General features: G+C 40.9%; 4 protein-coding genes, 1 long non-coding RNA gene and 1 pseudogene across 12 annotated transcripts in view; 5 read left to right on the forward strand and 1 right to left on the reverse strand.

The window, feature by feature from the left end:
- Positions 1-17,900: 17,900 nt before the first annotated feature.
- LOC120238077 lies at positions 17,901-18,315 on the forward strand (annotated as a pseudogene).
- A 31,175-nt stretch (positions 18,316-49,490) lies between these two features.
- LOC120238103 (basic proline-rich protein-like) lies at positions 49,491-51,749 on the forward strand. Its single transcript, XM_039241699.1, has 2 exons — positions 49,491-49,580; positions 50,940-51,749. The coding sequence occupies exons 1-2, from the start codon at positions 49,491-49,493 to the stop codon at positions 51,747-51,749; spliced, it is 900 nt and encodes a 299-aa protein (XP_039097630.1).
- Positions 51,750-52,146: 397 nt separating this feature from the next.
- Positions 52,147-214,644, forward strand: IGF2BP2 (insulin like growth factor 2 mRNA binding protein 2). Of its 4 annotated transcripts, none has more exons than XM_039241723.1 (16): positions 52,147-52,383; positions 54,003-54,063; positions 169,260-169,308; positions 170,891-170,942; positions 174,958-175,021; positions 177,710-177,982; positions 179,789-179,923; positions 189,723-189,845; positions 190,191-190,326; positions 192,655-192,783; positions 202,885-202,953; positions 203,855-203,971; positions 207,793-207,867; positions 209,247-209,378; positions 211,035-211,148; positions 213,788-214,644. In XM_039241723.1, exons 1-16 carry the CDS (start codon positions 52,206-52,208, stop codon positions 213,920-213,922), a joined length of 1,842 nt encoding a protein of 613 aa, XP_039097654.1. In that variant the 5' UTR covers positions 52,147-52,205; the 3' UTR covers positions 213,923-214,644. The 4 variants fall into 4 exon arrangements, with proteins under 4 accessions (XP_039097654.1, XP_039097655.1, XP_039097656.1 ...); XM_039241724.1 differs by having other exon boundaries at positions 212,779-213,880; XM_039241725.1 differs by lacking the exon at positions 192,655-192,783.
- Positions 214,645-227,268: 12,624 nt separating this feature from the next.
- Positions 227,269-262,739, reverse strand: SENP2 (SUMO specific peptidase 2). 3 transcript variants are annotated; one of them, XM_039241691.1, is made up of 17 exons: positions 262,478-262,738; positions 260,425-260,480; positions 255,204-255,337; positions 254,533-254,599; positions 252,167-252,257; positions 248,152-248,320; positions 246,289-246,392; positions 244,640-244,734; positions 244,160-244,211; positions 243,074-243,140; positions 240,992-241,168; positions 239,641-239,772; positions 236,876-237,079; positions 235,416-235,495; positions 232,499-232,583; positions 230,364-230,459; positions 227,269-228,581 (listed from the first exon to the last, which is right to left on the reverse strand). In XM_039241691.1, exons 1-17 carry the CDS (start codon positions 262,576-262,578, stop codon positions 228,519-228,521), a joined length of 1,773 nt encoding a protein of 590 aa, XP_039097622.1. In that variant the 5' UTR covers positions 262,579-262,738; the 3' UTR covers positions 227,269-228,518. The 3 variants fall into 3 exon arrangements, with proteins under 3 accessions (XP_039097622.1, XP_039097625.1, XP_039097624.1); XM_039241694.1 differs by lacking the exon at positions 262,478-262,738 and adding an exon at positions 262,242-262,458; XM_039241693.1 differs by lacking the exon at positions 240,992-241,168 and having other exon boundaries at positions 262,478-262,739.
- LOC120238098 lies at positions 252,529-265,273 on the forward strand. Its single transcript, XR_005530139.1, has 3 exons — positions 252,529-252,585; positions 263,177-263,337; positions 264,818-265,273. It is a non-coding gene; the product is annotated as an uncharacterized LOC120238098 (long non-coding RNA).
- Positions 265,274-272,731: 7,458 nt separating this feature from the next.
- LIPH (lipase H) overlaps positions 272,732-281,818 on the forward strand; it is a 49,056-nt gene continuing 39,969 nt past the window's right edge. For all 3 annotated transcript variants that reach the window (XM_039241651.1, XM_039241652.1, XM_039241653.1), the window contains exon 1: positions 272,732-272,866. In XM_039241651.1, the coding sequence (XP_039097582.1) occupies positions 272,818-272,866 (49 nt within the window). In that variant the 5' untranslated portion in view covers positions 272,732-272,817. The remainder of the gene's footprint in view (positions 272,867-281,818) is intronic.

Below are 281,818 nucleotides of genomic sequence, written 5' to 3' on the forward strand. Positions count from 1 at the left end.
AAGACCTTAGTGGTCTTTGATAACTTTCCTGCTATTTGGTGATATAGACTGCTTCAGACATGGAATCAGCTATTTCTTCAAGGAATGCTAGTTCCTTTTAGTGGGAATACTATTTTACGATCACAATTTGGTTACCAGCATGCTCATTTTTTTTTCTTAGTTTATTTATTGAGAGAGAGAGAGTGCATGAGAGTGGGGAAGGGGTAGAGAGGGAGAGAGAGAATGCTTGGCTCAGTGGTATCAGCATGGGGCCTGATGTGGGGCTCGAACTCATGACCGTGAGATCACAACCTGAGCCCAAATCAAGAGTCAGACGCTTAACAGACTGAGCCACCCAGGCACCCTCTGCATGCTCATTTTTACTTATTGATTTCAGGCCTTTGAAATGAACAGAATACTTTTTTTCTAAGATAAATTCATCATGAGTGTATAATAACACTTCTAATTTAGAGTGTATACTTAATGTATATCTTATATCTGTATTTTCTTTTTCCCATACTGAAAATGCTGGTTTTCAGTGACACTGGGAATGATACTAGAGTATCACATAATTACTCATTTTCTTCAACCCACAATACACATTCAACAGTCTCAGAATAACAATATTAAGACTAGTACCAACAACATGATTGCCATGAACAGTTTAAAATTCTTTAAGCAATTTTATCCTTAGCAATAAGGATAAGGGATAAACCATCAAATTACTGTTTTAAACTTACTGAGGGGCACCTGGGTGGCTCAGTCGGTTAAGCATCTGACTTCAGCTTAGGTCATGATCTCCTGGATCATGGGTTCAAGCCCCATATCAGTCTCTGTGCTGACCACTAGCTCAGAGCCTGAAGCCTGTTTCAGATTGTGTCTCCCTCTCTCTCTGACCCTCCCCTGCTCACGCTCTCTCTCTCTCTCAGAAATAAATAAAACATTTAAAAAAACCTTACTTGACACAGGTCCCTTCTTTGTGTCTTTGCCACTAACCTGATTTACAGTTTGGTTCATTTATTTTGCTTATAACTTTTTAAAAAAGTTTATTTATTTATTTTTGAAAGAGAGTATAAGCAAGGCAGGGAGAGAGAGAGAGAGGATCTGAAGTGGGCTCTACACTGGGAGCTGAGAGCCTGACATGGGGCTCAAACTCAAGAACTGGTAGATCATGACCTGAGCTGAAGGCAGACGCTTAACTCACTGAGCCACAAAGATGCCCCTTGTTTTTAATTTTTAAGAGACTGTTTTTAAATCTTTTGTTTTTTATAATTATATGAAATGTTTACATAGCTAAGTAAAATCTACAAACAACTCTGGCATCTTTTCCTCCCCTCTTCACTCTATTCCTCCTTCTACAGATACTCTTTCAAAAAATGTTATGGCTTCTCTTTCCATATCTTTTGAAATATAAGCAGTTCTTTTACATAGTTTTTACTAGGAGATCCATTTTATTTGCTCTCTTCCTTTATTTTTCTCTCAAGATATTTTTTAGGATTCAGGACTACCCCCCAGACAATCCACCTTGAATTCCCCAACACAGAAAGAGAACCTGACTGGGAGAAGAATTCTTAGAAAATAAGGATGTCGAGCCAGAAGGGATGGGTTGGGGGATCAGGGGAGAAAGCAGCCCTACTCAGCTCTCAGCACCTTGTGTATGGCCAGTGAAGTGGAAGGGTAGCTAGAGGCACTTTTCTCACAAATGCCCCATCTTCCCCTGACAGACAGTTAACTGGAGGTTCTGCTAGATGGCCTGGTTTTGTGTTTTGTTGCTTTCCTCTGAAGATCTGGCTATTTGCAAAAACAAAATACCAGGTTTGTGGAGAAATCTGAGAAACAACAGTTTTGGTTTCCTAGTTGGTGGGAAATAAGGAACACTGATTGTCCTCCTAAACCTGACCCACTAACTGTCCAAGACCTACTCTGGGCTCTATTTGTACAGTGGTTCCACTGACTGACAGGGGGCAGTTTCCATACGTGGGTGGAAGAGTCTACGGTGTTTGCTAGAATGGACAAAAACTTAACTGTGTGGTCTCAGCTCTGAGGACCTATAAATAGGCCAGACACTACAGATTATCTGAAGGACTACTACCCCAGATTCCAGCCCTTAAACCCATGACACACAGTCACATTAACCTTAACCTTCAGGTTCCTACAGGCCCCTCAGGGCATGTCTGCTCCTATCTTCTCACCTTTCTTGCTCTGCCCAGCCCTTGAAGATACCCTGCCATGCTGTACTCAAAACTGGCTCCACCGATCCTATACAGTGTATCTAAGTATGAGCGAGGTACTAGATTCCCGATGATACCAATTCTACCACCTGGTCTCTTGTGAAGGCCACGGTCTGCAGGACAGCCAGGGGAACCGGACTACTGCCCTAAGCCCTTTGCCATCTCTAGGAATTCTGAAAGGAACATTTCTGAAAGTAACAGTCTCTTCAGGGTCAGCAAGGCTCTAGATTTCAAAATATCAGAAATACAAAAAATAAAAAGCATGTCTAATATATCCCATGAGCCAATGCTCAGAACTCTGCTTACGCATATACTTATTTATTGACATGACATCTTCTACTGGTCTATTAGAAAAAAAATTTTTAAGACTATTTTTAAAATTTTTAATGTTTATTTTTGAGAGAGATAGAGTGCATGTGCACACAAGCGTGGGAGCAGTGGGGGCGGCGGGGAGGACAGAGGATCCAAAGCAGGCTCTGCACAGACAGCAGAAAGCCCTATGTGGGCCTCGAATTCATGAACCAGGAGATCATGACCAGAACAGAAGTCAGACACTTAACCAATTGAGCCACCCAGACACCCTGAAAATTTTTTTAAATATAATTAATTTGTCTTAATATCTTCAGTACTTAGCACAGTGCATTCTTGCCCATTATAAGCAGCCAGAAATACATAGTTAAGACGGAGAGAAGCAGAGGATGACAAGAAGGCAACAGTGGTTGCTCTAGGATTCTCCTCCTTCTGTCTACATGTACATGTGAGGCCCTTCTGGGTTCTATCCTGGGCCATTTTCTCTTCTCACTGTACACTGTCTCCTGACACAAGTTTAATTATGACCATGGATCCCATTGTCCCAATAAATAGATAACTCCTTTCCCTGAATCCTTAACTCAGGTTCATATATCCTGGAAGCCATAAGACTTCTTTCCTTGGACGTCTCCCTGGCATTTAAAACTCAACATGTTCAAACTAAATGACACACTTCTTCCACAAACCAGCTCCCCCTCCCACACTGTGTTTCAGTTTGTGTCACCCTCATTCTCCTCCATGTTTTACCTGGAGATATGAAGAGCATCCTTGACTCTCTCTCCCCGACCTCCCTTATCCCATCAGTCACTTAGTCTTACTGACTCTATCTTCTAGATATAGAGTGAATGGGTCTGTTCACCATCTCTCCTACTGGCCTGCACAAGACACCATCCTCTCTTATCTGCAAAAACCTCCTAACTGGCTTGTCTTCAGCCTTCTCTATAATATAGACATACATTCATTTAAATCACAGTCAGGGCTTATTTGAACTTGTATCAGTCTTGTGCTCGCTTCAGCAGCACATATACTAAACTTGTATCAGTCTTAAATTTTTTAACAACTTTTGAAAAATTTTTATTTTTGAGAGAGAGAGAACACAAGTGGACAGGAATAGAGAGAGACAGAAAGATAGAGGATCTGAAGTAGGTGCTGTCCTGACAGCAGTGAGACCAAATCAGAGCTTGAACTCACCAACCATGAAATCGTGACCCAAGCCGAAGTTGGACACTCAACCAATTGAACCACCCAGGTATCCCAAAGTCTTACTTTTTTTTTAAATTAATATTTTTAGGGGCACTTGGGTGGCTCAGTCGGTTAAGCATTTGACTCTTGGTTTGAGCTCAGGTCATGATCTTGGGGTTTTTGTGGGGTTGAGTCCCGTGTCAGGCTCTGAGCTTGCAGCATGGAGTCTGCTTGAGATTCTCTCTCTTTCCCCCTCTCTCTGACCTCCCCCACTCACACTGTCTCTCTCAAAATAAATAAATTTCATTGATGTGTTTTTTGGATTCTATATTGTTTATTTCTGCCCTAATCAAGTTTAAAAATATTAATATTTTTACTGTTTTTAGAATGCTCAGTTCTAAACACAGAAAAGTCTATAGTTGTCTTTTTCTTTATGTAACTCTGTGATTATTGACTTGTTTCAATGAGCATGTATTCCTATTGCATTTGAAAGGAAAATAGGATAAGCTATATTAAATGGGGGAAAGCTCACATGAAAAAGAGGCTGAAATCAAATTACCAGAGAAAAGGAGAATGTTATTATGAAAGCCAAGGCAAGAGAGAGGTTCAAAGAGTGGTGGTTACAATGTCAAGTGCTGCAGAGAGCATTCAAGTTGGATGACATCTCAAAAGCACCATAGAATTCACCAACTGTGAAGTCTTTAGTGGCCATGGCAAGTTCCGTTAAGATGGAACGGTAGACACAGAAGCAACTGCAGTGGGCTGTCATGAAGAGGTAGAGACAATGAAATCTGTCTGTGAAGGGTAGGAGAAAGATATGGTGGTAGCTAGTGAATAACAACTTTGGCAGAGAATATTTTTAGGGGTAGGAGAGGTGAATGGTTTAATGAAGAGACTTGTAACTCCCAGAATGCTTAAAGAAATAAATGGGCAAGACTGGTGTCTTACTGTCCCTATATAAAGCTTTAAACCTTGTGAAAGAAGGACTTCTTCCACTTCACCAGCTACAAGGATGACATAATGACATGGGTGACAAGAATACTGATGTCAAGAGGCTGCAAACAGCCAGGCCATCAGAGCACGGGGTAGTAAGAAGTATACAAGACTATCTGGGTATCAAGCCTGTAGCCAGAGCAGAGAACACTTCTTCAAGTGGGAAGGTGGGTGTCTCTAGCTTCAGGAAATCTAGGCTTAAGGAATTAAAAAAAAAACAAAAAACCTTTAATTGTCAATTTTCATGGATAGTCTGTCCTCTTTTGATTGTGTACCTATCAACTGTGACTTACAGTAAGAAATTCATTTTTACATTGTGACCTAATACAAATATACATAAGAAGCAAAAATTTCACAAATGAATATACGTTCCTGCTATGTATAATAAATGGTAGGGGCACCTGGGCAGGTAGTTGGTTAAGTGTCTGACTCTTAATCTCATGTTTCATGAGATAGCCCTGCACTGAGCTCTGCACTGACTGCACAGAGCCTATTGGAACTCTCTCCTGTGTGTGCACGTGCACTCTTTCTCTGTTTCTCTCAAAATAAATAAACTTTAAAAAATATAAATAAAAATATCACAAAGTTTGTGTTAAATAAAATACAATATAAAAGCACCAAATAAATAATATAAAAACAAAAATTAGGAAAGACTGCAATTTGAAAAATGTGAGTCTTGTTTCTAAGTTCATACAACCTGCTCAGTACTTTTCATAAGGACAACCAACAAACTGGTTACAAGCAGTTCCAATATTCAAATAAAATTTAAAAAAAATTTAAATTTATTTTGAGAGAGACTGAGATCAGAGTCAGAGGGAGAAAGAGAGAATCTCAAGCAGGCTCCATGCTGTCAGCACAGAGCCTGACGTGAGGTTCGAAATCACAAACCATGAAATGGTGACCTGAGCCAAAACTGGAAATCAGATGCTTAACTGCCTGAGCCATCCAGTCACCCCTGAATAAAACATTTTTAGCAATTTCTATCAAAATAACACTAACATTCTTCACAGAGCTAGAACAAACAATCCTAAAACTTGTATGGAGCCAGAAAAGACCCCAAATAGCCAAAGCAATCTTGAAAAAGAAAAACAAAGCTGGAGGTACCACAATCCTGGACTTCAAGCTTTATTACAAAGCTATAGTCAGTAAGACAGTATGGTACTGGCACAAAAACAGACACTCAAATCAATGGAACAGAATAGAGAACCCAGAAATGGACCCACAAATGTATGGCCAACTAATCTTTGATAAAGTAGGAAAGATAACCAATGGAATAAATACAGTATCTTCAGCATGATGCTGGGAAAACTGGACAGCGACATGCAGAAGAATGAATCTGGACCACTTTCTTACACCATACACAAAAATAAACTCAAAATGGATGAAAGGCCTAAATGTAAGACAAGAAGCCATCAAAATCCTCAAGGAGAAAGCAGGCAAAAACCTCTTTGACCTGAGTCACAGCAACTTCTTACTCAACATGTCTCTGGAAGCAAAGGAAACAAAAGCAAAAATGAAGTATTGGGAACCTCATCAAAATAAAAACCTTCTGCACAGTGAAGGAAACAATCAGCAAAACTAAAAAGCAACTGAAGGAATGGAGAAGATATTTGCAAGTGACATATCAGATAAAGGGTTAGTATCCAAAATCTATAAAGAACTTACCAAGCTCAACACCCAAAAAACAAATAATTCAGTGAGGAAATGGGCAAAAAACATGAACAGACACTTCTCCAGAGAAGACATCCAGATGGCCAACCGACGCATGAAAAAATACTCAACATCACTGACCATCAAAACCATAATGAGATACCACCTCACGACTGTCAGAATAGCCAACATTAACAACTCAGGCAACCACAGATATTGGCAAGGCTGTGGAGATAAAGGAACCCTTTTGCACTGCTGGTGGGAATGCAAAGTGGTGCGGCCACTCTGGAAAACAGTATGGAAGTTCATCAAAAAATGAAAAATAGAACTACCCTACAACCCAGAAATTGCACTACTAGGTATTTATCCAAGGGATACAGGTGTGCTGTTTCGGAGGGGCATGTGCGTCCGAATGTTTATAGCAGCACTATAAACAATAGCCAAAGTATGGAAAGAACCCAAATGTCCACTGATGGATAAATGGATAAAGAAAATGTGGCGTCTTGTGTATATTTATATGTATATGTAAATATATATTTATATATTATATAAAATGTATATATTATATAAATGTATGTATATGTGTGTATATACCCATACATAAAATGGAGTATTACTTGGCAGTCAAAAAGAATGAAATCTTGCCATTTGCAACTACATGGATGGAACTAGAGGGTATTATGCTAAGCAAAATTAGTCAAAGAAAGACAAATATCATAGGACTTCACTCATTTAAGGACTTTAAGATACAAAAACAGATGAACATAAGAGAAAAGAGGCAAAAAATATAAAAGCTGGGAGGGAGGCAAAACATGAGAGACTTAAATATGGAGAACAAACAGAGGGTTACTGGAGGGGTTATGGGCTAAATCTACTCTTGAAACCATTGTTGCACTATATGCTAACTTGGATGTAAATTAAAAAACTAAAAAAAAAGAACTCAGTAGAAAATAACTAATTATATCAACACATTCAAGGCAGCATGAAGGGTTAATACAAAGGTGTATATATAAGATAACCTGTGAAGAGAAAAGTGCCACCCTGCTTAGGCTGACATCTTGAGAAATCTCCCATAGAATAGTAGTTCCCATTTTGGGGTGGGTTGGAGGAAGTAGTATGGAAGACGATAGGGAATCTTTGCATTGAAGGGCAAAGGCTGGAAAAAATACATTCAATATTATAACATTATTTGATAAATGAGGAAGTGAAAAAGTATGGTTCTGACAATGCAGACTGCATAAAGTAAATACAAAATCACTCCAGATGACAGATGTTCAGACGTAGTGGATAGAGTCTGCATATAAGCAATTCTCAAAGAGGAATAATCAGAGTCTCAGAGGAAGTTTGGCATGAAATGCAGACATACATATGTATGCATATATCAGTCAAGGGTATGGTTTTTAAATTTTTAAAAAACTTTTATGTCTTTATTTTATTTTGAGAGACAGAGACAGAGCGAGCGGTAGAAGGGCAGAGAAAGAAGGAGACACAGAATCTGAAGCAGGCTCCAGGCTCTGAGCTGTCAGCACAGAGCCCAACACGGGGATCGAACCCACAGACTGAGATCATGACCTGAGCCGAAGTTGGACACTTAACCGACTGAGCCACCCAGGCATCCCATGCTTTTTAATTTTTTAATGTTTATTGATTTTTGAGAGAGAGAGCGCGCGCGCAAGCGAGTGAGCGAGCATGAGCAGGGCGACACCCAGGCTCCCCAAGGGTATTTTTTTCTTTTAAATCAAGAAACTTCACTAAAAAACATAGTGACTAAGCCTTGGATAATGAGTAGAAATTAGCTGGGTGGACAATAGCACTGCTAGGAATTTACCCAAGGGATACAGGAGTGCTGAGGCATAGGAGCACATGGACCCCAATGTTCATAGCAGCACTCTCAACAATAGCCAAAACGTGGAAAGAGCCTAAGTGTCCATCAACGGACGAATGGATCAAGAAGATGTGGTTTATCTATACAATGGAATACTCCATGGCAATGAGAAAGAATGAAATCTGGCCATGTGTAGCAACATGGATGGACCTTGAGGGTGTTATGCTGAGTGAAATAAGTCAGGCAGAGAAGGACAAATATATGTTTGCACGTATAGGAGGATTAGGAGGAACTTAACGGAGGACCATGGGGGAGAAGAAAGGGGGAAATAGTGGGGGAAAGGGAGAGAGGCAAACCATGGGAGACTCTTGAATGCTGAGAACAAACTGAGGACTGATGGGTGTGGGGGGGAGGGGGGAGATGGGCATGGAGGAGGGCACTTGTGGGGATGAGCACTGGNAAAAAAAAAAAAAAAGATTAATTGATGATATAAAAAAAAAGAAATTAGCTGGGTGGAGAAGAGAAGAAAAGAAAATTCAGGGTAACAGGAGCAGCCCTCACAGCCGGTCTGTCTGGTGTGTGACAGAGCTGGGCTGGCTGGAGGAATGCAGGTGCTGTTACATGGCTGTGGGGAGGGGCAGATGAGCACAGAGCAGTCGCAGAGGCCAAATCTTGAATCACTCGTATGTTCTCCAGGGGGAATACTGAAGGCAACTGCGAGTCACTGAAGGATTCAGTGGGAGAAAGTAACAAAGGAAGATTTGCTTTTCTAATAGTACACATAAATTTACTTCTGCAGTTATGATTTCTTCTCTGAGCTCTCTGATAGTAGTAAGTGGGAGTTTATCAACCGTGGCCTGATTCTTAGCTGGTAGTGAATGGTGCTTCTGCCCTGGTAGACGCCCTCTTTTTCGTGTTTTCTCTTTCTGTCAGAGATTTCAAGCCTTATGGACTGCACAGATGGACCCAGAAAGGTATGCTGTTTTGAAGCAGATCTTAATAAATTGTTACCTTTGAACTGTCACTATTTTGGTTATTACTGTCTATTGTGTATGTGTCTGTGTGTGAGTTTATCTAGGAAGTTTCCAGTGCTGAGTTTACTGGGAGGTAGCAGGAGGAAGTGAAAAGCATAGTGCCCGTACCTTGCCCTGCATGACTTGGAGTAAGTCACAGCCTCTCTGAGCTTCAGCTTCTTCACCTGAAACATAGAACAAACAATAATCACCCTGTAAACCTGCGGTGGGGATTAGAGAAAATGTTTGCCAAGTGCCTGAAACATAGGTGTTCAATGATGGTAACCTCGGCAGATGCGGTCAGTGCCCTCCTGTATGCCCTCAGCACTCACTGTTCCCATATAACTAACAACTTCTCACTACAAGCACCTGTGACTGCCTGCAGGCTTTCTCTAGTCACAGAAGTGTGATCAACCTTAGCTTGGGGTAGGCTACAAATGCCAAGGAATTAATGCCCCCAGAAGCAGCCCTTTCCACCAATGACCAATAGGAGTTTCTAGATTAAAACTCCTTTCTTGTTCTCTCAGTGAAACAAACTGAAGCTTATTCTACTATTGTCCCAGGGGTCTCCAATGGACTGTGAGTTAGTCGTCACCAGTTGTACTTCTCATTAAAGAGCACTGTATTGGCTTCTTTCCCTTCCCAGCTTCACTTCTCTATGCCCTACTGGCGATCACCTCCCAAATAAATTCCTTGCACTCAAATCCTTGTCCCATGGTTTGCTTCTGGGGAACCCAGCTCAGGACAGTGACTATTGTTCATTCATTCCAAAATTTAGTACAGAAATGTGTTAGGCACTGTTTTTTATTACTGCTCCATCCTCCTGTACAACCTTACATCTGGGATTTCTTGTCTCTTACATTTTAAAAATTATCAAAAAACCAAAGGAAAAATGCAAGGAAAACTCTTTTCCATAATCTCAGCAACTTAACACAAAAGCTATTTCTAGGGGCGCCTGGGTGGCTTAGTCGGTTAAGCGTCCGACTTTCGCTTAGGTCATGATCTCGCAGTTCGTGGGTTCGAGCCCCGCATCAGGCTCTGTGCTGACTGTCAGCTCAGAGCATGGAGCCTATTTCAGAGTCTGTGTCTCCCTCTCTCTCTGACCCTCCCCTGCTCACACTGTCTCTCTCTCTCTCTCCCCTAGAAATAAAAAAAATATTAAAAAAAAAAAAAGCTATTTCTATGTCTTCCTATTCCCTTCTGTTCTTTATCCATGCATGCACATATTTCACAGTTGCAATTGTAGGTACAATCCAGAATTCCATGGGTTTTTTTTTTCCACTTAGTTTCCTACCATACTCATTTTCCCTAGCCTTTATAATTAGCACTTTAAGGGCTGTGTTATATTCTGTTACTCTACTTAAGGACACTGGGATGGTAAATTTTATGTGTCAACTTGACTGAGCCATGGCATAGCCAGATAATATTTGATCAAACATTATTCTGAATGTTAATGTGTTTAGCTGAGATGAACATTTCAACTGGTAGACTAAATAAAGCAGATTGCCCTTTCTAGTGTGGGTGGGCCTCATGTAATCTGTTGAAGGCCTGCATAGAAAAAGAGTGTACCTTAAGTAAGAAAATTCTTTCTGTCTGCCTGCTTTTGAATTAGGACATCAGTTTTTTATTTCCTCAGACTCAAACTAAAGTAACAGCTCTTCCTGGGTCTCCAGCATGTCAAGTCCCTCTGCATATCTTGGGACTTACTGGCCTCCATGATTGCATGAGCCAATTCCTTATAATAAATCTTTAAAAAAATTTTTAATGTTTATTTATATTTGAGAGAGACAGAGACAGAACATGAGTGGAGGAGGGGCAGAGAGAGAAGGAGATACAGAATCTGAAGCAGGCTCCAGGCTCTGAGCTGTCAGCACTCATGAACTGTGAGATCATGACCTGAGCCAAGGCTGGATGCTTAACCGACTGAGCCACCCAGGTGCCCCATAATAAATCTTTTTATACACACATACACACTATTGGTTTTGTTTCTCTGGAAAATCCTAATACAGACATATAAGCTGCTTTTCATTTATTCCAATTATGGCTAGCACTGCACATAAAGTCTTTACATTCATAATCTGTTTTTAATTTTATTTTGTTTTTATTTTTTTAATGTTTATTTATTTTTGAGAGAAACAGAGCATGAGCAGAGGAGGGACAAAGAGAGAGGGAGACACAGAATAGGAAACAGGCTCGAGGCCCTGAGCTATCAGCACAGAGCCTGACATAGGGCTCGAACTTATGAACTGTGAGATCGTGACCTGAGCTGAAGTCGGGTGCTTAACTGCCTGAGCCACCCAGGTGCCCCAAATTTTATTTTAAATAAGTAGTATGTCAATACCATACAAACTGAAAATACTTTCCTTCCTCCACAATGAAGCTCACTATTACAAATTTTTTGTACATCCTTTAGGAAGTAGACTATGCTTGTATCACACAACTGACAACATGCTACCCATACTATCCTGTGCTTTTTCCATTTAATGATACATACAACTTGGTCATCTTTCATACCAACATGCACTGTCTCAGTACTTCTGACAGGCTTACTCCCTCAGCTCCCCTTGCTGCTGTATTTTGTGACAGCACCTCCTCAGCATAGGGACTCCCTCTCAGGCAGATAAAAGACTGTCCACCTTCTCTACTAATTCATTTAGTCCCTCTTTTATTAACTTGACAAATGTTTACTGAACATTTACTATGAACTGAAGACTTTGCCAGGCCATGCCATAGAATGGTGAGCAGAATAGGCCATACATATCCCTACCCTTGTGAAGTTCAGTTTAGGGACACAGAATAATGAGCTAGAAATTTTAGAGAAGTCAGGTGAGTGAAGTGATAAAGGATGTTGGGGTGGGGGGAGGGCAGTGGATGACACAGAAGGGAAAACCTTGCCCAGAAGGGCTTTCTGAAGTGTCACCTTGCTGAGACCTGAAAAATGAAGCGTAAGCCAGGGGAAAGGACTGTGTGAAAGATGTCCCTTGCAGGAGAGGACAGACAGGAGAGGGAGAACGGAGGGAAGTAGAGACAGCTTAATATGGGGAAAGCTTAATGGGCTGGAGAGATGAGGCCAGAAAGGCTGGCAGGAGCCAGGCCATGGAAGCCTCATGGACTTTGTCCTGGGGGCACTGAGGGTCTGCTTTTTGTTAATTCCTTCAGTTTGATGTTTTCTGTCATTTAAATATTTTAATACTTTTAACCTATTAAATTTTTCGCTATATACACTACACTATTGTTCAGTGATTGTTCTAGAGTTTACAGTAGGCATCCTTAACATATGCAGCTTAATTTAAAGCTTATGTTATATCACTTTATGTAAAAGGTAGAACCTTAAAACTACATTGGTCCATTTACCTACCCACTCCCATTATCCTTCATGCAACACCTGCTATACATATTGCTTCTGTATACTTTATAAATCCCACCAAAAAAGTTAAAATTTTGTTTTAAACAGTCTTATTTTTTTAACAGTTAAAAGGGGGACACCTGGGTGGATCAGTCGGTTAAGCGTCCGACTTTGGATCAGGTCATGACTCACGTTTCATGGGTTCGAGCCCCACGTTGGGCTCTGTGCTGACAGCTAGCTCAGAGCCTGGAGCCTGCTTCAGATTCTGTATCTCCTTCTCTCTCTGACCCTCCTCTGCTCAAGCTCGCTCTCTCTCAGAAATACATAAAACATTTAAAAAAATTTAAACAGTTAAAAGGGAGAAAACAGTCTTCTATATTTATCTAGATATTTACCATTTTTATGTTCTTCATTCCTTACTAAAGATGAGTATCCATCTTAGTATCATTTCCCTTTTGCCTGAAAATGTCATTTAGCATTTCTTATAGTAGAGCCCTAGTAAAAAATTGTTTTATTTTTAATGGCAAAAAATATCTTTTTATTTGCACATTGAAGGACATTTTTGCTGGGAATATAATTCTGGGTTGACAATATTCTCTAGCATTTAAAAAATGGTGTTAACTGTGAGCAATTATACATCAACAAATTGGATAACCAAAAAGAAATGGATAAATTCTGAGACACATAACATCTTCCAAAACTGAATTAGAAAGAAAGAAAATCTCAACAGACCAATTACTAGTAATGAAACTGAATCGGTAATCAAAAAATTCCCAACAAACAAAACTCCAGGACCAGATGGATTCACAGAATTCTACCAAACATTTAAAGAGCTAATATCCATTATCCTCAAAGGATTCCAAAAACAGAAGATGAAAGAAAGCTCCCAAATACATTCTATGAGGTTAGCATTACTCTGATACCCAAACCAGACAAAGACACCATAAATAAAAGGAAACCACAGGCCAATATCCCTGATGAACATACATATAAAAACCCTCAACATAATAGCAGCAAATCAACATTCAACAACACATTAAAAAGATCATTCGCCACAATCAAGTGGGATTTATCCCTAGGGTGAAAGTATGATTCAACATTCACAAATCATTCAATGTGATGATATACCACATTAACAAAATGAAAGGTTAAAATCATATGAACATCTCAATGGATGCAGAAAAAGCGTTTGACAAAATTCAATATTTGTTTATGATAAAACCTCTCAACAAAGTGAGCATAGAGGAAACATACCTTACCATAATAAAAGCCATATATGACAAGCCCATAGCTAACATCATACTTAATGGTGGAAAACTGATAGCTCTTTCTGTAAGATCAGGAACAAGGATGTCCATTCTCAACATTTTCATTCAAGATAGCACTGGAAGTCCTAGCCACAGCAATTAGGCAAGAAAAAGAAATAAAAGTCATCTAAATTGGCAAGAAGTAAAATTGTCTCTATTTGCAGATGACGTTGGATGATTCTATATCTAGAAAACCCTAACTATCTCACCAAAAACTGTTAGAATAAGTGGATTCAGCAAAGTTACAGAATATAAAATCAATATACAAAAATCTGTTCCATTCCTATCAGAAAGAGAATTTTTAAAAGTCTCAATTACAGTTGGATCAAAAAGAATATCCAGAAATAAATATAATGAAGGAGATGAAAGACTAAAAAATATATATCTATGTTTCAGCATACAGAAAACTATAAAACACTCAAGAAAGAAACTGAAGACACACATAAATGGAAAGATATATGTGCTCATGGATTACAAGAATATTGTTAAAATGTACATAGTATCCAATGCAATCTACAGATTCAAGGCAATCCCTATAAAAATTCCAATGGTACTTTTCACAAAAATAGAACAAACAATCCTAAAGTTTATAGGGAACAAAAGACCCAAAATAGCCATTGCAGTCTTGAGAAAGAACAAAACTTGAAGTATCACATTGCTGATTTCAAATTATATTACAACTCTGTAGTAATCAACACAGTGCGGTATTGGCATAAAAACAGACACATATATCAGTGGAACAGAAGAGACTCAGAAATAGACCTATGCATATACGGTCAATTAATTTATCACAAAGGCACCAAAAATATACAATGGAGAAAGTATAATCTCTTCAGTAAAGGGTGTTGGAAAAGCTGGACAGCCATATGCAAAGCAGTGAAACTGAACCCCTCTCTTACACCATATTCAAAAATCAACTAAAATGGATTAAGTAATTATACATAACACCTGGAAACACAAAACTAAAAGAAAAAATGAGGGTAACCTCCTTAAAAATGGTCTTGGTGATGATTTTTACAATTTGACACCAAAAGCAAATATTTGCAACAAAGCAAAAAATAAACAAGTGGGACTACATCAAACTGAAAAGCTTCTGTAAAGATCAACAAAATGAAAGACAACCTACAGAAAAGGAGAAACTATTTGCAAATCATACCTTTGATAAGGGGTCAATATCCAAAATATATTTAAAAACTCATACAACTTAATAACCACTACTGCACAACAAAAGATATGGAGACCATGCAGAGAACAGGCAAAAGTTATGAAGGCATGGTAAGGAAGGGAACCTCCCCTACCACCCCAATATGCTACAAACTGCAGAGGGGAGGGAGAGTACAGAGGGAACATAAGCAGATTCATCTGTCCTGGGGCATGGAAGAAGAGATACAGTTTATTATTTATCTTTAAATTTTATTTTGGAGAGAGAATGCATGAGTGGGGGAGAGGGGTGGAGGGAGGGAGGGAGGAAGAGAGAGAAAGAGAATCTCAAGCAGGCTCCACACTAAGCGTAGAGCCCAACATGGGGCTCGATCCCATGATCCTGAGATCCTTAGAAATCAAGTTGGATGCTCAACTGGCTTACACCTCCTGGCTGCCCTTTTAAATTGCCACTTTTCTGGGATACCTGGGTGGCTCACTCTGTTGAGTGTCTGACTCTTGATTTCAGCTCAGGTCATGATCCCAATGTTGTGGGATCAAGCCCCACATTGGACTCCATGCTAAGTGTCAAGCCTGCTTGTGATTCTCTCTCTCTTTCCTTCCATCCCTCTCCTCCACTCACACATTCTCCTTTAAAAAAAAAAAAAAAAGAAAAAAAAAAAAAAGGCCACTATAATATAAAGGAACCAGCCTTAGAATGCTGCCAAATAGCAAGGAAGCTGCTGGAACTCTCTCCAGGTCAGAGGCACTGGTGAATGCCACAGTTTACACTCCCTTCCACCGTGATAGCACAGATGAGAGAACTGTGTAGGTGTCATAGCATGCCTGCTGCCTCAGTGAGCGCTGGACCCCTGGTTCACATCAGCCCTGGGTGCTCTGGGGTCAGGAAAAAAAAAAAAAAGCTGTGGGGGGGAAAAAGCAGCTGGAATATAAAAGATCCAGCCCTAGAACCCTGCAAAGCGACAGGAAAACTGCTGGAACTCTCTCAGGGTCAGAAGGGATGGCTAATGCCACAGTTTATGTTCCTTCTCCACTTTGATAGTATGGACAGGAGTAGGGTCCAGGTACCTCAGCCAGCCTATCACCCTCAGTGGGCCCTGGGCCCCTGGCCAAAACCAACCCCCGCCATCCCACTGAGGCCTCCCCAGCATAGAACACACTGGGACACCTCTGGTCAGCTTTTACAACAGCCATCGTGACACAATGACACAGGCACAAAGCACCCCAAAACACTCTAGGCCCATACTACTTTGACTTCAGATGGCTTGCTAGGACATCCCAGACACAGAGTGCTCTGAAAACCCTGGCTCATTCCTGCCTAGGCTCCAGCCACCCTACCAGGGCACCCTTTGTGCACAGAGCCCTGGGGCACTCTCACTTGTGTCTACTTCAGCTTCAGCTGTCCTCGCAGGACATCCTCTGTATAGAGCACCTGGGGACCTCCTGGTCCATGTCCCACTTTGACTTCAGCCACCCCACACATACATAGAGAGCCAAGGGACAGCCTGGCTTGCACCCATTTCACCTTTAGATATCCTGCCAGAGTGTCCTCTGCACAGAGAGCCAAGGGACTGCACAAGCCCACACCCACTTCAGCCTTAGCTGTTCTGCTAGGGTGCCCTCTGTAGAGAGAACCTCAGGACCCCCTGGCTTGCAACACTTCAGCTTCAACTATCAGAGTTGAAGAATACAATAACTGAAATGAAAAATCCACTAGAAGGAATCTATAGTATATTAGATACAGAAAAATGGACCAGAGATCTGGAAGACAGCATAATGGAAATCATCCACACTGAACAATAAAAGCAAGAAATAACTTTAAGAAATTAGGATAGGTTAATGGAATCTATTGGACAACATCAAATGAACAAATATTTGCATTTAGGGATCTCACAAGGAGAAGAGAGAGAGGGAGGCAGAAAACTTATTTGAAGAAATAATAGTTGACAAGTTCCCTAACCTGAGGAAGGAAATAGTAACCCTTTTACAGGAAGCAAAGAGAGTTGCAAACAAGATAAACCCAAATATGTTAACACCATAACACATAATAATTAAAATATCAAAAGTCCAGGATAAAGAGAATTTTAAAGACAGCAAAGGAGAAGAAGTTACATACAAGGGAAACTCCATAAGGCTATCAGCTAATTTTTCACCAGAAACTCTGCAGGCCAGAAGGAAGTGGCATGGTATACTCAAAGTGCTGAAAGAAAGAAAAGAAAAAAAAACTACAACCAAATATACTCTACTTGACAAAGTTATCATTCAGAATTGAAGGAGAGATAATGACTTTTCCAGACAAACAAATTAAAAGAAGCTCATTAACACTAAACCAGCCTTGCAAGAAGAGTTCTTTCAGTGGAAAAGAAAAGGCCATAAATAGGAATAAAGATATTGTTAACAAAAAGATGTAAAATATGACAACATATAAATAAGACATGGTAGACATGGGAGTAAAAAAGCAGTTTTTTTAGAATGTGTTAAAACTTAAGTGACTGCCAACTTAATATAGAATGCTATATACTTAAAATGTTATATATGAATCTCATGGCAACCACAAGCCCAAAATCGACAATAGATATACACAAGATAAAGAGAAAGAAATGCAAGCTTAACACTACAGAAAGCTATCAATCACAAGGAAAGAGAACAAGAAAGGAACAAAGAAGAACTACAAAACAACCAGAAAATAATTAACAAAATGTCAATAAGTACATACTTATCAACAATTATTTTAAGTGTAAATGGCTTAAATGTTCTAATCAAAAGACACAGGGTGGTGGAATGGATTTAAAAAAAAAACAATATATATGCTGCCTACAAGAGACTCACAGCTGTGAGCCCACCGCTGGCCTGTGGCCCCCTCTGTCACTATCGCTGGGAGGTCTAAGTTCCAAGGCTGCAACCATGGACTATTGTTGGCAGGAAGGGAAGGATCTAATCATATTTGTAACCAAAGAAGAAGAAACTCCAAGCAAAGCAGAGCTGGTGACCCCACTAATCTGTATGAGGAGCATGGATTGATCTGGCCAAATGGAGATATCAACTGGAACTCCCTGTGTCTTGGTGGAATGGCCAGTGGTCCAGTAGGAAACAGTTCAAGTCAGCTTTTTCCTGCTTCTACCACAGCACAGAGGATGTCAAGGGGTCAGACTGTGTAGACCAGTTCCAGGTCATGCAGGAATGCACGCAGAAATACCCCAACCTCTATTCCCAGGAGGGCAAGGAAGAAGTGGAGGAGAAAGAGAAGTCAGCAGAACATTTAGAAGAGACAGCTCCCACTGAGGCCACTGCAACCAAAGAAGAGGAGGGGTCAAGCTAATAAAGGCCATAAGGCACTGGGTTCCAGTCCTGCTTCAGAGTGACATGAATCTTTTACAAAATGCCTTTTGGTCATTCTCTGAGAAACTGTCTATCCATCTGTTGTTTTGTGCATTATAATATACAAAATATTATGATGATCAGGGGTCTTGGTCCTTTGACATATACACTGGTAAAAAATCTATGTGTGTCTCACATAAACCTATTAGCAAATGTCACTGTCACTTTTGAATTCTCTTCTCAAAGTATCCTGAATTTTGCCACTTTGAAATAATGTGTTCACTATGCTCAGCAACCAAAAATCATTATCTGCGGGTATCTTGTGAGTGGGCTGATTTATTCTGATTGAATATATTAGATTTTATACCTCTTTAGGAAATGAAATACAAACAAGAACATCTTCCTTTAAAAATGCTTGAGTGGGGCCATTCCTAATACAAGAGGCCAAGTGATCAGATACTTATTTCTCAAGAACCACCATGACTTTGAATATATGAGGAGGTACTATATTTCATTTCTGATGCATTTTGGTTTCCATTTTTACCTTGAGTTCCAGGTTTTTTATGTTTGGAAACTGGAGCTCTGGGCCCTCTGATTCACAATCTCTTTCTAAGTAAAAAGAAAAGCTGTTTTGGTTTGTTGTTGTTATTCTAAAAGCCCTAGTTTGGAGCCTGTATTCCCAATGGCTCTGTGTCAGCCTGCTCAAATGCAATGTCCTTGAGAGATGGGGACCTAATTGTTAGTAAAACGGCAGCCAAGAGAAGAAACAATGTGAATTAAGTAGTCAATTAAAAGGAAAACATGATTTAAAAAGAGAGAGAGACTTAACTCCAGATGTAAAGACACCTATAGACTGAAAGTGAAGAACAGAAAAAGATAGTCCATGTAAATGAAAGGGAAAAAAGAGCCAGGGTAGCAACACTTATCATTATGTGATGATAATGGGATTAATCCAACAAGAGAACATAACAATTGTAAATATCTATGTACCCAAAAGGGAAACACCTAAATACATAAAGCAAATATTAATTAACAGACATAAAGGGGGTGCCTGGGTGTCTCAGTCGGTTAAGCTTCCGACTTCAGCTCAGGTCATGATCTCACAGTTTGTGGGTTCAAGGCCCATGTCAGGCTCTGTGCTGACAGCTCAGAGCCTGGAGCCTGCTTCGGAGTCTGTTTCCCTCTCTCTCTCTCTCCCTCCCCTGCTCATGCTCTGTCTCGCTCTGTCTCTCAAAAATAAATAAACATTTAAAAATAAAAAAAATAAAGGGAGAAATTGATGGTAATACAGTAATAATGGGGAAGTTTAACATCCTACCTACATCAATGAATAGGTCATCCAGGCAGAAAATGAAGAAATATTATCTTAGAACAACACATCAGACCAGATGGACTTTACAGATATACACAGAACAGTCCATCCAAAAACAACATAATGCACAGTCTTTTCAAGTGCACATAAAACATTCTCCAGCATAGATCGCATCAGGCCACAAAACAAGTCTTTTTTTTTTTTTTTTTTAATGTTTTATTTATTTCTAGGAGAGAGAAAGAGAGACAGCGTGAGCAGGGGAGGGTCAGAGAGAGAGGGAGTCACAGACTGAAACAGGCTCCAGGCTCTGAGCTGACAGTCAGCACAGAGCCCGACGCGGGGCTCAAACCCACGAACCGCGAGATCATGACCTCAGCGAAAGTCGGACGCTTAACCGACTAAGCCACCCAGGCGCCCCAAAACAAGTCTTAATAGATTTAAGAAGACTGAAATTATATCATGCATCTTTCCCAACCACAAAGGTATGAAACTAGAAATCAATCATAGGAAAAAAATTTTAAAAACACAAACATGTGATGGCTAAACAATATGCTACTAACTAATGGGTAAATGAAGAAATCAGAGAGGAAATTTAAAAAATACATGGAGACAAATGAAAATGAAAACACAGTGGTCCAAAATCTTTGGAACACTGTGAAAGTGGTTATAAGGCAGAAATTTATATTGATACAGCCTACTCCAAGAAACAAGAAAAATCTCAGATCAACACTCCAGCCTCATAGCTAAAGGAACTAGAAAAAGAATGAACAAAACCCATGGTTAGTAGAAGAGGAAAAAAAAAAAAAAAAAGATTAGACCAGAAATAAATAAAATAGAGATTAACAAAATAGAAAGGATCAATGAAACCAAGAGCTGGTTCTTTGAAAAGATAAACAAAAGTGAATAAACTTTTAGCCAGATTTATCAAGAAAAAAGAGGGAAGATCCAAATAAATAAAATCAGAAATGAATAAGAACCAACACTACAGAAATACAAAGGACTACAAGAGACCCCTATGAAAAATTATATGCCAACAAATTGGGCAACCTAGAAAAAAATATGGACAAATACCTAGAAACAAACAATTCTTCTAAAACTGAATCAAAAAGAAATCTGAACAGACCAATTACTAGTAATGAAATTGAATCAGTAATAAAAACATTCCCAACAAACAAAAACCCAGGACCAGATGGATCCACAAATGAATTTTTACCAAACATTTAAAGAAAAGCTAATATCTATTCTCCTCAAAGGATTCCAAAACAATAGATGAAAGAAAGCTCCCAAAATATATTCTATGAGGCTAGCATTACCCCAATACCAAAACCAGACAAAGACACTACAATAAAAGGAAACTACAGGCCAATATCCCTATGAATATACATGTAAAACTCCTTAACAAAGTATTAGCAAACCACATTCAACAATGCATGAAAAGGATCATTTACCATAATCAAGTAGAATTTATTCTGGGGATGCAAGGATGTTTCAATATTTACAAATCAATAAATGTGATATATCACATGAAATGAAAATATAAAATGAAACATAAAAATCATATGACCATCTCAATAGATGAAGAAAAAGCACTGGACACAATTCAACATCTGCATATGATAAAAACTCTCAACAAAGTGGGTTTAGATGGAACATATCTCAATATAATAAAGGCCACAACTAACATCATAGCGGTGAAAAACTGAGAGCTTTTCCTCTAAGATCAGAAACAAGACAAAGGTGGTGATTTTCCTTTTATTTAATATAGTACTAGAAGTTCTAGCCACAGCAATCAGATAAGAAAAAGAAATAAAATGCATCCAAATTGGTAAGGAAAAAGTAAAACTCTATTCGCAAATGACATGATGTTGTATGAAGAAAACCCTTAGACTACACCAAAAAAAAAAAAAAAAAGAAAAAAGAAAGAAAAACCTATTAGAAGTAACAAATGAATTCAGTAAAGTTTCAGGATACAAAATACAGAGAAATCAGATGCATTTCTATACACTAATAATGAAGTAGCAGAAAGAGAAATTTAAAAAACAATCTCACTTAAAATTGTACTGAAAAGAATAAAATCTGTAAGAATAAACTTAACTGAGGAGGTGAAAACTCTGGAAAGTCTACGATACTGATGAAAGAAACTGAAAACAACAAAAAGAAATGGAAAGATAGTCCATGCTCATGGACTGGAAGAATATTGTTAATAATAAACTGGAGGTATCACATTCCCAGATTTCAAGATATACTACAAAGCTGTAGTAATTAAAACAGCACAGTGCTGACACAAAAAGAGAGACAAAGATCAACAGAACAAAGTAGAGAGCACAGAAATAAACCCATACTTGTATGATCAATTAATCTACGACAAAGGAGGCAAGAATTAAAAAAAGACAGTCTCTTCAATATGTGGTACTTGGAAAACTGGTCAACTACATGCAAAAGAATGAAACTGGACCACTTTCTTACACCATACACAAAAATAAACTCAAAATGGATTGAAGACCCAAATATGACACCTGAAACCAAAAAACTTCCAGATGAAAACATAGGTAGTAATTTCTTTCACATTGGCTTTAGCAACAGTTTTCTAGATATGTCTTCTCAGGCAAGAGAAATAAAAACAAAACTAAACTTCTGGGACTGCATCAAAAAAATTTAAAGCTTTTTATTTCTTTTTTTTTTTTTTTAATTTTTTTTTTAATGTTTTATTTATTTCTAGGAGAGAGAGACAGCGTGAGCAGGGGAGGGTCAGAGAGAGAGGGAGTNTTTTTTTTTTAATGTTTTATTTATTTCTAGGAGAGAGAGACAGCGTGAGCAGGGGAGGGTCAGAGAGAGAGGGAGTCACAGACCGAAACAGGCTCCAGGCTCCGAGCTGGCAGTCAGCACAGGGCCCGACGCGGGGCTCGAACCCACGAACCGCGAGATCATGACCTAAGCGAAAGTCGGACGCTTAACCGACTAAGCCACCCAGGCGCCCCTAAAGCTTTTTATTTTATTTCTTAAGTAGCTCTATGCCCAAAGTGAAACTCCAACTTAAAACCCCAAGATCAAGAGTCACACACTCTACCTAAACTGAGCCAACCAGATGCCCTGGGACAATACCAAAATCAAAAGCTTTTGCACAGTGAAGGGCTAATATGGACCTAATATACAAAATACATAAATAACTTATACAACTCAGCAGCCCCCCTCCCCGAGAATAATAATACCCCAATTTAAAAAATGGGCAGAAGACATTTGTAGCAACATGGATGGAACTTGAGGGTGTTATGCTGAGTGAAATAAGTCAGGCAGAGAAAGACAGATACCGTATGTTTGCACGTATAGGTGGATTAGGAGGAAGCTAATGGAGGACCATGAGGGAGAAAGAGGGGAAAAATAGTTGGGGAGAGGGAGGGAGGCAAACCATGAGAGACTCTTGAATGCTGAGAACAAACTGAGGGCTGATGGAGGTGGGGGGGAAGGGAAGGGGGGTGATGGGCATGGGGGAGGGCACTTGTTGGGATGAGCACTAGGTGTTACATGGAAACTGACTTGACAATAAACTATTTAAGAAAAATAAATAAATAAAAATGGGCAGAAGACATGAACAGAGATTTCTCCAAAGAAGAACTATAGATGGTCAACAGACACATGAAAAGATGCTCCACATTGCTGATTATGAGGGAAATGGAAATCAAAACTACAATGAGATATCACCTTATACCTATCAGAGTGGCTAAAATAAAAAACACAAGGAACACCAAGTGTTGGTGAGGATGTGGAGAAAAAGGAACCCTTGTGCACTGTTTGTGGGAATGTAAGTTGGTGATGCTACTATGCAAAATAGTATGGGGATTCCTCAAAATATTAAAAATAGAAATACCATATGATCCAGTAATTCAACTATTGCATATTTACCCAAAGAAAAGGAAAACACTAATTCAAAACAGGGGGACATCTGGATGGCTCAGTTCGTTAGCATTCGATTTTTTATTTTGGCTCAAGTCATGGTCTCACAGTTGTGAGATGGAGCTCCACATCAGGCTCTGTGCTGGGCATGGAGCCTGTTTAAGAATGAAATCTGGCCATTTGTAGCAACATGGATGAAACTTGAGGGTGTTATGCTGAGCGAAATAAGTCAGGCAGAGAAGGACAGATACCATATGTTTGTATATATAGGTGGATTAGGAGGAAGCTAACGGAGGACCATGAGGGAGAAGAAAGGGAAAAATAGTTGGGGAGAGGGAGGGAGGCAAACCATGAGAGACTCTTGAATGCTGAGAACAAACTGAGGGCTGATGGGGGTGGGGGTGAGGGGAGGGGAGTGATGGGCATGGAGGAGGGCACTTGTGGGAATGAGCACTGGGTGTTATATGGGAACCAACTTGACAATAAACTATTTAAAAAAAGAAAAGANGGGGGTTATATGGAAACCGACTTGACAATAAACTATTTAAGAAAAATAAGAATTTAATCTTTCTCCCTCTCCCTCTGCCCCTTCCCTCCTCTTAAAAAAAGGGAAACAAACAAACAACAAATGATATATGCACTGCTACATTTAGTGCAGCTTTACTTACAATAGCCAAGATATGGAAGCAACCTAAGTGCCCATCCATAGATGGATGAATAAAGAAGACCTCATATACACATACAATAGAATATTACTGAGCCATAAAAAAGAATGAAGTCCTGCCATTTGCAACAACATGGATAGATTTAGAGGGTATTATGCTAAGTGAAATAAGTCAGACACAAAAAGACAAATATCATATGATTTCACTTACACATGGAACCTAAAAAACAAAACAAAGAAACAAAAAGCAGAAAAAAACTGTAAGTACAGAAAACTGATGTTTGCCAGGAGGAAGGGAGTGGGGGAATGGGCAAAATGGGTGAAGGGGAGTGGTATATATAGGCTTCCAATTATGGAATGAATAAGTCATGGGTATGAAAGGTAAAGTATACGTAACATAGTCAATGATATTATAATAGTGTTGTATGGTGACAGATAATAGCTACACTTATAGAGAGTAGAGCATAATGTAAAGACCTCTTAAATTACTATGCTGTATGCCTGAAACTAATGTAACACTGTGTATCAACTATACTTGAATAAAAAAGTGTAAAGCTCCAAAACTACATAAAACAACAGGCAGAGGCCCAAATAAAATCACTAATGAAAGAGGAGAAATAACAACCAATACCACAGAAATACAAACAAGTGTAGCAGAATGTTATGAAAACCTACATGCCAACAAGTGGACAACTTAGAAAAAATGGATAAATTTCTAGAAACCTATAACTTAACCAAAACTAAGGCAGGAAGAAATACAAAATTTGAACAGATTAATTATCAGCAATGAAATTCAATCAGTAATCAAAAAAACCTCCCAATAAGGAAAAGTCCAGGATCAGACAGCTACATGGGTGAATTCTACAAACATTTAAAGAAGAGTAAATACCTATTTTTCTCAAACTATTCCAAAACACAGAAGAGGAAGGAAAGTTTCCACATTCATTCTATGAGGCCAGTATCACCCTGATACTAAAACCAAATTAAAACACTACAAAAAAAGAAAGAACTACAGGCCAAGATCTCTTATGAATATAGATGCAAAAATCCTCAACAAAATATTAGCAACCTGAATCCAACAATATGTTAAAAAATAATTTACCACAATCAAGTGGGACTTTATTCCTGGGATGTAAGAGCGGTTCAACATTCGCAAAACAATCAAGGTAATACATCATATCAATAAGAGAAAGGGTAAAAGCCACATGATCATTTCAACAGATGCAGAAAAAGCATTCAATGAAGTACAACATCTATTCATGATAAAAACACTTAACAAAGTAGGTTTAGAGGGAATATACCTCAACATAATAAAGTCATAATATGAAAAACACACAGCCAACATCATCAAAAACTGAGAGCTTATTCCCTAATGTCTGGAACAAGAAAAAGATTTCCAGTCTCACCACTTTTATTAAATACAGTACTAGAAGTCCTAGCCACAGCAATTAGACAACACAAAGAAAAAAGTATACAGATTGGTAAGGAAGAAGTAAAATTCTCACTATTTGCAGATAACATGATACTGTAAATAGAAAACCCTAACTACTCTACCAAAAAACTATTTGAACTGATAAATGAATTCAGTAAAGTCACAAGATACAAAATTTACATACAGAATCTGTTGCATTCCTATATACTAATAATGAGGCAGCAGAAAGTGAAATTAAGAAAACAGGGGCCCCTGGGTGGCTCAGTCCGTTAAGCATCCGACTTTGGCTCAGATCATGATCTCATGGTTTGTGAGTTCAAGCCCCATGCTGGCCTCTGTGCTGACAGCTCAGAGCCTGGAGCCTCCTTCAGATTCTGTGTCTCCCTCTCTCTCTGCCCCTCCCATGCTCATGTTCTGTCTTTCTCTGTCTTTCAATAATAAAAACATTTAAAAAAATTTTTTTAAAGAAAAAGAAAACAATCACATTTAGAACTGTACCCAAAACAACAAAATATCTAGGAAGAAACGTAGCCAAAGAAGTGAAAGGCTTGTACCCTGAAAACTATAAAACACTGATGAAAGAAATTCAATACAATGCAAAGAACAACAATGTTGGAGGAACAAATCTTGTTAAAATGTCTATAATATCCTGGGTGCCTGGCTAGCTCAATCAGTAGAGTGCAACTCTTGATTTCAGAGTTTTAAGTTCAAGGCCCACCTTGGCTGTAGAGATCACTTCAAAATACAATCTCTAAAAAATATAAAATTAAAAGTCTGTACTACCCAAAGCAATCTACAGATTTAATGCAATCCCTATCAAAATACCATCATCAGTTTTTATAGAACTAGAACAATCCCAAAATTTGTATGGAACCACAAAGGACCTCAAATAGCCAAAGCAATCTTGAAATAGAAAAAAAAAAAAAAACACACAAAAAACAAAAACAACCCTAGAGGTATCACAATTTCAGATTTCAAGTTATATTACAAAGCAGTAGTATGTAAAACAGTATGATACTGGCACAAATATACACACATAAATTAATGGAATAAAATAGAAAACCCAGAAATAAACCATAAGTATATGGTCAATTGGTCTTTGACAAAGGAAAAATGAATATATAATGGGATAAAGACAGCCTCTTCAACAAATGATGTTGAGAAAACTGGACAGCTACACGCAAAAGAATGAAACAACCACTTTCTTTCACCATACACAAAAATAAACTCCAAATAGATTAAAGACCTAAATGTGAGACCTGAAACCATAAAAATCCTTGAAGGGAGCACAAGCAATAATTTCTCTGACACTGGCTGTAGCAACATTTTTTCTAAATATATCTCCTGAGGCAAGGGAAATAAAACCAAAAATAAACCTATTGGGACTACATCAAAATAAAAAGTTTCTACACAATGAAGAAAACAATCAACAAAATAAAATGGTAACCTACTGAATGGGAGAAGACATTTGCAAATGCCATATCCAGTAAAGGGTTAATATCCAAAATATATAAAGAACTGCCTCAACTTAACACCTAAAAAAAAGTATCCAATTTAAAAATGGGCTAAAAAGATAAAAAAAAAAATAAACAAACAAAAATCAACCAAAAAAAAAAAAATGGGCTAAAGACATGAAAAGAGATTTCTCCAAAAAAGACATACAGATAGTGAACAGACACATGAAAAGATTCTCAGCATCACTCATCATCAGGGAAAAGCAAATCAAATGAGATTTGATATCATCTGATATCACCTCACACTTGTGAAAATGGCTAAAATAAAAAACACAAGAAATAAATGGTGAGGATATGGAGAAAAAGGAACCTTCTTGCACTGTTGGTGGGATGCAAACTCATCCAGTCACTACAGAACAGGGTATGGTAGTTACTCAGATAATTAAAAATAGAAGTGCCCTATGAACCAGTAATTGCACTACTGGATGGATACTTACCCCTGCAATACAAAAACAGTAATTCAAAGGGATACACGCACCCCTATGTTTACTGCATTATTTATAATAGCCAAACTATAAGAGCAGCCCAAGTGTCCATCAACAGATAAATGGATAAAGAAGATGTGAGATATATAAATATATACGCACACACACGTTTATATAGATATATATTTATGTATATATTATGTATATATATTTATGTATATATATAAATACATATAAAATATATATGCGTGTATATAAATATATACATATAAATATGTATTTATATATATAAATATATACGCACACACGTTTATAAATATATATATATATATAAAGAGAGAGAGATAGGGTGAAGAGAGGGGGCAGAAAGAGAAAGAGAGAGAGAGAAACACACACACTGGAATATTATTCAGCCATAACAAGAATGATATCTTGCCATTTGTGACATTATGGATAGAACTAGATAGTATAATGCTAAGTGCAATAAGCCAGAGAAAGACAAATACCATATGATTTAACTCATAAGTGGAATTTAATAAACAAATGAGCAAAGGGGAAAAAAAACAGAGAGACAAACCAAGAAACAGACTCTTAACTGTAGAGAACAAACTGATAGTTACTACATGGGAGATGGATGGTGGGATGGCCGAAATATGTGATAGGCATTAAAGAGCACACTTATGATGGGGTGGGAAAAACAGAGGAACTTAATAGACATTTTTTTCCAAAGAAGACATATTAAATGGCCAACAGGTACATGAAACGGTGCTCAGTATCACTAATCATGAGGGAAATGTAAATCATAACCACAATGAGATATCATATCACAGTTAACAAAAAAAACCCAAGAAATAACAGGTTTTGGCAAGGATATGGAGAAAAAAGGTAACCCTTGAGTACTATTGGTGGGACTGTAAATTGGTGCATATATTATAGAAAACAGTATGGGGGCTTTTCAAAAAATTAATAATAGAGCTACCATATGATCTAGCAAATCCACTACTGAGTTTTTATGGGAAGTAAATGAAAACACTATCTCAAACTGTATCTACACTCCTATGCTCACTGCAGCATTACTATAGTAGCCAAAATATGGAAGCAACCTAAATGTCCACTGATGGATAAAGAAAATATGGTGTGTGTGTGTATACATATCTGTATACGTGTGTGTATAAAAAAGAAGGAAATCTTGCCATTTGCAATAACATGGATACACCTTGAGGGCATTACGCTAAGTGAAATGAGTCAGAGAAATACTGCATGATCTTACTTTTACGTGGAATTAAAAACCCCCCCACCCCCGCCCCCCAACAACCTCACAGATACAAAGAAGATTGGTGATTGCCAGAGGCAGAGGGTGGAGGGTGGGCTAAAGGGTGAGAATGGTCAAAAAGGTACAAAAAAAGTTTTACTATCTCCAAGTTTTACTAAAAGTCAGCAGCTCACTGCAGCAATGTTCCTCTGCATGTAATGTTTTCATGGTTTTCCCTTTATTGTTTTTCAGAAGTTTGACTATAGTGTTTGTAAGCGTGGTTTCTTTATACTTCCCCTGCCTGTATTTCACTGACTTTAATTTGCAAATGTCTACCTTTTACCAAATACAGGAAAATTTTATCTATTATTTACTAAGGTGGGTTTTTTGTTTTTTGTTTTTTGTTTTTTTAATCCTCACTCTGCCTTTCCTTTGATAACACATATCCTGGATATTTTATATTCTCCCACAAGTCTTGTAGGCTTTCTTCTTTCTTTTTCCACCCTTTTTCTTTGTTCTTCAGATTGCATCATTTCAACTTCACTGGATCTTTCCCTCTGCCATCTAAAATTTGCTGATAAATCCATCCAGTTAACTTTTCATTTCAGATTTTGTATGCTTCAGTTTTAGAATTTCCATTTAGTACTTTTTGTTATAGTTCGCATGCATCTCATGTTTTCCTTCATCAGGAGCATATTTTTCTTTACTCCTTTGAACATGGTTATAACAACTTTTTGTTGTTGCTGTTGTTATAGTAACTTTTAAATCCTTATCTGCTTATTTCAGCATTTGGTCACCACTGGTCTCTGTTGATTATCTTTTCTCCTGAGAATGGGTCACATTTTCCTGTACCTTCAAATGTTCTTTCAAATGTATTCCCCTGCTCACGGTCTCTCTCTCTCTCTCTCTCTCTCAAAAAAAATTTTTTTTTAATTTTTTAAAAAAGGATAAATTTTCAGGAGTGGGACTTGTGGGGAAAAAAAGGTATAAAACCTTATATTTTATTTAAAATGTCATTACTACCCAAAGCAATCTACACATTCAATGCAATCCCAATAAAAATTGCACCAGCATTCTTCTCGAAACTAGAACTATTCTAAACTTTGTATGGAACCACAAAATACCCTGAATAGCCAAAGTAATATTGAAGAAGAAAACCAAAATGGGAGGCATCACAATCCCAGACTTTAGCCTCTACTACAAAGCTGTCATCATCAAGACAGTATGGTACTGGCACAAAAACAGACACATAGACCAACGGAATAGAATACTCAGAATTGGACCCACAAACGTACGGCCATCTAATCTTTGACAAAGCGGGAAAGAGTATCCAATGGAAAAAAGACAGCCTCTTTAACAGATTATGCTGGGAGAACTGGACAGCAACATGCAGAAGAATGAAACTAGATCATTTTCTCATACCATACACAAAAAATAAACTCAAAATGGATAAAGGACCTGAATGTGAGACAGGAAACCATCAAAACCCTAGAAGAGAAAGCCGGAAACAACCTCCTTGACCTCAACTGCAGCGATTTCTTACTTGACACATCCCCAAAGGCAAGGGAATCAAGAGCAAAAATAAACTATTGGAACTTCATCGAGATAAAAAGCTTCTGCATGGCAAAGGAATCAACCAACAAAACTAATAGGCAACTGACAGAATGGGAAAAGATAGTTGCAAATGACATATCAGATAAAGGGCCAGTATCCAAAATCTATAAGGAACTCCCCAAACTCCACACCCGAAAAACAAATAATCTAGTGAAGAAATGGGCACAAGACGTGAACAGGCACTTCTCCAAAGAGGACATCCAGATGGCCAACAGACACATAAATGATGCTCAGCGTCCCTCATCATCAGGGAAATACAAATCAAAACCACACTGAGATACCAACTCACGCCAGTCAGAGTGGCTAAAATGAGCAAATCAGAGAACTCTAGATGCTGGCGAGGATGTGGAGAAACGGGCACCCTCCTACACTGTTGGTGGGAATGTAAATTGGTGAAGCCCCTCTGGAAAACGCTGTGGAGGTTCCACAAAAAATTAACAATAGAACTCCCCTAAGACCAGCAATAGCACTGCTAGAAATTTACTCAAGGGATAAAGGAGTGCTGACGCATAGGAGCACATGTACCCCAATGTTCATAGCAGCACTCTCAACGATAGCCAAACCATGGAAAGAGCCTAAGTGTCCATCAATGGACGAACGGATCAAGAAGATGTGGTTTATCTATACAATGGAATACCACATGGCAATGAGAAAGAATGAAATCTGGCCATGTGTAGCAACATGGATGGAACTTAAGGGTGTAATGCTGAGCGAAATAAGTCAGGCAGAGGACAGATACCATATGTTTGCATGTATAGGTGGATTAGGAGAAACTTAACAGAGAACCATGGGGGAGAAGAAGGGGGAAAATAGTGGGGGAGAGGGAGGGAGACAAACCATGAGAGGCTCTTGAATGCTGAGAACAAACTGAGGGCTGATGGGGGTGGGGGGAGAGGGAAGGGAGATCATGCGCATGGAGGAGGGCACTTGTTGGAATGAGCACTGGGTGTTATATGGAAACCAACTTGACAATAAACTAAAGGAAAAATAAAACAATGAACTAAGGGAAAAAATGTGTTTGCTCATACTTAACAGACATTTCTTATTTTTTTTAACATTTATTTTATGTTTGAGAGACAGAAAGAGATAGGGCACAAATAGCGGAAGGACAGGGAGAGAGGGAGACAGAATCTGAAGCAGGTCCCAGGCTCTGAGCTGTCAGCACAGAGTCCGACAAGGGACTCGAACCACAAACCGTGAGATCGTGACCTGAGCTGAAGTTGGACGTTTAACTGACTGAGCCACCCAGGTGCCCCTAGACATTTCTTATTGAATAATAAATATTTAGAGAAACTCACTTAGGTTTTTTATTTTACTGTTTTGATGGAAATTAAAAAAAATTTTTTTTTAATGTTCTATTTATTTCTCAGAGAGAGACAGCATGAGCAGGGGAGGGTCAGAGACAGAGGGAGATACAGAATCTGAAACAGGCTCCAGGCTCTGAGCTAGCTGTCAGCACAGAGCCTGATGCAGGGCTTGAACCCACAAACCATGAGATCATGACCTGAGCCAAAGCCGTACGCTTAACCGACTGAGCCACCCAGGTGCCCCAATGGAAAATTTTTAAAAAATATGAATGGGACCATAAATGTGGTACCAGTGGTTAGAATTAAAGGGTATAGTACACAGACTGAATCATAGTTTTCTAAAACTCACATAAGATGCCCACAGTGACCTGGTTTCAGGATTTTCCAACTCTACCATCAAAGGGTATTGAACCTAGAACCTTCTATCCTTTAGATTCATACATTTGCTGTGGCCTCATGATGGGGAGAATGTATTTCGATGACCTAACAGGACTTCCTGTTGAACTCTGAAGACCAGCCTATTTAGTCTCTGTTTGTTACTGTTCACACTTACTCTGGGCCTGGCCCACAACAACTGCCTTTCCCAACCCTAGAACTTGAGAGATTTGGGGTCTGTGCTCCTTTTCTCTCCACATGCATTTCTCTCTCTTTGGAGAGACTAGCTCTCATAGCAAGTAATAAGGCAGTCTGCCTTACATAAAAGGCCTTGCTATCCCTTTCCCAGATGGTAAGAACTTGTAGACCCTACATTTTATAACGAAGTTTGGACATGTATTGACATATCAAGAGATTCAGTTTTATTACATAATACAAACATCTTTATGATTCATATCTGCCATAATAAATCCATATAAAATATAATAATCTCTAACTGAATTAACTTAAAACTGTGATCATTTATTTTTTACTATGTATCTTCAAGGGCACCTGGGTGGCTCAGTTAAGTATCCAGTTTCCGCTCAGGCCATGATTTCATGGTTCGTCATTTTGAGCCCTGCATCGGGCTCTCTACTGTCCATGCAGAGCCCACTTTGAATCCTGTCTCCCTCCTGCTCTGCCCCTTCCCCTCTCTCTCAAAAATAAATAAGCAGTAAAAAAAAATATATATATATATTTAAAAAACGATATATCTGAATTCAGACTAGCTGAGATTTAAGCTTATGCTGCAGCCTGGGTCTATGTTTGCTCCATATATTTCTCACTCCCTTTGAACCAGAGGTTGCTTGATTGTTCTCATGGCAAAAGGCAGGAGTATAAGAAAAAAGGCTCGAATGTGCTAGTCCATTTTAAGCCTTCCTTTTCATTACTTCATCCTTAACCCACTGGCCAAAGCAAGTCACATGGTCAAGCCTTATATTAAAGTACACAGAATCCATTCTATCCATTATGAGGCCACAACAAGGGTGTGAATGTAAAATACTCCTACAGGGCAGTGAATAATTAGGACCAATTATTCAATCCACCACACTTATGGTATCACATTTGTATTTATTTTCCACATTTTAAAAATGTTTATTTATTTGAGAGAGAGGGAAATAGAGAATCTTGAGCAGACACCATGCAGCTGGCACAGAGCCCATGCAGGGCTCAATCTCACTAATTGTGAGATCACTACTTGAGCCAAGATCAACAGTCAGATGCTTAACTGACTGAACTACCCAGGTACCCCTTCCATGTGGTTTCTGAATTTTTTTTAAATTTATTTTGAGAGAGAGAGGAGGGGGGAGGGGCAGAGAAAGGGAAAGAGCATCCCAAGCAGCTCCAACCTGTCAGCACTGAGCTGTATGTGGGGCTCGATCCCACAAACCATGAGATCATGACCTGAGCCAAAATTAAGAGTTGAATGATTAACTGATTGAGTCATCCAGGTGCCCCTCCACATGGCTTTTTTAATTTAAAGAACATTCAGCAGCCGTTAGAACATGGTCTTCATAGTCAAGTAGACTTGGGTTTGAATCTTTACTCCAGCATTTTGCTACCTATGAGAACTTGGGGCAAATACCCTCATTTCTCTGAACCATGGTTCCACAAGAACCATCCATAACCCTATTAATTTAAACCCTAAAATATTTTGGCATGTTTATTTTTTCTAAGCATATATTATTTTCCCCCACAAATATGTAATAATATATTTTAAAAAATTGGTAACTTCAAAACAGCATTCTCCAGACAGTAAAAATGTTTGGGAAGAATGATTTTTTTTCCTGCTCCCCTCTCCAATTCTTATCTTGTTAAGATCCTAGTGGTGGGGCACCTGGGTGGCTCAGTCAGTTAAGCGTCCGACTTCGGCTCAGGTCATGATCTCACGGTTTGTGGGTTCCAGCCCTGCGTCGGGCTCTGTGCTGACAGCTCAGAGCCTGGAGCCTGTCTTCAGATTCTGTGTCTCCCTCTGTCTCTGACCCTCCCCTGCTCATGCTGTCTCTCTCTCTCTCAGAAATAAATTTTAAAACATTAAAAAAATTATAAGATCCTAGTGGTGAGGGTGGGGGTGTGTCTCACGCTGTGTTCATGACAGATCACAAGGAAACCTCCATAAAAATATGGACTATGAAGGGCCTCAGACTTGCAAAGATTGAACTCCTGGAACTGGGCTTCAGTTCCCCACTCCTACCTTTAGGATGGTCTGATTTTCATAGTCGATGGAGGAAATTAAATTCCTAAAGGAACCCAAGCCACTCTTTTCTAGCCTGGAAATTCTGGATACTCTGAGTGGTTATCAAAATATTTTAAATTGCCTGCCAGGTTCAGGAAGAAACATAGTTTTTAACTGCTGCATAATTTTTATCATATGGATGTGAATTTATTTTCCTTTTGCTGGGCATTTGGGTTGCTTCCAATCTGTCCCTATCTCAAGTAAATCATGTTGCAATAAACATATTATACATAAATCTTTGACCATATTTCTAATTATTTCCAGTGGAAAGATTCCTAGAAGTGTGATCACTGAACTAAAGGATATAAACATTTTGAAGGCTCTTGTTAAGCACTATTTTGCCAAACTGCTTGACTAAAAGGTTATACCAAATCACTCTTCACACTAGCATAATCTTTACATAGTGTTGTTAGTGCTTTAAGATGGAACTCCAAAGGGATTATTTTCACTTAGGGTGAGAATGTGAAACTGTCACAGAACAGAATCAAATGTGGCACATTTAAATATAAATTTCTTTTAACAACTGAAGTTGGAAGCAATAAAATCTGTGGATATAAAAATCTGAATGACAAATGGAAGAGAGGAGTAGGAAATGAACCAGAACCTATGTCAATACACTTCTAAGAAAAAGAGGAAAAGAAACAAAACAACAAAATGAGTCCAGCTAGAAAATAACTTCAGGACAATACAGACGGGCCTCAAACAGCTGAAAGGGAAAATGATGTAAGGGGAAAATGCCTTGTGTTCTAATCAAACTACTGGTGTTCAGAGGGTGATCTGAGGTATTAATACTGATGCGAGGAGAGGGAAAGCACTGAAGATGAAGTGGGTAGTAGTATTCAGAGCGCAGCCTGCAGATTCCCCAACATCAGGGCAACCCAAATGTTCCTTGGGCTTTGCTCATGTCTAGATCGTGTCTAGCCCCACTGTGCCCATCCAAAGTCTGCAACCCCACCAAGCCTTCCACTGATTCCCAAGAGCATGTATCTTGGAGGGCCCCTCTGCCTCCCAGCTCTGGCTTTTCTGAGACCATCTCTGTTCTCCAAAATGTCCATATGGTTCCCAGCTCCTGCCACTTTTCAGCAAGCTGCCACTCACACAGAACATTAGTGCATTTAAGTCTATGAAGATGGTGGGGGGGGTGGGGGGGTTGGGGGAAGGGTCACACTGCCCATTATGCCACAAAGTACTTAAAATTACATTTCAGGCTGTCTGGTTCATAAACGTCCTTTTGATCATTCCCTACTGGTCTCTCCTTGGCTTTTACTGCATGCAGGGCCCTTATTCCCACAATAGTCAACCCCTCCCCTCTCCTCACTCCCCCACCCTGTAGGGAGCACCTTCTCCTCACCCTGACCCCCAAGAAAAATTAATTTCCTGCTTCTGTAAATGCAGCCTTCTGGCCCTTTTTGGTTGCCTGAGCCCTAGCCAGCCCTTATGCCCTAGGGGCTTATCGTGGTATTTCCTGAAACTAAGACAGCTACTTTGCCAAGAATTCTGCTAATAGATCTTACCGCTGAAAGACACTCCCAGAAGATGATTAGAGTCAGGACTCTGCCTTCTGCAGGTAACCGAGACTCAGATTAAATGAGCTGTCCCAAATTCCTAAGAGCGAAATGGTCAGGATTAGACTCCAGGCCTTCTGTTTCTAAAGCTGCATCCTTTCCATGTCAAGTTTATCATGTGATGGTGGCCACTGTTTGGCTTCTGAGTTTAATAAACGTACTTAAAGAGCCTTCAGTCTCTCACCAAAGGTAGCATCTCTCCCATCATCTTTGTGCATTTGTTTCTGGCAGGAGTAACTGAGTTGGACAATTCAAAAGTCTCTACTGCTGGATTCAAAAAGTCTGACAACTGCTTACTTGAATACTATCATAGACCCTGAAGATACAGTAATCATCCACTTCTACCTCAACCTCTTCCCTTCTCTCGGAAAAGGCAGCCAGACCTTTAAGCCTCAGATGAAAGGCTTAAATAGAGTTGGGTATAATGCTAGTTTTGAAATTTAATATTTCCCACTGACTTCCATGATCAATTTGATGATGCCTTACCACAGAAAAAAATATTTTGCTTGTAAGAGAAACATTTAAGATCACAGTGAGATTTAATAAACTAGTCTTTAAAAAAAAAGAATCAAGAGAACCACAATGCATAGTCACTCTACTGAACCAAAATCAAATCGATATTTTATGAAGTTGCATCAACCCTCCCTCTCTGACTGGAGCACAGTGAAAAGATGTTCACTGGTGTCCTGCCTGACTTTTACATGTAGTCTTTAGGTCTAGGGTGAGCCCAGGATACATTTCCTTAGAGGCAGAGGTTAGCGATTTATTTATTTCACTGACCTGGTGAGGGCTGCTAATAGGTCTATGTTAGGTGTTCTTTTTAAAATAGCAACAACCATAAAAAAAATGTCTATAAGTAGCTACATGTGTGTTATTTAAAACTGTCCATCTAAGCAATAGCAAAGTTCTCACAAAAAAACCCAATTTTAATTTTGGCATAGTACTTAGCTGTTCTTTTTGATAGTAATTAGCTAATCAGATCATCTGCTTCTGAAGATCACTTCTGGGGTGACTACTAAAAGTGTCTTTCAAATAAAGCAGCATTTTTTAAAAAAGATACCCAGGAAGGTATATATCCAATTTGTCTAAAATGGGAAAAAGTTTCAAAGTAAATGTTTAAAAATTATCTGGGATATAAAAATAGCTCCCATTAAAACTAGAACTTAGGGTCACCTGGGTGGCTCAGGTCATGATCCCCAGGGAGTGAGATCGAGCCCTGCAGGCAGGTGCAGAACCTGCTTGGGATCCTCTCTCTCTCCCTCTCTCTCTACCCTTCCCCTGCTCGTGCTCACTCTCTCTCTCAAAATAAATAAACTTAAAAAAAAAAAAAAAAAACACTAGAGGGGCACCTGGGTGGCTCAGTCAGTTAAGCATCCAACTTCAGCTCAGGTCATGATCCCACACGTTGTCAGTTCAAGCCTGGCATCGGGTTCTCTGCTGTCAGCACAGAGCCCACTTGGGATTCTCTGTCTCCCTCTATCTCTGTCTCTCCCTGCACATGCACATACATGTAGTCTCCCCACCTCGTGCTCAAAAATAAACATTTAAAATTTTTTTTAAAAAACTAGAATTTAGTCTACTCATTCTAATATCAATGGTTATTGATTCTACTCATTCTAATATCAATGGTTATTGATTCTTAGTATTTAGAAAAGAGAATCTCAAAAACCAATTATGAGACATGGTATCAAGGATTATTTAGTTGAATACAGTAATAGGTTCAGCCATGCTTCCTCCTTCCTCTTCTCAGAAACACTGTGATAACCAGAGATAGTTTCCCTGGCTTTGAACAAAATTATACGAGGTAGTACTATATTGTGTCTTCTCTATCAACATGACCAGGAAATGCCAACAATGCAGGACATCTAGAAATTTTGCTTAGGTTTATTCTATTTTATTTATTTATTTTTTTAGAGAGAGTAAGCAAGCAAGGAGGGAGGGAGAAAGAATCCCAACCAGGCTCTATGCTAAGCATGGAGCCTAACACAGGGCTTGATCCCACAACCATGGGATCATGACCTGACCTGAAATCAAGAGTTGGATGTTCAACCTCCTGAGCCACCCAGGCACCCCACCTATGTTTATTTAAAGCTTTTTAAAAATTTCTTTATTTTTGAGAGTCAAGGAGAGACAGAGCATGAACAGCGTAGGGGCAGAGAGAAAGAGAAACACAGATTCTGAAGCAGGCTCCAGGCTCTGAGCTGTCAGCACAGAGTCCAGCTTGGGGACTGAACCCACAAACCGTGAAATCATGACCTGAGCTGAAGTCAGATGTTTGACTGAGCCAAACGGATGCCCCTTCTTAGGTTTATTTTATTTTTAAACATTTTTTAATGTTTTATTTCTGAGAGAGAGCGCGCACTTGCGCGAGAGAGAGACAGTGTGAGCAAGGAAGGGTCCAAGAGAGAGAGGGAGACACAGAATCTGAAACAGGCTCCAGGCTCTGAGCTGGCTGTCACCACAGAGCCCGATGTGGGGCTCGAATCCACCAACCATGAGATCATGACCTGAGCTGAAGTCAGATGCTTAACCGACTGAGCCACCCAGGCGCCCCTCTTACGTTTAAAGTCATGTATAAGTCCAATACTTCATTTGGGCAAAACTGCTAATTAACAACTCTGGTTTGGGGATAACAAGTCTATTTCTTCCTCTGACATGTTCCCCTGTCTCCAACCCCCTTTCTTTTTGGGTGTATTGGTTAGAGAAAAAGTTAAATCTACATTCACAAAAATTACTGAGTACCATCTCTAACCTGGCACAGATGTTTCAAAAACATGAGATAAACTGTAGTGTCCAGGGAGGAGGGCCATAGCCAAGAGGGTTGTGAATAATGGTGACCAATCCTACTGCTGTAGGTTACCTGCTGGTTTTGTTTAGCTCAAGTTTTTGCCTTTCTAGATCTAATGGCCATCCCTTGTCCCAGATCTGACTCACAGACAGTTTCATTTCACGCTGCTGAAGCCAGATCACAGTAAGAATCAGGTTCAGTTCTAGGTGTCACAGACTTGTATATGCAAAGGTGGGTGATGGAGTGAAGAATGGACCCTGGTTCATGTCGGGGACACTGAAGGATGGGATATTTGAAAGCACTGGAGGCCATGATGATTGATAACACTAAAGGGCCTGGAGGAAGCTGTTCTCTGTAGCTCCACAAAGCATTACCGCAAAGAATAATGCCTTGCCTCACCTTCCTGAGCCTCGGATTCTTCATTTATAACATAAGCTGGTGGGCTGGAAGATCTTGCTCTAAATGGTGTTGAGTCTATAATTAGCTGGGAAACTGATTTCAGCCCAACTCAAGGAAAATCTTTCTTCCAATCAACCAACGTTCCAGTAACAGGCAGCTCCAGGAGGTGGTGTACACCAGTTGGTGTGGACAGAGTTGGGAAAACCATCTATCAGGAAGCCTATGGCAGGATCTCCTGCATCCTCTGAGAAGATGGACTAGATTACTGCTAAAATCCTTTCCAACTTTGTCCTATTTCAAATAGTTGCCAGCAGAGCAACTCCCACGGTAGTCATGCTAAAGTGCTCAAAGTCAAGAACCTCAGGAGGAAGAGGGAAAGCAAAACAGTCTGTGTAGTAAGACAGTAATATCCTCATCTGAGTGACAGGCCTGGTGCCAGGTACTTGATAAATAGCAGTTCTATACGGTAAGTATTGTTCTCCTTTTACAAAATGGAATTGAGGCTCAGAGAGGCTAAGAAACCTTATTAAGGTCACACAGTGAGTAAGTGAAAGTTAGGGAATTCAATTCTAGGTCTACTGACTTTGATACAGCACTTTCCACAACGCTTTCCTATCTTGAAGGATCAGTATACAATGGGAGGAGGCAGAGAACATAGAGAAGGCATAGAATACCAAGGAGGCCAAATGCAGTATAAATTAGAAACCATGAATTACAGACCAAACTTCCATGGTCTGTAGGCAGGGAGAGGGTGTTTACTTACATGCTGAGTTTGAGAAGCCACTGTACCAATAATGAACATCCAATCATAAAACAAGAGGCTTCTGGTGTTTCTGCTGACATGACCGTTTTAGACTGAATGTTTGTCTCTCTTCCAGAAAATCTGCCAGATTCCCTCACTGGGACTATCCCCAATCTCTTCAGGCATTTACTTACCACTTTCCAACCTTTATTATAATTACTTGACTCATGTTCCCTTAGACCATAGATTCACTGACTAAAGTTGTTTTTACTGTTATTTTATCATTTTTACTATATGCTGTACATCTATATACTTAAATGCATTATACCACTGCTTAGGTATCTTCCATGTGCCCCTCCAAATCCACTCCTCACCCTTCTTTGCCCTATTGTGGGCTAGAAGCTGCCACTTACAAATGGCACTAATGGGTTCCCTTGCCCTCTGCCTTCTGCTTTGGTTCAGCCATTAGAGGAGCACAGGCAAGAGTGGGAGAAGAGTAAGAGAGGACACTTATTTCCTCAGCTCCCAACCGGTCAAGTCGCAATAAGCAATGGCCATGCCCTACCCAAGTCTGAGGTTTCTACTATGAAGTCTGCCTCTCCTGCAGCTCTTGTGAGTCCATTAAATTGTCCCTCCCTCCCATCACTCTTAAGGCTGAGCTCCCTGTTGCTGCTTGTGGCAGGGTGCTTTACCAGCCCTTGCTTATACCACCTAACCCCACCCAACACTTCTCAATAGTGCTTTATTAGATTTTCAATCACTCTGATTGAGAGTGTCATGTTTCTTACCAGGATCCTAACTAAAACATATACTACAAGCCGAAGGAAAGAAGGAAGAAAGGATGGAAAGAAAAAAGGATTCTCACTCTCATAGCTCTTTCCTTTGGTAATTATCTATGTATTTGTCACTAATTTGCTTGTATCATTCCTTGATTTATCAATTTTGGCCATTATCTATTAGGTGGATTTCCCATTGAGGTCAATGACACTTAACTCTTCTACATCTCCCTCTTTCTAATACAGTTAGAAACCAATGTCTTTTGTTAGCTGAGACTGGTGAATGAAAAAGACAGCTTCTGTTCTTAGATAGAATGACTATAGATACAGGTCAAAAAGATATCTATTATTCCTAAGTTAATTTATAACATAATGCAATCTCAGAAAATACCAACTTTTTATGGAGCTTGACAAGCTAGTACTAAACTTCAAATAGAAAAACAAACATGCAGGGGTGGCTGGCTGGTTCAGTTGGTAGAGCACGTGACTGTTAATCTCAGGGTTGTTGAGTTTGAGCCCCACATTGGGCATGGAGCCTACTTATAATAAAAAGTAATAATTACCAAAAAAATTAAAGGAAAAGGAAGCATGCAAAAGTAGCAGGAATATACTTAAAAACATTTTTTTATTGAGACTCTTGAATACTGAGAACAAATTGAGGGCTGAGAGGGGTGGGGGAGGGGAGGAGGGCACTTATGGGGATGAGCACTGGGTGTTATATGGAAACCAACTTGACAATAAACTATGAAAGAAAAAAATATTTTTTAATGTCTATTTTGAGAGAGAGAGAGAGTGTGCACGCGAGAGAGCAAGCACAGGCGAGAGGCAGAGAGGGAAGGAGACACAGAATCTAAAGGAGGCACTCCTCAGACACTCAACCAGCTGAGCCACCCAGGCACCCCAGGAAAATACTTTTAAAAAGAAAAACAAATGAACAAAAGGACAAAAGAAAAGAAAAAGCCACAAGGAGGACTCAGTACACTGGACATGAAAACATACTATAAAGCCTTTCTAACTAAACAGTGTGGTATGGGCAAATGAACAGACCAGTAGAAAAGAAAATCCAGACATAGAACCAAGTACCTATGAAACTTTAGTATGTGATAAAGTTGACATCTCAGAATACCCAGGTAAAAGGTTTTTTTTTTTTTTTTTAATACAGAATACTGGAACTAGTTAGCTAATTGGGAAAAAAGGGTAAAATTAGATCCATACCTCATACCATACATAAGAACAAATTCTAAATGGATCTAAATATAAAAATGAAGCCACTTTTAAAAAATGAATGAATGCCTCTTTAACTTGGGTGTAGAGGAAAGCTCTGTAACTACAACTCAACATCAAATGGGATGAAAGAAAACACTGATAGACTCCATAAAAGCAAAAAATTTTGCATGGGGAAAAACACCATAAACAAAGTCCAAGATGATTAAAATCTGGGAGAAAATATTTGCAACATGCATCACAGATAGAGTGCTTCTATTTCTCATATTTACGTAACACATAAAAATTGAGGAGAGGGGCACCTCGGTGGCTCAGTCAGTTAAGCATGTGACTCTTGGATTTCAGCTCAGGTCATGATCTCACCATCCATGGGCTCGAGCCCTGAAGCGGGTTCAGTGCACAGCCTGCTTGGGATTCTCTCTCCGCCCCTAACCCGCTGACCCTCTTTCTTTCTTTCAAAAATAAAATAAACATTACAATTTTTTAGAAATTTTGAAGAGAAACGTAGATCAAAACCTAACAGAGGAATGGACAAAAGACATGAACAGAAAATACACCTCCCCCAAAAAAGGGGGGAAATGAAGGTGATTCTTAAACATATGAAAAGTTCCTTCTCACTCATAAGAGAAATACAAATTAAAACTACACTGAGATACCATTTCTCACCTATCAGACTGGCAAAAAATAAAAATTATAATCATACACCTTGCTGGCAGGCTGTAGAGGAATGGGTACTTTTATACACTGCTGATGAGAATGCAAATTGGCATAACCTTTATGGAGAGGAATTTCATAGCATATATTTAAAACACTCATATGCATATCATCTTTTGACCTAGTAATCCCACTAAGAATTACCCTGAAGATAAACATTCAACAACACAAAAATACATATGTAAAGGTTATTATTCATAGCATCATTGTTTGTAAAATTCAAAAATACTGGAAAACCATTGACATGCACATATATTTGGCATACAAGTACTAAACAGGTGTTATAAAAAAGAATGAGAAAGATCTCTATGAACTGGTATGGAGTGACTTCCAGGATAAATTGTTAAGTGAAGAAATCAAAGTGCAAAAGTGTATCTGCAGTATGCCATCTTTTTTATTGGAAAAAGGGGGAATAAAAAAAATACATGTATATGTTCTTTTGTGCAGAAAGAAACACAGGAAAGATAAACCTGAGGTTATTAAGATTAGTTACTCTCAAGAAACAAACTCTCAACTATAGAGAACAAACTGATGGTTACCAGTAAGGGATGGGTGAGGGGTTAAATAGGTGATGGGGATTAAGGTGTGCACTTGTTGTGACAAGCACCAGATGATATACAGAAGTGAATCACTATATTGTATATCTGAAACTAATATAACACTGTATGTTAACTATACTGGAATTAAAATAAAAGCTTAAAAAAAAAAGATGTTACTGTCAGGGGTTGGGTGGGAATGGGTTGGAATAGAATAGATGTAATGAAAATAATCTAATTACACCTTCTGTGTTTTGGAACCATGTTAATGTTTTATATCCTCAAAGCAACAAAAAAGAGAAAAATAAAATTAACAATGATGGGGAGGGTAACTAAAATGCGCAAAACAAAGGAACCAACCAAATTTCAAATGAATAAAATAACCTACACTGAAGGATGAAATAAGACACAAGTAACTTCTGAACACTCTAACTGGACTGTATACTCTCAGGCTAAACACAAAAGAATTCTAAACTAATATTGGATAACAGGAGCCAGTTAGTAGTGGACATTTTTTTTTTTCATGAAGGCATTGGTTAGCAATTCTATGTATTCTAGGATTGAGCAAATAATAATAAATAATGTGAGCGAGTTTTCTCACTGTTGAGAATTACAAATATGAAAAGTGGGAGAGAAGAGAAAATGAACCCTATAGTGTTTCACTGGAATCAGAAGTATTAGTATGAACTCATGATTTTTAATATAATAATAGATTGGTCAATATAGACAAGTATAGATCTGTACATGTATACAGTTATATAATCTATCTCCTAGCCTTTTGGTCGAGAGGGTCTAGAATCAACAATATTTCAGTAGCAATTAGCATATCCAGCATGCATATCTTTGTTTCTAAATACTGTTCTTTGTTCCCAGGTAAACAGCTGATTATAGAACTGAGGCAGAGAAAGTACAAACCAGGAACAAAGTCAGAAGTTTACACAAGTCAGCTTGAAGGGCTTTACTAGCTAAAAGCAGGACAATCTGAAAAGAATACTTAACGACAGTAAAAGTTTATAACACTTTGAATAAAATATGAATCCACATTGACATATTAAATGGGGGACAAGGGAAACCTCTTCCTTATAGTAGCCAGCTAATACAGAAGGAATGATGAAATTAGCATCACCATTTGGCAACCATAATAATAATTAGTCTAGGCAAGAATCAACAATAGATACTAAATCTAGTGGTTGAAATTTTGAGGAATAACAGAGTATTGACGGTTTCAAGGTATCTCCCTGAGAGTAACACTATAATAGAGAAACCTGGTACACACTACTTTCAGCAAATAAGCAAAATTTTATCACCAAAGTTAGTAATGGGACAAATCAGCATCATATGCCTACTGATACAATGTACAATAATCACTTCTGTAATTCCTTCAAGAAATCTAGAACTAAAATCTAACCATGAGGAAACATCAGACAAACTCAAACTGAGGGGCATTTCAAATAAGTAAGCTTTTTAAAAAATCAGTAATGTGAAAGTCATGAAAAACAAAGGACCAAGGAACTGTCCAGAATGAAGGAAGTAGAGAAAACAGTGAAATGCAACAAATGATTTGGAATTTTCTTTTGCTCGAACAATTATGATAGACACAACTGGTGAAGTCTGAATAAGGTTTGTAGATTAGATAAGCATTGTTTATTTCTGTTTATTTTTGACAATTATACTGGGGTTATGTAAAGACTGCTCTTTTTCTTAAAGCAGATATAAACTGAAGTGTTGAAACAAAAAGGGACATCATGTCTGCAGTTTACTTTCAAAAGTTTCAAACAGAGATAAGGATAAAACAAATGTGATAAAATGTTGACACTGGGGGAATCTGGGCAAACGATATAAAGGACATCTCTGTACTATTCTTGCAGCCTTCCTGCAAGTCCAACAGTAAATATATGTGTTACGTATGCTTATAAATTTACATATGTATATATAAACGTATAAAGTTTTTACATATGTATAAACTAAAACAACTCTTTTTAAAAAAATGTAGATTCCTGAGCCCCAGCTCTGAAATTCTGGGTTCAGTAGTTCTAGTGGTGAATCTTGGGAATCTGTATTTTTAAAGTTTTTCTAGTGATTATGATGCTTAATCTGGTTTAAGAATCATCCCCTGCCAGAGAGTATAAAAATTTTGCCACTGAAGAGGTAAAAAAGAATACCCATTTATCTACCATCCAGTTTTCAAAACAAAAACAAAACCCAGTTACAATGGAAATTCCATGTATACCTGGCTATCTACTCATTTTTTTCCCCTTCTTAGAGATAATCATCCCAATTGAAGTTTGTCATTCCCAGGCATGTTTTCATACATTTATGCCATATAAGTATGCTCATATCAGCAATAGAATCGTGTTGCGTGTTTTCAAACTTTGTAAGTGGTTCATAATAAACACTTCTTCCTACAATGTAACTTTTCATTCAGCAAGATATATTTTGGTATTTAACACTGATACAGGTAGCCTATTACATTGATTTCATCCAGAAGAGGGGAAAACTAAGGATTCCAGAAAAAATGAATAACATGCACATTCTTTGACCTGATGTATTCAATTTATGACTATATAACAATTTTAAAAATCTATTTTCTTGATGATGGATCTGGGTTCCATTTTCACTAAACCTCATGCAAAAATGAACCTTGTATATGTTTGTGCACATGTAGAATTTCTTTAAAAGGAGAAATTGATAGGTCAAAGGGGGTGCATGTGTATTCATTTTCTCTGAAGTCATCCGTTTCCCCCCCCTTTTTTGGATCATGCATGGTCATCCATACCAATAGGAGAGAAGTCAGTGTCTAGGGGCACAAATGCAGGTATGTGGGCTGACAATTTGTTGAAGTGTTCTCATTGCTTCTATTTTCTTGGTGAAACAGAGAGCAAGGTTATCAGTTGAGACCTATGGTGGATGAAGAATTGGAAGGTAGAGGGTGTGAAGAGAGGTAAGTAAAGGCTATCTAGGAGAATGGGAGAGATTGCTAAGGAGTGCGAAGGGCCTAGATATTCAGTCCTACTACTGACAAATTGTTCTTCAGAGGAATTATACCAATGTACACTCTTGCCAGTGGGAGATGGCATTTTCTGATGCTCTACATCTTCACCAATCCCTATATTCAGAATTTCATAATTTTTGCCAAGTTAATATTTGTGAATAGTTTTAATTTTGTCAATTTCTCATAAGCTGAGCTTATTGTCCATTTGTGTTTCATCTTCTATGAATGTGTTCATTCATGTTCTTTCCCATTTTTCTAACAGTTGTCTTTTCCTGACTAATTTGTAGGTTCTCTTTATGCAGTTTGGATAATCTATCAGTGTTTACATTATGACTATACAAATATTTTCACTTTTGAGCCCATGACCATTGCTCTTTTCTTCTATGACCATGTGTTTTTCCTAGAGTTAATGATTTCTTTTTCCATCTGCCTGGTTTTCCATATACCTATGATTTTTTTCCTCCAAATGCACCAACATGCTTGGCGTCCTATTAGAAATAATTACTAGCGCGTTCAAACAGAAGTTCCATCGTTTTGTTCCTTGACATCCCCTCTTTCTTAGCCATCTAACCTCTTGTTCCAATCCATGCTGGTTGCTCTCAGGAAAGCTGCACTGGTGTTATTCTGGATCTTCTATTCATCATCTCCTGGGTTGGAGTCCAGATTTCCTGAATCTCATATCATCCTCTTCCACGGTTTTGCTGGCACAATATTCTCTAGTAGCTTCCCCCAAAATGAGGATATATCTGAATCCTTCAATGTCTTTTTCCACCCAAGTATTTCTATGCCCAATGCGGGGGGGGGGGTTCAAATTCAAGATCCTGAGATCAACAGCTGCATGCTCTTCCAACTGCGCCAGCCAGGTGCCCCTGCTCTGGATCTTTTTGCTGTGCCTTCAATAAATCCTTTCAATCTGAAGAATCATGTCGTTAATTCTGGAAATTGTTTTGTGTTGTTGTTTTGGTGGGGGGAAGGCATTATTTCCCACCCTTTTTTCTCAAATTTGTTTCTGAGTCCACATTTGAATCTGATTTTAGGTGTGGAGCAGATGTTTTATTATGTCTCTGTTTTTACATTTGTTATTCCTTTTGCCTAGCATGCAGACCCCTTTTCCTGTCCTAGCAAATCCCTGCTTATCTTTCAAAACAATTTCTGGTATCAGTCTTTCCATGATGATCCCCTCCCTGACCCTACACTGAATGAGATGGTCTTTCCTCTATGCTCACAAAATCTATTATAGCATCTCTAACCCCATACTATAGAGTGTTTATATATCTGCCTTCCCCACTGATCCTAAATGCTTTGATAGCAGGACAATGTTTATCCATTTCTACATCCTCAGTACCTAACGGTGTATAATGGCATGAACAAATGAATGGATTCAATGAGGTGAGAAAAGCGAACATTTCCTCCTGCTACATGGCAAGCACTGTGCAAGCCAGGTACCATTTCTTATGTCTTCATTTAATCCTTTGAGCAAATCTTGAAGGAATGTATAAGCTTATACAACAAATATTACCTGAGTTCCTACTATGTGCGAGGTTTGATACTGGCCAAAGGATGGAAAAAAAAAAAACTCAGTTCTCTAGAAATTTACCATTTAGTAGAGAAGACTTATTTTTCCTTATGTAGTTTTTAAAAATTGACATTTAATTCACATACCAAAATTCACGTTTAAAATGAACACTTCAGGGGTGCCCAGGTGGCTCAGTCAGTTAAGTGTCCGACTTCAGCTCAGCTCATGATCTCGTGGGTTCGAGCCCCACGTTGGGCTCTGTGCGGACAGCCAGCTCGGAGCCCGGAGACTGTTTCAGATTCTGTGTCTCCCTCTCTCTCTGACCCTCCCTTGCTCACGCTGTCTCTCTCTCTAATAAATACATTAAAAATTTTTTTAAAAATAAAATGAACACTTCAATGGTTTTTAGTATATTCACAAAGTCATGCAACTATCACTACTAGACAAGATATTTCTTATCTGTATGAAGTGCTGTTGTATTCTGGGGTCAAGTAAAAGGAGGGGGCAGTTTACCAGGGGAACAAACACATTCCAGGGAAAGGAGAAGTTGAGTATGTGCAAAAAAGTAGAGCTGAGACAGTCCAGTATTTGAAAAAAATATGAAAAATACAGAGGAGCTGGAGTTTATGTTGATGTAATAGGTTTGACTATTTTACAAATGAGGAACCTGAAACTCAAAGAGGCGAATTAACTCAACTAAGGTCAAACAATTTTTCTTCTAATTCAAGAAAAGCTGGTAAAGGACGTCACCCTACCACTACATCATTCCCAATGAGCAAACAGGTGCTGACACCACCAAATACTGAATTGGCTCCAGACTTCTAGCAAATAGGCTTCATTTTCTCACCCAACTCCTTGCATTATCTAGCACCATTGGCCATTCAGACCACCACCATTAGTTGGGCAAAAACATTTCCACTGTGGTTTTGTAGATTAAGATTAAAGTGACCACAGTGATGCTATCAGTAGATGCTCTGTCCATAGACAGATATATTTTGGTCATGAAAGTCCAAGGCGCACCTGGCTGGCTCAGCAGGTGGAACATATGACTCCTGATCTTAGAGTTGTGAGTTTGAACTCCATGTTGGGTGATTAGATCACTAAAAAAACTTTTTTCAAAAAAAAAAAAAAGTCCAAACGAAGGCTTAATAGGAAAAAGTTCTTCTACTTTCCTGGACCTCAGTTTTCCTATCTGCAAAGTGATATTAGGAAATCTTGTCCCATCTACCCCACTGCAATCCTGCCCAAAGCAATCACTGAGAAATCATGAGGATCTGTACTGCCTTCAACATTTTTAAAAATTTTTTAATGTTTTATTTATTTCTGAGACAGAGAGAGAGAGAGAGCATGAGAGGGGAGGGTCAGAGAGAGAGGGAGATCAGAATGTGAAACGGGCTCCAGGCTCTGAGCTAGCTGCCAGCACAGAGTCTGACGCGGGGCTTGAACCCACTAACCGCGAGACCATGACCTGAGCCGAAATCTGACGCTTAACCGACTGAGCCACCAAGGTACCCCTGCTTTCAACATTCTTGAGGAAAACCTTAATATGCTTAAAAGTATTATACCTAATATAAAAATGTCCCCAAATTTCTGACTTCAGTTAAACATTCATAAAATCTTGGCTTATGAGGCTTAAATTCAGTCTAGATTCATCTCCATTTCAACTCTCTGGGAGGGGAGGAGTTAGGGGAACTCTGGAGAAAACAGGCAGAAAACAAAGTTCTGTCACACAGGGGCAATGACTTCGGATTTCTGGTTTTGCATGTGGAGGCTGTCCCATTCTCTACCGTATGAAGAGCAACATTTGGCATTCTACGATATGAAACTGTGGGTGCCACAAATCAGAGGTATGGTGGGAACATGTCGTCCTTACAAACCGCTCACACATCAGAAGACACAAAGTACAACAGTGAGCAGTTACTTCTCAGAAACAGTTTTCAAAGTGACCAGGTGAAACATGCTAAGAGTTCATCAGAAGCCACCTTGGCTAAGAATCTTTAGATGCTTGCTGCCCACTAGAGAGAGAATCCATGCTAGAACGTTTGTGGTTGTTGCGGTAGGACCAAGGAATTGATATGCCTGAAAATATTCCACAACAAAAAAGCTTTACTAACCTTTCAGAGAAGAGCAAGACCAAGTACCCTTCCACTCTTGTCTTTTAGAAGGTACAAATTTGAATAACTGGAAATAAATACCAATTAGGGGCATCTGTGTAAATGATCTGAAGGTCATTACCTCTTGGTCTGCATAGGTTTATATACACAGTTTTCATTTATGATTTTCCAGTACATTTTGGTAGGAAAGCTACCTAAGCTATACCTAGCTTATCTCACTTCGGGAGCAGTAAAATCTAATCCTTTTTTAAGAGAGGAAATTTGTGAACATTTGAGAGCAAAACCAGAATTCAAATAACTGCAATGTCTAGGTAAAAAGGTATACATTCTTTCTCCTCTGGATAACTAATTACTTGAGGAGATCTCCCTCTCCAAAAGAAAGTGTTTTGAAGCTCCGAAGTATTAAATGTGTGACCACTGTGTCTCAACACACTACTCAATTATTCTTCATAGAGACTTCAAAATAGCCCTGCAAGGTTTTCTTTCTTTCCTTTCTTTCAACTGACGAAGAAACAGGCTCACAGATGCTGGAACATTCTAAGCCACACAGCTGGGGGCAGAAAGGAGGACGGGCTGAGTCCTAAGCCTTTAGGCCTTCCACCTGCCAGTCCCACCAAACAAGAATCACCTGGGAGTAAAGAAAATACAAACTCCAGGCTTATGGTCAGTCTTCAAAGGGAGGGACCTGGAAACATGCATTTTTTTTTTTTTTTAAACTGAAAAAGGTGCTCCCTCCTACCCCTCGATCAATGGAAACCTTAGGAAAGACAGTACATCACGACCCAGCCAGGAGATATGAAGCTGTTCCCCAACAGACCCCCAACGTCCCCAAAAACTCTTATTTCTCTGGTCAAACCATCACCCCCACAAAAGCCCCCAGAAGTGCAGATCTTGGAATCACCTTCTGCGCTTTCTTCACTATTGAATCCTGCCAATTTTTTCCTTCCCTGTAGAATTTTATTTCCTGGCTGGGACCAGGCTCTAACCACCAGACTTCCAGCCAGGCCCAGGAACTCCCAACCGCCTCCAGCCCTTCTGGCTCTTTCCCTAGCCCCTCGGCTCGAGCTGCTATCATCGCAACCCTGCCTCTTCCGTCGGTCACGTTGTTTCCTCCGCTTGGAAGGACCTCTTTCCTCTCCGGGCCCTTCCCAGTAGTTGGGGAACTCCTACACAGCCCTAGCGCCTCCGCTCCCAGCCACCCTCGCCTCCCACCACCCCTGCTCTGGGACCGAACCCGGCCTCGAAGGCCAGCAGCGAGCGTCCGTCCCCCTGGCCGCAGCCCCTGCCCCCTCCCCGCGGGCCTCCCCACCCGCCACCTGGCTCCGCAGCGGCCGTTCGGGAAGCCCTCGGCACTTCCCAGAATAGAGAGCAGCTGCCAACGTCAGGCTGCCGCCCGCCGCGGGGTTCCGGGCGCACGGGGTGCGGGCGTTGGGGACGGGACGCCACCCTGGCCTTCCGTCTCCCCCCTCAACGCGCCGGGAAACTGAGGCCCAGGGCTGGCGGCAACTTCCCCAGGGTGCACCGTCCGCGAGGGCCCGGCGAGTCCCGACCCCCGTCCGCGATCCCTCGACCACACGCGCCGCCCGGTCGCCCCGGAGAGCCGGGCGAGGAGCGGGTCTCCGAGCGCAGCGCTCCGCCCGGGACCGCGCAGGGCGCCAGACGCGGCCAACTCGCCGCGAAAGTTGTTGTCTCCCAGCCTGCCCTCGCCTCTCACCTCCGAGACACACCTTCCCGCGGGCCCTGGCAGCCGCACGCTCACATCCGGTCCACCTTGCGCACACCCCTCTCCACGCTCTCCCACGGCCCTTTTCCCTCCCACGCCTGCGGCGGGCGGCCGCTCCCCCGCGCCCCCTCGTGCACTCCCACCCGCGGCCGGGGCGCGCCTTCCCCGCCCCGCCGCACGCCTGGCCTCCGCGCCGCGCCCGCCCGGGCTTCTGGCTCCCGGGAGCCCCAGCCCCGGGCCGCGACCCGCTTCCGCCCGCCCGGCGGGTCGGGGCCGGGGTAGCCGCGCGGGGGGCGAGGGGCTCGGCTGCGCGGGGCGGGGAGGGGGCGCTCGCTCGCTCACTCTCGGCGGCGCACACGCCCGTACAAACTCTCACACAGACACACGCGGGGTGCGCTGCCGCCGCCCGCCGCTGCTCCTCCTCCCGCCACCGCCTTGAGAGGGAGAGAGAGAGAGGGAGGCAGAGAGAGCGCTTTGTCCGCGCGCCGCCGCCCGGCCCGGGACTCTGCCCCGAGGAGGCAGCCGCGCCGAGTCCCCGCCTCCGCCTCTGCCCCCGGGCGGGCCGGGCCGGCCGCGGTGGGGGGAGCCAGGCTGAGGGTGGGGGTGGGTGGCGGGCGGGCGGAGGGCGGGGAGGGGGGGCGGAGGAGGAGGAGGAGGAGGAGAGACGAGGGCAGCGGAGGAGGCGAGGAGCGCCGGGTACCGGGCCGGGGGAGCCGCGGGCTCTCGGGGAAGAGACGGATGATGAACAAGCTTTACATCGGGAACCTGAGCCCCGCCGTCACCGCCGACGACCTCCGGCAGCTCTTCGGGGACAGGAAGCTGCCCCTGGCGGGACAGGTCCTGCTCAAGTCCGGCTACGCCTTCGTGGACTACCCCGACCAGAACTGGGCCATCCGCGCCATCGAGACCCTCTCGGGTGAGCAGTCGCCGCTGCCCCCTCCCCCCGCCTCGCCCAGCTCAGGCCGGGACGGCGCCCGGAGGGAGGCCGAGCCCTGCGGGCGGCGCCCGGCGGGGGCTCCCGCGCCCGCACACTCACTTCCACGCACCAGACCCTCAACTCTCGTCGCCGGCCCGTTCCCAGGACGGCCCGCTCCCCTCCCCCCCCCACCCATCCGGACTCCCCCCTGGCCCTCCCAGCCGCAGCCCTGGGGCGACCCCCGTGCCGCTCCGAGGGTGCCTGGGGCTCGCTCGCTCTCTGCGGGCACCCTTCCTTCCCTATGCTCCCCGCGCCGCTCTCGAGAGTTTCCCCACCCCCATCCTCAGAGAGCCCCCGTCCCCTGTCTTCCCTGACCTTCGCGTCACCCCCTTTGTCAGGGACCCCCTTCGAACCCCGCATCTCCTCCTCTCTCGAGCGGACCTTACCCCTTTCCGTGCCTCGTGCCCGGGACCTCTCGCCCTCTGGCGTCCCCAGAGCCGCACTCTCCTTTGGAGCCCCCTCCCCACCTCGCCTCGCGGTCCCCCACTTTCGGCACCCCCTCGGCGCCACCCTGATGAGCCCCCTGCAAGGCTTCGGGGCTCCCCCAACCCCAACCCGTGCACGACGGCACATCTCTTTCGGTCCTCTCCCGAACCTCAGTCCCCTCTCGCTCGTCTCTCAAGCGCTCCTATTTTTCTCTGAATTTTTTGTCCGATTTTATTGAGAAGAACTCGGGGCTGGGGGCTTTCCGCCGCCTGTCCCCCCGCCTCCCGCTCGGCCAGAAGCACCTTTTTACGAGGTGCCCTGTCTCAACTCGGTGGGGGCCCGGGCTGAGAACCGGGAAAGAGGCGACCGGGGGGCCCGCGAGAGCGCCGGAGCCCAGACGGGAGACGGAGAGCGACACACACACACACACACACACACACACACACACACACACACACTCGCGCGCGCGCGCACTCACCAACTCTCCCTCTCGCACACGCACCGCTCGGAGCCGCGCTCGCCCCCGGCCCGGGAGCCCGACCCCCCGAGCCCCGGCCCGGCGGGAGACCCTCACCCCAGGGTGCGCGGGGTGGGGGCGGGGCGGCGGCGAGGCCAAGGTGACACCCAGGAGCTGGCCGGGACTGGGCTCTCGCAGCAGCGGCCTCGGGGGGTGGGGGTGGGCCGGGGGGGCTTCGGTGCGTCTTCTCGGGGCCACTGGCTTGAGAGGTCGGGGAGGGGAGCGCAGCGGAGCCTTCGGGGCCCGGGTTAGCGGAATGGAGAGGTGGGGGCCGGGAGAGGAGCGGGGCCGCGCCAGCCCTGCAGCTTGAGTTTCAAATGAGCTCATCCTTTCAAATTGGCGCCGCTCTTTATTAAATTTGTTTTTCCGGTAATGCCACCCACAGCTATACCTGGGGTCGGATCCGGGCTCGCGCCCTTCCCACCTCGTCCCGAGACACGGGGCGCCCACCTTGCTTCCCATTGGGAACCAAGTTTGCCCCGCTCGAGCTCGGTAGGAGACCCCTTGAGGGCGCCCGAAGGCGGAGCCCGAGCGTGGAGTTCTGTGCGTGCCCCTCCTAGACCCCCGCAGGTTCGATCTAAGCAAGGTTCTGAGTGCTTTAATTTCTGTTTTAAAGGTAAAGTGGAATTGCATGGGAAAATCATGGAAGTTGATTACTCAGTCTCTAAAAAGCTCAGGTAAATATATTTTGCTTAGTTATTTTGTGATAGATAGGGCTTACGTATAAATACCACAATACACTCAGTTTTTTAAAATGTGCTTTTTTTATAGTTTTAAGAAAAGGCTTTTGTTTGTTTTGTTGGTGGAGATCACGTAGTTTAGAAAGTTAGATTTTTTACTTTCATTATATAAGGTGTTTACTGTACTTGGAAAATATCTGGTGATTTATTGGGGGGGTGGGCGGTGGCGAACCCTAGCTGTGTGAAATTCGCTGGGACCGTTAAACTTGTTTATCAAAACTTGCCTCCCACCCCTCACTCCCACCCCTACCCCCAGCACAGTGGCTACCAATGCTTGTCAAGACTTCCTGTGAGATGTTAAAAGTAAATATTTACTTTGTCAGCTAAATTGCTTAACTAAACTTCGCGATTAATTAGTTTTATTTTTTAGATAGCTTAACGTTGAATAATAAAATAATTCAGCAAGAGGTCAATATTTTGCAAAGCACTGTAAAGAAGTAGGTTGTTTGGAATGGGTGGCAGTTAAAAAGCCAGACTTTTTCAGTCACTGAGACTACTGAATATTGCTTCTGAGCATTTTGTTATTTTTGCTTTTAAGATATGTTTGAAGCTAAACAAGTATCTTTGTGAATTCTGTAGTTATATGTAAGGGCACTGTTGTTGATGAAGGAGTAAAGAATTTTGTGGAAGTTGGATTTCTCCACAGTGATTTGCCTGCAAGAGAAATATCTCTATGAGGAGAGAATGAGGGAGAACATCTTTGTTTAAAGTTTACTGTGGACTTTAAATTGGAACCCTTAATTACTCATGCTAGGTTTTTTTTTACCCATGTGTTGTAACTTAGTTTATATCCCATTCACATACATTTCTTCACCATTAGTCATTAAGTAGCTGCATTGAAAACTCTAAGTCTTTGATTTACCACCTTTACAATTTCTGATACTCAGTAGCGTAACCACTTACTTGATTTTTGCCAGGATTGAATAGATTTTAAAACAAACCATACTAATTTTATAAATACTTAGGTGTTTTGTCGAAGAGGTTTTAAAAAATTGTGGGCACATTTTCAGATACTTTTATTTTAACTAAGCAACAGAATATCTTGTTTGCAAATGATTCTGTGGCATATCAGAAAGCTATGCCTTTAAAAAAAAAAAGGCAAAAGTTATGATTTGCAGTTTCATGTGTAATATAAAGCTAGTTCTCTCTAGGAACAGATGTAATGTGTAACTGATTGGTTTTTCAGCTAAGTATCCTAAATTTGTATACTTTTTTCTATATATAATTTTTTTTTTTTGCCTGAGAAATCCAAGTTGAAGCTTTTCTTGATGTATCAAGTATTAAGAAGTTTAAATCACTCATCTTACAACACTTGAAAACTTGGTGAATATATTGAACAAGGTTTGAAAGAACCACCTAAAACATTTGAAGGGCTGTTATTCTATAAATGCCTTATTCTGTTGGCTGTATGGCTGTTGTGAGTCCTTTTTTGGGTTATAATTAATTTTAAAAAATCACTAGAATTTTAACTTTGGTGAGTTGGTGTCTCATTTCATGTTGCGAAGTACATGATCTCATGTTGCAGTGTAAGTGAAATACTAATTTAAAGTTACTAACATCTCCTAAGACTTCTCACAAGTATACTTCTTCTAAACTTTTTCTTTCAAAATGCAGAGGTTAGTTGCTGTTAGCCAGAGTGTCACTTAAGCAATTTTGTTGTGTTTATGTAAGAGTTCAGAATTAAAAGCATGTCCCCAATTTCTAGTATTAATTAAATAAAGAACAAACTAGGATTTATACAGCCCTACTAGTATGAGATTTCTTTGAACATGTGGGCGATATAAAATACCTAGGAGGTAGATTAAAATGCGCTGTGTATGATTCACTACACTGAAGACGTCTGACATACCAAATGTATGCATAAGCTGCTGTTTTAGAGGGTTGCATCATTTCTGATTGGATGGTTTTACTCTTTTTTTCCCTTTCCTTTATTGGTTTAAAATGCAGGAATTAGTTCCTTGTTCTGCAGGCTAAGGGAGAGATGGCTAATGACTGGTGTTGTGTACTGAGCTCAGACCCCTGGGATGAAGCAGCTGTATGTTCTCATGTACAGGGCACTACCACGGTGCTGGCTTTCAAAAAGCAGGGTACTGTGACATTTGAAACCAAAGCTTTTATGTTATATGGTGACTATTTTGGTGTTCTTTTGTTTCATTTCCATGAAATTTAACAAGTTAGAAGTAAATTTGTCAGCGTTAAGTCAGTTCTATATGTGGTTTTTGTGTTAGTTGAAGTGAAAATGTGAAGAAAACAATTCATCCTCATTGCTTGCTTGCTTAGCAAATCATTCAGCAATTGAGTACTCATTTTCTTTATATTGTTCTGATTTCTTTCTGTTCTCAAGAATGAGTTTTAATGTTTACATTCCAAATAGACTTTTTAAAGCTAAAGATACTCTGAGAGGAGATGTTTTGATCTTAAGTTATGAAATTATTGGCATGCCATTTGCTTACCAATTGGGTCTTTTGTTATATGTCATTCTAGCATCATTTTATATGTGCTATTACAGTAGACAGACTAGGTAACCATTATTTTCTGAGGGTCATCAGAATTAAAAATCCCTTTTTTTCTTTTTGCCACATATGTTTCATTCTTATTAGATACAAATTATTGTAATGTAAACCATAGACAAACCATCTATTTTTCTTTCTAAGTTGCTTTCAGCCTCTGCTGAACAAAACTCTTTGGATCTTTTTTCTCTATTCATCTTTCTTGGTAGTATATGTGAATCAAAGATTGCTTAAAGAGGAAGAAACTGGAAATGGTTTTAAAAATCTGTTAAAAGTTGTGGGAAATGCCTCGACAGAAATTTCATTGTTGATGTTGAGGAGATTTTAATTAAAAAATATATATGTATCTGTATATCTACACACTTGCACATGCATACACACATACATGTGCACTCACATCACATGAATTGTTTGGAGCTAAGACATACACTAACCTGAATGTGTTTTGTAACTAAAGTTGAATGATTCTGTGAGAAACAAAACTTTGAAAAATGCGATTTCTGCCCACTCCTAGGAAGTAACCAAGTGGTGTAGACATGCTTTCACTGAGATGGTGTGAATACTATGAGGTAGTGTAGGAAAAAGCTATGAATTTGTCTTTCATGAGTTAAAAATCAGTAATTGTGTTGTTTCCAATGCAAATGAATTCAGTCTCCTATAGGAATGTTAAAGAAAACAGTATCTCAATTGTATTTTCCTTGTATGTACTACATTGTGTATAGTTGAATTAAATACCAAAAAAGAAAAAAAAAAACAAAAACACCCAACCTCAAGCCCTCCCTGCAACAAAGGCTTTTGCTGCATCAATTTTTAATTTTTGTAACAACAGAAATGACTTTTTTTAGGTTAAAATTATATGGTAGCCTTCTATTTAAAGAATTTTTGAATTAAAAATTAATGCCTGGATTTAGTTATATAGATTCCATGTGTGAAAATAATGTATATTTATATAAAATACACATCAAACTGTAAGATCACTTTAATTTGGCTTGGAACTGGACATTACGTTTCCCATTTTAAAAAAGGCTAATAATTTTTCATGTGGTTCTAGGCAGTGCCGTAAAGAATTACACATTTTTGTGACCTTTAGGAGATAAATGTTAGAATTGAAATAGAAGCAGTGAACAAAACTTCAGTTGATAATTCAGGTGATAGTGTAGTTTTAAAATTCAAGCTTACAAATGTTAAAAGACTGGTCATTTGATGTTTTTACATTATTTAGTTAAATATTAAAAACCACTGAAATCTACAAATCAAAATAGTTTTTTGTACTGCTTGATTTTCCAATTTGTCAAATTCATCTCCATCTTAAATTTGTGTTGTAGCAATTTATAAAAGCTTTAAATGGCTACACAAACATTAACTCTAAAAGGTGATTTGGTGATATGTGATGCATTTGTCAAATTGTGTTTTTTAAAATAATGTTTCCTTGTAATTATGGCTAGATATAGGATGACCAGTAAGGGATGGTCTCAGAGTTTTGTTTTTTATTATTTTAACCTGAGAATACATAAAGATGAGAGAAGATTAGTAATATTTGTACAACACCTTTATACATAATGATGTAATGTATTTTCTTTAAGAAGAATTTTTTTAAAGGACATTCGATGGTTTATAACTAATTGCATATCAAAATTAACATTTCACTATTTTGAGGAGATGTTTTTATTTTATGGAGGTTGCTCCAGTTTTTCAACTGGGGGGGGCTGTAAATGATGTAGAAATGTGCATAAAAGGATAGTAACTTGGGCACGTTTATTAAAAGTTAAAGCTATGAAAATCAGATTTCTACAGGAACTGTTTACACATATTTGATACTTCTCAACTTTCTAAATATTTGCTGTCTATTGCTGAATCACCCTTCCAAGTCTTCTAATGAAATTCTCAAAAGTAGATGAGCAATTGGTCAGAGCTGTGAGAGGATATTATTTGAGCTAAGTGTGTCATCCTCTGTGATTCAGTGGGGTGTGTGCACATGGGTTTCTGTGTGCATGTGTGCTTTGTGGGGGACAGTAGTTTCAGACAGATGGTATCAGGAGGGAAGAGGAGGAAATCTTTAATTGAGCAACGATTACTGTGGATTTCAGCCTTGACAAGGCAAATGAAAATTGCTAGGTGTCTGAACTTTGTGACAAAGGGAATCAGTATTTGCTTTGAGTGATGCATGACTCTTCTTAGCGCTTAACCTTGTGGAAGCCAGGTATCAGGTACTCCAAGTGGCTTCTTCAGTGAGCTTGCTGGGAGGACGGACTATCCAACGCACAGTCTGCTCTCCTTTCTCTTGCTTGGATATCCCTTCTCACTAATAAAGTTATCTCAGTGACTCTGTGAAGGCTCTGATGATCTATAAGCCATTTTTGTAAATGTCAGAAAATTCAAGATTTGAATATGCATTTTCGTTTAGAAATTCTATACTGCGGAAGATTACTTTACATAACAGGTACTCTGACAGAATCAATTTCATTAGGAGCATAGTATTAAACTGGTTTCTTTGGAAACTTAAAGTTGAACTATAGGTTTCAAAATGTATTTTTTAAAATTCCACTCAAATGCCACCAGCATGTCTTCGTTTTTCTTTTCTGTGTTGAAGAACAGAGTAGTGTTCTTCACTACTTGGCTAAGCCAGGTTTTTAAACCAGTTTTCTGAAACTTTTAGTCAAAAGCATAATCTCTCAAAAGTTATGATTGGCTTCTTAATTTGAAGGATGGGATAGTTCTGTTTAGCAAAACATGCCCAAATAATTTATTAGTCAAGGTTTATCCTTTTTATGCTGAAATTCAAGTCCAATTAGTTTGGGTAGTCATTCAAAACACTATCATTGAAGAAAACATAATAGCAAATAAACAACAAACACCTACCAGTAAAGATAACAGCCTTTCCTCCCGTTTATCATCATTAAAATATTTTTAAAAATCTTTTACTTTATAATTTAACTTCATGCTTACAAACTTGTAATTTTCATTTGGTGGCATGGACTGTATGGGTTCTATTTTGGGCAGCAAAATTGCAGAGTGCTCAAAGCATTATTTTTAAGGTTTTTCTTTTCCTGTTTTGATCATGTACTTTGGTCTTTCCATAAAATAGTGAAGAAAAATTATTTTCTTTTATAGAAAAATTTAGATTCTGTTGTTTTGGCTTCCTAAGACAAGGGAGTGTATAATAATTGTTTCTTTAATTTGGTTTAGAGTTTTATGGCATATGAAGGTAAAGATTAAGTAGACCGGAGAAAATGGATGCTTTTGCATTAATAGCAGGAAATCATATCTAAAAGCTAACACAGTGTCCATGATTTGATAGATATATGTCTCCTTCCCAAGCCTCTATTTCTCACTGCACAATAAGCTGGCATTTTTGAGATACATTTTGTTCATTTATTCCTGGATTTCCTTGTTATTTATCTGTTCTATACTTTATTCTTAAGGTATGGACATTAGTTAGAATTGTTTACTCTCCAGAACATTTTTTTTTAATTTTTTAATGTTTTTTATTCCTGAGAGAGAGAGAGAGACAGACAGACAGCATAAGCAGGGGAGGGTCAGAGAGAGAGAGGGAAACACAGAATCTGAAACAGTCTTCAGGCTCTGAGCTGGCTGCTCAGCACAGAGCCCGATGCGGGGCTTGAACCCACGAACTGTGAGATCATGACCTGAGCCGAAGTCGGATGCTTAACCGACAGAGCCACCCAGGCACCCCTATGCTCCAGAACATTTCATAAAATAGGTGTTTTAATAAATCCAATAAGTGAAAATTAAGAGCTCTGATACATATTTTAGACTTTCTGATATTTACCTATATCATAAGACATGTTGTTACCTAATGACCAGGAAAATACGTATGGGACCATTGCAGTGAGAATATTTTCAGCTTTTTTCATTATCATATAATTAATCTATGCCTTAGAGGGGAGCTTGGATTTCTAATTTTGGTTTTAAATGTGATCAGAAAGGTGGTTTCATGATTCCGTGTGTTGATATGTGAATAATGCTGTTAGCATTATCTCAGAAAGATACACATATTTTTATGTGTCTGCATCTTCTATAGTACTGATGATGTCCCAGCCTCTTCACATTATTTCATTTATTCCAGATAATAATTATCTGAAGAAGATGGGACAATTAATACCATCCCCTTTTTTCAGATGAGGAAACTTTAGTTTCAGGGAAATTTAATAATTTGCCTGAGGCCACATGTCCATTAAATAGTAAAGTTAGGGCTAGAGCCCAGGTGTTCTGATCCTCCCGTCCACCATGCTGAGACTTTTTTTTCCTTCACTTTTTAAATTAAAAAAAAAGTCAATTTAAGTGTTGTACAGTTCAAAGGGTGCCATTCAGGAGTAATGGAAATAAATGAAAATAGATTTGTTTGTAAATGACACTTTGCAACAATCTTATTCTTACATCCTTCTGAATGATCTGTACTTTGTTACCGTTTTTTTCTTAGAAAAAAAGTGATTAGAAACAGTCAATTTAAACATTAACAGCAACATTACCTCCTTTTATCACCATGCTTGCCCATAGACAGAAATGGGGTTCGATTTTGTTGTTGTTACATTGCTTTTTTCAGTGGCTGCATTCCTCGTGTTAAGAAATAGAACACTGCCAGGGCGCCTGGGTGGCTTAGTCAGTTGAGCATCTGACTTTCGCTCAGGTCATGATCTCGCGGTTCGTGGGTTCAAGCCCCGCGTCGGGCTCTGTGCTGACTGCCGGCTCAGAGCCTGGACCCAATTTTGGAGTCTGTGTCTCCCTCTCTCTCTCTGACCCTCCCCTGCTCACGCTGTCTCTCTCTCTCTCTCTCAGAAATAAAAAAAAAAAAATAAAAAAAAAAAAAGAAATAGAACATTGCCAGGAAAGATGTATCTCTCAACATCTTGAGCAGCACACATGAGGCAGTGAGCTGTAGCCCTGGTTAAGACTAGAAGCCATGTGGAAAAGGAAAGTCTAGCTCAAGGAATCACTTGGGTGGGTTCTTTCCAGGTTTTAACCAACCCGTTGCTAGAGATCACGACTGTGTTCTGGTTTATTTTCCTGGTAACTGCCAGGTCTTCCCCTAGATTTGGTGTTTCTCTGCTTCAGTTTCTGCCTTTGGCTTCTCCTATGGGGATGGAATGAGTATTAGTAGGACAGCATCCATGAAGTTTTCAGAGTTCTTCATGAAGGATATAATCACTCAAAAACATATACTAAATAACTAAGCATGTTAAGTACAGTCCATTTCCCCTTAATTGTAAACTTTTCCTGTATTTATCCTCTTATTTCCTTTAACTTTTGTGTGCTTCATATTTATATGGTGGTGGTGGGAGGGAGGAAGGCACGATCAAGAAAATAATAGGTGAAAAAATTATTTTCAACCCCTCTCCTCCCCAACATTTCTTTAAGTTCGTATGGTTAGGACTAGGCTATTGCGCGTTCTGTGCAGTTCTGACTTGGAAGATGGGGAAGGAAGGTAACTAGTAGTTAGAAAGCAGCTCGTGTGTTAGGTGCTGCACCAGGCCTTCTGCATGTCTCATTTTATCCTCCCCACGGGCGGGGGAGATCCGTACTTCATCTCTTTTACAGATAGGGCTGTGAAGCTTCGGACTCCAAAGCAGCCCCTCCGTAAACCTGGCAAAACCTGCTTCAAAGAAGCGGTGGCCATATTTCCTTTGCTCCCTCCTAACAAGGTAACAGCATTACTCCTCCCCCAGGAGTTGTGATATGTTTGCATAGGTCACACAGTAACTTTGTATATTTTTCCCAATGAGGAATAGAACATAAAATTTACATGTATACAACAGATGTGCTGAGGAAGATAAGAGGCTGAAGTTCAGTATATATTTGATTTAGTATAATTGAGAAACAGCTGAAAGTGTTAGTCAAAATTTGGGGACATTTTCTGAAGTGGTCCTATTGTAGAGGTATTAGTAATCATAAAAGATGTTTTTAAAAAATCATTGTGGTTGAAAATCAAGTGTAAAAAAAAAAACCATAATGTGTATGCAGTGTTGGGGAGAGGTCTGTTTTCATGCCTTTGACTCAAATATATTTTTTTTAAATCCTGAAAAAAGACAGGCTTTTTTGTCTAGAACCTAGACTGTTGCACAAAGTTTGGCATGCTTTCATTTTTATCTGTACATAAAAAAATGTGGTCTAGAGAAGGAAAATAGGGGATTCTCACAAATTCCTTTTCCTAAGATGATTCATCTTATTAACATTAGAAAATTTTAAACCTTTTCGACACATGAAAATAGCAGTGAAAGCCCAGGGAGTAGAAAGATCTATATGTTCTTTTTGATAGAATACTGAAATACACTATACAGTACTTTGGTGACTTTGTTTTAAGGAAACAAGATGGAAGATACAATTATCCTATCAATGAAATGACATTACAGGAGTTTTGCTTCTAGATATACATATTATGCTTTTTTGATAACATAATTTTATGAACTTCAATATAATTAAAAATAATGACTTTTCTTAGTCAAGAATCTCTAACAGAGCTTAAAATGCTATCAGAGAAGACCTCTATATTATCTTGCCACATCGTCTCTTTATCCTTTCCCTTCAAAAAGCACAGCAAAAAAATGTATTTGAATGGGGATTCTGTGGACAGGTTAACCTCAAGCCAATTCACAAAATAGAAGTATTTTCTATGTGCAAAAGCTCACGTGAGGACAGGCTGTAACTATTTCATATGGAGACCTTTTACTTCAGTCCCTCCTGATCTTTGTGATTTTAACAATGTATATTTGAGGAATGGATGTTTTCCTTGTCATTGTGTGGATAAGATTTTGGAGTAAAATGTGCATCTTTGAGAGAGTAGGAGATAGAAGATTAAACAGTTTAACACTGAAAAAAAATGCAGTTTAGCCTCTTCACTTAGAAAGAAAGAAACGAGTGAGGGAAGGAAGGAGAACAGGAGATAGAGGCCTTCGGAACACGGGTGACGCGTAAACTATGTCCTGTGTCTTGTGCATTCTCTGATTCCAGAGCGTGGAGGAAAGATTGGTACTTACTGATAGTGGATACAAGACAGTAAGTGATTCTGGTGGTGACAGCAGGACTGGAAATCTCACACATTTGTTCTTTTCGTTGATGTTTAAAAACCTTAAGAGTATGTGGCTGGCCTGCCCCACAAAAGGTTTTGCATTTCTTTCTATGAGGCCCTGTACTAGCCACTTCCTCCCTCTCTCATTCTCCTTCCCCTTTGCATTTCTGTGGGGATGGCTGGGCAGGGCTCAAAGGTGCCTGGTGTGCAGGCTTGCCTCCAGCCCAGTGCCCCCTCGGTGCCCGGTTTGGGGAAGCCAAGCCGGGAAGGCATGTGTGCGCTTGCTCAATGTGTTGGAATGTATGGGTTCTGTGGCATACACTTACCCAGAAAGTGCAGCAGGCAGCAGACAGACAGACAGACACACACACACACACACACACACACGCACACACACACACACACACACATGCGCGCGTTCCTCGGTGGTTGTGGGGGTCAGATGTTGGCTTTTTGTGAGGAGTTGGAAAATTTTGGAAGGAATTTCCCAGTGTTGAAAGTTTAGGCTACTCCTCCCCGCCCCAAAGTACAATTGTATTTATTCTTTGTAAAGGGAAAACATCTTTTTTTGTTTGTTTGTTTTTTGAATACTGTTGAAGGATAGAAAAAAAAATTTGTGGATGCATAAATAATCTGGCCCTTCTCCTAGATCTAGCTGTGCTCTTTCCTCCTTTCTCTTCATACTAATAGTAATGTCTGAATCATGGACACTGAGTTTGTAAAACAAGCTTTTGAAAACCGAGTTGTGTTCCTGCTAAAGATGATAAAGTCAAGGATCTTTAGAAATCAAGTTTTAAACTCAGAAATCTTAATATGTAGGATTTAGTTTCCCTCTGAAAGAATAGATAGATACTCCTCAGACAAAATACTAGTTGGTGAATACTTTTAATTTTTTTGCCCCTTAATATTTTCAAAAAAATTACGTTTATTTTTTATTCACAAAAGGTTTGAGATAACAAAGGTGCTGGTTGCTCAATTGTTTTAAATAAGGTAGGGATTTAGTTTTATGAAGTAGGTAAGTGAATCTAACATTTTGTTTTAAGGGTTCTAAAAGACTGGGAACAGGTGGTTGGTTCTAATGCAATTCTTTTTACATCTTAGGAGATTTGTCAGGGAAGAATTAGCTCTTTGGCTCATTGATTTTTGTATTAATGGCTTGTTGTGCATGTCTGTTTCAATAATGATTTCAAAAACAATAATTTGATATTGAAAATTTATGGCTTTAGTTCACATGTAATGATTATGGTCAAGATGTTAACACTACTGCCTTGAAATTTTCCAAGCCAGTATCCTATCTTTTATTCCCTATAGTGGTACTTTTAACAGTATGTTCCACAAAGCCTTAGGATTCTGAGGAGATGCCAAATTTATGGGAAGGAAGGAGTGGACATAAGAACGTGGAGATCCTGGGTTCTTAACTACTTTTCAATCAGAAGACCGCTACATTCATTGCTGTTTTATATACTGGAGTTCGGTCTAGAATTTGGTTCAGAGAGAGGGATTTGCTGCTTTCAGAAACAGTTTGAAAGTTATTTGTCACATAGTATTTATTTTTTTTTTAATTTTTAAAAATGTTTTTTATTTATTTCTAGGAGAGAGAGAGAGAGAGACAGCGTGAGCAGGGGAGGGTCAGAGAGAGAGGGAGTCACAGACTGAAACAGGCTCCAGGCTCTGAGCTGGCAGTCAGCACAGAGCCCGACGCGGGACTCGAACCCACGAACCGCAAGATCATGACCCAAGCGAAAGTCGAACGCTTAACCGACTAAGCCACCCAGGCATCCCTTGTCATATAGTATTTAATTCTGGGCCTTGAATCTATTCCTTGTTCAGGCATTCCTGAGGATCCAAAGCTCTTTCTTGAGGAAAGTTTAGACCTTGCCTTTGCTACTTCTGAATCTACTTCCTGTGGAATGGTCTGTCACTTTTACTTTAGTAACAGATGTTTGCTTTGCCAACTGCATGCCAGACTACTAAATCTATTGATTTTTCTACAGTCAATAGCACAGAATGTTTGTCCTTCAGGAACTTTCTAGGGAACTCCTTGGCCAATGATTGTACTCTAGTTCTCGACAGAGCCATTAGAGTCAACTGACTTTGAAGAGTGATGGGTCTAGTGACATGGGACCCACTCAGTCATCAGCAACAAGTTTTTGCTTCAGGAGGTCCAAGCAGGTTGGCCCACCTGCCCCTTCTTCAAGCAGAGCATCCCTATTTTTCTCTGTTGTATATGGTAGGGTTCCAAATATGAAGGAGTGATCTTCAAAATATTTTCAGCTGATGGAAATGGACTAACAAGTCAGAAAGGACATAAAACATAAAGCAGTATGCTATAATATGTCCTTGCACAATATCAGTTCTGCATGCATGAGTCTTGTTCAAAAACAGGATATCACTTCAAGCAATATATATTATTCTCTCAATGATTTCTTAACCTGTGATCAAGGACTCTTGGGGGCCAACCTTAAAGTCCTTGGACTTTGCCTTCTGTGTTATTTAAAGAGCCTCCTAGATGGTTTTCGTGCTTAGAGAGACAGACAGATAGACACACACACACAGCCTCTCCCCTCTGAGCTCTTGCTCTGTGCTTCATTGTTCCAGCTTCCTAAAAACTGGTCTTCGAAAATTGCTGATGTCATATCATATATCCAAGTTTTGTTATAAGACTGTTAAAGGAAACCACCATATATTTACCAGGGTCCACTCTCAAATACTGGCAGGTGATATAAGGAGTGGGAAGGCACTGGGTTTCTGTGAAGTATGGGATGGCTAGCTCTTCAGGCGGCCTCAGCCAGCTGCTACCATGTGGAAATGTAAGGCCAGTATTCTCAAACCTGATTTTTCAAAAGAAGCTGGAAGTCAGAGTTCTTATGTTAAATATTGGCAACAATTCAAACATTTTTGTAGATATCATAAGGGTCAAAAAGAAGAGAGATTGTGAGTTGAATCTGGTCTGTGGGTTTGCAGTATCTACCCATGAAAATCTGCAACCTTCTTTAAAATATTGCTAAAGATTCTCTCCATTATGTTTCATGTCTCCTACCCTTAAGGCTTGTCTGGGAGTCTTCATAAACTGGTTAAACTTGTGTGTCTCTTATCTAATGAGGATGATAGCTCCTTGGGAGCCGAGTTGCAGCAACCATCCTTAGTCTAGTCAGTTTTCTGGAATAATTATTTTTTCCATTATAAAGTACCGTATACTTCTGGGGCGCCTGGGTGGCTCAGTTGGTTAAGCATCCGGCTTCGGCTCAGGTCATGCTCTCACGCTTTGTGAGTTTGAGCCCCGTGTCAGGCTCCGTGCTAACAGCTCAGAGCCTGGAGCCTGTTTCAGATTCTCTCTCTCTCTCTCTCTCTCTCTCTCTGCCCCTTCCCTGCTCATGCTCTTTCTCTCTCTCCCTCAAAAATAAACATTGAAAAAATAAAAAAAATAAAGTATACTTTTAATTTTATGTAATTATTGTTTTTGTTATATTAAACCATCTGAAATCCTTTTTTAAAGTTATATTCATTTTTGAGAGAGAGAGTGCGCGCACAACCCTCTCCATTTAAACACTGGGCCAACTGTAGGTAATGTTTTAAACTACTTTCTAAGAAAATATGATTCTCCTATGTCTGGCAAACATTTTTTAAAATAAGAACTTGAGTTCTGCCTGCAAACTAACATCTAGGATAAGGCAGATAGTTTTAAAGCATAAGTATACTTGGCAGGAAAATTCAGTGGTGAAAAGTAGTGCTTTTAAATATTTTGCAAAGTGTTTTGGTTACTGTTGCACTTTCTTGTATTTAAGTTGAGGAAATTGAAAGCCATATGGATGCTGCTTCTGGGTCCAGGGTGCAGTAAATACTCATTAAGGCCAAACTAAATGAAAACTGCCAGTTACCTAAGGGACCTTACCATAAAAAGCCAAGAAACAAACAAACAAAAACACCTGAAAACAAAAACTCCTAGAACAGTTGGATTAGCATTTAAAAATGTGTCTTTTTATTCTAAAAGGTACATGAATGAAATAGCTCATTAGTAGTCACCGTCATGGTGAGGTAAAACACATATCTTGGAGAATGTAAGTTAGCAGGTCATCCATGGTAGGGCACAAGAGTGACGTGTAAGAGTCTGGGAATTCAAGATTTCATTTGGCTTTCCTCATGTGTGAAGGATCTCTTGGTCATCAGTTCCATAAAAATAGCCAGGTCTGGTTTTTGGACTGATCTTTGAAGCTTGACAGTTTTGAAGTTCTGTGAGATCTCGCTCTTGTCTTATTTTTTAATTCCACTGCTGCAGCTTGAATGCCTTGAAAAGTGGAATAAGCTCCTCATTAAATATCTTCCAGTTTTTGAAAATTAAATCCATAATGTACCGTTAATAATTTGCTTTTATTTCATCTTATTTCCAAACAGAGGGCAGGGAAAAATAGCAGTTCAAAGTTTTTTACTCTTTGTACTGAATCTTCGGCTTACATGGAATTAAATCTTCATGGGCATTTTAGGTATAAAGGCCCTTTAAAACATGAGGTATGCTGCAAAGAACAGTTGTACGGCACTGCACAATGAGTATTGGAAAGCAGAACTTTAGATTTGGTGTATTCAGAATAGGTTTTGCAAATCAGTCTTTTTGTAAAAAAAAAAAAAAAAACATTAAGGATGGGGTTAATCTTAGTATTATTAGAGTCAATGTGATTACACAAAAATACAACTTCCTCTGTAGGTATTTCTTTCTCCAACCCAAATTCCATTAAAAATCTGCTGGGTTGGGTATCAAGTGGCTCAGTCGGTTAAGTGTCTGACTCTTGATCTCGAAGTCCTGAGTTCAAGCCCTGTGTTGGGCTCCACACTGGGTGTGAAACCTACTTAAAAATATGAAAAAGACCTATCCAGAATGATAGAAGAAAAATCTATATATATTTTTAAGAAACAAAAACAAACCAAAACACAGAAGCAGCAGTCCTCTTATTTCTAGATAGGCAGATACAGGCAAGTTAAGATATGTTTTTAGGTGGTGACTCTAAGATGATCAAGTTAAGCAGACAATATCTGAAGTTGTTGTGGAAAAAAATAGACTAGTGCAAAAACTGGCAGAATTTACCAACGGCTAAGAATTAATACCCAAGGAAATGACTGACCTTAAAATAAATGTTAATTGCAAAACAAGATACTGTCACATGCTCTGCATTAGTAATCTATTGGTGCATACAAATTACCCCCAAACTTAGCAGTTTAAAGTAGCGAACATTTATTATCTCTTACATTTTCTGAGGATCAGGAATATGGCAGCAGGTTAGCTGGGTGGTTCTGTCTCAGCATCCTTCATGAGGTTGCTATCAAGCTCACTCATGTGGTTGTTGAAAGGCCTCTGTTTCTCTGTGGCTCTTGGCTAGAGCTTTCAGCTCTTCACAACACGGGCCTCTCATGAGGTCTGCTCATGGCATGGCAGCAGGAGTAACCCAAGAGAGCTGACCCCGCACTGCTTTGTGCCACCTGGTCAGTGAGTTGCACATCAGCCCTCCTGCCTTATTTTGTTTGTCAGACATGAGACGCTAGTCTAGCCCACTCTCAGAGGGAAGGGTTACTCGAAAAGGGAATATCCGGATGTGGGAATCATTGGGGAGCATCTAGGATTTAACTAAGTCAATCCGGTAAAGTCAACAAATCAAAGAGAGACTTGGTTAATCTGGGGTTTATACTGAGGAGAATAATCTCCTTCTATTAATACTTAGCCCCTTTTGGAATAAAATTAATTCCTTATAAAACACCAGTAATAACAATTATGGATTACTAAATCCTTTTATAATTCTTATTTCATTTTTCTCATCACCTTCTAGGGTGAGGAAGACCCTACTGTCCTTATTTCAGATTAGAGAACTGAGGCCCAGACTGTTCAAATTCCTTAGACGAGATCATATGTTTAACATTCAACCCGAAGTGTTTTTGACTCTTTTTTTTCTTTCCCCTAAAAAGTGATAATAGTTACTTTCTCTTTTATAAAATGCAATTTAATTTTTCCCTTTCAGCCTTATCTGAAAGGGCTGATTTTTTTAAAGCTTAATTGAAAAGTTGAAAGCCCTGTTCTTGTATCAATAAAGATGTTAGCCACTTTTCCACCAGCAGTAAAATAGCCTTTTTGCTATTTTTGTAATGGGTGAGGTCTGATTTCTCCAAAATTGTACCATACTGTGGTTAGCCATGGTCTACAAGAGGAAAATATATTTACCCTTTTTTAAAATCATTGGTTTTCTAAGAAATATGCTATTTACTATACCAGATCTGAGTAGATCTTTCTGAGACAAAATGCAGTGGTCACTTTGATACCATACAAGGCCAGTTCTCTCCTCCACTAAAAATGCAAAACATCAGGCCTCCAGATCTTTGGTATCTACCTTTCTTACACATTTATCTCTTGAGGAAATTTGATGGTGTTTTCGGTGTTAGTCATATCCATGTTGGTGTTGAAGGATTCAGTCTGTAGCAGTGCCTTGCCAAACTCATGCCGCCCCAGCAGCGTTGCCTATAGAATGTCCTGTGATTTCAGTCAAGTAGAGTATTTTAATAGGCACGTTAAAAAATCTATCCATATCTTTAAATTTTCATTGAACCTCAGTGCTTCCTTTACCTGCATTGCGTATTCCCGTAACCCATTTACTTTTCTCCTAAAGGTCCTGATAACGTGACAGTGTGGAGTGAGGAGTTAGTTTGGTTCTTTCCTTTTGAATGTGTATAGACTGAGGCTTAATAGAGTGTTCGGGCCCTTTGAGAATGAGTGCTCTCTAGGAAAGTTAGATACTTTTTATGTTTAAAAAAAAAACATTGGTAAATACTGATTTTTTTTTTTTTTACACACTGTATATTCTAGTTAAACAAAGTTTATTCTGAGTTATCCTTTATGGAAGAGGATTGTCCCTGAGTAGGTTCTTGACCCCTCCTTAGTTCAAAATCTGGGTGTATTTTTTCACAAAACAATCAAATGATTACATTAACAATTTTTTTCTCCAGAGATTTTAGAACTCCCCAGCTGCTTCAGTGGAAGTACCAAGGTTAAGATTATTTCAGATTTTTGTCATCTTCAAGAGTTAGGAGGTTAAAGTTGAGTATGAACAATTCTGGGAGCTCAGAGGACCAATGTGATATGTAACTCTACACCTTATTTATTGTTATTTTTGTAATATTTAAAAGCCTGTAGATGTTCACCCAAAGAAATGTATTTTTTTTCTTATTCTACCTCAGTGACTTCTCCTCTTGTTATAATCCTAGGCTGGGGAAGAAGGAGGAGGGGAAAAGTCACAAGCCATCTAGGGGCTGAAGTCCTCAGGTGACCTTCTCAGGTCTCATATAATCTCAATTATCCCTCCTCAAATTGCCTCTTCAGTTGATTTGTTTCCCAAGTCTAGAAAAGCAGAATTTGGAGTCAAAGAGAACATTTTGTGCTTGGTGACCTGATGGAGCCTGGATCCTCCCAGAGCCGTGTGGGTGTCTCTACCTACAAAACACCTCACCGTAGGAGTTGTCCACCTAGTTACAGTTAGGACATCATTTCTCTGAGTGTTTCTGGGTGTGTGTCGTGGCCCTTGTGTATGGTTGTATGTTCTTTGGAAAGTTACATGTCCTGGTTTTTCAGAAGTGCTTCTGGGCTAGTGCAGTTGTTATTTGAACTTCAGACATTCACTCTTGTGTCTAACAGCATAGGGACCACATAATGTAGAGTGAACATTGTTAGACATTTTTCATCATCAAATACATCAGATCCTCTCTGAAACCATGAGCAGTATCAGTTTTTCTCAATTTGGTTGGTGCAGTTCAATTCTCAACCTGAGGTTATGGTTTGAATTAAATACATAGAGGCTTTATTCACACAGGTTAGGGAAGATCAATGACAATTCGTCAAATGTCTGAACGGGCAGATTTTTTTAAAAAAAATTTATATTACTTTCAATTAAGTATTACAACCTGAGCAAACTAACAAAATTTTACTAAAGAGCAGTCCTATCAGACCTTTTTATTGAATAGAAAAAATGATTTAAATTCATATCAGTTATATGTAAATACTTCTGAAATGTGTTTAAATAGCTTATACTCTTGAGTAATTTAAATTTCCCTCTTATTATCTTGTTTGTATTGATTCCTTGGTTGAATAAGCACCTCTTCCCCTCTTTTTAAGGAAAAGGTAAAGTAGATTCCAGTTTTGTGGCTATAACAATTAGAATTAATGACACTTCACTATTCAATGGGCTATAATATAATCTCAGTTCTTTGTAGGTTTCCAATGCCCTTGAGATGCAAATAACTTAATATCTTAGTATCATCCCGCTCTAGAAGAATTTAGGATGATGCCTTTGTAATTTTCACATGATAGAAAGCAGTTAAAAAATCTATTCATTCAGAAGAGAGTTCAGCTTAAACCAGGGCAATCCAGTATTACTTAATTGCCAGAAAATGAAGGTAATTTTGATCAGAGTAATTACATCTTAATAAAATGGAAATACCTCTTTTTTGCAGTACTTTTATTTGGGAAATATTCACAAGAAAAATTTAATAACCCAATAGAACTTTAATTTGGGGGCTATTTTAACATATTAAAAAATTTTTTTTACATTTATTCATTTTTGAGAAAGACAAAGCAAGTGGGGGAGGGACAGAGAAAGAGGGAGACACAGAATCTGAAGCAGGCTGAGCTGCCAACACAGAGTCCGATGTGGGGCTGGAACCCACAGATGGTGAGATAATGACCTGAGCCAAAGTTGGACACTTAACTGACTGAGCCATCCAAGCACCCCAAATTTGGGTGCTATTTTAAAGTACCCAATAGGGGCGCCTGGGTGGCTTAGTCGGTTAAGTGTCCGACTTTCGCTTAGGTCATGATCTCACGGTTCGTGGGTTCGAGCCCCGCGTCGGGCTCTGTGCTGACTGTCGGCTCAGAGCCTGGAGCCTGTTTCAGTCTGTGACTCTCTCTGACCCTCCCCTGCTCATGCTGTCTCTCTCTCTCTCCTAGAAATAAATAAAACATTAAAAAAAAAAAAATAAAGTACCCAATAGAACTTTAGTTGGGGGCTATTTTATCCTTTTTAATTTTTTTAAAATTTATTTTGAGAGAAAGTGTGCAAGCACATATTCAAGCTGGGGGAGGGGCAGAGAGAGAGAGAGAGAGAGACATGGAGAATCCCAGGTAGGCTCCTCAATTTAAGCACAGAGCCCAAAGGGGGCGTGGCGGGGGGCTGGATCCCATGAACTGAACAGTGCGATCATGACCTGAGTCAAAATCAAGAGTTGAATGGAGCTTAATTGACTGAGCCGCCCAGGTGCCCCTGGGGGCTATTTTAATATTTGATCATTTGACATTTGATTCTGTACTACCCTTTACAGGTAAAATTTAAAAACGTTTTAGTTTGGAAGGAAATACTGTGGGTAACTTCTAAGATTGAGCCTAGCAAACTACATTTTTCAGAGATAGGATGATAACCTTCAATATCCAGCTGTTAAGTAGAAGAGGCTGCCTGAGAGCTGTGTTCTAGTGGGAGGTATAGAGCCTGTAGTCAGCTAACCCCTACTACATCAACGCTCCAAAGGGTACTTCAGCATTTAACTTCTCCATTCATTTCAGTTCTTCTAGCAAGGAAAAAATGTTTGTGGGTGTTTTCATCTTGAGAAAAGCTTTTACTTCTGGATATTTTCTCTGTTGGGGTTTTTAGAGACCTAAGCTTTGTTGATAGTGTTTCAATCTGGCTAGTAGATAAGACGGATTCTATACCTAGTTGGTGATGTTGCATTTGGGTTTTGAAATTCACTGCCTGCCAGCTCTCAGTACCTCAGGTGAATGTCACAAAATGTCCGAATAATTTAGAAAATGTTGTTGAGACTCAGTAAGGAATTCAGGTTATTTCAGCTCAGAAGAGCATTACTTGAGCACCTACTGTGTATTTTGCCAGAGTGCAGGTCACAGTATGTAGGACACAGAAGTCAGCCCTCAGTCTCCACATTAATGAGCTAGTCTTGGAGGAATCTTCTCTTAATCATTCCAAATTCACAGAAGCAAACCCCGAGGAAACTGCTACTTTTTGCCCTTACCATCCCTGTACCAGCTTAATGTGTTACCACATTTCTGGTTAGTCTAGAATACTTTTTATGGGCACCTGGATGGCTCAGCCGGTTAAGCGTCAGACTTCGCCTCAGGTCATGATCTCACAGTTCGTGAGTTTGAGTCCTGCATCGGGCTCTGTGCTGACAGCTCTCAGCCTGGAGCCTGCTTCAGAGTCTGTGTCTCCTCCTGTCTCTGCTCCTCCCCCACCACTCACACTCTGTCTGTCTGTCTGTCTCAAAAAAAAAAAAAAAGAAAAAAAATACTTTTCAGATGTCTGTGGGGTGTTAAGCGTGGAAGAGAGCAAGACTCTCCACCTGAAATTGAACCTACCCCCACCGCCCCCCCACTGCACCTGTATGCATCCCTGGGTGCATTAGGTTTCCCTTTCAGATACATTTTTTCATCACTTACTCCCAGGTATTCAACAACACTTTTGTATGAGGCATTGGTATAATTGTAAAAAGTACAAAGGTAGATAAACCATAGAACCTGCCTTTACGCTGTTAGTAAAATTAGCCTGTAGTTCCTGATCACACCTCTAATGCCCAGGGACAAAGTCCAGGTGCACCCTCGTGGGGCAGGGAGGACACTGCACTGCTATTGTAAAATTTGGGCAGTAGAAAACTGTAACTGGGTGATCCCCTTGAAGATACAGCTGTAAGATCCCCTCCTGTGTAAAGATCCCCCAGCTTCTTATGAAATGTTCCTCTCATGTTCCCACTATTTCCTTAGCCGTTACCCATCTGACTACATAGTTTTCTGTGTGCACAGCAGGCCTGTCTGATAGTCTTCTCACTGCTTTAGGAAGTAATGACTTACTCATGATGTGTGCCCAGCCGTCACATAGCTGGTGCTTGCTAATGGTTGAAGTGAATTGTCTGATTTTTATCCTGGTTTAACTTTAGTAACTCAGATGCTTCGGGAATGGTATATTCTGATAAACTAAGTTACCTGTGGTTAACTGACAGTTAAGCAAAAAATCCTTTCTTTGCCTTGCACTGTTGAAAACTTTTCTAAAATCTTTGATCTCATGTTATGGGGAAGTGGTCTAATAGGTTAATAATAAAATTAATTTAGAATAAAATTAATTTAGAATATTCAGCTAGAGAGAGCTTAAGGCAGTCATTTTGTGTGGCCTTTTGACCATCAGTCTCACCTGGGAACTTGGTAGAACTGCAGATTTTCCACCATAGCCCAGGCCTCCTGAATCAGAAGTTCCCAGGTGGATCCAGCAATCTGCGTTTTAACAAGGCCTTTAGGTGATTCTGATACACTGAGTTTAAGAGCCACTGATCTGGGTCAGTTGTTCTGAACCCTGGAACTACTGGGGAGCTTTATTTTAAAAATGCAGCCCCTGAGTTCATCCCCAGAAATTCCGATTCATTTGGTCTGGAGTAGGCCCAGCATACCTATTTTTTAAGTGCCTCTGGGTGATTCTGATGTCCAGCCAGAGTTGAGAGCCAATGATGTAGGGGGTGGGACAGATATTTGGGACCTAACTCCATATTATCCTCTATAGCTTTCTTAAAAAATAAATCCGGGGTGCCTCGGTGGCTCAATTGGAAGAGCATGTGACTCTTGGTCTCAGGGTTGTGAGTTCAAGCCCCACACTGGGTGTAGAAATTACTAAAAAAAATAATAGTAAAAAATTTTTTTTAAATAATTCTTCTTTCTCCTAAAGAAAAATTTACATTTATAATTTTGCTTATCAGGGTCTCATTCAACAAGCAGTCCCTACTTTTCATGTCATTGCATTAGTAAAAAAGCAGGTGTTTTTAAGCCAGTGGCATTTTCTCACAAGAATAATGTCATATTTGGGTGTTAACTTCCTGATCAAGGCCTTGGCATCAAATAAATCATAGATGGGACCAATAATATGTCATAAAATAACGATACCATAATTACAAACCTCTATGGTCATTTAAAAATCATAAAATTCTGCTCCAAGTCCAATAAAATCATCATAAATGTGGTGTGCAACCTAGGATCACCCCAGATGTCTCAGTGCCCTAGAAAAATGCATGTGGTCATAGTAAACACAGTTTCCTAAATCTATTATGTAATAAATATTTACTAACACTATTTGTATGCACTCTTAGAATTTGGAAAGGAAAAGATTCACATAGGCTAGGTCTCTAAAAATGTCCAAAGAAGTCTTGGATGGATGCCTTTTCTCCCAGTAGACTGACCAGGAGTAAGCTTGAGGGTGGAAAAAAATACCGGGACCCAATCACTGCTGTTGGTGGAGGTAGTGATGTGGATGTTTCTATCCCTGAAAAGCTCTTTTTAATGAAAAGACTGATCTAAGATTTCTCCTCTTGGCCTTAGTTCCTTCAAAGTTCTGCCTCTAAGCCAAAATAAAGGTAAGAGAAGAAATGATGTGATCAGTATACTTCACATTTGACTGAAAAGCCCTAAGTTGTTAAATCATTAGGGCCTGCTTTTTGAGGGAGGGACTTCAGACGTTCTCTTCAGAGTGGTACGGTTGGCATAGGCATGTGAGTATGGGGGAATGGTTTGGTGGAAGGATGCCTGGACTTGGGCCAGAACACCCACTTCAGTCTGGCTGCATTCCTTACCACCTGTGTGACTCTTGATAGGACGCCTCTCTGAGCTTCCCTCTTTTTTACTGTAATGTGAGCAAGAACACACCTTACTCCCAGAATTGTAAGGATTGAACAGGTTAATATAGGCAATTGTACACAGCAAGGGAAGCTTTCCATAAAAGGTACTTTAAGTAGTTGAAATATTGACTGGGGAAACAGACATGAGGAATTCTGTCTCTATCTTGCCCCTCTTGACCCTGGAGTAGAAAGCCTGCTTCATGGTGGGTACTCAAGCAGATAGAGAGCTGGGAAGCTAGGGAAAACAGGGTATAAATCCTTCCTGAAAAAGACAGTAATAATGGCCATAGCTTGGGTCTTGGAAAGGCCCAAGAATGGCTGGCGTTTGGACTGTGTTGTCTTACTTGTAGCCAGGTCTGCATTTTGACTCTGAGTGCATTGTCAGTTAGGGATCTTGGTGACTGTATGTTGCTCAGTAACTGAAGTGTTGTTTGGACCAAACTATTGTTTCAAACTTTTCCTGGCAGGTATTCCATGTTGATACTGAGCTCAGTGGTGTGCATTGTTATCAACTACTATAAAATAACCACAAATTCATAGTGACTTAAATTAATCCATGGTGACTCAGAGTATACAGGTACTACCCTCTAGAAAATTCTAAAGCAGTTATACAATGTACTGCTAGGGAAGATTATTGCCTATTATTACTAGTCTCCATGATTTTTTTCTAGCTTAAGTGTTCTCCTTGCCCTTGGACTCTTGTTTCAAGAATATATTAAGTTCTTTAACTAGAAACATTCTTTAACTTTTAAGATGCTGTTTATTCAAACAGAAGTAAAGTAAAAAATGATGAAGGAACATAGTAATTCTCCAAGTTTTTCCATAGATTCCTAGAACCCACAGAATCCGTAGACCTTAGGGATTACCTAGACCGCTCTCTCCTCCTGCTGTCTCTTCTTCATGCCCAGAGAGAGGTAAAAACGTACACTGGACATTAATACAAAGTCATCCTTCTCACTCTCATTGCTATGCTTTTTCTTATACTTCACACAACCTCTAAAAGAGTTCTATGTGTTTTTTTTTGTTTTTATTATTATTTTGTATTGAATATAATTTATTGTCAAATTGGCTTACATATAACACCTAGTGCTTATCTCAACAAATGCCCTTCTCAGTGTCCATCACCCATTTTCTCCTCTCCCTCATCCTCCCATCCACCCTTAGTTTGTTCTCTGTATTTTAATAGTCTCTTGTGGTTTGCCTCCCTCCCTCTCTGTTTGTATCTATTTTTTCCCCTTTCCTTTCCCCCATGGTCATCTTCTGTTCAATTTCTCAAGATCCACATATGAGTGAAAACAGAATATCTGTCTTTCTCTGACTTATTTCACTCAGCATAATACCTTCCAGTTCCATCCACGTTGCTGCAAATGGTATGCTTTCATTCTTTCTCATTGCCAAGTAGTATTCCATTGAATATATAAACCACATCTTCTTTATCCATTAATCAGTTGATAGACATTTAGGCTCTTCCCATAATTTGGCTATTGTTGAAAGTGCTGCTATAAACATTGGGGTACATGTGCCCCTGTGCATCAGCATGGAATGGAGAAAATTTGTTTTTAAGTAAAGCTAAGTTCAGGAATAAAACATTAAAAAAAAGGAATAAAACTCAGCATTTTTCATTTTCTTGAAGAATTCATCAACCAAGATGATTTAATTTCTTTTGTTTCTTTTGAGATACATTTCAAAATAGCACTGGTATAGCATATGATCCAGCAATTCCATTTCTGGGTATTTACCCAAAATAATTAAAAATGAGAACTCGAACAGATGTTGGTACACCTATGTTAATAGTAGCATTATTCACTGTAGCCAAAATGTGAGAGCAGTTTATATTGACGGGCGCCTGGGTGGCTCGGTTGAGGGTCTGACTTTTGATTTTGACTCGGGTCATGGGATCAAGCCCTGTGTTGGTTTGAGAGTGGAGCCTGCTTAAAATTCTCCCCCTCTCCCCTCTCCACCTCGCCCTCTCCTTCTGCCCCTCTTCCTAGCTTGCTTATCTATCTCTCTCTAAGGAAATAAAGGTCCATTGACAGATGAATGGATAAACAAGATGTATATACATGCAATGGAACATTTTTCAGCCTTAAAGAGGAAAGAAATTCTGACACATGCTATAACATAATTGAACCTTGAAGACATTATGCTAGGTGAAATAAGCCAGACACAAAAAGTAAAATACTGTATAACTCCACTTATTGTGAGACACCTAGGGTATTCATGTTCAGGGAGACAGAAAGGAGACTGGTAGTTGCCAGGGGCTGAGGGGAAGGGGAGAATGGGGAGTTACTGTTTAATAGGTACAGAGTTTCAGTTGAAGAAGATGAAAAAGTCCTGTAGATGGATGGTGGTCATGGATGTACCACAGTGCAACTGTATTTAATACTATTGAACTATATATACTTATTTACAGAGCGCCTGGCTGGTTCAGTCAAAAGAGCATTTAACTCTTGATCTTGGGGTCATGAGTTCAAGCCCCACATGGGGTATAGAGATTACTTACAATGGTAAATTTTATGTTCTGTATATTTTGTCACAATAAAAAATGTTGGGGGGAAAAAGAGGTGATCTTCCAAATAAAGTCAAGACTTTGAAAGTCTTTTAAAAACACACACAAGGAAGGGAACTGGCTGAATGAGATGATAAAGTCTGGTGGAAGGAATGCTGGCCTGGGCTCTAATTCTGGTTCTTAACCAGCTCTGTGACCTAACTATTTGGCCACTAGTTTTGTCACTTTGTCATCAAAGTGAGGATGTAGGCTGGTTTATATCCAACCTTCCTGCCTGTTCTAGAATTCTCTGAGTCTACAAGTCCTTTGTAAAGAAATACTTTTTTAGGAACAACTGCTTGTGTGAAGGTTAGGAGCCAGGCACATGTATAAGATGAGGGCAGCTCAGTTCTCTAGAACTTGTTCTGACCAATCCTTGACTCAGGCATGTTTGAAAATATAGTAATCTTTGTCATCTATCCTTCTTGCCACGCTGCTCTAGAGGCAAGACCAGAGCTCCAGAGTTGTCAGATTCTAGATCTATATTTTAGTGCACCTGCTTTGATACCAGGCCCAGAGAAAGGGGCTGTTTCTCCCAGTGCTTTTTTTTTTATGTTTTATTTATTTCTGAGAGGGGGAGAGACAGACAGACAGACAGACAGACGGTGTGGGCTGGGGAGGGTCAGAGAGAGAGGGGGAAACAGAATCTGAAACAGGCTCCAGGCTGTCAGCACAGAGCCCGACATGGGGCTCGAACCCACGAACTGTGAGATCATGACCTGAGCTGAAGTCAGACGCTCAACCAACTGAGCCCCAGGCACCTCTCTCCCAGTGTTTTTGACAGTGTGGCATCAGAAATCAGTTTCTGGGGGTGCCTGGGTGTCTCAGGTGTTTAAGTGTCCAACTTCGACTCAGGTCATGATCTCATGGTTCATGGGTTCAAGCCCTGCATCAGGCTTTGCACTGACCGTGCAGAGCCTTCTTTGGATACCCTGTCCTCCTCTCTCTCTGCCCCTCAGCTGCTTGCTGTCTCTCTCTCTCCTCAAATTAAATAAACATTAAAAAAAATTAGTTTCTGCCTTCAGAGACAGAGCTGTTCCTCCCAACCTGCCTTTATTTTCACTCATGTCTGGGAAAGGTTCTCTTACCTGGGTTGGTGTATCAGTTATGTAAAAGTTGTTTCTTTTGGCTTTGGAGCATTTAGTTTTGTATGAAGTTAATCCTTCCTCTTAGGTTTCATGCACACTCATGTTAGCAGAGCTTTGCTTTTATTAACCATACACAGGCTGATTGACAGGCTGAAGCTTACCTTTAGCACACTGTGAGTGCCATGTGTGGACAGCATGTGGATATATTGGCTGAGAGGTGGTACAGACAGTCTGGCCTGAAATATAGAGGCTGTTGACTGGGCTGGTTGCTTATATGGATTATCTCCCATCTCTCAATAGCCCTGTGAGGCATGAGTGGCAACTTTATTCCTCAGAAGAGAAAATTGAGAGGTTCAGGGGGATTGCCACCCTCCCAAGGCCACCAGCAAGACAGGTGACAGACCTTAGATCTGAACTTCTGACTGCAAAGCCTGTCTAGTCTTTCTGCTATACCAAACTTTCTAATATGGGAAGACATGTAACCATGCTATTTGATAATGTAGAACTGAAAGATTATTCCAATTCAAGTAATGGAATCACTAGCTAATTCTGTTTTTATTTTTTCTCTCCATAAGTCTGAGATCTGAATAATTTGTGACTAGTGAGACAAGTTTGTGATAGCTATGACCAAAAAGTAGAACTGTTCTTCCATGCCCTTGTATTCTTAGGACAGTAGAATATTCTAGCTGGGATAGAGGAGTAAGTGCTGTAGGCTGCTTAGGAGAGGGTCTCAGGTGGTTCAGAGCTATCCTAGGAATCTAATGCTGCTAGTTCTTCATAGGTCTATTTATGGTATCTTTTAGGAATGCTTATGGTGTGACCAGATACTCTTCTCATTTTGTTTGCACCTGTGTATTTCTAAGTAATAGTGACTCTTACTCCATCTATTTTTAACCTCTATTCTAACTCTGTAATTTATCATAAGACTTGGAATTTATCTTCCCTTCCTATTCCACTCATTAACCATTCATAGACTCTAAGATGTCAAGAGGAAAAATAGAAAGAATGCTATTTGATATTACTAATTGAGGTTGTGTCCCCTTTGTGTGTTCCTCCCCCCAACCCCCCCCCCAGTATTTTTTTCTTAAGGCACATAATTTGTGTTCCATGGATGAATTTTATGAATAGATGAAAGAGATTGAAGTTTGTAATGAATCATTGTTTATGTCTTTGATAACATCTGTGCTAAATGAATATATGTAATCTCTCTCTCTCTCTTTACTTTTGATATTGGGGAAAAAGAGCAGATACTCAATTCCAAAATTAGTTAGACTTTTATTCTGTAAATCTTCTGTGTTTGCAGGGGTCATAATTTGATGGTGTTTGAAACCAATAAAATAATCTGCTTTTTAACAGGATTTGCTATGATTTGATGAGTAATTTGTCTATGATCATTCATTCAAGCTGATGGCAATAATAGTAATATCTTTACTAAAGTGGAATTCAGTATGAGAAGATGCATCTGGGCTTAATGAAGTTCAAACTTAAAGGTATAGCCACTCCCATCTTCAAAGACTCAAATAATCCATCTATATAGGAATATCACACCCACCCTCCATCTTTCCTTCTCATATTTTCCCACCCTAGGAGACCCCTATTGTCAAAGTGGCCCTTTGTTTCTGGAGCAGGGCTCCAGAAGGGGGAGAGAAGAGAAATTGGGAATTTTGAGGGCCTGTTCCTGGAACTATATAGCATCCCTGTTAGAATTTTTTTTGGAATATATTTCTCTTTAGAAGCAGTATTATGGAAATAATTGGTAATATGATACTGTGAGCTCTTAATGGCTACTTAGATACTTAGGTGCATACTTAGGTACAAATCACCATTCTATTAAGTTTTCCATGGTTTTCTTTCCCTCTTCCCACTTGTACAGTTCTACCTAGGATGAACCTCCCGGTGGGCTGCTAGGTCCAGTGAAAGTTGGGTCTCCAGCTGATGTCAGCCCATTCTCATGTGCACTTTAGGGGTAGGGGCTCTGACATCTTCATCTCTGTGTCAGCAGCTTCTAGTCTGGTGCCTGGCACAGAGGACATGCTACCCAATACTTGCTGAATTCGGTTGAATTTGAGGAAGAAAAATGTTTACATTCTCTGTTTTCATCCTTATCAGTTTCTCAAGAAGTTTCTTATGTAGAACTTGTCAGCACAGAAAGTAGGACATACAGCAGGATTTATTCATTGATTCCTTTATTTACTTAGCAAGATTTATTGATCACCAGGCACTAGTAGGCTCTAAAATCATAGCAGTGGAGCCGTATGGTTCCATTGCCTGCTCTCTTGGAGCTTATAGTCTGGTGGGGGGACAAAAGGAAGGCATTCACTGGGTTGGGTGGGACTGTTACTAGAAATACATAAATGATTATTTTAGAAATACATGGACTGGCTTTGTGTGTGTCTGATGACAAAATCTCTTTTCTTTTTCTTTTTTCTTTTAAATGTTTATTTTTGAGAGAGAGGGAGAAAGAGTGAGCAAGCAAGTGAGGGAGAGGCAGAGAGAGGGAGACACAGAATCGAAAGTAGGCTGCAGGCTCTGAGCTGTCAGCAAAGAGTCCAACGGGGGGCTCAAACTCACAAACTACTAGATCATGACATCAGCTGAAGTCAGATGCTTAACTGACTTAGCCACCCAGGTGCCCCCACTTTTTTTTTTAAGTTTATTTATTTTTGAGAGAGACCTAGCACAAGTGGAGGAGGGGCAGAGAGAGAGAGGGAGAGAGAGAGAATCCCAAGCATGCTCCGCACTGCCAGCGTAGAGCCCAGTGAAAGGCTTGAACCCACGAAGCTTTGAGATCATGACGTGCTGAAACCAAGAGTCATACTCTTAACTTACTGAGCCACCCAGATGCCTCCAAAATCTCTTTTCTTAAATATCAGTGATGAAAAAGTGTATTTTGAAATTATTCAGAATAGTCCTTAAAAATAAACTATGAAAGATATGTGGGCAGTTTGTTTTTAACATTATGTTTGGTTACAGAATAATTCCCATTTACGTTCTTTTTAAATAAAGTCTTAAAGTTGTAATCTGCAATATTAAAAAACAAACTTTTCCACGTATTCTGCTAGTAAATTATTAATTCTTTGAGTTTTCTATTAAGGCAAGCTATCAGTTTTCCTTGTGCCTGGTGACTAATTCAGTTGCATATTGTTTCTATTCATAGTTACCCAGTGTTAGGTAAATTGGTGGATTTGGTGAATAGCCTTATCAAGTTCATATGAGTTAAAAAAAAAAATCATGAAAAAGGGGCACCTGGGTGGCTTAGTCGGTTAAGCATCCGACTTTCGCTTAGGTCATGATCTCGCGGTTCGTGGGTTCGAGCCCCGCGTCGGGCTCTGTNGACACCAAAAGAGACGAAAGAACAGGACACATCAAGTGGGACTCATATGAGAACTGGAATGTACTATTAGCTACCTGATTCCCCCACTTCCAGAAGCCAAAGTACATTTTGTTACAGACTTCAATTAGGCAACTCCATTAATAAACCATTCCCGGGGTGCCTGGGTGGCTCAGTCGGTTGGACGTCCGACTTCAGGCCGGGTCATGATCTCGCGGTCTGTGGGTTCGGGCCCGCGTCGGGCTCTGTGCTGACTGCCAGCTCAGAGCCTGGAGCCTGTTTCAGTCTGTGACTCCCTCTCTCCCTGACCCTCCCCTGCTCACGCTGTCTCTCTCTCTCAGTCTCCTAGAAATAAATAAAAAAAAACATTAAAAAAAAATCATAATATGAAACCAGCAAGATAAACGGTGATTAGGCTGGTGGCTGGGTTAGAAGAAAGTGAAGTTTTTTCTTGATACTCTGTCTGTGATGCAAGATTTCTTTCCATAGATTAGTATAATTTACATGAGCTGTTTGAAGAGATTATTCTTAACAATTCCCTTAAAGCTCTTTATTACATACAGCCTGAAGTCACTTTGTCACACTTGTTTCTGTGAGTAAATGCTTTATTAAATGTAAAGGGGCTTTCAAGATAAAAATAATTCTGTTTGGGGATTTTGGGGGAGCTTCTTTCTAAGAACAGATCAGGGTAAACAGTACCTCCTGTCAAAATCGGCCTGTATGAGGGATTCAAGCACACCTGGTAACAAAGGGGTTTAATCTAGTTTCTCAGATAAAAACTTGAGGTGGAAGAAGGATGAGGAACCATCCAGGGTGAGCTGAAGAGCTGTCACCTTCAGCCTACTTTCCCTGTAATGGAGCACTTTATCCTCAGGTGAGTCAGCCTCCTCAGCCCATCTGCTAAGGTTCTTGGTCGCAAGTAACAGAAACTTACTTCATTTAGTTTAAGCAAAAGGGTGGATTTTTTGCTTACTTAGCCACTTTTGAGATGAGCTGGATGATGTGGGTTTTAAAGACCTTCAGAATGAGGGATTTGAACACATCTGTAGATCTGTTTGACTCCTTCCCTCTTTCTTGCCACTTTTTGTCTCAGTTAGTGTGATCTTCATTTTTCTCATACCTTAGATGGGCTTTCTTTACATGGACGGTAGTACCACATCCAGTGCCAACCTGTAGATGCCTTTAAACCCTGAGATCTGGGAGAAAACAGCATATGTTCTCTACAGTTTAAGTTTGAAAAATCTCAGTGAAGAATTCTGATTGGCCTGGCCTAGGTCATGTGCTTGTAACAGTTTTTACAGCCAAAGGGATGAGATATATGATAGGCTTGGCTTGTGTCCATGCCCAGGAAGGTCACACAGACATTACCCTGAAGGAATTGTTAAAAACAGCCAGAGCTGTTTCTTGCTTTTTTAGGCCATATGGGACCCAGTTCAAACAACTAGCTAAGATTCTTTCTCTAATTCATTGAAAATCATTTAAAGTATTTTGCTATTGTTGTTTTTGTCAAGTTACGGACTTTACACCCAACTAAACTGTAGTTCCTCTTTGATTTTACTCTGTTTTCACAAGAGTGCAGACTAGCACTCTGTGCTGTAGTGTGTTCTTGAGAATTATGGTTGATTTGACTAAATGCATAGCACTGGAGTAAGTAGTAAAACCTTGGTTTGCGAGCATAATGCACTCCAAAAACGTGCTTGTAATCCATAACACTTATATATCAAAGTGAATTTCAAGAACCATTGGCTCAGTCGTGATCAGGTGACATTCAGCATCATGTACTACTCTTATTGCAAGACATCACTTGTTTATCAAGTTAAAATTTATTAGAAATGTTTGCTCATCTTGAGGAACGTTTGCAGAGCAAGTTAGTTGCAGTCCAATTACTGTATATGGAGGCATAGAATCATAAAACTTGAGTGATGAAATAAATCTGAGATTCCATCTGCCTTTAATAGTTTCACATATATTATGGGGTCTCCAAAACGCAAAAGACCCACAGATAAGAGAGGGTGAGTACTTACAAATGTTAAGCCCTATTTTGGGAACTAAGGATAGTGACATGAGATAGAGAAGGTCCTTGCCCTCATGGACCTTAATCTTTTTTTTAATGTTTTATTTATTTTTGAGAGAGAGAGAGCAGGGGAGGGGCAGAGAGAGAGGGAGACACAGAATCAGAAGCAGGCTCCAGGCTCTGAGCTGTCAACACAGAGCCCCACATGGGGCTCAAACTCATGAACCGTGAGATCATGACCTGAGCCGAAGTCAGATGCTTAATCAACTGAGCTACCAAGGTGCCCACCCACCCCACCCCATCTCATGGATCTTATATTTACCTAAGAAAAATCTTGACAGGATAACTAAGGATGACAAATTTATTTGATATTTGGCTGAAATTATACCAGGTTAGAGCTTATCTTTTATGAACGGGCAGACCCATGGGTGCCTGGGTGGCTCAGTCAGTTAAGTGTCTGACTCTTGGTTTCGGTTCAGGTCGTGATCTCACAGTGTCATGAGTTCAAACCCTACATCAGGCTCTGCGCTGTTGGCATGGAGCCTGCTTGAGATTCAGTCTCTCCCTCTCTCTGCCCTTCCCCTACTCTCACTGTCTCTGTGTCTCTCAAATAAAACTTAAAAAAAAAAAAAAGGGCTGATCCAGGAACAGAACTGAAGCTCTGATTGTCAATATGTATCTTTGAATAATTGTTTAAGAAGCAAAACAAATTATTAGTGAGTGATGTTTGTTTAGCAAATAAAATCTTTTGAAGTATGGCATCTGTTGGAGAAAATAAATAAAAAGACATATTGGTGGTGAGAATGATTAAGAGCTCAGTCTTTGAAACTGACAGACCAGGACTCAAATCCGGGCACTCCACTTGGTGACTTGGTAATTCAGGCAAGTTGCTAAAGCTCTTCTAGCCTCACATTCTTCAGCTATAAAATGAAGATACCCATTTTTTGTGGCTTTTTGGTGAGTGTTAAGTGAAAGTTAGTTACTTTTAAAAAATTCTTTTATTGTGATAAAACATACATAGTATAAAATTAATGATTTTAACCATTTTTAACTGTACAGTTCAGTGGTATTAAGTACATTCATATTATTGTGCAACCATCGCCACTATCCATCTCCAGAACTCTTTCATCTTGCAAAACTGTAACTCTATACCCATTAAACACTAACTCCTCATTCCCCTCTCCACCCAGCCCTGGCAACCGCCATTCTACAAATAGTTACTTTTTTATAAATGGTAAGATCTCAAGAAATGTTAGCTGTTATCCCTATAGATCAGGAGTCAGCAAACTCCAGCCCACAGGCCAAGTTTGGCCAGCAGCCTGTTTTGGTAGGGTCCTTGAACTAAGAAAGATTCTTATATTTCTAAAGGGTTGTAAAAACAAAACAAAAGCAAAATAAGAAGAATAAGCCACAGAGTATGTAGCCCACAAAACCTAAAGTATTTACTATCTGGTCCTTTATAGAATGGAAGCTGACCTCTGTTCTAGATCTAATGAATGTATATATTTTATCATGGGGTCCTTTAAGAAGCTGATTAAAGATGACTGTGTGTGTGTGTGTCTGTGTGTGTGTGTGTGTGTGTGTGTATACATACTCCTCCATGTATCTTATAGGTGTCATATGTACATTTACCTTGACCATGAATTTTTAGTGGAGCCATGTTGCCCCAAGGGAATGAAATTGGTTCTTGGAGGATAAGGAATCTTAGATATTATAAGGATTTGCAGTTTTCCAAAGAGCCACAGTGTGTAAACAGATATATAATGTTCCTCTGGTATTAAAATTTCTTGTGGCAAGAGGCTGGGGTGATTAGAACAAATGTCTAGTTAGGTAGTTAGGCTTGTTTGGAGAGTGATAATAATAAAAAGTTTTAGAAACACTGCCCAAGACTAAATTCTGGAAAGCAAGACATGTGTCTTTTTTAGTCTCTGAATATACTAGCATTTAATGGAGGATCTAGAATATTTTATTCCATCTGTTAAATTCGTTATAGCATAGTTGAATGAATGAAGCCTCTGATCTAGTTCAGTGATCCATTCTGTCTAGAAATTGCTTTCACAGAAAACTATATAGCACTAGAAATTTTTAGGTTCTTTTTAACCTTAAAGAAGTTTGTCAAATGATTAATCTTTCTGATATAATAGATGCTTCTTGCTTATTAGAATACCATTTTTATTCTTATTTTTTCTTAGATTTGTTATTGACCCAATAAAGTGAATGTAGGTGCAAAGACCTCTAACCTTATACCTTTCTGTAAAGCCCTTCAGTTACATCAACTCTAAATTGGAAAAAACAAAACAAAACAAAAAAAACAGGTATATCATTATTTTACCTGAAAAAATTTAAGTCGGACTTAGAATATACAGATTTTGATAGGCAGGCCACTGAAATGTCAGAAACTTAAGTCATCCTGATCTTGCCTTACAGGCAAGGACTCTGTCTTTTTTTTTTTTTTTACAAATAGTTTATTGTCAAATTAGTTTCCACATAACACTCAGTGCTCATCCCCACAAGTGTCCTCCTCCATGCCCATCCCCCCTCCCCCCCACATCCATCAGTCCTCAGTTTTTGTCAGCATTCAAGAGTCTCTCATGGTTTGCCTCTCTCCCTCTCCCCCACCATTTCCCCCCTTCTTCTCCCCCTTGTTCCTCCATCAAGTTCCTGCTAATCCTCCTATACGTGCAAACATATGATATTTGTCCTTCTCTGCCTGACTTATTTCACTCAGCATAACACCCTCAAGGTCCATCCATGTTGCTACACATGGCCAGATTTCCTTGTTTCTCATTGCCATGTAGTATTCCATGGTATAGATAAACCACATCTTCTTGATCCATTCGTCCGTTGATGGACACTTAGGCTCTTTCCATGTTTTAGCTATTGTGGAGAGTGCTGCTATGAACATTGGGGTCCATGTGCTCCTATGCCTCAGCATTTCTGTATCCCTTGGGTAAATTCCTAGCAGTGCTATTGCTGGGTCATAGGGGAGTTCTATTGTTAGTTTCCTGAGGAACCTCCACACTGTTTTCCAGAGGGGCTGTACCAGTTTACATTCCCACCAACAGTGTAGGAGGGTGCCCGTTTCTCCACATCCTCGCCAGCATCTCGAGTTCTCTGATTTGCTCATTTTAGCCACTCTGACTGGCGTGAGGTGGTATCTCAGTGTGGTTTTGATTTGTATTTCCCTGATGAGGAGGGATGCTGAGCATCGTTTCATGTGTCTGTTGGCCATCTGGATGTCCTCTTTGGAGAAGTGTCTGTTCATGTCTTCTGCCCATTTCTTCACTGGGTTGTTTGTTTTTCGGGCGTGTAGTTTGGTGAGTTCCTTATAGATTCTGGATATTAACCCTTTATCTGATATGTCATTTGCAACTATCTTTTCCCATTCCGTTGGTTGCCTATTAATTTTCTGGGTTGTTTCCTTGGCTGTGCAGAAGCTTTTAATCTTGATGAGGTCCCAACAGTTTATTTTTGCTCTTGATTCCACAAGGATTCTGTCTTAAGTGTCTCTGTCTGTATCTCGAGTTCCTAGGACATGGTAGGTGATTGGTGAGTGTTTTCCTGGTACTGATTCTCCTGGTAATATTTCTGCATATGCCTCATGGTATCCTGGGGTTTCTACTAGCAGGTTTTCTTTGCCCCAGCCTGTTCTCACTCACTGACTCATTCCTATAGACACAGTTCTGCCTGTCTCACTTGGGTTCCCAGGACCAGTTGGTCTTTCCACCTCTGTCAATAGAATTTGATGATTATGAACAGCAGGGTGTCGTTCAAATAGCAGTCATTGCATAGAGAAAGTTTTGATGGCGTAACAAATACTGATGTAGTAGTGCCCAGCTCTGTGGCTGACTGAAGAGTGTGGTGTGGTGAAAGGGACTGAAAAAGGCAGAGCCAAGGTTTCATGCCTCCTCTGGGTTGGGAGCTTGAAATGCTCTCTGGAGAGGGAGACCTTCCATTTTAACCTGAGCCTCTGAGGAAACAGCCTAGAGATCCAACAGGCCATTACTCCTCAAATATCTCTACTAATATTCCCCTTGGGAACCAGGAGTTGTCCATCAAAAAGACCTCTATGAACATAAAACTTGTCTCCTGTTACATATCTTTTTTAACATTGCTCTGTGTCCACCATATATGTGTTTGCTTTCATATAAAAATATCAAAAAATATAAAACTTTATAGGGAATTGATATTCCACAAGAATTAACATTCATCCTATATCCTGAGTCCATCATTATGACTCCCTGTGAAGACCTGCATTATAGATGGGTAAGCATAGCTAGGCTGTTGGTTGGGCACAAACAGGAATTAGCCATTTGGGCCAGTTGCATCTTCGGAGTTGAAGAATTGTCACATAAAGTGATAAAAACCAAGAACTAGCTGCAGATGCAGTGGCCTGTGGTTAGAATGACAAAGCGATAGCCCTCATTGGGCCTCCTTGATTTATGTCCCAGAGTTTGTAATCAGCTGCTAGAGTGGAGTCTCTGGGAACCCTTTGTCCTGCCCTCAAAGACGAGAACTCTGGTGATGGTGACAGTGCCAGTGGCCCGGGGCTCACCGTCACCTGAAGTCTTCAGCACTTCTGCAGAGCTCCATGCAGCGCCAGGGAGGCCCACCACATTCTTCTTGCTGAGGGACACGGTGGAATTAGACTTTCTCAGAGCAGAGGCAGCAATTTCTTTTCAGTCAGAGTCCAAATGTTCAAAAGCCTGTATATGTGAGGGGCACGCTTATTTGTATTGCTGTTCGGGGGTCCATTCTTGATTTGCAAGTATTTCACGGGTCTCAAATTCGAATCAAATGTATGATAACCTCCTATCTTATAATTATCCTTTTCTATAAACTTACTTAAATGGCCTAGTTTCATTATGACATTTTAGTGGAATTAAACTTGAACTAAAAATTATGTAATTAATTACAACTACTAATTGAATCTAGCCTGTAACTTGATAACACAAGGCCCACAGCTGACAGCTGGTTAATCGCTACTGCATAACTTCTTCATATGTGTTCCTTAAGATAGAATTTAAAACAACAAGAGTTTTGGTAAAAATCTCAAGTGAGTGTTATTTGGTGACCAGGCTAGAAAACCAGTGACTTCCACTTCCCAGCCCTCTGCCTGAGTCCCTGGTCTGCCTTCATGGAGACTCCCCTCTATGAAAGTCCTGCAACCTATGAGTCTTGTACTTTGACGTATTGTAGTTACTGTGTGGACAGTTAGTCATGGAGCTATTTTCAGACAAGATCAGTGTAGCTGTGCCCATTAATTTACATTCTGAGCTTCTGGTGATGGACTAAAATTACTAGGAATGACTATTTTTTGATGACTACCTTGTAAGTGCCATGGTGTAGTGGAAAGGCTGCTTTCTCAAAATGAGTGTGTGATAATGTAATTTTCTATATAAATGAATGTGAACTTTTAAAACATGCTACATTGGAGGGGCGCTTGGGTGGCTCAGTTGGTAAAGTGTCCGACTTCAGCTCAGGTCATGATCTCATGGTTTGTGGGTTCGAGCCCCGCGCTGGGTCTGTGCTGACAGCTCAGAGACTGGAGCCTACTTCTGCGTCTATGTCTCCCTCTCTCTCTGCCCCTCCCCCACTCATACTCTGTCTCTCTCAAAAACAAGAAAACATTAAAAAAATTTTAAACATGCTGCGGTGGAGAAAGCCATGGTCAAAGATGAATGCCAAGCAGAGATGGTGTGCAAAACTTATTTCCAGACTATCTGAAGCAAACACATGGTGCCTCAGGTCTAGTTGAGTGTCACTATGGTAGAGAGGAGAGGCCGTAGGCTTTGGAGTCAGATCAACCAATGTTAGAAATTAGCTGTGTTCCTAAGCAGGTTGGTCTTCAAACCAGTTTTTACTCACTCAAAAGAAAGGGGGAGAAGGCTAATAATTCTCTACATCATTAAAAAGTTCCTGGCATATGAAGTTCCTGGCACATAGAGGGTGTTTTTAGCAGTCTTCTCTGTTGGGGCAATCTCTTCCACACTTCTCTCCCCAAAAGAAGAAGGAATGGCTTGTCTTACTCTATTGAGTCAGGGTTTAAATTTAGCAAGATCCCAGAGTCAGTACATATATGTTTTAAATGGTTATGGGAAATGTGCCTAATATTTGAAATGAGCTGTAAATGATTCATGTTTTTTAGCAATCTATATATTCTGTGTAAAAAATTCTTTAAAAAAATTTTTTAAGGCAGCTAATTCATTTCTTAGTCATACTATGAACTCCCAGGACCTTATCCCACGAATGGAGCCCTGGTTAGAGCTCTTCATAGAGTTTTGAATGCTTCAAACCCACTAACCTCATTTTGTACATTTCCCAAAAACAAGCATGCCCACTTGCGTGCACACACACACACGCATGTACGTACACAATTTATGACCTAACTTTTGGGAACAATGTTAAAACAAACAAAAAAAATTCTTAGAAAGTTGTGAGGTGCTTAAAATAGTTTGATTTTTAAATGGTTTAGGAGCTTTTCCCATAAGACATGGTGCTTGCTGCTATAAATAGAGGCATGCATGTGTGTCCAGAGTATTCTCTGTAGTCCCAGTGCTTAAGAGGATCAAGAAGTCAGTTGTATTATCTTGATATTCAAGGTCCAGTGTGAGCTTTTAACCTTGTTAACTCCAAACTTGAACAAAAATGTTTTAACTTCACAAAACTTCCCAATTGAGAATATTTCACGAGAGGTTTTCAGACATCTTGTCACCTTCCTTATTTTTTTAAAGTTTATTTATTTATTATGAGAGAGAGAACACGCAGGAGAGGGGCAGAGGGAGAGAGGGAGAATCCCAAGCAGGCTCCACATGGTCATGGTCAACACAGAGTCCGACACGGGGCTCAAACCCATGAACCGTGAGATCATGACCTGAACTAAAATTAAGAGTCAGATGCTTAACTGACTGATTCACCCAGGTGCCCTCTTTCCTTTATTATGGGCAAAACAACTAGTTCCCCCTCACCTTACCATTTAGATCTTCACTAGGAATTTTTTTTTTTTTTTTTTTTGAGACAGAAAGAAACAGAGTACGAGTGGAGGAGGGTCAGAGAGAGAGGGAGACACAGAATCTGAAACAGGCTCCAGGCTCTGAGCTGTCAGCACAGAACCCGATACAGGGCTCAAACCCACAAATTGTGAGATCATGACCTGAGCCGAAGTCGGATGCTTAACCGACTGAGCCACCTAGGCACCTCTTCACTAGGATTTTTCTAATGGGCTTGATAATTGTTAAGCTGGGAGATGGATACATAGTATCTATCTACTTTTATATTTTTTCTATATAAATTAGAGCAGATGCTTTTTTAATAACTCAGAATAATCAGAATTCACCTTTTTTAAAAAACCTATGAATGTAGTAAGGTGGTAGTATTATTTTCTTTAGTCTCCTTGGGTTTTTCAAGGCAAGATATTAGAAAAGAAAAGAAACTAAAAATAATTAGATATGAGAGCCCCAAAATGTACATACTATTTTAAGACTTCTCCAGTATCAGTTCTCTAATAAACTGAGAGTTTCCAGTCTGAAGCTGTCTAAAAACTCCTGGAAAATGTGGGTAAGAACCATATGTAAGTGTGGCAACATCGCCTGTGTAGTGTGATTGAAGGGCAGAGGACTTGTAATCACATGTCAGAGCCAACGCCTGACATTGCCACTTATTAGCTAAAGGGTCCTTGGGCACCCAACCTTTCTAAGCCTGTTTCTTCAGCTATAAACTGAAGACTGTGCTCTACCTCTTAAGAATTTCTTTTTAGCTATAACTATTATACATAGGCTGGTGAGTTACTCATTTATCTAATGTGCACCATAGTCTGTTGAACTAGAAACTGGAAATATGTAGCAATAAAAGCAATCACATAGATACTTTATTCTCAGGTAGCTTATAGGCAAATGAAGAGAATACAAAAATACATAGAAAAACCAACACCACTTTTGAAGATATTTTTAAATAATGCAAACTATGCCCAGTACCAGCTGAATGGATGTATTGAAGAAAACGGGGGGGGGGGGGAAGGGAAGGTCCATCATATATGTAAACAAAACTAATTTTTTAAAATTTATTTCTGAGAGAGAGAGAGAGAGCGAGCAAGCGAGTGTGGAGGGTCAGAGAGAGAGGGAGACACAGAATCCGAAACAGGCTCCAGGCTCTGAGCTCTGAGCACAGAGCCTGACACAGAGCTTGAACCCACTAACCGCGAGATCATGACCTGAGCTGAAGTCGGACGCTTAACCGACTGAGCCACCCAGGCGCCCCAACAAAACTAATTTCTAAATATCTTCAGTTTGTCCAAGGTCTTTAAAGTCCCTATCCATCTCTCTATAGCCTTACCTTGATCAAATTTTCTCTGGATAAACTCACTAGTATAAGAAACTATATAGCTACTTAAAAAATAATTGTCCTGCAAAGTGTTACATGAATGCATTCTCCTTTCCACAAAAAGCAAATAGATCCCCCCTTCTTTTTTTTTAAATAGTGTATTGTCAAGTTGGTTTCCATATAACACCCAGTGCTCATCCCCACAGGTGCCCTCCTCCATGCCCATCACCCCTCTTCCCCTCCCTCCCCATCTGCCCTCAGTTTGGTCTCAGTGTTCAAGAGTCTCTCATGGCTTACCTCCCTCCCTCTCCCCCACTAATTTTCCCCTTCTTCTCCCCCATGGTCCTCTGTTAAGTTCCTCCTAATCCTCCTATACGCGCAAACATATGGTATCTGTCCTTCTCTGCCTGACTTATTTCGCTCAGCATAACACCCTCAAGGTCCATCCATGTTGCTACACATGGCCAGATTTCATTGTTTCTCATTGCCATGTAGTATTCCATGGTATAGATAAACCACATCTTCTTGATCCATTCATCTGTTGATGGACACTTAGGCTCTTTCCATGTTTTAGCTATTGTGGAGAGTGCTGCTGTGAACATTGGGGTCCATGTGCCCCTATGCATCAGCACTCCTGTATCCCTTGGGTAAATTCCTAGTAGTGCTACTGCTGGGTCATAGGGGAGTTCTATTGTTAATTTTTTGAGGAACCTCCACACTGTTTTCCAGAGGGGCTGCACCAGTTAACATTCCCACCAACAGTGTAGGAGGGTGCCTGTTTCTCCACATCCTCGCCAGCATCTAGAGTTCTCTGATTTGCTCATTTTAGCCACTCTGACTGGCGTGAGGTGGTATCTCAGTGTGGTTTTGATTTGTATTTCCCTGATGAGGAGGGATGCTGAGCATCGTTTCACGTGTCTGTTGGCCATCTGGATGTCCTCTTTGGAGAAGTGTCTGTTCATATCTTCTGCCCATTTCTTCACTGGGTTGTTTGTTTTTCGGGTGTGGAGTTTGGGGAGTTCTTTATAGATTTTGGATATAGATCCCCCCTTCAACTCCCTATTCCTGCTCTTACTCCCCTTCATCCCCTCCCAAATGTAATCGCTGTTTCCTTTTGGTATCTTTCCTTCCATACCTTTTCTGTTTCTTTACATATACATGTATGTATCCAGAGAAGATACATGATGAAACATCTGTTTTTCTTTTGTTTTAAACAAGTGTTATTATACTAAGTGGAACATCCTGCAACTTGCATTTTTCACTCAACAACAAGTCCAGGAGAACTTTCCATGATCTGGCTCATTCATTTTAACCTCCGTGTCCTATTCTGTACTGGTTTGTTTCAACATTTGTCTCTGATGGGCAGTTAGGTTGTTTCTAGTTCCAGACAATGCTGTCTACGCCTGTTTGTAATATCCTATTGAAGCATCTATGTAAATTCTTCATGTATTCTTTAGGGTAGGTATTGAGAAATAGAATTGCTACATTATAAGTTATATATTCTAAAATTTTGACTAGTTAATGGCAAATTACCCTTCCAGGTAAAATAAACACTATTTTTCACGCTTCAGTTTTTTGCCCACCTCCTCTGAGCCATTTAAATAGGGAAAGATTTGCAGAGTCTAGAGTAAACCAGCACTTCTTAAACTTTAATATGCAGACCAGTTACCTGGGGATTTTGTTACAATACAGATCATGATGCAGTTTGAAATGGCGCCCACGATGTTTCATGACTTAAAAGCTCCCAGAAGATACTGACACTGCCAATCAGGGACCACACTTGGAGTAGCAGGAAGTTAGAGAAGAGATCTCACTCCAGTTTGTTTCTCTGTATTGCTAAAAGTTACAGTTTTTATGGGTGTGTATGCCTGTGCCTCGACACGTGGACATGAGTGTGTTTCCCCAGGAAGCTCTGTTTTGCCATAGTATTTAAGCTCTGGCCCTAGAAGTCTAGACCTTAAAGCCCTGTGAGCACGTATAGCAAAATGTTGATGGTTGTTGAAACTGAGTGATGGATACATAGAAGTTCCTTGTACTAATGTCTCTACTTTTGTGCGGAGCATTTTGTAGAAATGTTGATAATATAAACTTTAAAATAAAACAAAAGAAAGATCCTTTGAAAACTGAATTGCTCCTAGGAATTTTCAGTTTGTTACGTGCTGAGATGCTTTTCCTAGATTTCTTCTGGTAGATGATTTGAAAGTATTTTATGTTAATCAATAGTATATTTTGACTCATGTGAGTTTTAATTTTAATATCCAAGTATTTTTAGAAGTTTAAAAATAAGTGCAAAAATAGCTTTGTTCTTTATCTGCCTACCTTAGCAGCTGCAGTCAGATCCCCCTCAGCCTTCCTCATTCAGAGAGGATGCCATGAAATGTGACAGACACCATGATCACAGCACGGTAGTGGGTACATGGGATAGCATGATAGCTCTGGAGGTCCTTTGAGTGCCTCAAGGCTCAGAATGCGCATGTGCTGGCTGATTGGTGGTTAGTGGGAACACTTCTGGCAGGATTCTGAGGTGTTCTCAGGATGCAGCAGGGGAAAAAACCGTTTGATTCATTATTAGCAATATCTGTCAAAGTGTGCTGGATTGGAGAATGATAGCATAAGTGCTGACTGTAAGTTGGTTGACTGTAGCTCAGTGAAAGCACTTATTTTATAGTTGAGAAGACAAGGCTCAAAGAATTTCATTGATCTGCTGTAGGTTTGTAGTTAGCGGAAGAACTGGTACTATAATAACTAAGTCTCCTGATTCCTAGTCCAGTTCGCTTCCTGCCATTCCATGATGATAATTGGAACCCAGTTATGCTGAAGGGAACTTGCATGGTGAAGCAGTTTGGCAGAATAGAAGAGGCCATTCATCTTTTAACTAGGTGACTTGGGCAAATCGCTTAATCCTAAGGAAGAGTGTAGTTTCATCTTTCAGAGGTAACTGTCTCAGAACCGAACTTGCACCTCTGCTGTGGCCAATCTCTCATCCCCCTCAGCCTGCATAATTGTATTCTGATCCTCCTTTCTCCCCTCGGCCTGCCTCTGCCTTTATTTCCTAATCTGATTCCATATTTTGTTGCTCTGATGTATTTGTTTCATTTTTATTTCTGTTTTATTGTATGTCTTTACCGTAAGCTGCCTCAAATATTTGTGAAACAGATGGTATATGAATAAAGAACATTGGAATGTTTGAAAGAGTTGTTATTGACAAGACTGATGAGAATGAAAATAGTGTCCTAGTTCTGAGAAAATGTTGGTGTCTGTGGTATCTGCTCTTCTCTTGCTCCCTGGTCCTTAATGGACCCCTTCTTGGTCACTTTCACCTCTCTTTCTCTCTCTGTGGCTTTGTCTGTACCCCGAGCAGTGATGGCTTCATCTCTGTCACCAGCCTCACATGAATTTACAGATAGATGTCCATATTTCTGACTTCCCTCTTACCAAATGGCAATCTGAATATCGCACAGGTACCTCAACTCAGCATGTTCCAAATGAAGCCCTCATCTCCCAAAACGAAGCATCCTCTACCCCAAACCCCTTATGCAAGGCTGCTATAGTCAGTAAGCTGTGTTCACTTTTTACTTTTTACATTCTATAATCCACTACATCTAATCAGCATCTAAGACCTGTGACTTTAACTTCTACAGTTAAAGTCTGTAGAAGACTTTAAGAAGTCTGTAAGATCCTTTGGGGTTTTTATCTGTCCTTGCCCTCTTTCAGGATTTCATTATTATAGTGACCAACATTCAGTCTCCTTCTGTTTTGTTACCCCATTCCAGTCCATCCTATGTCCTGAAGTCAAAGGTCTGCGTTTCTTTTCAGGATGAGGTTCAAGTTACTTAGGTCTTTCATACACCTGGCTTTGCTAAGCTTATTCATCTTATGTTTTGCTATTCCCCAGTCTTGCCCAGAATGACCTTCTCTTTCCTTGTCCTTTGATGTACTCCAGTTTGCCCTTTAAGACTTGGCTCATCTCCGTGTCTTGGACCTCTTCAAGCTTTTTGCTTCTCCAAATCCTGTAGACATCTCTATTGTAGATCTTATTGCTCTGTGACACATTGTTGCATTTTTTTTTTTTAATTTTTGTAAATCTTTTTTTTTTTTTTTTTTTTTTATTTCTAGGAGAGAGAGACAGAGAGACAGCACGAGCAGGGGAGGGTCAGAGAGAGAGGGAGTCACAGACTGAAACAGGCTCCAGGCTCTGAGCTGGCAGTCAGCACAGAGCCCGACGCGGGGCCCGAACCCACGAACCGCGAGATCATGACCTAAGCGAAAGTCGGACGCTTAACCGACTAAGCCACCCAGGCGCCCCAACACATTGTTGCATTTGATTAGATGCTGTTTGAGGGTCTGGATTGTGGCTTTTCAGTCTGTATATCTGTGTTTAGCACTATATAGAGGACACATATGTTAAGTCCTTATTAAAATGTTTGCTAAATGAAGGCATTACAGTCTTGGAACTTTTTTTAGAAAACAACACTAGTAATAGTAGTCACATCAACAGCTATTACTACCATCATTTATTGAGCTTTTATATGCCAGGTACTGTTCCAAATGCACAATCCTTCATGGTCAGTACTGTTACTATCCTTATTTTACAAATAAACTGAGACACAGCTTAAGTAACTTGTCAGAGTTTACCCAGGCATAGATAGTGGAGCCGAGATTTGAACCTGTGTTCCCTCTTGACCATTACATGTATTGTCTATGAGACCTACTTATCTGTGAGAAGGCAGGGCTTCACTCAGTAGTTATTTTTTGAAGTCACTTCTATTAGTGTGCGATTTATCAGGATAGGAAAACAAGACGATATTGGAAACCGTGTGAATGCCTCTGATGCCATGTGAGCCCTGTATAACAGGCTTCTTGCTTCACTCCCTTCTGTTCTGGACTCTTCACCTTCCTCAACTGTGTGGACTGGAATAAAGCTGCTGTCACAATTCTTTGCTTTTCTAGAAAGCACACATTCTGGAGCTCCTCCAGAAAACTGTTCAGCACTGTATTAAGGAAGAGGTGGAGAGTGCGGGCTGCTTTCACCCCAATGTATCAAAAGAGATTTGCTTCTCCCCTTAATCATCAAAGTCAGGACTTCCTGGAAGGGAGGACCAAAAGTGAGAAGCCTGAGATAGTTAATGGAGCTGGATGAGTTTTTGCCTTTGTCAGATCACTTACACAAGTGTGCTCAACACATTAAAGGTATGACAGAAGGCTTCCAGAGCACTTGTTTTTAGAGTACTCAGACTGCAAAGAATTGGGATTGAGCTAATGCATTGCCACAATTTAAGAAAAATATTTAAGCCTAAGATGTTACATTAAGAAATTAAAGGGGCGCCTGGGTGGCTTAGTCGGTTAAGCATCCGACTTTCGCTTATGTCATGATCTCGCGGTTCGTGGGTTCAATCCCCGCATCGGGCTCTGTGCTGACTGCCAGCTCAGAGCCTGGAGCCTGTTTCAGTCTCTGACCCTCCCCTGCTCACGCTGTCTCTCTCTCTCTCTCTCTCTCTCTCTCTCTGTCTCTCTCTCTCCTAGAAATAAATAAAACATTAAAAAAAAAATTAAAACAAGAAAGAGAATGTGGCATGAAAATGATAAAAGGAATTGGCATAAGGTCAGGTGCTCATTTATCCGTTTGTGATGATGTTTCTTTCTGTCTTATAAGTAAGCCCCTTTGGTTTCCCTACCTTGTTTTTTTTAATAATTTTTAATGTTTGTTTATTTTTGAGAGCGAGAGAGAGACACACACACAGTGTAAGCAGGGGAGGGGCAAAGAGAGGGAGACACAGAATCAGAAGCAGGTTCCAGGCTCTGAGCTGTCAGCATAGAGCCCAATGCAGGGCTTAAACTCATAAACCATGAGACGATGACCTGAGCTGGTCAGATGTTTAACTAACTGAGCCACCCAGGTGCCCTCCTAACTTAGTTTTTATGTTGGGAATTTAAACTTACCTAAACTCTGTTTTTTGTAACTAATTGATTTTAGACATTAAACACTAAATTTTAAAGCTCTATATTTGGGAAATTTTTCTATTTAAAAAACTTAACCTTTTTCTTCATTATGTTTCCTTTTGAATATAATATAGACTTCTACTTTATATAGGAGCCATTCATGTTTCATTAGAACTCCTGCTTTTTAAATTACTTAAAAATCTAATAGGTCATTTTATCTTAGCCAGACATTCAAATTCTGTAGTCTAGGTGTTACAACAGTGATTGTTCCTTCTTAATGATATAGAGAAATAAGACTGATCTGTTTTACTAATCAGCACACAGAGCAGTAAATGGCTCAGCTAGAGGAACTGGCTCAGTATCTAGGAGGTGTAAAGATTGGGCCAGCAGGCCTTTTGCAGTTTGCATGCTCCCCACCTCAATGAAGGGATTTACAGGTGTACTGGCATGGTTTGGCCTACTGGGTGACAATCACAAGTTTTGTGGCTTTTGAGGACCTGATTGATACTGTAACAGAGTCATCAGGGCTTCCCCAAGCAGCTCCTTGTTCTCTGGCTGGCATCATTTAAATTCTGGGAGTTGTGAAGCAGGAACAAGGTCTTCTGCCCATTTGTTAATAGATGGTCTGGCCAGTGACATTATTGAGAGCAGGCATTTGGAAGGATAAAAGAGAAGGAAAGAAAGGGAAATGTAGGGATTATCTTATGATGATGATAATAGTACAGTACACTGTATACAACAGATATAGTACTAAAGCACTTATCTTGGAAGAGGAGAATCTTTCACAGACAGAAACACAGAGAACAGATATTTGGGAAAGGATGAATTAGAAATCTTTCAGCATGGTAAAGATCACCTCCGCAGGGACTGGGCCTTCTCCCCTACGCAAATGGAATGTGTATGTGTACACTGAATAAGACTTACTAATGGGGAAAACTAAGGCTCACAGTATTTGTTATTCAGCAAACATTTTTGAGTATCTCCTATTGGACAGGCATTGTTGTGGGCACTTGTGATATAACAGTGAACAAAACAGATAAAAATCTCTGCCCTTGAAGAGCAGACAGTTTAGGGAAGCAGAAAATAAACAAATACATAAAATCTATGACTTAGAACCTTTTGGTTCCATGGTAGAAACAGAGTCAAGCTAGTTTAAGCCAAAGGAATTGCTGCAGGGAAGTTTCTGATTGGCTGTCTTTAGGACAGATGTCTATTCCAGATCAGTCAGATACAAACCCAGAGACCAGGTTCCAGGATGTAAACATAGCCTCCGAGAGCCCATGCCTGAGATGAAGAAGCAGTTCTTGAGAGTGTGGGGAGCAACGAACTACTGAGAGTCTCAAAAATGTGTCTATTAAAAGCCCTCTATTTTTCCAGTTCTGTTGCTTTCTTTCATTACCGAGGATGAGTCTTGCAATGCAAATAAACTCATAGAGTTTGACATGTACTGTCTTAAAAACTCCCAAGTTTGTGAGGCACCTGGGTGGCCTAGTTCTGGTTAAGCGTCTGACTCTTGATTTTGGCTCAAGTCACCTCATGACTGTGAGATTGAGCCCTGTGTTGGGCCCCATGTTGCCTTCCACTGTTATCCGCTCACCCCATGCTGAGTGTGGAGCCTGCTTAAGATTCTCTGCCCTGCCCTCTGCCCTCCCCAGTTCCCTCACTCGCTCTCTCAAAACAAACAAACAAACAACAAAACCCAAAAAAACCCCAAAGGCTTGAAAACTCCCAAGACTACTTACTAAAGCTGTAAGTAAATAGGGAAAATGAAAACATAGGAAGCAGAGAAAAAGATTGAAGTTGCTGAGAAGGGAACCTTAGTTATCCAGGTTTTTGCAAAGTGGAAAGTTTACCTCCTTAAGCAAATGTTTTAGTAGTTTTGGGTGGTGGTCTTTCTAACATGAATTTCTCACTTTCCTTCTTCTTAAACAGTGTATAATGAACATATTTTAATTGTAATACAGTGATTACCTAAAGCTCTTTTCAAGTTTTGTAGACCTGTTTTTCCCTATTCTAAATGTCTCTGACTTCTTGATTTTTGATTTCTGTGGCTGTTCCTTGGATTTTGAAATGCCTTTCCACCATGTCATTTGTGACCAGTCTTTCTCAGCTGCTCTGTGACTGCCTATGGGAGTTCCTTCTCTCCTCTCATAATGTATAGTTGCTGCTAATTAAGTCACTTTCCACTTGGGTGTCACAGGTGCTGTGGGAAACCCAGTAGACATCAGGTGAGTCTTGAGTGAGTTCACTTGCCAGGATATATAAACAAAGCACTTAAACTGCTCACTCTTTTCTTCCTAATTTATAATGTTGGAATAAAGGTACTTTCTCTATAGGGTCATAACCAAAGGAATTTACACTCTTAAATGTGTAAAAAAAATCTACAAATAGAAACCACTGCTACTGCTGTCACCAATATGATGATCTCTGTTCTCTGGTTTTGCCTCTCCTGCAACATCCCATTTCCCTGAGAGATCTAGAGCATTTACGGTAAATCACTAGACATGTTTTCTGGAGTTGGCAGGCCCTGCTTGACCAGTCCTGAATCCTAACTCTGTGGTTGTACTCCTACAGACCAAAGATGTAGACTTCATTTTCTGCTGTCAATTATACACCCACCCACCACATCCCTTCTTATGAGACATGGACTTTCTTGGCATTTGAGCGTAAAAAGGAGACAGTCTCCCTATTTTACTTATTGAAGGATGTGGAGAAGGGAGTGTTTCCCTTCTGGGGGTAGCTGGACTTTGCCTGTTTTGCGTGGGCCTCTAGTCCACCACAGCTGAATGGTGGGGGAAAAATATAGTGGCTGCTGCTATAGGCAGTTAGCACTTTGTTAGAGATAAAATATGAAAAGATGGTTCATTCATCCTTATTTTGTGGTTTTTGCCTAATAAGTAGTAAGCATGGCAGAGACATAGTCCTCTTGGTTCATGTGGTTTTGTGACTGAGATGAAATCATTTCTAATCTTTTGAGGCTGTGGTTTCCCTATCTGTAAAATGGACTTGAGAACAAATCTAGGAATGTCCTTAAACCCTGAATACCCTTGTTTGATCATGGCTTCACCAATTAGGAGTTACAAATTCTCAGTAATGTTTGCAGTGTCTTTATAACTTTGTTTTTGCGGATTCAACCTTTTAAAGGCCTTCTTGATCTCAAAAGCAGCAAAGTGAAAGTGTGATGCTCCACCACTAGGGGGCATTGCTACCTTAGTCACATGATCTCAATCTGCAAATAGCTGAATTTGAAGCTCCTCCCTTGAGTCTTCCACTTAGAATTTTTATTAGGTCTTTATATATGTTAAATATATACAGTAAATACAAAATACAATAAATGTACAAAATATAAAGTACTAAAGACAATAAGTAATATGAAATGATCTTTTTTTTTTTTTTTTTTAAGTTTATTTATTTGAGAAAGAGCATGAGCCCGGGGAGAGGCAGAGAGAGGGAGAGAGAGAATCTAAAGTGGGCCCCGTGAGGTCAGTGCGCAGAGCCTGATGTGGGACTCCAACTCCCAAAACTGTGAGATTATGACCCGAGCTGAAATCGAGTAGGATGCTTAATCAGCTGCACACCCAGGCTCCCCAATATGAAATGATCTTTTAAAAAATACTTTAAAAAAATATTTAGCATACAGTTCTTTGTCATGGTCTTCACCAAGTTGACCTGAATCCTAGAGTAAACCATCTGTACCATAATTTTATGGTTTGACATCAGCCTTTAGAAAAGCTGAGGATCATACAACCTCTACATTATCTACATCACCTAGGTTTCTTCTCCCTGCTTCATTTATGGAGATGTTGTGTCTCTGGATTAGGATGCTTAAATTAATAATGGAGATATTTTTGGGAAAGTTTTCAACTTTCTTTGTTCCTTTTTATGCAGAAGGTAAAGAGCTAAATGTTTATATAGTGTCATAATGCTACTAAGAATATAGAAGCACCTTTGTCTCTTTTCCCTGCATCATAAGGAAGTCCTTTCTCTATCACCTGATTGGAAAGATGAAGTAGCCCCTTTTGTGTTTTTCTCAAATCATAGTGTATTGTTTTTCTTTTTCCTAGACTGACAAAAGTATCGTAAAAACTGAGGATCTGACATTTGCCCACATTTAAGATTATTATTTTTTTTAGGATAAATTTCAAGAAGTGGAATTAATGAGTCAAAAATCATAAATATTAGGACACCTGCTAATTATTGCTAAATTGCTTTCCAAAAGGGTTGTGCTAATATATATCCCTCTACAAAATCTACAGAAGTATTTTTTTCACTGTACCACACTCCAGAATTGGATTCCTCCTTTCTACAGCCTTCTTTTAAAAAATATTTTAGAACTGTAAACATTTTTTCTATAAACATTCAAATACTGGTGATAAATATTTCCCGAAATGTATTATTAAGGTAATGAGAAATTAAAAAATGGTTCAGTTGTCCAGTAAATTTTTTAAGTGTTGCATACTTGCTCCTTTTTGAAGATTGATGAAGCACACACACACATGTTAAGGCTCTGAGAAGTCATGTAGTAAATAAACCTTTTTAACTCAATGTTTCTCAATATTATTTAATTATAGAATCCTCTTTTAAAAATAACATCTAGTAATATCTTAGGAAAACAGAATTGTATTTTGGAAAGTAGTGATAGCTGTTCCTGAGGCTTTTAGGAGCCACTGTCCTATAGTAAGGATTTCTTCTCAAGTTATATTCATCTCTGATCTTCATTCTGGAAGATAGACTCCAGAGCAGCTTGATCAAGTAGAATTGAGTTTATTAACATGTGTAGATAGAGCACGAGACGGTTGGGGCTCTGGGTTGAGCTTCCAGGAATTCCACAGAACTGGCCAGCTAGGGGAACTGCTGCCTTTGCCGCCATCAGGAAGCTTCTGCCCAAGCTGTCTCTGCCAAGATGGGAGACCACTGAGTCCACATTTGCATGTCTCTGCTCAAGCAAAAAGAGGGGTTGGGGAGTGTGTGGTTTGAGATCCTCATTTAGGGAGGAGGGATTTTACGCTATGGTGACCTATCAAATATGGAGAGAATGTTTAAAAGACTTTTGGCAGCCACTCTTGGAAGACATCCAGGAGGACAGAGTTGTGTAATGTGAACACCTCTGGATGTAGGTCAGAAAATTGGAGTCTAACTCTACTCACTTAGCAGCAACATGACCTTGGGCAAATCCTTTTTCAAACTTGTGTGTTCTCATCTCTACAGAGGGGATAATAATTTCTGCTTAGCCAACTCACAGGTTTGGAGTAAAGGTAAAAGAAGAGTTACAAGTGTGAATGTACCTGGAAAAACTATAAAGTATGAAATAAGTGAAAAGTATTTTTCACTTATTTTTCCAGATATGTCTCTGGACCAGGGGTTGGCAAACTTTTATGTAAAGGGCCAGATAGTAAATATTTTTGTTGTTGCAGGCCATATAGTCGCTGTCTTACGTACCTAACTGTATAAAAGGAGCCATAGACAATATGTAAGTGAATGAGTGTGGCTGTGTTCCAATAAGATGTTATTTATGGACACTGAAATTTGAATTTCATGTAATTTTCACTTCTCGTGGAATAGTATTCTTTCTTTGATTTCTTTCAGCCATTTTTAAAAAGTGAAAAACATTCTTAGATTGCAGGCTGTACGAAAACAGGTGGCAGGCTGGATGTGGCCTATGGTCCATACTTTGCTGACTCCTGTTCCAGAACATCATACTGAAAATATTTTCAAATGTAGAGTTGTTTTGCCCTAATGTAGTTAGCAGATAACTTTGTGGCTTTTTCTGATAACGTCTAAATAAGGAGTATACTATCTTTATTGCTCTCTAGATTGGACTTGATAGTAGCTGCCTCTTTGCTAGTAGAATTAAATTAATTTAGTTGGCATATATGGAAACAGGGGTAGATTTAGGTAAGAATATTCTGTGAAAGTTGAGTTTGCTACCTAGGCATTCAGTTCTTAGAAACTCCACATATTCTCTCTTGTCTTTTTCTGTGCCTTTGGTTTTGGGAAAGGGATGGGCAGTCAGGTACTTCCTTTATAGGAAAATACTAAAGTCACATTTGGTGCCATTCCCTTTCCATACCCACAATTCATGCCCCCATTCCTTCTTATAGAATGTTCTGTGTTTGGACAAGAAGTTTTCCGCAGAAGTCTGGTTAATCTTTGTAGTCTCATTATCTTTATTGTGAAACCAGAACCAGAGTGTTTCCTTCCGTGGCCCTTACATCCTAAAGAAGTTCCTTCAGTCAACAAAAGCCCAAGATCAGTTTTAAATAAATCAACTAAGGTTTAAAAAAAAAAAAAAAAGGTATACTGTACAGCAGCTATGGTGGTATGCTTCTGAACTAGCTTGGTCTAGAATTTGTCACCAGAGTACTTCTGTGAGCTTCCTTTGATTTAAATGCTACCTTTTTCAGTTTTTCTCTTCCTTCTAGGTGGAGGCAGAGAATGGAGAGTGGTGTAGCTATATTGAAACCTAGAAATGGAAAGCAAAACATGAGGGTGGCAGTGAAGGTGGGGGGTGGGGAGATGTAGGAGCAAGAAGGGAAAGGGGTGGTCAGAGATTAAGGAGGGGAGAGGATGTGCTTGCCTTCCTGGTTATAATGCCACTTGGTGAAGCATGAGAGGGTACAAGCCACCTTTGGAGAAGGGCAGTGCGAGTATATGTGTGTTCATGTGAGCTTCGCTTTCTTAGCTGCTGCCATATAGACTAACTCTGGGATTTACTGATTCAAAGAAACTATATTTAATTTTGCTTTGCCTGTATCCCTTTTATTTGGGCTTTACTAAATATAGCTGGATGGAAGGGAGGGAAGGAGAAAACAGTGTGTAGAGCAGAAGTTAAAACACGCCAGAGCTTTGGCAGCTTTGGGACAGAAAAATAAAACTTTAAACCTGCTTTCTATTTTGAGGCCATCACAAGATGTTTTGTGCTTACGTTCATTCCTAAGTCATAAACAGGGGTAGGAGGGCCTGGGGGATTAAGTAAGTTATCTCTTGAAAAATATTAATTTGAAATTGAGTTAAAATTAGCAAAGGGAAGAAAGGGGAGGAATAAAACATTGGATTCAGCCTATTTGGAAGCAAAATAATAAACACCTCATGGGGGTAGAAGAGGCATGCAAATTTCCTTCCAGTCTTTGGCCTCTGCTCCTGCACAGAGCCCCATTGTCTCTGAGTAGGGGGCAAGGCTGAGTGCTGGGAGAGCTGACTTGGCAAGTAAGGCCCGTCAGTGAATTTTGACACAGGTCAGCCTCTTCTTGAGGCTGGGATCTCAGAGTCAACGTGATTTCTGATTAGTAGGCACTAGCGCTCATACCACGAACCAGTTTATCGTAATATAATGATCACATACTAGATGTGGTAATCGCCTATTTTTAGGCATTTCGGTACTGGGAATCCTGCGTGGTGAGGATGATCTCTAGGAAAGCATTCTCTAGTCCTATGAAACAAGGCCCCTTCTGGAGAGGAGACTACCCTTCCTGGAAACCCACTGGTGCTTTGCAGAGGTGTCTTTCCACCCTTGCTGAGGGCTTTCAGCTTTGCTGAAGGTAGGAGTGCTTATCTAGACTTTGGCCTTGGGCTTCCCCTTCAGGTGCCCCTTAGGATATATTTGTGGGTCCGCCCTAAATAGCCAACTCTGACTTGCACAAGTGCAGAAACGTGAGCAGGAGAAGCTGTGAACGAAACATGTATGCGAAAGCCTCAGCCAGCCACCTCCAGACCCAGAGTCTACTTTGTACTTAGACTATTTTGTAATTGGCCTTCCTAAAGCATAGTCCTCGTGAGGTCACAGTCCTGCTCGAAAATCTTCCATAACTATACACATAGTGAAAGGGCTGGAAGAGAATGTGCCAAACGTTAATAATGGCTTTCCCCTTGTGATGAACTTCTTATGATAACTTTTATTTACTTTATGATTTTTAGTCTTTTCCAATTATTTTCACACAAAATATATAATACTGGTTTTTGAGAAAAAAATTTGTAATGATAAAAAGTATCATTTAAAAACCTTTAGCGGCTCCTGTTGCGGATTACAAAACTACCCACCCCAGTGCTGAAAGCCTTTGCAATATTGTTGCTCCGGTGTCTCCAACCTTTCCTCCTCTCTCAGTCCTCCCTTGCCGGGTTACAGTAAAATAGCTACTCACATTGTTGCTACTCACGTTTGGTGCTCTGTCTTTGCTTGTGCTCCTCCCTACCTACCAATTTTCCATTCTTCAAACTGATTTCACCTTCTTTAGAGAGTATTTTTATCATGTGCTCCTTGTAAAAAACTCGGAAATAGAAAAATACACTGGATCTTAGCCAAAAGACCAAGCAGTGATGGAAATAGAAAAATACAAATAACAAAATCCTTAATCCCACTTCCTAGAGATAAGATCTGTTAAAATTTTGATATATGTCTTTCAGAAATATTTCTGAGCTCTGTAGCTAAGAGTGGTCTAGCACATCTTGGATGTCTGTTACAGACTTCATATGCTAACTTGTGTTGTTACTCTTACCTGTCTTATCTCCATTCTGGATTTTAAGTTCCCTGACTGCAAGTGTAGCTACAAGTATCGGTTGACTTTCACCTTTTCAGTGTCCACATAGGCTTTGATTTTCACATAATAGTCTAAAATCATCTAATCGAATGAGAGAGGTATCACAAGCTTGTAGCTTCAGCACAAGGTGTGGTAACAAACACAAACAAAATGGTTACTTTATGAATACGATGCTGAATATATTCATAAATAGTTACAGGAAAACCACAAAAACTGTAATATTGGAGGTATATCTGGAATTGTTAAATGAGTAGGGTCCTATTTAGTTAGGACCATTTGGGTACATAGCCTGAAGGAGATTCATCTTTGAAAGAAGGAAACATTTGAGACATCTGTGTAGACTATTGAGTCTCAACCCTTGCCCATGTTGGAATCATTGGGAAGCTCTTTAAAATATATCCCAGGCTATTAAATTAGAGTCTTGAGTGGTGGAAGAGGGGGCTTAGCTGTTTGAGAAAGCTGTTCAGGTGATTCTAGTGTGCATCAACGATTGAGAACCACAGTCTAGGCAGAGAAATCTGCCTTAAAAAAAAAAAAGTACATGTCTTGCTGTGACATTGTTAGAGAAACCAGGAGGTGGTCATCCTGAGAGTGGAGCTCTGGTGGTGGTAAGAAGAGCTGGTGGGGATCATTTTGTGCTGTGTGTACTTGGAAGCATTTGGATAAAATTCATCTGTTAGTTCTTGTTAAGATAATAGCCTTGGGATGCCTAGGTGGCTCAGTCAGTTAAGTGTCCACCTCTTGATTTTGGCTCAAATCATGATCTAACAGTTTGTGGGCTTAAGCCCCACATTGGGCTCTGTGTGGCAGCATGGAGCCACCTTGGGATTCTCAGTCTCCGTGTCTCTCTCAAAAATAAATAAATAAACTAAAAAAATACATAATAGCATTTATGCATCTCATATTATCCAGACTCCCCCTGCCCCTTCAAAGCTGCTTTCTTCTAGAGCATTAACTGAAATAGAATACAGCCCATACAAGTTATGTTCACTTCTATTATTATATCAAAGGTCCTTCCAAGGATTTTACCCCTATTCAAAAACTATCAAAATCGTATTTATTCTCAGACATATTTCCCACCTTTGTGTCTTTTTTTCACACATTAAAGCCTAACACTACCTGCCTCCCAATAAAATAAAATAGAGACTGCCAAGTGAGTTTTACTTCAAGCAAGCTTTTCTAAAACCACAAAGCAGGATAGAATATCTACTGGAGTTTATCACATGGAAAAGGAGATCTCAGTCCCTTGTTCTAGCTGTCAAGTAGCCATGCACCCTACAATAACACTTCCCATTCTGGGCCCCCTTGGATTTAATAAAGGAGACCTTATTTTCCTAAGATGTGCTTTCATGTTCTGAAACATGCTTGCATGTTGTCATACAGTAGTGTTTAAATCCAAACCAAAGTGATTTCATTGCAATGGAAATAATTAATGTTTATAGTTGAAACATATAAACAAAACTTGGGTTGAAATTAGTTGATTAATCATTGCATTCTTGGGTGCAGGAAGAGTTTTGTTGAAGTCTGTCAAGGGAAGGATTGATGTCCTCTGTCTGTGAGGTCCTTCCAGGCAACTTTTCCTTGGGAAGGCCTGGGTTTTAATGCTGCTTGGTACAGGATATTTTTCTTTTGGCAAAAGCAGAACGGCCAGTACCACTAAGTAAAATGTGCTAGCACTTGGGACAGGGATGATGAATATGTTACACCTCTGTCAGTAAAGCTGCAGTTCTTACCCTGAAATTCACACACACACACACACACACACACACACACACACACACACACATCCTTCCCAGTAAATGCAGGAGTCAGTTATTGAGACACCAGCTCAGTGTCCCAGAGTGATACCTACCATGTCTCTTTCCTTCTTGTTCTTTCTTTCCTTTGATCATACCTGCCACGTTTAGTTCTTTACATTGAATCACCAACTTTTCCTTTACAGATTCTTGCTGCAAGCATATACCTCTTTTTTGCATGTCTAGGAATAAACTTAACATATTCTCACTCAAGTCACCTTTTATACATTCATCCTAGGACCATATTTTTGGGAATACCAGCCTAAGCATGTGTCATCAAAAGGAAATAGTTATGGCCTAATGGGAGAGATTTTCCTAGGCTTTTAGGATATAATAGGATAGTACCAAAATGTCTAGAGAAAAATGTTATGCATTTAAATCTTTACTTGTTTCAAAAGAAGTATTAAACATAAATACAGAAATTCTTAAAATATAAGCAAAAAACATGAAAACAAAAGGAAAATTAAGGTAGAATCCTCAAGTGAAGACAGAGGGAGAGTTCAGTTAGAGAAATGTACATGACAACATGCTACATGGTTATAAAAGTTGGGCCACAAATTCGACTCTGAACTTTCTAATAGAGAAGCAAAAAGAAATGACTGATTCTTGACTCCCAAACTAGTGGGGAGGGAGAACCCTTTGCTGGGACATCTTGCTGCCAGGATGAATGTCAGGTGCCCCAGATACTATCCAAGATGACTGTTCTTGCCTTAGTTGGGGGATGGGTGAGCAAACCCCTAAACAGTTTAAAAATAATGTGAGAGTAAGGAACGTCCAGAGAAGGCAAAATCCACAGAAAGCAGACTGGTAGTTTCCAGGGGCAAGAGAAGGGAGGGTGGGGCATAACTGCTGATGGGTACTGGGGTTTCTTTTTGGGACAGTTTAGATAGTGGTAATGTTGCATAACCTTGTGGGTATACCAAAAACCCCCTTAAATGGGTGAATTTTATAGTGTGTGAATTATATCTTAAGCTGTTTTTAAAATTTTGAAAATTACAATTATTAAAGACAGTAAAATAACATACAGGGGGAAAATCAACCCATGAGTCTAAGATTCTCATCTTCCACAGGATGCACACTTCTAAGGGACAGTGTCACAGCTTTAAGGAGGTTTGGGTCTATTGGGTAAATTGCACTGTGCTACATCTCTAATTTCTTTCTGTTGTGAACATTCAGTGTTTGACTAACTGTAAACTTTTTTTTTTAAGTTTATTTCTTTATTCTGAGAGAGAGAGAGAGAACAAGCAGGGGAGAGAAAAGGGGAGACAAATGATCTGAAGCAGGCTCTGTGCTGACAGCAGAGAGCCTGACACAAGGCTTGACCTCATGAACCATGAGATTATGACTTGAGCCGAAGTCAGACACTTAAACAACTGAGCCACTTTTTGACTGACTGTAAAAAGACTATTAGGTTTTGAGACAATTGGGACGTATTTGAACATTGATGACATACTTAATAATATAAAGGGATTATGTACTTTTCATTGTTAGTATATGATAATGGCACAGTGGTGACTTGTTAAAAGTCTTTGAGAGCTTCATACTGAAGTATTTCTAAACAGATGCTGTGATATCAGGGTTCAGCTTAAAATAATCTTGTGGGCAGGGTATAGATGAAAAAAGGTTGGTCATATGTTGATAACTGTTCAGGCTGGATCTCTCAACTTGTGTGTGAGTTTGAAAATTTTCGTAGTAAAATATTAAAACAGATTTATCATTCTCTGTTAAATACAGAAAAATCTAACAACATAGCCAGGATTCTTGCTCATGAGAAATTACGCTGTTTGTAGCACCTGCCTCATTTGCTGATTTATGGGTGACTTCTGAGAGATTGGAAGCCTGGGTGCTGGCTCTAGGTCACACATAGAAGTAACCATGAAATTCCAGTAAGGTCATCCGCAGCTTTTTCAGCCTTCCCTTTGCTTCTCAGATAGTGCTGCATGGGCGATGGAAGGAATATTGCTGGTCTTCAGAAAGGCAGAGGGGAGCACTTGTATCTCTTAAGGGTAGTTTTGCCCTTTGGGTTTCCTTGATTCCCTTATCTCCCTGCTTTTCTGTGAGATTTGAGTACTAACGTACTCAAATTTAATACCTTCTTGGGAAGGGAGCTAGGAGAATAGCATTTATCTTTGACTTCCTATATGAACTTGAAACCCATGCAACTAAAACTATGCCCACACCCCTAAGACTGGAAAAAACAGGGTCATGTTGACAGTGGCACATGATTGCAAGTGAATGCCAGTTTCTCGTGCAGGAATTTTTTTCAGGTACTCTTTGTTCTCAGGAGAGATTGAAGCTGGCCACTTGCATTTCCTTCTGTGATTCTGAAGATTGGAATTGTGAGTCATAGAAACATTTGTTACATTGATATCCCAGGTGTTAACATTAGACTGGGTTCACTGTACACGTACTGAAACTCATTTTTATGTTCCACAAACATTTGTCTACTGTATGCTAAGTGTGCCCTCTTTACAGTGGCCTCCATGGGAATTCTTAGGCTAGTTTTGGATTCCCCCATTAGCTTCTCTAAAGAACCAGCTTTGGGTTTTGAACAATATTGGCTTTCTAGTAGTTTACAAGCTATATTTAACTAAAGGTAAAATAGATGAAAGTACTTTGAAGTACAGGCAAATGTTCTACCACTGACCTATATCCACCAAAGTGGTTTGAATTGTTGAAAGCACCAAGCGACTGCGATGTCAGGATAGTTGGAGGTGAGTGTTTTGCTTCATAATAGTTTGCAGTAATATCGATTGTGACATCAATGAAACCTCTGAATCTTCACGTTACTTGTACTTGAATGACAGAATTCCAAGGCATAAGATAGTTTTATATCTGTTCATCTTATTCTCTAAGCCAGGTTCTCCCTAGAGCTTGTCTTGTTGGCAATGCCAGTCGGCAGCAGTGCTAATGAAGCACAGTGCCCAGCACTGTGAGCACCTCTACTGCTTGCTATTCTTATCCTTCAACTGTAGCAACAACTTCCCACCACCTGAACGGATAACTGTGCCAAGTTCTTTGCATGCACTACCTCACTAAATCCTCAAAGCAACCTTGTGAGGTTGGTGGCCTTCTGCTTGTTTTCTAGAAAAGAAAACTAAAGCTAAGCAAAGTCAGATGTCTTTCCACACCACTGGTTAGTGCTATATCTAGGAATCAACCCCGGTTTTCTTACTTTCAAAGCTCGTACTCTTCTCTATAAAGTGTGTTGCCTCTTCTTGATGTTCGGTTAGTATTTGATGAATTAATGCATATTCTGGGTGCTGGACAGAGCTTTTTCATGTTTCCTAAATTTATATGAAATGAAATGATTAGGAGTCTATAAGAAATACCAAAGGCATTATATGAATGCCAGGAATCTATGACCAAACCCATGTTTTATTGCCTAGACATACAGAGGCAACCCACCGTACTGTCTCCTGTTGCCATTCAGAAGTGTGCCTTCTGCTGCTGCATCAGGGTTTTACGAAGTGCTCTCAGTGCCTCAGGCAAACTATTCACATTCTCTATGGGAAAGAAAATTATTTTTTTTAAATTTTTTAATGTTTTATTTCTGAGAGAGACACAGCATGAGCAGGGGAGGGTCAGAGAGAGAGGGAGATACAGAGTCTGAAGCAGGCTCCAGGCTCTGAGCTAGCTGTCAGCACAGAGCCCAATGCAGGGCTCAAACCAACGAACCGTGAGATCATGACCTGAGCCAAAGTCGGACGCTTAACCGACTGAGCCACCCAGGCGCTCCTGGGGAAAAAATTATTGTTCTTGGTCAGGAGGTGGCTAGTTAGCCTAGTTGGTTTTGGAGCATAATGTTACTGAAGGTTCTCCACTTCCGATATGAGCCAGTTAGCTTGGATGCATAAATAGCTTCTGTCACAGGCAGGTCAGGGTGTGTATGAGTGAATAGATTGGCTCTATAAGCACTAATCAAAAATCAGTCAACAAACATTTACTAACCATTTGCCACATGCCTGACACTATGCTAGGAGTGCTGAAGGATTAAGAAAAAAAATGCATGAGATATAGCCTCTCAAAGGTTTACACCCAATTGGTGCAAATGTGACTCACACAGAGAGAAAAATATAAAAACAGGAACTATATCTGTGTGGGTTTTTTTTCATCTTCTCATATTCAGCAACCAGCGTAGTGACTGGCACATCATTAGAACTTGATATTTTTTAATGAAAGTGCAGAGGAGAAAGTAGCTTTCCTGATGGCTTTGTAGAAGAAGTTGGATATGAACTGAACATTTAAATATGGATACAATTTAAGGAAGAGGAGAGGGGTGGAAAAGTGGGAAGGACATCCTAAATCCAGGAGACATTGTCAAGATTACTCGGGAAACACAGGAATACACGTACAAATGTGCCCAGGAATGGAAGATACAGTTTTGCTGGGCCAGAGATATGGCTGGACCCATGGGGTATCTTGAGTATTGGATGAAGACATTCAGATTTTATTCTGTAGCCGTCTAAATTTCTGATCAGTGGAAAGGTATGGTCGAAACAGATGGTCACGGATGGAATGGACTGATGGGTGGGGAGGCCGGTTAAGAAGCTACAGTTATGTTTAGGTGTTTGGGTAATAAAGACCCGAACTAGAATATTGGCAGAGGAAGCTGAAAGAAAGAGGCAGAGGGAAGAGCTATTGTGAAGAGAAAGGAAACAGTGCTTGGTGAGTAGTGACTAGATATGCAAGTCTAGAGAAGGTTAGGAAGAAGAATAATCAGAGATGGTCCAGTAATGCTGAACCAGGAATCTTGGGAGAAGGGCGATGATACTGTTTTATTAAGTATAACATGGAAATCAGAAGAGAGAGGTGAGTTTGAAGAAATAAAGTTTTAAATTTGAGGCACTGGGACGTCAAAAGGAAGTGTCTGCTTAGTAGTGGGAGAGGATGGCTGTGCCCTGCTGGCCTCTTTGGATTGGGCATTGCCTTACCTAGGCATGGCAGAATGGCAGATCCGTGGGTCCCCCGAGGGATGACTTGTTACCAGAAGTGATAAATTACTTATAAATAAGGGATATATGAATTGATTCGGTTAGATAATAGATATAATCTTTTTTGCATCTTTCCTAGTAATATTGGTCCTCCAAAAATGGGAAGGAAGACCTATGCTTTGAAGCAATTAGTGAGAAATGAGACTTGGAGGGGTTGGGTAGAGGGGTGGAAGGTAGAGTACAAGTATAGTGCATCCCTGTAGGTACTTGAAGTGATATCCGTTCTGGATGTGGAGGCCATGCCTGTACGTGCTTCCTGGGAAGAATGCTCTGTGTTGCAATGGTGATTCCTGTATTCACAATCACCAGTTTTATGAGAGTGTTTTTGATAGGTACAGCGTAAACAGGAAGAGTTGGATTATTCTTCACATGGAGTCTTTGATTCTTTAACATCAGTTAATTAAAATGTGCAGTGTTAAGACTTTGATTTGTCTCCCCCAACCACTGCATTATCCCTGTAGTGAATACAGAACTGAAGCATAGTAGCTTTTATAAGTCTTCATTCTTTCTCTTCTTTTCTTAAAAAATATTTTAAATGCTCTTAATCTCTGGGCACCTGGGTGGCTCAGTCAGTTAAGCATCTGACTCTTGGTTCAGGTCATGATCTCATAGTTCATGAGTTCAAGCCCAGTGTTGCGATCCACGCAGAGCCTGCTTGGGATTCTCTCTCTCCCCCTTTCTCCCTGCCCCTCCACCACTCATGCATGTTCTTTCTCTCTCTCTCAAAATAAATAAACTGTTAAAAAATGCTCTTACTGAGGTGCCTGGGTGGCTCAGTAGGTTAGGGGTCCGACTTCGGCTCAGGTCATGATCTCACTGTTTGTGGGTTCAAGCCCCGCATTGGGCTCTGTGCTGACAGCTAGCTCAGAGCCTGGAGCCTGTTTCAGATTCTGTCTCCCTCTCTCTCTGACCCTCCCCTGCTTGCGCTGTCTCTCTCTCTCAGAAATAAATAAAAACATTTAAAAAAAATTAAAAATGCTCTTATTCTCTTTAGACCCCAAGGAATGTATGTGAAGTACATTCTGCTTTAACTTCATTAACAAAATGAAATTTCTCCTTAAAACAAAAGTGACGAAAAAATATTTCACCTACATTGAAGTATAAAAGAAAAGTTTGTGGGGCGCCTGGGTGGCTTAGTCGGTTAAGCGTCCGACTTTCGCTTAGGTCGTGATCTCGCGGTTCGTGGGTTCGAGCCCCGCGTCGGGCTCTGTGCTGACTGCCAGCTCAGAGCCTGGAGCCTGTTTCAGTCTGTGACTCCCTCTCTCTCTGACCCTCCCCTGCTCACGCTGTTTCTCTCTCTCTCTCTCTCTCTCTCCTAGAAATAAATAAAACATTAAAAAAAAAAAGTTTGTGACTACCTGCTCTCCAATATTAGAATGTATAGAAACAGAAGTGTTTTAATACATTTATGTGTTTTTCTCTGATTTAAGAACATCAGTCTGCAAGTTCATTAGGTAACAATTCTTTTAGCTTTATCAGCCCAGCAGTTCTGCCCAGTGATAGAGAGCAGGAAGAGTAAACACACATATTTATTATGTCAGATCCTAAATGTACAGAGAGCATATGTGAGAGAAAAGGTTCCAAAGCTGAACCATGCCATGAAATCCTTTGCAGCCATTAAGATTAATGTTGTAGAACACTATTTAAAGACCTGTACAATATACTTCATGGAAAACATTGCAGAATGGAAATAGTATGATCCCATTTTCATAAACATATATACAACTCTAATAACATTCATCAGATTATTAACAGTGGTTATCTTGTGATAAAATCACTAGTGGACTTAATTTTCTAATTTCTGTATTTATTACTTTTATAATAAAAATGTTACAAAACTGAAACATTGTTTAAAAGGATAGAATGTGCACTGAATTATAAATTTCAAATTTGCTAATCTTCGGATGACTGAATTAATGATGGCCCACACCCTTCCTCCTTTGTTTCAGAAAGATGGTGTTTTGAACAGTGATGATAGAATTTAGGATGCCTGGAGGAGTTAGGTGAAAGTACCCCAGGGAGACCTCATACATTAGCATATATGGAGGGTCTGGATTGGAACAGAGGTTCAAGGATGGCAGGAGGACAGGAGATCCAAGGGGATTGGTAATGGTGTTTTTTCAGAAGATGCTCTTTCCCATCTTGGCATCTTCTTGTGGTCTGGGTAGGTGGGAGTTATCAATGGAGGAAGAGATCCTGAGATATAAATGTGAGGATTCCTAGAAATCTTGAGCAAGGAGTAAACATGATAGAATCCATCCTTACTGAGTTTTCTATGAGTTAGACCTTAGGCTGAGAGCTATGGATATACAGTTGACTCTTGAACAACATGGTTTGAATTGCATGGGTTCACTTATGCAGTTTTTTGTACTACCGTACTATAAATATATTTTCCTTATGATTTTCTTAACATTTCCTTTTCTCAACTTTATTATAAGAATACAGTATATAACTTTATACAGAATATGTGCTAACTAACTGTTTATGTTACCTGTAAGGTTTCCAGTCAGTAGGCTATTAGTAGTCAAGTGTTTGGGGAGTCAAAAGTTGTACCTGAATTTCTGACTGCATGGGTGGGGTGGGGTGGGGGGGGGGTGGTCGGCGCACCTAATCCCTGCATTGGTAAAACGTCAGCTGTATTATTATTTCACTGAATTTTCACAACCATACTGTGATTTATATGTATTATTATGAGTTGCGTTTTATAAGTGAGGAAACCGAGGCTCAGAGATGAAATACCTTACCCAGGGGCTCACCATTTAATAAGAGAAAGAGTCAAGATTTGAATTCAGGTGCATCTTACTGTAAGAATTTATAGGGGATGAGATGCATGTTGTTTCAGGTGAGATGGTTCCTAGGCTGAGGGAATTGCTCTCTTTTGCTTTGGAAGGTCTCACAGTCATCCGGAGAGGTTTATAATACATAGATTAAAGACCAACAGATAATAAATTCTCATTGTCAAAGGCAAAGTGTGGGCCTATATGACCATTTCCTGAAGGATCCTTCACCTTGCAGCTTTCCAGTGCTGTTGAGGGAATGTTCCCCACAGAAAAGTATCCTCTCACCTTTGTACACCCCATGGAACATAGAAGCCGTGATACTGATCCTCAAAGTGTGGTCCCTTTACCTTCAACTGGGACTTTTGTTAGAAATGCAGATTTTAGGCCTCACCCCAGATCTGTTGTACCACAAACTCTGGAGGTAGGTCCTGCAACATGTGTGTTAAGTTCTCCAGGGGATTTTGATCAGGCTGGTTTGAGACAATTGAGCTAGGATTTAGCCCTGCTTTTAAAGAGTTTATAGTCACATATTAAATCAGCAGGAGGGATAAAAGCCAAAATGCCATTGTGGTTTTGGTGAAGTTTTAATTTTTGTTGAAGATGCATGCATGCCTGATTTATCTCAGGAACAGGCTCTTTTCTCCCTGAGCCAAGCTAATTCGTGTTCTTGGCTTGCTGTCAGGGACCCTTTTAACACACCGCAACTTTGCTAATTGTAATAGTGCCTTTGTCTTTCAGTGAGAGATCATATCCTGGCTAATTCCAAGTCTGATTATAAGGTCTAATTTCCCCCAACCTTCCCACACTGATTAATAAAAGAATTTGAACTTTTTGGGGTGCCTGGGTGGCTCAGTCGGTTAAGCGTCCGACTTCGGCTCAGGTCATGATCTCACAGTTCGTGGGTTCGAGCCCTGCATCGGGCTCTGTGCTGACAGCCAGCTCATAGCCTGGAGCCTGTTTCAGATTCTGTATCTCCCTCTCTCTCTGACCCTCCCCTGCTCACACTGTCTCTCTCTCTCTCAGAAATAAATAAAAACATTGAAAAAAAAGAATTTAAACTTTTCTCTCAGAATTACCCAGAGGAAGAAGTGGTGGTCATAATGTAACAACAGCAGCACCTTGCATTCCAGAATATTATTAGTTTCCAGAGTTTTTAAATATGCACCTGGGAGGAAGTGGCTTCGGAGTTACCATAGAGATTCTAGGATAGATGGTCATGAAGTCTGCATGAGGAAAAGGCCAGTCTCCATTCAGAAGAGCAATTTGCCTGTTTATTTCATTGTTTGCACTCCTTAATTACTTTGTTTGAACTATGGACTCCAGCATAAAATTATAATCTTTAATGTCTAATCAGTAATTGGGTATATGTCCTAATATCTCTAAGTGAATTGAATCTTCAAATGAAGACCCCTACTTCTTGTTTGTTTCCCCTCTTGACATTTTAAGGCCAGGAGTCTAATAAATAAACTACAAGGTAATTATATCATTTGTAGCACAGCCTTGGCATGTACTTGTTTAGGTTAAATTACCATTCTCAGTACAACCAAGTGAGAAAAGGGAGAAATTCTTGAGTTACTATACATTTTTAAAAATAAGTTGAATGGCTGGTAAGAGGTAAAAGGACCTTATGGAATTTCTGAGGTTATCAATGACTTTGGAGTTCTTTGTGTCAAGAACGTGGGGAAAAGTTTTCTCAAATTGTCACTTATCGGGCTGATTTTTAAATTATGTGGGTGATAGCAGACCTTCTGGAACAGGGTTGCCAGATATGAGGCTGTGTGGGGAGGTTTAGGTGGGGGTGACAGTTGGTATATTCTAAGCCAAGACTTGGGGAATTCAGCCTCTAATGATTGTTGTTTAATATGCCCTACCACTTCCTATTGCTGGCCTAGAATTTGCTGGTTGGGAATTTTTAGAAATAAATTCTGCAACTTGGAAGAGAGCTTCTGTATAACCTGTTACTGGGGGTGGGTGGTTGATATTTGAAAATGCTGCTGCGGGGCGCCTGGGTGGCTCAGTCGGTTAAGCGTCCGACTTCAGCTCAGGTCATGATCTTGCGGTTTGTGGGTTTGAGCCCCGTGCCAGGCTCTGTGCTGACAACTCAGAGCCTGGAGCCTGCTTCAGATTCTGTGTCTCCCTCTCTCTCTGCCCCTCCCCTATTCATGCTCTGTTTCTCTCTGTCTCAATAATAAACAAACATCAAAAAATTAAAAAAAAAAAAAGAAAATGCTGCTGGTTGACTTCCCACAATAGTAACAGCCACAAGCTTTGTGGCATATTTTTCTGTTTGCCAGTTGCTGCTTCTGGTGTTAAGGCACAGAGTACTTGTTTACTGATACACTGAGTATAGGCAGGCAGTACATATATCTGATGGTGTGTCCGTTATGCTAATCCCCACTTCTGTTCCTCTGCCTTTTTTGCTGGTGCTGAGGGAAGGCTGAATAGGACTGCTTTAAAAAATAAGTCAGGCAGAGAAGGACAAATACCATATGTTTGCACATATAGGAGGATTAGGAGGAACTTAACGGAGGACCGTAGGGGAGAAGAAGGGGGGAAATAGTGGGGGCGGGGAGAGAGGCAGACTATGAGAGACTCTTAAATGCTGAGAACAAACTGAAGACTGATGGGTGTCGGGGGGCGGGGGGGAGATGGGCATGTAGGAGGGCACTTGTGAGAATGAGCACTGGGTGTTATATGGAAGCCAACTTGACAATAAACTGTAAAAAAAAAAAAAGTGACAGGAAACTTTTATTAAATTGTGATACTCTCAACCTATTAAATTAGTCGTTGTCTATATGTAATTTTTAAATGTTTATATATTTTGAGAAAGAGAGAGAGAGGGTTCATGCAGGGGAGGGGTAGAGAGAGAGGGAGAATCCCAAGCAGGCTCCGTGCTGTCAGTGCAGAGCCCCACACGGGGCCCAATCCCACGAACCATGAGATCATGACCTGAGCTGAAATCAAGAGAAGCTTAACTGATTGAACCACCCAGGTGTTTTTTTTTTTTTAATCCTGTAAGAGCACCTAGACCATAAATACCAAAGACCACCTCCAAGCCAGGGATGGTGTCTGTACCAAAACATAAGGATAGTAAAAAGAAGTAGTTTTAGAGTATTACTGGTTTTTCAGAGCTTTTAAATATGTTAACATCTTATAATCAAAATTTCTTCAAAGCAGTAAAAGTGTACTTGTTAATAATTTGTAAATCCGAAGTTACAGGTAAACAATGTTGAAAGCATAAGAATTCTAGAAAATTAAAACATAGTCATTTCATTGATCCTTGCTAGATAATTGATAATCCCATGGGTGAATTGTCCTTAACTGCTAGTGATTTGGAAATGTTTTATTTTGGAGTTTTCTGTGTCTCTGACTTATTTCTGTGTTTTACCTGGTTTTGCTCTTGTTCCTTATTTTGCTTTGTGCTCAGTCACCCTTCCAGAAGAAGGCAGGTCCTGAATGAAAAAGAGCCCACACTCAAATTTAGCACAGCCATCTTTAGAGATCAACTTTTCAACTTGAAGCATCACAGAGACCCTTTCTTTGCCCTGCTTCCAGATAGGACATTTTCTGTTCTCCCATAAAATATTTCTGGTAATTTCTATAGGAATCTCTAGTTCTAGAATCTATCATTTAAATGAAAATCTAGATAAAAATTATAAATAGCTACCTTGCATAACGTGGTATATGCTCTTATTAGCTTTCTCCCACTTCTGTTCCACTACTATATAGCCTTCCTCCTAGAGGCCGACAAAGCTTATAAACCAAAGGCTGCTTCATACCCATAGGAGACCTGCATTTTTTGATCCAGAAGGGAGACGTTCGGTTTAAGCTAGGGTTCCAGTGCTAGAAAGGCTAGTCCTTTTGAATTATATCCTACCTTGGCTGGCCTCCCCGGTGCTGCTCAGGAAAATAGTCAATCACCATCAAGTAGATCAACCCCGTTGTTAGTGGGAGGATCCAGAGTTGCCCACATGAGAAGCAGCTCCATGGCAGAGCAGTGTCTGCCATTTATAGCCCCTGTCCTTGGAATGCTGATGTTTGGAACCAGCTTGTTTTAAGTCCATAGTTGCTATGAACAGTCAGGTACATCTGGCTCCAGTAGCTCTGAAGGGTGGCTTCCTATACCATTGAATGCCCCCCACTGACTCAGAATGTCCCCAGGCAAAATGTGTCATGCCACATAGACTATATTTTACGTTCTCTGGAAAATCAGCTTATTTTTTAGAATTGGATTAGATTAGTATTGACTAGGGGCAGGAAGGGGTGACTTTCCCAGTAAACTGTAGCTAAACATTTTTGTGTTTTCAAGCAGGATTTGGAATCACTGTCCCTGTGGTCCTTAGATGATAGGATAATTCTCTTAAGTCTGGAGTGGTTTAGGTTGTGGTACCACCTGAAGGAAGGTCATCTTCCCAGACCTGGGTTCTTGGCTCTTCATTTAGCAAGAACTATAAAGGAATGGACATGGCCTTGCCAAAAAGAGAACTTTCAGACCACCCACCAAACCAGAGGGAGGCTAGGACTTTTTTTTCTACGTACAGCCTTCCACAGCTCATGATTTTTATTGCCACCCAGTGGCATTTGCAGTATAAAATGGTGCCAGTGATATTTCAACCTGTTAGGAAACAGCTAAACTGTGTACTGCAATCAGAGCTATTTGTTTGGTCAGCTACTCCGGGCTCTCATTTTTGTGGCCAGTGTTTTGTTTATGAGTGTCCTCTCCTCTATGGTTTCCGGTTTCAGCGACTAGGGGTGGGAGTTGTGGAGGTTCGGGAGAAAGGACAGACAGAAGATGATTGGGCTCATTTCATTTCCTGAATCATGTTAGGCATTCTTGCATTTCTTGGTTCCATCGTGGCTGGGCAGCAATTCCCACTAGTTTGTGAGACCAGCTTTCCCAGCCATCTCCGGGGGTGGGAAGGAAAACCACACCTTGCTCTGTGTCACCAGTTAACAGGCAGAGTTTTGTTCAGTAAATATTTATAGAACCTCCCTACTAACCTCGAACCCTGTGAACCTTGTACCTTTGAAAAGTTTATTCTCCCTCCCCAGCCTCCCAAGTAACTGTTTGGACCTGGGCAGTACATCTCAGAAGCACAGTGATAGTGCCCTTTATCTCAGACTGGGCACCACAGAAACACATCTTTCCTGATCTTAACCCTGAACTTGGTGGACTGTGCCCCCTTTTTTAGGGTGAGAGAGCATTCATGGGAAAGGGGCAGGGGCAGATTGTGTTTCATGATTTCCCCCTTTGATTTGTCAAGTTAAAACCTGTGTGATCAAAGGAAGTGCAGAGCAGCATATGAAGAGGAATAAGCCTGCAAAAACCCAGTGAACTGCAGTCTGTCCTGGCTCTGCACAGAGCAGCAATAAGATCATCAACTTCCAAGAGCTGTTAACTTGTCCATGAGCAAGAAAGAAATTAGATACAACCTAAATATCCAACAATAGGGAATTGGTTAATAAACTAGGTTTTATCTTTAAGAACTACTGCATTGAATTTTTAATGCTGTATAAAAATGTGTTATATTGGAGAGAAATGGAAAGCATGATTCCAAATTTATAAAAACAAAGAAGGGAAAGCATCAACTTGTTAATAGTTTCTTTGGGGAATATGGGAGATTTTTAACCTTCTTTTCCAATTTCCTGCAGTGAACATTTATTACATTTTGTTCTTTTTGTTGCAGACTTATACACAGAATTACATAAAACACATAGATGATGTTTAATCAATGAGTCTAAAGTGAATACCCATGTAACCACTACCCAGGTCAAAAACATTAAAAGCAGCATTACTTTTATCATTGGAATACTGATAATGAAAATTTTATTAAAAATACATTTTCTGGCTAGGGGAGAAATAAAATAAGACTGTATATGAAAGTGCTTATGCTTATTAAGTCCTAAAACATCCATCACACATAAGCAGTCATCTCTCTCCTCTGAGGTGCCAAATAGGACAGGTGCACATGAGCAATAAGTCATTGCTGAAGTCTGAGGCTGCTTGTGTCATACAAAGATTTGCACTGAAAATGTATCAGTGATACCACTTGTCCTTATCTGCATGTTACCTCACAGGGAAGTTCTGCTACACAGTCTTAGACATCAGGAGAGGTATTTGTGGTGGACTGGATGTCATTTTAGACTGGATTTCTGTTATTCTTTGGGTATTGCATATGGTGGAAGAAGGGTGTGTGTGTGTGTGTGTGTGTGTTGATTAGTTGATTTCACCAAAGTCAATTCCAAGCAGTAATTTTTTTTTTGCTTTATTATTGAATTATCTAGTCTTTCACGTCTTGATTTGAAGTTTGATTGGAAACAGGCAATAAAATCACTCATAATTTAATCCATTCATCTGTTATTGTTGTCAGGGTTGCTCTGAATTTGTTGGGCCATGTGCAGAATGAGAACAGGAGGACCCTTTTCCAAAAACACAGGGGAGGGGCGCCTGGGTGGCTCAGTCGGTTAAGCGTCCAACTTCAGCTCAGGTCATGACCTCACGATTCATGGGTTCAAGCTCCCTATCGGGCTCTCTGCTGACAGTTCGGAGCCTGGAGCCTGCTTCAGATTCTGTGTCTCCCTCTCTTCTCTACCACTCTGTCTCAGTGTCTCAAAAATAAATATTAAATAAGTTTTAAAAAAAACACAGGAAAAGTGTTATTAAAGGTACTGAAATATAAAGTTTTCCCTTCTCTTCCATGGTCTCTTTCTTGACTTGTCATAGTGCATTTTATTTGCTATTCAATGTCATTCTAAATAAGAGAAATTTATGGGGCTCCTGAGTGGCTCAGTTGGTTATGATCGGACTTTGACTCAGGTCATGATCTCATGGTTTGTGGGTTCGAGCCCCATGTTGGGCTGTTGGCTGACAGCTCAAAACCTGGAGCCAGCTTAGGATTCTGTGTCTCCCTCTGTCTCTGTCCCTCTCCCACTCACACTGTGTCTCTGTCCCTCAAAAATGAATAAACGTTAAAAAAAAATTTTAAGAAATTTAAAAATTTTAATTATTATGAATTTTATTGTTTACCTTTATATAACACAATGCCAATTTATTTTATGTTTATTACATTTGAAATTTTGATTCCAGTGTAGTTAACATACATAGTTATGTTAATATATAATATTAAATGCTCATTTTTGCATTTTAAACTCATATGTGGGATTTATATTAAATTCAAGTTGTACAACAGATGTACAACTTAGCGATTCAACAGTTCTGTGCAATACTCAGTGTTCATCATGATTAAGTGGACTCTTAATCCCCGTCACCTATTTTCCCCATCCCCCACCGTACTGCCCTCTGGTAACCATCTGTTTCTTCTCTATAGTTCAGAGTCTGTTTTTTGGATAATCTCTCTTCCCCTCCCTTTGTTTATTCTCAAATTCCACATATGAGTTTAAAATGCAAAAATGAGCATTTAATTCATATGCAAAATCACCAAAATGATAAAATTTTTATTTTGTAGCTCATGCATTGCTCTTACTGGAATAGTGGAAATACTGCACCAAACTAACGTGGCTGTTTTTATTTCACTTAATATGTGCATGTTCTGTCAACACTACCTTTGACTTACTGATAGGGCATTCCTTTTCCATTGATACTTACTATCTTGTCATTTCTTTTACATCAAACATCATCATTTTCAGTGTAAGGGGTAGCTAACATGGGAAAGTAAAATGCGTGAAAAAGGGTATTATAGGGTTCCTTGGTCCTTCATGTTTCTTAGGATGGTATTGCCTCCTTTCTTCCTTCAAAATGAGTTCTGGTGCCAGTGGAAAGTAGGCTTTCTTGGGTCTGAATCTCTACTTACTCATAGACATCACATGTTTACCTTGAACTTGCTCTGAGTCTTGCTGAAATCCTACATGTGGTGGGTCCACTAGAATTCTGTGTTCATAAGACGTCATGAATGCTGTATGCAAATAGAATGACAAGCTATAGCAATATGCAACATTATATGTATCTCCTCTGCTCACACACCTACTCTATTGGACTTTACTTACAGAACCCAGATCCAGAGACAAAATTATTTAAGAATTCCTATGTGGTGCCAGGAGAGCATTAAACCGAGTGCAGGGCCCTGAGTGACTGTACAGGTTGCCATGCCCAGGGAGCTGGCCCTGACTATTGTTATTTTTGTAATCCTAATGATTAGTTCTTGTTGTCACCCTTCCCATGGTTTTCTATTCTGGGTTTTGAGTCCTCCTTATCTGTAATCCTGTTGGGCCCAGAATTCTGTTCATGGTGAATTCTAGGTTTTTTGACAGTGATAAATAGCATTTATTCGTAGTACAAGGTATACTTGCTGTTGATACCAGTTCATTTGTCATTATGCATTTATCAGTCAGACACATTAATCCAGGGATTCTGAATAGGAAAGAAAGAAAGCTGTGTATAAAAGGCCAAGCTCTTAGAATTTAAGAAGTTTAATAATAATCAAAATTTATAACTAGCAGCTTCAAAATTACACTTTTGCTGGCAGCAAGATATTCTCCCTGTTACTGTTGGGTTTATCAACTCCTAGGTGGACTGGTAAGGTGTTTGCAAACCAGTAACTTTGTGAGCTTATCTCTGAGACATTATTAGAGTATTTTGCTCTGTGCCTTGGATAGAAGATCCTCAGAAAATATCCAAGAATTTTTTCCATTTGTAACTAATCTTGACAGTCTGTTGAGTAAATGGAGGCCACAAAGCTTGGTTGTTGAGAGCACAAATTCTGGGGGCACCTGGGTGGCTCAGTCAATTGAGCATCTGACTCTGCCTGGGTCATGGTCTCACGGCTTGTGTGTTTAAGCCCCATTTCCAGCTCGGACTGTCAGCATTGTCAGAATCTGGAGCCTGTTCAGATTCTGTGTCTCCTTCTCTCTCTGCCTCTCCTCCTTTCATGCTCTGTCTCTCTCTCTGTCTCAAAAATGAATAAACATTAAAAATTAAAAAAAAACAAGCATAAATTCTGGTTTGACCTCTGAATCCAGTTCACATCCTGGCTTTACCTCTTACAGGGTGTATAACTTTGGGCAAGTCACCTATGGTTCTGAGCATGGATCCCTCACTTGTAAAGCAATAATAGAGTAGGTAGGTCAAAGGATTTTGCTTGATAATATACAGAAAATGGGTTACTTTGATATTTGACACAGAATGGGCATTCACTTATATTATGCTTAGTAGTATATATTGGAAAAAAGACTTCAAATGACTATAAGGTTAGAAGGTGAATAATGTAATTATTATCAGATTAGTATATAGTCTAGTTTTGTTGGAAATCCAGCAGGTAGACATGAAGCACAAAGGAGGAAATATTGTCTGTATGAAACGGAGTGAAACAGAAGTTGTGAGTTGTTCATTTCAGTATCCCAGCCCAACAGTGTCTAGTATGTGGTAGGTGCTTGTTAATTAAATGATGAATGAATAAATAGGTAAATATTTTATTTTTCACCTTGTATGACATCTATCCTAAATTTACAAATAACCGAAAGATAGATATACTCTGTGGTATTGTGTGTTTTTTTGCATTTTGACAACAGAAAAAAAAAAGACAAACCCTGGTGGCATCATTACTTTTAATAAAGATGGGATAACTGATAATTTCCCACATCTCTACATAGGTTTGACCTCTGAATCCTGGGCTCAGTGGCAGATGGTTTGAGACTCAGCTAGGATCTGGGCCGCATTGTGGGCCTGGACAGAAACTGAAGCGCCATGTGGTTGCCTACCTGGGCTTTGGGGTCATGACCTTCCCCTAGAGCTGCCAGGCTGGACCATAGAAGCTGTCCCCATCATGCATGCAGCATCAGAGATGTTAAGTGTGTGCTCCCAGCCAAGCCCAGCTGCATTCAGGCAGGTGGTGGTGATTCCTAGGGAGACAGGAGAAAGCCAGCCTGTCATTTAGATTGAGGGAAGATCTGTTTGCCTTTTGACAACAAAGCCTTTAGGAAGGTAGTTGAGCCATAGGGTGCAATTTGAATGGCTTACATTTAAATGAAAATAATTGACAAAGTAATTCAAAAGCCATTTTCTAATAATTTATAAAAGACCAGAGAGGCCCTTTTGTATGTGATTTTCTGCCTATTCTATTTAAAACCTCTGCACTTTAAACACCAGAGGATTAGTGACCTGGAGAGGTGTTTTCAGCTTTGAAAATTGTGGAATAAATGAGAGGCTTTGACCTAGTACAGTTGCAGTTGCCCCTCAACCCCAATTTACAATGTACTGCAGAAATTCATGTTCTGCAAGAGAATGTCTTTCAGAACACTTAAATCCCAGACACGGGTATTTATATTTGCCACTTATGACATGTGACAGTATAAAAAAAGGCCGCTTTTAGGGATATTTTTATTATTTGAAAGTGATATGATGCCAAAATCGATTCTTATACTATTTCTAAACTGGGTTTTATGTAGATCCAATTGACATATTTTTTAGGAGTAGAAGGGAGCTTTTAATCTCATTTATATTCCCTCCTTTTTTGAGAAAGCTATTTTTTTGTTTGTTTAAATGCCAGTTAGTTAACGCAGTGTTATACTAGTTTCACGTGTGCAATATAGTAATTCACCACTTCCATACATCACCCAGCACTCATCACAAGTGCCCTCCTTAATCCGCATCACGTATTTAACCCATCCCCCTCCCCTCTGGTAACCATCAGTTCTCTATAATCAAGAGTCTGTTTCTTGCGCGCGCGCGCGCTCGCTCTCTCTCTCTCTCTCTCTCTCTCTCCCTCCCTCCCCCCTCCCCTTTGCTTGTTTGTTTTGTTTTTTGAATGAGGAAACTAAGGGTTATTAAGGATTAAATATCCTCTTAAAGCATGACAATCTAATTTTTAAACATTATGTTCAACAAAATGACTTCCTATTCATTTTTGTGAAACAGTGTTCTCTGTGAAGGAAGCAGGAGAAATCTTGCACCCTTAGTAGGTGAATGAAGTAGCAGGAAGATTTGTTGATTGCTTTTCCATGGACAGAAATGCAACTGCAAATGATAAAGAGAGATGATAACAATAAAACTACCCATGAGTCTTGAATCTGGATTGCTAAGACTTTATGTAATAAAACAGTTTCATGGGGAGAATTATAACCAGCAACTGGTTCCCATGCCTGGATTACTCTCCTTTTTTTTTCTTCCTATTCTGGTCATGACCTGCTCACCCTTTAAAATGGAACTCATGTCACCACCTCCTTGAAGCCTACCTGACTGCTCTTGGCCACTTCTTTTGTGTTGCTTTTGTACTTCAGATGTACATTTCAAAGAAGGAGCACTTTCCACAGTGTTTTCTAATTATTGGTGCTTATCTTTTATACTGAATTGATGAGCCCTATGAGGGTAGAGCAACCTTTGTGGTCTAACCCCCAGTATATTACATGGAAAGTAATAAGCACTCAGAGATTCTGTTGAACTTTCAACTACCAGAAGGCAACACCAAAATAGGCATCGTGTGAGAATATTTTGTGTTGGTAAAAATGAATTTATTTTAGATTTCCGCCTGTTTTTATGATTTCTAAAAGCAACCCATTAGATGAGAAAAAAAGATAATACACAACGTTGGCAATAGTGTAGTAAGAGAAACTCACACATTGATGATGAGGATATAAATTGGCACACCCTTTCTGGGAAATTACATGGGAACTTGAGGCTTAAATATGGATATACCTTTGACCTAGTAATTCTCTTCCATACAATTTGATTCTAAAGGAATAATCACTGCGGTGTTTCAAAGCATAATGAAAAGAACAACAGTTATAGGTCAATTATTACCTCAGTAAAAAAAAAATATTTTTAAAGCAACAGCTTTCTGATAATTATGTGCTCCATAGCACATACGTAGTAAGTTCCTAAGAGCTTCAGATGATGATAACTTCTTGAAGTCCTTCTTTTATGTTCACTGTATTATCCAGCCCACTGCCTTGCATATAGTAGTAGTTGAATAAATACTTTTAGGAAATCAATGAATAATTCCATAAATTAAAATAAAAACTATAAAATCCATGTTGACCCATATCATCCAGCCCACTGTCTTGCATATAGTAGAGGTTGAATAAATACTTTAAGTGAGTAATTCTCTAATTGAAATAAAAAGCATCAAAGCCTTAAAATAATGTCACCATTACTCCTGATACCACCACTAGGTTTAATAACCATTAAGTGACATACTTGTTTCCAATCTTATTTTTCTTTGTTTAGGCTTTTACAGTTATACAAGTAATACATGCATGTTCTTCACACATAGTACTTTAAAATCTGCAGGGTGATTTTGTATTTTATTTTCTCTTGATCAAATCAAAAGTATCACCCCCATTTTATAGGAGGGACAAATGAGGCTTAGAGCCGAGCCAGGATTAGAACTATCACTTCTGACTCCTGGCTCAATATTCTTTTTACTATAGGAGTCTTTGGGAAACTCTTAGGAAACCGGGAGTACCTAGAATGTTTATTAAGGGAGGGTGTACATCAGTTCCAGAAAGATGTTGACAGATTAGAAGGAATTTAAAGAGGAGCCAACGCTGCTGGAAGGAAGGACATAGGAGAGATGAAAGGAGCTAAATATGTATAGCTTGGCCAAAGGATGATTAAAGGGGATATGATAACAGTCCCTAAGAATGTGAAGGATGTAAACATCATGGAAAGAGAAAAATGTATTTAGAACCAATCAAAGCAGCGTATAGGAAGAAATAAAAATTAATGCTAAACATCAAGAAAAGCTGTTTCATGGAGAGACTAGTGAGCTTGTAAATTGGAATCTCAAGAGAAGTATCAAAAGTCCCATATATAGGAGGCATTTATGGCTGAGCTCTCCTGCCTACATTTCGGGAGGGCTTTCTAGTTCTAATTTTGATGACTGAGATCATGGCCCTTCCTAGCATGGATTTGCCGCCCAGTTTCTGATTGCACAGTTTTGCATATCAGGGTCAAAAGAAAGAGTCTTGTTACACTCTTGTAGAAGCCAAACTCAGGCACGCCCCCAGCGTCATGCAGTCCAACCTTGCTGACTGTCCACGAAGCCTAAATTGAAACCCTAAGAGTGTAGCTGTTTTAACTCTGCCATAGGAAGTTGAGTGATTCCCTCCCTCCATGGTGCCCCCTATGGGGCATTTCAGGTTGTGCTCAAGAGCCACATTGGGTGAGCAAAAGAAACCTTCTGAGAGAGCCTGGGAGGCATGGCAGTCCTTTTCCTTTGAACGCAGTAAGATACTGACATTTTCGGGTAGGGAATGATCTTGCACATATTGCTTGTGTGAAGTCATGTCCCCAGGAGAGGCACCAGAACCCATGGGGATATCAAATAAAATCTGAGGCTGAAGCCGTAAAAGGTATTCACCATTCAGGGGTGCCTGGGTGGTGCAATTGGTTAAGTGTCCAGCGTTGGCTCAGGTCATGATCTCGCACTTTGAGAGTTCAAGCCCTGTGTCGGGCTTGTTGCTGTCAGCACAGAGCCCACTTCAGATCCTGCCCCCCTCTCTCTCTCTGACCCCACCCCCCACTCTCATGTGCTCTCTTTCTCTCTCTCAAAAATAAATACATCTTTAAAAAGTTTAAAAAAACAAACAAACATTTACTACTCATTGGGATTTAGCCACAGAATTATCTATACCCCCAGGAATCATGCAAAAGAGATGTCCAAACAAAACAGGAATTTAGAGGGCACTCTTAAAAGGAGGAGAATGATGTTTGGAATGGGAAAAGATCAGAGGTCTGGGTGGGGGAGGGCTTGGATGGAGCTGGAAGGGACTCAGACCTGTAAGAGTGGGCCACCCTGCCACTGAGCCCACCTGAGGCTAGGTTCAGTGCCATCTTAGACCAAAAGATGCCAACGCAGTTTCAAGCTCCTGATGCAGGAGCACCCAGCCTTAATGGTGTGGTGAATTTGATCTAGAAAATTGAATAGGACTGAGAATGGCAATCTGGAGTCTCTTTGGAGCCTGTAACAGTAACACTAAGAAAATATCCTGAGAGGGGCACCTGGATGGCTTAGTTGGTTAAGCGCCCGACTTTCGCTTAGGTCGTGATCTCACGGTTCGTGGGTTCGAGCCCCGCGTCGGGCTCTGTGCTGACTGCCAGCTCAGAGCCTGGAGCCTGTTTCAGTCTGTGACTCCCTCTCTCTCTGACCCTCCCCTGCTCACGCTGTCTCTCTCTCTCTCTCTCTCCTAGAAATAAATAAAACATTTAAAAAAAAAAAAAAGAAAATGTCCTGAGAGAGAGGGAAGATTCTTAGAGATCAGACCCAGCACCCTGGCCATGCAGAACCGATGTAAGATTGGAGTTAACAAGTGTATGCTTATAGTTTGGAAACCAACCTTTTCTTCTGCCCTTGCAACCTTCTTCAGTGCTACTGTTCCTTCCCATTTATTCACTTACCCAACAAACTCAATCAGCCCCACTTCCACAGCCAGTTAGGCGCTCTAGGAAAAGGATAGGAAGACTGTGATGGTACGGGATCAGGGGGATACTGGCTAGTGGCAGAGCTGTGACTACAAGCCAGGTCTTCAGGTTTCTAGGGCAAGGAGCTTCCCCTCTGCTGCATAAAGCTTATTTTCTCCTCCCAGAGGAACTCTGCGTTTAGTTTTTCTTTCCTGAGGACTTGGCATCAGATCAGCCACAGACAGGACAAACAGTGTCATAAAAGCAAAGATAGGAAAACTATATACTCCTTAGCAATTTATACTCTGAATCCTTTAAGATAGAATGTGCTGTGCACATAGATTATTAAGGAATTTAAATATATTTTCACAAGCACATATTGTCATAAAATGCAGTTCTGCTGTGACATAAAGCACATTAAATTGTTTTCTTGAATAGTCACTGTAATTCAGAATTCTGTCTGTCCTTTTAGAATAAGGACTGCCTTTTGTGGCTTGAGTGAGAGCTTGCTGTGTGCTCTTTCATGGATGGGTGGTATCAGTATCTTCACTGTAACACTCTGAGGGAGGAGCCACTCTTCTCTCCATTCTGCAGCAGGAGACTGAGACACGCTGGAGTTGAGTCATTGGCTAAGGTCACAGGATAAGTGGCAAAATCTGGATTTGAACTCATGTCTCTTGGCTGCCAAGTCCTTGACCATTGTACTCTCTCTCACAAGAGAAGGCCTTTGGAGTTACGTGTTAGCCAGAATCTTATAAGATCTGTCCAAGAAATATGAGTTTCCATTTAATTTCTCTGTCCTAGGCAACACTTAAAATTATTCTAGTCCACTGTAGACAAGTGTCAGCACACTTGTCACCTCATTGGAAACCCATAAAAGTAATTGCCAAGTGTTAACACACACTTAAAAAAGAGGGGGAGGGCCCTTTAACACTGCAAAGGCAAGCACAGTCTCCTAGATTCACCCAGTGTATAATTCTCTGCTGAAAGTAAGTGGAATGGATGAGTAGAGGCACTGAATAATTGAAGCATGGGTTTTGATTATGCTCTTTAAGGGGAAGGAAAATGCATATAGGATTTTGGAATCAGAAGAAATTAATTTGAATTTGGATTCTCTTATTACTCTGTCTTTACCCCTGGGCAAGTCACTTTGCCTCTGAGTGTATTTCCTCATCTTTAAAATGAGATCGGTAATTTTCACCCTACCTACTCTCACAGAGCTATTGTTAGAATTACATGAGGTAACATATGTAAAAAGGGTTTAACCTGCATAACTGTGCAGATGCTCATTACCTTGAGGGTCAGAGGTCCGGGAGAAGAGTTGCCTGAGCGGAGGTGGGAATTTAAGTTTCCCTTGGCTACTGTATTAATAAGGAAATGTGCACCCTCTTGTGGTGAAGTGTGGGGTGAAGGGAGCCTTCTGAAAAATACTGGAAAGTTGTTATTGGAGTTTTAAAAAATTGTCACCAGAAATCCTTTCCCAATAATGAATGTACACACTATTTCTTTTTTTTTTTTTTAGGACAAAAGAATACTGTTTTTATTTATTTATTTATTTATTTTTTTTACAAATAGTTTATTGTCAAATTAGTTTCTACATAACACTCAGTGCTCATCCCCAAAGTGCCCTCCTTCATGCCCATCCCCCCCTCCCCCCCACATCCATCAGTCCTCAGTTTTTGTCAGCATTCAAGAGTCTCTGGTTTGCCTCTCTCCCTTTCCCCCACCATTTCCGCCCTTCTTCTCCCCCTTGTTCCTCCGTCAAGTTCCTCCTAATCCTCCTATACGTGCAAACATATGGTATTTGTCCTTCTCTGCCTGACTTATTTCGCTCAGCATAACACCCTCAAGGTCCATCCATGTTGCTACACATGGCCAGATTTCATTGTTTCTCATTGCCATGTAGTATTCCATGGTATAGATAAACCACATCTTCTTGATCCATTCATCTGTTGATGGACACTTAGGCTCTTTCCATGTTTTAGCTATTGTGGAGAGTGCTGCTATGAACATTGGGGTACATGTGCTCCTATGCCTCAGCATTTCTGTATCCCTTGGGTAAATTCCTAGCAGTGCTATTGCTGGGTCATAGGGGAGTTCTATTGTTAGTTTCCTGAGGAACCTCCACACTGTTTTCCAGAGGGGCTGTACCAGTTTACATTCCCACCAACAGTGTAGGAGGGTGCCCGTTTCTCCACATCCTCGCCAGCATCTAGAGTTCTCTGATTTGCTCATTTTAGCCACTCTGACTGGCGTGAGGTGGTATCTCAGTGTGGTTTTGATTTGTATTTCCCTGATGAGGAGGGATGCTGAGCATCGTTTCATGTGTCTGTTGGCCATCTGGATGTCCTCTTTGGAGAAGTGTCTGTTCATGTCTTCTGCCCATTTCTTCACTGGGTTGTTTGTTTTTCGGGCGTGTAGTTTGGTGAGTTCCTTATAGATTCTGGATATTAACCCTTTATCTGATATGTCATTTGCAACTATCTTTTCCCATTCCGTTGGTTGCCTATTAATTTTCTGGGTTGTTTCCTTGGCTGTGCAGAAGCTTTTAATCTTGATGAGGTCCCAACAGTTTATTTTTGCTCTTGATTCCCTTGCTTTTGGGGATGTGTCAAGTAAGAAGTTGCTGCGGTGGAGGTCAAGGAGGCTGTTTCCTGCTTTCTCCTCTAGGGTGTTGATAGTTTCCTGTCTCACGTTCAGGTCCTTTATCCATTTTGAGTTTATTTTTGTGTACACACTATTTCTAAACAAATCCTTCAGTTGCAGTGTGAATGAATTGGTTTGTCTTTACCCAGTTTTGCTTGCAAGCAAGAGATTACATTTTTTTCTCCAATCAGAATAAATGTTATGTTTTCCTCCATTTGTTTCCTGTTCCATTCAGAGTCTTGCTACTTTTTTATTTTCCTAGACTACTGTATTTGTTTTGGTTTCCATTGTCTGTTTGCAGTTACCTTTTTTTTTTTTCTTTTTTGCTCTGATTTAATATCTGTTGAATTTTTAGTGCACAGTTCGAGTGTACTATGCCTGCCTGTGCTAACAAGGGCCTCTGGCACCCACCATATAATAGATACTCAATAAATGGTCTTGAGGGGATGCTGACAATCTTCTTAAGCTTTCCTCAGTTCCTTTCCCTTTTTTACCTGTTGGGTATCCCATTTCCCTTGGCATCAGTTTTCCTAGAATATACAGAAATCAGGAAGTATGGAATTTCACTCACCATTATTTTTCTCAGTTCCATCGCTAGTAAAATGAGGAGGTGAGAATAGGTGATTTCCAAGGTTCATATTCTGTAGGAGTAGGGAAATAAAATGACATTCTTTGGCAGGACCTATAGAGGTTGTGAATGTCTTATTATGTTTGTCAGTTTTATTATATCCTCCCTCAGTTCCAAGGTGAATAGAGGGAGGAGGCATAAGAACAAGGTATAGTGGAAGGAAGGGAAGAGGTGGGTTGAGCAACAGATTAAGAGAACATTGTGTGTTGGAGTAGGGGTGGGGATTAGCAGGACAGTAGCAGCATTCCAGAAAGAAGCTGTAACATCCTGAGCTATGTGAAAGTTTTTCAAAACTTATGCACATTGTATTGTCTGTGATGCTCACAAGGGATTATCTGACTCAACATCCTTTATTCCCACACATTGCTTACATTAAATTTAGGAGAAAAAAATCCTTTTCTCTAATTCACTTATAAAGTCCCTGATCATATAGCAGTTCAGACTATCGCAGTGCTTTAAAACTGGCTTTATGTGCTCTTCATTTTACTAAAACTTTCTTCTTCCAACCTGCCTATTTAAAAGCATTTCGTTGGTTTTAGAGAACTTAGCACACAGGTATCACAGACGGAGGCCAGTGTCCTTGCTGGGAGGGACCTTGTAGTGTGGGGAGGGTGCAGGGGGAGCTTGCCTTGAATTTGGTCTCCATTTTACAATTTCAAGATTCATACCAATCTAACTAATAAAAGACTTGATAGTCAATGTGTCAGTTGAGTGACATACTGAGAAGCACTGTAGCCCTATGCTGTTCCTCTTGGCTGGCTGATAGTCTTCCCCTGGAGAGGTCAGGTTGCCGCTGCAAGATTGCCTGGTGCGTGGTGGGGAGTTAATTAGTTTCATTAATTGAACAGATCTTTTTTGAGTTTCCCTCTGTGTGCCAAGTCCTGAACAAAATGCTCGAATTAAGACAAAATCCTACCTTTCAAGGCTTTATACTTCCAACAGTGAACCACAGAAGCAAATATAGCCACGTGTGCTTGGTGCAGTAAAGAGGGACATACAGCGTGCTTGGAGGCAGAAGGAAGAGATGTGCTGAAAGTCTCCTTCGAGGAGAGGAAGAGTTTCTCGGAACAAGAGAGAGAATGTGTACTCTCTGGGAACTGCAAGGAGTTGAGAATGATCTTTAACCCTTACTGACATTATGCCATAAACCCTGATGAGAAATTGAGTCCTTGAAACTTACTAGCTGAGAAATCTGTGAAATTCATGGTAGCTAGTCATGGTATGCTCTCACCTGGGAAATGGTGCAGCTGTACCATCTGCTCTTTGAGCTTCTCTTCTAGATTCCATGTGTATAGCAGTGGTTTTTGAACTTCTGGCCTCTGGGCTTTATGCTCTTACAGATTATCAAGCACTCCAAAGAACTTTTGATATTTATGATATATGAAGTTAAACTAAGAAAGTTTGAAGATATTTATTAATTCACTTAAAAATAACAATAATAGGGGCTCCTGGGTGGCTCAGTCAGTGGCTCAACTCTTGATTTCAGCTCAAGTCATGATCTCACAGTTCGTGAGTTCGGGCCGTGCGTTGGACTCTGCGCTGACAGTGCAGAGTCTGCTTGGGATTCTGTCTCCTCCTCTTTCTGGCCCTCCCCTGCTCACTCTCTGTATCTTTCTCAAAATAAGTAAAAATAAACTTAAGAAAAATAACAATAATAAAACATTACATGTTAATAGAAATAATTTCTTCAAAATAGCTACATTTTATATGGCCAGAAAATTGAGAATATTGGCTTTGCTTTTGTAAATCTCCTTAATGCCTTGCTTAAGAGAAGGCATATACATTTATATATCTGCTTCTGCAGTCTGATATATTATTTTGGTTGATATATATGAAGAAAACCCGGGTTCACCCAGATATACAGTTAGAAAGAGTCTTTCAAAAGCCTTTTCAGATGTTTATAGATATTCTTCTTTGCTAGTACATCAAAACTTGACAAGTAATGAAGTGATTAAAGGTTAATTGCCATATAGTATCTGAAATCATATCAGTGAACGTTAATATTCTGTCACATTAGAATCTTTTAATAATGCAGAAATTTGTAATAGCATACATTAGTTAGAAAATATTGGTTCACTGGATTATTCAGATCTTCCAGATGTTGACACGTTATATTATACAGTACCAGAAACTCACAGTCATCACTGTCATGACCAATCCCAGAAGTCTTTAAATGTTGGTAAGATGCAAGCTCATGATGGTAAAATACAAGTTTCCCAAAATCCCGATTTTTGCTGGAGAGGTCATATTTCATCATTAGCATGGATACTGTCCATTGTCCTCGGTTGTCTTCTTTGAAGTCACAGGCTCCCTTCATTTATCTTCAAGAGCATTATCAGGTACCCAGTTCTGAATAGTTCTCAATTCTGAATAGCTGTGTCTGCCTGTCAGGCATTTTGTTGCTGTTTGTTGTTATTGTCTGTTTTTTGTTTGTTTGTTTTTCAGGTAGAAATAGTATTCCGTGAAGAAAAACAACAGAAATTCTTTTCCTTGAGACAGCATCTTACTTCAGTATGCAGAAGTGCTTTATGTGTCCTTTCCATTTGATCACACAATATTTTCAAAGAACAGTGCTCCAGGGTCAGGATTTTTTAAAAATTAGTAATTTTTGACCAGCAGATCAAGGGCTCTGTTGCAGAATACAGAACAGTGAGAATATAGTGACTGTTGGTACATTTTGGTGCCGTTGCCTTTATTCATGCTGAAGTTTCAGCCGATTTACCCACCATTGCCTCTGCACCGTATGTGCAGATGTCAACCCAGTGAAAAAGGCAAATAATATTTTGGTGTTGTTAGGAAAATAGTTTTAGCCTTTTGCAACTCCTGAGTCTCAGGGATCCCAAGGGTCTGCAAATCACACTTCAAGATCTATGTGGGGGTAATGGTAAAGAGCATGACCCAGGGTCTAGATTGCCTGGATTTGATGCTTCTGCTGCTGATAAGCTGTGTGACTTTCGGAGGATATTGTACCTCTCTGTGGCTGTATCCTCTCTGTAAAATGGGTATATTAATACTACCTACTTCATCAAATCAGTTAATCAGCTTAATAATTAACCCATCAGTAAGTAAGGTAAAACTTGATTACCTAGTTGATTGATTGATTATCTGGAAGATGCTGAGTTGCCCAGAAACACCCTTATGTCAGTCTTCCAGGATGCCTGAGATGTCGACCATTATAATTACTTTTTTGTAGCCTTATGGTGCTAAAGTACTATAAACTGAGCTAAAACCCACATCCTAGAGAAGATAATGTGTCAGGTAACAATTTAGCAGGGGGTTGATTTATCTAATTAACCCAGCCCTCTTTCAAATGGAGTCAAGACTGAGGGAATGGAGGAGGAGGACAGTGCTTGATAAAGGGATGGGAGTAAGAAAATCCAGGAGTAGTGAGGGGTCCATTGGATACCTAGCTCCCTGGGGAGGGGATGAATGCCTCCCATACATTGGGATTGGTCCTGATCACATCTTTTCCTTTGTGAGTTGCACACAGTTCAGGTACAGTAATGTAAGTGCCCCTCCCTGTGCATTCTCCAGCTCCATCTGAGGCACAGTAATCTCCGGGGTGGTACAATAAACTCATTAGTTCAGACCTGACTAATGTTGAACTTGTGACTATTGGGAAGTAGGCAATGCAATGCAAAGAACATGAGCTTTGCAATGAGGCATGTCAGAACTCAAATCCTGGCTCTGTTATAAACTAGCTGTATGGCCTTGGGCAACAGTTGAACCTTTCTAGGCCTCAGTTTTATGTCTTTGAAATGGGGCTGCCATTACCACCAGAGGGGGTTGCAAATATTAAATGAGATAGCTGATATAGGTACTCAGTAAATGCCTATGGCTTTCCGCAGGCCATCTTCATTTATCTCCAACTCCATTACTGGTAATTTATAATAAGGTTATAACTACTGTTCAGTGCCATCATTGCTTTTTCCACTTATATTAAGAAAATTGAGTTTTTGGGAAAAGGTTGATACTGTCCTGGAAGGATTATAATGTGGCTTCTTTATTTCACAAAACCATGAGCCCTCTTCTTCATTGTTTCTGGCGATTCTGGAGGTACTCTGATCCAGAACCCCTTTACTCCAAGGGTTTATCCTTTTTGTTCACCAGTTCGGTCTGGAAGTAACCCAGTTATTATTGAGTTCCCCCCAGCCACTTTCATGCTGGCTGCCCAAAGTGAAGAAGCAGAAGGAAGCCATGTGTGGGACAGCTGGCACATAGCCACCTCTCCAAGGTCTGTCCCCAACCGCCTGTTCCCTCCTGGTTGCCACCCACACTGATTTCTTACCAGTGCCTTGTCTCTCTGGCTGTTCTTAGAATTCTCATTGTTCCTGGAATTTCTTTTTTTTATTGTTTCTAGACTCTGGGTGGCTGCACCTTTTTTTCCGTATCACCCTTGGTGAGTTTCAGAAAATTTCATGGTCATTAACAAATCTGTTTTCACAGCCTCCCCAGAAACAAACCTCTTCCGTGTTAAAAGATCAAAGGACCTATTACTGACATGAAAGGAATCCAGCCAACTGGCCTTCCCCCCCACAGGAGGCAGGCCCCATTCTAATATTGCCTTGGCTTTTGACTTGCTGTGTGGCCTTTGTTTCTTTATCCAATGATAGTATCTACTTCACAGGAATGTAGTGGAGTTCAACAAATCCTAAGAACTGTTCCTCTTCAAGGCTGAAAGATCAGTATCGGATCTACTACAATGCCAGAGAACTCAAAGCACTTTGTAGGAGTCTAATCTGTCCCTTATCTCAGTGAGATAGATTAGTGGCAGGTGTTGATGTGCTCACTCTGTACCCTTACAAACATGCCTTTTACCATCCAAACTCACAGGAAACTGTCTATCTGAATGGAGCCTAAAGACTGATGTACTAAGCAGGCTTTGTGCCTTTTCACTCTTCTGGTTGTATGTCTGATTCCACTTTGGGTCATAGGTGGAGATGCTCTCCACTGACCGTGGTTCCTTTCCTGGTCTCCTTTTTGGTTTCAGTTCCTTTTCTCAATACTTCATCTCTCTGACCGCTTGGCAGCAGCTGGCACTAATAATGGTCACTTTTTCCAAAACTTGCTTGTGATGTTATACCCCCAGAATTCTGCCCCTTTGACTTACCATACCTGGTCCCTCTCACCTGTTGTTCATCTAAGTAAAGGCTGAGGTTAAATCCTTTTCCCAGCATAATCTCAGAGATAATCTCATCCATTTGCAAGGTTTTAACCAAAACCTAGAAGTGTTCCACTTCTAGTCCTAAATTTTTTCTTGCTTGATACTTCTTAGGTTATCCATATATCATGCAGATTCAATATGTTTAGAATGGAAATTACTTTCTCTCTTCTACCCACCGGGAAAAAAAAAAATCAGTTCCTCTTCTGGACAAAATTCTGTCAGGGCCTCCTCCACCATTAATTCAAGCATTAGAGTCATTTACACTCTCTTTTTCTCAACCCCCAAATCTAATCTGTCCCCTGTAAACACCCTTCCACCCCAGTATTCAGGCTTGCATCATATAAAATATGCCCTATTGTATCACTGGTTCCCTGGGTCCCCTTATCACCAATGCCAGCCCACTGCAATCAGATAGCCTTCTGGTGAAAAGGACTTTCAAACCTTTACAGTCTCTCTATTGCCTTAAAACAATTGTCATGATTAACTGTTGCTATGTAACAAACCCAAACTAAGTGGCATAAAATAACCACCATTTTTTTTAGACTCACAGATTGTCTGGGTCAGGAATTTGGAAAGGACACAGTGGGTCAGCTTGTATCTGTTCTGTGATGTCTGGGCTCTCTGCTGGGAAGATTCAAAGGCTGGGGTGTGGCTTGACATCTGAGGGTTTACTTACCCACATGATCCTGGCTGTTGGCTGGGCCCTCAGCTGGACCTGCCATTCAGAACAGTGGTCTCTCCATGTGGTTGCTTGTGCTTCCTCACAGCATGGTGACTGCTCAGTCACCATGAGTCACCAAGAGCAAGCATTCATAAGAGAGGCAGGGTACAATCTAGCTTCAGAAGCCATACACTGTCACTTTTGCTGTGGTCACAAGCCTGACTGGATTCAAGAGAGGGAACATAGAATGCCATCTTTCAATGGAAGAAGTGTCCAAGTCACATTATAAGATCATGTGGATGATTTTGTTGCTGTTGTCATGGAAAATACAATCTGCCTTGAGGTTAATACTCCCATATCCACGAGAATGCTTTTAAATATGGCCCAGCTTACCTTTGAAAACAGAACACGAGAGTTTCTACCTCTCACGGAACACTTCTCACGTGCCAGGGACTGTTGTAGGACTGGCTGTGCATTCTCATCTAATCTAACAATTCTGAAAGCCTAGATGAGAGAACTGAGGTTAAAGAAGCTTTGTCAAGGGCCATCCAATTAGTACATAGCTGGGTGGGGGTTGAATGTAGAACCTTTGACTCTAGTCTTTTTTTTTTTTTTTAATGTTTTATTTATTTCTAGGAGAGAGAGAGAGAGAGACAGTGTGAGCAGGGGAAGGTCAGAGAGAGAGGGAGTCACAGACTGAAACAGGCTCCAGGCTCTGAGCTGGCAGTCAGCACAGAGCCCAACGTGGGGCCCAAACCCACGAACCACAAGATCATGACCTAAGCGAAAGTCGGATGCTTAACCGACTAAGCCACCCAGGCGCCCCCCTTTGACTCTCGTCTTAACCTCCATTTTGTCTCCACTTACCAGGGCAAAAGCCCAAGTACACAAAGAGATGGGAAAAATGACAGCAGTTATAAAAGCTTACTAGGAATTAGTTTTAATTTAGACACTGACCTCTCTACTTGGCCAATTGTAGTCCTGCAAGGTTCTCAACTCAAGGGAAGGAAGACTTTTGTTGGCTGATAGTTGAAGCTAGCTGAGTCCCTGGACTGCACTGGCCCCTGTGGACGAGAGCCCAGGGAATGATATCAGTGACTGTCTCTGTGTCTGCCTCTTTAGGCCTCAGCCAGGCTATTCCACTCATGTGCTCTCTGGGAAGCTTGCTTTCTCTTCTGTTCTCTCCCTCTGTTCCTTCCTTCCTGGTCCCAGTGCCTTAGGCCTCCCTGCCTCTACTATGTGTTCACTTTGACCTTATCCTCATTGCAGCCCCACTGAGAGTTAGAAATTTGTCTCTGCAAGGCTTGGCTTCTCGCTGGATTTGGCTCCTCTGACTTCCCTGAGGTTGTCCAGCCTGAACCTGCTTTCTTGGGGTTTCCTCTCAACCTTGGTCTTGCTGTTTTTCCTTCAGAATAAATGTCCTTCGCTCCTCTTGTTTTAACCTGGATAATGCCTACTCTTTCTTCAAGGTTCGGCTCAGGTTTCTACCCCTCTCCCTCACAGCTGGTTGTGGCCTCTCCTCAGAGCTCCCAGAGTTTCCTATACATTCTTCTAGGATGGTTTTCCCTCCATTCTGTACTTACCTGTTGTTTCATTCCATGCGACCCTTACTAGCTTGGGAGTTCCAGCAGGTAAGAAACTTGTCATTCATCTTGGAGCCCTCAGTGCCTGTTAAGAGCTGAGTGTATCAGAGACACTCAAATCCTCGTGATGTGGGTGGCACCATGCCTGGAACACCAGCGCTTGCTCATGTCTGTTAATGGATTGAGGTGGGTCTGCCAACAGAAGTATTGGGGTGGGAAGAAGATTCAGGGATCTTGACACTCAGAAGGTGTGGCTTCTTATCTACAAAACTATTGCGTGTCTTTGGACAAATCACTCCTCTGGGATGCAGTCTTTTATTTACCAAATGAAAGTGTTTCCTCTAAGGACATTCCAGCCTTAATACTCTATGAAGATAACTTTATCTGATAAGCTTTTGACTTTCTATACAGTACCATGGAGTTAAGTGGTGAGTTCTAAGTATTGGAAATATGATCCAATATAATTATTTCCTAAGGATAGGGATTAATTACTTGTACAATTTTGTGTTTTTACATTTTTAAAAAATGTTTATTTATGAGAGAGAAAGAATGAGAACATGAGTGAGGGAGGGGCAGAGAGAGAGGGACACACAGAATCCAGAAGCAGGCTCCAGGCTCTGAGCTGTCAGCACAGAGCCCGACACAGAGCTTGAACCCACAGACTGTGAGATCATGACCTGAGCTGAAGTTGGACACTTAACTGACTGAGCCACCCAGCCGCCCCAGTTGCACAAATTTGATTGTGTCCCTGGTGGGGGACTGTGGCTGGCTGGATTTTTCTTTCCTTTTTTTTTTTTTTTTTTTTAATTTTTAAAAATGTTTTATTTATTTCTGAGAGAGAGAGACAGCATGAGCAGGGGAGGATCAGAGAGAGAGGGAGACACAGAATCTGAAACAGCCTCTAGGTTCTGAGCTAGCAGCCAGCACAGAGCCCAACACACGGCTCGAAACCATGAACTATAAGATCATGACCTGAGCTGAAGTCGGACACTTAACCAACTGAGCCATCCAGGTGCCCCTGGATTTGATAGAATCATAAACATGTCCCCATAGTCCATAAACCCTCTTCCTTTCCCACATTAACATCAATAGATCCTAAATCTCATAACTTAAAAGTCTCCACTGAGTTTAATTATCTTTTTTCCAGTTTAGCCAATAAGAAACATTTTAGCAATTTTTAACTCTTAATTATCAAAGCAAGCCAAAAAGACATATCCCCATAGAAAAGAGACAAAACACTGCTTTTATGGCTAACAGTGTTATACTGAAGTCTGGTCTTGAAAGCAAACTAACATAGTATGTTCTTATGACTCAATTATAGTTATGTATATATAATATATACATAATTCTATGTAATTATGTAGATGTATGTATGCACACCACTGTATGATTACTGTATATGTATATGTGCATATATACTGTGTGTATTGTGTATACATGTGTATATACATATACAGTTGATCCTTTAACAATGCAGTTTGATCTGCACAGGCCCATTTATATGCTTACATGCAGATTTTTTACAGTATTGCAAATGTACTTTCTCTTCCTTAAGATTTTCTTAATGTTTTCTCTATCTAAATTTAATATAAGACTATGGTATGTAATACATATAACATACAAAATATGTGTTAATTAGCTGTATATGTTATCAATAAGGGTTCCAATCAACAGTAGGCTATTAGTTAAATTTTTTTTTTTTTTTTTTTTTTTTAGTAGTTAAATTTTTGATGAGCCAAGAATTATGTGCAGATTTTGTGTGTGAGGTGGAGGTTTAGCACCCTTAATCCCTATGTTGTTCAGGGGTCAGCTGTATTACACAGTTACATAGCATCAGGCCTGAATTCTCCACCCACCAGCCCTGATGTAAAGAGGCCACATAATTTTCCAGTGAGCTTATATGTGAGTACAGCTGAGGGTCATTTCCTGGAGTTTCTTGTAGAGCCTCTGCCAAACTGATCTTTCTTAGCTTGATTGTCTCAGTCTGGATGGCACAAGCCCTTTACTTTACTTCTCTGCATCCACCCTGACACTGTATCACCTATTTCAAAGCTTACTCTGCCTCCTTCAGAAAGCACAAAATGGCATAAAATTGAAAACTTAAATCTGTCAGTGTTGTCCCTCATTAGAGTTTCATTTTACAGTTGAAGGAAGTGGTGAAGGAAGGCAGTACTGTATGAAGGTGTGATTCAGTTCTCGTTACAATCCCTTCTTTAGTTTTTGAAAATAACCCACGAAGCTGAATTACTCTTTTATCTTATATCTTGCTCCTGTAGCATGTCCTGACAGTGATTTCCTCTTCTTGTGCCTCAGTTTCGCCCCCTACAGAATGGGGATAAACAAACACCACCACCTGGAAGTTCCTAAGGGCCGCCAAGCAGGCTTGTTAGCGGTGAGTGAGTGGTTGGTAAATAAAAGGCATTATCTGCCACCCAGAAGAAAAGTGCCTCACAGACAGACAGAAAGGCTGCCCTGACTTGCCAAAGGAGCATTCTTTGTAAGCAGGAAGAGTCAGGAAGGAAGCTAACTTGGTAAATTTTCCCCAGGGTCTGTTGGTCCTGATGACAGGGAACTCACAAGGTGGGTGTTCATGTCTTTTCAGATGAAGGTGAGGGGAGTGGTAGACAGAAAGGGAGGAGGAAGACAAGTATATGAGAGACATACCATAGATTTTGATTGATAAACAGCATTTTATTAGTCTGAAGGAAATCAGCACGAATGCAGTTTTTAGAGAAAGCATTGATTTCCAATAAAATTTATAGTTCATTTGCTGAGATGAGCAGGTAGCAAAATTAAATTGTTAACCATAAAAATAAAATTAAGAGACAGGAAAAAAAACTCACCTGGAAGAAGAAGAGAGTATGAACCTTTTCACATGTGATTTTAACCTGGTTAAAATTTACACACTGACTTTTTGTTATGCAAATAAGATGCCAGGAGTGTTTTTGCTCTGTTGATAGTACTAGGAAGTGGCACTTGAGAATGCTTCGTGACATCTACCCACTTACATATGCGCACACACGCACAGCTTCTAGGTGTCCTTGATGAACTTTCTTTTCTTTAACCAGGCCACCCTTGGAGTACTTTGCCAGCCCTGTATTAGCTGCACTTGGATGTGGCCCATTTGTAGCCCGCCTTCTTACTCTATAAGAACTCCTCTTTTGGTTTCAGAGTTTGTTTCTGATCGTGCAGAGCATGCTTCCAGCCCTGCCACATAGTTTAGCATGAGCGGTTCTATAGCTGTGTGCCTGTTTCCTTATCTGAAAACTGAGATTTGAAAGTAAGGTTCTTCAGAAACCTTTTGAGAATGTCCCCTGAAAGATCTCAGGCTCAATAACTGGGTGGGTGAAGTAGCTTCAATAGCATGACTTCTGAGTGTCCTGTGTCCTCGCACATCATCTAGGTAAGAGCTGCTGTAGGCAACACGCAGAGTGTCCGCTGGTTTGCGGGAGAAGGCTTGCTCTGCTCACCAGACTCCGGTGCATCTTTGTCCAACTTACATTTGGTGACATCATGGTAGTGGCTTTAAATTAGCTATTCTAAGAGTATTTACACCATGGAAATTGGCAGAACCACAAATTCCTGCCTTCCCCACCAAGGTTATGTCTCAGTGGCCCTTGGGTCCAGTACAGCTCCAGTACAAATTCTCTCATTTGAATTTGTCTCTAACAAGGCCCACTTATTTGTACTACATCCTTTACTCCCCAGTCAACACTCCTAGTCACTTCAGAGTCATCCCTGTCCTGTTTCTGTTTAACTCCAAGAAGTGTCCCTGCAGATGAGATGAGGCCCATGAACAAAGAGCTGGCCATCATAGGTGTTTTGAGCCTGTGGCTGCAGCAAATTCCCACACTCTAGTGATAGACATCTTTATTCTAGCAGACCCAGTCCATTTTGTCTTTTATGTTATTGTTACCCAAAGATAGGTAGTATTTTACTGTGTTGTTGAACTGCTTCATGCCCCACTCTCTGCCTCACAAATAACTGGAAATACAAATTACTGCCCTCAAATGACTGCAGTGATCTCCCATAGCCTGCTGTATTAGTGCAATGCCTCACTCTATAAAATAAGGCCTCTGCAGTTGTCCCAACGTGGTATTCACCTATCTCATTAGGTGCACCCTGTTGGCCCTTGCTTAAATGCAATCTGTTATTTCTTCTCCCCACCCAAGCTCATGTGTGACCATCACAATCCTGTCTTGGTTCATGCAGAATACCACCTGGCAAGTCATGGTTGGTGGCCCTGGCCCATGGATGGGACTCCTTTATGCTACAAGGGACAGCAGCTTGGGAAGGCCTGGGAAGCCCAGAATAGCCCATAACAAAGGTAGTCCTTGATACCAAAAGATGCAAAACCATTATCTCTGGTGTGACCTCGCCCCTTGTTCAACTTTCTTGCTTCTCGAGTTTTGATCATGGCTTTGCTCTTCCCCTCTTTCTGCTTCCATTTTCCATTCAAATTTCTTTGTACCTATCTACCAGTTCCAGGTGGCAGTCTCTGACTTAATTTCTGGCAGAGTTATTGTTTTGGCCCTAGAGCTACACTTATGTTCTTCCTTGGCTCTGATGTATAACACCTGGCCCCCTGGGTGCAAGGGTCAGTTTTTTTGCTTGTTTGGTTTTGGGTTTTAGGGGGGGTAAAGAGCCAGATAATAAATGTATTGGGCTTTGTGGCACATGGTCTCCATCACAGCTACTCAGTGCTGCCATCGTAGTGGTAATATGTATGTAAACAGTATGCTTACACTGTGTAAAGAAATGGGAGTTTCAATAAAATTTTATTTACAAAAACAGGCTTTGGGCTAGATGTAGTTTACCAGCCCTAATTTGCTGGCCCCTAGTCTAGTCAAACACTTGTTAATATCCACTTCTCACAACTGTTTGCCAGCTTGGATACATGATGTTCATTACTGTAGTCCATATAGGAGATCATGTCTGGGACATGCCCCCTGGAAATCCTGTAGCTTCAAAGTTGAGGGTTCTAGAGAACATTACTTATCTCATTTACCCTTTCCATGAAGGAGTACTAATTCAGAAATGGGGAGAAGCCAGAGTACTTCAGTACTACCAAAATGAAAGATTTAGTGACTTGGGCATCAGGTCTATGTTCAGATTCCTGGCTTGTATTCTGAGGGCTAGTGTGATGTAGAGTAACATTTCCGAAATTTTAGTCATCAGTGTATTGCTTTAAGGTTTTCTGTCATATCTCCACCACCTGCATATATACTATTTTATTTTCCTTTAAAGTAATTGCCCTTTAAAAAACTTAATGTAGGGGTGCCTGGGTGGCTTAGTCGGTTAAGCATCCAACTTTCGCTTAGGTCATGATCTCGCGGTTCGTGGGTTCGAGCCCCGCGTCGGGCTCTGGGCTGGCTGCCGGCTCAGAGCCTGGAGCCTGTTTCAGTCTGCGACTCCCTCTCTCTCTGACCCTCCCCTGCTCACGCTGTCTCTCTCTCCCTCTCTCTCTCTCCTAGAAATAAAAATAAAACATTAAAAAAAAATAAAAAATAAAAAAAAAAATAAAAAACTTAATGTAGGGGTACCTGGCTAAGTTCAGGGGTACCTGGCTGGCTCAGTCCATAGAACATGTGACTCTTGATCTTGGAGTCATGAGCTCAAGCCCCACATTGGGTGTAGAGCTTCCTTAACTCTTAACAAACAAAAAAACTTAACCTAAGTTTACTTTTAAAAGAAACTTTATATTATTTATATAAATGGAAAGCCTGTCCCATTTGCAATAAATGAAAAGTAACCATAAAAAAATTACACTGTAAATGAAACGTTACTAAATTCTAGCTTCTGTTGCTTGTTGAAAGGTTGTGAGCCTAACATCCTCTCCTTTTTTAAACAGGGAGGAAGATTAGTATTGCAGAGGTATTACAAACTGTCCAGATGCAGCCTCAGACTTTTTCCTTGATGTACAAAGAAATACTAGAAAATAAGACAAATGTGATAAGTTGTTTTTTTATTTCTGTCTTTGCTCACCTCCTACAGTTATTACATGGAACTGTGTGTCTCATGTTTCGCCTAAAAATAGTACCAAAATGAAAGGACTAGTGACTTGGGCATCAGATCTATGTTCAGATTCCTGGTTTCACCTTGGATTCCCCAAATGCAAAGGGCAAACAGTTAATACTTATTTCACCTTCATTGATACAGCTTCATATTGATGGGGCCAGGCTGAGAGGCAGTGCTGGGCTCTTATTTAGGCACTGCATTTAGTGTTCATAGGGTACCCAGCACAATGCCTATCCCTCGCATGGACACTGTTGTTGTCCTTGGGACCCAGTGACTTCAGAATGTCTCTTACAGTTCTCACATTTCGTCTGTGAAATTTCTGTAATCAGCCCCATCACATCACAGCTGAGGGACCTTGGGCAAGTTACTTGGATTCTCTGCCAGCCCGCTGGCCAGTGTGAGAATTAAACAAGATGGCTTGTGGGGCACCTGGGCGGCTTGGATAAGTGTCTGACTCTTGAATTCAGCTCAGGTCATAATCTCATGGTTGGTGAGTTCGAGCCCCACGTCAGACTCTGCGCTGACAGTGAAGAGCCTGCTCAGATTCCCTCTCTCCCCTCTCTCTCTCTACCCCTCTGCTGTTCATGCTCTCTATCTCAAATAAATAAACAAAAGGAATTTTTTAAAAAGATTTAAACAAGATGGCGTATGTAAAAATGCTTTACAGTAGTGAAGTCTGCATTGGTTTTATCCTTGGCAGTACCTTGGATGATAGGTTTTGGCATCCTGTCTCTTTCTCACCTCCTGGACTGCGTTCCTGGAAAGCAGAGTTCAGCAAGAGTCTTGCATCTACATCACCAACGCTTTGCATTTACAGCTTGTGCACAACTGTCAGTGAAGGGAATAGAAAATGTAATTCCTGTTCATTCTGACTTCCTTCTCTACCTCCCAGGATGGAGCTTTTGGCCTTACAAACTCTAATGGATCTCAGTGGCCCCAATTCCCATGTGGAAAATACTAGTATGGTAGATGAGGCTATGCTCAGTGGTGCAGGTCTGGGATGAAAATGTGTCTACTCGTCCTCTGCTGGCTGTGGGTTATGCGTGGATTTGTGCGCGTCACCTCTCGCAGTCCCATTCTGCACTGTTTGCCCTTAAGCTGGTTAATTCTCTGCCATTTCAAAGCTCACTCTCTACCTCCTGTGATCCTGCTGTTTAACAGTCTTTCCTTAGGAACTTTTGTTTGTTACAGATGTTTTTACAAGTTCTTAGCCATGGGGTCCTTTTCTTCTAGCCTTTACAAACCATTTTTCTTGGCTCACAGATTAAAGTCAGTCTATCTATGTAATTGAATGAAGATTTCTAACACTTTTCTGAGTCTCATTTTCAGAATAAACCACTCACAGCATAGAAATTCTTCCTTCAAAGGTTTTCTTTCTTTCTTTTTTTTCTTTTGCCTGGACAACTTAGTTCTTGTACAGATTTCTGTGAGTGGAAGAGACATCTGTGTGTCTTTGAGGGAAGACAGCAGGCAGGACTGGAGAATTCTTGACACTGAGGAGGTTTGTAGAAAGAGGCCATCTGGCCTCAAGAAATGAAGTAGTCTGCCATAACCATATATCTGGGTGGTGACCCCATGCTCAACTGTCTTGGTGCCTCACCACTCCTGCCTATGACCTCCCAATAAACTGGGGTCTCAAGCCCTTGGGAAAAGAACTTTCTCAGATCTCTGTCCATCAAAGTGCTGCAAGAAACGTGGTCGGAGATGGAGTAGCCTCTTCACATTCAAATGACCTGCCCTGACCAAAGTGGGTTTGTTTTGAGAGGCCTGATTACATGGATTTACAGGGCAGCTCCTCTGATACCTATTTACTTGTTGATAGTCATCCCTTGAGGATGGAAAGTGCTGGGTAATGAGGTGCGGAAGTCACAGGGAGCAGAGTCTGGCTGGGCAGAAGAGATATAAACAGAGGGTGCAGATAAATGCAACAAAGAAGGCAGTAGCTAAGGGCTGTGGGAGCACTGACTTTGGCAGGATAGGAGCCTCCCCACCCAGTTAAGGTAAAATTTTGATGCTGGCACCTAATGTTAACCAGACAATACCTGGAAATGAAGAGTGTCTCCTGCCCTCATTCTGATGATCAGCCAACTCCAATTGGGTTGGTTTTCCCATGTACCAGCCTGGCCCTGTGTAAATACCCTCTCCTTAAACCGATCAGGGAACTCAAGACAGCTAGGGGTGTTCTCCCTTGGTGCTGCTCCTCTCTACCCTCCCTGAAGGAGGGAGAAGGTGAATCCCCAATGAGGATAGGTTGGTGATGTGGATATGGTGGCCAGCCCAGCAGTCCTGGCATCTAAGGAAGACTGTAAAGTAAGCTAGCCTACTCCCCAGAGATTGGTTCTCTGTGCTGTTAGCAGAGGTGTAAGGAGAGACCTCTGTTTTGTTTCTGTTGAATATAGGAGGAGGAAGACAAAGGAAAAGAGGCATATTCATTTTCAGCACACAGCATATTTGTGAAATTGCACTACCGACCAAAGGTAGATCAGCTAGATCAATATTTGTCAGATAGCTGCTGAAGAAAATATCAATTAATCCAAAAATGGGGCACCTGGTTGGCTCAGTGGGTTGAGTATCCAACTTTGGCTCAGGTCATAATCTTATTCATGGTTTGTGGGTTCAAGCCCCATGTCAGGCTTTGTGCTGACAGTAGGGGCCTAGAGCCTGCTTGGGATTCTGTGTTTCCCATCTCTCTCTGCCTTTCGCCCAGTTGCACTCTGTCTCTCTCTCAAAATGACACAAACATTTAAAAAAATATTTTTAAAAATCCAAAACTATGTTGGACAGAGAAATCCTTATTGGGATAAGTAAATAGTCTTCTAAGGGCATTACTTTGATGGAGGCATTATTTATGTGGATTTTTAAAAAAAGAGTGCATTTGTTTAAAAAAAAATCATAGGAGCACCTGAGTGGCTCAGTCAGTTGAGCATCCAACTTTGGCTCAGGTCATGATCTCCCAGTTCATGGGTTCGAGCCCTGCGTCAGGCTCTGTACTGACAGCTCAGAGCCTGGAGCCTGTTTTGGATTCTCTCTCTCCCTCTCCCTCTCTCTCTCTCTCTCCCCGTCTTCCCCCTCTCTTCCTCCTCCTCCACCTCCTCCTCCCCTGCTCACACTGTGTTTCTCTTTCTCAAAAATAAGTATTAAAAAAATTTTTTTAAATCAGTCATGCTATTTAATCCTACCTTTCACTAGCCTAAAACACTCTTACTATTTTTAATAGATTTATTTGTTGTAATCTCAATAGGTATGGTAAATACCTGCTAGGAACAGAGAAGTGCATTATAATGGTAGTTGGTGGCATTTAATTTGTTGGTTATAGGGGCGCCTGGGTGGCTCAGTCGGTTAAGTGTCCGACCAGCTCAAGTCATGATCTCACCACTGGTGGGTTCGAGCCCCGCATCAGGCCCTGTGCTGACAGCTCAGAGCCTGGAGCCTGCTTCTTTGTCTCCCTTCGTCTCTGAGCCTCCCCAACTCTGACTCTGTCTCTCTCTCAAATATGAATAAAAGTTAAAAAAATTAATTTGTTGGTTATATATACCCAACAGCCCCATGTCAAGGAGAAGTGAGGAATGGTCAGCAGATTTCCCCAGTGGTGGTGTGCATACAGCCGCAGGAAAGGGTAGAATTATGCTTGTATGCAGATTTTCAGAGCCACAAGGCTCTTTTCTCTGAGGAAAGAAACCAGCAGGAAGAAAGAAAACAATAGCTTCTGAAAAGAAGGTTAATGCTGATGGCTATGTTTATGTGTCTCCAGTGTTTCGCCTGGTGGTGGCTGACCCTCTAAAAGGCCTGAGGTTTCATTTCTGGGTCTTGGTGGAAGGTTTATCATTTTCATGGTTCAGTTCAGGCAATCGTTCCTCAGCCTCCCCAACCTGTTCTCTTGGCCTTCCTTGGAAGCATTCTTTGCTCCTCTCAAACAACATGACCTGGCCATCATGCCTTTGTGTACCTCATTCCCTTGACTTGGAAGGCATTTCTAGACCCTTCTCCACTTTTGACCTTGCTTCTAGACCCTTTACATTGTCAACCCTTACCTTTGTTCACGTGGCCCGTTCTGCCTCCTGCTGCTCAGGACTTGGCTGAGGTGCCTCTGGGGTACCTCAGAGGCTGGGCTCTCCCCCTGCCTGTCTGACCACCCTGGCACCCTCCAGCATGACCAGGCCTATCTTGTAGCAGCATGGCTGAGGGTGCACCCACTGCTTGGGTGGCAGTCTTCTCACCCAGACTGTGAGTGCTTTATGGTAGGAGACTGGCTTTTCATCTCTCTGATGTCTAGCATTATAAATGCTCAGCAAGTGTTTGTCAAATAAATGAAATGAGCGAGGTTAATCAAATCCAGAAGCCGCCTCCTAGAATATTGAAGAAAAGCAGGGAAGAATTCTGTCAAGTTTCCCAGTGAAGTGAAGGAGGTTCTTCAACATAGGAAGAATGATCAGCCTCATATGTAATTAAAATGCAAGTAAAATAGTACTTTTCATCCCTGAATAGGCAGAAATAAACATTTTAATAATTGCGTTTTCGATGTGTGGGGAAACAATACTGCATTTGTATTTTAACATCATAGGACCCAGTAACTCTATTTCCGTCGACTTCTCTTCCAATATGTAGTCACACATGTGCAAGATAAGCAGCTGGATAGATAGGTATGTATGACAGCATTTAGGTTTTTGTGTGTCTTTGTTTTGAAATAGAAGAATAGAAACTATATGTTCGTCAGGAAACCAGTTAAATTAATTATAGTACTTTCGTAAAATTGGCTATTATACAATTATCAAAAAAGAATAATACAGTTCTATGTATATTAGTATGAAACAGTCTCCAAGTGAATTAAAAGCATATAAAGAGTGCTGACATTTTTATTTTGGGGAAAAAATAATATATACATACATGCTTATGTATAGAATACTCTGGAATGGTTTTTTAAAAATTGATATCAGGAATAAGAGGGCAGAAGAATAGGTACAGAAGGGAGAATTGTTCTATACCCTTTGGTATCTGCTGAACTTTGTGCATAGAATATGTACCTTCCCTCCCTCCCTCCGTCTCTCCCTCCTTTCATCCCTCCCTCCTTCTCTCCCCCCCCCCCAAAATAGGAGAGAGAGTACGAGCCAGGGAGAGGGGCAGAGAGGGGAGAGAGAGAATCTTAAGCAGCCTCCATATTCAGCTTGGAGCCCAACCCAGTACTTCATTCCACAGCCTGGGATCATGTCCTGAGCAGAAATCAAGAGTTGGACCCTCAAGTGACTGAGCCATCCAGGCACCCCTGTAGTATTTGATTCTAAAAAGTACATTTGTTTGAAAGAAACAAGTTGAACAGTAGGTATAAGTGCTCAGATTTGCTGAAATCTTCAGAATCACTATCTAAAAGTCACTGGGAAGAACACTGTAATACAAACACATTTTCTCCTGATGTTTCCCCATACTCTCCCACCCTCTGGCCCCTACCTTTGAAGCCTATCTTTCTTACCTCTTACCTAGACCCTTGTCGTGGAAGGACCTTGGACAATTGTCTACTGGTGTCTTCATTAAATCAAGCTGAACATTGCTGCTTTTCCAATAAATGTGCCATGCCTTAAGTTTCTCTCATCTGCTGCTAAAGCATGTTACTTTAAAGGTGCCTGGGTGGCTCCGTTGGTTAAACAGCCGACTCCTGGTTTGGGCTCACAGTTCCATGAATTCAAGCCCTAAGTCCAGCTCCATGCTGATAGCACAGAGCTTGCTTAAAATTCTTTGTCTCCCACTCTCTCTGCCCCTCTTTCCCTCTCAAAATAAACTTGAAAAAAATATAAATGTGGGTTTTTCAGAACTATTTAGATCAAAGTTGCAATAACAAGTAGAGTATCACTACTATACTAATTAACTGACATCTGAATTATGGGCCAGAACTGCGTTTCTGTGTAGTGGAAACATAGGGTTTGATCTGGTGGTTTATGACATCAATGGAATTCCTTAGAGGCAATTAGAGTCTCCTCATTCACAGTCCCATGCCAAGACCAACATATACCTATAAGAAGCTGTGCCATACCCTCCATTCATAGTGAATTTCATGAAATAACATCACACCTTCAAAATCCGGATACCAGAGATTGTGTAAGAGTAACGCTGACAGTAGTGAAAGTGTGAACCTAACACTTCTGTAATAAGGTAGAAGGGGGAATAAATGGGGTAAATTGTGACTGTTGGGGTGGGTTATGATACAAGTAGTGTCAAAACCCACTATTTTTGGATTGCACAAGCCATCCAATTATAAAACACTGTGGACTCTGGGGACACCTGCATCCTGATTTCAGCTCAGGTCACGATCCCAGGATTGTAGGACACCCTCATCAGGCTTCCACACTGACAAATAAATCAATAAAATGACATATTATAGACTCTATCATCTAATGTATTTATTGGTTTGATAAAAATTGTGACCCCCCCCCCCCAATAGAGGTTTCTGGGTGGCTCAGTCGGTTCAGCATCTGATTTCTGCTCAGGTCATGATTTTGTGGCTCATGGGTTTAAGCCTTGCATCGGGCTCTATGCTGACAGCTCAGAGCCTGGCGCCTGCTTCGGATTCTGTGTCTCCCTCTCTTTCTGCCCCTCCCCCACTCATGCTCTGTCTCTCTCAAATATAAATATTAAAAAAGTTTTTTTTTAATGTGACCCAAACAAAATGAAAGTTTTGCTGAATTGGTTTTTTTTCCCCCCATTCCTATTTATAGCTTAGGTCCGTAAGATACTTCTTCTGTTTCTTACGTTCTCTTTGTGACAGTTTTGTTTTGCTGCTAAAATGAAGTGAATTTTAGTTTGGGAAAGCATTTGGTCTGTCAGCTAGTCTGTCTCATGTCTGAGGCATTAACCAGAGAGATTAAAGGACTAGCCCGACATCTGTCTGATAACGTGTTGGAAAGGGAGCAGAATTCCAACTCAGCTGGGCACACCTTCCACTCTGCTTCTCTCTTGTGATGAAATAATGGGAGTCTCTGGTAACAAAATGTTTTATTAGGGATGGGGAGAATTATTGAGTTAGAAAATCCAGGAAATATATTAAAATTTATATATTTTTCTTATATTTCTCTAAGAAATCATGTCCTTTTGCTTACAGACATTAGTATATAAAGTGCTTGCATTGCCACAAGTTTCTGGGGAATTCTACAAGTTTTGTATTTTCTACCCAGGAACAAAAAGTACTCTCACCGAAACACAATAATCAGGGTGCTCTTAGTTTGCCAGCTGTACTCCTCAGTTTCTAAAATTATCGTGAAATGGATTTTTTAGCCTGACCCCTCAGGTGACTGTATAACTTCAGTAGCTTCTGTCTTGGCTCACTGCTGGCTCCATTCAGTGACATACTTGTGACTCATCAGATGAAGTCAGATTCATTCACATTTCCTAGGAAAACCGGCTCTCTTGGGCACATCAGAACCAAAGCTGGGAACGAGAGATGCAAGCACAGTTTGAGGCTGTCATGCATCTATCAAAATACCCCTGCTGCCCACTTCGTAGTGTGCGCGCTGTTCACAGAATACTTTGTCATAATTCCGTGGGGTTTGCCAATGGACAAATAAGAGGGATGGGCACTTGCTCATCACAACACTAAGGAGACTGGGACTCCATGAGCAACAGAGGGGAGGGCACTCACTGAACCCTCTTCCCTCCTCCAGTCATGTTGCTGAGGACCTGGCTCCCGGCAAAGGAAGAAGCAGGGTCCTGAAGTAGGGGGGCAGCACTGGACTGCATCTAGGGAAGGGGAAGGGGGGGGGAAGGAATCTGAAGCTGTGGTCCCAGGATCTCTTCTGGCCACCTGCTGAGCCAGGTAGGTTGTTCACCTTTATTCAAGTCAGGTGTTGACACCTCTATGCCACTTCCCATTGATGGATGCTGCCGGGCCCACCCAGTCAATGGTGCTGTCTTAAGAGGAAGTGATGAAAAGTCAGGAATCAACTGAGACAGATGCTCTGTTTACAGTCTTTGTAAGACAGGGAACTCAGAAGAGAGTGTGAATCAGCAGCTGGAAGGAGTTCTGTGTTTAAGCGCCAGAGATGTTAACCCTGTCGTGCACATTTATTCATTCATTAAGTTTATGAAACGACTGCTGTGTACATGCCACCAGGTTAGAAGCTGTGGATGTGCAGAGGTAGCGATAGGATGTGTGCAGTGGAAGAAGGGTATACTTCATGAACCTTGCATTTCTGTTAGCACTCCTGGGAAAAGTTCTCTGTGCAAAAGTCCAATCTCTCAAAATTGGTTAAAAATCAAATTTGTATATTTGAAGTTATTGAGCATTTGTATATTCTGCTCATTTGCTTCATTTCAGAATTGATGTAAAGGGATCATAAAATGAATCCTTTTTAAAATAAGAACAATTTATACACTCTTTCCCCAGTTCATTCATGTTTTTGTTTTTTTTTTAAGCTCTGCATTAAAATTTTTTTAATACTATTTCTGAGACAGAGAGAGAGTGTGAGTGGGGGAGGGGCAGAGAGAGAGAGGGAGACACAGAATCTGAAGCAGGCTCTAGGCTCTGAGCTGTCAGCACAGAGCCCAATGCGGGGCTCAGACTCATGAGCAGTGAGATCATGACCTGAGCCAAAGTCGGAGGCTTAACCGACTGAGCCACCCAGGCGCCCCTAATTTAATTTTTCTTAATCATCATCATGACTATAATGAAATGATCAAAGTCTTTTAAAACTGCTGGGAATAATTCCTTCTCTTCAGAAGTAAAATGTTGGTTTATCACTCATTCCCAGACTTTGAGGACTCAGAACTTCTGGCTTGAATTTTTGTGTTAATTGTGAAACTGTTTCTTCGGTAAGTCAAGGCATGCTGACGCATTTCTTGTCTGGAGGGTAAAAACACCACCTCTATATGAGTCATTACATCTAATCACAGGAAATGTATGTAGTGGCTACTGTGTTGGGAAATACCTTCTCTTATAGTTTTTGGTCAGTGGGCTATTGCATTGAGTCGTTGAGCGTAAACTAGAGTGGGAGAAATTGGCTTGGTTGAAGACCAGTCAGTGTCTTCAGTAAGCACATATTCTTCTTATAGTTGGAAGTCAGAATATGGGATGGAGTGAGCCAGGAAAAAGAAGCCAGCTGTCAGCAACAAATGTTTCTGGTGAATTTGCTGATTGCTGAGCACCTGCTCTGTTCCAGACGCTGCTTGGGCTGTGGAGGGGCGGGGGGGGGGGGGGGGGGGTAGGGATGAAAAAGGACCAGGTAGGAAGGAAAGGGACAGATTTGTGTGCTGTTTAGAAAACTGAAGAAAGCAATTATTTGAATGGATTGAAGAGATGCTAGAAGGATGCACAGTTGTGGGTGATGAGGCATGAAGCTCCCTTTGCCTTTACAAAGATGATTTTGTGTTTACCATGCACCACATAAGGCAAACATTTATACACTCAGATTATAACTTGTGTTGCATCATGTTTATGTATATCATTTATCTTGGCTCAAATTATGATGTGTAAATATGTGTTTTTACCCTGGTTAGTCTTAATTACAGATAATGAGTTTGAAGGCCTTGTAAAGAGTAACTAATCACTTCTGTAGAAACACAGTTTGGTTTTGTTAACTGGAATCTTCCTCACAGCAGATGAAAACATTAAGGAAAATCCTTACTCTGTTTAGATCTTGAAAAGCTGGAAGTTGGTGTGCAGATTTTTAGTTCACAAAGACTCAGCCTTAAACTCTCAAAATCTCACCTTCCTGAATTCCAAATTTATGTTTGTACTCTGGCACACATAAACGTTCTAGCCTTCTGAGGACTTTGTCTCCCTGTCTGGGATCCACTCCACCTTTCCCCATACAGAAATCTTTATTTGGGAGAGAGTTTTCAAACTCTGTGTGGCCTCATGAGGCTCAGCACAACCCTGGTTGTGGCCAGTGTTACTAAGCAAAACTATGAAGGAGATTTCCCCACCCTCAGGCCTTTGCAAAGAGGTATGTAAGGCTCCCAGCCATGAGCCAAGAGGACCTGTCAACCAGGAGTCAGCTGACCTGGTGAAGGAGTTTACTAGGTAATGCCTTTATTACCTTTATTACCGCCTCTAAAGGACATTTATATGTAAGTAAATTCTTTTGAGGAGCAAAGAGTGAACTGCTATGGTGAAATTTTCAAAATAACCCTTTCTAGAGATGTTTTTTGGTCAGAGTCTACAGTGAGGAAAGGCTAGATAGAAGTCCATTCCTAAGACCCATTTTCCTAGAATTTGCCTGAAGAGGCATGTTCTGTCCAAAAATCATTGCACTGAAATATATACATAAAGTGTAAATTATGTTATTGGTGAATCGACCATTCCAAAGTAACATTTTAAGAACAAAGATTTAGATTTGCAGAGCACAAGTCAAAAATATCATGTCTACCTGTGAGATGCAGGCAGGGAACTCATCAACTCCTCAGTTTACTTATCTGAAAAATGGGGATAGCAGTGCCTACTTCATGTAGGGAATAGTAAGGCTTAAATGAGATGCTTATTAGAATCCATTAAGGTAAGTAGTGGAAAGCTTCCTGCTAAAAATACTGTGATGAATGTTTCAGTTGTATCTCTAAACCTTTATTAGACTTCATTAAATGAAATAACTTGGATGGGGAAGAAATAGTGTTCAGTGAAGCACATGGAGAAGTTCTGGTAAAACTGGAGCTAAATCTTTTTTTCTCTATCATGTCACAAAATGAATTAAGGAGGGGGATGGTATAATCTATAGGGAATTGTACGCAAACCTTGATAAGAGTGGGTCACAATTTTCCTGTGGTTTTTTTTTTGTTTGTTTTCATTTTATTCTAATTTCCTAAAGAAGTTTTTGGCAAAGAAAAATGTTAATTTTTCCCCAAATAATTTAGATTTTTTTTCTCTTCCTTTAGTTCACATTGTTCTACTCTTTGCTACTATTCCAGTAAAAGGAGCTCCTTTGCCAAAAAGTGAATGTGAATCAAAAAAGAGAAAGTTTTAAATACTGACTTCCTTTTTTTTAAGTTATTTATTTTGAGAGAAAGCAGGAGAGGCAGAGAGAGAGGGAGAGAGAGAATCCCAAGCAGACTCTGTGCTGTCAGTGCACAGCCTGATGTGGAGCTCGAACTCGTGAACTGTGAGATCATGACCTGAGCTTAAACCAAGAGTCTCAGATGCTTAACCAACTGAGCCACCCACGCACCCCTTGACTTCCTTTTTACAGAGCTAAAACACTGAATCTCTGAGAAATCTGGTTATCTACTTCAACTAGAACAGTATATGATCATTTCAGTGTACATAGTCAAGCATGCTGATTCCTTTTTTTTTTTTTTTAATTTGACTTTTAAGTAAGCTCTACACCTGACATGGGGCACAACCCCACAACCTCAAGGTCAAGAGTTACATGCTCCACTGACTGACAGAGCCAGCCAGGTCCCCCATACTGATTCCTTTTAATAGGGGATTATTTTAACCTTTCAATTTCCTGAGGATTTGTAGAATCCTGCAATTGAAATGAAACTTAATGATCTTTTAATGCAAATTGTACTCACTGTACCCTTTCTAGTAGGGGAATTACTTCACCATCTTGCCCAGGAGTAGCAGTGTGGCCAGTGTTCTCATGAACATCTAATCATCATAAATCATCCTGTTGACTTTCTCTTTCTCCTTCTCCCTCTTTCAGCAACAATTAAGAATCCCTGGTGTTTTCCTCAAAAGGGAAATCTGGAATTGTGTTAGCAACTTCTTAAAAAGTCAAGGCTTTTTTATGAGCTAGTAGACTGAAAGGGTGTAGGAGATTGAATTACAAAGTATAGGGCTACTGTTTACCATGTTCACTGACTTCTGTCCCATTCAAGCAGTGGGCTTTCATGAGCTCCTGCCCCTGGATGTCAGGAAGCATGAGTTTGTTAGGGCCGCTTGGGGAATTTTGGTTTTGTGGACTTGAATTTATAGAGGAAAGGAAGTTACCAGGTTTATAACTGCAGTTATACAGGCTCAAAACCCTTTGCAATAGGTCACCACAATAATATCTGATTTAATCCTTTTATGGTTTGGCCAGTAACACTGCTAATATTCACGAAGACTTTGATCACATAATTTTTCTTCCTACAAAATCCCTCAACTTATTTGTTCATTTTTTAGCAGTTTATATATTGAAAGCATTGTTTTCTGATAACTATTATAATACATTTATTTTATTTATTTTTTTTAAATGTTTTATTTATTTCTAGGAGAGAGAGAGAGAGAGACAGCGTGAGCAGTGGAGGGTCAGAGAGAGAGGGAGTCACAGACTGAAACAGGCTCCAGGCTCAGAGCTGGCAGTCAGCACAGAGCCCAACGCGGGGCTCGAACCCAAGAACCGCAAGAACATGACCTAAGCGAAAGTCGGACGCTTAACCGACTAAGCCACCCAGGCGCCCCTAATACATTTATTTTAGATCCCATAGAAGCAAAGGCAATTGTTCTTAAAAATTTTGTAGCAAAGAAAGTGAACAGTTTGTTTAATTGACTTTTAATCATTCCCTGTCCCCTGCCTCTGTGTGTGTGTGTGTGTGTGTGTGTGTGTGAGAGAGAGAGAGAGAGAGAGAGAGAGAGAAAGACGGGGGCGGGGGGATTTAAGTGACAGTTGGATAGAAGATTGGACTTGGCTATCGTTGGTGATTCATTTGCTTCCCTGAGCAGCCCTAGGTCCTAGTTCAGTTTAACACAGAAGATCCCTTGTACAGACTATCCAGAAGTTGTAAGTTTTAAGGTTTAAACATGTACTAGTGAGTGCATGGGATACAGTGGAATCTGACTCTAGCACTATATGTTGGGGGAGGGCAACACGAGAATCATGGTGGGTTTAGTTTTAGCTCTCCCACGGTCCTTGGAGTTCATTAGCATACGTGCCACTCTGTAGATAATCCATGGTGCTCTAATTTCCCTCTAAAAGGAGGACTGTGTGTCATCTGATGGCACCCAGAATTGCTGTGGAAATAGATGGGACCTAGTTCGGTAGAATCCCTCATTGAACCACACAGAACTCTTTCATAGGACTCTATTTTCTCTGTTGCCTCTTTTGTCCACAGTTTACCTGGGAATCCTCTAGATGGCCTAATTTTCAAATGGAACCTGAGATCTCATGAGCTAGGTTCCCACATTTATGTTAACTTTGTTCTCCATTCAAGCCCCCATTATGGTTAAGGTTTGGGTTACAGTTCCCATGGTGGCTGATCAGACTTGTAGCTAATTACCATATAGCATTATCCTCCGCACATGCAAGCATGTGTTTTACTTCTTTTTCCTCCAAATATAGATAAAATGGTTCTTCATCATCACAGAAATTCCATGACAATTAGATATGATTGTATTTCCCCAAGTGCTTGGCCACTTATTTTAAGCTACCAATTCTACAACACAAAATAATTTATGTGAGGCTATTGAAATTCATAACCAGTGGACATCTAGTTTATCTGAAATTCACTCGAGTTGGAACTTTCTATTTCCTCTGGGCGTCTACAGTACAAAGATAATAACATTCATAAAAAGTATTCTGAGGCACTTAGATGTTGAAAAGCTCTAAATACCATCAACCAGGTCAGTTAGAATCAGGTGAGCTGAGGCTAAATATATTTTATTTTGGTAGTTCTTTAAGATTTGATAGTCTATACATGTGTACTACAATCACTGATTGACCAGAATATAGAATCAGAGTAGCCAAGTCCCCAGTCCATCCCCAAGATGGCTGGAGGGCTGTCTCACCCCTTTCCTGGTGGTGTGGAGGCTGAGCTGCTTTCCTTTTTTCATCCAAAGTGCTTACTTGAATTATGAGAGTGGGAAATTCTAAATTCCTAACTCCCAAAGCCACTAGTGGAGACCTTGTGTATCTACATTAAAGGGTACACTCTGCTTGACTGTGGGTCTTGCTCTGCTTTTGATTAAAATGAGAAGAAAAAAGTCAAAACCGTGCTCCTTACTGCCCCCTTTACTCTTGTTCCCTTGTCCCCCTTGTTTTTGTTTTGTTTTGTTTTGTTTTTTTATCTCTTTATTCTCTTTTAATCCAGAGAAATTCTTTTACAATGTTTGGATATTTTATGACATTCACATTTTGAAGAGTCCAGACTAATTGTCTCATAGAAAATTTCATATTGTTTCCTTTGTATTGCTCTTGTATAGTATTTTTTTTACTGTGGTAAAAAATACATAACAAGGGGCGCCTGGGTGGCTTAGTCGGTTAAGCGTCCGACTTTCGCTTAGGTCATGATCTTGCGGTTCATGGGTTCGAGCCCCGCGTCGGGCTCTGTGCTGACTGCCAGCTCAGAGCCTGGAGCCTGTTTCGGTCTGTGACTCCCTCTCTCTCTCTGACCCTCCCCTGATCACGCTGTCTCTCTCTCTCTCTCTCTCTCTCTCTCCTAGAAATAAATAAAAAACATTTAAAAAAATACATAACAAAATTTGCCATTTTTAAGTGTGCAGTTCAGCATTAAGAGCACTGGCAGTGTTGCACAACCACCACCACTGTCTATTTTCAGAACTCTTTCATCATCCCAAGCAGAAATTCTGTACCAATAAATAATAACTACCTGTTCCCTCTAACCCAACCCATTGATCTAGATCTAATTGACTTGACCAGTATAAGAGTCTGGGTGAATTCTCTTAAAATTGGTAAAAATCCAAAACATTCCTTCATGTGAAAAAAAGTTAGAAGGAAATAAATATTAGACCTTAACACATAGGGCACATGAGTGGCTCAGTCGGTTGAGCAGCTGATTGACTTAGGCTCGGATCATGATCTCATGGTCGTGAGATCGAGCCCTCCTTCAGGCTCCGCACTGGGAGTGGAACCTGCTTAGATTCTTTCTCTCCCTCTGACCTTGCCCTGCTTGTGCGCTCGCTCTCTCTCTCTCTCTCTCTCTCTCTCTCAAAAAAAAAGACCCTAACAGATTAACTTTAGTATATGTACTGCTGAAGCAGACACACTAACAGGTTAACTTTAAAAAGCAATGCAGAGAATACAATTTTGATACATGCTACAACATGGATGAACCTTGAAAACATTATGAGCACTGTCATAAGCCAAACTCAAAATGACACATACTGTATGATTTCACTTACTGAGGTAACTAGAATAGGCAGATTCTTTAGTCTTGTTTTTAAGGTAGACTGAAGGCATCGAAAGCATGCATATAAACTGCAGGTGTAACATATTGCTTTGGGTGAAGGGAGAAGTGCCCAAAGTTTGGGCAGTTTGGCAACATAAAGAGATAGGGAAGGAGGCAGTAACTGGGTTATGAAAGGGAATTTGGATGTGGTGAAAGGGAGTCAAAAAAGGCAAGAGTAACCAGTCATACTTGTGCTTTAGAAAGTCACTGACAGGGGCACCTGGGTGGCTCAGTTGGTTAGGCATTGGACTTTTGATTTCAGCTCAAGTCATGATCTTGTGGTTCGTGAGCTCCAGCCCCACTCAGCTGACTATGCTGTCAGCACAGAGCCTGCCTGGGATTCTCTCTCTCTGCTCATTCTCTGTTTCTCAAAAATAAATAAACTTAAGAAGAGAGAGAAAGAAAGAAAAAGAGGGAGAGAGAAGAAAGAAAGAAAGTAAACAAAATTTTCTTAAAACCATTCATTTTCCTGAGTTACTGTGTAAATTTGGCTTTTTAAAGCAGGGCACACTTTTATAGATTTCAAAAGGGAAAAAGGGAAAAGAACTCTTCCCTCTTCTCTTGACAAAGGAGAAATAAACAGTTGGCCTTCTGGGGTGGGGTTGGGGGATTCCCATATAGGCAGGCTACAGCCAGCATTAGAAGGGCTTTTCCCAGCCCCTGGGGTGCCTGTTCTCCTTTTACCCTAGACACTTGGCCCTGTGCTGGACAGAAGACCAGTAAACAAAGAGCTTGTTCTTGAGGAAATTACCATCTAGCAGAAGGTTGGTGGGGGAACGTGACAGCCCCAGCAGATAAATAATTACAGCAGTGAGAGTGAGCTGTTATAAAAGCTGAAGAGTGCAGAGGAGACAGTTCTGCCCGGAGCTGCCCTGGAAGTCTCTGCACATGTGGGCGGGGTTTGAAGGGCATGTGAAAATCCCTCCCTGGGGGCTGAAGGGGACAGGCATCCCTATTAACTGCCCCCCCCCCCCCCCAAAACAGAAGGAGGCATAGCATCCAGGTGGCGCTGTGGAAGTTAGCAGAACTCACAGGTCCTGCTCACCTCTGATCCTGAAAGATAATCGTTCAGGATAATCTTCCCAGTTAACTGAGGATCAGTTTAATTGAGAACTAAAAGTTCACTATTCTTTTTCTTCCTTTCCATCCAGATCTAAGATTCAAGATGCCACACACTAGCTTTTTTAGGGTTTATTTCTCCTGGAATCCTGATTAATGAACATTCCAGTTCCTGAGCTGATTGCCCAGTGTGTATTCTTGACGTGAAACATTACAGGGAAACGTTACTGTTTTAGACCCAGTTAGTTAAGATTTGGGGTAACCTGAACCAGGCAGAGTTTGATGGCTTATACATTAGGAACAGAGTTTGCTAAATAAATTAATTCTGTTAAATATGGTATCAAGAATACCTAACCTAGTTATGGAAAAAGTGAGGTGTTAGGTTTTTGTTCTCTTTTTTTTAATTTAGTAAGTTCTAGAATACTTTTCAAAAATAAATCTTGTATATTCATTAAAACAGTCTTAGTAGGGGTTTTAACTGTTTGTTGTTGTTTTTTTATAGTTTATTTTTGAGACAGAGAGAGACAGAGCATGAGTGGGGGAGGGGCAGAGAGAGAGGAAGACACAGAATCTGAAACAGGCTCCAGGCTCTGTCAGCACAGAGCCTGATGCGGAGCTCGAACCCATGAACCATGAGATCTGACCTGAGCTGAAGTCGGATGCTCAACCGACTGAGCCACCCAGGCGCCCCTCAACTGTTAATTTTTAATCCAAGTAAGGCATGACTACATTCTCATTTTTTAAAACAGCAAACAACAGAAGTAACTAAAATTAAAAGTTTATGTCCTTTAAACTATCTTTCACCAACTGCTTGTACCTACCTTTTTTTATGCATTTACAAGTACACACAGTTAATAGCATGTGGTCTGTTTTGTGCACTTAAAAAACAGGATCTGCCTGGGACACCTGAGTGGCTCAGCCAGTTAACTGTCCAACTTCAGCTCACATCATGATCTCATGGATTCATGAGTTTGAGCCCCACATCAGGCTATCTGCTTTTGGCACAGAAATTGTTTCACATCCTCTGTCCCTTCTCTCCCTTCCCCTCCCCTGCTTACACTTTCTCTCAAAAACAAACATTAAAAAATTATTAATTAAAAAAAACCAGGGTCGGGGCACCTGGGTGGCTTAGTCGGTTAAGCGACTTTCGCTTAGGTCATGATCTCACGGTTCGTGGGTTCAAGCCCCACGTCGGGCTCTGTGCTGACTGCCAGCTCAGAGCCTGGAGCCTATTTCAGAGTCTCTGTCTCCCTCTCTCTCTGACCCTCCCCTGCTCATGCTGTTTCTCTCTCTCTCTCTCTCCTAGAAATTAAAAAAAAATATTAAAAATAAATAAACATTAAAAAAAAAACGGGATCTTCCTAATCTATAATTAGCTCTCTTCTTATAACAGCATGCCTTGGAAGGTTCCCTATATGTCGACCTCATTTTTTTTTTTAATGTAATCTCTACACCCAACATGGGGCTTGCACTCATGATCCCGAGATGAAGACTTGGATGCTTTCCTAACCGAGCCAGCCAGGCACCGCTACTTCATTCTTTTTAAAAGGTATATAATGTTCCAACTCGTGACTGTCCCATGATTCATTTATTCATTTCCCTGTTGGTGCCTATTTAGATTGTTTGCCATCTTTCTCATCATAAACAATGCTATAGTACTTTTTTCAAATCTTTGTGTTCATGAATGAGTTTCTTCCAGTAAGACTTACACCAGTAAATTCTTGGTTAGTATTTAGAGCTGATGTTTATATGTGGAGATAAAAATATTTTTCTTTAGAAATATTCAATTTCTTAAAGATATTAGCAAGTGACATAGTGGATAAAGGACTAGTATCCAAAATCTATGAAGAACTCACCAAACTCCACACTTGAAAAACAAACAATCCAGTGAAGAAATGGGCAGAAGAAATGAATAGACACTTTTCCAAAGAAAACATCCAGATGGCCAACAGACACATGAGATGATGCTCAACATCCCTCATCATCAGAGAAATACAAATCAAAGCCACACTGAGATACCACCTCATACCAGTCACAGTGGCTAAAATGAGCAAATCAGGAAACTATAGATGCTGGCGAGGATGTGGAGCAACGGGAGCCCTCTTGCGCTGTTGATGGGAATGCAAACTGGTGCAGCCCCTCTGGAAAACAGTGTGGAGGTTCCTCAGGAAACTAACAGTAGAACTCCCCTCTGACCCAGCAGTAGCACTGCTAGGAATTTACCCAAGGGATACAGAAGTGCCGATGCATAGGAGCACATGTACCCCAATGTTGATAGCAGCACTCTCAGCAGTAGCCAAAACATGCAAATAGCCTAAGTGTCCATCAACTGACAAATGGATCAAGAAGATATGGTTTATCTATACAATGGAATATTATATGGCAGTGAGAAAGAATGAAATCATGCCATTTGCAGCAATGTGAATGGAACTGGAGGGTATTTTACTAGGTGAAATAAGTCAGAAAAAGACAGATATCGTATGTTTTCACTCATATGTGGATCTTGAGAAACTCAACAGAAGACCATGGGGGAAGGGAAGGGGAGTTAAGGAGAGGGAGGAAGGCAGACCCTAGAGACTCTTAAATACAGAGAACAAACTGAAGGTTGATGAGGGGTGGGGGAGAGGGGAAAATGGGTGATGAGCATTGAGGAGGGCACTTGTTGGGATGAGCACTGGGTGTTGTGTGTAAGCCAATTTGACAATAAATTGTATCTTAAAAAGAAACACAATTTCTTGCAAATTCTGATGTCTTTTCTATAAATAGACTTGTGACAGCTTATGTGGAGCATTGCATGGAGCCAGTACATGGGATGGTGTCAGCAATTTTATTATGGACTATTGCCAAAGGCAGTGTCAGGAAAGAGACTTCATAGCATAGAGGTAGAAATTAGTTCTTGGTTCTTTTTCCTCCTTCCTATCCTGATACAAAATTAGAGGTTCTCTATATACTGGCTTGCTCTAGTAAAGCATGAATACATTCTCATTTTTTTAAAATTTGAAGTACTGTATAGGATCTAGAACATAGAGGTGCCCACCTCCTTGCATTCAGTAAAAACAGTGAGAAAACTAGAGCCCCTGATTTACTTGTTTGTTTTCATGTTTCTTCTGTGTACCTCTCTTCTCTTTCCTCTCTGCATGAATTGTTAACATTTCTTTCTGGGGCTATTGCCCAGATTAAAGCCATAGAAAAACTTTTGGCTGTATGTCACCCCTATTTGGTACCTCTGACACCATAAAGAAAGAAAAAGTAATGGCAGGTATACTTTTGCCATTACATCCCTTCTCTGGCAACCCCTCAAAATGGAACTTAGGGGAATTGAATGTCAAGTTCTTCCATTAAAATGACCTTTCTAATATTTAAATGCTGATTTGTGTTTTCTTTCCAGGATCTGACATATTCATAAAGATAGAAAGTTCTTACCCTCCTATTTCTATTCTTTTTTCCTATGTAATTTTAATGTTTACATAAAAACGAAACAATCTAAATCACTTAGTTATCAGACCAGCAGGATGTCCCAGAAAAACAGAAAAATCCTCTGACTAAAAAGGAGATAGAAGGCACAAAGGGGACAGATTGAATGCACTTTGGTACCTCCAGATAGTATAAAATAGAATGAGGACACTGTCTGCCAACGTGGGAAGATCTCCAGGATTGTACTGTTAAGGTGAAAAAAACATGCAGAGAGTTCGTAGAATATGCAACTATTTCTGTAAGGGGGAGATATAAGAATTTATATTTGTATTTGCTATTATTGCATAAAGAAACTGAAGAATACACGAGCCATAAGTAAAAGTGTTTATTTCTGGCGAAGGAAAGGGATGAATGGGAGTAAAACTTTTTCTAGCACACCTTTTTATAGTGTTCTAATTTTTAAATTATTACCGTATTACTTATTCAAAGATAAAAATAATTTTTGAAAGGAAGTTTTGCATTATTAGGTAAGGGGTGAACTAAATCTAATTTCATTTAAGCCCACTATTTATATGACTTCACCTGTCATGTTTGAGCCATGTCACCTGCAAATAGTTGCAGGACCATCTATTTTGGGGAGGAAGGTAATAAATTCTATAATTAGAATCTGTATGGTAATTTAAGTTCTGACTACTTTGGCAAGAAACTGAAAAGGCACATCTGTATTTAAACTGTTTCTTTTAGCGTGTTCAATCTTGTTGGGTTTATTCTTTCCTTTTTTTCCCCAAAGTAATTGAAAACCTTAAAACATGATGCTCATGAGTCACAGCTGGAATCTCTTGCTGATGCCTCAGTAAACACAGTGAGAAAGTGAACTCAAACTATGATCTTGAGACTGTTTTTATTATTTGCTGAAGTCTGTGTCCTAGAGAAAGTGTTACAGCCTGAGCTTTTATTTTTACAGGAGCAGGAAAATTCAGATCCGAAACATCCCTCCTCACCTGCAGTGGGAGGTAAGCCAGTGTCACCCGTGTATACGGTCTTCCTGCCCTCTGTCCTCACTTCCTTTTTCATAGATCAGCCAAACCTCTCTCCCTCTGTGAGTTCTCTGAGGAATTAGAGGTCTTCAGACCTCTCACACAGGCTCCTGGGTGCGCTCTCTTCCTTTTTTTCAGTACCCTAATGTACGCAATCTGTTACAACTTTAGGGCTGTGTTTGTCTCTTTCCTTGTGCAAGATGTGTGCTTGGAGCCCTCCTGTTCTGTCTTCTCAAGCACCAAGCACTGACAAACTATGAAACAAAATGTTTACCTGGTTTGTGATTTTTATCTCATGATTTTGTAAAAGGTTTTTTACCTTTCCAAATTATGATTTTGGAAAAAAAATTAAAATCCATAGAAGCCCAATAAAAATAGAAGGTTGTCAGTTTGAATAGGTTTTATGTTGTTTGTGAATGAGTTGCTGTGAACAATAGTGAAGATATAGTTTCAGAGTTGTAAAATTTCTTATGATTGCTACCTTAAAATTTAAGAAGACAGAATGTGAGGAGTGGCCTTATTGCATTGTTTAAAAACAAACTACCCCAACGTTTATTTCAAACCCAAACAAAATCAAAACAGCCTTAAAGGAGATAGAATGCTTTGTGTAATGTTTTTATTACTTAAAAAATTCTTTATTATGAAAATTTTCAAAAAATATGTATGTATATATATATCCCACTGCTTCATAATAAAATAAGGATATCTCTAGAGAAAAACAGAAGGAAGAATGGTTAAAACTTCAGCAAGGACAAGTGAGCCTGTCCTTTATTCTGCTTGTCATTTCAAAAGCAGTGTGTTCCAACCATCATGATGGATGTGATTATTAACAGGAAGACTGGGGCGCCTGGGTGGCTCAGTCGGTTAAGCGTCAAACTTCGGCTCAGGTCATGATCTCGCATTTCGTGGGTTTGAGCCCTGCATTGGGCTCTGTGCTGACAGCTAGCTCAGAGCCTGGAGCCTGTTTCAGATTCTGTGTCTCCCTCTCTCTCTACCCTCCCCTGCTCATGCTGTCTCTCTCTCAGGAATAAATAAAACATTTTTTTTTTTTTTTTATTTCTAGGAGAGAGAGAGACAGCGTGAGCAGGGGAGGGTCAGAAAGAGAGGGAGACACAGACTGAAACAGGCTCCAGGCTCTGAGCTGACAGTCAGCACAGAGCCCGACGCGGGGCTCGAACCCACGAACCGCGAGATCATGACCTAAGCGAAAGTCGGACGCTTAACCGACTAAGCCACCCAGGCGCCCCTAAATAAAAACATTTCTTAAAAAAAAAAAAAAAAAAAACACACACACACACACCACAGTAAGACTCTAAAATTCTGCTGTGTCACCTCAGTGGACAGATTTCTTGAGAGCTAATAACCAAGTGCAAGTCCCATATATTTAGTCATTTTTAACTGTTCTTGATGGAAGAACTGAAGTATCAATTTACTTAGATTATTTCCGTAACTGTCCCTGTTTTGTTTTAGTCCATTTGCTGGGAGATACCACTATCCCATTTTTGTGTGTGAGTACAATCTTATCTTCCTGTTCTGACATGGGATCTTTCTTTTTCAGGTGCTGGATGGACTTTTGGCTCAGTATGGGACAGTGGAGAATGTAGAACAAGGTATTAAGTGAGGAAATTCGCCTATTGATTTTTGAGAGGGATTGTTACAGGCTGGGTCAACTCCAAAGATAAATAGTAAATTCAGATTCCTTTGAAACAAGCTTTCTCTGTTCGTGAGAGATATTCATATCTTTTTATCCATATCTCTCTATAGTTTTTCAAGGAATGTGATTTACATTTTTGTTTGGGCTTTTCTTAGATATGTATATATTCTGTTAATGTTTTCTCAAGCACTAGACAAACACAGTCAGGCTGGGGTAAGCTGAATTCACTGGGAAGTAATTGAATTTATGCTGTCACAATTTTCCTTATCCTGGTTAAGAACAACAGATCACTAATGTCTTAGACTGTTTCTCAAGTAATAGGACTTCTACGCCAGACTCTCCCCAGTGCTTATGAAAATGCACATTCCTGGGGTTTACCATAAACCTACAAAGTAAGAATCTTTGGGGCAAGAGCTGATGAATCTGTATTTTTTTTTTTTTTAGAAAGAATTCTTTTTTTTTTTTCTTATATATATATTTTTATTTCTAGGAGATAGACAGCGTGAGCAGGGGAGGGTCAGAGAGAGAGGGAGATGCAGAATCTGAAACAGGCTCCAGGCTCTGAGCTGACAGTCAGCACAGAGCCCGACGCGGGGCTCGAACCCACGAACCGCGAGATCATGACCTAAGCGAAAGTCGGATGCTTAACCGACTAAGCCACCCAGGCGCCCCTGATGAATCTGTATTTTAAACAAGCACCCCCAACTGATTTTTGAGAGCCACAGGCTTAGGACATCAGTGTTGGACATCCACAGAAAATACTCTTCTTTCTGCTGCTCTCATTTTCATCATCTGAAACATGAAATGTTATGATTTTAAAAAGAAAAAAGTTTTTCTTTTAAAAGCTATCTTTTTAAAGAGACTGAAAGCTCATGGAGCTCCTTAAGAGCCCCCCGAAAAGTCGATTCCAAGCCCCTGATGTGGCAGACAGTAACATGTAATAAAGATTTTTTTTCCTTTGACCTAAAAAGCAGAATGTGAATGCAGTTATTTACTGACTGTGAAGCCCTTGAAACCCTTGAAAAAGTCACTTGCCTTCTGACTCAGTTTCCACAGGTATAAAGGGGGAGAATACATTTTACCCCTTCTGTATCACTGAGTATTTGTGGCACCCAAAGAGAACATGTATAAAAATTTGTAGGCAATGGAGTCCTGTATAATCTCAAGGAATTGTTAAGATTCAGTTGGGAATAATCACAGAGAATCCATTGTCTGATATGCAATCTGTTCTATCTACCAGTATAATTAAAGTAATCATTTTAAAGTAGTAATTATTCAGATGTTCTCCCCTCCATGAATATTAAAAATATTATTACTCAGTTTCATGCTGCTGACTGCACATGCTCAAAGGTGAAGGGAAAGAGCTCAGAAAGAAGACATGATTTACAAGGATTCTATTTCTCACTTCTTGTTATTTCCCTCAACATGGAGAAGACATTCTTATAAGGATTGGATACAGTAGGCAAGATGGCCTCACAGACATGAGCCTGTAAAAGTTCCTGGCTACGAGCATGGTATAAATTCAGGACACTGCCATGCAAGGAGGAATACTGCAGGTCCCTGGGGCAATGGTAGCTCCTAGTGCACCTGAGCCCTGGAGACCATCCAGTTTCCAGCTGCCTCACAACTCCAGGAAAGAAGTATTGGGCTTTTGTTTTGTTTTGTTTTGTTTCGTAGGTGATTCCTGATTCAGCAGGAAAACATTTTCAGTAGAGTTTTAAGAAACTTTTTAGAGCTTTTATGTCCAGCGAAATAAATTAGTCGAATGGAGCTCAGTTCTTTCCAGAATCACAGAACTATCTGATTTCCTGATGACACATGTCTTTGAATAACAGAAAATGACTAAGAAGTGAGAGCAAAATCTGAATCCTAGTGGATAGATTTATTCAGGAGGTTCAAAGCCATCCCTATCTCCCTTTCTCCCTTTCTGGGAGTGGACAGTGTCACCTGGAGCACTAGAAAAAAACAGATAGGAACCCTCTGGTACATTCTGTGTGTCAGCACTGAGAGAGGATGGTTGTGGGCTACTCATCCCCTGTTTTGCGCTTTGAGAACTTCTCTGGGTAAGTGTGAATTAGAGGCAGCAAGAACACTCCCGGGCAGAGCCGGGCTGGGCTCAGCATTTATGACGTGTAAATCTCAGTGTCAGCTCTTTCCTGAAGACTGTGCATCCCTTCCCTGTGAAGGCTGCAGCTACTTTGAAGTTACTGGATAAAAAATATTTTTAGCTGTGGTCTTTAACCTCTTTGACAGTCTTACAGAAATTATAAACCAGAAAATTTCCTATATTCATCCACACATTTGAATCGTTGGTTGTGGTGGAGGTGGGGGAGGAGGTGGTGGTAGTGGTAGTGGTGGTGGTGTGAGGTTATAGAATTCCTGAAAGTTCCATCGTGGATCCAAATTAGGAATCCCTGTACTACAAGGTTTTATTATTACTTTGGAAAGCAACTTTATCATGGTTTTCTTGAATTATCTGCACGATTAACTTAATGTGGTTAACTCCAAGTCTCTCAAAAGCTTAAATATTTTTTTTATTTTTTAAAGTGTTTTATTTATTTTTGCGAGAGAAAGAGAGAGGGACAGAGTGTGAGCAGGGAAGGAGCAGGGAGAGAGGGAGACACAGAATTTGAAATAGGCTCCAGGCTCTGAGCTGTCAGCATAGAGCCAGATGCAGGGCTTGAACTTGTAAACCGCAAGATCATGACCTGAGCCACAGCTAGACACTTAACTAATTGAGCCACCCAGGCACCCCATAGCTTAGATGTTTTTTAAAGGGAGGATCTGATTTAGTTATAGCTACTTGTTTTGGGAAAAACAGTATTTTTGGATAAAGTTTACTGGCTTGGACTGAGAAAGTTTTATCTTGACTTCTGAATTTATTTTTAACTTCTGATTTTGGAAGAAGAGGCAATTATGAACCAAGATAAGCCAGCTCAAGAGAGTTTAGTATTAGCCACTTAGAGTTTGTGTTCTCTCCTTTAGCCAAATGACTTGTAATTGTCAGTTTTCTTTCTTTATTATACACAGTTACTAGGTTCAGCTCACAGAGTCATGGAGCTCAGTCAAAGGGAAACAAAAATAATAATTCTACTTTAGGAATAAATTAAGGATTAAAATATTTTATGTGTATATCCAGCTATTTAAAAGTAAATGCAAACATAACAAACTTCTACCTTGATGGTGGTACCATAAATTGATATAAACTTCTAGGCAAGTAGTCTGAAAATTGCACTAAGAAGCATTCTATTCCATTACCCAGTTACTTTTCTTCATGATTTAGCCTAAAAAAGTAATTCAGGGGTGCCTGGGTGGCTCAGTTGGTTAAGCGTCTGACTTTGGCTCAGGACATGATCTCATGGTTCATGGGTTCGAGCCCCGCATCGGGCTCTTTGCTGACAGCCAGCTCAGAGCCTGGAGCCTGTTTCGGTTTCTGTATCTCCCTCTCTCTCTGACCCTCCGCTACTCACGTGCTCGCTCTCTCAATCTCTCTCAGAAATAAATAAAACATTTAAAAAAAAATAAAGTAAAAAAGTAATTCAGAGAACACAAATCAAATGTGTTCGCAGTAAAGCTGATTTTTAGCAGTATGACTTAGAATAGCAAATATTGGGAATAACCCACTTGTCAACAATTGAGGAATGGTTTGTCAAAAATCATGGCACAATTACTAAAATTTTATGTAGACATTAGAGACGGAAAATACATAATGAGCATATACATATGAACATGTAATGGTATTTATAAGTGAAAATAACAGCTTTCAGTTGTATATACAGTTGATTACAGATGTGTGTATACAATTGATTACTATTTATGAATGCACATGAATAAAGATAGAGATTCAAATAATTAAGGAGTTAGGGTGAGGAGATTTTTGTGCATTCTTCTCTAAAGTTAGTCTGTTTACATTGAGCCAGAGGGTGACAGCTTTTTTTCCTGTGACAGTATAGTTTTTGCTTCTTTCCTAGTCAACACAGACACAGAAACTGCTGTTGTCAACGTCACATATGCAACAAGAGAAGAATCAAAAATGTAAGTGGATTTGGGCTTCTTTCGTTTTAAGTTTTGGAGGGTTGTCTTTGAATTCCAAAAAGATGCTACCTTTGACATGCCAGAGGAGCCTTGGGGCATCTGTGCATGCCTTTGACGTGTCAGAGCTTAGGGCATTTGTAGTAGGATGTCTGTTTGTTGGTTGTACAGAGACTTTATCTTGAAAAATGTTGAACCTCAGCGTCAAAACCGAGGTGGGACCTGTGTCTTGACATGTGGTCATGAATAGAGGCACCAGCTTGTGACACTGTGTCCCTTGTCTCTGCCAACCACAGGGCTTTTACCTGGAGCTTCTTCCATGCACTATGAGGAAGAAGCACAAACCTGTTTCTGTCCACACTTGGTGAAGAGATCATAAGACACCCATTTTTCCTCTGTGTGACATTTAAAAGAGGGCCCATCTCCATGACATCAGCAGCAGGGAGAATTGTCTGGGAGTGGTTATTCAAAGATTACCTGGCCTGGGTTCTCTTTCCTATTTTCCACTTATTTCCTAGTCCCCATGCATGACTACCTTGTTTCAGTGATGGTTAATTTTGAGGTTGGGGATTAATGGACATGGGATTGAGTTTTTAAAACAGCAACTACAACAAAACAAATTCCTTTTTGTAGGAGGTCCTTAAGGTGAAATGCTTGTCAGGTCATTGTAACCACAATTATGGTCACACATGTTCCATGCATACAGCATAACCTTGGTTCTATACCCCAGAATTATAGTGTTATTTATTTATTTTTCTTTATCAGTAATTACTTTTTTTTCTTAAATCGTTTATTGTCAAGTTGGATTGCATATAACACCCAGTGCTTCTCCCCACAAGTGTCCTCCTCCATGCCCATCACCCCCTTCTCCTCCGCCCCCCCTCAGCCCTCAGTTTGTTCTCAGTATTCAAAAGTCTCTCATGGTTTGCCTCCCTCCCTCTCCCAACTATTTTTTCCCTTCTTCTCCCCCATGGTCCTTGGTTAAGTTCCTCCTAATCCTCCTATACGTGCAAACATATGGTATCGATCCTTCTCTGCCTGACTTATTTCTCTCAGCATAACACCCTCAGGTTCCATCCATGTTGCTACACATGGCCAGGTTTCATTCTTTCTCATTGCCATGTAGTATTCCATGGTATAGATAAACCACATCTTCTTGATCCACTTGTCAGTTGATGGACACTTAGGCTCTTTCCATGATTTAGCTATTGTTGAGAGTGCTGCTGTGAACATTGGGGTCCATGTGCCCCTATGCATCAGCACTCCTATATCCCTTGGGTAAATTCCTTAGCAGTGCTGTTGCTGGGTCATAGGGGAGTTCTATTGTTAATTTTTTGAGGAATCTCCACACTGTTTTCCAGAGGGGTTGCACCAGTTTACATTCCCACCAACAGTGTAGGAGGGTGCCCATTTCTCCACATCCTCGCCAGCATCTATAGTCTCCTGATTTGTTTAGTTTTATGTATTTTTCAAGGTTTCAGCATACATGAAGACATATTTAACCCATCCTCATACCACTAGTCTTTAAAAAGTTGATTTTGCATTGAAAAAGGCAATAGATGATTTGCTGTTGACTTTAGACACACACATTAAACAAGATATATGCCAGCAACTCACCTTTAGAGTTTGTTTCCAGCTACCACTTAGGTAGGACCTTCATATGTAATATTTATTGCTTTTACTGAATTCAGAAGTGCTGCTTTGTAATAAATTCACAAACCCTAAATATTTATATAGCAGAATAGTGATATTGTTGTCACATGTTGCAAGAAAGCTTGTGAAAAAATTGTTCCACTTCCTATATAAATAGCTTTAAAAATGCCATAGTGGGATATTGTGTATTCTCTATCAAATCGATAAATAATTTTAAATAAATATTTTTGAGGACTCAAGAAACAAATGCTGTCTTAACTGCTATGGATAGTAAGTGTTGAAGCCTTTACAGAAGCACACTGAGGAGTACTTAATGATGTTAGAATTCTGCATTCTCTCTGACCCAGCAATTCCACTAGGAATTTGTCCTGTGTGCAGCTATAGTTGCAAAAACGTCCATGACAACACTGCATATAATGATGAAAGATTGGATATATGTATTTATCTAACAATAGGGAATGAATTGCAGAAAGTATGATAAATCAATAGAGTGTTAAGCAGCCAGTAACAGTTAAATTGCAGGACATTTAATGACTTGGGAAACATTTAGAGTATGAGCTCTTTTTTAAAGATTAGAAAATAGTATATGTAATATTAATCCATGTATATAAATGATAATTATATTTTTAAAAAGATACAAAATGGGCTAGGATTTTTTTTTTCTGATCGGTACTTAACCATTTCTGAATTTTCAGTAATGAACATGTTTTATGATCAAGCTGAGAAAAAGTCGTAATTTTATACCAATATTTACAAAGAGTTTTTGATGAGCAGGATACAGCCTCAGGCCATGAAAAAAAAGCAGAATGCATAGTCGTGTATCAAGTCTGACCAGGCCTATATTTTGTGATTATTTAGTTGTTAACCATAAGCTCTGAGGGAGCAAAGCTGGCACCTTGCTAACTGGGCTACCCTCAGGGAGCAATGCTGTTCACATAGGCAACTAGGAAAGCAGACTGAACGACCCCATCCATTGGCCTAAGGGTCTTCTTTGACATGAGGGTCTAACAAAGCTCACTTACCACTGCTGCATTTCAGAGCCATCGAGAAGCTAAGCGGGCATCAGTTTGAGAACTACTCCTTCAAGATTTCCTACATCCCGGATGAAGAGGTGAGCTCCCCTTCGCCCCCACAGCGAGCCCAGCGTGGGGACCACTCTTCCCGGGAGCAAGGCCACGCCCCTGGGGGCTCTTCTCAGGCCAGACAGATTGATTTCCCGCTGCGGATCCTGGTCCCCACCCAGTTTGTTGGTGCCATCATCGGAAAGGAGGGCTTGACCATAAAGAACATCACTAAGCAGACCCAGTCCCGGTACGTGCCTCCGGGGCTTCCTTTGCTTCCTTCTGACAGGCCCCCTGAGTGCTGGTGGGCCCCAGTCCTCCTAGGTGGCTATCATGCATCAGCAGTGGGGGCTGTCTGTGTGGGATGGTGGCTTCTCAGAACTACTAACAGACTAACAAAGCTGGGGACTTCATTGTACTTTCACGCCAGTAACCTAAAGGTCATGCCCCAAATTACTAAAGGTTCTAGCAGGTACTATTGACCTCACAGCCAAGAATTGTTCTCATAAGCTTACTAGTGCTTGTTACTACATCACTTTCTAAAACAGCAGAGGTATGGGGCTGAACTTTGTGGCATCCCAGAAACCACTTCTTAGTTCTTACCTCCTCTCTTGAGTTGGAGCCCTGGGTGGTAGTCATCCTTTGAGACCACTTAGGTGGTCCCATAAATGGCTACATAAAAGAAGTGAGTGAGTCTCCTGTATCGAGAAGAAATGAAGTACATTAGCCTCTGTTAAGTCATCTAAGGAGACGGAACTGGTAGTAGGAGTTTAGTGGATTATTGGTTTTTGTATATTCTTAAGAACACAGCCTGATGTAACAAAGTGCAGGATGCAAAGACCCATGTTCAAGATTTACCACTGAGTATAATCTTGGGGAAAAAATTAACTTCTCTGGACATTAATGTCTTGTTCTGTAAGCCAGGATTATTATTAGAATTAGGACAGTCAGGCAGATTGAATGAAGTGATTGCTATGAAAGCATTTAAATTGCAAAACACCAAGTTACTGGCGAACATGAGTTACTTACATGCCTAGTGCATTTAACTCATGTCATTCATTGAGTATCTTGTAGCCTGAAAGAGAAAAAACAGTTTTCTTCAAAGTGTCTGAGTTACTGCCAACTAATGGACACTTATAGGTATGAGTCCCAAAGTTCATGATCATAGTAATGAAATGATGACCTAGTAGAAAAGGGAAGTACTGTCTGCTGTTCCATTTATTTTAAAATCAGCCCTTTCCTCCCCTGCAAGTTTGCTTCACTGCAAAAGTAATTTTTAGTTATATGTCTTTTTGCTCCAAAAATGTCTTAAAGTGGCTTTAAAAATGCAACAAGTTTAAGTAGAAGAGAAGTTAGTTCTCAAAGTATGTGTCCATTTTTTACAAGTAGGTCAAAGACTTGGATCTGGGCTTTCTAACAGCCAAAATAAGGGATACAATCAATTATGTGATTTTCAGAGTCAACAAAAACAAGTAGGGCCACAACAACCCTAAGAAGTCTGATAAAGTCATCAAGCTTTTGAGCCATTAGTTTTAAGAGCCTGGAAGAAGGCAGGCTTCCAGGGGCAAGGAAACCAAAAACTTAGGCAGAGAGAGGGCATGCCTCTGTTTTTAATCCACACTCAGATATATAAAGCTTGCTTGAATTTGGTGTTTGGATTTGGATTATCATATGGCTTTTAAAAGCTACAGTCAGTTCAGAGAGTAGCACCATGCCAGCATGCAACGTTACCCCACTCCCTGTACCCTTAGCTTCTATCATCATTTGAAAGACTGCACAAAATACTTCATTTACCAAGTTGGCTCGATGCCTTTGTCCCACAGCACTCCTGCAAGGAATATTTCCTTCTAAATAGAGCTGCAAAGAATTCAAGTTTGGCACAAGACCTCCTCCACTGCTTGCCACCTTCTTGAAAACTGGCATTAGTTGCAAACGTGCTAATGACACTTCATTGTCTGTGTCTTTTTGCTGTATATTGGCCAGTGCGACACTTTCTCAACACTAAGATCCTGTCCCAGATGACATTGTGTTATGGCTTCTGATTCTTTCCCTACAGGGTAGACATCCATAGAAAGGAGAACTCTGGGGCTGCAGAGAAGCCTGTCACCATCCATGCCACCCCCGAGGGAACCTCTGAAGCCTGCCGCATGATTCTTGAAATCATGCAGAAAGAGGCTGATGAGACCAAATTGTAAGTTTGCATGCAATGCTCAGATCACTTAACAGAAAATAAGAGTAAGCTCTCATTCATTTAGCACACGAAATTTTTTAAAAGCTGCAATTCTGTTATTTAGTAAAGGGAGCAGGAGACAGATGATTTTTAAGAAATTTGTTCCCAAGGAGGATACAATAGGAAATAGGTGTTTTATGTTCATAACATGGCTGTTTCTCCACTTACATGTTTCTTTTGGTGACCTGCATGCTCCCATCACTCATTACTAATAGTTATCGGTAGAAACATTTAGATCTATGCTAATGCTGTGCAGTGATGGAAATATTGAATATCTGCACTGTTCAATATGAAAGCCATTAGCCACATGTTGCTATTGAGTGCTTGAAACGTGGCCAGTGCAATGGAAGAGCCAAATATTTTATTTTAATTCATTCAAATTAAATAGTCACATTTATGGCTAATGGCTATCATACTGGACTGTGCAGGTATGTATGGAATGTACATTGTCATCAAAACCATCAGTTACTGTTCTGGAAAACATTTTTACCACCATGTTGAACTGTTTTAAATTTTTCTTAAGTAATAGAAACTGGTATCCAAGTAGCTACTTTACTCTTCTTCCATCTCCTTCCTTCGTTTTCTTTTTTTACAAAATAGTTCTTAGGATTCTTGAGTGTTACACCAATCTGAATGGCAAGTATGGTTCTTACTAAACCCATTGACTTTGTATTATAAACGAATTAATGATAATGGAATAGACAGTATAATTTTTAAAAAGTTCTGTCATTTTGGCAAATATTCACTTATGGGTAGTTTTACAGAGAAACAGTGAGGGATGAATCAAATACAAATTTAGCAAATGCAGTAATCTCAAAAGTGTTTTAAAACTAAGAAGATGGAAGTAGTCCTTAAAAGGAAAACATTGCAGGGCACCTGGGTGGCTCAGTCGGTTAAGTGTCCGACTTCAGCTCAGGTCATGATCTCACAGTTGGTGGGTTCGAGCCTGGCATCAGGCTCTGTGCTGACAGCTAGCTCAGAGCCTGGAGCCTGCCTCGGACTCTCTCTCTCTCTCTCTCTCTCTCTCTCTCTCTCTCTCTCTCTCTGTTTCTCTCTTTCTCTCTCTCTCTCTCAGAAATAAATTTTAAAAAAACATTAAAAAAATGTTTTAAAAAAAGAAAACATTTCAAATCTCTCCTCAGATTTCATAGGGGCTCTAACTTATGGATTTATTACTTACAAATTATTTACTCTGTTTGGGGTTTTGGAAACCCCCCCAAATGCCATGGCTTAATTTAAATAAACCCCTCACTCGACTACGATATTGAAAACTTTATAAATAACACCCTTTTTGGTCCCTCAACCTCCATACAAGCAACTTAGAATATTCTAATTAATCAAAAAGACTGATTTATAAACTAGATTTTTAAGGTTTCATGTAGAGCCAACATAGAGTTGGAACATCTTTGAAATTCATGTTTTTGAGTGCCACACTGTGCTAAGCACTATGCCAGGAGATGAGGCTATACCCATAAGCAAGACCAGTTCCTGCTTTCATGGAGCTTATGATCCAGTGGGAGGGACATTCACTACACGGATAGTTACAGGTAATTAAGCACAGCCACAAGAAATGTGAGGGCAAAAGGTGGTCGCATGTATCGAGACCCTAATCAGGGTTTTCAGAGAACAGGAAGAGATTTTTGGAGGTTCAGAGAAGACCTCCCTGGGTAAGGACATTTAAGCTGAGCTCTGAGGGGGATGAGCAGGAGGTTCAGGATATAGAAGAGGGATCGTAACTTTTCTTTTTATTCATTTATTGAATATTTGTTGAGCACCTACTATGTGCCGGCACTGGTATATATGCCACTGAACAAAGCCAGCAAAAACCCTGCCCTCTGAATACATTCTGGTGGAGTTTCTTCGAGTATCTGTTTATAGTAGCAATGTATCTGGTATATGCCTTTGGTCCTAACTAGCAGAAAACATAACAAGTGGCTTTAGGATTAAGAAACTATATTATTATGTCACATAATGAGAAGTCCTAAGATGGGTGGCTCCAAGGTCAGTTGAATCATGGACTCAGAGACCCACAGCCTTTCTTTCTGCTTTGGCTTCTTCAGGGGTATCTGATGTTCCCATGGTGATGACAGGATGGCTGTAGCAATTTCAGACCTTGTGTCCCCACAAAAAAATAATCAAAAGTCGAAAGAGAAGGTATCTTTGCTCCTTCTTTTTTGAACACTTTTTTTGGTTCAAAACACATAACATAAAATTTGTCATCTAAACCTTTTTTTAATTGAGGTATAAATTAATAGATAATGCTGTATTTCAGGTATACAACATAAGTATTGGGTATTTGATTATATTGTGAGATGATCACCATAGTATGTCTAGTTAGCATCCGTCACCATACATAGTTACAATTTTTTTCTTGTGATGAGAACTTCTAAGATTTGCTCTATTAGGAACTTTTAAATATTCAGTACAGTATTATCATCTAGAATCACCTTGCTGTATACACTATCCCATGACTTAATTATTTTATAACTGGAAGTTTGTAACTTCTGACTCCCTTCACCCATTTTGCCCACCTCTTATCCCCCTCCTCTGGCAACCACTCATCTGTTCTCTGTACGTATGAGCTTGTGTTAGATTCCACATGTAAATGAGAGTATGCAGTATTTGTCTTTCTCTAATGTATTTCACTTAACCATTCTTAAGTGTACAGTTCAGTAATATTTTATATATTCACATTATTGTGAAACAGATCTCCAGAACTTTTCCATCTCGTAAAACTAAAATTCTGTACCCATTGAACAACTCCCCTTTTGCCTCTCCCTCTATCTGGTAACTACCATTTTACTTTCTGTTTTTATGAATTTCACTACTTTAGAGACCGCACATAACTGGAATCATGCAGTATTTGTCTTTTTTGTGACTGGCTTATTTCACTTAGCACAATGCCTTCAAGATTCATCCATGTTGTAGCATGTGGCAGGATTTTCCTCCTTTTTAAGGCTCAAAAATATTCCATTGTATGCATTTACCACATTTTATTTATTCATCCATGGATAGACTTTTGGATTACTTTCACCTTCTGGCTATTGTGAATAATACTATTATGAACATGAGTGTGCAAATATCTCCTTAAAATCCTACCTTCAGTTCTTTTGGGTATATACCCAGAAGTAAGATTTGCTGGATCATATAGTAGATCTGTTTTTAATTTTTTGAGGAACCTCTATACTGTTTTCCATAGCAATTACATCATTTTACAATATTACTAACAGTGCACAAGGGATCCAGTTTCTCCATATCTTCATCAGCACTTGTTATTTTCTGTTATTTGGATGGTAGCCAAATTAATGGGTGTGACATAATATTTTCACAGGATCTCTGGTTTTTATTTGCATTTCTCTGATGACTGGTGAGATTGAGCATCTTTTTCATATGCTTATTGGCCATTTGTATGCATTTTTAAATAATGTCTGTTCAAGTCTTTTGCCCATTTTTTTTAAATATTTTTATTTATTTTTTTATTTCTAGGAGAGAGAGAGACACAGCGTGAGCAGGGGAGGGTCAGAGAGAGAGGGAGATACAGACTCTGAAATAGGCTCCAGGCTCTGAGCTGGCAGTCAGCACAGAGCCCGACGCGGGGCTCGAACCCACAAACCGCGAGATCATGACCTAAGCGAAAGTTGGACGCCCAACCGACTAAGCCACCTAGGCGCCCCTCTTTTGCCCATTTTTAAAATGAGTCATTTGAGGGGTTCCTGGGTGGCTCGACTCAGTTAAGCATCCAACTCTTGGTTTTGGTCAGGTCATCATCTCATAGTTTCGTGAGTTTGAGACCTGCATAGGGCTTCTTGCTGACAGTGCAGAGCCTATTTGGGATTCTGTCTCCCTGTTTCCCCACCACCCTCCATCACATGCTATCTCAGTCTCTCTCAAAATAAACAAATACAGGGGCGCCTGGGTGGCTTAGTCGGTTAAGCGTCTGACTTTCGCTTAGGTCATGATCTCGCGGTTCGTGGGTTCGAGCCCCGTGTCGGGCTCTGTGCTGACTGCCAGCTCAGAGCCTGGAGCCTGTTTCAGTCTGTGACTCCCTCTCTCTCTGACCCTCCCCTGCTCATGCTGTCTCTCTCTCTCCGAGAAATAAATAAAACATTTAAAAAAATAAATAAATACATTTAAAAATTTTATAAAAAATAAAATGGGTCATTTGATTCTTTTGTTGTTGAGTTGTAGGAATTCTTAATATATTCTGGATATTAATCCCTTATCAGATATGTGATTTGCAGATACTTCTTTTCCTTAGGTTGCCTTTTCACTCTGTTGATTGTGTCCTTTGATGTTGAATTTGTCTATTTTGATGTTTGTTGCCTGTACTTTTGTGGTCTCATATCTAAGAAACCATTGCTAAATCTAATCTAATCATGAAGCTTTCTCCTATGTTTTCTTCTAGGAATATTATAGTTTTACATTTACATTTATTCCATTTTGGGTTAATTTTTGTATATGGAGTAAGATAAAGGTATAGCTTCATTTTTTTTCATGTAGATATCCAGTTTTCCCAGCACCATTTGTTGAAGATTGTCCTTTTTCCCATTGTGTTAACTTGGCACCCTTGTGGAAGATCATTTGATCATATATGCAAGGGTTTATTTCTGGGGTCTGTTTGATTTATTTGATTTATCTGTCTGTCTAATTTGAGAAAGAGAGAAAGAAAGTACTCAAGGGATAGGGGCAGAGAGAAAGAGCATCTCAAGCAGGCTCCACACTCATTGCAGAGCCCAACATGGCTCGATCCCGCGACCCTGGAATCATGACCCAAGCCAAAATCAAGAGTTGGATACTCAACTTACTGAGCCATGCAGGCACTCTTGTTTGCCTATCTTGATGCCACTACCATGCTCTTTTAATTACTGTAGACTTGTAATATGTTTTGAAATCAGGAAGTATGAGTTCTCCAGCTTTGTTCTTCTTTTTCAAAATTGTCTTAACTCTTCAGGGTCCCTTGAAATCCCAAATGAATTCTAATATTTCTACCAAAAAATGCCATTGGGATTTTGGTAGGGATTGCATTGAAACTGTAAATCACTTTGGGTAGTATGGACATTTGAACAGTATTAAAGCTTCAAATTCACAAACATAGGGTGTCTTTACATTTATTTTTGTCATCTTTAACTTCTTTCACCAGTGTTATATAGTTTTCAGTATATAATTATATTACCTCCCTACTTAGGTTTATTCCTGAGTATTTTATTTTTATGATACTATTGTAAATGAATTATTTTATTAATTTTCTTTTCAGGTTGTTCATTGTTAGTGTATAGAAACAATATTGATTCTTGTGTATTGATTTTATACCCCACAACTTTGCTGAATGAGTTTATCCTAACAGCTTTTGTTTTGTTTTTTGGAATCTTCAGTTTTCTTCATATAAGATCATGTTTTCTGCAGACAGAGATAATTTACTTTTTCCTTTTCAATTTGTATACCTTTTATTTCTTTTTCTTACCTAATTGCTCTAGCTAGCACTTCTAATACTGAGTTGAATAGAAGTGGTGAAAGTGGGTATTCTTCTCTGATTCTTGATTTTAGAGGAAAAAGCTTGCAGCTTTTCAGTATTGAATATGATATTTACTGTGGGCTTTTCACAAATGGCCTTTCCTTGAATTCCTAGATTTTTAAGTGTTTTTATCATGAAAGGGTGTAAATTTTTTCAAATGCTTTTTCTGCATCAGTTGAGATGATCATGTGGGTTTTGACCTTCATTGTATTAATATGGTGTATCACATTGATTTTTATACATTGAATCACCCTTGCTTTCCAGAAATATATCCTACTTGGTCATAATGAATCATCCTTTTATAGTGTAATGCTTTTGGATTCTGTTTGCTTGTATTTTGTTAAGGACTTTTGTATCAACATTCATCAGGGATATTGACCTGTAGTTTTCTTTTCTTGAAATATCTTTGTCTAGCTTTGGTATTAGAGTAAGGCTGGCCTCATAAGATGAGTTTGGAAATGTTTCCTCTTCTTCAGATTTTTGGAAGAGTTGAAGAAGGATTAGTATTAATTCTTCTTTTTAAAAAAAGTTTTTTAATGTTTATTTTTTGAGAGACAGAGCGCAAGTGGGGGAGGAGGAGAGAGAGAGAGGGAGACACAGAATCCAAAGCAGGCCCGAGGCTCTGAGCACAGAACCCAACGTGGAGCTCAAATCCCCCAAAACTGCAAGATCATATCCCAAGCAGAGGTCAGAAGCCTAACTGACTGAACTACCCAGGTGCTCCTGTTGGGAGGTTTTTAATTACTGATTCAGCCCCCTTATTTATTATTGATCTGTTCAGATTTCCTATGCAAGGTTCAGTTTTAGTAGTTTGTGTATTTCTGGGAATTTATCCATTTCTTCTAGATTATCTATTTTGTTTATGTACAACTATAAATAGTATTCTCTTGTAATGATTTTTATGTCTGTGACATGAATTACACTGTCCCCCCTTTCATTTCTGATTTTAGACATTTAAGTGTTCTTTCCTTAGTTAATCTAGATAATGTTTGTCAATTTTGTTGATCTTTTCAGAATAGTCTTTAGTTGGTTTCCCCCCCTTTTTTTTTTCTTGTCCTTACCTTTGCTCTAATCTTTATCATTTTCCTTCTTGTATTAGCTATGGGTTTAGTTTATTCTTTTTCTAATTCCTGGAAGTTGTTGATTTGAGATCTTTAATTCTGTTTTGTTTTTTTTTTAATCCATTCAGCCAATCTATGTCCTTAGATTGGGAAGTTTAATTCTTTTACATTTACATTTAATTCTTTTACATTTTATATTGCTAACCAGAAAGACTTACTATTGCCCTTTTGTTTTTTATAAGTCTCCGTAGCTTTATTGTCCTTCATTTTCTCTCTTATGGCTTTCTTTTGTGTGCTTTTCTTTGCTCTTTGCTTTTCAGGTTTTTTTAGTGATATACTTTCAATCCTTTCTATGGGAGATGTGGTTACCATTGCAATTACATAAAACATCTTAAAGTAAGAGCATTCTATTTTAAACTGATAGCAGCAGCTAAACTTGAATAATATTCAAAAACTCTGCTCTTTTATAGCTCTACCTCCCACTTTGTTATTGATGTCACATATTACTCTTTATGTATTTTATACCCACTAACAGATTTATCTTTTTCAAAGTGTTTTTGTCATTTAAATTCTATGCATCAAAATTATTATAGTACAGGGGCGCCTGGGTGGCTCAGTCGGTTAAGCATCCGACTTAGGCTCAGGTCATGATCTCAAACTTCGTGGGTTCAGGCCACACGTCAGGCTCTGTGCTGACAGCTGAGAACCTGGAGCTTGTTTCGGATTCTGTGTCTCCCTCTCTCTCTGACCCTTCCCCTGCTCATGCTGTCTCTCTCTCTCTCTCTTAAAAATAAATAAAACATTAAAAAAATTTTTAGTTATTATAGTACAGTTTATTATATTTGTGTCTTTACTTTTACTAGAGAACTTTATATTTTCATATGGCTTTGTGTTGCTGTCCACTGTCCTTTCATTTCCATTAAAGGACTTCTCTTAGCATTTCTTGTAGAGCAAGACTAATAATAATGAACTCCCTTAGCTTTTGTTTGTATGGGAAAGTCTTCATTTCTCCTTCGTTTTTAAATGACAGTTTTGCCAGATACAGTATTCTTGATGATGCATTTTTCATTAAGCATTTTGACTATATCATCCCACTCTTCTCTGGCTTGCAAAGTTTCTGCTGAGAAATCTGCTAATAATCTTATGGAAACTACTTTGTATGTGACTAATCACTTTTCTCTTGCTGCTTTCAAGATTCTGTCTTTGTCTTTAACTTTGGACAGTTGGATTATAATGTGTCTCAATGTGGTTCTCTTGGGTTTTGTCCCAGTTAAAGTTCTTTGAGCTTCTTGAATCTATGTGTCCATTTCTTTCCTGAGATTTGGGAATTTTTCTGCCATCTTCAGATGAGCTCTCTGCCCTCTTTCTTCCTTCTCGGATTTACATGAGTATATTAGTCCATTTGATCATGGCCCATAAGTCCTTTAGCCTTTCTTTGTGATTTCTGGGGGCTTTTTTCATTCTATTTTTCCTTTTTCTCCCTTAACTTACTGATTTCAAATGACCAATCTTTTTTTTTAATGTTTTATTTATTTCTGAGAGAGAGAGACAGCGTGAGCAGGGGAGGGTCCGAGAGAGAGAGAGGGACACAGAATCCAAAGCAGGCTCCAGGCTCTGAGCTAGCTGTCAGCACAGAGCCTGACACGGGGCTCGAACCCATGAACCATGAGATCATGACCTGAGCCAAAGTCGGACTCTTAACCGACTGAGCCACCAGGCGCCCCTCAGATGACCAGTCTTCAAGTTTGATCAGTCTCTTCTGCCTGTCAAATCTGCTATTAAACCTCTTTAATGAGTTTTTATTTAATTTGGTTATTATATTTTTAGTTCTATTGTTTTTTATAGTTTTTACCTTTGTTGATATTCTCATTTTATTCATGCATAGTTTTCCTGATTTTATTTAGTTGTCTATCTGTGTTCTCTTTTAGCTTATTGAATGTCTTTCTGACAGTTACTGTAAATTATTTTTCAGGCAGTTCATGGATCTGCATTTCTTTAAGGTTTTCTGGAGTTATATTTTGATCCTTTGATTAGGCCTTGTTTCCCTGTTTCTTTGGATGTCCTTTAATTTTTTAAAAAAAATTTTTTAACGTTTATTTATTTTTGAGAGACAGAGCGTGAGCACAGGAGGGGCAGAGAGAGAGGGAGACACAGAATATGAAGGAGGCTCCAGGCTCTTAGCTGTCAGTACAGAGCCCAACGCAGGGCTCGAACTCACAAACTGTGAGATCCACAGTTGAGCCACAGTTGGCTGCTTAACCGACTGAGCCACCTAGGCACCCCTAGATGTCCTTTAATTTTTTGCTGGGATTTGAGCATTTGAAAAAACAACCATCTCTCAGTCAGGTTTCGTTCAGGGGAAGACCTTCACTTATCAGCCCTGCTGATGGTCTTAAGGCTTCTCAAATCTTTTCTGATCTCTTTCTCACCCTGGCTTCTGATGCAGTTATATAGCACTACAGCTCTAACATACGGCTCACCTCTGTTTTCGGTGCCTTCCAAAACTCTGGCACCAGTCACCTAAGTGCTCCAAGTCAGGCAAGACAGAAACCAATTCCTTGGGCGGCTCCCAGATAAGCCAGAATGTTGGATATATGGTCTAGTCTTTTGTTTCCATCCCATGGAAGGATTCCTGATATGGGATATTTCCTCTCATTTGCTCCTAGCTATGCTACTCAGAGGAAGGAGCACATATAGGCACATCAAACAATGCAAATTTTCCTAGTCCTTTTGCTGGAATCCTTTCTTGACTTTACAATGGCCAGGATCCTATAGCCTCTCAGCTGATCTCTAGAATTTTCACTGAGGTATTCTAGTCTCTCTGTTGTTGTTAACTTGGTGTCTCTGAGGGGTTAGGAGAACCTGTGGCTCCCTACTCTGCCATCTGGCTGGTGTTCTCCCTTGTCTTTTTTAAGAGCAAGGAAAACCTTCCTAAAGTTCTGCAACAGACTTCTCCTTGTATCTCCTTGGCCAGATTTGTCTCATGGCACCCACTTCCAATTGATCTCAACAAGGGAATATAATTACTGTGATTTGGTTTGTGTTAATCAGAATTCATGTACCCTGGCCACTTAATACCTGAATAAAATGGCTTCTGTTTGTAAAGGGAACAAAAGTGGTTTAATAGTTATTAGGAGACAACCAGTGTGCCCACTTTAAGTGTTAAATTGTTGTTTGTCTCTTTTAGAGCCGAAGAGATTCCTCTGAAGATCTTGGCCCACAATGGCTTAGTTGGAAGACTTATTGGAAAAGAAGGCAGAAATTTGAAGAAAATTGAACATGAGACAGGGACCAAGATAACAATCTCATCGTAAGCCACCCATTCAGATTAATTGTGCCCAAAATGAAGAACTTGAGCATTTTGATATGCCCAACTCCTTCATCTGCTTTTCCTTAAAATGAGAGTATAATTACAAGTGATGTAATTATATCCAGCACCATCAAAACAAATACGTTAATAGTTACAGGCAGACATTTTCTACTATGGATATGAGCTAAGTCACCTCTAAAATGTGCAAGTATTTGATACCACAGTGTGTGGTGAGGGAATCCAGCTTTCTCCCTACGTCCTCCACCAAGACTTGTTTGTGATCCTTCTGGGATTTTTATCTTTCCTTTTGAAAAAAGGAAATCTCTCTTTTTTCCCGGTGGCCAGCTTGCAGGACTTGAGCATATACAACCCCGAAAGAACCATCACTGTGAAGGGCACAGTTGAGGCCTGTGCCAGTGCAGAGGTAGAGATTATGAAGAAGCTCCGTGAGGCCTTTGAGAACGATATGCTGGCTGTTAATGTAAGTGCCTAATGTTTTCTTCTCTCCTGGTTTTCACATGTGTTTTCAGGCAGGACACAAACATCTCTAAGAATAGTTGCCACTCAGCCGGTGAGGAAGTGCCTTAGAATAGATCTACAGAGTTATTCATGCCTTCTTGGGGCAAGAGCATTAAAACTAGCAGGAAACCAACTAGTAAATTATGATAAATGCACTGGACAAAATAGTGTGAAGCTATTAAAATCATAACTTTGAGTATTATAAAATGATGAATTGTCTATGATATAATACTAATTAAGAAAGAGCATATAGAAGTTTATTTAACTAGGATTACAGTTATATAGAATAGTATGGAGCAAAATGGAAGGCTACATACAAAAATAAAAACAGCTGGTATCTTAGAAAAGTGAGATTTTTTCCTACTTTACAAAGTTTCTGTCATGTTGTCCTGTTATTTTTTAAATTTAAAAATACACACTTCAAAAATAAACTCCGATTTTTATGGCTGGCTTACTGATGTGCACTTCTGGATCCCCCAGTAAATGTCGGCCACCTTGGCTCTCACTGATAGTTCCAGCAGACGTCTGGATTTGGGCTTGTCCTTCCTGTTATTGCTAACTGATTCTCACTTTACAATGGGGAGACACCAGTCTGACATTCAGAAATCCTAAAAATACTCGTCTGTGAGCAAAGCCCAAGCTCAACTCAGAGGAGTACATTTGTTTCAGATTTTTTATTATAATTTTCTAACATAAAGAGGAAAGAATACTGCAATAAGTCCTCATATGCCTGTCATCCATCTTCAGCAGTTATCAACTCATGGCCTGCTTTGCTTCATCTGAGCCTCCATGTGCTTTCCCAGCCTTCTTGAATGACTTTGAAGCAAATCCCAGACCTAGTGATATTTCATAGAGAGTAAGTGTTGACAAAGAGTTATATAGGCTAAAGCCAGTGCCATCAGTGCACCTCTTTCTAAGGACCCTCCTACTCACATCAGAACACTATCCCTGCCTCGCTCCAGGACCCCCTTAGCAGCCCACATCACATATAGGACGTGATGAGGACAAGATCACATTGTCACCTTTTCCCTGTTTATGTGTATTTGTCTGTAGCAATATCCTCAGATGACCTCACTCTCTTCTTTGGGGCTCTTGACCTTGTACGATGTCATCCAGAAAACCTACAAAAGGGCCTGGGTGCTCCAAGTGTCTCCACTTAGTGTATCATTTAGATTCATTCATATCTGTACCAAAGTCATACGTTGACAGGTGATTAACAAAATTACTGGGTCTTATGTATCAAATTGGGTAAAGGTTAAAGAACCCAGCTTTCCTATTCTAAACATCCTAAAAGAAGGCAAGTTAATGGGTGACCCAAGTCCCAGATAAGAAAACAGAAATGGTAGAGAACTGCTTAGTGTTCAGAGAGACAAAGTTAGAGGCAAGGTGGACACAGGCCAGATGACTGCATCCCTGTGCAGTTAATGCTCACCCCCAGCCTATGTGAGCATCCCGGTGTTTAAATGTGAAATAAGCAAGAAAGTGAGATGATCATAACACTTGTAACTAAATACTGAAAAATTCAAAGTTGTGAACCATCCTGAACCTGGAGAATGGAGTTTACACGTGTTATTGTATCCTAGTGAAAGATCTGATCTTTCTCTGGATAGCATTGGAAAAACAGATTAACCCAATATTTTTTAAACTTATTCATTCCACAAGTATTTATTGAGTACTTACTACGTACCAGGCACTGAGCACACAACACTAAGGAATATAGTCTCTGTCCATGAGGAAGTTATGACCTAAAGGGGAAGGGGAACTACACAGGCAATTCAAATACCATGTGATGATATTTCAAATATTATTTGAAGGAAACACAGCAATGTTAGTGGGGGTGCACAGAAAGGGCACTGGAGTGAGGGGACCCCTAAGTTAAGGTGGAGCCCATAGGATGAGTAGGACTTAGCCAAGTGAGGAGGAAGAGAAGCAGTTTCCCTACAGGATGGATAATGTATGCAGAAGCCCAGATAGGGGTGGGAGAGAGGAGCAGGACTGGGCAGAGTGGGGATGAGCGGTTAGCAGGAGAGAAGATGTGGTGGCCTGGGTCCCCTGAGGAGCCTTGTTGGCTGTGTTAAGATGCGTAGACGCTCTCAGAGAAGCTTTGAAGCAATGCGAGGGTCAGCTTGAGGTTTGGAGAGCCCACCCTGGCAGCATGGGTGTCCGTGAGGCCAGGACAGAGCTGATTAGGAGGCATTGATGCCAACCGGACAAAAGATGGAGGTTGACCCAGGCTAGCTGGGCCTCTCTGGTCTCCTCCCCTCATCTTTTTCTCCATTTCTGTTCCCAGCAACAAGCCAATCTGATCCCGGGGTTGAACCTCAGCGCACTTGGCATCTTTTCAACAGGACTGTCCGTGCTGCCTCCACCAACAGGGCCCCGAGGAGCTCCCCCCGCTCCTCCTTACCACCCTTTCGCTGTAAGTAGCTCAGCACCCAGAGGTTTGCTCATTCTCTGGGCACCCCCAGGCAGCAACATTACTCTGCTATGTTGAATCAGAACTAAAGCTTTAATTTGGAGGCCATACTCAGAAGTGATGATAGGATAAATCCAACATTTGTTAGGACTTCTTCCTAATGGACAGATAAATATTATTAAACCATCCTCTAAACATGTGCTCTGAACCATAGTATATGTCATACCTAGGAAAGAAACTACAGTGCTAGCAAGTTGATTAACTAGAAGCCTATTAAAAAAAAGGGAAATTTGAATTTCTTAATTCAAATAAGAATCTTCATAACTATTGTTCATTTATTAAAATACTAGTGTACCTGATGAGTCTTGAATATATATATGTACATATATATATGTATATGTATATATACATGTGTGTGTGTATATATATTTCTCACCTGTGTCTACAATTCAGATGCATCATATTTTATTAATAGACAGTTTTTAAAAGAAAATAATACACAACACTTAGCACAATGCCTGGCATTTAGTAGGTTCTCAATAAGTATTTACTGAGTCCTAATTAATAACAAAAGAAGAAATGTGAATGTTCATGAATTTTCTAATTGTTGCTTCCATTTAAAGAATTATAGATCAATACATTATCAAATTTGGGTTCAGGATACTTAACAACTAATTTTTTTTTCACTCCTAATGCTTCTGTATACATATTGCTTATTTTTTAAGCAAACTTTCTTTCCTCCAATGTTCATAGTTTTTAGCGGGAAGAATTAGGTTGATGAACACTGCCTTGGCCACTCTTTTCTTCTGAGAAGTGGTCTCTGGTGTAGGCATTGCAGTGTGAGCATTCCTAGTAGCTCTTTGGGTTATATGTAGAGAGACTGAAACGACTGTGCTCTTCTGCCAACAAAATACAGATGTGAACTGGCACCCATGTTTTTAGTCACAAGAATGTACACATTCTGCAGTCTATGTACAGATCTTCTGAGCCATTTCTAAATCATACCATCTCTTTGGCATTATATCCATTTTCTCTTAAACTAAAGGATGGGGCCCAGTATTGAGCCATGTGTGTGGAGATGGGGGCCGAGGTAAGAGGGAGCTGGGATGTGAATAGAGGGATTGTGGCAGCTGTGACCATCGTGTGGCCGCTCCAAGGACTTAGACCAGCTATGACAGGTGCCTGTCCCCAAGTCTTTGCTGTGAGATTTAACAGTGACCAAGCTTGGGACATTTTAGTGGCCTTGAGATGCATCTCCTTTTCTTAGGAGAAAGGCTGCTACTGTCTACAGGAGATAACCTCAGAACCTAAGTTGAGATAAAGATAAACAGTGGGGGGAAAGGTATGTTAAAACAGGCCACTTCTAAAATCGGTAATCTGAGATAGGGAGTCAGCAAACGCTTATTCTGAGATTTGGCCCAAGGGCCAGACTCCCCCACCACTTATTTCTGTAAATAAAAAAGTTTTTTTTAATGTTTTATGTATGAGAGTGAGAGAGGGTACACACGTGAGCAGGGTAAGGGCAGAGAGAAAGGGGGACAGAGGATCCAAAGTGGGCTCTGCAGTAACAGCAGTGAGCCTGATGCAGGGCTCAAACTCCATGAACTGTGAGACTGTGACCTGAGCCAAAGTTGGATGCTCGACCCACTGAGTGTGCAGGTGCCCCTGTAAATAAAAGTTATTGGAATATAGCCATGACTCTTTGTTCATATATTGTCTTTTTGTTTTTTGTTTTTGTGATGATGGCAGAGTTGAGTAGCTGCAGTTAGAAACCCAGTGACCTACAAAGCCTAAAATACATATTTGGCCCTTTACAGAAAGAGTTCACAGACCCTTGAGATAAAACCAGGGGAGAAGCTCTCATGTGGTGCCAGGATATTTCCTAACCTTGAAAATAAGATTTGCCAGTTGGAAAGCTCCCTTTTATCTGAGATTTTCACTAAAACAGTACATCTCAGAGCCTGGAGCCTGCTTCAGATTCTGTGTCTCCCTCTCTCTCTGCCCCTCTCCTTCTCATGCTCTGTCTCGGTCTCTCAAAAATAAATAAATGTTTAAAAAAAGAAAATAAAAATAATACAGAAATTTAGAAAGTGCCAAGTTTATTCTAAATAGAGAAATAGCCAGTGTTTGCATGTATATGAGTGTATGTATAATTTATATATATTAGATATGTGCTACATATATCTAATTATGTATATTCAAAGTGTTCACTCTGCTGTGGAGATCCTTGTATGTTGGCTCTTTTATCCAGTTATTTCCTTAGAATAAATTCCTTGAAATAGAATTGATGAGCCAAAGAATATATAAATTTTATACATGATATATAATTATAAAATATATAAATGTTGAATCATAATACGTAAATGTTGATACATGGAGGATATACTACTTTTCCTTCCCTTTGGTGTGTGACAGGGATTGTTTTTCTCCCATACTCTTATAACCCATGTGATTACTTCTTCCAGTCTGATACTTGATACATTTCTTTTGTTATTATGAGGCTCAACAGTTTTTATGGGCTATTTTTCCCCCCTAATGAATTATGTTTCTGTTTCCTTTGCCCATCAGTCTTTTGAAAGGCAGTGTAGGTTCTGGAGCCAGACCACTTGCATTTGAATCTCTACACTGTCACTTGCTGTTTTTAACCTTGGGCAAGTGTCTTAACCTCTTTGCATCTCAGTGTCCCTGTCTATAAGATGGGGGTAGTAATTGTTCACATATCATGGGGTTGTTGTAAGGGTTTTTAAGTAAGTTTAAACCTGCACATAATAATTTCTGTGTAGTTAGCTGCTATTGTCATCATCTTTATTTTCCATCATTTTGTTATTGATTTGCAACAGCTGATTACATATTAAGGCCATTATCCATTTGTCATAATGTAAATATTTTCCAACAGCTTATTACTTCTCTTTGGTTTGTTTGTGGTGTCTTATACCATAATAATTTAAAATAGATATTTTTGAACAAGCTATTGTGTGAAGTGAATTGTAAACATTTCCCTTGGCCTGCCTTCTTGTACCCAGATTTTACCCACACAATTGCAAAGTTTTGTTTTTACTTATTATGGGCATTTTTTCATAGCTAGACCTAATTTTCTTTAAGGTCTACATAGTATTACATAGTATGGATTTACTATAATTTTTCTCACCCGCACACTATTTTTAGACATTTGGATTGTTTCCAGGTTTTCTCTACTACACATAGGGTGAAAATGAATATTCTTTTCCATAAGTTTTTGCACAGTGTGTAAGTGTACGTGAAAGTACATTCTCCAAGACTAGAATTATTGCATCAAAGGGTATATGCAATTTAAAATCTCCCAGATTTCTCTTCACCAGAATTCATGTAGAAAATTTAAGAAGTAAGATAGTTTAATCAGTGATGTTTTGTATTCTGGTCTTTGGTGTCATGCTAAAGAAAACATCTCCCATCCAACATTGTAAAAATATTCTCCCATGTTTACTTATAATAATTTTTAGTTGTTGGATTTTGAGGATGATTATTTGTATTTGTGTGTATAATTCATGGGGAATTTATCTTTACTTAAACTTTGACAAAACGATCTAACTTTATGTTTTAAATGGATAGCCAGTTTTCCCCAAATCACTCACTGAGTAGGGTATCATTTTATCACTCAGTTTGAAATTCCAGCTTTGTCAGACACTAAATTCCCACTTAGTCATCTTCCTGGACTCCTCCATTCCTCTCATTGTCTGTACTGTAATTACTGTCGTTGTGTACTCTCTTCGACAGCTGTTACAGCAGGATTATCTTTTTCTAAAAGAATGAATGGAAGAGATGACCAACTTTTAATATGCTTGGGAACATTAAAGAATATGTAGGTTTTCTGTTCCTTGAAGACTTGATAAGACCTGTCCATAAAACATCTGGGCCAACCACCTTTGGTTTGGAGAAAAATCATTTATAAACTTTTCAGTTTCTTATAAATTGTTTATTTGGTTTCATTGGTTTTTATTTGTCCATAAAAGCATTTGTTTTATCTAGCTTTCATAGGTGTTGGCATCACATTGTATAAAGTGGACTATTGCCTTTTAAGTTTCCAAACTTGTGTATTACTTTTCTGTAATTCCTAGCAAATTATTTGTGTATATTTGGGTTTTCTCTCTTTTTTTCCTTAACCAAACTTGCCTGGGCTCTGTTGTTGTTTTTTTAAATTTCTAAGTAGTTAATGGGTTCTTTTTTGTTATCTTGCAATTCTTTGCTATACTTGGTATTCAGACAGTGTTATTGGAACATTTCTGATTTTTGTGACCTGACTCATGCATGATCAGTTTTTGAATTCATGGGCATTTGGAAAGATGTACCTTCTCTGATGGGCTCAAAGTTGTGTTTATAACTATAAAAGCAAGCTTCTGATTGGTGGCTCATCTCCATCAGATTATTTTTATCTGTATAATTTACTACATGATGAGAGCAGTTTGCTGTTTTCCCACTATGATTATTATGGTTTTGTGAAATTCTTTATTGCAATAAGTTCTATTTCATGTGTTTTGGGCATAGCACTCTAGAAATAATCTGGAATTTTATTCCAAATTGTTAAGCTTTCTTTCCTAATGAATACACAAGTCTCATAACCTGCGGTTTAGAATTAACTAAACTGTAACCCGTTACTTTGTCCAGTGCAGCTGGTTTCTTGTGCTCCATATCCTCTCATTTTTTGGGTTATTTGAGACTTTTTTGTTTGCTTGTTTGTCAGGAATGCTTCCATACACAACTTTTTTCATAAATAGTACTTACGTAGTATAAATTCTAAACTGTTCTAGATCTGAAAATGCCCTTCTTTTTCCCTTGCATGAATGAAAGCTCAACTGGGTGCCTAGAATTTCTTGAGTTATAGTTCCTTTACAACTCTAAAAACATGACTTTCAGTATTTGTTTTCAGATGAGTATCCTATCAGCTTGCTTTGTTTTGTAGATTGCTTTTTTTTTCCTTCTGTCTGTAGGGGTTGTATTTGTTTGTTGCCTTTTTTAGTATTTTGCCTTTACCCTTGAGTTCAGAAATGTGAATCTCTGCCCTTTGACCTGAAGATTCTGGTTTTTCTTTGGTTCAGGAAAATCTTTTGCTTCTGTACTTCATGTTAGTATTACTTCTCCCTCCCTCCACTTCATTTTGTCCTTCTGAAATTCCCACTTCATGGATTGTAGATTTCTTACTCCATTCTGATGTCCACTTTCTTCTTTTTGTTTTGCATGGGTTAATCTTCTAATGCATTGATGGGCTTTTCAGGAGTGTCTTTTCTGCTATTTATATAGCCTCTGTGAAGTTTTTCCTTTCCACAATCAGTCTAGGTCTCTGATTGGTCTTTTCTCATAGGAGTATACTTGAATGAACTGTCATCTTGAAGCTCACTAGGAAATCAAATTAGACTTTTTTTTTTTTTAATATTTATTTCTGAGAGAGAGACAGACAGACAGACACAGCGTGAGCAGGGGAGGGTCAGAGAGAGAGGGAGACACAGAATCTGAAACAGGCTCCAGGCTCTGAGCTGTCAGCATAGAGCCCGACCTGAGGCTCAGACCCAGGAACCACGAGATCATGACCTGAGCCGAAGTCGGACGCTTAACCGATTGAGCCACCCAGGCGCCCCTCAAATTAGGCTTTTTAAAAAAGCTCTCTCTTCTGAATTAATTCGCTTGGGTCCTTTGTTTGCTTTTCTCAGCTTTGCTCCCTTCTTTCATGCTCCTGATTCTTCACGTATGTCTAATAATGTTAACTGTCCATTTGTATACTTAAGTAAACTCAACAGAAGGCATATTGGAATCCTTAGGGGAGTTTTCTCATAACCTGTGCCATGGGCCCCACCAGAACCAGTGATTTCAGAATGTTCCAGGTGGAGGCAGCATTGGGTATAGTGGTTGAGGTCTTGGGCTGCAGAGTCAGATACAGATCTGTGCTCAAGCCTTGGCTCAACCTCTTGCTAATGCAACAATTTCTAGTTTTCATCAGCTCCTGAGACTGTCCCTTAAGAACACACAGAGGTGGATAAGCAGCCATTGTGGGGAGACCCTTTGACAAGCTGGAGTAGAATGGTGTACTTTCTGAATCATGGAGAGCTCTGCCCATGACACTGACCTCTCTGGCCGAGTCCACTCCGTTCCCCCAAACCCATGCCCACATTCCTGGCTCCTAGGGAGAGCGTCCACCATCTTTGCAATGTGGCATCAGTCTGTCTGCACACTGAAGCTGTTTCAGCATTTGAAATTCGTATGCCTGACCCTTGCCCCATCTTCTGTCCATTTCCCAGCCCTCACTCTTCCCACCCCCTGATTCCTTCATGCTTCAGTTTATCACCTAAGTCATACCTCATGATTATGGTCATACATAGCAGCTTGGAACTACGGACGCTGCAGTTCTCCCACGAAAAGTAGGTCCAACTGTTTATAAATCCTTTTATAATTTTTACTAGTGCATTTGATATATACTCCTCTACCTACACCTCCCCCCACCCCCAGCAGAGTGAAGCAGAAAAGAAGAGCAGACACCAGTTTCCCTCAAACTGAGAATGTAACATGAACCTCTTGATAATAATGACCGCCCGCCTTGCTGCCTCTGTTGGCAGGGGGTGGGGGCACACTTGGCAGAGTCACCTTTACTATTACACCCCTGCCCCCTCCCCAGTGTCATAATGCTTCTCAAATTCTTAAAGATAAAAGAGCTATTTCAGTGTTCCCTCATCTCTCTGGCACTGAAATTATCCTGGGATGCAGCCTAAGACAGAAGAGAGCTCATGTGGTTCCTGGTGGCTTCTAAACCTTCAGGTGGAGGGTCTGTGTGAGCAATACATGGGGAAGGAGGCCTCTGAAAAATAGTAATTTAAAAAAAAACAAAGGATCTTCTCCCTTGTAAAATAACCAGGGGCTCTCAAACGGACAGTGAGACCAGCTGCCATGTTGGGGTTGGGTGGGCTTCAGCCTCCCCTCCTTGGGCCTTCGGTTCATCAGATGGCTGCAACCTCCTTTCTCATTAAAGAGGACATTTATTCAAGTCATCAGCGGGTGATTTCTCTGATGCTTATGATGAAGCATGTTTTGAAAGCCGCCTTCCAGTTGAGATCGTAGACTCCATATAAGCTTGGGAGGATGGGAAATCATGTGCTTTAGGCGTACATTTCATTATAAATAAGTACTGTCTTAACCTGAATATTTCAGCGCATACAGTACCCAATAATAGCTTCTTCCATCCCTGTGACCTAACTGAATGCTATGTAACATCCTTTAGGGGCATCCATGGCACTTTGTAGGATCAAATATGTGTTCAAACCAAGGCCCACAAGCCCTGCGTGATCTCAGGCTGCCTGCCTCCCCATCGTTGGCAGCTTTCACCATACCGGCCCCTTTTCTGTTTTTCAAAAGGCCAACCCTATCCTAGTTCAGCACCCTAAGGACCCTGCTTACAATGTTTCCTTCCCAGTGCCTTGTGTAGGGCTCCTTCTCCATAGATCCCAAATCAGGGTCACCTACTCAGACAGACTTCCTGGACCGCTCCAGCTAAAACTGCCATCCCAACCCTCATCTCCACAGCTTTGCTTCCTCACGTAGTCCTGTTCATTTCTTTCACAATACTTGTCTGCCTCTCTAGTAGGATGTAAGACCCGTGGTAGCAAGGACCTTTCCTGTCTTAATAGCTGTGTCCTCAGCACCTAGAACAGTGCTTTGTATATGGTAGGTGCTCGAATATTTTTTTCATGAATGAATGAATGAATGAAAGAACCCTCACAACATAGAAGATCTGATTTCTAGAAGATCTAGATGATGATATTTTAATCCATTTATGGATGAGGCTCAGAAGTGTTGAGAAAATTATTCCAACTTGTATAGAGCTGATGATTCAGACTCAGGTCTTATGGGTATTCTGATTCCAAAAAACCAACTTATGTGCATAAAGCCAGCACCTCTGCTAGCAACGAGCTCCTGACTGCCGAGTTTGGTGTTCTTTCCCCACAAGTTATCCTGCTGTAGTAGCTCATGAATACAAGGAGGAGTGGGGAATTGGTCCTTTTTATCCTTTGATAGTTAATTCTCTCCCCTAAACCAAGGGGTAGGTCTAAATTTGATACATTGTGTTGGGAGCATTTGAACCCAGAATAGGAGCCACCCTGTGGCTGGTCTATTCTTGGTCTCGTGTGAGTTTGGGGAGGAAAAGGCAAGTCACAATTCAAAAGAATTATTGCTGTTCTGAGGCCCAAAGGAAAGGATGTCCTGCAAGAGGAAGTGGAGGTGGAGGGTGGGGTGCAGGGGGAAGCATCCTTTCCCCAAGGTAGAGCTTTGAGCAGAAAGCCACAGAAGTTCTCCCCTCACCCTACATGGCTTAGGACAGGGACCTGCAGGAAGCGTCTGGAGCTGAATGCTCTTCTTCAGGGAAGAATCAGGACCAAGTAAGCCGTCTTCACTCAGCTTCCGGTCAGAAGTGGAAAGTGCCAAGAGAATGCTGGTCTCATAGCACCCTCTTGTGGGTGTGAGGTGTCACTGCAGCCTCCTTCCAAAGCCTGAGGGCAAAGGTTTGCGTCTACACAACAGTTCGTAAGCACAGCCCTTTGATCATCTAGGCCCCACCCTGGGGGAAGCTCCTCCTGCAGTGTCTCCTCTTTCCGAAGCCAGCAGTCCACTCTCCAAGCTCAGAAAGGGAAATCCTTTCATTTGGTCCCTAGTGAACCGTAAGATGAAGTTGTGATACAGAACTCAAAGTCCATCTGGAGATCTGGGAGACCGAGAACACAATGAGATTTGTTCAGGGGCCTTCAGACAAACACTAGGCCCCTGTCATAAGTCTAGGAGGTCATCTTGCAGGGCGGATTCACAGGCATTGACTCCGTGGTGCTCTGAGCCATTCACCTCCTTTCCTGTAACAGGCATTCCAGCATTTATGTGGCCTTACGCAAAGTGCCAATTCTGTCAGTGTCCTGCCCATACGAATGTATGAAATCAGACCTATTCCTGTCTTGCAGGCCTGTTGTGAGGACGAAGAATTTGTGAATAAATTACCTACCACAGTGCCTTGTACACTAGATATTCAATAAAAAGTAGCTACTTTGTTTTAATTGATTTTTGAGAGAGAGAGCAGGGGAGGGGCAGAGGGAGGGAGGGAGAGAGAGAATCTCAAGCAGGCTCTGCACTGTCAACGTGAAGCCTGATGCAGGGCTCGAACCCATAAATTGTGAGATCATGACCTGAGCTGAGATCAAGAGTCAGTCGCTTAACTGACGGAGCCACTCAGGTGCCCCCAAAAGCAGCTACTTTTTTTTTTTTTCTAATTTTTTTTTAATGTTTTATTTATTTCTAGGGGAGAGAGAGAGAGAGACAGCGTGAGCAGGGGAGGGTCAGAGAGAGAGAGGGAGTCACAGACTGAAACAGGCTCCAGGCTCTGAGCTGGCAGTCAGCACAGAGCCTGACGCGGGGCTCGAACCCACGAACCGCGAGATCATGACCTAAGCGAAAGTCGGACGCTTAACCGACTAAGCCACCCAGGCGCCCCAAAAGCAGCTACTTTTTACATGTTATTTTAATAGCTCTTTTGTTCTCTGCCCACATCCGCCTTCCTGTTCCCTTCCAGCCCTCCTCACTCACACGTGATATTTATTCACTCACTGTCGTTCTCTCCTCTCCCAGACGCATTTGCCGTCCCTCCATTCTCAATCTCTCCATTCCTTCCACAACTCTCTGAGGGAGCTCATGGGCCTGGCTTCCCAGGAGCACATTTGCTGGCCATGAATAACTCTGGATGTTGTCCTATAGCCTCTGTGCCTTTTAATCCACGGTCTGTGGCTTCCCAGAAAATAGAAGCCACTCGGCCTGCCTGTCTGAGGGAGGGCATGTTGAAAGAGTGTGTGTGTGCCCTGTCTCCCGTGGCGGTAAGTTCCCAGGGGCCTAACATGTGGCGCAGCTTAGCCATGGTAAACATTCAGCCTGGCATTCGGTGCTACAGCAAGAGAAGCGGAGCAGAGATCTGAGCTGCCAGGGGACAGCTGCAGGCCTGATGGTGGGACCAGGTGACGGTGTCGTGTGTGGGAATCTTGCCTCCCTGAGTTCAGAGAGTGTCCCTGTGGGCAGCCACTGACTGACCCAGCTGTTTCTTTCATGCTGCAGACTCACTCCGGATACTTCTCCAGCTTGTACCCCCCTCACCAGTTCGGGCCGTTCCCGCATCACCACTCTGTAAGTGCCCCTCGGTTCAGCCCCATTGACCACTTTTCCCTCTCCTGTGGCAGACACGGCATAGGCCATGGCAGTCTGACCAGTGAATGCCCTCGGCATGAGTGCTGTGTCCTGCGTGTGCAGGGCTTCCTGCGAGTGACACATCACAGGCGTGAGCACACCAAACGACCCCAGCAGTCAAGCGTGCCAGTGGTTCTTCTGAGCGCTCGTGCTGCCCTGCTTACAAATCCATAGGTGGCAGGAAATGGGTACATACCGATGATCAAGAGAGAACATTAGGAGATGGTGTTGAGCTAAAGAACAGCATTTCTGAAGGCCTTTGAACAAAGTCTGGCCAGTGGGGGTCCCGGCATTCCCACAGACCCCTGTAGGGAGGACCACTGGTCTCCTTGGGTTGTCACCATGTGGCCTAGTCATGTAGGTTTACTTGTTCTCTTCTTTTGAATCTGATGCAACTCTGGTGAAAATACCAGTCGTGGCTACAAGGTGCAGAGTTGTTTCCCGTTCCTTCTAACAAAGTGCCTCAGGACCCTGTCCTCGGGCCAGGTATATTTAGTAACAGTATTGGTTTCTTGGATAAAGACCCAGGAGAGAGCAGTACCGATCACATTTGCATATGACAAAGCCTGTGAACAGTTTTTTGAATCCAGCACGTTCAGAGCTGCTCTAGAGGAGTTCGCATTTCAATTGTCATGTAGTGCTGCCTGTGCCCAGGCTCGCTCCTTAGGCTTCACACCTGCAGAGCCCTGGGCCACAGGAGAATCCAGGCACCGTTTCAACCGTTCCCTTGGGTATTGTGGCCACCGCAGAGCATGGCCCGTGGTAGATGCTCGGTACCTGCTGAGTGCCTGACGGAACACCTTCAGCGGGAGTGATGTCTTGTCTTGTGCTGCCCTTCCAGTATCCAGAGCAGGAGATTGTGAATCTCTTCATCCCAACCCAGGCTGTCGGTGCCATCATCGGGAAGAAAGGGGCGCACATTAAACAGCTGGCTCGATTCGCTGGGGCCTCCATCAAGGTAAAGCTGCCCTCAACAGCCACCTGTTTCCCCCCCTCTTCCGTCACCAGCCCCCACCCCATGTGCCTTGTCCCTTCTGCTAGTCCTGGGCAGCGCTGACTCCTTCCGGGGACAGACTCACAGGATCTGGCAAATTGGCCTCCGAGATTAATCCCATCTGCTCTCATCTTTACCTCTCTCATTCCTTTCTTACTCAACTAACAACTGAATTAGAAAAATTACTAGTAACAGACAAGCCAACCCACTCCTGTTTGGGCTACCATAGTCTTCTTTTCAAGAAGATAAAGCAAAAAAAAAAAAAAAGAGAGAGAGAGAGAGAAAGAAAAAGGCTGAGTGTTTTTCTAAACCCCTGAGCTAAAGGGGCAGACTTCAGCAGAGGTCATTTTCACTTCACTGTTATCAGTGCTTTGAGGCTTTCATTAGTTCTCTGCTTCACAAATCCTCCAGAAAGTAGTTTGGATGAGAAACTTTTTGGAAAGTTATAAAATCGTAGGTAAACAAAAGCTGGTGTCACAGCCGGATAGGCAGTCCTGGGACTGCACAGAGCGGCTCAGGAAGGAAGGCCCCTTGATTTATGGAAATGGTAGCGAGTGCAGTTACAGACCCACATCCTGCTCCCGCGGAGCGCGATGTGAAGAAGCATCCGAGAAGCTGAAAGGGAAGGATTATTCGACCCTGGTCCTGCTCCAAGCCCAGCTATCGGCTCTGACTCACAAGCAGAATGCTGAGCACGTCCCAAGCCTCATGAAACACTTTTGAAAACAGAGTTTCCGTTGTTACGTAAAATAATTTGCTACCATGGGACAACCCGGAATTCCGAGCGAGAAGTCTCATGACTTGGAGAGAAAGAATGCTTGCGCCTTCTCCCCAAGAAGAGCTGGAATTTCTCCCACAGCAAGTGTGTTGGAGAAAAAGCAAAAACAGAACATTTTGTGTAGTGCAGCCCAAGGATTGCAGGAAGACCATCACAGAATATTATTTAGGTAAATCATTTCCCGTCTGGGGCCTCAGCTCTATCACCTGCAAGGCGCAGAGACAGGGTGGGAGCCCTGAGGTGCGGGCGGACTGCAGCACAGCACCCAGGGGGTCCGTGGCTCCCAGCAGGCTCCTTGCGGCTGAGACCCCAGCCTACCTGCCGGCGGCCATGGACAGGTAGTGTGGAGGACCACTGGGCCGGCCGTGCCACTCGCTCCGCACTCACTGTTGCCCATAAGGAACCAGGGCCCAGAGGGTTTCATTGAGTGTTGAAGGCCACAAACGTAAAGAATACAAGAGCCAACATTTGACCAGGTGATCCAGTCTCTGGTCCATTGGGTTGTTTTGTTTTTTTTCCACCACAGCACCCTGAGTGCTATGCCAGAGTCACTCCCAGCGGCCGTCAGGACAATATCAGAGAGGGCAATCCCTTGGGCTCCAGCCCACAGCTTCCCCACCATCCTTCTGTGGCCCAGCAAGGTTGAACAGTGGTATGTCACCTGGCTCTGGCCTCTGATGGGCAGACACAGGGGGCAGGACCAGGGCAACAGAATGGGCTCTGCAGGCTGGCAGTGCCCCGTCATCCTTTACGCTGCACACAGCCTCCTGCTTCTTCAGCCGCCGCCCTCTTTCCCGGCGCCTGCCTCTCTCCATAGCAGAGTAAAGGAGAGAAAACCATGGAAGTCAAGTATTGGTGACAGAAATTTCCTACTTTAAAAAATCAGTCCCGTCTTTGTTATTTTCAGCAGGACTCTGAAAGCATTTTCTCTAAAGCAAAGTAGATAATCTCACTGTCTTCAGGGACCACAGCTAGAGGCACGTTAGATGCTGCCAGGGCAGGGAGAGAGCTGCACACTCATGTGGGGGAGCTGAGCGCTGGCAGGGGCTGGGCTGAGGTGAGGTCGGGAAGGCACGCCCTAAGATGCTTTGGTTACAGACGAGAGCTGGGCTCCCTGCAGAGCATCCAGCAGGCATTGGGATGCCAGCCAAAACTCCCGGGCTGTCCTCCAGCCCCCGCTCCCCCTGGGCTCGCCCTGGGATCTCGGCAGTCACCTCACCTCTGGGTTCCCCTTCCTGGTACTGTCAAGGGAGTTTGCTGGCGGACTAGCATTCCCAAACTGCAGGAGCACACGAGTAGCTCTTGGACTGCTGGTGGGCTGGTGAATGTGAGTCAGTCAGGAGATGGGGTGTCGGTTTCAGAAGCTGAACAAGGCAGCCCGGAGTCACTAGGAGGTGGACAGCGCCTCCAGAACTGATTTGGGTGGGTGAGGGCTGGAAACACGTGGGTGCTCCAGGCTCCCTTGTGTACTCTTTGGGAGAAGGACCAGACGCAATGTGTTCTGGGGATCTACAAGCAGAGGCAGGGGTTTTCCCACCAAGGATCTCGAGGGCGTGGCCTGCCAAAAGGTCCCCGTCCGCTAGGACCACTGCGATCCATCTTGGCTTTTAGGCTGAGGCTGCTGCCCTGCAGTTGAAGGCTGGCGAGTAATCTGCCCACACAAAGAGAAGTCATCCCAAATGCTCAGGGCTTGGTGGCCTGTGTGTCACATTCGTTCCTGTGCCAGAGGATCAGGGCCAGAGCCCTTTCTGAAGGTCCTGGGGGCGGGGGGGGGGGGGGTTATAGTGAGGAGGTTCTGGGTGTGTCCTGACTATAAAGCTGCGGCAGCGACACAGAACTGTGAAGCCCCTAAACAAAATTAACCCCCGTGGGGGTCGAGGTCTTCCAGGGGGGATGCCCAGAATTGAGGCACAGCAGTTAGCGGTGAATTACATTCACCATGAACATCACCTTCTCGAGGCTCGGTCTCAGATTGGTGTGTCTCCTGAGCCACTGGCTGTTTTTTCCCCCTTTAGGAACACCGTGACCTTATAACTGAGGTTTCTGTTTATATTTTTGCTCTTGGCTTAAAAACTGAGTCTGGCTCACCTCAGGCAGGTGTATAGGACCTTATGAAATACATTTGGGTACTAACCCCGTTCCTGGTTCATTCGCAAATGGTGTACTCTTTACTCATTTTACTTTAAATTAACTTTAGTTTTGCTACACTGTTTTTTATTTTAAAACTATCTTAATGATTTTCAGAGTAAGGCAGGGTATGCAGAAAGGAATATAAAGTGAGTCTAACAATGCCAACAACCAAAAAAACATGCTTGCTTGGTGGGTCATTTGAGTTGTTACAAGAGAACTCACACACCCAAATCTAGCAGATAGACTCACAAACAGAAGGCAGCATTGAGCTTGCCGGATTTTACCTCCAAATGTCACAGATGAGGACGTGGAGGCCGAGGAGGGGAGGGATTGGCAGAGCAGACACTGGGACCAGGCTGACCTCATCCCTGCCCTGGTGCTGTCACGCTCGCTTCCTGTGCCACAGAGGAGCTGGTCTGGGCCACTCAGGCCTTAGCGCAACTCTCCCTTGCAGCCGATTGCCTCTGTGAGCTGAGAATTAGAACCGGGGCGCCTTTCCTGCAAGCTGGCTCCATATTAGTGCCTCTTTGGACTAGCCCTTACCCGCTCTGGGCCCTGGGTGGGCTGGCTGAGCCTACACCTCCCTCTTCGTCCCAGAGCTCTTGACTCCCTTGGCTCGGTAAAAGGAAGCCAGTCATTGCCAGCGCTCAGGCAGGAACAGGCAGGAGCTCCTGGTACTGGTTAGTCAAAGACCCAAATCTGATACTAGGCACTGTGGTGGTAACTTCCTAAGCCCCAGAGTGGAAAGCAACAGGTGCAAAGGCAGAAACCACACCGTAATCTCTTGCTAGTGTGTGTGCACCATGCACCAGACAAGAAAGGGGACTGGGGACCACAGCCCCACAGTAGCGTTTTCCTCTTGCCTTGTAAACTGCAGATTGCCCCAGCGGAAGGCCCAGATGTCAGCGAAAGGATGGTCATCATCACCGGCCCACCTGAAGCCCAGTTCAAGGTCAGTCCCAGAGGCCACCTCAGCCCTGCAGGAGCTGGTGGCAGCCACCTCAGAGGCATGTCCAAGACTTCTTGGGAGGCCCCACCTCCATTTCCCTTCCTGCTGCTGCTCACTAGTCTCAGACTCACGCTGTCTTGCCTCCCTCCAGGCTGTTCCGTGGAGCTCTGCTTGGAGCACTCCTTCCCTTCTCTCATGGAAATGTAGATTGTCAGTGCCTACTTCAGATGGCACTCCTCTGGGCTATCGCTGACCCCTTAGTCATGGCTTTGAGGATAAGTGTCTCAGACTCCTTTAGTCTTTTATACCCTTCAGACTATGGGGGCATAACCATGGGATAGAAGAGGAAAGAGCAGTAGCTTGTTGGAAGTTGTTTGGTGGGGTGCATTTGTTTTTGTCTTTTTTTCCCTCTAGGAAAATTATAAATTGAGTTTTCTAAAAGAAGCATATATATAAAAGTATAGTCCTTATCATTAAAAATACTTAAAATTTGAGAGAACATTAACATACCTGGAAACGTTTCAGAACAATAACCCCTCAGCTCATGAGTGGATAAACAAAATGTGATCTATGCACTCAGGACATTAGTCAACCATAAAAAGGAGCAAAATTGTGATGCATGCTACAGCGTGGATGAACCTAGAAAACAGTGCATGAAGTGAAAGCAGACACACACAAAAGGCTGCATATTATATGGGTCCATTTATATGAAATGTCCAGCAAAGGTAAATCCATAGAGACAGAAAGTAAGGGCTGGGGAAGGGACGAACGGGGATTGCCTGCTCGGTATGGCGTTTTTCTCTGGGGGACTGGGAGACAGGTGTCCTCAATAGTGGTGACGGCAGCCTAAGGAGGTGAATACACCAAAACCTATTGGAGTGTACACTTTAAAATGGTGGATTTTAGGCTCTATAAATTATATCTCAATTTTTATAGTTTTTTTTGTTTTATTTTTTAAACCAGAACCTCTAGCTGCACTGGCTGGAGTTAAGACATCAGAAAGCAGCCCCAGTCACTCCATCCTTTTGTATCCCGGGGTCTAAATAAACCATGGTGGGAGGAAGTTAAGGATCCCCTGGACAGATTCGTTCAGCCAGGCGTCTGTAGATGCTGGGGATGAGGGAATAAGACCCAGTTCTGCCCCCTCACCACCTCCCCCAGCCCCACACACAAAGCTTCTAAAGGCAGGGTCAGGGACATTCCTCGAGTGTGGCAGGGAAGCAGGGTACACAGCACCCCCCCCGTCCCGTCCCCCTGCCCCGTGCGGCCCTGGTGAATTGGGGCTGGGGGTGTGCAGGCCTGGGCTCACTGGTTCTGATAGCAGCACAGCAAAGTAGGCCAACGGGCATCTGAGAGTCACCAGTCACACCTTGCTCTGTCAGGCCCAGGGGCGGATCTTTGGGAAACTGAAGGAAGAAAACTTCTTTAACCCCAAAGAAGAGGTGAAGCTGGAAGCCCACATCAGAGTGCCCTCTTCTACAGCTGGCCGGGTGATTGGAAAGGGCGGCAAAACCGTAAGTTTGCTCTGAGCTGGCTTCATCTTCTGGGCTGATCCCCTCCCAGAGGCCTGATTGCCCTCAGACCCCCATTGGCTCTTGAAGGACATTCTTCCAGGGCTGAAGCCCCAAATCCGTGGTACTGAGCCAGGCCACCGAAAACACCAGGGTCCTGTGCCTAGAAATACAGCATCTCATCCACATGCTGGAAAATGAAGGTCCTCCCCGAAGAGGAGGCTGCCTCCTGCCCCCTTTAAATCCACATAGAGCAGCAGGAAAATACTAGGGAATAGAGCCCCACCCAGTGGATACCTACTTAGCAGACTGTCATCTTCTCTAAATTCACACTAAGAGGCCTGCAGGGTCTGGTGTCCTACACTCTCCTCTTACTTTTCATACTCTCCCTCCTGCAGATTCTGTCTTCTGGCTCTTTCCCAAACCTGCCCATCTGTTACAAGGGAGCTGGGTTAGCAACCGGGTGGTGGGGGAAAAAGGAAACACTTAAAAAAAAAAAAAAAAAGTGAAGGTTTTCAACATGAAGGTGGCAGCAACACAGAATGCCAGAGAATCCATTCTAAAGCCTGTAGGAATGAGCAGATAGTCTGTCAGACACAGAAGTGATCTAGAACATGACTTACTGGCGGGATATGACCCGGGAAGCCTGTGCACACTAGCAAGGTGACAGTGGTGGGTGGCAGGAATTTGAGGGATCTCTAGTTGTGTGTGCACATGCACACACCTGCTATTTTCTTTACACAGAGAGTCTTACTGAGGACTCAAAGCCAAGTTCTAGATACAGTGAGTCATCTCTACACAAAAGAATAAAGTTGAATAGCTTGTGGATTACTCCCCACATCCAGGAATGTGACCAGTATCAGAGGCCAGTTAGAAGGCACCAGGCAAAAGAGAGCAATAGCCCTTGGGGAATTAGACTCCCGAGCTCTTTGATCTCCTATTTGGTCATTTTAGAACCCATCACTGAATTCTGTGCCTCCCCCGACCCCCAGAGACTGTCGGCCATCCACTGGGCCTCACCAACCCCACCTGTGTGTTCAGCAGCCTGCCAGGGCCTGGGGTGAACCCCGGGGCAGTGTAGGCTTCTTGAGCACAGAGTGCAGGAGGTGGGCGCTGGGTGAGGGAGAGCAGCCTGGGCTGGCTGCTTTCTGCAGGTCACCAGCTCGGAACTGCAGTGGCTAGGAGGAAAGGTAACAGCCTAGCGGCTGAAGCAGCATACGTAGGACTCAGAGGCAGGGATGAAAATGAAGAGCAGGCATCAGCACAAGGCCTGATTAGAAAGGAAAGTTTCCTTTGATGAGCCTGAGAGAGGTGATGTCAGCTTGTGGCTGGTACCCAGACAGCACGCCCCGTGGTGATTTTCATTCCTTGGTGATGGGAGAGCCTGGGTCACCGCGAGCATGTGCAGGAACCGCACCGCAGGGACTCCAGAATCAGAATTCAGCCCCAAAAGAAGCTCCAGGGAGTCTGAGACTGGACCTTCCCAGGGCCTCCCATTGAGTCTCCCAGGGCTCAAACCAGTGTGGCCCCGTGTGACCAGGGGCTGGGAAGCCCCCAGACGTGTCCTAGACTGAAGGAAAGGAGAGTAGCCTCTAGCCACCTTGCCCTGCAGCACCCCCTCTCCCACTGCCTCCTGACCCCACGTTGCTCCCTTCACAGGTGAACGAACTGCAGAACTTAACCAGTGCAGAAGTCATCGTGCCTCGTGACCAAACGCCGGATGAAAATGAGGAAGTGATCGTCAGAATTATCGGGCATTTCTTTGCTAGCCAGGTACCTGTGCTGTGAGGGTCTGGTGCCTCCTGCCAGTCTCTCTCCGTTCTGAGCTGCTGGAGGCCTGTCAGGTTGGCCATGCCCTGCACACACTCCCCACCCCCTCACCCCCCACGCACAGATGGAAGCTCTTCCTGGCTCTTGGGGGACTGCCTACAGGACAGGGGAAGTGGCTCCCCACCTTCTCACCCCTGCTCTCCCCCAGGCACTCCAGGGGAGCTTGAGGAAGAGCCTAGCACTTCGAAGTCAAGCCAAGCACATCTCAAGCCCCCTGAAATGCTAAAGCATAAGGTCTCCCTTTCCTTTGCTGCCTCCTCAGACATCAGTCATCGTGTTCCCCTGGTGGCAACCACATTCCAGGCAAGGACCCCGCCTCGGGGTACCCCAGTCAGGCTTTGAGAACCAGCATGGGTGCCACAGTTCCACTGTTATGAGTTAAACATGGTCATTGCAGGAGACCTTCGTTTCTCTGCTGTCCTTCCCCATCTCACCATGACATCCCCCATCAGGACACAGGGCCACGTCTCTCTCATTCAGAAGGACCACTGACTCGGCATCATGTAGCCTGGTTCTTTCTGATGCTTTTTATTTATTTATTTATTTATTTATTTATTTATTTATTTATTTATTTATTTTAAGAGAAGAGCTAGAATGTGTGTGTGCATGTGTGGAGGAGGGGGCAGAGATGGGTGGAGAGAGAATCCCAAGCAGGCTCCACAAGGGCTTGAACTCATGAACCAAGAGATCATGACCTGAGCTGAAAGCCAGAGTCGGATGCTTAAGTGAGTGAGCCACCCAGGCGCCCCTCTTTCTGATGCTTTTTGTCGCTTGGGTGTGGGGATAGGGCAATCCCAGTCCTTGCCCTAAACCAGTGAGGGTGATCTAAGCTTACACCAAAGCTTTGGCTGAGTGCTCAGCTTGCTTTCCCAGAGCCGTGCCAGGAGACCTGTCTGTGTGGGCAAGGCCCTTGCACGTGGCTGCTCTCCCGTGCCCCTTCCTAGGGCCAGAGCCCCGGCCACATGACCCCTCCGGTGCCCTGGGAATGTGTGAGAACTGCCAGGTTCTCACAGGTGTGCAGCCTCAGAGCTCTCCCTGCACTAGAGTCCAACGGGGGTGGGGTGAGGGGCCAGGTTTGGGCTCACATGTTTTCTCTAGTTGTGCAGGGTAGAGTGTGTGGGCCAGTTTGTCACAGCCTGCCCATTCCCATTTCTTGTCTGTCTCTCCTGGCATCACACTCATGTTCTTCCTAGGGACTCCAGAAAGGTGGGTGTGGCAGCCCTAACGGCTACCACGTGTGTAGTGGGAGGGGGACTGCTGTCTGACCTCCACAAGGCCCCCTCCTCACTGGTTCCCTGGCTCTGCTTCCTGGCTTATCTATCCATCAACCACCTGGAAGCTTCTGGGTTCCCACCTCCTTATCCTGCACCCAGCTGCCTCGTAGTAGGGGTGGGGGGGGGGCCGTGCCACTTTAGGCAGAAAAGGCCCCCGGAGTGAGGGCCTCAGCAAGTAGACAGTTTTCTGAGCTTCCCACGCCTTTCCCCAAGTCCCAGCCCCACCCACCCGCCCCCACTGCTTGTCCTCAGAACCGGGTTCCTTTTTCTCCCCTGTCCCCTCCTCTCCCTCGCTGCAGACTGCACAGCGCAAGATCAGGGAAATTGTACAACAGGTGAAGCAGCAGGAGCAGAAATATCCTCAGGGAGTCGCCTCACAGCGCAGCAAGTGAGGCTCCCACAGGCACCAGCAAAACAACGGATGAATGTAGCCCTTCCAACACCTGACAGAATGAGACCAAACACAGCCAGCCAGCTCGGGAGCAAACCAAAGACCATCCTGAGGAATGAGAAGTCTGCGGAGGCGCCGGGGACTCTGCAGAGGCCCTGAGAACCCCGGGGCCAGGAGGTGGGGGGGCGGGGGTCAGACCGGGCCCCTGCCCGGCCTCCTGCCTCCCCCAGGGCCTCTGCAGGCTCCCCAGCCATCCACTGCACCGTCACTCGGATCTCTCCCTCCCTCCTCCCACGCTATCCCTTTTAGTTGAACTAACATAGGTGAACGTGCTCAAAGCAAAGCAAAATTCACACCCTTTTCTTTTTGTGGAAATTGTCTCTGTACATGTGTGTACATATTAGAAGGGAAAAGATGTTAAGATATGTGGCCTGTGGGTGACACAGGGTGCCTGCAGCGTTAATATATTTTAGAAATAATATATCAAATAACTCCACTAACTCCAAGTTTTAATCAACTATTAATTTTTTTTCTTTTTAAAGAGAAAGCAGGCTTTTCTAGACTTTAAAGAATCAAGTCGTTCTTTGGGAGGTCTAATGGTTTAGAGTAAGGAGCTTCGAGACCACCCACACAAATTCACCCGAGGGGACTCGGAAGGACACTCACAGCAGTTCTGGACCACCTGTGTACGTCAACAGAAGGGATACCGTCTCTCTGAAGAGGAAACTCTGTCTCTCTTCATCCCTGTCTAGCTCACGCACCCATTTCTCTTTGCTTCACAGGTTTTAAACTGGTTTTTTGCATACTGCTATATAATTCTGTCTCTCTCTGTTTATCTCTCCCCTGCCTTCTCTCCCTCCCCTTCTTCTCCATCCCCATTCTTTTTAATTCCCTCATCCCTCTTTCTCAATTCCCAGTATCTACGCACCCCCCAGGCAAAGCAGTGCTCTGAGTATCACATCACACAAAAGGAACAAAAGCGAAACACACAAACCAGCCTCAACTTACACTTGGTTACTCAAAAGAACAAGAGTCAATGGTACTTGTCCTAGCATTTTGGAAGAAGAAAACAGGAACCCATCAAACCAACCAACCAAACAAAGAAAAATTCCACAAAGAAAGAATGTATTTTGTCTTTTTACATTTTGGTGTATAAGCCATCAATATTCAGCGAAATGATTTCTTTCTTTTTAAAAAAAAAAAAAAAAAAAAGTGGAGGAAAATAGCAATTTACACGAGGTCGTTGGCCCAGGGCGTTAAATTTACAGATTTTTTTAAAGGAGAAAAACACACAAAAAAAGCTACCTCAGGTGTTTTTTACCTCAGCACCTTGCTCTTGTGTTTCCCTTAGAGATTTTGTAAAACTGATAGTTGGAGCATTTTTTTATTTTTTTAATAAAAATGAGTTGGAAAAAACTAAGATATCAACTGCCAGCCTGGAGAAGGTGACAGTCCAAGTGTGCAACAACTGTTCTGAATTGTCTTCCGCTAGCCAAGAACCTATATGGCCTTCTTTTGGACAAACCTTGAAAATGTTTATTAAAAAAAAAAGAAAGAAAAAAAAAACAGAGAGAGAAAATATTGGAGATGTCCTGAATTTCAATAGGGTACGCGCCATTAGGGCTTTTTGCGCTAAAGGATGAACATGTACTGGTTTATGTGAACAAGCCATTTTACCACCAGACTGCAATGCCAGTTTCCTCTACTGCAAACAGTGTTCTGTGACAAAAACAAAAACAAACAAAAAAAAATGAAATATATCCAGCTAACAAGATCCTGGTGTCTTGGTCTCTTATTTTACTAAGCATTGCCTGTCCTGAGGTGTCAGCAGAATTCCAGCTCTGAAGGACTTAGGGAAATGGGCAGCCACTGAGGAGGCAGGCTTCTCCAGGACGTTTTCTGGAAGAAGCTAAACTAAGTCAGAGGTGCTCAAAGTGTGGCCCCCAACTGGCAGCATCAGTATCACCTGGGAACTTGTTGGAAATGCAGATTCTTGGGGTCCACCCTGAATCAGGAATTCTGAGGGGCCCCTCAGTTTGTTTCAGCAAGCCCTCTGGGTGATTCCTGTGTGTGCTGGAGGTTGACAGCCACGGAACCGGAGGGACGGACGGGCTGCATGTCAAGGTAGGTGAGACCGGCCCCTAGCTTTAGGGAACTGTAAGCCTAGCCAGGAAAGAGTTGAATTTTATGTGGGGAAGTGTGAGGGCATAATATGGCTGACAGCTTAAGGGATGGAGGTAGTCGTCCCTCCCCAGAAGCCCAGATTGTAAGTATTCCAAAGTATTCCAGGGGGCAGACACAGGCAGGGCAGCCTTAGACTCGGGGGGCGGGGGGGGTCGCGTGCGGTACTGGACACTCCCACAAATGTGTTGTGAAAAGGTTGGATGAGAATGGAAGCCCGCGCAACCTGAGGAACTGAGGTGAAACCTGCCAGAGGTGGTCAGTCAGGCTTTTGGGGGTACTTGTTCAGGGCACAGCAAGGACAGATGCAGGGGAGCTGATGGGCTTGCAGAATAGCCACACCCCCCTTCTAACAAACTCGGAAGGCTCTCGAATCACTTAAAATTTGTCCCTCACTGATGTTCTTTCTGTCCCCATTCCTCATTTTCTCATCATTCCAACTTCTGTGATGCTGTTTGTGCTTTTAAGGTTTCCAGCACTTCAATGCCAGCTGATCCTCTCTCTGCTGCGGCTGGTGTGCATATGGGCAGGACAGACTGTCCAGCCCTGGGGCTCCCCCTTCCCTTTCGGACTCCAGCCCACTGCCCTCTTGGAGAAATCAACCACAGGTTGACAGTCTGAGAGAAGCCACAGGGCTATTTCTGAAAGCTGTGTCCTGGGTTGAGGGGTTCCTTGTTAGGATGAACAGAGAAAGGGCTTTAAATATAGGCTCATGGGCCTGGTAACTAATCTGTCAAGATGAGAAATCAGGGTGAGAGAAGACACAGGAGCCTCCAAAATGCACTTAGCTCTACTTCTCAGGTTGCCAGGGGCAGAATCTGAGGTTTAACTCTAGCTCCTAAACTGCAGCAAAATCTAGTAGAATCTAGCTCCTAAACTGCCCATCTGCACAGTCATCATCCCTGAACACGTGAGAGAAAGACAGGGAAGGAAGTGGTGAGGTGATGCCTGTCCTGCCCTGGTACAGAGCACCCGGGAGTTGTCCTGGGGTTACAGAAATGAAGGGGAGGGCACATGGAGAGGCAGAAGACAGGAAGAGACAGCTGGCCTGGTTCCTAAGCAGAGATGTTCTCCCCACAACCCATCGTCTGAGAACCCCAGTGCTCGTCCCACCTTCCTGTAAGTAACAGCTTCATGGGTGCACTGGACCCTGATGAAATGCTCGCCACGTGGGCCTGAGCTCGGACTGTTGCAAACTTTGTATCCATTTCCTCTAAGTATCCCAGACTTCCTGTCTTGACAAGATGTCCTGACATCCCAGAAAAGCCCTAATTGCGTGATTTTATGCAGAATAAAGGATAGATGTTAAGTGGAGACAATGTCGACAACAGAGGTTTTTCTTCATTAGCTTGCACTCAAGAAGTGCTTCCCTATTCCCTTGAATAAAACCCCTTTAAAGCCCATGATCCATAGTGGCTTGGAAGATACTAGCATCTCCCTAGACTGGGTGAGTAGCCCCGAACATCCCTTTTGCCCTGGTTAAGTTTCCCTCTATCTAGGCTTCTAGGGGTTCTTGTTTCCTCCAACATGGAGCTCTGGAAAAGAAGGATGACAGAAGTCAGTTGCAAATTAGCAGAGGGATCTGGCATGGGGAGGGGGGGGGGCTTAAAAAACAGGAAAAGAAGAACTCAAAGAAAAGTTTGGAGGGCTTTCAACACAAACTCGAAGGAGGTGATTAGCCCAGGGACAGAAGGAAGGCATCTGGACAGGACAAGGTGTGAGAAGGGGAGAAAACACGGACTTCTAAGGGGATAACCTGGCACCAGTGAGGATGTGAGCGAGTCCGTGATGGAGCAGAGGTGGGACGCGGAGGTGAAGAGTATGAAAAGAATTTGGCCTCGTCTTATTCCTACATCCCTGGGGAAAGGGTGCGGGCCACAGAGGTGGCAATGAAAGAAGCCCACATTGTATATTTTTATAGACTAGCCTAGCCTGAGTATACGCACATCCAGATCTCTGTCCTAAAGCCTACTGGAGATTTCTTTGGCCTGCTAAGCACGAGCATCTAGTAACACTACTAGCACATTCCCCTGGTGTTTACTGTCAGTTATCCTGCTTTTATTTCCCCTCTACATTCCCCTTAAGGTGCTGCTGAATTGGAATTTACGACTTTCCCCATAATGCAAGTTAATTTTCTGTTCTAGCTCACATCAGCCACAAAGTCACTGTCTTTCTAGAAGCCAGGATTGCTCTTAGTAACTCTTCCTCTCTCAGCAACAGCAGGCATGAGCTGATACCTCAGAGAACAAAATTATATTCTACCTTGATCTCAGTACCCCCCGTGGCCTCTTGGGAAAGCAGTGATTCAGCGATACATCCAAGGCATTTGGTTTGTTCTCATTTTAGAGCACTGCCTCTAATCTCTCAGATACGGCTGCCCATAAAGTTAATACACTCATTTGCCTCTGATAACCTCTAGTGATCAAACTATGAATGAAAAACAGTGTAATCCCTATCTTAGTTTATCCGTAATTTCAACAGCTTCCGATATGAAAGATTCAGTGACTTCTATGACTCACGAATGTCCCCGCTTCTCCCATAGTTACGAAACTGCTTCCAGTCACCCTCCGTGAAGTCAGTAAAACCTATCCTTTAACCCTGGATTCACAGAACAGTAGCCATGGCCAAGGACCTTAGAGATCACTCACCCCTCTTGACTAATATGGAACATGAGTCATAGAAAATCCTCAAATCTCTCTAATAGCTGAGGGCACCATGGGGGAGGGGGCGGCAGGCAGGTCCGCCTTCGCTCAGCCCCTCGCAGCTCTTCCTTCCACCATCAGAAATCTGCTCTCCCCGTAACCACCCACAGACCGTGCCGGCTCCGCCTCCCTTAAAACAGCCTTCCTACTGTCCGCAGACCGCTGCCAGGTCCTCCCTTCTCCCAGCTCCTCCAGGCCTCCAGCCCTTAACTCTCGGACTTGCTTTCTCTCAGCTCTTCAACACCATCTTGTGGAGGAATTCAGCCCGGCTCCTGCATCATCCGCCTTCAAGCTCCACGGTAACTGGTGGTGAGCATGGGAGGCCCTGCTCAAGAGACAGCAAGAGGCTGTGGAAAAGCAAGGCAGGCCAGAGCGCGGCGTACCCAGGGCAGTCCTGAAGGCGGGGACTGGCCACTCTCGTACCATAGCTCCCTTCCCTTTACTGGGGTCTCACTGCCTCATCAGAGAAAGCTCAGGCCCAGAAATTTTCTCCCTGCTTGCCTGCATTCTAGCAGTATAACCTTGGAGACCTGTCTTCTTACATATAAAAGTTGAGGGGCGCCTGGGTGGCTCAGTTGGTTAAGCATCCAACTTTTGGTTTCAGCTCAGAGGTCATGATCTTATGGTTCATGGGTTTGAGCCCTGTGTTGGGCTCTGCTCTGCCAATGTAGAGCCTGCTTGAGATTCTCTCCCTCTGTCTCTTCCCCTCTCACACACACACTCTCCCCCTCTCTCAAACTTTAAAAGTTTAAACACAACAAAGTCCTTCAAAGTCAAAAATGGCTTCTGGCGGGGCACATGGGTGGCTCAGTCAGTTAAGCACCAGACTTCAGCTCAGGTCATGATCTCACAGTTCATGAGACTGAGCTCCACATCGGGCTCTGTGCTGACAGCTCAGAGCCTGGAGCCTGCTTCGGATTCTGTGTCTCGCTCTCTCGCTCCGTTCCTCCCTGGCGCACACTCTGTCTCTCTCAAAAATAAACATTTTTTAAAAATGGCTTCTGGTTACCAGCCACCAGTGTTCCGTCTCACGGTTTGTCGTTAAATATCAAAAAAAGATGATCAGGTGCCTGGGTGGCTCAATCAGTTAAATATCAAAAATGATGAAAGGAGCACCAAAAACAGACAAAAAGCCAACTAAACAAAAAGGAAAGGGAAACTTAAAGTCTAAGCTTTACAGAACCACTGCAGTCCTGTATACCTTATACATACAACCTTCAGTGCATGGCATGGTCTAGTTTCATGGCACCACTTTTTTAAAGGATAGAAAAAATGCATACCTGTCACGTCCAGGATGTACCCACCATTTCCCCCTTCCCACCGGGGCGGCATGCAGGTGTGGAGGTAAGGGCAGGGACGGAGCCAGAAAGACCACCTTACAAAGCAAAATGGAAGCCAAGTGTGAGGGAAAGCTCTTGACATTGACGCTGCTACGTCAGACAGGCTCAGATCGGTACCTGAGAGAAAGCTATGGTTTTTAAGCTACTGCTATTTTATGTCCTTTGTTATAGCAACAAACCACGATCTTTATACAACCAAAGACAGAGATTCAGACCTAGATAGATTCTGGCAAATTTTTTGGATAGTACTTAAATTCTAATAGGATACAGACCCCGACCCCCAAAAAATGATTTACAGAACGAAATAACAAGCAAAAATCAAGCTAGGTTCAGCTCTCTCTGCTCCACTACAGAGTGCCAGAAAGCACGTTTTGAGAAAAGGGCTGTGACTCGAGAATCTGAACACCCAGCCATCTTTCAAGTGTGAAAACTTCAGAAAAAAACTCTTTTTGCAGGGGTTCAGATAAGAAAATTCCTATGTCTCTGAAAATAATGTGAAAAGGTTTCCAACTTTAAAGCCAAATAAAACCCATGCTCAAAAAAGACAAAGTGAGCACTGAAACCAATTAAACTAGAAATGCTTAAATTGTTGCAAATCTACAATTATAACTAAGTTTAAAACTGAATATCAGTATCAACATTACCCTTGAAGAGGCAGCAAAATATAGCAATAATAAAATCCCAAAACTTATTACGTTAACAAAGCCCAAAAATGTATGAAATATATTGGGGGGGGGCCCAAAAGTGTGTCATAAATGGGACAAAACGGATTACTGTGTGAGGGTGCTGGCTGCAGAACCAAAGTCCCTGGTCTCCTCCTCCTAGGCACCCAATCCCTCTGTCCCCTAGTCTCCTTTCCCTGGCAGGCCATGTGGACACATGACTGAGCACGAGGTCCGGGCCACTGCCACCCTGGCCCATTGAAAAGTACCGCCACCACCTCCCTCACGGGCTCTCTGCTGGCTGGCCAGACCTTAAGGGCTGCAGTGAGGGAGCTGACAACCCTTTTCTGTAAGTAGTAAACATGTGAGGCTTCGCGGGTAAGACTGTGAGGTGACACACGATGCTACCCACCCCTGAGGAGGGAAGTCTGGCCTCCTCAGAGGTATTTGAGCCAGCAACTCCACTTCTAGGACTCTATTCCAAAGACGGGTCAGCAAGAACAGAAAGTGGCATGCACAAGGCACACACGTTGCAGCATTATTTGTAACAGAGAAAAGAATGACTGCCTAAACCTCCATCATGAAGGGACGGGTAATGAAGCATAGCTTCCTGAAACAGTGGATTTTTAAAAAATGAAGAATGAGGAGTAACTTATTTTGTAAAATGAAGTTTTTTAAAAAGTCAAGCATGGGGTTATTTTTTAATGTTATTATTTGTTTTGAGAGAGAGAGGGAGAGAGAGTGCGAGCAGGGGAAGGGCAGAGAGAGAGAGAGGGAGAGAGAGAATCCCAAGCAGGTTCTTCACTGTCAGCACAGAGCCTGACGCGGGGCTCAAACCCATGAACCGTGAGATCATGACCTGAGCTGAAGTCAGAAATGTAACCAACTGAGCCACCCAGGTGCCCCCAAGCATAAGTATTTTTAACATGGTATCTTTACTAGTGTAAAAAAGGAAAGACATATAAAAATATGTCTAGCTATATTTTTTTTAAAAACCAGAAGATTAAGGGCACCTGGGTGGCTTAGTCGGTTAAGCGTCCGACTTTCGCTGAGGGCATGATCTCGCAGTTCGTGGGTTCGAGCCCCGCGTCGGGCTCTGTGCTGACTGCCAGCTCAGAGCCTGGAGCCTGTTTCGGTCTGTGACTCCCTCTCTCTCTGACCCTCCCCTGCTCACACTGTCTCTCTCTCTCTCTCCGAGAAATAAATAAAACATTAAAAAAAAAAACAGATTAAAACATGACACGTTATCTAAAGGCACCTGGGTGGCTCAGTCGATTAAGTTGTCTGACTCTTGATCTCAGCTCGGATCTTGATCTCAGGGTCATGAGTTCAAGCCCCATGTTGGGCTCTGTACTGGGTCTGAAGCCTACTTAAAGAAAAGAAAGCTAACAAGTTATCTGGACAAGGAAAGTGAACAGGGTGAGGCAACTAAACTGTGAATGTATCTTGTTGCAAAGTTTTGCTCCCAGACTAATGTTTGTTTTACATAATTAAAAAGCAAACCAAAAAGCAATCCCTAAACACTAAGAACAAATGAATCCAACTGTGTATCAAGTTGATGGCAGGATTACTGGGAAGAAAAAAATAAGTGACTTTAAGAGGGTATTTTCAGGGGCGCCTGGGTGGCTCAGTCGGTTAAGGGTCCGACTTCGGCTCAGGTCATGATCTCACAGTTCGTGGGTTCGAGCCCTGTGTCGGGCTCTGTGCTGACAGCCAGCCCAGAGCCTGGAGCCTGTTTCAGATTCTGTGTCTCCCTCTGACCCTCCCCTGCTCACGCTGCACCCTTCCCCTCAGAAATAAATAAAACATTTTTTAAAAATTAAAAAAAAAAGAGGGTATTTTCACTGTGAATCTCTGGTGAGAAATGGCCTGAAAATAAAAAGTATTGTGGAGAAATCTTAAACTGTATTTAGTGGCCTGTTAGTTGTTATGCTGGTATAGACATTTTGAAATTACTGTAAGTATACTATGAGGTAAAACAATTATATTGATGTTGTTAGTAACCAAGATTTTCAAGATTACAATATAAAATCAAGAAAAATTTTAGACTCTTACCTTGGAATTGGAAATCAGTAAAACATTTTTCCCTTTGAAGAAAAAGTTTTTTTCTAGTGTGTTTCTTGTAAAGTCCTAGAAACACAAGTTAACCCAGTAGTAATCAGCATTAATAGTGGCCAGTTTCTGGTCCCTAACATTTCTCACTAAAAGAAATCCTTCGACAAATGGCCGGGTCCAGGTCTGGAGCAGGAGATGTGTAAGATGAGCCTTTATCCTACCAGTTAAGCAAGGAAGCCGTCACAGTCAGACGTGGGGATTCGGACACGAGGACACTGAAACCTAAAAGAAGCCAATTTGAACACCAGAAAGCAAGAATGAGTCAAAACATCATATTCTCTCCTGTATGAAATATCTCAGGGTTACCAAATAGGTAAGTCTCCTTTACAGAAGAATTCAAGAATTCAGCGAATACAGAGGCACTGACAGAATTTGAAAAGTACCGTTTTGGGCCTCTTAAAGAAATAATGGGTCATCAGTTCAATTTAAAACCAAGAGGAGAAAGATGGATAGGAACCCTTACAGCCTGAACCGCCCCTCACAATCTCAGCACCACGAAGCAGCAGACATTTTGTGCCACAAGATGCAGTAAGACGGGACGCTAAGTGTCCTTACTTCATTCAACCTGAATCTAATCAGGGCCTCTAGATTAAACTTAACCAGTTCATATGAAAGACAAGCACTGTAGGAAATAGTTAACCACCACCAAGGAGCTATATGCCCAATCTGGAATGTAGGATCTTCCACGGGAAAACCCGGTTTCTCAAATAATGGTACAGGAGGCTGACTGTTGTTGAATAAGAGTCTCAAGAGCTATCATAATCTAAGAGCATTTATGCACCTTATCTGGAACCTTCATTAGATTTCTCATACTGGTGTAACTACGACAAATTTGACAGATTACAACAGAAATGTATTCTCTCTCAGTTCTGGAGCCACAAGTCCAAAAGCCAGCTGTCAGCAGGGCCTTGTTCTGCGGAAGGCTCTTACCAGCTTTGGTGGCTCCAGGCTTCCTTGGCTGGTGGTAGCGTCGCCTCAGTCTCTAGAGGCTTCTGTAGTCTGCCTCTTTTTTTTAGTTCCAAAAACAAGTTTACAAAGCAGAAACTAACAATCTGTCCAGACCACCATTATTAACACTTGGTATCTTTTTCCAGATTTTGTTTTAGAGATGTATAAACAAAATTTTTTCCCACAAAAATTGATATGAAATGTAAACACTGGCTAGGCCCATTTTAACACCTCCTCTTCTATCTCAAAACTCAGTCTCTTGGGGCCCCTGGGTGGCTTAGTTGGTTAAGTGTGCGACTTCGGCTCAGGTCATAATCTCACAACTCGTGAGTTCCAGCCCTGCATCAGGCTCTGTGCTGACAGCTCAGAACCTGGAGCCTGTTTCAGATTCTGGGTCTGTCTCGGTCTCTCTCTGCCCCTCCCGCTTGTGTTCTAGCTCTCTCTCATTTAAAAAAAAAAAAAAAAAAGTCTCTTTTAAGGCCTCTGTCCATAGGGCCCACCCAGATAATCCAAGATAAATTCCTTTTCTCAAGTCCTTTAAAACTTAAAATCTTTTGCCATAGAAAGTAACAGTCACAGGTTCCAAGGATTAGGATGTGCATCTGTCATTTTGGGTGACACCATTCAGCCCACTGTATATCCTCATTAGAAGAATATAATAAAACATTTGTTAAGGGATCAGGAAAATTTGAATATGAACTGAGGATTAGATGATATTAGCAAATCCTTATTTTGTTAGATGTGAAAATGACACAGGTTTTTGTTTTTTAATTATTAGGGAGACATTCTTAAGTGTTTAGGTAGAATGAGATGTTAGGGTTTTGCTTTAAAATACTCCAGACTCTTCCCTCCCCGATGAAAAAGAAAAGGTGAGTCAAGGTTATGTTTTAATAACTGCTAAAAGGGAGTGATGACTGTGTAGGTTTTAGGATTCCCATAATAAAAAGTTGTTTGTAGTTTTAAAAAAGGTAAACTGTCCACTAAAATTAGATAGTAAATGTCTCAGAATGAACTTATCCAGAAGACCTACACATGAAAAGTATTACAAGACTTAACTCAGTGGAGAGGCACTTGAGTGACTCAGTCCATTAAGCCTGATACTTGATTTCAGCTCAGATCATGATCTCATGGTTTGTGGGATCGAGCCCTTATTTCGGCTCTGTGCTAACAACGTGAAACTTGCTTTGGGATTCTCTCTCTCTTCCTCTCTCTCTCTCTGGCCCTCCCTTGCTCTCTCTCTCTCAAAATAAACTTAAAAAAAAGCCAGTGGAGATACAGATTATCCTGTGCAAGAAGAAATAAGTCAAAACACCAACAGATGACTTTTTAAAATATACCTAACTTTAACTCCGAAATTTTAATTGAGAATTTCTCCTAAGAGAATGACCCACACATGGTGCCAGATGGCATAGTGCAACAATACTGGCTAAAATAAACTGTAGCCATATTCTAGAACACTATGAAGCAATTAAATGATGTCAATATTTATTGACATGAAAATATGTTTGAGATAAATTAAGTAGAAACAGGGTTATATAGCCATATATAGTATGATTCCATTATTTAAAAAATATGTACATGTGTGAACATGTACAACTCACACAATTATTCACACATTATCAGAAGGGGCAAAGGCCAGGATATCTACCAAAATGTTAATATTCAGTTATTAACTCAGGGGAGTTTGCAGAATTCTTATTCTCTACCTTTTATCAGCATTTCATTTTTCTACTATGAACACCTATTACTGATACAATTAAGAAAAAATAGAAGTGTGGCTACAGACTTTATGATCACCATATGCACTAAGGAGGCTAAGGAGGGAGTTGGGGAGTTGGCGGGAACGGGCGTGCTTCCCTTGCCCCATGTATTGTTGAAGTATATTCTAAGAGCTTTATGTTACTTCTCCTGGCACTTTCCAAAGTGTGTTCCGTAGAACTGTTCCACAGGTGTCGCACACAGAAGGGTTTAGTGTCCAAGTTTTAAGAAATGTGAGGCTATGGGACGCCTGGGTGGCTTAGTCGGTTAAGCATCCGACTTTCGCTTAGGTCATGATCTCGCGGTTCATGGGTTCGAGCCCCGCGTCGGGCTCTGTGCTGACTGCCAGCTCGGAACCTGGAGCCTATTTCGGAGTCTGTGTCTCCCTCTCTCTCTGACCCTCCCCTGCTCACACTGTTTCTCTCTCTCTCCTAGAAATAAATAAAACATTAAAAAAAATAAAAAAAAAAAAAAAAAGAAATGTGAGGCTAAGACATTAATCTGTTGTTTGCTGTGCATTTCAAGAGGAAAAGATATGGTCATACACATTCATTGGGCCATAGAACTTTTTCTTTTACATCCTACATAGAAGTAATAGAACTTGTATTTAACCTATTTTAGGAAATGCCAACGTACAAACCTGAAGAACAAGGACTATTTACATACTTACATTAAGAGTCTAAAAGCTTCTGGCCCATTTTTCCTAGATTTAGATTGATTCATCTCAAAACAGTCCCACATTTACCATATTTTTGTGGTCTCAAGCTTTATAGTTTTAAACATAATTTGCATCCTGCTGTCAGAGGTGATTTAGAGCCATGTTTTTTAAACTGGATTTCTGTCAGGTGTTGAGAAATCAGCTTGGTGGTCACAACCTACACTTTTTTAAAAACTGAACTAAAACTCAAGAGTTTAGTAAGGGTAAATAATGTTTTTGTGGAACTTTGGTGTCCACATTTAATCACATAACATATATATAATTACATGTGTGTACTGGTCATAATAAAAAATGCCAAAAAATTTTTTTGCATTAAGAAAAATTGAAAGCCACTGAATTAAAGACATGAATTTATTAGTAAATAAGATAAAATCAACAGCTACTGATTTGATAGTTAATACCTATTTATCTATTGATAAATCGATAAGATCAATACCTGTTTCCACACACCCAAACATTTCCTTGTAGGTTACGTGAATGAAAAGAAGTTATGAAAGAAATACAGCCAGCTAGATCCAAATTTACAAACAAGTACCAAAACTTTGTTTGAATACTGGGTGCTTAGAGTTTTTCCTCAAAGTAATTAGAGATCAGGTTCCCAATTAGTTCACAAAAGCCAATTTAAACTATGTAGCTTAACTATGGCACTAATATTTTTACAGACTTAAATTTCACTATCTTATTTGCATCTGAGGTTCAACAGATCTCCAAGGACACATTCTCTCACACCCACACCTTGGTGCCAGCACCCATCAACTCCTTACAGTGCAGGCAAGCATCCACCATTCGGCGTGCATTCCTCAAGTTGTTATTAAGGTTTCAGAGGGAGGAGAAGATCAGAACTTCTACCAGTTTTAGGCAACTGAGGCAGACTACGGGGCTCTCCAGAACATCTTCCAAATGCCCCAGGTCCATGTCCCTCCCACCACATCCCAGCTCTGGTAGGTCAAGCATGAAAAAGACGCTTACCAATAGTTTTTGTTTGTTTCTTTTCATCTTTACCAATCTTTAGGAGAGACTGCCTACTAAAAAAGAACAGGGGTCCACTCTACCTTTTTGTCAGATCCCCAAACTACCACAGTTTAAAATATATACCTGTCACTGGCTTTAATGCTGATAATTTGCTACCGATAAGTTCAGCTGTTGATTTTATCACCTGACTGCTTTTCTCATAAGCTGTCTAGATATAAAAATTCTATTACCAACAAGTTTCTCTGCACGAGACAGGTTAGGTGCCTAGAGAAGCACGGCCTGTGGGATGTCCTATTAAATCCAGGAACTCGGGGTAAACTAGGATGCTGTTCTCCAGCCTAACGCTCTGCTCTTACGATCTCCTGACGTCCTGGGAGAGCAAGAGCCATCCTGAAGAGTACACAGGCGCGGAAAGCTCGGGGAAAGCTGCTCGAAGAAGCCCCCAGGATACTCGTGTAACAGGACCGCGCCACTCCCCGGGGCAGAACGCGAACCGCCACTCCTCACCGGATGTACCCGACCCAGAACAGACCTTAACAAAGGTACTAAATCCTCGGGTGAAACCTAGGAGAGCCAAGCGGGCACCAGGTTTTTAGTGTAATGCTGACCCAGTCAATCTCCCGGCCTTTCGGCTGTGCCAGCCGCCTGAGCCCAGGACCCACTGGTAGGGCGCCCACAGCCTCGGGAAAGGACTCTGTGCAGCCTGCGCTTGCGGGACACCGGCACGGGCAGCTCACTCGTCGTCACCATCAAGCACGCAGCCGCTCACACCACGTTCAGTGCGGGCGCAGACCCTATGCCAAGACTTCCACGCATCTCAAGAGACACCGGCTACCCGGCCCTGCCTCGGCCGCCCGCGGCCACGCCCCCCGATGGCAGACACGCGGAGTCGCGGCGCACACGTGGCCAACTTTCCTGGTTTTAGCCCTTGCTTTTGTGCACCAGGGCAAGTCTGGGAGGTTTCAGTAAGGAAAGGGTTAGAAATCATCTCAGCATATACTCTTCAGGTTCTGCCAGACAACCTTTATTACATCGGAAAAGCAACACTAGGCACTAGATCTTGCAAAATATGTTCTGACCAACTCTAAACTTTCTGAAATTAAAAATGCATAACCACTGTAAAGTTTTTAATGAACAAAAAAGTTAAATACAAACTTTCATATGCAAAATAGATTACTGTATAACTGGCAGCCTCACAGCCAAGTACTAAATTTTCTTCCAAATTTCCGTGGGGGTGGAATGGGGGGATGTAAATCCTAATGAGTACAAAACTTAATTTCGGCTTTACATATAGAAAAAAAAAAAACTTTGAGGAAAAATAGCCTTTACGTTGAATAGTATCTCTTGAAATAAACAGCCCAGGCCAGCCCTTACAATTCTGAGGTTTATACTCAACCACATCTGGGATGAAAAGGAAGATTTTGGGTTTATAGTTACTTCAAATCCAGTTTTAAGAGTAGCCAAGTCAGCTCATTTCCAGGAAGAGCAGTCTCTTTAGGATGACCAGGAGCCGATTCTGCTTCTGAAGGCGCCTAGGATAGCCAGAGTTCCGGGGCCACAGTTCCACTTTTCCAAGCCCCCAGGCCAATGCCATCGTGTCAGACTTCTCTGAAACGCAACGAGAGCCCTACACCAGGCGCTTCTCCGGCACGTTCAAGCCTCAAGAACAAGATCTCCGGCTTCAAGTTGGCAGTTTCCGCGCCAGCCTTAGAGAAGTTCATTAACACTTCCTTCCTCCCCCCACTGATTCCCCTCCTGATCTTCAGCTGGGAGTGGAGCTTGATAAAACATTCCTTTCAAAAATAAATAGTTGAAACAGGTAATTCAGAGTTAGCAGTGGAGCAGCAGCAAACAGCCACTGCCCATTAGGTTTGCAAATGAGTGAGCGAATGAACACACGTGAACAAACACACAAAAAACAAATCATAGAATAAATCCTGCATTTCCCACATTCATAGGGAAAAAAAAAATCTTTAACAAAAATATTAATTAGCATTTGTTCTTGTGTGGGTTGTATAGTCCAGGGCTCTGAGCAGGCACAGGCTCACACACAGGGTGGCAGGCAGGACCTCCACGCACCAAGTCGGGACCAGGGTGCAGGGAGAGGCCTGCGTACGCGGCCTACAGCCCAGTACCTGTGAGCCAGCAGGGGCGGTGCGGGCACTGTTGAACCCACGATGCATGAGGTATATGGAAACATCCGTCCTCCGTGAAAGAACCACCAGCAGCTAGAGGGACTGGGCGGGGCATTCTCACAGCAACTGCTGATGAAGGATTTCCCACACCATCTTCTTCCGGAAGAGAGGCATCTGGTGCTGCAGAGGACCCACAAACGACACGCATGTCACACATTACCGGGCACAGCGTCAACAACCTGCAAGTGTCATCAGGTAAATAACACACGTCCTTTCTACAGCCTTGACTCTCGTGTCCTGGCTCAGACTACAAAGCCATGAAAACGGAGGTTATAATGTTGCTAAGATATTGCACGTATCATAAGCATTTGAACATGTTAAGGAAAATCAGAACATAAGACTCCAACCACTACCTCGTAACACAAAAACATGTACCAAAATGGAAACACCCAAGTGGTGGCATAATACCAAACTCTTCTAATTACATGCATTTTCAGAACATTCTAAAATGAACTTCTTGGGGCGCCTGGGTGGCTTAGTCAGTTAAGCGTCCGACTTTCGCTTAGGTCACGATCTCGCGGTTCGTGGGTTCGAGCCCCGCGTCGGGCTCTGTGCTGACTGCCAGCTCAGAGCCTGGAGCCTGCTTCAGAGTATGTATCTCCCTCTCTCTCTGACCCTCCCCTGCTCACGCTACCTCTCTCGTTCTCCTAGAAATAAATAAAAATATTTAAAAAAAAAAAAAAGAAACCAAACTGAGGACGCCTGGGTGGCTCAGTCGGATAGGCATCCGATTTGGCTCAGGTCATCTCACGGTTCACAGGTTCGAGCCCCGCGTCGGGCTCTGTGCTAACAGCTCGGAGCCTGGAGCTTGTTTCAGATCCTGTGTCTCCCTCTCTCTCTGACCCTCCCCTGCTCACGCTCTCTCTCTCTCTCTAGAAATAAATAAGAAAAAAACCTTAAATAAAAAAAAAAAAGAAGCAACAAAGAATAAAATGCTTTGCTTAATATAGTATTCTGCTTTAAGATAATCACTCCAGGAGCCCATTTTCAAAGCAGCAGCACACAAATCCAAAATCACCTATAATTCACCTACAGTCCTCTTTTTTGGTGAGATCACAAGTTCACACCCTGAGGTACTCCTGACGTCTAATTATAATAAGATGAATATACCACTTTATTACATACTAATGATTTCCTACGGGAGGGGGGGTCCACTAAAACATCTTAACACATGGAAGCAGAAGTTATTTTAAATTGCTCAAAACATGTAGTAAAATATTACACATTTATTCTTAGTAAAACTACTAAAACTAATAAGAAGTGCCTTTATTTTAGACTAGAACTGTCTTAATTCTGCATGGGAGCCCTAAAAGCATGGAATGGGGTTATTAGTCCTATTCATTAAGTACAGTTTGGTAGACAATATTTATCAAAATGAGGTCTGTTTGGGAAAAATGTATTTTAAAGGGGGTTTGTCTTCAGTTACAGAAAGGTTGAGAATTCACTATTACAAATAAATTCTCAAGAGTTCCCAACACACTCTAATCCCCACCCAAACACAGTCGTGGAGAACCTCAAATAACCAGCACAGAAGGGAAAGGCAGCATTTGTGGTTATAGCTTCCACCTGTGGCGTTAGTGCTCATGAGGCCTCATGTCCCCTGGCTGTTACTCATTCTTACGTGCCTCCTCCTCTGGCTAGAAATCAGTAATACTCAGGAGCTAGTGAACGCTAGAGGTTAGACATAAGCAAATTGTCTCACTGGTCACGAAAGACTAAATGTAAGAGCAGTGGCAGTGACAAACCCTGATACCAGCAAGAGCAGGGCCATGGCCAAGGGTTACAGCGATAATAATAGTGGCACAGTTACCATTAAGACCTTACTGTGTACCAGGCACTGGTAACATGCTCTAAGTTTATCTTTAGTAACAAGTAAGTGGGTGAGGAGGGATCTTCACTCACCTGAGTAAATGTGATAGGTTTGTCCCTAGAGATATAATCTGCATATTTACAAGTAAACATTCCACAATCACTCCCATTTAGCTGTTGAGGAATCTCCTAAAATTACAAAAAAAAAAAAAAAAGAGAGAGAGAGAGAGGAGAAAAAGACATAAAATTTCATCACACACAAACTCCTTTGACTTCTTATAGTACTGTGGATAAAAATATTACAAAGGGCTATGTTAAAGGTACTACACAAATAGTCTTTATGTCGTATAAAAACCCTAACCATGACATGGAATAAGTCTGTGACCCCCACAGAAAATACTTTTTTTGGGAAAAAAAAGAGCGAAGTGAGAATTCCTTCTCTCAGCGCTCATATTAAGAAACCAAACTGGGGGCACCTGGGTGGCTTAGTTGGTTAAGCGTCCGACTTTCGCTTGGGTCGTGATCTCACGGTTCGTGGGTTCGGGCCCCGCATCGGGCTCTGTGCTGACTGCCGGCTCAGAGTCTGGAGCCTGTTTCAGAGTCTGTATCTCCCTCTCTCTCTGACCCTCCCCTGCTCACGCTACCTCTCTCGTTCTCCTAGAAATAAATAAAAATATTTAAAAAAAAAAAAAAGAAACCAAACTGAGGACGCCTGGGTGGCTCAGTCGGATAGGCATCCGATTTGGCTCAGGTCATCTCACGGTTCACAGGTTCGAGCCCCGCGTCGGGCTCTGTGCTAACAGCTCGGAGCCTGGAGCTTGTTTCAGATCCTGTGTCTCCCTCTCTCTCTGACCCTTCCCTGCTCACACTGTGTCTCTGTCTCTCAGAAATAAATTTAAAAAATTAAAAAAAAAAAAAAAACCAAAGTGAAAGAAAGTTTACCACTAGGAACAGGAATTCTAGTCAGAATGGTTTCAGAAGCACTTTATAACTTTTGAAAAGGGCTAAATGTGACACAATCAGAAACACGCTTACAATACCACAAACCTACTTGAAGACTGCAGGGTGTAACTTCTCTTCACTAGCCAGGAAAATAAGATGACAACTTTCGACCCGCACAGCTACAAGCAGGAGAAAGAAAAAAGCTTCTTGACAGGCTCTAACTAATCAGGATCTTGCTCTGGTGGCTCAATTTTGTCCTAAGAGCATAGCTTCCTCCACGTAGTGCTAAAGGCATCATAAACCAATCTACGTGAGGTAGATTCACACATTCCCGAGGCCTCTGCTGCCTGATCTTGGCCAGACCCTTACATGTGGAGCACAAGACAATAAGAATAAGACAGATTCTGAAATCCCAACTGGAAAACATTCTAGATGACAAGAGCTCAATTTTTCTTCAAAGATATACAGATGATTACTGTGAAAAAAGAAAAGACTGAAGGTGCGCAACACCCATACATATGGTAGGTAGCTCGTGCTTTTCTCCCGAGCACAGCAGCTCACCGAGTGGAGAGAACTATGGACTCCAACACAAAGGAAGAAAACGTGTTTTCTTTATTACGTTCCCCACGCCCGAACACGGCATTCGTCCTAACAGACCCCCCCTTAAGTCTGTGCTCTCTTCAGGAAATTTCAAAGCTCAACCTTCTAATCATTCAGCTTAGAAAGGAAAATCCTGTGGGACAGGTGAGCCATTATACACAGGTAAGAGCTAAAATTGAATTCATGTGGCTCACTTTTAAAAGAAGCCATTAGGCCTCAAAATGTAGGCATTCTCAAACCCTGAATGAGATTCAAATCTGGCAAGTATAATACAAGGCATATTCACACACAGTGTACTTGATTCTTTTGAGGACCTGTGGCATGGGACCCTTAAGATCTAAATAAACAAAATTCTCCGATAAGTAACAAGAACTTTACACTTTCATTAGCACCAACCAAGAAAAGTAGCTGACTTAAACCTATTCGCTTTTCTGAAAAACATGCTAGCATGCAGTTAACATTTACAATTTAAACAATAAATAAAGGCTAAGAAGCAGACATCTTGGTTAAATCTTGCCTTTCTATAAAGATTTAGTACTTAATTCTTAAGAGTACTGAAGTACACTTCAGGAGACTGCACGCCTAAGGGTATGAGTGAGTAAGGGGAGGGAGGAAGCCAAGTCTACAGAATGGGCTCTGTCAGTAAATGCAACAAAGCATTTCAGATGCAGATGATCATTACTTACATGTGGCTTCAAGCTGTAGTGGGTCCACTCTAACAGATTTAGATCAATATTTCTTTTGGTCTTACTTTCATCCTGTAAATACTGACTAAAAAACAACAAAGAAAGAATATATTGATGAATCCCTGTGGAGACTTACCATTATGATTACCAAGGACATCACAAAGGATGTTAACAGATATGCAATTCTCAAATCCATCCCCGTTAGCTTTTTTAAAAATGTGATTGCTTCTGGTTTTTAAATTGAAGTTTTTCCTGCTTATAAAAACTATACATACTTTCAAAAATTAAAACCTGTAAAATTCATATGCCAAAGACCTCCAGAAGTAATTACTATTAATAGTTTGCTGCGTATTCTTCTGGCTCTCCACTCCTAACACACAATGTAAAAAACATACATTTTATCCTGTTTTTAAAAGGACTGCATTATACAACTTGCTTTTTCTCACTTAACAATACACATAAAATGAGGGCATAGGTGAAGCAGGTGAACTGGATTAAGAGTACACGTATACTGATGTGCACGAGTAACACTCTGAAATTGTTGAATCACTAGGGTGACTATTGCACACATGAAACTAATAAAACACTGTATGTTAACTATGCTGGAAGCTAAATGAAAAGATATAAAACAGAAGGTACCTACACTTGTGGTGAGCACAGCACAGCTATAGAGACATCAAATCACTGGAAAACTGATGTAACATTGTGTGTCAACTACACTTCGATTATAAACAAACAGATACAAAACAAGACAACTGGCCTAGACTCAAAACAAAAAGAAAAACCAAAAAAAAAAATGCCATTACCATGAAAAACAAGAAAAGGACAACTATTTTAAAGTAGACTAAAAAGACATTAAGTCCATGTATGAACCCTGACTGGCTGCCTGGATTTGGAAAAAATCTATAAAGCATACCTGAAGAAACCAGAAGATGAGCCGTATGTTACATGTGACTGATTGCTAATTTTCTTAAGTGTGATAATGACATTATGATTATGTAAGGGAACTTCCTTGTTCCTAAGAGATATATAGTTTAAGTATCAAGAGTGATTTAAGGGGCACCTGGGTGGCATAGCTGGTTAAATATCCAACTCTTGATCTCAACTCAGGTCATGATCTTGTGGTTCGGAGGTTTAAGCCCCACATCAGCTCTGCAATAATGGGGCAGAGCCTGCTTGGGATTCTTTCTCTCCTTCTCTGGTCCTCCCCCTGCTTGCAAGCATGTGCCCGCTCTCTCTCTCGAAATAAACATTAAAAAAAAAAAAAAAAAAAACTGTTTACCAAAAAAAAGAGTAATTTATTCATATCCAGATCTCCCAAGGGTCATCAAATTCAACCCAGGCACTAGGGTTCTCCTCCTAACCTACATGTAAGGTAACCCAGCCTGGGCCTTGCGAGGGCATGCGCTCTCAGTGGGAGCAATGCCAGCCCCAAGGGGTGGAAACTGGTTCTTGGAAGGCAAAAATCCTAGACATTTCAATGGTCTGTGGTCCCCTAAAGCCAATGAAACAAAAAGTCTTATTCCTTAGCACGATTTTCTATTGTCATGGAGAAATTAAATTAAATTTTTCTCTGGGCAGGGGAGCTAATAATGCAAAAAATAGTTGAGGAAAGCTGAATGAGGAGCATCAGAAAAGGGAGAGGCCTCAGATATACCCACAGGAGGGAAGAGAAGGAGGGAGAAAGAAGAAGAGTGAGTGTAAAAGAAGGATGATTTTTTTTCTCATTTGTTGTAAGCAGCTTACTTTGCTGTATGATTTCAGTGAGAGCATTTCTATGTATGTGATCATATGTATATGTATGTGCACATGTATGTAAGCACACTTTATATACATCCTACACAGAAGACTAGAAGGAAATAACTGCTTTATAAACAATTTGATGTATCTTCTGATTTTTTAAATCTTTTTTCTCTTCTCTTTAAACTTTCAATTCAAAATCAATACCTATAACTAAAAAGGATTTTTTACACTAAAACATTGAAAAAGAGAGAATTGAACTGTTGTTAATAACAAATTTTCTTGTCATTCATTTAAGAGGCTCCTTATTTAAGTATCCTTATAAAAATTACCCAAGTATCTTTAATAAAATTAAAAACAAGAATCCCCATTTGCTTCTAGTGAACAGAGGGGGTCAAAATAGACTGCTCTTACTGAGCTACTTCCTCACTGTGAAAATCGTGTCACCACTTTACACAGCCAATGAGAGGCTATGCTTTAAAGGCAGGTTTCTAGCAACTACTGTTTGAAACAGTTGCCTACAGTAAACCATATCCATATGCTGTAATTTAAAAGTTACCTCTTGGTTCTGAGATGAACCCAACCATCATGGAAAGCACAGGGACGCGACCGGGCTTAAGAATTAGAGGAATAAGACTCTCAAGCTAGGGGCGCCTGGGTGGCTCAGTCAGCTGAGTGTCCGACTCTTGATTGTGGCTCAGGTCACCATCCTGGGGTTGTGGGATTGAGCCCCCATTGGGGTCCATGCTGAACATCAAGCCTGCTTAAGATTTTGTTTCTCCCTCTGCCCCTCTCCCTCACTTGTGCTCTCTCTAAAATAAAAAATTATAATAATAACAAAGACTCCCTAGCTAACAGTTCTTTAGAACATTCAGAATAATGTATCAATCCCAAAGAAACCTAATTCAAATCACAGGATTCTAATAAGATATATTTTATATTATAACACATGATAAACTTGTTTCTAATGAAGCTACTGAATAAAACTTCTCAGTTAAGATCAGATGGGTTCTTTGTTGACAAGAAGATGAATTTAAGTCAACTTCGGAACAACTGAAGAGACAACCTTCACTTAACATTAGACTACCAACAACAGAGGCTCCTAGGATTAGACAGAAGACAGAACACCTAAAAAGAGCATAATGACCCAACGGTGAAGGTTCCAGCCTTTACTTACAGGAGAATCTCACAGATCCTGTGCCCCTTTTGTCCCATAGAATCCAGATATTTGAGACACCTTTTTCGTAGGTCTATCACCTATAATGGAAAATTACAACATCCAGAAACATCTTAACCACAACAGGAGAATTTTATTTCTAAAAATAAAACATCTTTTAAAAAGTCAATATACATATCAAATGAATTTCTAAGACACATTTTTAATAAAATATCACAGATGATATGAGCTTCATTTCTATAAAGTTATATATTTCAATTTCTGGAGAAAAGCCTAGAAACCTACCAAAACATTTGTGGTCTTCTCAAAGTGATGAGATTTGCTTTTCTTTGCTTTTTTCTTTATACCTGTACTTTTCTATAATAAATCTGTACCACCTTGTAAACAAAACTAAAAAAAAATCAAATAAAGGGCACATGTGTCCTAAAACTCTGTCCTGTTTTCCTGTATGCCACCTAGCTTTTCAAGCTGTTTAACTCAAGAACCAAAAGGGACTCTACAGAGTATGCCTTTATATGTACTACTGGACTTTACCTGGACAGAAAAGGGTACACTTCATTATTCAAGAAAATAGCTGTTATAGCACTCTCAACAATAGCTAAAACATGGAAAGAGCCTAAGTGTCCATCAACAGAAGAATGGATCAAGAAGATGTGGTTTATCTATACCATGGAATACTACATGGCAATGAGAAACAATGAAATCTGGCCATGTGTAGCAACATGGATGGACCTTGAGGGTGTTATGCTGAGCAAAATAAGTCAGGCAGAGAAGGACAAATATCATATGTTTGCACGTATAGGAAGATTAGGAGGAACTTGATGGAGGAACAAGGGGGAGAAGAAGGGGGGAAATGGTGGGGGAAAGGGAGAGAGGCAAACCATGAGAGACTCCTGAATGCTGAGATGGAGGTGGGGGAGAGGGGGGATGGGCATGGAGGAGGGCACTTGTGGGGATGAGCACTTGGTGTTATGCGGAAACTAATTTGACAATAAACTATTTGTAAAAAAAAAAAGAAAGAAAGAAAAGAAAAGAAAATAGCTGTTATAGAGGTGCCTGGGTGGCTCAATCAGTTAAGAGTCTGACGCTCGGTTTTAGCTCAGGTCAAAATCTCACGGTTTGTGGGTTCAAGCCCCACGTTAGAGAATCTTGGGATTTTCTCTCTCAAACATAAATAAGTAAGCATTTATTATTTATTTATTTTTTGTTTTAAAGTTTATTTCGAGAGAAATAGTTGGGGGTGGGGAGGGGAGAGACAGGAGAGAGAGAATCCCAAGCAGGCTCTACACTATCAGCAGAGAGCCTGACGTGGTGCTCTATCTCATGAACCATGAGATCATGACCTGAGTCCAAATCAAGAGTGGGACACTTAAGCGACTAAGCTACCCAGGCACCCCAATATTTAAACATTTATAAGAAAAGAAAAAAAGGGGAAAGAGAAAACAGCCCTCTCAACTTACCACCAGGCTCCAATGTACCTTCCGATGAATAGGCACCAGAATAAGTTCCTGTTCAAAGAGATTGACCCCTTTGGTCCATCTTTTCACTGCTTGGTAACCACCTGACTTTAATTTGGGATAGAAAAAAGTACTGAATGCATGAAGTGCTGGATACCCTTGTTTTTTGTTTCTTTCCACCAGAAGATTCATGTAAAAATTAATGACCTGTAATGACAAGGGAGTAAACATCAAGACACAGCAAGTACATTACCTAAACAAAACTTCTACCTAACTGAATTAGGATAAATTAGAAGGTAAGAAACTCCAAGAAAGGAAGGTACTAGAGATGGGGATGAAAGGGCTGTTTACAGCAGAAAAGAGAAAATAAAAGATGATAATCAGTGCAAAAGGGGAGGAATTAAGAAGGAGTAAAAACTGTACTTTCGAAGCATGTAAGAGAGCCAAGGGAAGGAACTCAAGGAGGAAGTCGGCAATAATGAAAAGGTGTCTGTAACTATACCACACACAATAAACTATGCAGAAATATGAAACAGAATTGAATTTTACTATTTATAGATTTTACTGTATGTAAAAATATAACAGGAAGAAAATATACCCAAACATTAATATTTTATTTTGAGTAGTGGCACTTTGGAATGATATTCTTCTTTTACTTTTCCTGATTTTCCAAATATTCTATAGTAAATATACAACATTTATAATGTATAACAAAACTTCTAGTTTTACAAGAATGTGTTTATAGGTCATTAGTCATCGGGGAAGAAAGAAGGAAGGCAAAGGGGGAAAACACAGGAACTTTGGAGAGTCAGGGAAAGGACAGCTAGAAAATGTGCAAGAAGAGCTAATTTTAGCTAAATATGTAAGGATACAAGACGACAATAAGGCACATTTTTGCAGTCATCACACAAAGAAAAAAGACATTTTACATATCTATTTGTGTACAGTGATCAATCTCTTTATTATTGAAAAAATAAAATGGCTCTTAGAAGAATTCATCTAAAATGAAGTATCACTTGCTGCTTCCTTCAACTCATCAGCTACACCCATGGTTTATCAAAATGTCACTGAATGGGCACCTGGCTGGCTCAGTTAGTAAAGAGTGTGACTCTTTTTTTTTTTTTTACAAATAGTTGTCAAGTTGGTTTCCATATAACACCCAGTGCTCATCCCCACAAGTGCCCCCGTCCATGCCCATCTCCCCCCTCCCCGCCACACCCATCAGTCCTCAGTTTGTTCTCAGCATTCAAGAGTCTCTCATGGTTTGCCTCTCTCCCTTTCCCCCACCATTTTCCCCTTCTTCTCCCCCATGGTCCTCTGTTAAGTTCCTCCTAATCCTCCTATACGTGCAAACATATATTTGTCCTTCTCTGCCTGACTTATTTCGCTAAGCATAACACCCTCAAGGTCTATCCATGTTGCTACACATGGCCAGGTTTCATTCTTTCTCATTGCCATGTAGTAGTCAATCATATAGATAAACCACATCTTCTTGATCCATTCGTCCGTTGATGGACCCTTAGGCTCTTTCCATGTTTTAGCTATTGTTGAGAGTGCTGCTGTGAACATTGGGGTACATGTGCTCCTATGCATCAGCGTTTCTGTATCCCTTGGGTAAATTCCTAGCAGTGCTATTGCTGGGTCATAGGGGAGTGCTATTGTTAGTTTCCTGAGGAACCTCCACACTGTTTTCCAGAGGGGCTGCACCAGTTGACATTCCCACCAACAGTGTAGGAGGGTGCCCATTTCTCCACATCCTCGACAGCATCTAGAGTTCTCTGAATTGCTCATTTAAGCCACTCTGACTGGCGTGAGGTGGTATCTCAGTGTGGTTTTGATTTGTATTTCCCTGATGAGAAGGGACGCTGAGCATCGTTTCATGTGTCTGTTGGCCATCTGGATGTTCTCTTTGGAGAAGTCTCTGTTCATATCTTCTGCCCATTTCTTTACTGGGTTGTTTGTTTTTCGGGTGTGGAGTTTGTTGAGTTCCTTATAGATTTTGGATATTAACCCATAAAGAGTGTGACTCTTGATCTCGGGGTTGTGACTTCCAGCACCACATTGGGCATACAGCTTACTTAAAAACAAATAAATCAGTTTTAAAAAATGTACTGAAGACTACTAGTAAATGAGTGGTGGATTAAACAAAGCACCAATGCAGAAGAGGGAAACATTGCTAATAAAAGGCAGCAAACACTCAGAATTGACTGTCATTTTAAGGTTTGAAAGGTTTCTGTGGGCTTTTTTAAATTTATTTATTTATTTTGAGGAGGGGAGGGAGAGAGAGAGAGAGAGAGAGAGAGTGAGAGAGAGCGAGAGAGAGCGAGAGAGGATTCCAAGCAGGCTCTGCGTTATCAGCATAGAGACTGATGTGGGGCTTGAACTCATGAACTGTGAGATCATAAGCAGGCACCCCTGTTTTGTTTTGTTTTAATGTTTATTTATTTTTGAGAGAGAAAGAGACAGCACACAAGCAGGGGAAAGGGGCAGAGAGAGAGGGAGACACAGAATCTGAAGCAGGCTCCAGGCTACGAACTGTCAGCACAGAGCCAAGGTGGTGACTGAACCCACAAACTGTGAGATCATGACTGGAATTGAAGTCGACACTCAACCAACTAAGCCACCCTGGTGCCCCATGAAATGTTTCTGTTTTAAATGAAACTAAAAGCTGCTTTATTATACTTGGGTAGAAATTACTTTGGTTGTGGACAGTAATGGTTCGGCATAATAATAGAATGGGTTGCATGGGTGGGGACGAGACAACTTACTTCATCATTGAGCCAGTGATAGTTCTTCAAGGTCTGTATATCTCCTCGAGTGATTCGCAACTTGAAAGCGCTACTTAGGATCTCATCTTGTGGGCCATGACCTAGGGCATTACTGATCTCCTTTTCCATGTCCTGAATTAGAAAGTCCAGAGGTTGTATTTTAAATAGAACCAACAGTGAGATTTCAAAAGTCTGAGACTAAAACTTTTTTTTCATCTCTGTAATACAAGGTAGTCTTACTAATGGTTATAAAAAAATGTTCAATTACAAGCTTCTGGAAACAATAATTTGGTAATAATATTTATAGTTTCCATTATATCCCACTGCCATTTACTGAGCACTATGAGCCAAACATGGTACCAGATGCTTAAAGCACATCATTAGTCCCTGCTTGTGGGGAAAGTATTATCACCACTTTACAGAAGAGGTAAAGCTCAGAGAATTTAGGTTACACGTTCACAGTCGGTTATTAAGAAGAGCCCAGCTTGGAACCCAGGGGTGTCCAATTTTCTAATCTTTGCTCCTCTCACAATACTCTTAAAATATTTTCACTTTCCTTATTTATTTACTTTTATTTAAAAATATCAAAGTAATAAAACTAGGATCCATAAGAGATGATACTATACAGTTTGGAAATGAAGGGAATAAGCAAACAGAGAGAAACTGGAAAACAAGGCAGTGGTGCAGCAACTGAGTCCTCATTGCATAGGTGACTTCTTTATTCTGAAGAATTATGCACATAAATGCACATTCAAGCTACTGAGACTGAATCTATAAACCCAACAGAAATTATTTTCATTCAAGTACTTTAAACTCTGCTTCTCCCACTGCACACAGTTGGTCTATTTTATTGATCTCTCCACTTGCATGTAAGTGCTCAACAGGTACTCACTGCTTAGGACTCACCACCACCCACCAACACAACATTGGAAAACAAGCCACAATGTGGGCTCACCTTTAAAATGAGAATTTATAACTATTTTCATTTCCTTGGTGTTTCAATAATCGCTTTTAAAAAATACAATGAACTTATTTCTAATGCTAAACCCATCCTATTAACCCAAAATATTTGCAGGTTAGGAAAAAAGTCTACAAAGAACCCATTATATTCTGAGATATGTGGCAAATATGTCTACTCACATTTGCTGAACATTAATCTGATCCGTTAGGCCCCACCTTCACAGATTACTAAAGATCAATGTAGCCAGTGACTGTACAGCCCTTAGGCCTGATTTGTTTCATACACTCATCCCTACCCTGGAGAAACGCCTCAAAACATTTGTTCAAATCTTGAATAACTGAGGCTATTTAAAAACACGCCTCTTATTCTGATCAATACAAGAAATAATACCTCTGTAAGTTCAAGAAGATCATCCATCCTTTTATCCCTCTCTTTGCCTGAGCAATGTTTTTCTTTTGTCTCAAGTATGGACATTTTCCTCCTGAGTAAGCCATTGCTCCCACTGCCCAGGCGGAGTCGGGCTGACACCTCTTCGGATAGGTCAGGTTCCATCTGGTGTCCCCTCCTCTGATCAAAAAAGTTTCTATATTCTATTGACATGTTTGATATTTACACATATAAACATATATAACACATGAAACATAAACCAGTGCCATTATCCTGAAAGAAGAAAGAAGTAGCAAATCTCTCACATAAGTAAAGGAGATGTTGCCTATCTGTCTCTGCAAGATGCAACAAAAAAATATTCAAGGCCTAAGGTTCACAGGACACCTCAATTACAAAGCATGAAACAGAACACTCCTCACTTTCCCTGGAGACAGCAAGGAAAGTATTTTTAGTTCTCTTAGGCCAGTGGAAAAATAAGACGGTTATAAGCATTTTTGAAATGTTTAAAAAAAGCAAAAAATATGACCCATAATCCCATCACTCAGACAAAAACATTACAATCCTTATAATAAGTAAACTTGTTCTATTTCATCTTTTTAAAAAAGTGCTTACTCACTATAGAAAAATGTACATTTATGTACCACTTACTTTTTGTAAAATTAACGCCTATGGAAGCACCACTTGGCTCGACAGATAGAACTCTGCCAACATTCCAGACACTCTGACAGTATCTTTCCATATTGTGACCCTATGTAAAGTTTAATACTGAATTTAAGTCATCTAGTAGAACTTTTAAAATTAAGGAATTGGGTCATAAACAGATCTTCGGACCAGGACCTCACTGGCCTGAGCATGCCTCCCTCCAGCTAACTGCCAGGTATACTGTTACCAGGACACTAGCAGCTGCTGGCCCCTCCCCACGGTCATGGGCCCCTCCCACGGCCGCGGACCCCTCCCGTGGTTGCAGGCAGCAGAGCCTTCAGGTTCTCTACTTCACATCGGATAGAAGCAGGAGGTACTTGGTTTTTTTGGTTGTTGTTCTGGTTTTTTTTAATGTTTATTTATTTTTGAGAGACAGAGTATAAGCCGGGGAGGGGCAGAAAGAGATGGAAACAGAGAATCCAAAACAGGCTCCAGGGTCGGAGCTGTCCACATGGAGCCCGATGAGGGCCTCAAACTCACGGACCACAAGATCATGACCTGAGCCGAAGTCGGACATTTAACCGACTGAGCCACCCAGGCGCCCCAGCAGGAGGTAGTTTTTAGGCAGGTTCCAAATATGCTCCCTCTCTTTCTTCTCTCAGGCTGAGTTCCTTCTCCTTTCAGCTTGTGTTCCACAGGCGATAAATGCTAACTCAATACAAAAGGCTTCGCTCCAAATTACTGGGAATGGGGATGTTCTGAGACCTAGAGCTTAAGAATGATTTAGCCTTCAGACTAATTCTTACAAAAAGGTCTAATGGGAGAAGAAAAACTTGATCAAACTGATACTTCACATAAAGCAGTGTTCTAAACTCTGGCATATCTATGTATCTAAAATACGAAATAACCTAAAACTTCAAGTTTGCATTTAATTTAGTAATGTATTTCTTTTGGATACAGAATGTCGAGCAAAACACTCTATACTATTGTTTAAGATGGTGGTGTTGCTATGGACACAGCTGGAACACTTTTTGTTCCAATACTTACATAGAAAAATGTTAAATCCAATTAAGCATAAGATTGTTAATATTTTCAAGTAAATCTGAGATCTTGACTCTGAAAAGAAAATCCGGAACCTAGAGACATATGGTTTTTAAAAATTCTCCGAGAAGCCAGGCGACACAGATAAGGGTTGGGATGGAGGCAAGCTGGTCTCTCTCACAAAACAAGGTAGCTACCACCCAGAGGTAAAACCCCAGGAATTCAGAAGAAAGCCAGAAGTTGTATATCTTCAGTGCCAGCTGCTTTTTCAAAGAAAACAACAAAATTCAGAAATCAAAGTAATAGTTTTCATCTTTCTTATTTGTCATAAGCACCAAAACTTTAACATAAGTCAGGTGAAAGAGTAAAATGATGTAAAATTTAATGAGGGTTGCCACTTACACCTTCATTTTCAAGTCTGAGTCCAATCGTCCTCTCTGTATCAGAAATTTTCCCCTTTGAACAACACCTGAGGAAAAAAATTAGAAGAGTATAGACTGGGTATTTTTTTTTTTAATATTTACTTTTTTTTAGAGAGAGAGAGAGAGAGAGAGGATGTAAGTAGGGAAGGGGCAGAGGGAGAGAATCTCAAGCAAGCTCCATGCTGTCAGCACAGAGCCCAACACCAGGCTCAAACCCACAAACCATGAGATCATGACCTGAGCCGAAATCAAGAGTCAGATACTTAACCAACTGAGCCACCCAAGTGCCCCTAGACTGGGTAATTTTAACCTATACACGTGACACTAGTTCTAGAAATAAGACTTAATAATTTGTAAATAAAAGCTGCCTTGAGTTTATATAGTCCTCTAAACCAAGAGTCAGCAAAGTTTTTCTGAAAAAGGATCAGAAAGTAAATATTTTAGGCTTTGCAAGTCTTGTGGGTTTTTTTTAAGTCATCTCTATGTCCACCATGGGGCTCAAACTCACGACTCTGAGGACTCCAAGATCCAGAGTCACATGCTCTACCAACTGAGCCAGCCAGGTACCCCAAGTCTTACAATTTTTGTCACATTTTCTCAACTTCTATCATAGCTTAAAAGCAGCCAGACAACATGTAAATTAGCATGAATGTGTTCCCATAAAACTTTACTTTAAAAAATTAGGCAGATGGACCAGATTTGGACAGTGGCCCATAGTCTACCCCAAACTCTGCTATCAAGGAATTATCATCCAAAATACTAAGGGTACACAGAACTTCTTTCACTCTTGTTCTACTAGAGGTGCTAATGCCTAAAGACGCCCACCACAATCACACCCCTATCCAAGTGGTACCTGCATCTCCCAATCCCTAAAGCCCAGGAGAGGAGGGCACCCTCCAAACTAGGGTGGGCATTAGTCACAACAGCTACCCATGTACCCGTATATGCTGACCAGCTACCAGAGCTGAAGAGAGTTCATAAGTCTTTAGGCATAGTTATTCATAAAAATAGCTTATAAAGAAAATAATCTATCAAAACAAAACTTAGAATGAACTGAACCATGTACCTCTTCTCACTTCTCACTGAGCATAGAGGTCCCCTTGTTTCAACAACTCTATCTGTGAAGATGACAAACAAAAGATTGAATGTTTCCTTTATTGACCAATCATACAGCTAAAATTTCAACTTATGCAGTTTCCAAAGTTATCAAAACATTCACTTATCATTTAGTACCATTAGTGAACAGGTAGTGGAGAAATTAAAATATTGACAAAATAAATATTAAGAAACTAACTCTAGGCTCACAAAATAATTGCTATGTATAAGCTAGGAATAACAATCAAGAGGTATTTTATAAATCTACTTCATCTTGAAATAGCTTTTTTACTAAAGTACTTGTACAGGATAAGCCCAGGTCAATGCCCTGGGGTCAGACAATGTTTTAAGAGTTTGGTACGCCATCTTTCACTAGCACATCATTTCTCAATTTCGTATGCACATGAACTACCATCAATACATGGAGTTAGAGCCAAATCTGGGAACTCACATTGTTTTGGAACAAACTGTGTTGTTTTAACTCCGTGACTTTGCTCTTCCCCCCAGCCTTTGGTCTTTAATGTGTCCATGTGACTTCTTTGAGAGCTTAGAAACACAAAAAGTGAAGAAGGTCAGATACAAAAGGAAATATTCACTACTTCTGACTGACAAGCTTCTCAAAACAGGAGTTATTGATTACCCTGAAACATCAAAATTATGAGAGGATGCAACATAGTAACATCTGGGACTCGGATACAAAGAGTGTAATCCTGTTTCTAATATCTCAGCCAAGTTACCTAACCTCCAGTTTCTCTGTAAAATTGGATGTTCTCAATCCCCAGCACCACCCTGACTAAAAAATCTCAGTGTGTTGGGGCGCCTGGGTGGCTTAGTCGGTTAAGCGTCCGACTTTCGCTTAGGTCATGATCTCGCGGTTCGTGGGTTCGAGCCCCGCGTCGGGCTCTGTGCTGACTGCCAGCTCAGAGCCTGGAGCCTGTTTCAGTCTGTGACTCCCTTTCTCTCTGACCCCCCCCTGCTCACGCTGTCTGTCTGTCTGTCTCTCTCTCTCTCTCTCCTAGAAATAAATAAAAATATTAAAAAAAAAAAAATCTCAGTGTAATAAAAACTCGGGTTAAAAGATGAAAACTTTCAAATGATATAATGAAATGGACCCTAAAACAATACAATAAAAGCAGCACTGTGAACAGTACAATAGTTTGAGGATTTTGCTGACACCACAAAAGCAGAAGCTCAGGAAGCATACCGCTGCTTCCAACAGTGGCTGATCGAAACAGAAAAAATATTAACGTTCTGCCTAAGAAAATAAAAAAAAAGCTCACATCAAAAGTTAAAATTCCTAGATAAATAATCTTTTGCTATTTGTACATTCAACAAGCTAGACATTCTTGTGACTTTTTTACCTTCAACTTGCCGTTACGTAATTTCCAGGATCCTCCCCACCCCCGCTGTGTATTCTCACACACTTGTTAGAATTATCACATGTGCCTCAATCCTGAGCTTGTATATTTTTTGTCCCTTTTTTACAAGCTAACATCAGGCCAGACATCAGCTCTTTCTGCCATTGCCATCTATGTGCCCAAAGCATTAGAGTAAATTTAATTACCAAATAAGAAGTCTTATAAGGCAAACTTTCTATGACCTGGGATGATTTTAATCTTGTGTCTGAAGTGAAGGACTTCCAATTGTGCAAAAATGCATTCACTAACATGCCACCGGGACTGTGTGTGTGTCCAGAGAAGCTGGGAGAACTGGGCCAAAAAGGGGAAGGAGGGGGAGAGAAAGACAAGAGAGTATGGGAAAAGTGTGTGCTGGAGAGGTTGAAAAAACTCTCTGCTCCATAAGAACCTGACTTCAACCTGTATTTCTACTTTTCTATATCAGCGTTTCAAGAGTTCATGTGAACAAAAGATTCTAAAGCTGACAGAAAATTCCATTTTGTAAAACCACTGCCCTCTGTATGTCTCATTACTAGATACAACGTTCAGGCAAATAACAAGGCTAGTTCTCTCAAAGCTAACCTCTTTTTTCAACAAAGCCCTTCTCACCAATCCCCTCTCCAAAAATAAGGAAAAAGAGGTCTAGCAAAGCACTGATTTTGTTAGCTCATTTTTACCTGTGATAAGGTGACGTCATTTTTACCTGTGATAATTTGAAGTTACAGAAGGAACAGAGTGTCCATGACCACCTTCTTTAAGTCGCTCCAATAACCGTCGGTATTTCTCTCTTTCCTCTTTCTGAACACCCTAAGTAAAAGAAAGCATATTAGTTAAGTATTGAAACATGAAACCTATCATTAAATCATAAACAGAAACTAAGAGGTCAACTGCAGTCCACAAAGGTGTTTTATTTGCCAGCACATTTTAAATTTCTTTGAATTACCAACTTTATACATTTGAAAAGAAAAATCCAAAAATCTGACCTCTTTCAAAAAAAGAAAATGGAGTCCACAATCTGGAGCCATGTAGGACTACTCTCCTTGGATGGGCCATTCACCCTAGCCCACTGCACTCATTTATGTTATCTGCTCGTCTTGGATGGCATCTAGGTTTTTGACAGCAGTTTTTGTCAACCACCAAAAACTCAACAGAACTCATCCACCTGCATATTCAGAACATTCAGCTTCCAAGTGAATCTGGTCTCACTAAAGTCACCAATGACTTCCATGGCCAGACCCAGCAGACACTTCTTCGACCCTCATGGTATTCGACCTCTCTCTCAGACATCTCACCCTGCTGACCTCACCTTGCCTTCCTAGACTACGCACTCCAGATTTCTTCTATCTTCTTAGTCTCCACTGCCAATTATTTCTTCTTCTGCCTGCCCTCAAATGCTGGTGGTCTGCCCATCACCTCTTCTCACGCTACATTCTCTCCCTGAGTCATCTCTCCCTTGATTTATTGAACACCAATACACAGAAGACACAGGAATGTGTCTTAACCCTGCCTTCTTCTTATAACTCCCATCACCTACATCCAAGAGCCTACGCTCAGGTCTTCTTGCGGGTTCACAGGCACTTTAAACAAGGTCGAAAGATGAAGTCATCATCTTCCCCCTACACACACAGGGTACCCTAGTCTGTGACCAAGACTGAAATCTGACACTCAGGCTCCTCTCTTTAGCCTTCTATTACACTTAACCAATGAATATGTCCTTGCTAATACTACATTCTAATATTTCTAGAATATATCCTGTGTGAACCTCATATATTTGCTCAGTCTCATCTCTGATTTCTCACCTAAGAGGTACTGAAGCCTACCTCAGTTGTTTCCTCCCTCTGCTTGCCTCTGTTGATTCACCTAGTTAGGCACAAGCTCTGAGAGGATGGGGGCTACATTTTATTCAATTTTTGAAATGAATTGAATTGAATTTGAATTGAATTGCTGACAACTAGCACAACACCTGGACCTCAACTAAATAATTCTTTGATGAAATGAACTAAGTGGCTCAGAAAACCATCCGGCAAATTGCACTACCTGGTACATGGTGATGGTCCTGAGAAATGCCAGATGCAGGAATAATTCTAAATTTTCCTAGAATAAGCAAAGATTTTAAGAGGGAAGTAAAAAGAAGACTGCTGATGAAGACATCATGCTAAGTGCCCTGAAAAGGGAAGAAAAAGCAGATGTGTTCACTATTTGCTTTTCTTACTTAGCCACAATTATTACACCTTATAAAAGAAACAAGTTAAAATAATTCAAACGGGGAAAAGGAATAGTCTCCTCTCTTTCTAGCATGATTCTTTTTTCTGCCCCTAGTGAAAAAAATCTGAAAATTGACTAAATTTTATATGTATAGAAACCTCCAGAAGGATACACACAAGTATCAGTGGTTATTTGTTTAGCACCAGACACGGTGGTGGAGCCACGCACTAGAAGGGGAAAATTACAGTTACTGTACATCTTTTTTGTACCTTTTGAATTTTGTACTTCAGTACACATACTATTTATTCCCCTAAAAATTCATAAAATATTTTTTAAAAGAGATCAGGCTAAAAGGGCTTACCTCCTCCACAGTACAGTGTGGACGCCTCAGACCCTTGCCACCCTCTTCAGAAATCATCTCTGTTACAACCTGTTCTTGAGGCTTCCAGGTTAAGGAACTTTCTGAAGTGCCTTTGCTGTGGCGACGGACACCTGGTCTTCTACTATACACTTCTGAGTTCAAAGTAAAACTGTGAGACAGAAAAAAAGAAAAGAAAGAGTTACCACCAAACTGCTTAAATTGCTGGAATGTAAGTTCCCCAACTATTCTGTGATTAAGCTGTCTGTCCTAGGTTAAGTCTGCTCCTGACAAACCAGAAAACTACCATTCACAACAGTTAAATCTATCTCTAAAGCAGAGGGCACCCCAGCATTACGCCCTGCCACACGGAAGCCTCTGCCTCCTTCCTCATGCCCACATGTCCAACCACAACTCTGGATTTAGCTCTGTTATTGCACACACCCTCCTCGGGCACTATGCTCTGTCTTTAGTCACCTGCACCAGTGGCATTACTGATTGGTGTGACTCTCTGTTTACTGTCTCCATCCCACCCTGAACTTTAGGTCCCATGAAAACAGAGATGACATCCTTTCACCACTGTATCTTAGTACAGCACTGAAGCCAAAAGGTACTCAGTAAATATCTACTGAATGCTGAATTAATGAATGCTAAGGAAATGCAAGCCATGAAGCCCTCACCCAGTCCTTGTTGCTGGTGACAGAGCCTGCACTGCCTGCTGTATTCAATAATGGGTCAAACTGGTGTAATACCCCTCTTGATGTGATATTTTAAAAAGGATAAGCAATTGATGTAGTATTTTTACAAAAAAAAAAAAAAAGAAAAGAAAAAACAAAAACAAAAAACCACTGCATAATCTTGAACAGATCATGAATAAATATCAGACAAAATTAAGGAACACCCTACAAAAGAAATGCCTTCTACTCTTTAAAAATATCCATGCCATCAAGGACAAAGAAAAGCTAAGGAACTGTTCCAGATGAAAAGAGATCAAAAAGACATAAAAATTAAATGTATTACATGATTCTGCACGGAATCCTTGACCAGAAAAAAATAATCTCTATAATGGGGAATTGTTAATAAGATTATATAATAGTATTGTATCAATGTTAAATTTTCTGATTTTGTTAATCTGTGATTATGTAAGTGAATGTCCTCACTCTTAAGAAATAAACACACTCATGCACTTACAATTAAAGGAGCATGAGCCCTACCTAGACTTACTCTCAAATGCTTCAGAAAAAAACATTAGGTATATGTGACAGAGCATGATGAAGCAAATGAGGCAAAATGAGAACAACTGGTACAAGTGGGGGAAGGGCAGAGAGAGAGGGAGAGAAAGAATCCCAAGCAGGCTGTGCACTGTCAGAGCAGAGCCTGACACAGGAATCGATCTCACAAACCATGAGATCATGACCTGAGCCAAAATCAGGAGTCAGATGATCAACTGAATGAGTCACCCAGACGCCTCTATAGAGTTTTAAAATACATAAAGACAAAATGCATGAAGCAAAAACTGACATATATAGGAGAAATAGACAAATCCATAATTATAGTAGAAAATATCAACACTCCTTGTTCATCAATCGGCAAAAAGGTAGACAGAAAATCGGTAAGACTTGTAAAACATCAGTCAACTTGACCTAACTTGTCAATTCTAGAACATTCCACCTAACAATAGCAGAATACATATTCTTTTCAAGTGCACATTGAACATCATCCAGGTAGACTATATTCATGTCATAAAAGAAATGTTAACAAACTTTAGAGAAGTGAAATTATACTACAGTATATTCTCTGACTGTAATGGAATTAAATGAGAAATAACAAAATGATATTTGTACTTTCTCTTTTAGTCCTACAATCAGCTATTTATTCAACTCCAAAGGGCCTGCTTTTAAGTTAGTATCCTATTCATTTTTTTTTTTCAATGTTAATTTTTGAGACAGACAGAGATAGGACAGAGTGTGAGTGGGGGAGGGGCAGAGAGCGAGGGAGACACAGAATCCGAAGCAGGCTCCAAGCTCTGAGCTGTCACCACAGAGCCCGAGGCAGGATTAGAATTCATAAACTGTGAGATCATGACCTGAGCTAAAGTCAGACGCTTAACCAACTGAGCCACCCAAGTGCCCCAAGTTAGTGTCTCATTCCTAAACATGAATGGAGAGCCAAGGGTTACCAGGTAATTGAACAAAGACTCTAATATGAAAAGATATCTATACTCCCATGTTCACCTAAGCATTACTTATAACAGCCAAGACATGGATGGATAAAGAAAACACACACTGAAATGTTATTCAACCATAAAAAAGAAGGAAACCTTGCCATTTGCAAAAACACAGATGGACCTTGGGGGTATGATGTTAAGTGAAATAAGTCAGATGGAGAAAGACAAATAAGATCTCACTTATATGTGAAATCATCAAAACAAACAAATAAATCTGAACTCACTTCCAGTCATCAAATAAATACAACATAGGATATAATGTATAGCATGGTGGCTATAATTAATCATATCATGTTGTATATTTAAAAGTTACTAAGAGGGGCGCCTGGGTGGCTTAGTCGGTTAAGCGTCCGACTTTCGCTTAGGTCATGATCTCACGGTTCGTGGGTTCGAGCCCCGCGTCAGGCTCTGTGCTGACTGCCAGCTCAGAGCCTGGAGCCTGTTTCAGAGTCTGTGTCTCCCTCTCTCTCTGATCCACCCCTGTTCACGCTGTCTGTCTATCTCTCTCTCTCCTAGAAATAAATAAAAATTTAAAAATAAATAAATAAATAAATTTTTAAAAATAAATAAATAAATAAATAAAAGTTACTAAGAGAGTAGATCTTAAAAGTTCTCATCACAAGAAAAAAATTTTAACTCTGTATGGTGATGGACATTAATTAAACTTATTGTAGTGATCATTTCACAACATATGCAAATATTAAATCATGTTATACACCTGAAATTAATGTTAATTATAGTTCAATAAAAAAAAAACCTCAAATATGAAAGATAAGACCCAAATAAACCAAAATGAGGAAAAGAATTCAGAGGAAATAAAGTAGGGAGGAGAAGAAATTTTAAATTAACAGCTTCAGAGAGATAAGATACTATATCCTTTTTTTGCCTCTTTTTTTTTTTAAAGTAATCTCTATGACCAATGTGGGGCTAGAACCCACAACCCCAAGATCAAGAGTCACACGTTCCACTAAAGCAGCCAGGTGCCTCCCCTTTGTTGCCTCTTTTGATAAGAACAAGAAGAGCAAGAAAAAGCCATAGGGAGGAGGGAGTGGGAGGACTCTTACAACTTCAAAACTATGACATAAAAAAAAAAAATCAGTAAAAGATTTTTTACAGAACAAAAGAATACATACAAATTAGATCAATCAGATCAATACAGAGGAAAATAAGGTCTAATATCCAAGCAATAGAAATTCTACAAAGTGAGAACACAGAAAGGAGAAGAAAATTACTAATAAAAACATTTTATAAAACTAATACATGTTCAGTGTACAAAAACTCATCATGGTTTCTGCACTTTCTATATGTGTATTATACTTCAAAAATAAAGTTCAGGGAAAAAATTAAGTTCAGGGAAGGTGGGGGGGATGGGTAAAATAGGTGATGGGGATTACAGAGTACACTTATGATGGGCACTGAATAATGTGTAGAAATGTTGACTCACTCTATGGTTTTAACTCTAATGTTAAAACTAACATTAACACTGTATATTAACTATACTAGAATTAAAATAAAAAACTTAATAAAAATAATAAATTTTAGAAGTGAGCAACAAATCTTTTTTAAAAGGTTTTCAAAATCAGATGCTATAAGCATATGACATGCTATAGAAAAAGTAACACACACCTGGTTCAAATCTCTAGAAAGCTGTATGATATTTAGCAAATGGCTGAACTCAGAGTGCTTCTTAGCAAGATTACATAAAAGAATAAAAGTAAGAATCCCTAGCAAGAGTGAACACCTAATAAGTGCTAAGTTTCCATTTACAGAAAGGCAGAATTTAACACTTACCCAAAGGAAGGCAGGACTCTGCGAGGCTGATCTCGGGTTACTGTCACTCTGATCTTTGGATAGTCACTTATTCCATTAGGAGATTTATTACCTATTTTAAAAATGCATTTGTAATAGTAAAAAAAAAAAAAACCCAAACCCAAACCCAAAAACCTGTGAAGAGTCTGCATTAGAAAATCTGTGAGCAGACTACATTGTAGAACTAAATATCTTATTCTTTCAAATTCTATTACTATATAGCACAGAGATCCAGCACAAGCTGTAAAAGTTGGAGGAAAAGCAATAGTGCGTAGTTTGTCTTGGACCTCGAAGAGATCAGGAAAATTCACAGGCGAGCTCTTCAAGTTTCACTTGCTCAGACCATCAAGAAGCATGAGGAACTGAGGGATTACAAACTCCCTGTAATCTCATCAAATTGAGTGAGTTGTTGAAATCATTTCTTCTTCCCCAGAAAACAGAAGTTATTATATTTTTTAAAAAAATAGAAGTTATTTTTAAATGAAAACCTGCAGGGCGCTTGGGTGGCTCAGTTGGTAAAGCGTTCTGCTTCAGCTCAGGTCATGATTTCGCAGTTCGTGGGTTCGAGCCCCACATCGGGCTCTGTGCTGACAGCTAGCTCAGAGCTTGAGGCCTGTTTCGGATTCTGTGTCTCCCTCTCTCTCTGATGCTCACCTGCCCATGCTGTCTGTCTGTCTGTCTGTCTGTCTCTCTCTCTCTCTCTCTCTCAGAAATAAATAAAACATTAAAAAAATTTTTAAACAAAAAATAAATGAAAACCTGTTATAGGTTACTCAGTTCACTGGAACTGAGATGGTTACTATACCTCAAAAACAGGTAACCACACTTTCATCAGCCACATTCACTGCTGGAGCTACTACAGAGGTATGGAGACCGTGAGGACTCCAAAATGTTAAGAGATTTCAAACTGAAAGTTTTTCACTTAAGTCTGTAGCAGCAAAACTTAAACTGACCTGACTTCATTTGTTTGCAAAATCTGATTTGTTTGCAAAATCTGATTTGAACCAATGTACAATCCCAGTGAGATTGTAACAATATTCGATAAACACCATATACCTAAAATACGAAAAAGTCTAAATTCCCAAGCCCATCTTCAAGGGTTTCAGATAAGAGACTGTACAAGAAAGGTGCGCTAGGAATACCTGGGTTTCTCTGACTAGGCTACACAAATACACAGAAACATAGTGTTGGCACCTCAGGCACAAGACAAATGTACTGGTCCTTCTGTAGGTCCATCTTAATAATAAATAACTTCTTTAGTAGTTGTTTTTTTATTATGTTTATTTTATTTTTGAGAGAGACCATGAGCAGGGGAGGGCAGAGAGAGAGGGGTCAGAGGATCCAAAGCAGGCTCCACGCTGTGTTGACAGCAGACAGCCCAACATGGGGCTCAAACTCATAAACAGTGAGATTATGGCCTGAGCTGAAGTAGGATGCTTAACCGACTGAGCCACCCAGGTGCCCCCAAAATAAATAACTTTTAATATTTATATGTTCAAACAATATGAATAGATTATAAAATTTTATTTGTACAGTGCCTCTAAAATGAAACTGCAAAAAAGTATCATCTTTGTTCCAGGTGCTTTAGAACTAGGTTCTCAGACTCAGGGATATGCACTTACTTCCCGCTGCTCTTCTCTTCTACCAGAGATACTTTACTAAAAAAGTTTGAGAAGCACTACTGTAAGGTTTTTATAGTTTCCTCAATTTCTTCCACTTTTGATCTATGAACCCACAACTTTTCTAAAAGCTTTTTCCCTGTCTCTCAAACTTTATATGCCTATATGACAGACATCACAGCCATTCTCAGGAGTCTGGATTCTTCCTATTTTTCCCCATGATAGAATTTTATACAGTATGTACAATAATTACAATTCAACCTTGGGCTCCAACAGTAATATGGAGATTCCTAATCCATAAAAGTATGAGAACCAGAAACGTAAAGTTGCTCTCCAATCAGATGATGCTCCTCAAAGGCAGGGTTTTATTATTTTGCTATTTGTTTTATATTTCGTTATGAAAAGTTTTAATTATTGTTTTGTTATTTTGTTATTCTTGATAACGCCTGCATGGCACAGAGTAAGCTCTCAGGAAATGTTTTCATTTGTTTTTCTTATGAATGAACCTTGAACTAAGTCTCACTAAGGACACTGATAATACAAATAGAAAACACAAACAGTAAATTCAATGACAATTCTAAAAGAAAGCTATTTAATCTTTAGAATGGTAGAGAGAATGTGTCTATGTTCTTATCCCAATCCAAATCAGTGTTTTCCTTTCATATTCTCAAAACTCAGAAAACAGAGACAGGAGGTAGAGGAAAGCAGAAAAATTTTTGACCACCTCACCCAGTTTCAGCATGTTGTTCCAGGATCCAGAACCTGTCAGTTCACAAGATGAAGAATTCGAAAATACCTTAAAATCAAATAGAACCACCTCTGTAGTATCTAAATTTTAGAATTTAAACAAGTTTTTAATATTAAAAACAATCACTCTCATGGTGATTATTTTGCTAGTTCACAGAAGAGATATCATTAGTGAGACCAAAGGTTAAATTGGTGAAGACTCAAAAAATTATATACAAAATAACAATTCTAGGTTCTTTACATACAGTACTTAAATAAGAAAAGCAGATGTATTAGTAGTTGGGCTCTTTATAAATATTTTTTAACTGTACTATTTCTTAACCTTTAAATTCTTGGCCTTTATATCAACGTTAATAAAGAATGGTTCTGGGGGAAAAAAAAGAATGTTTCTGCAATCAATGTTTCTGGAAACAAGTCATTCTACTCACTAATTCCTAAAAAGAGAATATTTCTTTTTTTTAAATAAAGTTGTATTTATTTAAGTAATCTCTATATCTAACGTGGGGCTCAAACACACAACCCCAAGATCAAGAGTCGCGTGCTCTCTGACTGAGCCAGCCAGACATCCCATAAAAAGGGAATATTTCTAAATTTTAACTTTAATGATGAAGTATAAAAATCAGTAACCCCAACGAAACCCTCTCCCCACTGACCTCTCCTGAAGGGGCCACATTCCGTGTTCCATTACAAGCAGAAGTTACCATGGGCTTTGTGGTCAGCTGGAATGGGAATCCAAATAAGCTGGCAGCATTGTAGAGACTGGTTTTTACTTGGTGAATGAAATAATCTAGAAAATATAATATAGAGTAATAAACTCCTAGCAAAAAATTAAGATTATATCTTAGAAAAGGCCTCTCTCAATCTTTATTAGAAACCCTTTCAATCATTGATAAGAAGGTGACTGTAAAAGTAATTTTTATTCTATCTGAATAACTGGACTTCCAGCATTGTAATTTGGAGGGGGAGGGTTGTTTTTTGAGTTATTTTTTGTTTCTGGTTTTTTTTTAAGTAAACTCTAGGCCCAACATGGGACTTGAACTCACAATCCCAAGTTCAAGCTCAAGAGTCACATGCTCTACTTACTAAGCCAGCCAAGCAGCCCATGATTTTTGTTTTTCAACAAAATATCTCTTCTGGGATGTTATGAAAACATGAAATCATCACTTTAACAAACCACATACTGATTCATAAAAAAAAGTCCTAAAATGACAACTTTTTTTTAATGTTTATTTAGAGAGAGACAGAGCATAGACAAGCGGGAGGGGGCACTAAAGAGGGAGAGAGAATCCCAAGCAGGTTCTGCGCTATCAGCACAGAGCCCAACATGGGGCTCAATCTCAAAAACCATGATCATGACCTGAGCCAAAATCAAGAGTCAAACACCTAACCAACTGAGCCACTCAGGCACCCCCTGAAATGACAACTTTTAAGCAATGAGTCTTTAGAATATATAAAATAAATAAGTAAATAAGCCAGAGATATAGGGGCATAACTTAATCTGCAGCATGTAGACTTTAAGTAAGGCAGAATCCTACAGGAAGCACTATAATTTACTCACTGGTTTGTCCTTACTTCCTGCAAAGGTAACAATATACTCCTAAATAACTACTTACTAAGTGCCTATTTTACATTGGCCACTGCCAAGGTGGAAATTAGTAAAGTATAAAACATGTAACTCTTAAACATCTCTGACGAATAAAGGCTATTCCTCTACTGGAGAAGATGTGTCAGATCTGATGCCACCTCCCTGACACCAAAATAAAGATTACAAAGTGAGTAAGTAAACAAATAAGGGGGAAGGGTAGATTTCAGTACTTGCCCCACTTCCTCTTTTCAGGATACTACCCCTTTCTCATTTCTGACACTGCCGATCGGTTCTCCACAATTTCCTTTCTATTTCCCAATTAAGGTATTTTAAAGCACTAGCTTGAGAGAGAAAGAGAAAATCAATTTAGCCACATTCTGCTAAATTTTTTTAGAGGAAAAAAAAAGCTTAAAATTGAAATGGTGGCTCTTAAACAACAAGCACTCCAGAAATTATAAGATATAAAACAGAAATATGTGGCACCTGGGTGGCTCAGTCGGTTAAGTGTCCAACTTCAGCTCAGGTCATGATCTCACAGGTTGTGAGTTCAAGCCCCACATCGGACTCTGTGCTAACAGCTCAGAGCCTGGAGTCTGCTTCGGATTCTGTGTCTCCTTCTCTCTCTGCCCCTCCCTTATTCATGCCCTGTCTTTCTCTCTCTCTTTCTCAAAAATAAATAAACATGAAAAAAAAATTTAATATATAAAACAGAAATAGAAACGTAAGGGAATAACTTAAACAACAGGGAGGAGGGGCACCTGGGTGGCTCAGTCAGTTAAGCGTCCAACTTCCACTCAGGTCATGATCTCATGGGGTTCCTGGGTTCGAACCTCAAGCTTGAGATTCTGTCTCCCTCTCTTTCTGCCCCTTCCCCACTCATGAGCACACGCATGCTCTCTCTCTCTCAAAATAAATAAAGTTTTAAAAAACGACAGGAAGGATATAATAACAAGTAAAGCAGAATGCAGTATGAAGTAATTTTTAACTACAGACTAGGTAAAAGTATCAAATTTTGCAAATAACTTGTTTCTCATTTTAGGACTTAGAAAATTTCAGATTATCCCTCTAGTAATAAATCTTACATTCTGCTTTTTTTTTTTTTTTTTTAAATGTTCATTTATATTTGAGAGAGAGAGAGCATGCACACACATGGGAGGGGTAGAGAGAGAGAGAGAAGAGGACAGAGTATCCAAAGCGGGCTCTGTGTTAACAGCAAGAGCCCGATACGGGGCTTGAACTCATGAACCATAAGATCCTGGCCTAAGCCGAAGTCAGATGCTTAACTGAATGAGCCACCGAGGTGTCCCTCTGCTGTGTTTTCTTAAGTGAAAGAATAAGAGCTTTGGAGATTGATGCTTAACCACTAGACTGTCATCCAGACCCCAGAAGGCATGGTGTACTCTTAATAGCTAACAGAGTGAAATAATGGATGCTAAAGTGCATTGCAATACTTATTTTCCTACAAATTTGTCAAAATCTGAGTATTCCTTTTTTTTTAAATGTTTATTCATTTTTGAGAGAGAGAGAGAGAGAGAGAGAGAGAGACAGTACGAACAGGGAGGGGTAGAGAGAGAGGGAGATACAGAATTTGAAACAGGCTCCAGGTGCTGAGCCATCAGCACAGAGCCCTATGGGAGCTTGAACCCACAAACCATGAGATCATGACCTGAGCCAAAGTCGGACGCTTAACCAACTGAGCCACCCAGGCGCCCCAAAATCTGAGTATTCCTAGAGACTATGCCAAAAAAAATCTCAATGACTCAAAACAGGAGGGGGCGGGAGAGGAGGGAGAAAACAGGAGCAAGAAGAGGCGGAGAGGAAGAAGGCAGGTGGCCTATAAAATAAGATCACCTTATTTTCCTCACATTAGACTAAGTTAGATCTCTTAAAACCCCTTTGATCTGTAAGATCATAAGTCTGAGAGATTCTAAGGTTCTCCTTTTCTTTTACCCTCCTTTTTTCCTCTCTCAAAGGCAACCAAGAGAGTTCTATTATCCAACACAATTGCCAGTGGCCACATGTAGTTACCTAAGTTTATATTTAGTTAAAATTAAATTCAGTTCTCAGTCACACTGGCCCCATTCACACAGAGAGATCTATTGCATGCAATGCTGTAGACCTTTACAAACTCTGCCAATAAGTATTATATCCTCAACCCACCGCTTCCCCCTTGGTTTAGGTTCCTGTCTAGTTTCCATTCAGAAAATTATAATACATATTTCATGGACTCATGAAGGGAGAGATCTTTAACATGGAAGTCCATGAAATAGATGATTACCATACTTATTTAAAGAACCTTCTGTAATACCGTCAAAGTTCTTTTGTTTTTCTCATTTGACTCAAGTATAGTTGACACTCAATGTTTTGTTAGTTTCAGGTGTAACCACTGCCAAAGTTTTTTACTTATATAAATAACATTGTTACTTACTTATATTTTTAAAATTGACTCATGTTTTTTGCTAAGTAAATGTATTTGAAAGGTAATTTTATACCACTACTATAAACATAAGGAAACATTATTTGCCTTATAAAGAAATGAAAACATAGCAATGTTAAGTTCTAGCAGGGCCTATTAAAAGAAGAGAGAATCACATGTAATAGACAAGTATTAAAAACATACTAGCATTGAATCAAGATTTTCTGCCTGAAATAATCAGAAAATTAAAAACTGGAAAAGGATACAATGTTTTACCATGTAACATAATTCACATGTTACTTAATGTTACAAAATGCTTTATCTCCTAAAATCCTTTCCTGAACTAATACCCATCCTGTGCTTTGAGAAATACTGTCCTAATGAATTTAGTAAAATTCCTGGCACTCACAGTCCTCTTTAATGTGACATACCTCTCTTTACCCAACTTTTCCCCTGAATTCTATTCACTATTTCCTAAATTGAATAACTCTTCCACACTGTTCCCTCTGCCTAGAATGCTCTTCCTTCCTATTACTCTGTTGATATCCTATCCATCCTTTAAAATCCATCTTACACACTAGCTCTTTCATCAAATATTTACTGAGAATTTTAATCAGCTAAAAACTGGACAGTATTTTGTTACTATCTTTCTTATTTATCACATCCCTCCTGACATTAGTAATAATTTATATGCTTGCCTTATACCCTCTACTATATAATTATATATCTCTACAATTGTAAGTTCCTTAAAAATAGAGACGCTGTCTTACTCATTTTTCTATTTCCTATTGAACCTAACACATTGCTTAGCAGTTAGAAATGCTCAACAATTACTCACTGGATTTAAATGAAATCTTTTTTTTTTTTAAGTTTTATTTATTTATTTTGAGAGACAGCAAGAGAACCAGCAGGGGAGGGGCAGAGAGAAAGAAAGAATCCCAAGCAGGCTCTGTGCTATCAGCACAAAGCCTGATGTGATGCTCGAACTCATGACCATGAGATCATGACCTGAGCCCAAATCAACAGCTGGACCCTCAACTGACTGAGCCGTCCAGGTCCCCCTGGATCTAAATGAAATCTTAACAGACATTTCTACTCTTAACTACCACATCTGGAGGAGATGAAAATTCACATTCATTTTTGAGACAGAGGAAATATTATTATAGCACTCCATTGTACCTTTCTCCTTTAATTTAGTTTTATTCTCTTCTATCAAGCTATATCAGATACAGAGAAGTAAACAATTTGGGGCAACATGTCAGATTTATTCACTCAGCTATGTGTACTAGATGACTCAATTTGAAGTAGTTTTTACACTGGTCTGTGCTCACTTCGGCAGTACATATACAGTGTTATCGCTTCAAAAATAAAAAGCACCTTTTCTTTATAGGAACATTCAAAATTTTAAAATACACATTCAACATACAGGCTTATTTGTCTGGAAGGATACTTAAGTCCCTGATAACAGCGGTTACCTCTAGAAAAGATAACTGAGTAGAAAAGAGACAGGAAAGACTTACTTTTCATAGCATAAACTTTTTACCTTTTGAATTTTGTTCCATGCATATACTTTTCCTAAAGAAAAAAACCCTAACTTTTAAAATTCATATTCAGGGGCGCCTGGGTGCCTCAGTCAGTTAAGCATCCAACTTCAGCTCAGGTCATGATCTCGCGGTTCGTGTGTTCGAACCCCACATCGGGCTCTGTGCTGACAGCTCAGAGCCTAGAGCCTGTTTCAGATTCTGTGTCTTCCTCTCTCTCTGACCCTCCCCTGCTCATGTTCTCTCTCTCTCTCTCTCTCTCTCTCTCAGAAATACAAAAAAAGCATTAAAACTTTTTTAAAAAATAAAAAAATAAAATTCATATTCAATACCTAATCTTGGTCTTTTGGCTGGTATTTCATCAGTGTCCACTGTAGAATACAAAGTGCTGAAAAGAAAAAGAGAAAAATATATATACATATATATTTACATATACACACATATCCATTTCTATAAGTAAACCTAATAAGCATACAATACACCCCCTCCATACACTTTGTCAATAAATGAGAGTCAACTGATGTTTGAAGAGAAAACCGTCCTCTGTAGTAGGTCTTTACCATTTGAGGACTTAACACTATTGTTTAAACTATTTGAAAGAGACCCAAAACTCCCTATCCAATGATAATCTGTAATCTGGCTAAAGTACCAACTTGATTGGCCAGAAGTCATTTGGCTAGTAAATGAACACAGGTGAGAGCCTAGGACTAGTATATCCTTTTTCTCTCCAGAAATGAGTTTAAAACAACAAATAATTTCCTTTTGAAAGATGACATCTCCCCCACCCTCACAAGAAATGCCATCTTCTACATTACTAGAAGTAGACAACATAAGAAGCCTTAAAATATAGTGCTTAGCCAGAAAAGTGTTATATTTAATTGCATTTTTACCATGGAAACTGTATTACAGTGGTAATAAAAAATCGGGGAATTCAGGAAAGTTTTTGGACCTATAGGTCCAAATATATATAATACCTCAAAAATGTTAAAAGATTATGGTATACTATAATCATCTTTCTAAAGATAATTATAATTGACCATTTTTACCAAAGAAATCTAACAGAATAAATTCCAGGAGAATACCATTCAGTTAATAACTTTCAACATCCCAGGAAGACCTCCTGGCTTCATTTTAACTGAAACATGGCTTACATTGTGAAGAACTGTTTTAGATTAAGGATGTGTGGTGAAGAACAGAGTTTTGATCTCCAAGCCATTGTTTCACTCACTGGCAAGGATTCACAGCAAAAAGGAAGGACAAGGGCTAGGGAATTAACATTCTCTTATTCAATAAATATGTACCAAGTACCAATCAGCACAAGGCCACTGGGGTAGAATAAACAAATACCACCCTTATATATATTAAGCATCATTTTAGGCAATGATCCTCTTATCAACCTCACAAAAAGGTAGAAAAGAATAAGTTGAAACCTTGGACTCTCTAGAACACATGACGGAATGTAGCCAACAGCCAATTTCATCAATGATCTGCATTTTCAGACTCATGTATTAAATCACCTTGCTCTCTCAAGCTTCAAGAAACTATCCTTCAGTAATCCTGGGGCTTAATAAAAAACGAAAGTAACACTTGATCACTAAAGGTTGATGGGTGTGTAGAGAATTGGTATGGTATTTTATTCTCTAGATTAATTCTCAAACAAGGAGATACACACTATGAAATGAGACAAACCAAGGGGCAGATACTAAATAAGAAGTGCTTCTAGTTTCCCCAAAATTTTAACTAAATTTTAGAGTACAAATTCGTGATCTTTTTTAAAGAGACACCTAATCCCCCCCTCATACAGTAACTCTAAAGCACAGAACCATCCTCCCTCCCTCCCCCGCAAAACACACACACACACACAGTTTGACAGCTGTTTCAGAACAAAACAGCTGCTGTTCTTCGGTGCTAAGAGAACAATTCTTGTAATCAAAACGGCTTTGGACAAGCTATGAATCTCACTTCCTTCAACTGCACTTATCGCCTACAGATTGACACTTGGGAGTGTGCTTTGTAAACAGTGAACCACAACACAGGCAGTATTCCTTCAATTGTTAGTTTTCAACTAACCAAAGAGTAGCAAGATTCGATAAAGCCCCATCTGACAGTAATCAGCTTGGACTCTGACAAGAACATCAAAATTCCTAACCATCACGGTGCACTCCAAAGACAACTAGCTCGTTCCATCAGCAGCAGCCGCATCGCATAGCGTGGAGGGACCGACTACGTCACCAGGACACCCGCGACTCGCACCTCCACCGCCTCGGCCCGGCCAACTGTTTCGGCAGAGCAGGGCCTGCCTGGCTGGATCAGCGCTCTCCCGGCCGAGCCCCGGGTGGGGGAGGGGGTACAGCCAGGCTGGCGCTCGGCCCCCTCTCCTCTCACCTGTTCGAGCGCCGCCTCTTCAGGAGGGCCCGGGCAGGGGGCACCGGCCGGTCACAGAAACGGAAAATGGTGCCGAGAATCCTAACCAGCCATTTGTACATACCAGGCCCAAGCAGCAGCGGCGGCCGACACACCCCGAGACGCAAACCCCAGAGCTGTCGCCGCCGCTGCCGCCTTCGCCGCCTCGGCCACCACCGCCAAGGCTCAGTCGCCGACTTATGACGCGATTGGAGGGCCCACAGATAAAGCGTCCTGAGGGCTATAGGAGGACCCCGCCTGCCACCACTCCTGACGTCACCTCCTCCCGCCGGACCGGAAAGCATCTTCGTCTTCAATCTGCGCACGCGCAGCTTCACCCACCTCCACATCCCGAACCTAGCAACCAGAATGCGTGCGAAACTATCTCGGCCCAATCGCTGGCGAGATCGAAAGGGCTGTGGGCGGGGCTTTCTTTCGGCGTAGCCAGTCGCGAGACGGCCCGCAGGACAAGGCCCACAGGCCACACGTGAGGCTTCCTCACCTGGGAGCGAGCGCTCCGAGGCCTGAAATACTGTAGGTATTCAGTAAATGTTTGTTGAGGGCACAAAATTAAGGTAGGTCAGATCAATTAACAAATGTTTACCCTGCGAAGTAACCCTTTGGTTTGCATAGACCTACTGTCTAGTACTTTACACGCATTGCCATGTTCATTTCTCCCAGCAACCTCAAGCGATGGTGAGGAGTCTGGTGCCCATTTTTAATAAATCAGGAAATCAAGCATAGAGCGATTAAGTACTTTGCCGAAAGTCACAGAGCTAACTAGTGGCATAGCAGGATTGGAACCGGGATCTGAGAACGAGCGCCAGTCCCTAGCGTCTGAGGTGAGTTTACTGGAAGAGACATGGTTACAAATTACAAGATAATTGTGTGCAAAATGCAGTAGGAGCCAGAGAAAGGAAAACCACACCTTGGAGAGGGATAGGAAAGGGCAGAACTCAAAGAATACTTCACAGAAACTTAAGGACAAGAGGTACCCGAAGCCTAGTACCTACTAGTGTCCACACCTGGGCTGTTGGGGAATGCAAATTAACGCTCCCTGTTATCTATAGGTCACACTTCTGGTTAATTATCAATAAGAGAAAAAAGTCCCACCCTATTTAGTGACAAAAAATCCAGTCCCCTCCCCCAGACAGTCCTGGAATCCTTCTTTTCTGGCCCCACAAATCCATCCCTGACTGCACTTGACCTTTACCTCTGCTTTGATTAAGGCCAGACTTCCAGGCTTGCTTGAACTTTAACACAGGCACTCCCTATTACACCGTCATCCTGTGCTCAATAAAGTGTTCTGGAATGCTGGTGCAAGACACCACCCAGAGCTCCAGAACCACCAGCTACCCACCTGTGGCTGTCACCACTCAGGGTTGGGCACATGGGAGGCAGTTCCTTAGAGTTTGGAACCAAACCCTAAATGTGGAGATAGACCCCTCCCTTAATTCTCCAAAACACAGCTAACACCAAGACTGTTAATGAAAGTTTGAGAATAGAATTAGAAAGACCAGAAGTTTTGTGTGTTTTTTTAAGAAACTGTTTCATTTCCATCAACCCTATTGCATTTTGTTTGTCATTGTGGAAAAGCAACTTAAGGCCACTCAGTGGTTGTTCCTATCCATTGAGTGGTCTAAGCAGTGGGAGCTGCAGACCAGTCTTCAGTAAGGAACTGCTAATAGGCACAGAGAGCTCCTGCATGCCTCCAGTTCAGTGCAACTTGAGGCTGAGTAACAGTGAACTCAGGAGCTAGAGCAGTCCATTCACCCTAAGCTTCTTTCTGGGTCACAGCCTTTGTAGCAGCGCCCTGCTCTTCCTTTTCAGTCTCTTCAAGATCTCTGTAGAAGTAGAGATCAGGTGAGACCTGACAGTGCCACAAACGCACAGAACTTCCCAGGCCAGCATCCACCACATCAGTCCCGCTGAGTGAGCTCCCTTGTTGTAAGGGATGGCAATGTTTGTGTAGCACAGAGGGGAGTCTGTGTTACATGAGCTGTGGTAGGCAGGCTCACATAAGATAACTCTGTGAGAGGCTGGTGGTCAGCCCTGGGGTTGGTAACCACCAGAAGTCTCAGTTCCAGGAAGGCTGCCTGGATCTGGTTAATGAAGTTTCCAGGGATGAAGCAGTCAGCAGCAGGGAGTGGCTCCAGTAGCAGCAGCAAACTTCAGCACAGCTCGCTGGCCAGTATTCCCAGATGATATGACACTGACATCAGCCGGGTTTTCAAGGCAACAATGGCACAAGCTGCCAGCAGAAACTTCTCCCAGGTTCTCTTCAGATTTATGATGTAGATCCCATCCGTTTTCCTTTTGTAGGTGTACTGTTCCATTTGGAAGTCAAGGTTCGTGCCACCTAAGTGGGTTCCTGCTGCAAGGAATTTGAGGACATTCTCCTTCTTCATTTGTGGGCCATCAGGGGCTCCGAACATTGTGAAAGTTCGCTTTAAGTTATGATGGGAATGTAGAACAAGACCGCTGTTATAAGTACAGCATCCGTAGTCCATTGCTCATTGCCTCCCAGAAGGACTTTCCTCCCCTCAGGCTCATCTCTCCACTCATTTACAAGCCACCAACAGAAGAAAATTTTCCCTCCACTTCTCACCCAACCTATTTCAGGCTGGACTCACAGTTAACTTAAAAAATAGTCTACCATGGCATTATTATGCACAGCGCTTGAGCTGTGTCCCATCTGTCCATTCCACTACACAAGTCAGTCTTTGCCTTCACTGAACCAAAAAGAACACTCAAGTCTTGCAAAGGGATTTTCCCAAACAAAAGAGCAGTCTTTGTTCAAACATAAATGAGAAAACTGCAAGGTGCTTTAGAATAGCAGCTTATCTCAGGTTTGGGCCACGAGGATTTAAGAAAGATGGACATCAAGTCTCAGGCTGCTCTAGTACAACACTACATTTGTTTTCCTCCCTCACTAATAGCACCTGCACATACTGTTATACCCCAGATCGCAGTATCCTCACCAACCAGAGACCACCAGGGAGACGGAGTCACGCATGCAAACGCAAAGGGCTTTATTACGGGCTCGAGCTCGGGCTCACAGACTTCACCAGCGCCGTGGATCCATGCTGAGAGCCCAGAACAAAGACAGAGTGGGGTTTTTATAAGGTTTGTGACAGGGGAGTTACAGAAGTTGTGACGTGAGAACAGTGATCCAATCGTAATTATACAGCATTGTTGACAGCGGATTTAACCATACATGTTATCCAGAGTATCTGTTACTTTTGGCGGGATCCAATTACAACATTTAGAGTACTCTTAAATTCAACCAACCATAGACTAATGGGTTAACTTTTACCTTAGGCAGCTAAGATTTATCTATAGTTGCTGGCCTTTCTTGATTGGGTGTTGCCAAGGTAGTGCGGTGGAGTGAGTGGTGGGCAGTTTCTTCGGCCTTGGGCAGTGAGTAGCTGCCTGATAGTTCTAGGGGGACTGAAACTTAGGCCTTCTAGTTTAGAGGAGAAACTTAAGGCCTGTCATGGAGTTTGTATGGTTTTAGACTTGTGTGCTTACAATACCTAATGCCAAAATGTTAGACCTCCTCCATGAAAAGTGGAGGACTTTGGAATTACCCTAGTCAAATCTCTCGGCCTCATCAGGAAACCAGAACTCTTGAGTGTAGCAACTGCCAACCACCGCCCACACCTGCGGTTTTGCCACATGGTGCCCTCATTGGCCTATCGTCCCCAGTAGAGGCATCCCGTGGTCCAGGAGTGGAACCATCCTCACTCCAAACCCACCATGGTTGCAGCCATTCCTGGACGCAAGAACTCTTCACCAGAGGGCTAGAGGAGAAAAACAAAGCCATGTGGAGAAATAAGGACATTGAGGCTTTCTTCCTTGGCTTAGATAACTTGAACCCATATGCTGCTGAAGGGACACATCCTCATTGCTTAAGTTTTCTTTTTCTTTTTTTACAAATAGTTTATCATTGCTTAAGTTTTCATTACACTATCCTAAACGATTGCCCAGTTTTCTTTTTTTTTTTTAATTTTTTTAATGTTTATTTATTTTTCTGAAAGAGAGAGAGCACACAAGCAGGGAAGGGACAGAGAGAGAGGGAGACACAAAATCTGAAGCAGATTTCTGAGCTGTCAGCACAGGGCCTGATGTAGGACCTGAACTCACAAATAGTGAGATCATGACCTGAGCTGAAGTCAGACACTCAACCAACTGAGCCGCCCAGGCACCCCAGATTGCCCAGTTTTCTGAGAAACAAAATGACAACAAAAAAAAACTTCTCCTTTTACCCCCCCTTCCTTCCCCTTCTGCTCCTTCTCTTCCTCATCCTCCCCTCTTCCTCTTGCTGAGATCCTCTCTTCATCCCTTTCCAGGGTCCATCCCCAATTTTCCTCAAAACCTACCTCCCCTCCACAGAACAGTAAAGACCCAGCCCTCTAATTCATTGCTCAGTCTTGCACATTTTCTCTTTGCCAGCATTCTCAGAGTATTAAAAGATTTCTTGTCAGTTTTGGTTTTGCTGACCCCTACCAGAATTCTGGGTCATTTGATAGCAGTGAGTTGGAACCCATAGGTGAGCTGTTGTTGGTTTGGGCCTAATGTGCCTAAAATCCAACATAGTTCACCACCATAAAGATTAATTTCCTTCTGGGGACCAACTCTGGTATTCAAGAAAAACATATCCTCCTTATAGTGTGACTTTGATCTTATTCAATCTAATAATAACCTTGACCTTATTATCCAAAAGCAAGTGTAGTTCCTTGTCCTAGATTTTATTACAAAAGTTGCTAACATTTACTTCAGGTTTGGCCTGTCTTATGAAGAAATATCTGAGCCTATTTCCTAATCTATAAAATAGAGTTAATCAAACCTGCCTCTCAGACCTGTGAGCCAATTAAATGTGCTTATGTATGTGAAGGACTGACTTCAATATCCAGCATGGCTAGGTGCTTAATGTTTTTCTTCCCTCTTCTTCCTTCAGTTATCTAATAAGCCATTTAACTTGTCAGTTCCACATCCTACACTTTCCTGCATTCCACATGGATCTGCCTTTTCTCCTCTCCAAAACCATCAGAACTACTATCATTCAAGGCCTGATCACTTTTCAGGCCTTTGCAAAAGCCACCTCCTCTTCTACTCTGTCCCTTCTCTGTCTGTTTGCAGGGTGATCTCTCTTGTGTTGTCTTTTGTTGCTGTCTTGTTGTCTGTTATGGCTGTTGTTGTTAAGGAAGGTAAATTTATGGTGTTCTTATTTATTAAGGAGAGTAAATGTATAAACTAATTTGTGGTTTTCTGTTACTGTATCACTAAAAGTCGTTGGGTTAATTTTCATCAAATTCCAGATGTTTGTTCGGAGTGATCTGACTTCAACTATGGGTGCAAGATTCTCATGACCAGTGCTTGGGAAGCCGGTTAAGTAAATATAAAACAGAAAATGGTTCTAATAATAATATTTTAAAACAGCAGTTTAAGATTCAAGTAAATCTAAAATACATAGTACCGGCGCGCCTAGGTGGCTCGGTTGGTTAAGCGTCTGACTTGGGCTCAGGTCATGATCTCACAGTTCCTGAGTTTGAGCTCCACGTCGAGCCCTGTGCTGACAGCTCACAGCCTGGAGCCTGCTTCAGATTCTGTGTCCCCCTCTTTCCCTCCCCAGCTTATACTCTGTCTCTCTCTTTCTCAAAGATGAATGAACATTAAAAAAAATTTTTTTTAATAATAAAATACATGGTACCAACGGATGTTCAATATTGGCACTACCCCAAAATTTTTTGTTTTTTTAAATGGACTTTTAACTAATAAAAGCATGTTGCCTCTGTCTTGCCAGTGTACATACAGGCCTTGCTAGAGCCTTCTATCCTTAAATGCTCTGAGCAGCACTCTGCAAGCAAGCAGTTACTGAAAGCGCTGGATTTGCATTTATTTTGTTTGATACATTGTTTGTAAGGAAGTCATGGTTTTTTGGGTTTTTTTTATTCATTTTTTGAAAGACAGAGAGAGACAGAGCACGGGCTGGGGAGGGGCAGAGTCAAGAGAGGGACACAGACTCTAAAACAGGCTCCAGGCTCTGAGCTGTCAGCACAGACCTCGAAGCAGGGCTCCCACGAACCCTTAGATCATGACCTGAGCGGAAGTCAGAAGTCAGACGCATAATGGTCTGAGCCACCCAGGCACCCCAGGAAGTCATGGTTTCTAAAACAAAGTAGCTCTATTATGTAGAAACTAATTTGACAATAAACTATTTGTAAAAAAAAAAAAAAATAATAAAAAAAAAATAAAACAAAGTAGCTCTATTCCATGAATACTCCTTAGGCCAGGCAAGTAGTATACAGACATTTTCCTTCCTGTTTTGTAATAAACTACAAAAAAATTAATAAGCTAACCTAAATGTATTATTCTCTCTATATATTATTTCTTACACTTGTTATGTTATAAATTATTATGGCATATATTATTTATTATGTTTATTTGTATTATTATGTGATACTAATCAATTAACATACAAAGAAGTGAACAGGAAAAAAAAACATAGGTTCTTGCTGCCTTGAAAATAAAATCCAATATCCTAAGCATGGCATACAGGGTGCTTCCTACCCTGTCTTCGGGTTACTTTATCATTTCCCTAGGGCACACATCCAAATTGGCAATCCACACTTCTTTTATGACTCCAAGTTTGTTCCCTCTGCCTGGACTACCTTTCCTCCACCTTCTTCACCTCACAGACTCCTATTTAGTCTTTAGAACCCAGCTCAAAAAGGATGTCCTGTGTGAAGCTTTTTCCATGGCCCCTCCCTTGGGGGGTTCCCAGCAACTTACTGTTTCTTCCTTGGCTCTATGGAAGGTGTATCCATAGCTCTATATTAGAATTACTAGTATCATTGATGTATCTGTCTCCTTGTGAGAAGGAGCCATCCCCTATTTTTTCCTCATTGTTTTACATAGAAGCTTGAGAAATCTTTAATAAGTGAAGGAATGAAGACACGAAACAAATTACATGGATTAGGGGAAAGTTATCCTGATCTCCTTGTAAAAAAAAAGAATCAAGGAAACACTTATTTTTCCAAACCTGGACTGCTAGTGAGAGATTGTGGGGTCACTGAGGCGGAAGAGAGGACAAAATTCTATGTGATAGCGAGTCATATACCAGCTTAGAGCATTAGACCAGGGTGAGAGAGGACATAGGTCACCTTTCCTAACAGCTGAAGCCAATGAGATAAAACCACCTCCCCTCAGTTCATTACACGTCCATACCTGTTTTTCCTGTCCACGCGTTTGGAAGCTTGCCTGCCCCCTTTCTGTTCTGCTCTCTGTAGCAAGTGATTTCTAGGTGAAGAAAAAGGAAAAAAGCCAATACATAACACTAAATTGGAAATGAAACAAATTGTGTTATTCCTGAGTTGTGATCATTTCTCAGAATCATTGTATTAAGAAAATTGACCATTATTTACTCTTGACTAGCTGATGAGAAATAAAGACAGGGTTTTCCTCAGGATACCTTTGAGTAAATATTAACATTCAAATAGTTATGAGCTGGCCAATTTTTTGGAACTTTTTAAAACTTTTAGTGACTTTTTAAATGTTCATTTATTTGAGAGAGAGAGAGAGAAAGAGTGAGCAGGGGAGGGGCGGAGAGTAAAAGAGACAGAGAATTCCAAGAAGGCTCCGCGATGGCACCAAACCCCGAAATCATGACCTGAGCTGAGACCAAGTGTAGGACACTTAGCCACCTGAGCCACTGCGGCACCCCTAAAAACTTTTATTTTGAAATAATTATAGGTTTACGGGAAGCTACAAAAATAGTGCAGGGATGTTCTGTGGACCCTCAGCCAGTTTCCCCCAATTGTAACATCTTACATAACTAGAATGCACTATCAAAACCAATAAATTGATGTTGGTACTATCTACAGATCTTATTTAGATCTTACTAGTTTTAGGGGAGCCTGGGTGGCTCAGTTGGTTAAGCATCCGACTTTGGCTCAGGTCAGATCTCACGGTTCATGGGTTCGAGCCCTGCATCAGGCTCTGTGCTGACAGCTCAGAGCCTGGAGCCTGTTTCAGATTCTGTCTTCCTCTCTCTCTGCCCCTCCCCCACTCATGCTCTGTCTTTCTCTGTCTCAAAAATAAATAAACTATAAAAAGTTAAAAAAAAAAGATTTTACTAGTTTTACATGCACTACGTGTTTGTGTGTGGTCCTGTGCAATCTTATCACCTGTGTAGATTGCTGTAACTCCCCCCACAAGCAGGAGACAGAGGTAATTCACCTCCCAAAGGTGCCCTGTGCACCCATTCTCCAGTTCTCCCTCCCTTTCCTCTCCCTCCTCTATCCTTTGAAATGCTTTCTGTTTTTTCATATTTCATATTTCTAACTCTCTCTTTTTGGGAGGATGAGTTCTCCCATTGATTCTTGTGCTGTTTTGAATCCTGGAAGTAGAAAAGCACACACAGCCAGGAAGTTACAGGGAAACTTGTGGGCCCACTGGCAGGAAAATCGATACTAACACAAAAAGTCCTCCCAACAGAAAGGATTCTTATCCCTATCGTTGGCTGGTTTCCAGGAAAATGTACATTGGCTCTGTCTAGATAAAGACTTGGCATGGTACTAAACTGATAGGAGCTCAACAAATATTTATCAGACAAATACACTGACCCAACAATGCATTCCACAACAGGTTCCTCAGAGTGTGGAACAATTCTCCATTTGTTCCAGAAGGCAGTTGTTTCCAAGCCAGTAAAGCTTACTGCAAAAGGAAAATGAAAAAAGCTAGCAGGTCACCTATTTGTTTTTCCTATTTATGTATCCCTAATTTATTTCTCCAGCAGGAGACAAAAGATGAAAATAGACTACAGTACCGAGTAATGTAATTTACCTGAAACATCACTGCTGTCAGGTGCCTTGCATTCCTAAAATCCACCTGACCCCTCTTCTCAGCACTGTGCAGCCTGCCTTCTGACAGAAGGGAAAGGTGTAGACTGTGTAGCCACTTAAGTAATATAGTTACCAAGTGCTGAGTGAGCTTACCTTGGTAGCAGACTGTACCGCTAAGAACTTTACTTACAATAGCTCATTTAATCCGAATAACAACCCTGTGAGATACCTGCTTTTGTTTTCTTCATTTCACATGAGAGTTAGAAAAGTTAAGAGTGGAAATGTTTTGCTTCAAGCCACATGACTGGTGAATGGAAGATGTGGGATTTGAACTACTGCTAGGGACCCTTGGCATTCCTGAGGTCTGAGGTGTGACACAGAATCCACATGCAATACTTTGAAAAGCCACCCTCCTCCCCACTACCAGGGGAAATCTGATGTACTGATTCTTTGGGAAGCATTGCTGGAATCTTCCTGCAAGGAATCCCCTGCTATTTGAATGGGATGCAGACACACAAAACCGATAGATTTATATGGGAGATACCTTTGCTTCATAAATGTGTATTTCAGGTAGACAATGCTAAATGACTAGTGGCTTTTGCCTGATGTCCTGGATGACAATGTATTCTTTACATTGTTAATGTTTTTCTTTATAAATGTATGTTTCAGCTCCCCTCCTACAGGCTTGAGTGAGTGCTGCAGGGGCTTCCACCAGTAAGGGAATTAAATGACCTCATAGCCAGGGGAACACAAGCTCAGTTACTTCCAACACTGAAGTGGATAGATTCTGGCAGAGCTCTCTATTTAAAGCTTTTGTATTTACTTTTCCTTTAAAAAGTAGGAGGCAAGGGAGAGGGAGAGCTAGGTTCTGGATAGGAGGAAATAAAAATATGTATAATGCCATAAAAAGGTTCCTTTAACCTGAAGCGTATTTGGACAAATACAGATACATGAATGGACTTAATGAAATTTTCTTAACAAAATATAAAGACTGCCTTATGAGGAGTGCGTGTATGAATTAACATAAAAAGTAGTTTTGTGGACACTGGCCAAAAGAATACTCATTGATTTGTTTCATTCACAAGAACAGGGAGGCAAATATCTCAGCTCACACTTGATTTCAACACACCAAGCCAAGCGACTAATAAACCGCCCACAAAGAATGAAACTATTTTGAACTCGTCATTCTGCAAATACACATTATAATATTAAGATATGCATAAAATTAAAAAAAAAAGGTATGCATAAAATTGAGTAAGGTAGAAACGTACTCGACTTTCCACTGAAAAGAGGAGGAGTCAAATATCCTTAAAGGGTTGGGACCCGCCTTGCAGTCCCTCGGGAACTTCCTGTTGTCACAGCACCTCTGGTTTAGTTATCTGAGCTCCCTCTTAGCAAAGCCCTCAGTGGAAACTCTAAGGCTCTGCGTAGGAAATCATTCTTGTGAATGTGACACACACTCTCTCCACTTTCCATATGCTGAGATTATACTTCTTCATCGGTTTGATCTGCTTCGTGAAATCAGGTAGGTCATTTAGTAAATGGTTTTCTTAATTTAAATTTAAAAAATGTTATTAGTAATATTGTCACTTTGCATTCGATCAGCCCACTTCCTTCAATGGACTTTTTGAATCTTATTTAGTCATTGTGAAGGAAGGAAGATACGGATTAAATGAGATTTCTAATCCTGAAAAATTTTTTTCACTAATAAAAGAAATTATTATTCTTTTGAATTAACTTGTTCTTCTCAGGTACAAAAAATAAATGTGCTGGGAACTCTAAAAGTTATTTTCTTTCATAGTTAAGTTTTCTGTATCTTTCCACCTCTATGAAATAAGATCATTTATGTTCTAGAAATTTTAAATTTTAAACTTCTTTGTATTTATTTATTATAATACCTAATACATAGAGGATAGGTTTTTATAAGCTTTCATACACTGAGGGTTTATTTAAATTAACTTTTAGGAAAACATGGTTTTATTATGGAAACCTCTTGGAATGGTGCCTAGCATATTGATAACTTAAAAATTATTAATCATAATGAATAAAAATTAAAACGGTAGTGTACAGGGGGGCCTAGCTGGATCAGTTGGAAGGGCACGCAACTCTTGATTCTGGGTCATGAGTTTGAGCCCCACATTTAGTGTAGAAATTACTAAATAAATAAATAAAATATTAATGTACATAGCAAGGTAACAAAAATAAAGTGAAATGCTTTTTAATTTTAATTTAATTTATTTATTTTTGAGACAGCATGAAGGAGAGAGAGCAGGAGAGGAGAGGAGAGGGAGAGAGAGTGGGGGAGAGAGAGAGAGAGAGAGAGAGAGATTGAGAATCCCAGGCAGGCTTCACAACCCTGGGATCATGACCTGAGCTGAAATCAAGAGTGGGACGCTCACCGGACTGAACCACCCAGGCTCTAAAGTGTCCCTAAAGTGAAACGCTTTTTAAAAAGAAAACTCAACACCTCTCCACTTTCTTAGGAATCTAGTTCTTTTTCACATAGTTTGTGGTAAAAAATTGGTACAGTTTTTTTTAAGGGAAATATGTTACATACAGTATCCATAAAAATGTTTATGCCATTTGAACTACTAAAACCATTGCTGAGAATTTATTCTAAAGAAATCTTTTGACAGAAGAAAATTTGGGGCGCCTGGCTGGCTCAGTTAGAAGACCATGTGAGTCTTGATCTCGGGTTGTGAGTTCAAGCCCTACATTGAATGTAGATTACTTAAATAAATAAAACTTTAAAAAATAAGAAAATAAAAGAAAAAAATTCATCTAGGAAGATGATTCTAACCATGTTATTTATAATAACTTGAAACTAGATACAGCAGAAATGTTTCTATATACTGATAAGGTATCAGCTTTTTAAAAAATGTAGCCTTTAAAATAATTCTGAAGCTATGCAGAAATGTGCATACGTGTATATAAAATAATGCCAAGTAGACAAAACAGAATTCAAATTTGTAAGTCAACTAAGATAACAGTTATGTTAAAATCATGTATGTATGCCTGTAAGTAAAGTTGAGGAGGCAAATGGAAAAATTAAAATGGCTGTATTAGGCTTTCAAGCTTATAAAGAAATTTTTCTCAATTTGTGCTTTTGAAACTGATTTAATAGTAAGATAAAAATTATGCTAATGATATTTTTCACTGAGCAGTCAGCATATTTTTTTTTAATATTTTTATTTATTTCTAGGAGAGAGAGAGAGAGAGAGACAGCGTGAGCAGGGGAGGGTCAGAGAGAGAGAGAGAGAGACAGGCTCCGAAATAGGCTCCAGGCTCTGAGCTGGCAGTCAGCACAGAGCCCGACGCGGGGCTTGAACCCACGAACCGCGAGATCATGACCTAAGCGAAAGTCGGACGCTCAACCGACTAAGCCACCCAGGCGCCCCAGCAGTCAGCATATTAAAGTGTGTGTTTATAATAATTTTTAAATTTAAAAAAGAACATAAATTTAAAGATAGTTTTAGGACAGTGGAGCTAACCCTGACACAGAAGTCTGATGGTGACTTTCTTTGGTTACTTTCTTTGAGTCTCGCATTATGTATCTCTACACACAAAGTTGGAACTTAATGTTTTTGTGACCTCTTTTTACTTAACATTATCTCATCAGCGAAGTCTTTTAAATGATTCTAGAAGACTCACTGCTCAATGACAGAATCTAAGGAGAGACACACCACAATAAACTTCTGTAGCTAGAAGGAAAAAATATAATTATAGCTGTAAACTAAATTTAGACTTCTCAGTATCTGCAAAACCATGAACTTGCAACTTCCAGGGGAGAGGGTTTGAATAATAGGCACCTGATAGCAGAAAGTATTCATCACAAATACATCGACTTTTTGTTTTTCCTTCTTTAGCTTGCGGTCCAAATATCAACAAGTATTAAGATGTGATTCTGAAATGCAGAGAATACAGGTCATTTAGTTTTGGAAATCTTTGTTTTGCTCTAACCTTTGTGATATCATGGTAGGAATATTTGCTGTAATTTTACCAGTGAATAAAGCAATGGCTAGCAAGCTCTAGTGTGCACCAGAATCACCTGGGAAGACTCAGTGGGTCTGGGGTAAGATCTTAAAATCTGCATTTCTTCTAACAAACCCTCTAGTTTTTCAGCAGCAGGTGGTCCAAGGAACAAAGTTAATAATTCTTTTTCTAAATTAAGGCTGTTGTCATACATTTATTTTAAAGTTACTCTTCTATCAATATTTTGGCATATGGCAGTTTGTATAAAGCTACATAGATATTTGCCTAGAGGAACTAGCTTAAAACCAAAAACAGAGTATTATTTCCTCAGATTTGAAATCCTCTCCAGATAATTTATAACTCCTTTTTTGGTGCGTGCGTGTGTGCGTGTGTGCGTGTGTGCGTGTGTGCGTGTGTGCGTGTGTGTGTGTGTGTGTGTGTGCGCGCGTGCGTGCGCGCGCATATGTGTGTGTGTGAGAGAGACAGAGAGACAGAGAGACAGAAACTGAGAGACAGGAAAAGAAAGTGACAGAGACAGAAGAGAGACCCCTTCTCTGAAAGGGAGGCAAAGGTAAGTGAGGGGGTGGAGTGTGAATGTGTATATTTATGCACATGATTAAGAGAAGAAAGTGAGGAAGGACATCTAGTATCTCATTTGTTTTCTCAGTTGTATTCTAAAGAAATTATGCTGGTGGTTAAAAGCAGAAATGTCCTACCAAGAGGGCATTTTGCCCATATACTTCTTGCTTATAGTTGTCGGGGTAAAAAACAAAGGAGATACTCCACCAGGTTTAGACCTAGCCAGCTGTGAATGTTTCTGTTGGGGGGCAAGAATTTACTGTCCCCTTCAAGATGCTTCTAGCTGGTCTAAGAATCAAATTGACATGAGACAGATTAATAGGAGAAAAATCAAATTTAATTTCGTACCTACAGGAAATACACACAGACATTCCAAAGACAGTCAGGCAAAATGAAGTATATCTGTCATTCTCAGCTAAGGAGAAGGTGGAGGTCTAGGAATGAATTCACAGGAAATGAATTCACGGGAAATGAATTCACGGGAAATGAATTAACAGGAAAATGAAAAAGAGTAAGCATTTGGTAACCATGTTTGCTGGACCACTCAGAAACAATGGGACATAGAGAATTTTATTTTATTTATTTATTTATTTATTTTATTTTTTAATTTTATTTCATTTTGAGACAAGGAGTGTGAGGGAAAGGGAAAGAATCTTTAGCAGGCTTCATACTGAGTGCGGAGCCGAATGCAGAGTTCCATCTCATGAGCAACCGACCAACCGACCACGAGATTGTGAGATCCTGACCTTCAAAAAATCAAGAGTTTCACACTTAACCTACTGAACCTCCCAGGCGCCTCAGGACAGAGAACTTTGATCAAAGTGGCCTAGCTAGGCTCCTCCCTCTCTGCCACACCTAGTTCAGAATGATAGCTGTCTTCCTGGAGTAGGTCTTCTATCTTAATCTTTTTTAGGTAGTTGAGAGGGAGGTAAAGAGCTTTTCCTGAATCTGCTGGGTTTTAATTGTTTTGTATCTCAAGATAATCTTTTTTTTTTTTAATTTGTGTTATTTTTAAAAAATTTTTATTTTATTTTATTTATTATTGAGACAGAGAGAAACCGAGCATGAATAGGGGAGGGGCAGAGAGAGAGGAGACACAGAATCTAAAGCAGGCTCCAGGCTCTGAGCTGTCAGCACAGAGCCTGACACGGGGCTTGAACCCACAAACATGAGATCATGACTGAGCTGAAGTTGGATGCTTAACCGACTGAGACACCCAGACGCCCCCTCAAGATAATCTTCATGCCAAAGTGGGCTGTTTGGGGGCAGCTTGTCCTTGGGCCCTACACTTCACCATCTGGTACAGAACATGGAGCCTGATACAAGACTCAAACTCACCAACCATGAGGTCATGACCTGAGCTGAAACAAGAGTCAGATGCTTAACAAACTGAGCCACCCAGGTGCCCCAGAACACGTTTTTAATGCCAAATTAAGAGTGGTCCTCTGTATAAGTATATATATATAAACTGAGTTACTGTCCAGATTTTAAAAATTAAATAGAATTCATGGTAGCCAGATATTGCTCCCCTTTCCCCCTTCTACTTCTTTAAAACATAGTAGTCCAACTCATATTCTGATCTCTCCACTGTAGTTATGGACTAAAGGGATTTTTCTTTCTGGGACTTTTAGAAATTACTTCAGAACAGTGTTTTTAGGCAAGCATTAAAATGTGCTGTAGTGTAGGTTGCTGGAAACATGCTGGCTTCATCTATTAACATGTGTTGAGCTGTGTCCCCGACACTGACTAATATCGTTGCCCGGAATGCAGAATCCTTGACCGTGTATCCCGTAATCTTGGCCTCAGTTAAATATTTTCAGGAAACATCAAGTCAGTGTACTTGACTGTGGACCTGTATTCTAAAGAAGTTATTAGCACATCTGTATCATGTTTGGGTGTAAGAGAAATGATCATTTGAGCAAGTCCTGGGACCCAAAACTCGAAATAAAAGAAGTGTGAGTCAGGCCCACACTTGTTTCACTTCCTGATTACATACTAAACAGCAAGATTAAGTTAGGTAGAATGTCACGCCCATCTCTTGGATTTGGTTAGTGGTCTACAATTCCTCAACCATAAGTCTAAGAGAAACTGATACTTTCCTTTTTAATCAGTTGACCCAGCCACATTGAGAGGCTTAGTATGAACCTACCTGTGCTTATTGATTCTCGTAGAATGTCAGACCTTTCTCTCCCCTTGCCCATATTCACAATTGCTTCATCAGTGGGTTATTTCTGTCTATAACTCCATCGTCTCTTTTCACTGACAACTCTTTGGATATTTATCAGAACCTCTGCTTTTTTTTTTTTTTTTTTGCCTCTGCTTTTTGTAGAAGTTTTCTGCCAGTCAGAAATGTGGGAACTGAAATCCATTCCAAAAGCAGGTAGAAACTAAAAAGCTAGAACTGTGTGTGACACCTGGACAGTGTGGCCAACTTCATTTTGCTTCAGGGCAGTAGGCCCCCTGAACATAAAGCAAAAGTATCCCTTGGAAACTTCATCAGAAAGGGAGTGGGGTTGTCAGTGATCAGTCTGAGGGAATCACACTTTTGTCTCCAACTGGGACTCATGAAATAGGTCAATCCAGGGAAACAGATGTCTGTTTTCTCCATTGTATCCTAAATAAAATGTGATCGGTGGTTAAAAGGTTGGAGATGTCCTTCCAATCCAGAGGGCATTTTGTCTATCCAACACAGTTTTCTCTGGCAAAGATAAAACAAGATAACAGCTGTAAGTAGTTCCTAAGCCTGAGAATAAGAGTTGTTTATTTTGCACAGGAACAGCTACAAACCCTCCTCACAAAGGCAGACTGAAGTGGGGGCTTTGTTTAACCTTCAGTGGTACGAAATGGAGGTCCATCACTCAGTCTCCAGGGGGAAATAAAAAGAAGCTTTTTTTGATGTTGACAGAAAAAGCGAAACTACTGCCCAGTTATCTCCAAAAGACTTTTTTTTTTTTTAATTTCTAGGAGAGAGAGAGAGAGAGACAGCGTGAGCAGGAGAGGGTCAGAGAGTGAAGGAATCACAGACTCCGAAACAGGCTCCAGGCTCTGAGCTGGCAGTCAGCACAGAGCCCGACGTGGGGCTCGAACCCACGAACCGCGAGATCATGACCTAANCACAGAGCCCGACGTGGGGCTCGAACCCACGAACCGCGAGATCATGACCTAAGGGAAAGTCGGACGCTTAACCGACTAAGCCACCCAGGCGCCCCTCCAAAAGACTTTTCATCTTTTCACTCTGAAAAGTTGGAAATTATAGGAACCATTTCTTTTTTTAAAAATTTTTTAATGTTTTATTTATTTTTGAGAGAGTGAGAGAGAGACTGTGAGCAGGGGAGGGTCAGAGAGAGAGGGAGTCACAGAACCTGAGGACAGGCTCCAGGCTCTGAGCTGTCAGCACAGAGCCAGACATGGGGCTCGAACCCAAGAACCATTAGATAATGACCTGAGTTGAAGTCGGATGCTTACCTGACTGAACCAACCAGGTGCCCCCGGAACCATTTCTTAAAACCGTTGTTTTGAGATATAATTCACATACATGTAATTCACCCACTTAAAGTGTACAGTTCAACGGCTTTTACTGTAGTCACAGATACACACAACTATCATCAGTCAATTTTAGAACATTTTCATGGCCTCCAAAAGGAAGCTAGTACCCTTTAGTTATTGCACCCCCGTGTCCCCATCTCCCCTCATCTCCCAGCCCCTAGCCATCACTGATCTACTTCCTGTCTCTACAGATCTCCCTATTCTGGAGATTTCCTGTGAATGGTCTTTTGTGGCTAGCTTCTTTCACTTATAATGTTTTCAAGACTCACCCTTATTGTAGCATATTGTTGCACAATTTTTTTACCTCAATACCCGGGGTTCATTGAATAGCTGTTTTGAAGAAGAGGTGGACACAAGATAAGCAGTAAGGCAAAAGTTTATTAGAATATAATATCAAAAGGAAAGAATAGTATGAAAGTTCTCTTTACAGAGAGGGTGCATTTGAAACGCCCATGACTATAGACAAGGGTCCTTGTTTTAATAAGTTCTGATTAACCCTCCCATCCCTTCCCCCTCGTTCTTTCTCGGGTCCAGCTCTAGGTGCCGGGTTGTCCATTCCTGATTGGCTCGTTTCTATTGTATGAAGAGTTGTCTATAGGCGTATCATTCCTTGTGGGTCATAAGTTGTATGGTCTACTGCTTATTTTTAGTTAGGTCTTTAGTCAAATTCCTGAAGGGAATCTGAGGGGGAGTAGATGGTGTCTGTTATATTCTTAAGAGGAACCTTATGCCTGAGGGGGTTTGCTGTGGTCAGATACTCCCAGCATTGTTCCAAAATACATGATTTTCCCCCACCCAGGGACCTCAGGTTCTAATCTTTTCCCTCTGCCTACTGAATCCTACCTACCTTTTCCTATCATAATACAGAACCACGAATGTTAACTAAAGGATATTTAATAAGACAAAGAAAGCCCGCTTAACGTAAAGGTGACAAAACATCTATTTGGTCAACATTTTAATTCCAAGAGTACAGTATGATTATTTTCAGATCTTTTATTTAAAATTAAAAGAAATATTTTAATTTCTTGCTATATTAATTTTTTTAGATTTGGGTTGTCTTTGGCCAGTAAGCCTGCCCTGGAAATTTGTTGTCCTAAATAGATGCCTCATGTCCTTTCAAACCAGTTAGCTTGAGGATCTTAGAAGTTTGTGTCCAAAAGGAATGCAAGAGATTAGCTAAATCTCTAAGGAATGAGTAACCAATCTCTCAGTATGAGAAAAAGGATGGCCCAAATAATTTGTTTCGTCTTGTTAATGACAGAGCCAAAACCAAACCCAGTTCTCCAGCTTGGTAGAGTACTGTCCTGTGTACCAGATAACATACTTCCCTTTTCCAAAATCCTTCCAAAATGATGGAAGGAAAGTAATTAGTACTTACTGAGCAGTTGCTTTCTATCAAATCCCATGCTAAGCAATTTATATTATTTTATTTAACCTTCACAACAACCCTTTAAGATCAGTACTATCTTGGGGAGCAGGAATTTCCTGTCCCTTTTAAGGTGCTTCTAGCCAGACCAAGAATCAGACTGACATGAGACATAAACAGAAGAAAGTCAAATTTAGTGGTGCCTGGGTGGCTCAGTCACTTAAGCGTCTGACTCTTTCTTTATTTTGCCTCGGGTCATGATCTCACGGTTTCATGGGTTGGAGCCCCATGTAAGGCTCTGTGCACTAGCCTCAGGGAACCTGCTTGGGATTCTCCTTCTCTCCCTCTCTCTCTGCCCCTCCCCCACTCACATTCTCTCTCTCTCTCTCTCTTGCTCTCTCAAAATAAATAAATAAACTTAAAAAAGAAAGAAAGAAAATCAAATTTAATTTAGTACCTATGGGGAATCTTCACAGACATGGAGATTCCAAAGGACAGTCAGATAAAATGAGGTATATATGTCATTCTGAACAGAGGAGAAGCAGGTATGGGTCTGGGACTCCAAAGGGAAGAAATAAATTCACAGGAAAATGAAAAAGTAAATGTTTGGTGACTGTTTGCTGGGCCACTCAGAAACAATGGGACAGAAAGGACTTAGATCAAAGAGGCCCTTGTACATTCCTACCTGTTGAGGGCACCTACTTATGTTACCTACTAACATAAGGTAGTCATCTTTGGTTATAGCTCTCTTCCTGGAACAGGTTATTGAAATTCTTTTTAGGCAGTTGAGGGGGAAGTGAAGAGCTTTTCCCGAATCTGCTGCATTTTTATTGCTTTTTAACTCAAAATAATTTTCTTGCCAAGTAGCCCATGTTGGAGAGGACTGCCCTTGACCCCTGCAACTATTAATCCAATTCATCTTCCACATCATCAACAACTATTAATTTTTAAGCATTTACTGTGCACCAGTGAATGCTTGCTTTATTTATTATAATTTTTCTTTTCTTTTCTTTT

Source organism: Hyaena hyaena, unplaced genomic scaffold, assembly GCF_003009895.1.
Source record: "Hyaena hyaena isolate Hyena2069 unplaced genomic scaffold, ASM300989v1 scaffold_199, whole genome shotgun sequence".
Lineage (NCBI taxonomy): Eukaryota > Metazoa > Chordata > Mammalia > Carnivora > Hyaenidae > Hyaena > Hyaena hyaena.

What these genes read in the sequence shown, in the direction of transcription:
- IGF2BP2 (XM_039241723.1), top strand. Translation starts at nt 52,206, where the DNA reads ATGATGAACAAGCTTTACATCGGGAACCTGAGCCCCGCCGTCACCGCC. An exon ending in CTCCTCACCTGCAGTGGGAG is followed by an intron (nt 169,309 to 170,890) that starts GTAAGCCAGTGT and finishes TTTCTTTTTCAG; the next exon opens with GTGCTGGATGGACTTTTGGC. An exon ending in CTCCTTACCACCCTTTCGCT is followed by an intron (nt 192,784 to 202,884) that starts GTAAGTAGCTCA and finishes TTCATGCTGCAG; the next exon opens with ACTCACTCCGGATACTTCTC.
- SENP2 (XM_039241691.1), bottom strand. Translation starts at nt 262,578, where the DNA reads ATGTACAAATGGCTGGTTAGGATTCTCGGCACCATTTTCCGTTTCTGT. An exon ending in CACACTGTACTGTGGAGGAG is followed by an intron (nt 246,393 to 248,151) that starts GTAAGCCCTTTT and finishes TCTTTTACTTAG; the next exon opens with GGTGTTCAGAAAGAGGAAAG. An exon ending in ATCTTCTTGAACTTACAGAG is followed by an intron (nt 239,773 to 240,991) that starts GTATTATTTCTT and finishes TTTCTAATTCAG; the next exon opens with GACATGGAAAAGGAGATCAG.
- LOC120238103 (XM_039241699.1), top strand. Translation starts at nt 49,491, where the DNA reads ATGTCGTCCTTACAAACCGCTCACACATCAGAAGACACAAAGTACAAC. An exon ending in ACAGTTTTCAAAGTGACCAG is followed by an intron (nt 49,581 to 50,939) that starts GTGAAACATGCT and finishes CTCCGCTCCCAG; the next exon opens with CCACCCTCGCCTCCCACCAC.